The sequence below is a fragment of the Lytechinus pictus genome, chromosome 3 (assembly GCF_037042905.1).
Source record: "Lytechinus pictus isolate F3 Inbred chromosome 3, Lp3.0, whole genome shotgun sequence".
NCBI lineage: Eukaryota > Metazoa > Echinodermata > Echinoidea > Temnopleuroida > Toxopneustidae > Lytechinus > Lytechinus pictus.
This window is the reverse complement of record NC_087247.1, coordinates 9,405,229-9,648,264: the sequence shown is the minus strand read 5'-3', so window position 1 is coordinate 9,648,264 and position 243,036 is coordinate 9,405,229. Positions and strand designations below refer to the sequence as shown.

At 36.6% G+C, this 243,036-nt stretch overlaps 12 protein-coding genes across 22 annotated transcripts; 5 read left to right on the top strand and 7 right to left on the bottom strand.

Annotated features, from left to right (window-relative positions):
- Window positions 1-6,447: 6,447 nt before the first annotated feature.
- On the bottom strand, window positions 6,448-25,890 carry LOC129257859 (uncharacterized). Its single transcript, XM_054896283.2, has 5 exons — window positions 25,838-25,890; window positions 16,615-17,540; window positions 15,987-16,085; window positions 14,040-14,126; window positions 6,448-8,132 (listed from the first exon to the last, which is right to left on the bottom strand). The coding sequence occupies exons 2-5, from the start codon at window positions 17,468-17,470 to the stop codon at window positions 7,822-7,824; spliced, it is 1,353 nt and encodes a 450-aa protein (XP_054752258.2). The 5' UTR covers window positions 17,471-17,540; window positions 25,838-25,890; the 3' UTR covers window positions 6,448-7,821.
- A 13,673-nt stretch (window positions 25,891-39,563) lies between these two features.
- LOC129256550 (strongylocin 2-like) lies at window positions 39,564-44,467 on the top strand. Its single transcript, XM_054894726.2, has 4 exons — window positions 39,564-40,177; window positions 42,501-42,599; window positions 43,243-43,320; window positions 43,589-44,467. The coding sequence occupies exons 1-4, from the start codon at window positions 40,081-40,083 to the stop codon at window positions 43,603-43,605; spliced, it is 291 nt and encodes a 96-aa protein (XP_054750701.2). The 5' UTR covers window positions 39,564-40,080; the 3' UTR covers window positions 43,606-44,467.
- LOC135153791 (S-antigen protein-like) lies at window positions 43,660-48,138 on the top strand. Its single transcript, XM_064097934.1, has 4 exons — window positions 43,660-43,675; window positions 44,442-45,002; window positions 46,110-46,688; window positions 46,871-48,138. The coding sequence occupies exons 1-4, from the start codon at window positions 43,660-43,662 to the stop codon at window positions 48,136-48,138; spliced, it is 2,424 nt and encodes an 807-aa protein (XP_063954004.1).
- Window positions 48,139-48,469: 331 nt separating this feature from the next.
- Window positions 48,470-55,380, bottom strand: LOC129256552 (EF-hand calcium-binding domain-containing protein 10-like). Its single transcript, XM_054894727.2, has 4 exons — window positions 55,171-55,380; window positions 53,472-53,636; window positions 51,997-52,087; window positions 48,470-51,339 (listed from the first exon to the last, which is right to left on the bottom strand). The coding sequence occupies exons 1-4, from the start codon at window positions 55,271-55,273 to the stop codon at window positions 51,291-51,293; spliced, it is 408 nt and encodes a 135-aa protein (XP_054750702.1). The 5' UTR covers window positions 55,274-55,380; the 3' UTR covers window positions 48,470-51,290.
- An 11,181-nt stretch (window positions 55,381-66,561) lies between these two features.
- LOC129257860 (cytochrome P450 2J4-like) lies at window positions 66,562-88,711 on the top strand. 8 transcript variants are annotated; one of them, XM_054896285.2, is made up of 7 exons: window positions 66,562-66,955; window positions 70,719-71,125; window positions 79,858-80,000; window positions 82,692-83,213; window positions 84,247-84,428; window positions 84,845-84,963; window positions 86,509-88,711. In XM_054896285.2, the coding sequence occupies exons 2-7, from the start codon at window positions 70,756-70,758 to the stop codon at window positions 86,691-86,693; spliced, it is 1,521 nt and encodes a 506-aa protein (XP_054752260.2). In that variant the 5' UTR covers window positions 66,562-66,955; window positions 70,719-70,755; the 3' UTR covers window positions 86,694-88,711. The 8 variants fall into 8 exon arrangements, 3 of the variants coding, with proteins under 3 accessions (XP_054752260.2, XP_063952384.1, XP_063952385.1); XR_010292901.1 differs by having other exon boundaries at window positions 66,697-66,955; window positions 84,902-84,963; window positions 86,509-88,582; XR_010292899.1 differs by having other exon boundaries at window positions 66,697-66,955; window positions 84,247-84,432; window positions 84,902-84,963; window positions 86,509-88,582.
- LOC129257861 (caveolin-3-like) lies at window positions 88,599-97,117 on the bottom strand. Of its 2 annotated transcripts, XR_010292903.1 has the most exons (4): window positions 96,522-97,117; window positions 92,658-92,845; window positions 90,761-91,345; window positions 88,599-89,673 (listed from the first exon to the last, which is right to left on the bottom strand). XR_010292903.1 is itself a non-coding variant. In XM_054896288.2 (3 exons), exons 1-3 carry the CDS (start codon window positions 96,627-96,629, stop codon window positions 91,162-91,164), a joined length of 480 nt encoding a protein of 159 aa, XP_054752263.1. In that variant the 5' UTR covers window positions 96,630-96,844; the 3' UTR covers window positions 88,599-91,161. The 2 variants fall into 2 exon arrangements, 1 of the variants encoding a protein (XP_054752263.1); XM_054896288.2 differs by having other exon boundaries at window positions 88,599-91,345; window positions 96,522-96,844.
- Window positions 97,118-97,528: 411 nt separating this feature from the next.
- On the bottom strand, window positions 97,529-108,616 carry LOC129255930 (cytochrome P450 2U1-like). The gene is made up of 4 exons (XM_064096317.1): window positions 108,069-108,616; window positions 106,546-107,156; window positions 105,254-105,584; window positions 97,529-98,847 (listed from the first exon to the last, which is right to left on the bottom strand). Exons 1-4 carry the CDS (start codon window positions 108,400-108,402, stop codon window positions 98,669-98,671), a joined length of 1,455 nt encoding a protein of 484 aa, XP_063952387.1. The 5' UTR covers window positions 108,403-108,616; the 3' UTR covers window positions 97,529-98,668.
- An 8,259-nt stretch (window positions 108,617-116,875) lies between these two features.
- Window positions 116,876-134,035, top strand: LOC129257864 (amidase-like). 2 transcript variants are annotated; one of them, XM_054896290.2, is made up of 12 exons: window positions 116,876-117,849; window positions 119,732-119,908; window positions 120,660-120,906; window positions 121,334-121,506; window positions 122,074-122,213; window positions 123,406-123,606; window positions 124,221-124,295; window positions 125,803-125,968; window positions 126,369-126,431; window positions 127,254-127,354; window positions 127,807-127,993; window positions 128,644-134,035. In XM_054896290.2, the coding sequence occupies exons 1-12, from the start codon at window positions 117,372-117,374 to the stop codon at window positions 128,835-128,837; spliced, it is 2,202 nt and encodes a 733-aa protein (XP_054752265.2). In that variant the 5' UTR covers window positions 116,876-117,371; the 3' UTR covers window positions 128,838-134,035. The 2 variants fall into 2 exon arrangements, with proteins under 2 accessions (XP_054752265.2, XP_054752266.2); XM_054896291.2 differs by lacking the exon at window positions 119,732-119,908 and having other exon boundaries at window positions 116,908-117,849.
- Window positions 132,240-157,233, bottom strand: LOC129257863 (protein MCM10 homolog). 2 transcript variants are annotated; one of them, XM_064096312.1, is made up of 18 exons: window positions 156,801-157,233; window positions 155,962-156,195; window positions 154,209-154,403; window positions 152,956-153,138; window positions 152,027-152,396; window positions 149,225-149,384; window positions 148,013-148,183; window positions 147,079-147,206; window positions 146,552-146,632; window positions 144,612-144,698; window positions 143,369-143,569; window positions 142,155-142,225; window positions 140,143-140,589; window positions 139,140-139,273; window positions 138,042-138,155; window positions 136,683-136,831; window positions 135,471-135,513; window positions 132,240-133,189 (listed from the first exon to the last, which is right to left on the bottom strand). In XM_064096312.1, the coding sequence occupies exons 2-18, from the start codon at window positions 156,191-156,193 to the stop codon at window positions 133,121-133,123; spliced, it is 2,835 nt and encodes a 944-aa protein (XP_063952382.1). In that variant the 5' UTR covers window positions 156,194-156,195; window positions 156,801-157,233; the 3' UTR covers window positions 132,240-133,120. The 2 variants fall into 2 exon arrangements, with proteins under 2 accessions (XP_063952382.1, XP_063952383.1); XM_064096313.1 differs by having other exon boundaries at window positions 155,962-156,205; window positions 156,801-156,883.
- On the top strand, window positions 156,903-185,172 carry LOC129257865 (regulator of nonsense transcripts 2-like). Its single transcript, XM_064096311.1, has 34 exons — window positions 156,903-157,286; window positions 160,092-161,088; window positions 161,767-161,962; window positions 162,247-162,294; window positions 162,593-162,754; window positions 163,246-163,497; window positions 164,314-164,361; window positions 164,825-164,994; window positions 165,697-165,871; window positions 166,658-166,750; window positions 167,080-167,119; window positions 167,502-167,656; window positions 168,537-168,618; window positions 169,398-169,559; window positions 170,186-170,289; window positions 170,612-170,697; window positions 171,260-171,368; window positions 171,802-171,859; window positions 172,293-172,348; window positions 172,988-173,104; window positions 173,952-174,053; window positions 175,345-175,470; window positions 176,062-176,223; window positions 176,672-176,810; window positions 178,121-178,257; window positions 178,679-178,865; window positions 179,583-179,690; window positions 180,509-180,651; window positions 181,491-181,556; window positions 182,039-182,134; window positions 182,807-183,052; window positions 183,964-184,042; window positions 184,485-184,602; window positions 185,142-185,172. Exons 2-34 carry the CDS (start codon window positions 160,112-160,114, stop codon window positions 185,149-185,151), a joined length of 4,809 nt encoding a protein of 1,602 aa, XP_063952381.1. The 5' UTR covers window positions 156,903-157,286; window positions 160,092-160,111; the 3' UTR covers window positions 185,152-185,172.
- A 10,998-nt stretch (window positions 185,173-196,170) lies between these two features.
- Window positions 196,171-202,096, bottom strand: LOC129255934 (small ribosomal subunit protein uS12). Its single transcript, XM_064096309.1, has 3 exons — window positions 202,035-202,096; window positions 196,861-197,147; window positions 196,171-196,369 (listed from the first exon to the last, which is right to left on the bottom strand). Exons 1-3 carry the CDS (start codon window positions 202,036-202,038, stop codon window positions 196,223-196,225), a joined length of 438 nt encoding a protein of 145 aa, XP_063952379.1. The 5' UTR covers window positions 202,039-202,096; the 3' UTR covers window positions 196,171-196,222.
- Window positions 202,097-231,493: 29,397 nt separating this feature from the next.
- Window positions 231,494-232,861, bottom strand: LOC129256553 (galanin receptor type 2-like). The gene has a single exon (XM_054894728.2). The coding sequence runs from the start codon at window positions 232,859-232,861 to the stop codon at window positions 231,494-231,496; it is 1,368 nt and encodes a 455-aa protein (XP_054750703.2).
- Between the last annotated feature and the right edge of the window lie 10,175 nt (window positions 232,862-243,036).

Sequence of the window (243,036 nt, the reverse complement as noted above, 5' to 3'; positions counted from 1 at the left end):
AAGCCGGCCATGCATCAGTTGACCTCGTATAAATTTGTTCTTTTCCTAATTCAGACTTGTCTCTTTGTCTTTAGTGATGTAAGTTGAATTTTGTTGACCCCATTATTCAAATTCTTCCATGCGCTAGGGACTCGTCGTTCAGTTGAACGTTTCTTAAATTTTTGCAATTCTCTCTAAATTTACCGGTACTTGCTTGGTTTTTAAACTTTAGATCATAAGCTGAATCAAGTTTTGCTGCCATTACAATCATAATAATAGCCTTATAAGCCTACAAGTATGAAATATAGAATCATTAATATATCATAAATGTAATCTATAAGGCTTCAAATAATAACTATCAGTCATCTTATTTAATTACAAGGAAAACAGTTTGCCTGCTTTAGCCTGTACAATACACATGTTATAAATTATACATACACATTTGTCATGAACTAAGGAAAAGATCTCTAATTTTCACTTTATGCTTCGATGATAATTAAAATTACATAACATAAAACATAAACTAACCTCTTTGCTTGCTTTCTTGTGTAGAAAAAAATCTAATATGCCAGGATGTGGCCGATTTCAAGGGATAATATCCTGGCCCCTCATACACAACCCAATGTCCAATATCAAATGCACTGTCATGGTGCTATGTAGGTGAACTCATTGACTAAGGGAGTGCTAGATACAAATGTGATTATCAGTGCAATTGTGAAAGTGTATAAAGAAAGTGCTAAATTACTTCTGCGCTAATTTGGGAGTGCAAAAATTGATGTACTTTCATCACAGATGTAATGGCATTAGACTATTAAAATGAAGGTAGACCATGTGATGAGTGGACGAGTTGGCAATAGACGAATTGGCAGTTTACCTATGGAAATCCATCAATGTCAATATTTAGAAAAATATTTGCACAATGTCCTTAAGAAAGCAAAGAGAAGTATACTGAATTGTCAAGAAAACAGTGAATGTATGAATATGCATCGTATCTAGAAAATATTTTGAACAAATGTTTAGATATTGATGTTGCTGGCTTTATATAGTTGCGGTTGATTGGATCGATCTTGACTCTTTGTAAGACAGAGCTCTGGTCTCAGATATTGCTTCATCTTTGGTGATTATCTGAAATATCTTTAGCAGCCTGATTTCTCTATAATGCAAAGTTAATGAATGGGCGCCCTCCCCTAAAAAATGCAAACAAACTACCACATTGAAAAAAACCCAGGCTTTTATGGATTCTGAATTTATTTACAATTCACATTCAACCTGGAATACATTTGGTTTCAATAATCTTTACACAAAATAGTACACACATGTACTAAGGAATTATTTCTCATTGTACTTGCAAACATGTATTGTACAGTATTTACATTTTAAAAAATCCAGTACTAATCAAAATGACCATTTAAATTGTACAAATATATATGGCACTAATGAAAACATTCAGTCAATATTCTCCATAAAAGGGTCTGAGAAAACTTCTTGTTATGCTATTTCACAAACTACCTCTTTCTAGCATCATTTAGCATGAGAAAGTTTCTCAATGTATAATGTATAATTGGAGCGCTAGTGCTCTTTAGTAAGGCGTTTATTATCATTACAAGGTCCCTCTGATAGGACCTTAGCAGTTGGTCCTCTGGTTGCTTATTTACAAGCATTCATGCTTTCTTAGCAATCAAGTAAATATAACCACCATTACCATTAGAGTTGGTATAATAATGGATTAACATAATTCCATACATGAAAAATTCTTTTGAACTATACCAAGTAATATAATTAAAAATAAATTTTCTTCTGGAATTATATATGTTAATCCATTATTGCATTAACATAAATGTAATGCTATTTTCATCACTAGACTAAGTTTCTAATTCTAGGATATGAGATTATGCACATCCTTTGCGATTCCTGAAAAATGTAATTTGCAAGCAAAATCCAGCTCCGATTTTTTTCCCCGAAAATGATGATTGATAAATTTCTAAGTTGAAATCAGAAAATAACGATACCGAAATCTGATTTTTCAACTCTTCTGTCTTGACCCTTGTAACTGAAGCTCCCATTGCTAATTATTGGCCATTGAGTGATGGAAGGTCACAAATAAAGTACATGTATTACAATATGAAACACAAAAATATAACAAAAGTAGTACTGGTTGCAAACTAGCACTGTTAAGGACCTGCCTGTAATAGTGCTGATAGGAGATAAGAGTTCCACTGATTTGAGGGAAGGGATGATGCTAAAAAAAAACTTTAATTAGATTTGGTATGTAACTGTACAAGTGCTTGCATTAATTACAGTCTGTATTAAAAAACAATGCCTTCAGCAAAGAAGACATCTCGTGCCTTCAGCAAAGGCAACTTGTGATTTAAAAAACATCGGGTATGAAAATATTAACTATAAATCATTGACTGGTGGTTGCTTAATATTTACTAAATCATCGTCATCATGAACTGATTACTTCTGCTCGTATCCATCACTTCCTTTCTCATCAACAAAACCCATCCAGAAGATTGTATGGGTTGGGGAATGGTAACATCCTTTTAACTCATTTTAATGCCCTTCTACTTTGCCCTTGATCTCATGCAAGTCAGGACATGTTTCGTATCAAACCAGAAGGAAAGATTTCAAACTTAACATGTATTTGAAAAGCAGGATGTCGATACATCCAATGAATCAAGCTTTTGAAATGTATTCCAGGGCATTCTTTGCAGATGATAAACGCAAAGCTGTTATGAAGCACATTAATTTCAATTATTTCTACCCGGGGAGCGTTTCATCAACATTTTTGTCCGACAAGTTGTCAGACCCGACATCTTTCCTTAATTTTGATTGGCTGAGAGGCGCTGTTTCTATGGTAACAGTAGGATAAAATAGGACTTGTCGGACAAAACGTCTGACAAGTCCTTTAATGAAATGCTCCCTCTCAATGGTGATTGTCAAAATTATGCACATTCCATACAGTGCAAATTTTGTGCAGATTTGGTAATCTGATGTTTCAAACATCCATAACTTATTCAATCCTTGTTCAAACGTTCATCATCCTGTTCCTCCCATTTGAATGCTTTCTAACAAATCATTCTTTTACAAAGGCTGAATTAACTTTTTTGGTTCCCCATTACTTTACAGAAAAAAAGAGAATCTTTGTGATATCTACATTATTTCAAGACATTTTCCTCGTAATGTCCATCTTCTTTGAAGCAAACACAGGCATGGATATGCCTTATCCTGTATCTTTTCACCTTTTCAGCAGAAGCACAAGGCTACTTTCCCCTAGATGTGAGTTTACATCATCATTAAATGATGAATAAAAGTTAAAATAAAAATAACTTAATATGATCTCATCCCACTGTCCGGTTATTTAAGCCTATCGGTTTTCAGATATTAAAATGCAACTATATTTTTAGAAGATATTTCAGGTTTATTAAAAAGAATTACAGGAGACTGCCTAAGTCAAATCACTTGGAACCAGAGAAATCTGTTTGACCTAAAAAATATTTGATCTAGAAGATGTTAAAACACATGTTTTGCATACTCTGGTCTTAAATAATGAGTTGGGTGATTATTCAACTCGTGGAAGGTCAAAATTTGAAGTCTACTGTAAATTGTTTGAATTTACATTAAGAATGTAATAATTTCTCACCCTGATACACAACAAACTGATAAACAACAGGAACTACTCACTGCAATACTAACAAGGTGCAACAATGATTGTGTAAGCAAATGAATACTACATGAATGTGATAAAAAAGAAATACAAAACTAGTGCTACAAAATAATACAGAAATAATACTATCAACATAACACGGCAGTGTAAAAGAATGATGACAAACTGTTGATGGTCAGCTGAAAATGCTTGGCAAAATAAAAATGATGTTTTTGTTCCATTATAAATGGAGGATAAAAACGGCTGAATACAAAAGGCTTTCCGATGTAAAAAAAAAATGTTCCACTGTAAGTTTACATAAATTAGCTACAGCAGTCTGTCTAATGAGTATAAAAGGGTTAAAAAAAAAAACATATTACAAAATACAGTCCTACCATTATTACTCCTGGGCAAATGATAAAAAAAAACAGTACAAACAGGTAGCAGCATATACAAAATTGCAGATATTCCATAATAATGTAAATGATAAAGATTATTTCAAATCTTAGAGGGAAACGATGTCAATACATCCACATAGCAGATGACCTGGATTTAAAAATATTATTTCATACTCTTATTATGAATGATGAAAATCACATATTTCAGAAAGGGAATTACAAATAAGCATGAACTATCGAGGGAGAGACAAAGGTGAAGAATTCTATATTTTGTCCCCTAACCCTTTTAAAGGGGAATCCAACCCAAATAAAAACTTGTTTTTATAAGGAAAAGAAAAATCAGACAAGTTGATGAAAGTTTGAACAATATTGGACAAACAACAATAAAGTTATGAATTTTTAAAAGTTGTGAATATTGGTAATCACTATACCCATAGAGGCTTCAAATTGGCCGCATATGGGATGTCATAGTGATGTAAGGCAAGGACTACTCTTCCATGTACTCCAATACATATTATTGCTAAAATGTCATTCTCCCCAAAAGTTTTATTTCAAATTATATTTTTCTTCCATGAGGACCTTAAAACAATATACTACCTGGGTTATATTTAGATTACTGCCCCAGGGGAATGGGTACTTAGGAGAAAACCGCAAATCCCTGATAATAAAGTACATGGCCTATGGGAAAGTTGTCCTTGCCCCTTGTCATAATTCACTTACCCAGTTGCCAATTTGAAATCTACATAGTATTGGTGATCTCAATTTTAACCCTAATTCTCCCGGGGGGGGGGGGGCCATAATGGCCCCCCCCCTCGACAATTTTCGCGATATATCTGCTGCGCAAAATTGTTTAACCTCGCCGCTCACTGACTTTTTACTTTCAAGTCTCGCGCAAATTTTGAGACCAAATTTGTGACGCCCGGGTACGCGTTTACGACATTACGCAACATTATGTAAGTGCATGTCAGACCCAAAATTGCTCATAAACGTGATTTCATGTACAAATCCAATGCAAATTGTGTATTTGGCCAGACTTCATAAATGTATCATTATTTCTACTTTTACCGATTAAACTTAATTAATTTTGCCTTGTTTATGATCAGAATTAAGTCTGGAACGATTTCCATCCAAAAAACAATAAAAAACAAAAAGTAAAAAAACAAAGAAATACATAAGAAATTAAAAAAACAATAAAATACATAAGAAATTGGTCTTGGTACCAGAATTTTTTTCATTCACAATTGTAAGGAATGCTATAAAGAATATTTTCACCCAAAAATAGCATTCTAGGAGCTTTATTTAGTGAATCAGAGCAAAAAGTACGATTTCATGAATAAATTAGCATAATTAATTCATATAAAATAAAAATATATGAATTCAGTGAAATTTACCAATGCAACTGCGTATATTACGTCATTCTCTACCATCATGCAAATTTTCGTTGTGATCGCGCAATCAACGGCTGAGATCTTAAGGCCCCCCCCCCCCGGAATGACAAGAATCAAAATACCCCGGGAGATTGAGGGATAAAGCAGCTATAACTTTCTTATTGCTTGTCCAATTTCTTTCAAACTTTCACCATTCTGTTTAATTTATTTTTCTCCTTCCTAACACAACATTTTATGGCCAAGGCTGGATTCCCCTTTAACTATTTACTTGTTACTTTAATGTTGTCATCAATTGCTAAATCATAATAACCATTGTTTTCCCAAAATTTACCAAAATTTCAGCATTTCTGAAAACCATTATGGTTTCAAGAGCAAGACGTAAAAAAAAATTAAAACAGAAAAAAATATTTTTCTTTGATTCTCGTTGTGAGCAAGGATATAAGCCCCTGTTCTTTAAGACTAGTTTGAAGAAGGAGAGATATCAAAAGTCAACACCAAATGTCCAGCACAAAATCTTCTATCACCCTAAAATGTTTGCATATGAGGTTAACAGTACTCGTTAATGAAACAAAAATTACTTAAAATGAGTAAAATTAATTGCAATGCACTTGAAGTACAGTGCTGAACTATTAAAGCTAGTACATTATCATGATCTTAATGGAAAAAAGTACATTTCAAACGATTCTCACTTTGGCATTCATTATTCTACTTTCGATAAAAAATGTACATAGTAAAATCATTGTCAAATATTTACAAAGTTAAAATATGCTATGCACATAAATACAGCAGTTGTCAATCACGAATAAGATGAACTTTGATAAGATAAGCCGTTAATTTTAATATTCAATGATATTAAAAATGAGTGTTCCTGTCATTCATTTTTCAAAGTATTCTATGAAAATATCAAATTCTACTACTATCGTATGCTGCCTTTCTTTTTACAAAGAAGTTTTTTTTTCTTGTCTCTTGACAAGAGGGAGGGTGTGAAAAATCTTTAAATATTAAGCTTTTAAAGCCTTTTACTGTTTTTTTTTTTACAGATACAAAAACCCAGCAACATTCTTTAGTGTTTAGTTATGATTGGTCAAATCTTACCATTTATGCTACTAGATGTGCATAATATGCTTTCGAGTCTAAAATAGAGTACAACGTTGTGCAGACCAATTAATGACATCATAATGATTTTATTATATCATGCCTCCTGTCATATGATCGATAATGTAATTTTATTATTAAATCATGACAGGGGTGGATCCAGGATTTTCCAAAAGGGGGGGGGGGGGGGGCACATTTTCACGAGAAAAAATTTGACAAGCAAAAAAAAAAGTTTTTAACAAGAAATTAAGGGCATTTCGTTCACTTTCAAAGGGGGGGGGCACACTTCTGTTTTAACAGCATTTTCACATTTCAAATTTTAATTGTGCCTCTCAAAAGGGGGGCACGGGCCGGCTTTGCCCCTCCCCCCCCCCCCCCCCCCCCCCCCGATCCGCCAGTGCATCATGAGTTAAAATGCGTGATGTCATCAAACTTTGGGCAGATTGTTGTTTCAATTTGCACTAACTAGAAAGAGCTATTAAACCTTTACCGGAGAATTTGAATTTACATAAAAAGAAAAATTTGCTTGCCTTTGCAGTATGAATTCTCAAAAATTCTTATGATTTTATGCAAGAATAATAAAACACTCTAGCAAATTAGCCGTTGATAAAAACCATTTATGGCACAATATTACAAATTCGTAACACTTTGACATGGATTTATTAGCCTTTTTTGTATTTCAAATTTTTTTAGTCAATCATCCTGGTAAATCAATTGCTATTTGGAAGACATTAAATATTTATGTTTATATATGGTATACAATTTGTTTTTGTTTGATGGAAGTGAAATAATTAAATTTGAATTTGAATATTTCAAAATAAGCTCATTCTTTGAATAGGTGCATGTAGGTCATGAAAGACTGATGAACCAAATCACAAATCATTTCAAATGAAGTTCATTTCTGAGAAATGTGATCCGAGTTTTTCATTCTTTTCACATCATTTCAAAAGAATAAAAGGATATTCTGCATAGTAGAAGAGGACATCCTCGAATGCCCACACATTTAGAATGATGACTTGAAATTTGGGTTGCACGTTTCTACCAGCTTCATGTGTGGCCCTGCACACCGATTTCCGTAAACTAAATGCCATTACCCTTTTCAGGAGACTGCATAAGTACTGACCTTCTAAATAAGCCTCAAATTCTCATACAAGACACCTGAATTTATGTTTAAATAATCTAACTTTTCCAATGCTTCGAAACATTTTCAACATGAAGATCACATGATCGGAACTAAATTGCACCTTCAATCTATAGCTTATAAGATGAGACCATGGAAGGATTGAAGTTCAGTGACCAGTGACCCTACCGCACGTTACTGTCCACCTTTCTTGAAGATGCGATCTAGATCCTTGACCACTCGTTTCAATCCGCAATCCTCCAGTCCTTCCCTCAGCCTGGCCTTCACCTCGTCATCGCACCGGCATCCGTTCTCTTCCCTCCACCATCGAAGTAGCACAGCCATGGCCTTGTCCTGATTGGATCCAGCACACGATTCAAGGGAGCTCAGCTCCTTCTCCAGGGAGGGGCTCCGGGAGACGGGGAGTTTCCGGGCGAATCTCTTCCAGGTGAAAGCCACCGAGATAGCCTTCGACGATGCCTCAAATGCTGCTTTGAGATCCTCATCTATCAAGCAAACAAGAAAATTAATAATAATAGTAGTAGTTACATTTATATAGCGCTTCATACAATTTCTAAGCGTTTTACATTATTATTGTTATTACCCCGGTCATAGGATCCCCCACTGTTCCACACATAAAGTGCACCATCCCCACTCCCTGGGGAGTATCCCGGCCAGGCAACCATTTATCGATGCACAAGTGCCAATATTATAATCACATTGACGTTCACATCCTACTGGGTACCCATTTAACACCTGGGTGGAGAGTGACAAACGTGGAAAAGTGCCTTGCCAAAGAACATTAGCGCCGGGTTATTACGTACCCGGTAAATAAATTCAATGGCAATGTATTTATTTCAAGATATGTATCATCTCTCAGTGTAAACCACTATCATGAAGAGAGTTATTGCAGGTTTTCTTGTATATCAATGACATATGTGAATATATACATATAACTACACTCCTCAATTATTTTGCCAAATAATTGTTAAGGCCACTTTGGTGGTCTAGCATGTCAAGAAATCAATTCCTGATATTTATCCACTTATCACTACTCATTGGTAGAGTGTGGCAGATTTAAAATTTGTTTATTTTCATTTCCAATTGAACAAAATGAAATGGTAGAATTTACAATGACATTTGCATATAATAACATAATCATACAATCAATACAAATCAAGATGTAAATATATTTTCCATGATGAAAGATGATTATCAACAGGGAATCATCAAGCCTGCGGACAGGACAACAATACTGGTTTGGCAAGACCACACAGGCTGTTATCTCCGTACACATACTTCTGGGAGGTGTTTCACAAAGATTTAAGTATGACTTAGAGTCGCTTTTAAATGCCTAGTTGTGTGCGTTATAAAAGGCATGACCGCACTGGTCAGATCATGCCATGAGGATGCGCGCTACTGCATATTTATCATTAAGATTGCGCGTCAGCATTTAACTCTTTAAGAGCCATTGGCAGCTATAGTTGCCCATAGCCCTCTAGTGCCATTGGCACCTATAGTTGCCCAAGTAACTTTTTTGTTTAACCAATTTTACAGCCAGAAAATCAACACCATATTCTGTGTTTTTATGTTTTTATATTGGCAAGGAATTCACAATCGATTTTGTCATATAAAAATAGTGGTTTACATAAACATTTTTTTAGTAAAATGGCATTTTTGCATCATTATTTTGAAGAGTTGATTTCGGATATTGCCGCGATCTGAATCAAGATTTCCCCTATAGACACGTGTGATATAAAGGACGTGTGTAGCAATACACGTACTTCTTTGGGCAGAGCAAAGGCATTCAGCTCGGAATTGACCAATGACAGAGTGGTACGATGTCTCTCACTCAACGCTTCTCGCCCATTCGCTATTGTTTTATGAATATTCATGAACGATCGGGTCTTTTTGCAGGCAGGTACGGTAGTATTCTTGTGTCAAGGCATTTTTTCTGCCTGCAAATGTGCACGGTTTGGGGGAGATTTTTTGGGGGAGGGGGGGGGGCGGGGGTAAAGGTCTTATACTTTGTTTTTTTAGCATTCTCACAAAATTGTTCTCATTATAAATATATGAGTAAAGAAGGCTGTCATTTCCAACTCTCGTCGCACTGCAATCATCACACTCATTATCTATTTATTCATTTATTATTATTATTATCATTATCAGTATTACTATTATCGTAATCAATATTATTATTATTATCATTATTATCATTATTCTTCTCCTTCACCTTCTTTTTATTATTATTAATGTTATTGCCATCAGAATCATCATCATCATCATGATTATTATTAAAAAATAATTGTTGTAATCATATCAATTGCATTCCTTCTGCAGCCAAACTCTCTCTTCATAAACTTAAAGTAGAACTATATTGAAAATCGTAAAAATGGAGAATCATATATCAAATTAAAGGAGGAAATAAGGAGAACACGATGGTGTAAATCATTTATCATGGAGACCGATGGAACTCAGTTAATTGATAGTTTAAAGTTCTCTCTCTGAATGCTTCAAACACGCAGAATTACGTCCGCGAAATTGGGGATTTTTTATGACGTCACTTTCTGTACGAGAGGCGTGATTGGCTCTCCAACGTGAAGCTCCACTTGCATGCAAAACCTGTTGCGAGGGTACGTTTTCTCTACATTGTCACTGAATACTTCGATCCCGAAATGAAAGAAAACCCAGAAGTTTATCTAGATTTGGATTTTCAAATTGATGATTATGAAGATGAAGAGAATGATGATGAAGTTTCTAGCTCTAGAAAAACAAAGTGACGTGGATAGAGGTAAACATTAGGGGAATTACGCCGGTGATTATGAGTCGGATAATTCAACTTGCATGCCGATTCGCTACCAACACACATGCAGCTGATAGCTGCTCCGCGGGTCAAATCCATGAAAATGAATTCCATCACGACCACATCCAGACAGAGTCTCTTTCTTCTATCAACAGCATAATGAGAATGAAAATAATGATATAACTGTACTTACAAACAAGTGAATATATCTGAACCTAGGCTGAAGGTAAATCAACTCAAGGAATAACAGCAGACGATATGCACCGACGATGAATTTCACGTGGCTGGGAGATTGTCACTCGTTCTGTTAGATAAAATTTCTATCTCATTATTTTGACTAAATTACGAAACTCGGAGAATTAGTATTCTACATAAAAATTAAGTAACACCTGGTACTATATTTTTTGAATTACGATAAAACCTTTTTGAAGCAAAGAAAATGAGGTGAATTAAAATTAGATATAAAAGATCATCCGCCTAGCTCGCATTCGATTGTAAACAATCAGCAAGGCGAGCACATAGAGTTGGATAAAGCTACGCTTTATCCAACTCTATGGGCGAGCAAGCCACTGAACTGAAAATACATATTTTCAGTTCAGTGGAGCAAGCTGGCCATGTGCTTTTGATTGTTTGTTTACAATCGCATGCGGCTAAGTGGATGATCCTTTATATCTTATTTTAATTTACTTCAATTTCTTTGCTTCAAAAATATTTTATCGTAATTCAAAAAATAGTACCACGTGTTACTTAATTTTTATGTAGAATACTAATTCTCCGAGTTTCGTAATTTAGTCAAAATAATGAGATATACATTTTATCTAACAGAACGAGTGACAATCTATTCCAGCCACGTGAAATTCATCGTCGGTGCATATCGTCTGCTGCTATTCCTTGAGTTGATTTACCTTCAGCCTAGGTTCGGATATATTCACTTATTTGTAAGTACAGTTATTTTATTATTTTCCTTCTCATTATGTTGTTGATAGAGGAAAGAGACTCTGTCTGGATGTGGTCATGCTGCATGGAATTAATTTTCATGGATTTGACCCGCGGTGCAGCTAGCAGCTGCATGCGTTGGTAGCGAATCGGCTTGCAAGTTGAATTGTCCTACTCATCATCACCGGCGTAATTCCCTTAATTTACCACCATCTACGTCACTTTTTTTTTCTAGAGTTAGAAACTTTATCATCATTCTCTTCATCTGCATAATCATCAATTTGAAAATCCAAATCTAGATAAACTTCTGGGTTTTCTTTCATTTCATGATCGAAGTATTCAGTGTCAGTGTGGAGAAAGCGTACCCTCGCAACAGGTTTTGCATGCAAGTGGAGCTTGACGTGGGAGAGCCAAGCACGCCTCTCGTACAGACAGTGACGTCATCAAATTCGAGTCAATTCAGAGACCGATGCGAGGCATATTTCGGAGAGGCATTTTAGCGCTTTTTAATTGGCGATTTCCACCTTATGTATTATTTTCGTTATTTTTGAATGACCTAATGGTAATCCTCACATCATTACCTCTCCACTCATATATAATAAGGCCATATTCATAATCAATATATTTCTCCTTTAAGATCAGGTAAATAACGGTTCATATTTGTTTGTGTCCTTATAGCCCAAACCATTATATAAAAAAAGAATGATTGACATTGTTATGCTTATCAATATCATATTCAAACTTCCTACAAAAATATGATTTGTTCAATATTCTCCTCGAATAAAATAGGAAGAAGCAAAAAAAAAAAAATGTGATAATTAAAACGGCCGATAATACTGCTTTATTCGTCTCAAGATTTTTTTTTTTTCAAGGTGGATGTTTTTCCTTTGCTAAATCAAACCATTGGTCAGAGAAAAAGTAAACGGAGTATACACAGTAATATCAGATGTTTTGAGGAAAAGAAAGAAAGGGATACATTAACAAAACCGATCAGACCGACCTGTTAGTTGCTGCATCATTGATGTTACTATCAAGGGGATTTTAAAACGACTTGAGAGAGTAGAAATGAAAATGATAACGACGATAACCGGTTGAATATTACATTTCTTTTAATATACCACGCATATTATTGTACATTATGTTATCTGAACAAATTATTTTTTTTACCATGGATAGTGCTACGAGCTGGGGAGGCTCTGGGCGGATGCAGGATTTTTCTGTAGGGGGGCAAATTGTTTTCTCTTTACCTGGGTCACCCATGAAAAAGCAAAATGTAAAAAGAAATAAATACCGGAACCTTTGAAAGTATTCAAAAGTCAAATCAAAAGACGCGCGTGAGCCCCGATTTCTATGAACATCCTGTGCTAAATTACTCTCCTCGATAATAGGTCAGGAGGTAGCGCGGATTAGAGATTCCTCATGAAAGAGAGTCTGGGCATCTATTGTTCATGACTTGGTGGCATGAACAAAAGAATGTAGTCGCGTAGAATGTTAACAGGTGGCTACTTTGGTCAGGCCAGTAATACAGAACAAATACATGTAGGCCTATTTTCTTTTTAAAAATTTGTATTGATTTTTTTGTTTGTAACTGATCTGCATTTCCTCTTCTTTGATTCACGAAAAATGAAAAAAAATTTTCTTACTTCTGTGCACTTTGCCAAGAACGCCCATATTATTTTGTGGGATTTTATACCCAAAACTTGTAAGTATTGAATCTGTCCGACCCCTCTTTATCTATATTTCAATATATCATCTTTAGTTCTTTTATATTTTGTCTCCTGACTGGCAATAACTTTGTTTGTTACACTACGAATAAAAAAATTACAGGGTCTTATTTTGAAGACTACACGAATGAAAGGGTACGGTTGGCCGCACTTTGAAGATACATGGCTCTAATATATTATTGTGTGTGTTTGCGTGGGATCGCAGCTGTGCTGTGATTGGTCACTTGATCGACGACATTGCCCTTTTTTGGAACAGGTCGCTTTCAATTCCGTGTGTATATATACTCTCTCGTACTTCAGAGGAAATAACTTGAATAGCAAAATAGTATTTCATTCAACAGAGCATTATTTTTCGTTATTTCTGTTTGTTCAATTTCATCAATAGATACGTCATTTGAAAGGGTACCGTAAACATTGAACTTTCATTTTATCTTCTTAATTTATTGGTATCTCTACAATTCCTCAGGTTATTTACTCTTTGAAATGTTCATGAAATCATAATTTTCTAGGTTTTTACTTATTGAAAAAAAACGATGTAAAATATTACATCTTTTCTCCATTTTTCCAAACACGAATATGAAAGATAATAACACGACCATGAAGCCCATGAACCATGCATCATTTCATGTGTAGAAGGTTTCATTATACAACGTACGGGTAAAGAATTATGACCGTTTTAAAATCAGTCGCTGCTCATGTTTCGGTCAATTTAGGATTCCCTCAAATATCCCTGGCAGTAGAGGGGTATTGGGCCTGGCAGAGTAAGAGTTAAGTGCGACTCATTAATTTTATGTGAAACGCCCCATCCAGGGCTAAAAAAAAAAGAACATTAGCGAAACTGCAGCCTAAATTAACTTGTAAATGCTATCAAGACCACGTATTTGAAACTATGATCATGATGTTCAGAATACGAGTCCTCCTTGTGGTCTTAACTTCTGATAAACACCTACCTTGCACTTGACGAATGTTCATTCCTGCCCACTCCACTGGATGCTGTTGAGGAGGGCCCCCTGATGATGAGCCTTGATGTTGGTATACTAAAAAATGATTCAAAGACAAATATGCATCATATTACAATCCAATTACTGATGGTACTATTACTGCTATAAATAATAACACAGATTATGATATAATATCTGCAATGATGACCAAAAAAATACAACAATGTACAATATTTAAGATGAATTCACAGTACATACATGTACTCAGGCTAAGGATGCTCATATTACTACATTCAGCAACAGAATATATACACTTCCAAATGGCCTCATCAAAAATAGTTGTAAAAACACCATAGGGATGAATGAAAATTATGTGAAATATTGAAATGGAGTGTAAAGCAGAGAGAGAGAGAGAGAGAGAGGGGGGGGGGACTGAAGTTAAAATAGTAATGTAGACATGTCCTGACAACGGATTAAAATGTAATGTAAACAAACAAGTAAGGGAAGAATATATGCTTTCAAACATTCAACCATGTAATGCTTAACATGAAGATTAATGTTTTGTAAGACAACATTGTTTATAATGATGGGAGAAAAGAAAAACAAGGCATTTGTTTATTCCCCCTTTTCTTGCTATCTCCAGTGGGCAAGACATATGTGTTGGAAGTGATGAAACAGAACTATAAAGATGATAAACACATTTCGATGAAGGAATATTTGTAAAGCCTAACAGAAATTAATTGAAAATCTAATGCAGGTAGCTCCAGACTACATGGGTTCGTGAAGCTGTTACAATAAATATAAACAAGGGAGATGAATAAATATGATGATGCACATTCATTCGCAAGGAAGGGAAAATATTGGGAGAGAAGGGGAGAGAGGAGGAGAGATAGAGAGATATAGAGGGAGAGACAAAAAGAGACAGAGCGAAAATATACAGGGAGATACAGCAACTAATGAATTAAGGTCACAGAAATTCCACTACAAGCAGTATAAACAAAGGCAGAGATAGGTTGAATAAATGTTCATAACAATCACACCTGGGCCATCCATATATCACAACGTTTCCTGTATAGTAGTTTCTGGGCTCCGAGCCAAAAAGCCACAGAGGAAGTGCTCTGTTTAGCTTTGGATGCCATCCAACAGAGCACCCATCAAAATGTCAGAAATGTGACATCACCGCTCTTATACCATAATGATGGATATGTTTATCACTGTTGTGTCCTATTTTCAGCCGACTGGTGTTTGAGAGCCAGAAAAGGTTTCCTCAAGAGTACTTTAATTTACAATCAAAGTAATCAAATAAATTCTAAATACTCAGTACCGGTAACACAAACATATCCTCTCTTTTTCAGTGGACTGCCAGAATATTTGATGACTTTTTTTTCTGGATTAGTCATTTTCAGATTAAACGGATCATCTCTACGACATCAATTACAATCAATTGAATGTAAAACAATTGAACAGCACTGAGGTCCAACTGACAACTAAAAATTGGTTGAGTGGGTTTGAGATTAAATTGAAATGCAGTAATTGTGGAGACAAAAGGAGAATTTATGACCAAGATTATTATTTTAAAAAGAATTGATCTGAGAAAGATATTGTTATCTTATTTAATAACAGTCAAAATATCGAGACCAAGAATTCCCATCAAGCCGCAAATGTGTTTTACCACAATTTCACTGGCTACAAGCTCAAAAGGCACCAATACATGTACACATTAAGAAAATCCCATTGAAACGTATCCTTAAAATTAATGTTCTTCTTGTTCTCTGCAATATCTGAATGTATTGTTTTTTAAAAAGATGGCATTGCTGAACACAAGTAACTGTGGCTGCACAGAAAGATATTAGAAATTAATTATGTTTTTCAAAGATATTTTTAAAGAATTAATTATGTTTTTGACCATCTTGACCACACATGCTCAATGGAACAGACGATGGCCTCAAGACTTACTATGAAAGGTGCAGTGTTGCGGTTGCTCCACCACCCAGTTGGCCTGGCCTTGGATGTCGTAGGAGTTCTTCAATCTGGGCTCCTGCCTCATCTGAGGAGCTACACATAAAAAAAAAAGAGAAAAAAGAATCAAATTTGAATTTGCAATACAGCTATCATGATATGCATTCTGATGCATGCACCTCATTTCATTTACAATTCACAATACTATTTAGAGCAACAGGGGCTAAAAGCAGTTTCTTATACATTGTAAGAAGAGCACTTGTGATTTACAAAAGCGCCATATGGCATTAGTATTGGATACAAAATCTTAAAACAAAATCAACCAAAATTATAAGGACCAAAAGCCCCCCAACAGGTATTTGCTCTTGTTTTTCTATTAAATGATGTGAGTGATAATAGTCTTATCAGCAGGTAGGGCAGATTCTTTTGGCTATAAGCCTTGGCAGATCCATGCATGTATAGTATTAGAGAACAATTCCTATCAAATATTTTGAGCAGGTGGCTACTTTATTCAGACTATGAAATATTAATTACAGTATACAGAACATACATGTACATGTAGCAAAATATGAGCATCACATCTATTGTTAAAAACGATTAGCAAACAACCTGAGATGGATTTTACCTTGTGGATATTGTCTTGGCACAACTGATGCTGTTCTCAACTTCTTGGTATCTGGTTCAGCCGACGAAGTAGATGTCATATCCCCACCACCATCGTCTTCATCTCTTTCTTTACGTTTTCGAGGAGATAAGGAAACACCTGCCTCATCTGAAGGTTCCACGGCTTCATCATCGCACTTCCTTTTCAAGCCTCTTGATGTCTTCTGATCATACCCACTTCCTGGAGAGGTAACCTTCCTACAACGTTCGACCAAGCTATCATTTACTACTGACTCTGAATAAGGCAAGTATGAAGTATTTGTGTTTTTAGGTTCGCTGTCCTCCAAGGAAAGTCTTGATCCCATCGCTCTAACCTGAACACCAACATGACTTCTTGCATTGTCAAGCCGCTGCTGGCAATTTACATTTTTATTTGGACTAAAAGAAGTCCTCCTTTCGTTTGATCTCACAATGTAATTTGGAGGCATGGTTACACCAAGTACTTTCCCAGTGGCATCTCCTGGGAAGTTCGGGTCCAAAGAGGAGAAGATATTGTTGTTCAAAGCAGATTCTTCGTCTTCAGGAACAGTGGCAAACCTGTGCTTCTCGGAGTCAGTTATCAAAGCATGCATCTGATCTTGAGAACAGTAGCCATCATCATCATCATTTCTGGTCTTCCCTTGCCTGTCATGGTTGGAGATAATGGGGCAAGATAAAGTCTTCAAGGAAGTGCCATCGGCTTCATCCTCACATCTAGGTAGCAGCACCCTGGAGGAATCTACTTCATCTTCACCGTAGGATTGGCAAGGGTGGTGAGGAATGGCATAGTTGCCATTGATTTCATTTTGTTGAAACACCACATCTCCTGCATCATCCATCTTTGGTATCCTGAAGCAAGGGTCTTGATGACTATGGGCGTGCTCTTGCCAAGTCTGTCCAAAATGACTCCTAAGTAAATAAATTGGATATCAAATAAACTGTTAAGAAACACAGAATGAACTTCAGTAACCCGATAACCACATGCAGCAAACGGCAATTACAGGTTAGAGTGAACCAAAGTGACGACACACTTTCCACATATTCTAAATTTGTCAAAACTCTCTCGTTTCTCCTGAACTATCGACCCTTGTTATGATTGGCAGGAAGCTGCCAATAAGGTGCATCTGGACTTGCCCAGACTGTTTTGAACATGTCAAGCATTGTTATGTTTGAAAATGATCAACTTTACAAAAGTATTAAAAGAAACAACAACAAAACATTCAAGGTTACACATCTGATAGTGCACTTTTTCACAGTAGGCCTACAATTAAAAATCTAAAATACTTATAAGGCATTTTACATGAAGAGAAGAGATGAAAATTATGACTGAAGGACTTTCCCTCCTCTTTTTGATTTGAAAGTATCCCTGAGTCTGATACACTGGCTTAGTTGAATAAGTGAGTTGAATAATACATGTACTAAAGGCACCTTTGGGGTGACACAAGAACAGGGGAGAAGGAAGAAACAGATAGGAAGGATAATTTAAACAGATTCTTTGACGCAAGAGGTTGAAGAATTAAAAGAATGGAAAGTGAGAGAAAGAGTGTGTATGACTGTGGGAGAGAGAGGAAAAAGATGAGATGAGAAAGCAAAAGTGAGAGAGAGAGAGAGAGAACAGAGAGAAAGTCAGCCAGCCCTTTGTTTCAATTCCCAGGTCAGTTTCACCTTTATATCTTCAAAACAAGTGATTACATCATGGCCAAATTTACTAGGAAAACAATCCATGCCTGCCCTCTGGAGCTTTGCCAAAGAACTAGTTTACACACTGGGGACCCTCTGTGTGTATATGTGTGTGTTTGTATTTTTACAGAAAAAAAATAACATCACCAAATTTACTTTTATTTGAAATATGTTCAAGTTGTGGCTGTGATTAACAATTCAAATAGGAAAACAATATTGAATAAAAAGAAACATACATGTAAAATCCATCCCTTTTTTTTTGGGGGGGAGGGGGGAATGGGAAGGGGTTGATTGAACATGAACACAGTTTTGCATTAGAATAACAGAGGCAATTAAACTTGAAGTGTATGTGAAACTGTGATCTAGCTCAATTGGTACTTTCCATCGACCAGGGTTCAAAACCAATTTGATATGCTGGCCAGGACTGTCATTCATAAGTTTCTATTTTTATTCATTTAAAGGGTGATTCCATACGTGTCGTACGGGACATTTAGAGAACATTTTACAGTTTTTTGACAAGAAAAACAAAAAATATTCCAGTAACTAAAGGTGATCATCAAGTACTACCAGAGTGTTAGAAAATTCAAGACTTAACATGACTTGGATTCACATCCTGTATAATACAGATTTAAAATAGTAATGTGTCGTACGGACGCAGAAAAAGTGGCTTTTTTCGAAATCTCAAGTTTGTACTCTAAAGTCTGTGAGTTGGACGGATAATTTTCGTAGAAACTGAACTCAAATTGATATTCAATTACCCAAGAACAAACACATCTATGAAAGAAAGCAAAATAAACATTCATGAATAAATAAAGCAAATTACAATTTTCGAGAACATTGTGGCGTACGGGACACTCAAAATGTGTCGTACGGGACACCTCTAAATTGAAGCCAAACTTTCTTACTTTATGTCTCTTTGACTTCTTCAATCACTTTATTTGGCTGATGATAATGAAAGTCCTATCAAACTAAAGACATTCATTATGTTAGAAACCGCAATTGGCTGAATATTTCTGTCAATATATCATAAACAAAATAATGTGTCGTACAGGACACTTGTGTGTCGTACGGGACACTTCTGTGTCGTACGGGACACTTCTGTGTCATACGGGACACTTCTGTGTCGTACGGGACACTTGTGTGTTGTACAGGCACTTGTGTGTTGTACAGGCACTTGCGTGTTGTACTGGGCAGTCTGAATAAAACAATGAACTTTTATCAATTAGAAGGGGAGCATTGCCCCTAAATTCTTCCTTTTTAATGAAAAGTCTTTTAATAAGTAGTCATTCAGGACAATATAATTAAGTAACCTCAATATACAATCGGGAGCAATATGTTATCATTTTTTTCATGATGGGAAATGTACAAGGGTTCGCAGCATTTTTTCCAAGCTGAAGAACTTGAGGTTTTGTGTGAAGTTATATTTTAGTAAATTATTTGATTTCCAATACACTATTTAAACAATGAATGAATGAAACTGTAAATTATGGGGTTACAATATTATAATTTTTCATATAAAATGTATACATACATGATATATGTCACAACTGTCAATTATAATTCCACAAAATATTTTTTTCTAAAGAAATGCGGTTCTACTTTTTCAAACCTTTCTGCATTTCATGAAACCATATGGTTTGTCTTATTTTCCAGATTTTTATTTACAACTTGAAAAAAGTAGGAGTTTCAATACTGTATATAAAAAAATTAGTGATCATCAAGGGAAGTCCAAATAGTTGATTGATATGTAATTTTTTTACATCTTATAATAATTCCATGCAAGAGGAAGTCATCTTCCAGGCTAGGGTGAATCAATTATAAAGGTTTTCTTTTCATGCTCAGTGACAAAGAAATTAACCTGCTCTGACCAGTGAAAATCACCAGTTTAGCTGCAGGGATTCCCAAAAGAATACACCTACACTATGACATCAATTAAATGGTTAGAATCACCTATTTCATGTTCTATGGAGATAAAAAAAAGTATTTTTTTCAGTTCACTTTATGTCCAATCAATTACTTGAATTAAAATAGGCCTACTATTTACAGTTTCTGAATCAAAATCCTGCAATTAAATGCATTATATATTGTGTGTCGTACGGGACATGTCCCGTACGACACACACTGTTTCGTACGGGACAACTTTTAATAGGACAATTATTGAAAAATGAAGGGCTGTGATTAGATCCTTATGGGATAAATCGATCACCCATGGGTCAAAGAAAGAGAAACTGATATTGTGAAATTGCATCATCAAAAATAAAATTGTAGGACAAACTTTTGCATCTTTATGTGTCGTACGGGACATTGCCAAAAATAGGTTCGGAAAAATCAGGGCTGCCCCTATTATGGATCATGAAAATGTTGTAGATATCATTTGGAACCATCAATGATACATTATTCCATTGACGTGCAATATTTTCAATCTTCTCGTGCTTTGCCAATAATTGTTTCAGGCAGTGTTTGTACTTGACTATTTAATTAGCAAAATTATTAAAAATTGAAAATTCCATTATTCTTCCACCAAAAAACTATATCTGATTTCACTTTTGGTTAAAACTCATAATTTTCATAAAATTTAGGTATCATAGTAAAATATTACACTACTTATGACTTATTGAAAGCATGTTGAAATTTCCGATAATTTTGAAGTTCTAGTGTGGAATCGCCCTAAACTACATGTATGAACATTGGCACTGTGGCAAAATGAGGGGGATAGATTGTTATTTGGTTGGGATCGGTTGGTGAAGTGGCTCCAACTCTGCATGCTATGTATACAGTGCTTTGGTTACACTGCGCACCTGTGCCCTCTTGTGTCCACAAGTACAAAATGAACACAATTGTGACTACAGTCTACTTTTCACAAACAGAACACATTCAAAAATTACTCAAAAAGCATCAGAAAACATCACTGATGTACATGCATCTGTTACTAATCAATTTTGGGGCCAATTGTGTTTTTTCTATCCCTCCTGTACAACTAATCCAGCAAGCAAAGATTTAGTCATGCAAAAATACCTGTATGGACATAAAATCAAAGTATACAGTGTAATACTTTCCACCAAAAGGTGGCAGCAAACAATTTGTGCAATTTGCATGATGCACACCATCCATGGGGCTATCCATGAAATTTCCTCACTTTTTCTATTAAATTGGAACATAGCCCAAATTGCATTGTTAGTTTTTACCAAATATACACGTGTATGTTTATAATTTCTATAGAATTTATCTACTACACTAGACATTATACCACATCTTTATTTTCCACATAAGATGAGAAGAAACATGCTTTGCAGTTTCACATGACAAATACAATCTTTTTGTAAATGTAATGTAATTATTCTAACATGTGGAATGCCTCTGGCAGTCTCGCCTGCAATATGTGATTCAATATGTAGCAGCAGTGCTGACTTGGAAAACAACTACTGAATAATTATTTACAAAAAACACCATTCACATGATAATAAAACACTATTCATTTACCATATATGACCTTTGACCTTGATCTTGTGACCTAGGACAAAACAATAAGTGATACTTGATTACCCTTTGTCCTTGTTTCATGAATAAGATCAATAAACTTTCAGTTATAATGGCAATTCAACAATACCCCCAACATGGCCAAATGACCTTTTACCATGGCTATGTGACCTAAAACTCACGCAGGATGTTCAATGATACTTGATTACTCTTACGTTTTAGGAACTAGATCCATTAACTTTCAAGGTTATGATAGCAATACTACATTATAATACTCCCAACATGACCAAAGTTTGTTGAACCTTTATGACCTTTGACCTTAGTCATGTGACCTGAAACTTGCACAGGATGTTTAGTGATACTTGATTGCTCTTATGTTCAAGTTTCACGAACTAGATCCATAAACTTTAAAAGTTATGATGGCAATACCACAATTACCCCCAACAGGACCAAAGTTCATTGACCGTGAACGACCTTTGACCTTGGTCGTGTGACCCAGAACTCAGGCAGGATGTTTAGTGATACACTCTTATCTGTATGTCCATGTTTCATGACCTAGATCCATACAATTTTATGACGAAATATAAAAACTTAACCTTGGTTAAGATTTCGATGAAACTTTGATTCCCCCAACATGGTCCAAGTCCATTGACCATGAATGACCTTTGACCTTGGTCATGTGACCTGCAACTAAGGCAAGGTGTTCAGTAATACTTGATTTCCTATATGTCCAAGTTTCATGAACTAGGTCCATATACTTTCTAAGTTATGATGACATTTCAAAAACTTAACCTTGGTTAAGATTTCAATGTTGACAACGCCGCCGCCGCCGTCGCTGTCGGAAAAGCAGCGCCTATAGTCTTGCTCTGCTATGCAGGTGAGACAAAAATGAAAATCCATTATTTATTGTTCGAAACAGAAATACTCTGAAAAATTGTTTTGCCCTATTGATCTTGAGCCCAGCAGCCACTGTGCAGCACCAGATTGACGTAGCTCTATCCATTGAATCATTGAATGCCAAACAGGGTAGCAGCAACTCCCACCTTTTAACGTTTTTTTAGTCTGACGCAGCAGGTGTTTGAACTCACAACCACATCTACATGTATCCTCAAAATAAAGAAGAAATCCTAACCTGGCTATCATAAAAACTTATATGAAAGAGAGATGTGCAGCCTTTGTTTTTCACCAAGTATAATTTTGACAAATCTCATCATCACCTTGAGTCCTTGACCAAAAGGCATTGATGATGTATGCTCATAATACACCAGAATACAGCACAGCACAGCGACATACGTGCGCCATTTTTGTAATGGTCTAGTAGATTAACACCGTATACTAATAATTCAGTTTTGTTTTTCTGCGACTTTTATTTTGAGAATCAACTACTTCAATCAAAAATCCTACTCATGGAAATAAAGGGGTTGGTGCAATGTACATGGGACTCATTTGATGACACATGGGATACCATAAAAGTTATAATTTCTATCATCATTAAATCATATTATTGTATCATTATGTGTATGTGAATGATAAGCATACTCTGCAAAGTATGCCTTCAACTAGAAAAAAAAGGCATCAGCTATGAAATGACATAGGTGCTGGGAGGTGGCCAGTTCATATTCAAGGAAAATTTGTACCTAAAATTGCTGCAGACCTCTGCACATGCGCAATTTGCCTTTGCCATTTTCAATTCGGCAGAGAATTTAATATGTGTGATGAATCGAGAACAGACTTCAAATCACCGATTTTGAGACGTTTTCAAGAAAGGGCAAGGAGTGAGTCTGTGTCCGATGGTAAGTTTAGTAACTGTAGAGTAAGCTGAATGTATGTTTAGGCCATGATATGTTGTCTTTGTTACCAAAAAATGCCACAATTTGTCTTTGTTTTTTTTTAGAGCGAGTATTGTCCCCCGAGGGTTCGGATAGGTGGAGCAGTAGTGAAGTGTAGTGGAGCCTATACGAACCCTCAGCTGAGGTAGGTAAATGGCATGCAGTGCTAGTTAGAAACATTGTAGTATTATTAAGCGTTGTACAAATGTTGCACAGTATATTATTATCACTAATACGAAACCTTTGAAAATACAATACAAATTTCAAATATAGGAGCCAGTGTAAGAAATAAATGATTAAGGCATCACTTTATAACAGATAAGTACTTTTCCTTTTGTTAATTCCACAATGCATGATTTCCAGTCTACATACAGGTGTACAGTCAGTCCGCAGCCCGTCCGAAAGTGCTCTATTTTATTCAGCGGTATGCATAGCCGTCCGTGGTTATGCATACGTAATGAGCTGTGAAGACGAACTTTCCGATCGGTGTTTTTTGCTCTTAGAATCGTTCATTCCTCACAAAATTGGTCTTATTTTATAGATAAAACTTTGAAATTTCTGATCAGCTAAATAAAATGCACATTTAATGTATTTTGAAGACCGATATTTAGCTTAGAAAAAATGATTTTTTTCAAGAAATATATGTGAATAAACAGAGCGCATATTTGCATCGAAATCCCACTTGCATCAAATTGCCATTATAATAAATATAAAGCGTAGACATTCTTCTTTATGACTGAAAAAGAATTATGAAATTTCATGATGTAGCAAAGTCAGGAACCACAAAAAACCACGGCAATGTCCATCGCAAAATGATTGTAATTGCTGTAGAATTGCCGACGCGTTCTGATTGGTCAACAGCGGCGCACAGACTTACAACATTTTATATAGCTTAAAAACACGGAAGTAGAATAGAAGAGATCGATGGCGACTTGCGTGAGCGCAATGTTTTTACGTGTGCAAGGACCCTGGTTCGAACCCACGGGCTGTCTTTTTTTTTTTTTTTTTTTTTTTTTGGGGGGGGGGGGTGATGGGGATATGTTTATGCTTTTTCTTTAAATCATATTCCTTCATCGTTCCTACCCAGCTTTATTCTCTTTTTACTTTCATGAGAAGTTCTATTTAGGCCTGTATTTATTAAATCATGGAGCTATTAATAGCACTATGATTAATTCTTACTTCTTCTTAATCACTGCTTTTGATTTTCAAGTTCTTGATTACACTTATTTGGGCAGGGGTGGGAAGGGAAGTGAGTTTAAGGTCAAGTGCACATCAACAAAAAATTATTTGAATAAATACAGAAATTTCCCTTTTTTAACACAAAACAGTTATATACACAAAACAATGGTATGCAAATAGAGTTGATTATGTCACTCACATCACATTACTTTTTAAATTTTTGTTGCATTTTTATTATATAAATTTTAGCAAATTTGATCTAAAAAATCCCTCTCAAAATTTGTTAATGAAAATTAAAATAAAATATACAAGTCATGTACATGTATCAAACAAAAAAATATACAAGAAATTAGAGTGCGTGTGACATAATCGGTTCTGTAATTTGCACATTGACCAAGATGAGCATATAATTGTTTTATAAAATTAGGCAAATTTCTCAATGTCAAAATAGTAATTTTTTGAATTTTGAATCATAGTTTTAATGAAATTTTCTGCAATACTTTATTTTTCTTTAAATTCAAATTAATTTTTTGGTGGGGTGGACTTCTCCTTTACTCTTTGCTTGGAATAGGGAATGCACATAAATATTTATCTACGAACAAAATTGTCTAAACATATGCAAATCAGTAATTGGACACATGCTCACTTTCCTTTCATCCAGGCCACTCCCTCACATCCACCAGGTTTACAGTCTTATAAGAAAAATGATGAATTAATTATAATACCATCACACCATAGCTCCATGATCACACAACATTCATACAGTGCTTCACAACAAATATTTCACTTCTGTTCATATATGCAATAATTACTGTGGAAAACAAAAACAAGGCGTAACTACATTCAAATACCGTTTAAAAGGACAAATATATTATACCTTTCGAAAAAAAAAATTGTGAACATACATGGCACTTAACCTACAGCACATTAGATAACATATAACAGAGTTGCTTGAGAACAAAATATAATTATGGATCATTGCAAGAAACATATGTTCAATTGCAAATCAACTACATGTTTGTGTTTAATAAAAGGACTTACCCTTAATTTTGGAATGTGTGATTGAGTAGAAAGTTTCTTGCATTGCACTATTAGTAACATTGAAAATGTTTTTTGGTTTTGAATTGTGAATTTTTATTTTTGTCAAGCTGTATTCCTGTCCAAGTCAGTATTCTTAGTCCTCCCCAAAACTGTGCTCTAATTTTTTTGTTTCCTCGATCAATTTTCTGTTGTATCATTATCAGTCCAAAATTTGCAAACGAAAAAAGGGCTTTGTCCAAAACATGGTCCGACCATTATAGTACATGATGGAATCTCCCAGAATGAAGTAGCAAGCAAGTATGCAGATCTGTGTGTAGAAGAGAGAAAAAAAAGAGAGAAATAGTCTAAATTACTAAATAGTCATTCAAAGTATGAATTATGTTATATGTAAGTCAATTAAGAGACTAACTAAGTACTGTCTGTGACAGCCACAATTTTTTTATTTGAACAAAATGGTTTATAAATACTACTGAGTACGGTTGTACCAGACTTTTTAGTTTGACTTTAAACTGTTTATAGTCTCTAGAGTAGACTGTCTGAGCTAACCATCATTTAATTAACCGCAGCCTGGGGCAAAAATCATCATGGACATGGGGCTCAACTTCGACTAATAAGTAGGCCTAATAAAGAAAAAAGGTTAATAATTTTCAACATAAATCAAGAAATATCTCAATCTATTAAAAACTTGATGGAATTCGGAAACCTGATAATCATTGAATAAAACTTTAGAAGGGATCTACTTATTAAGCTTCGTTTATATTAAGTCTTAATTAAAAAAAAACAAGTCCACCGTCCACAGTCACATATATAATGCGAGCCATCTGCCATCATTACAGAAGTTTCAACGTATGGGACCAAAGGCGAAATTCTACCAACCCGCGACAAACGTAATTTTGGCATTATTTCGCGCCATCGTGGAGTGAACGAGAAGGTTACTTCCGGGTAAAACGTACATTTCTTGATTTTTAGGGTATCATTTTCTCTAAAATAAAAATATAAGGTGAGTTTGCGTCAAGTTGGTTCTGACATATTTTGAACAGTGACTTTTCTTCTTTCTAAAAAAACCCGATCGAAACAATTTGGTTATGTAGCAAAGTCAGGAACCAAAAGTGAAATTCCGACTACAAAATCGCAGTTAAAATATTACTAAAATAAGCATCAATTAAAGAGGTAAAAATGGTAGGTTGAAAATGTCGAAATATGGAAAATTATATACCAAAATGTAGTGAAAGGTCTTGAGAATAACTTACAACAATTCGTTTCGACGTAAACTGAAGTTAGCGACCAGTACAGAGCTTTAACTTCAGCCCCTCCAATTCAGTGGGAAAATCAAGCCAAATTGATCGCACGTTTTCCTTCGGAGACCGCTAGAGGGCAGCTGAATAAATTTCCGTGAATATGCTCATTATCGCGCGAGCTGCGGTCTGACTGTGTATGCTGATTTTCACTTTTGTACACTTTATTCATAAATGACTGTGGAAATCAATTAATTAAATTCAATTAAAATTTAAAAATGCAACAGAAAGGTAAAATCATCTATACTTTATTTATATTGTGATATTAGATGGACTTTCTGCTCCCTCACCTTTTAATGATAGTCGCAGAATTAGCAAAGAAATTCATAGAGTTAAGCCAAATCTGAACATTACTTTTGCCTATTCTCTGCCAGCCGGTGGAATAGCTCTTCATTGTAAATCAAAGATTGACTATCAGGAAGCTCTCAAGCCTTGGCCTTCAGATTCCTTTGGTAAAGGCAACATCTTCCCTCACCCTCCTGGCACTCAAGGTCGACATGCTGTGGTATGCAGAGGTGTGAAACCTTATACCTGCTTAGACAAAATTGAAGCAGCGATAGAAAAGAAGACTGGTGAGAAGCCTTCAGTGTACGCCCTTCGTAATCATCGCTCTCAACGTCGTATGCCAATCATTAAGATCTTCCTTTCATCTTGTTCTGCAGTTGATACTTTACTGCAGGAAGGTTTGGAAATTGAACAGGAACTCTATCGCTGTGAGCCTCTGAGAAAGTACAGAATAATTCGTTGCTACAACTGCCAGCTCTTCGGTCACCTTGCTAGATTCTGCAAAAGGGAACAAAGTTGCGTGGACTGCGGGAGAGCTCATGATCAAACAACACGATGCACCCGCAGTTTTTGCATCAACTGCAATGTTGAAGGCCATCCATCTGACAGTGTACGTTGCCCTGTGTACAAACGTATTCTGCACAGTAGAATTGAAAGAGAGTTACGGACAAATCAACATGCAGTTCAATGTCTTGCAAGCCAACATTCGTAGCTTGAACACCTCACAACCTTACCTCAAAACGTATGTTGACAAACGAAACATTAGCATTGCTCTCCTTTCTGAAACGTGGAACACACAAGATGTGATAAAATTTAAGAACTGGAAATGCGATAATATGTGTAGGAACAGCAGTCAAGATAACTATGGTGGAGTAGCATGCCTCCCTAGGCCTGGAGTCAAGATAGTCAGAAGGAAGGATCTAGAAGTTGACAATTTTGAAGGTATCTGGGTCCAGGCGGAAATTGGCAACACCATGTATACTATTGGCTCCATATACATTCGACCAGACAGCAATCCTACTTATTTAAAAAAGCTTGACACCAATCTGGAGAAGGTCTTTAACAAAACCTCTGGACCTATTCTCCTAACAGGCGACTTCAATGCTAGGAGCTACACATGGGAAACTTGGCACATAGATCATAGGGTCAGGTATGATAGAGCATGGTCTCGTGGCTCAAAATTGGAAGACATCATGCTGAAATATGGTCTTCATCTGCACAACGACGGGACTCCAACTCGGGACTTCAGTGGCAATCTGAGTGCTATAGACCTCGCCCTCTCAGCCAGATGCAACCCAAATCTCATAACTTGGCAAGTCGATAAGAAAAATGCGATTTGGTCTGACCACTTTCCCATTTTGATTACCTTGAAGACCATGGGAGATTCCCTTCAAGTCAGAAGTCATCTATCCCTGGCTGATGTTGACTGGACCGCATGGGAAGATGCAGTGTCAAATAAACTTGAGGATCTGGGAAGATCACTGACAGAGATGACAGATCCTGACCAAGCTTGCAAAGATTTCACAGATACAATACAAACCCTGGCAGCTGAGAAGATTCCTCGAAAAAGGATATGTAGACATAGCAAGCCTTTCTGGAATTCTAAAATGTCTGAGCTCCTTAAGCTTTGCAAGCTCTCCAAGAAGACGTACAAGAGGAGGAGAACACCTAACAACTTTACTATCCATCAAGGAAATGTATCAAAGTTCATGGTAGAGTACAAGAAGGCCTTTCAAGAGTGGCAGCTTGAGAAATGCGAGCAACTAAAAGAGAATTGTGAGGACCCATGGAGAACTATCAACAAATTACTGAATGGAGGTACCTCTGCTCCTGTCCAGCCCCTTGAAAGAGACGATGACGACTACGATTTCAATGATGTAGATATAGCTGAGCGACTGAAGAAAGTTCATATCATGAAAACCATCACCCCAGGCAGATTTGATGATATATGGTTCAATGAGATTAATAATTCTGTTCAGAATACAATAGAACATGAATCCACTGCCTTGGTTACTGACGCAAGTGCCTCAGCGAAGAATTACAACTCAGACCTGACATCTGCTGAGATTGCTGTCGCTCTGTCACTAATGAAGTCAAACAGTAGCCCAGGACCTGACGAAATTCATCCTAAGTTAATCAAGTTTGCCGGATTGTCAATGAAACGCTATCTCCTTCAACTGTTTCAGCTTTGCTGGAAGACGGGGAAGATACCCAAGATCTGGAAAAGAGAAAACAAAATATTCATACCAAAACCAGGCAAAGAGTCGTACCATACTGAGAAATCCTATCGCCCACTAGGACTTACCTCTGTTGTTGGCAAACTATATGAAAGGGTCATTACCAGAAGACTGTTGGCAGCCCTACATGAACAGGCCTTCTTTGAACATGAACAGTTTGCATACCTACAGGGACGCGACATCACTCAAGCTTTGCTCAGTATGACTCTCCCTATACTGAGTGGTTTCAAACACAACCACGACACTGCTGCTGTTCTGATCGACCTTGAAGGTGCCTTCGACAACGTATGGAGAGAAGCAGTCCTCTATAAACTGGCCAAAGCCGGTATCTCTGGGAGACTGTTGTTGTCTATCTCCAGTTTTTTCAGAGACAGATACTGCAGATGCCTTGTTAACACTGTCAGAACAGATTGGCAAGAGACAAGTGTAGGCGTTCCTCAGGGTTCGGTCATTGCTCCGATCCTTTTCATCATTGCAATCAATGATGTTTCTCCACATCTAGGCAATCACATCAAGTATGCTGATGATATCACCCTATGGGAGACAAGCAACTGCCTGCATACTGCGGTTGCGAATCTGGAAGTCAAGTTGCAACAGCTAGAAAAGTGGTGCAATACCTGGCGTTTCTCGGTCAACACCTCAAAGACTAATGTCATGTGCTTCAGTAAAAGAGGTCACAAGGACATTGCAGTACACATGGGCAGCAATCGCCTCACCCAAGTAAATGAGTGCAGATGTCTGGGTGTCATCTTGGACGAGAATCTGCGTTTCAGTAGTCAGGTTGAAACAGCAGCTTCAAAAGCCATGAGAGCACTTTGCAAGATCTCTGCCTTAACATCACACACTGCTGGTGCCAGCATGGAACTCATGCTTCTATTGTACTCGGCATGTATTCGACCGCACCTGGAGTTTGCCTACCCTGTATGGTGTACAGTCAGGTCCATCTCGGCGCTGGAAAGAGTTCAAAATCTTGCGCTTCGAATGGCCACAGGGACCTTTGTTCACTGCTCTTCTGATGCTGTGGAAGTAATGTCTCACACTCTTCCTCTTGACATAAGACTACGTGAAATACTTGCGAGAACCTTGTGCCAGTACATTCTTAGTAAGGAAGAAACAGATAACTTCAGGGTATTAGTCCAAAGTCTCTTGGGTGATCCAGCATTCTCACGTGGACCCAGAAGCACCCCTCTCTGCTTGATGACCAGGGCCCTTAAAGATCTGAATGTCAGCCTACAGGTAAACGATCCTGGCTCCCAACCTATCGAAGATATGTCTGACATCCTCTCGTGCAGAATGGAAGAGGTTCGCATTGAGTGGAGAAACCTTGGAAATAGTAGAGACAGAAGTAGTGAGCAGAAGGACCAGGCTCTGAAGTTGGCGACTGATTTCATTCTAAGTCTCAATACCGATACTATCATCTTCACAGATGGGTCTGCATTGTCGAACCCAGGTCCTTGCGGAGCAGGCATTGTCATCTACTGGACAGGACTGAACTGCATACCAACCTGCATCGGCAAGCCTGTTGCTAGAAATTCGAGTAGCTTTCATGCTGAAATGGTCGCCATAGAAACAGCTGTGGAACATGTCACCCTGAAGAAACCAGCCCTAGTCGATCAGGTAGTGCACATTCTCACTGACTGTCAAAGTGCTGTCATGGCCATGACCAGTTCTCTCCACTCTTCATCGTTCCCAGAGGTTGTATCTCGCACTAATAAAAACATCACTCTTCTTAGAAGTAGAGGCACTACTGTCACCATCACATGGATCGCTGGGCATGCAAATATCATGGGAAATGAACTTGCTGACCAACTAGCCAAGGATGCTGCTTTGGAAGCTGCAAGCTCATCATCATTAGCTTCTGAAATTACTCTGCACAAGGAAAGTGCCAAGATTATCCGTAAGAACACTGAGAAGCTGTGGCAACGACGATGGGACAGATCTACAAAAGGAAGATGGACATACCAACTCCAGCCCACAGTTGCCAGGAAGAATGCACACAGCTCTCTCCCAAGATCCACAGAAGTGAAGCTGAATAGGATGCTCACAGGACATACCAAACTCAATGACAATATGCACAGAATTTTCCCTCACAACCACCCTTCACCTAACTGCAGTTGCAACAGAGACAGGGAAACTATAGAGCATGTCCTTCTCCACTGTTCACTCTATGAGTCCAGTAGACTGAAGATGATACAGACCATAGAGATAGGATACAGCAAAACTAACACTCCATACCATCTCAGAGAGATCTCGGTGGTCACCCTCCTGGGCTTCAACCCTGCAATGACCAAGCAAATGCAATCTATTATTAGAGCATCGGTGGTAGCATTTGTCTCATCCACCAGCGCTAACATCTAGCCAAACTAGCCAACAAAACAATTACCTAGCAGTTTTTCTACCTTTGAGTTCTCAACACTAAGTGTCTACCGAGGAGACTACTAGTAGGCATAGCACAGCGTATGCGCACACAGTCTGCTTGAAATGCTAAATTCATCCATTCCTGCGTGAACATAATTTTTTGTTACTTTTTAAAACATTCCTGTGAGTTTAAAAATAAGTATATAGTTTTAATTTCTTTACCTCCATTTTTATTGTATTGTCAATATGCTCTGTCTCGCTTCTCACCTTTTTTCATGAAGAATTCATATTTCTAATCAATATTTAACTCCAAGCACACCGCCGGTATTTGGGGGGAAATGACGCGTGGCGCTTAACTTCGCGTATTTTTGAAAACGCCCTGAAAATGACTAAAAACATCCCCTCAGAAAAATCAACGATCCTCACATGTTACACTCTAAATATGTGCATGAAATTTCCATATAAGGATATCGTGACCTTTCCGATCATGACCCTGTATTCTGCTTCCGTGGAAACCAATTTATGGTCACACCGCAGGCGATTTTACCGTGTGGCTTGGATTCTTCATATCTCCGGTATTCAAGTGTATTTCCGAAGAGTGAAGTACTTGTTGTAAAGGTTAGGAGTTACATTTTTTAGGGATGATATTATTTTGTCCTGAAAATGAGTGTAACTAGCAAGGAAATGGCTTTGAATTGAGCAAACCAAATTTTGGTTCACGATTTCGAGGTACTACGCGCTTGACTTCAATCATGGCGCATCCGCTGACTTCAGCGCAGAACATACACGAATACTCCAACTCACCGGATGGACTGCCGATGAAATTCACTCTCTTGTACACGAACGGAAATGTCCTGGTGAGTAGATTTGTGCCGATTACGTATTCTTAATACCCGATTGATTGGATTTTTATTATGAAATGATGTGAAATGGTTGTGATTGTGACATGAAATGTGAAAAATGTCGATCTTTTTCAAATATCTAATGAACAATTTTGCCGTGATTGTGCAGAGGGAGTGCGCGCAAAATTGCACAGCCATTTCTCCAGTCGACCGGCCACATTCGCCGACCGAATTTTTCTTTTCTGCGCATGCGCAGTTTAAGGTATGGATATTCCATTGCCTCTCTCCCTCCCTCTGGAACGACTGTTTTCATTTTCCTCGTACGTTTTTCAAATCAATAGTTGTGTGATGTCAGGCAATTCAAGAAATTAGACTTGAAAGTCAAATTTGTCACTTTTAATTAATTGTTTGGTCATATTTACTGAATTATTTTGTCTCAATTGTGCCCATAACCAATTCTTTTCCTTTATTAATTATTTTTTTTTTAGGGGGGAGGGGGAGGGGGTGGGGGCCTCAAAGAGACATAATTACAAAAGAAACAAATTATACTTTCAAATGGGCTTTAAAAATTATTATAAGCTGCTCTTTTTGTAGTAAATCAAGATTACTTCATCTTTTGCAATACATAAAAACATTGAATTGTAATATTTCCTGCCATATTGAGACACTAGTTTGTGGTACATATAATATGAATGTCTTTCAAAATTTTGTACCAGTCCACCAATTAATTTTTTACTCTTACACTTTATACAAACCTGCAATCAAAAATCTACCAGGCAGATTTTGGAAAATTCTAATGAAACAGCATCTGTTATATTATTGTTGTGCTAAAAAAAAAACTCAAGTTCAATGAATGAGGTAGAATATCTTATGCAGACTGTCCAATGGCTTTTACTATGCCTTGAATGCCCTCTTATCCCTTCTCATCAGGTTGTCCGCTCATTTGTGTCTGGCTGCAGTTTCCCCTTTCTCGATTTGATTCCCTTGGCTGTTGCTCATTGTCCTTGTCATGACCTACTTGAAATGGGATGAAGATTACAGTTATTTTTTGTTAAATTGTTTGAAGTCAGAATTCATAGAAATGTATTAAACATCAATGTTATTAAAAATTCAATTTATTATGCTAAAATTGGGAATATATTAAAATATCTAATGAAACAGCATCTGTAATATTATTGTGATACTTGAAAGAAAACTCAAATACCAGCCTGGATTGACTTGTGCAGCAACTGATCATTCAATTTCAGAACTGCCAAGAACAGATATGTGCTGTCTTTGGCATGTTAATAATAATATCCTCTTTCATTAAGGTTATCTGTCCAGTGCTGTTCTTAAACTCATTTTCAGCACTGTATAGGTAAAAGATAAGTGTTGTGAAATCATAAAGTTTATCAACCTTGTATAACCCATATGAAAGAGACAATTTGTAGGATGGTTTGATTGTTGCCGATGAATCTTTGATGAATTATGTATTAATAATTATGCATAAATTAGCTAATTTGCATAATAAATGAGCTAATTTGCATATTTGTCAAATAAGATTGTACAAAAGTGGTGAAAATTAAAGGTCTTAGTGCAAGAAAACATCTTGCCAAGTTTCATTGCGTGAAACCTAATATAACTGGAGATATTGCATTTACGCATATTAATTAGCTCTCATTTGCATATTTTGAAGGTTTTTCTGTGGTTGCGGATGGGTGATTTTGAATTAATAGGTCCCACTCTGACGACTATAATTCAGCAGTAACTTACTCATGTGATCCCGTTTTTGCAGACTGTGTAGAACACAAGTGCTATAGCTATGTTTAATTGTTTTTAGACACTATATAATCATATTTTTCATGTGACAGATACTTGAATTTGCCCAAAAACGCATTTTTTGCCTTTTTAGGGCGATTTTGATGATTTCCGGCAGGTTTTTACCCTTTTTCCGATAACTTAAATCGACCATAACTTTACCAAACATTGGTCAATTTACATGAAGTTGGTATCAAAATAAAGCTCTCACAAAGCTCTATAAGACAGAATGGATTTTGAATGGATATTAGCTAGTTTTAATTTTTGTGTGCTATCCCTACTACTAGGGCGTGAAACAGGCCCAAAACGAACAACAACAACAACAATTATTTATAGGCTTACACTGTACATTAACCATGGTTCATTTAACATCAAATAATTGCAAAAGAAGGACTGAGTGACTCAGTGAGCATGGTGAGTATTTAATGACTAATGTGATTGAAAACAGTCACAGCTGATTAAATATAAATAACACAAATTTATAAGGCAATTCGAATTTGAGGGAAATATACATGTATATCATGTATATTAATTATAAATAATATACAATAAAAATGGCAAAGGTAATAATTGTGTGAATGACTGAATAACGACGATATTGATCACGAATGATGATGGATAGTTGTGTTGTGTGAATGAATGGCAAATGCAAACTAAATTTTAAAAAGCCAATTGGCAATTGTGATTATTTATTAGCAGTTTTACTGGGGTTCATAATCATAATATGGAACTCTTTCCCAAATTTGGCACACAGTGGAGCAAAGGTTAAAGCTTATTCTTTTTCTCAATACTAATTGATTAACAGAAGTATTCAACTGTATTGGGACCCTTTGGCTTAGCTTTGCCAATAATTGATTGGCAGGCAAAGCCAAAGGCCACATCCGACTCAGTCGCGGCCTCGGCTAGTCGAGCAAGCCCGCACCCGCCGACAGGGCAGACCAAGCAGGGCCCAGGCGGTAGACGCTGCACGCCGGTGCCGCTCCGTGCCGGGCAATCTTGTACATTTTTCTAATTAAACAATATCTTACTGAATTCATACGATTATACACCCGTAAAAGTACACTAAACCACATTTTGCCCATATAAGTAAAATAAATAGACTTACCAGTCTGCACACCACGAATCTACAAATGAAGGCGGTGCAGCGGCATGCAAAAAAAACAACGGAGACGAGAACGAGCTCAGTAACCAACATCTTCGTCTAGCAAAAAGTCGCACACCGTACCGGCGGGCGCGGCGCGGCGCCGCGCGCGGCTCCCGTATATGTATAGTGCGGTCTGAATTGGGCATGAAGAAGGGTGGTGAATTGAAGGGGCCTTGCCCCCCCCCCCCCCCCCCGGGCCTCCCCCCAAAAATAATAAGAAAAGAAATTATAAAGAAAAAATGGAAGGCCCGAAGAAAGAAAGAAAGAAAGAAAAAGAGGGAAATGGAGAAGGGGTGGGGAGAAGGGAACTTGAGATAAAGAGAATAAAAAAGATTTTCAAGGGGAACTTGAGGAGATATAGGGAAAAGATGAAAAGGAATGACAATGAATTCAAAAAGAAAAAGCGGGGGGGGGGGAAGAAAAAAAGTTAAAGAAATACAAATAAAGAGCCTTGAAGGGAAAGGGAATTTTTTATTTGGAAAGAGCGAGTAATTCAATACAAAATTCCAAATGAATACTTAAAAGAAAATCTTCTGAATATAAGGGGTGATCGGATTATTCCGAAAACTATTCGTTTTTTGCCGATATATACACTGATGATGATGATGACGACGACGACGATGATGATGATTAACTTTGATCAACAAGTTGGTCTCCACGCAAAGACTAAAACTTGCTGTTTCAATGCAGGGCCTTCAGTACAGACGGCATTATAGGCTGCACATTCAGACCCTTAAAGGGAAAGTTCACTCTGAAGAAAGTTTTTTTTTTGCAAAATAGCACCCAAAAAATAATAATAAAATATCGGTGAAGATTTGAGGAAAATCCATTAAAGATTAAGAAAGTTATTAGAATTTAAAGTTTTGGACATGTAACGTCATAAACGAGCAGCTGCCCAACATGTTATGTAATATAAAAGGCATAAATTTCAATTTTTTAATGGTATACGTGACCCGTGACTTATTTTGGTTTTCTTTTTAGAAACGGGTGTGAAATTGTTTGTCTATTGATATTCATAAGTTACAGTGAAAACCATTTTCAATTTTCTGAGAAAATGAGATTTCATTTATTTTTTTACCATATACGGTATATGTAAGAATTAATCTTCTCGCATATTACGTCACAAATCAAATAGTTAAAAGTCTAATAACTTTTTTATAGCCTTTGATGGATTTTTCTCAAACCTTTGGCAATATTTTTTTATCTTTTTCTGCTGTTTTTACAATAAACTTGTTGGCAGGGTGAACTTCCCCTTTAATCGAGTGAAGGGTTTACACATGCAGCAGACTATAATATCGGTGATCCCGAACGATCTTCACCTTAAAGGGATGGTCCGGGCTGAAAATATTTATATCTTAATACATTTTCTTATGTTATTACATAAAATCATGTTTTTTTTTCATTATTTCATACTTGTGTGAATAAATATGTCTCCCTTATAATGATATAAGTTGTAGCAACAAATATCTAATGCGCTAAATCAGTTGTCAATTCAATTTTTCTAGTTCTTGGAGAAAATTTTTGAATAAACCTAATTTCATATAATAAAATACAAAAGAACAAGTAGGGATGTGACATCATCAGCCCACCTAATGAATATTCATGACGACTGTTTTCACAAAATATTGCTAAACTTTTAAATTCAATAACTATGTTATTTGTTATCCGATTTTGATGAAATTTGTGGCGTTTTGCTCAGTGAATTTTACTCTATTTATTAAGCTTTAAATACTTTCAGCCCGGACCATCCCATTAAACATGTTTCTCTAAAATCGATGATCTGTAGTGTTCATCTATATAGGCCTATAGATTGAACATAATGCAGCAGGTCGATTTGGGTACCTGCATAGGGGCGGCGAAAGGTGACGTCACTTTGACACCGGGGGGGGGGGGGGGCAGTCAAATGTATTGTTGTACACACGCGTGGCCAAATTATTTCCATACACCCCGTAAACAAGTTTTTCTCTGTGTGCAAAATAACACCCTAAACAAGTTTTTCGCGGGCTTTATTTACACATTTTGGCCCCTAAACAAGTTGTCGCCATGCAGAACATGACCCCGGGAAAAAGCTTGGGGAAAAAACATACCCTTGGCCTAAACACGTTTGGCTATATAGTATTTAAAAAAAAGCTTTGGAAAAAACATACCCTAAATACGTTTGACCCTGCGATTGACCATTGACCAGTCTTTCAAAACTACCCCCTTTTTTTAAAATCGGTGTTTTGATACCCTTATAACGAGTGCTCTTCTTCAATCTTCTCTCTCTTTCCTTCCCTGACTCCTCTTTTATTTTTGTTCACTACTTGAAACAAACGTGTGACCAAAAGATATTGACCAATGACGATCGAAAATTTCCTACTTCGTCACATACGTCACGAATTTGGTCGGGGCTTAGAAATATGGCGATGCTCAGAGGGGGCCAAGACAGCATCATATTATTGTCTTTTTCTGCTTTCTGGGTTAGTTTTTAGGGTAATTGTTAATCTTATTGAGCAACATATATAATTATCTTTATCAAGAGACAAAGTTGACCTCTGGGGTTTGGTTTCCTTTAAGGCAGTCAACCGCTGACCCCCACATGTATATATAGCACTGTGCCCCTAACATACAAAACATTCAACTCTTCTGCATCTTAATAGATACAAAACACGAATAGTTTGCTTTATATCTGGAACAAACATATACAAAAAAACACTATTTTGATAAACTTCCATATAGCGAATCACTAATTTTGTTCCAATAATTGGGGATAGGGCTCATAATAGGCCTATAATAGGTAATCTCAAACGAGCGTTTGGGATTAATCCCCTCACCGTTATTGTTGTTAATTTTGTTCTCCTTTTTTTTTTCTATCTCTCTATTCCTGATAGTTCACTCTTATATATTTTAATACATGCGCAAATCTAATAAGTCAGTTTTATCAATAAAGAGAGCCCACCGCAAAAGGGAGCAAAGGAACGGAAAGCGAGGAGAAACCCTATAGCGAGAGAGACAGAAGGAGGGATGAGTGCGAAAGAGAGACAGTTAGCAGATCGAGGGGATGGTGCATTTTTAAAGGACAAGTCTACCCCAACAAAAAGTTGATTTGAATAAAAAGAGAAAAATCGAACTCGCATAACACAAAAAAATTCATCAAAATCAGACTTAAAATGAGAAAGTTATGACACTTTAAAGTTTCACATATAGTAATTTCACAAAACAGTTATACGCACATCCTGGTCTGATGACATCACCAACTCACTATTGCTTTTGTATTTTGTTATTATGAAATATGAAATATTTCAATTTTCTATTTATTGTCATGAGAATTAACAAGGTTTTATTTCTCCCTGAACATGGAATTACCATTGTCATGATTGTTTGAACATTTTGTGGTTCAACCAAGAGGGACCTTATTGTCAAATCTGTGAAAAATGAAATATTGTATACTTCAAACAATAAAAAACAAAATAAATACTGAGTGCGTGACATCATCAACTCTCTCATTTGCATATCAATGAGTTGTGCATATGTTTTGTGAAAAATAAGCGAAACTTTAAAATGTCATAACTTTCTTATCTTACATCCGATTATGAAATTTTCAGCATTATTCTTGTTTGATTTATCTCTATGGATTCAAATCAAAGGGTGGACTTGACCTTAATGAAATATTGTTGAAAAAAATATATAGTAAATAGTTGCTGAATCTTGAATTCACTCGAAGACATGAGAACTTCGGCTCAAAACCGGCCTCGGTCGAAACGTGGCAAGGCCGAGGCGCGGCAAAACGAGGCCGCCGCGGAGGCCGGGAAGTAACAAATCGGGTCTCCTCCCCGTCTCCTCCTAAAACAAAGGTCTACAATATTCATGAGGCTTAGACAGGATATAGGCTTATTGTGATCGTATGTTGCTTATACAATTTCATAGATCAAAATATAGGCCTATAATAATACGACATCAATTCTGTTTTTCAATTACATTGTTTTTAATCAAGAACAATACCTTGGTTGCCATATGTCCATACCTGCAATAGCGTTTAGGATAACAGAATACGAACAGGATTAATGTAAGCCTATACACGATGTCCATCCATCATCTTGTGGGGTTGACATATACTATCGACTTCGTTAACTGCAATGTTGATAAGGGGTTAAAACAGCACCCTTCTGCTATATTAATCTCAGCTAAATCCCACTTTCAACCATTCTCAACTATTCCATATTGGGGTGAACTCGTCCCGGGAGCTCGTTTCAGTTAAGTTGAGATTGGAATCGTTCTTTCGTTTCTTCTGTAGCATATCATCAAAATGTATATTCGAAAGGCATCTTTCATTCTTCTCATCACTTTGGTGATCCTGTCTCAAACAATGGCTTCACAGCTCTTTGATGAATTAGCGGATGATGGTAAGTATAGGCCTGCATGTATATTAATGTATGTATGTATATATATATATATATATATATATATATATGGTCATTTAAACATAAGGTACACAATGGCCATTTCTTTCTCTTGCTCTCTCCCCTCCCCCTTTTTCTCATTCGTTCTCTCTCCCTCTTTCTCTTCCTTAGCTGGTATATTCTTGCCTATTCTTCTATTTTCTTTCTCCCACTCCGCCCCTATATTTGTCTCTAGCTCTTTTCTTTTATTCTTTTTGTTTTTCTATTTCTATTTCTATTTCACCCCTTCTCTGTGTCTCCCACCTCTCTCTCTTCTATCTCTCTCCTCGATCTTCTCTATCTCCCTCTCTCTCTCTATTTTATCAATTTTCTGTTCATTCTACTCTCTGTTCCTCATTATGTTTGCTTTTTTCCAACTGCTTCTCTTTCTTTCTTGTTTCTGCTTTCCCGTTTTTCTTTTTTCGTTTTCTTTTCATTTCTTTCGTTTATTCTCTGATCCCTTCTCCTTTATTTCCTCGTCTCCTTCCCTCCTCTCTTTCCTTGTTTCGTAGTAGGTCCATGGTAAGAGCGCCCCTCTGTCGGGTGCGCCTACATCAGGGGCGCTCCTTGAGAGAGTGCGCGCTTTACTGTTGTTGATCTTGACGCATTTTCAAAGTTGATCTTAATCAATAAATCACTTGACAAAGCCCTTTGGGCGAAAATTCGTGAAATACTTTTCATTACGGAGTTTTTATTTCTTTTTGAATTGTTTATTGGACCAACTCCGAGCAGAACATTTCCACTTTGTTTATATATATACAATATATATATATATATATATATATATATATATATATATATATATATATATATATATATATATATATATATATATATATATATATATATATATATGGAATTCAAAATAAACTGTTGGAACAAAGTACAATGCATTACCACTTTGCCTCATTAATATATATATATATATATATATATTGTAAAGAAATTAATGAAGAGAACAATGGTAGGCGTAGCTTAAATCAAGGTTCCCCAGAGCTATCTACCCTTTGGAAAAATTGGTGATGCCGAAAAAATGTCTCTGCCGGGAATCGAACCCGGGCCCCCAGCTTTGAACGCCGGTGCCTTAACCACTAGACCACAGAGACGGGTTAGTGGCTCGGGCGACCCCGATCCGATTGACCGTCAGATAGACAGATTTTCGACACTATACCAATTATAATTTCCTTTGTCGGGTGAAGGTGGGTTTTGAACAATGACAAGCCGCCATGCCTCAGCTGGATCAAAGCTATTGCTTTGATACAGTACACATATGGGAAAGTATACAAATATGTGAAGTTATACATGTACAACAGCTTTGGAAACTCTTTTATTTTAAATATTGTAAAGAAATTAATGAAGAGAACAATGGTAGGCGTAGCTTAAATCAAGGTTCCCCAGAGCTATCTACCCTTTGGAAAAATTGGTGATGCCGAAAAAATGTCTCTGCCGGGAATCGAACCCGGGCCCCCAGCTTTGAACGCCGGTGCCTTAACCACTAGACCACAGAGACGGGTTAGTGGCTCGGGTGCCAAAGCTGTACAAAATGTAAAAAGAGTGAGGAGCCTAAATAAAAAGCAGTGCTGGTAGAAAATTAGGCTCCCATTGGGAGAAAATATAAGTTGTTACTTTGAGCGGAAAGTGGGGAAACGGAATACATATTTATTACATAGATGGTTTTACACAATATATATATATATATATATATATATATATATATATATATATATATATATATATATATATATATATATATATATATATGTATACATATATATTCTTTCTTAGACGATTGCATCTAATTTGTGACTGAATAAAGACTGTCCAATTCAAGAATCGAAATGATGCACGACCTTCACTCAATGACTGGTATGAACTAATCATAGGGGTGTGCAGATAAAAAAAGCTTGAGAGAGTTGAAAAGGGCTGAAATCGGAAGAGCTCCATGATAATTTGCCAACCGAAAAGCAAAATAAACCTGAAATCAAAACCCCAGCTAAAAAGCTGAGCTCTCACGAGAGAAGTCTCTTTCAAAGACACAAAAGAAGCCAAAAGACTTGGTCCGGTTCATAACATTCCTATATCACACAAGATGAGCAATGATAGCGATTTCAATTTAAAAAACCCGATGTTATAGAATTAGAATTCTAATCGAATATATCCTGAAAATCTTACACAGCTGTCTATTTATAAAACTCTTTAAAAAGTCCGGTATACTACTATGCAATGTTTTCATTATCATCGATATTTTTTAATGAAACAAGTCGTAAATGTGTGTTTTTCCTTTCAGATTCCAATGCGAGAGAAGAATCTTGGGGCGCGTTAACAAAGCTTCGCAAAAAGGTAGCACATCGCACTTGCGAGCAAACTAAAAAGTGTCAAACAACAGGTAAAATGACGTGTTTGGTAAAGCTATTCGTCTTTTTTTGTTTTTTACTGTTTCAAGAAATTTTCAGTTTATTTTCAATAACGTAAGTCAAACTGAACAAATATCGAACAAAGAAATCCGACAAATTAACATAACTGCATGATAATCTAATGAAAAGATGCGTTTCAATTAATTGCCACCGAGGCAATCCACAAAACTTCAGTCGTGTTCTACCTATTAAAATGTAAACTATTTTTGGTGATGTATCATTGCCACAAATTGTATACATGTTGTATGGTGTGTCTTGTTAGGGAATTGTATAATTGGGTTCTTCGTTCGACCAAGAATTACGTGATTTTGAATTTTGTTATTAAGAGACTAATCTTTAAAAAATGCAGAAATACATGAAAAGGCTAAATTCTGAGTTCTTTCACGTTATGCATTATACCATTGTTGTGTCTGATCTAGTTTGAATTAACTATACTATACTATATACTAATAAAAATTGAGGGTCATTTATAAGAAACTGCAAACCTAATGATTAATGTTACATTTTTTTAAAATTCTTCTTTCTTTTACAGAAAAAACAACAACATAGAGTTGTATATAATGTGTTATTCATATTTCGTTATTTTAATATAATATTCTGTGTGATTTCACGTAGGAGGGCATGAAACTTGCGCAGATTACATCTGCTGTCATATCGTCGTGTTTGGGAAGAATACCACACCGTCGTGCACAGGTAAGACTAAACATTATAATAATAATCATACACTTTGAATTTTTTTTAATCATAACAATTATCAAACTGAAATTCTCCGTGTAATAACAGTTATGTATTTAATTTGAGGCAAACAACTACAAGCGAAAACATATAATGTATTTTTCTTCATGTTGCCGCAAAATAATAAAAACAACCTTTCTACGCTGCTTTATTTTCTTTTCTCGAAAACACACACCTAATGTGACTTATTTATTGTTTATTACCGGCTTTTTATCTTTTTTTGCAGCTGTTACTTCAAGTTAGACACCAAGATCGCTTGTACGTGTATCAGCAAGTGAAGGAAATTTGTTTCGTAATATGACGATGATGGATGGTGATGGCGAACTGGCAGTAACATGCTCCTTGGATCTTTTGGTTAATGCTTTATAGTGAGATCGTTAGACGCTTCTTGGAACTTTTTTCACAGCAGTATACGATATCAAAAGCAAATAAAATTATATATTGCCGTTTAGTAGGCAATAATTTTACTCATAAACATAATAATCCCTAGAGCTTCTTTGGGAAAATTCCTGCGATACATTCATGAAAAATAAACGGTAGATTTAATCTAATTATTGAACTGCAGTTTGGTACAATCGGTAAACCTAATGAAAAGAAATTCATCTATATTGGTTTGAGCGAATACATGGAGGTTAAGAAAATGTTATATCTTTGTTTTTTTCCTAAAATTCACGGTTATTGTTTTATTCTCAGGACTGATTTCGCAAATTAGAGAAGTCCGATTGATAGGAAGATAATAATTGAGGTATAACAGTTTTAATATATGAAAATGACATTAAATTGCGTTCTTGCTAAATCTTAGATTAATTAATAAAGACGATTATTTTCCTGACTTTCAGAATGAGCGTTTTTGGCTCTCTTTATATATTTATTCTTGCCAGAATATTGTGCAAATATCAACATGAGTATTATTTCATATACACAAATTACATTTTTTTAAATAGGAAATCTTTCACAAGATTACTGGTCGTAATTTTCATCACATTATTCACTTCATGCATTATGTACGGAAAATTATGTATTAAATGATTTACTCGATTCTTCTATTGGTTTGGTACATTATGAATTAAAAATTAAAGATTTGGAAGGAGTAAACTTATCGAAATGCTTGGTTTCATGGTATGAAGATGGTGACGATGGTTGTGATGGTGATTATGAAGATGATGACGATGGCTGTCATGGTGATCATGAAGATGGTGACGATGGTTGTGATGGTGATAATGAAGATGATGACGATGGTTGTGATGGTGATCATAAAGATGGTGAGGATGGTTGTAGTGATGGTGATAATGAAGATGGTGACGATGGTTGTGATGGTGATCATGGAAATGATGACGATGGCTGTCATGGTGATCATGAAGATGGTGACGATGGTTGTGATGGTGATAATGAAGATGATGACGATGGTTGTGATGGTGATTATGAAGATGGTGACGATGGCTGTGATGGTGATAATGAGGATGGTGACGATGGTTGTGATGGTGATTATGAAGATGGTGACGATGGTTGTGATGGTGATCATGGAAATGATGACGATGGCTGTCATGGTGATCATGAAGATGGTGACGATGGTTGTGATGGTGATAATGAAGATGATGACGATGGTTGTGATGGTGATTATGAAGATGGTGACGATGGCTGTGATGGTGATAATGAGGATGGTGACGATGGTTGTGATGGTGATTATGAAGATGGTGACGATGGTTGTGATGTTGATAATGAAGATGGTGACGATGGCTGTGATGGTGATCATGAAGATGGTGAGGATGGTTGTAGTGATGGTGATAATGAAGATGGTGACGATGGTTGTGATGGTGATAATGAAGATGGTGACGATGGTGATAATGAAGATGGTGACGATGGCTGTGATGGTGATAATGAAGATGGTGACGATGGCTGTGATGGTGATAATGAAGATGGTGAAGATGGCTGTGTTGGTGATAATGAAGACGGTGACGATGGCTGTGATGGTGATAATGAAGATGGTGACGATGGTTGTGATGGTGATAATGAAGATGATGACGATGGTTGTGATGGTGATCATAAAGATGGTGAGGATGGTTGTAGTGATGGTGATAATGAAGATGGTGACGATGGTTGTGATGGTGATCATGAAAATGATGACGATGGCTGTCATGGTGATCATGAAGATGGTGACGATGGTTGTGATGGTGATAATGAAGATGATGACGATGGTTGTGATGGTGATTATGAAGATGGTGACGATGGCTGTGATGGTGATAATGAGGATGGTGACGATGGTTGTGATGGTGATTATGAAGATGGTGACGATGGTTGTGATGTTGATAATGAAGATGGTGACGATGGCTGTGATGGTGATCATGAAGATGGTGAGGATGGTTGTAGTGATGGTGATAATGAAGATGGTGACGATGGTTGTGATGGTGATAATGAAGATGGTGACGATGGTGATAATGAAGATGGTGACGATGGCTGTGATGGTGATAATGAAGATGGTGACGATGGCTGTGATGGTGATAATGAAGATGGTGAAGATGGCTGTGTTGGTGATAATGAAGACGGTGACGATGGCTGTGATGGTGATAATGAAGATGGTGACGATGGCTGTGATGGTGACGATGGTTGTGATGGTGATCATGAAGATGGTGACAATGGCTGTGATGGTGATAATGAAGATGGTAACGATGGTGATAATGAAGATGGTGACGATGGCTGTGATGGTGATAATGAAGATGGTGACGATGGCTGTGATGGTGATTATGAAGATGATGACGATGGCTGTGATGGTGATCATGAAGATGGTGATAATGAAGATGGGGAAGATGGCTGTGGTGATAATGAAGATTATGAAGATGGTTGTGATGGTGATAATGAAGATGGTGACGATGGCTGTGATGGTGATAATGAAGATGGGGAAGATGGCTGTGATGGTGATTATGAAGATGATGAAGATGGATGTGATGGTGACGATGGCTGTGATGGTGATAATGAAGATGGTGACGATGGTTGTGATGGTGATAATAAAGATGATGACGATGGTTGTGATGGTGATAATGAAAATGGTGACGATGGCTGTGATGGTGATCATGAAGATGGTGACGATGGTTGTGATGGTGATTATGAAGATGGTGACGATGGCTGTGATGGTGATCATGAAGATGGTGACGATGGTTGTGATGGTGATAATGAAGATGGTGACGATGGTTGTGATGGTGATAATGAAGATGGGGAAGATGGCTGTGATGGTGATTATGAAGATGATGAAGATGGCTGTGATGGTGAGAATGAAGATGGTGATGATGGCTGTGATGGTGATCATGAAGATGGTGACAATGGCTGTGATGGTGATTATGAAGTTGGTGATGATGAAATGGTGACGATGGTTGTGATGGTGATTATGAAGATGGTGACGATGGCTGTGATGGTGATAATGAAGATGATGACGATGGCTGTGATGGTGATAATGAAGATGGTGACGATGGTGATAATGAAGATGGTGACGATGTCTGTGATGGTGATAATGAAGATGGTGACGATGGCTGTGATGGTGATAATGAAGATGGTGACGATGGCTGTGATGGTGATAATGAAGATGGTGACAATGGCTGTGATGGTGATGATGGAGATGGTGACGATGGCTGTGATGGTGATAATGAAGATGGTGACGATGGTTGTGATGGTGATAATGAAGATGGTGACAATGGCTGTGATGGTGATAATGAAGATGGTGACAATGGCTGTGATGGTGATAATGAAGATGGTGACAATGGCTGTGATGGTGATAATGAAGATGGTGACGATGGTTGTGATGGTGATTATGAAGTTGGTGACGATGGTTGTGATGGTGATAATGAAGATGGTTGTGATGGTGATTATGAAGTTGGTGACGATGGCTGTGATGGTGATCGTGAAGATGGTGAGGATGGTTGTAGTGATGGTGATAATGAAGATGGTGACGATGGTGATTATGAAGATGGTGTCGATGGTTGTGATGGTGATTATGAAGTTGGTGACAATGGTTGTGATGGTGATGAAGATGGTTGTGATGGTTTTGATGGTGATGATGAAGATGGTGAGGATGGTTATAGTGATGGTGATAATGAAGATGGTGACGATGGTTGTGATGGTGATCATGAAAATGATGACGATGGCTGTCATGGTGATCATGAAGATGGTGACGATGGTTGTGATGGTGATAATGAAGATGATGACGATGGTTGTGATGGTGATTATGAAGATGGTGACGATGGCTGTGATGGTGATAATGAAGATGGTGACGATGGTTGTGATGGTGATAATGAAGATGGTGACGATGGCTGTCATGGTGATCATGAAGATGGTGACGATGGTTGTGATGGTGATGAAGATGGTTGTGATGGTTTTGATGGTGATGATGAAGATGGTGAGGATGGTTGTAGTGATGGTGATAATGAAGATGGTGACGATGGTTGTGATGGTGATCATGAAAATGATGACGATGGCTGTCATGGTGATCATGAAGATGGTGACGATGGTTGTGATGGTGATAATGAAGATGATGACGATGGTTGTGATGGTGATTATGAAGATGGTGACGATGGCTGTGATGGTGATAATGAAGATGGTTGTGATGGTGATGATGAAGATGGTGACGATGGCTGTCATGGTGATCATGAAGATGGTGACGATGGTTGTGATGGTGATAATAAAGATGATGACGATTGTTGTGATGGTGATAATGAAGATGGTGACGATGGCTGTGATGGTGATTATGAAGAAAAAAGTATGATAATGCAGATTATGTTCTTTGGATAGCTCTCACCTTTCAATTAACAAACGTCTCCTTAACCTGATCTACTCTACGTGTCTTTTTCCTCATATGCATGCATCTCTTACAGTACTTTATCTCTCCTATCACCTTTTTTTTCTCTCTCTCCACAATATCATTTTCTCCTTCACACATTCTGTATTAATTCTCAGCTCCTTTCCCTCTCAACTTTCAATATTCCTTCTCGCTCTCTTTCTTAACAAAACTGTTGGCCATAATCTCTTTACTATTCCAGTACCACTCATCTTCCCATCACCATCATCTACATAGATAAATACACACACATGTAAAAAATTACTGCAAAGTTAACGATGACAATTATATTTAAATAGGAAAAGTTTTCAATAACGACATTCATTGATAGATTAATACAGTCTTAAATATTTACAACATATTTACAAACTATAATAATTAGGAATTCCTCCTAACATTTATGTACAGTGAAAAAAAAAAAGAAACATATCATATGATTGATAAAATAACTGCCAAGACTAAAAACAAACTTGTTACTATCAAGAAAAACATCCTTGTACCGTATTGTTGGTGTATCTTTCATATCACGTTCAAGGATGCTACATGTTTCTAACCTGATGGAACTGGCCCATTCAATCAAAATATCAGATCCCGTTAGAAACCCAATATGCATCCTGTTCACAAAACGATAAAAAAGCAATCATTTAACACATTTTTCTACTTTCATGGATGATGAACAGCCCCCCCCCCCTCCGGTGTCCTGTTGCACAAAATTTACCATTATGGTAACAAACTTTACAATCCTTAACCTTGGTTTTGATGGCTGCTGAGCCCTACTATCATGGTAATGGTGGGTGCGTCGTGGTCTAGTGGTTCTGACTCTCGCCTTTCAAACAGAGGGTCGTGGGTTCAATTCCTGGCCATGGCGTGTTTTCCTTCAGCAAGCAATTTATCCACACTGTGCTGCACTCGACCCAGGTGAGGTGAATGGTTACCCGGCAGGATTAATTCCTTGAAAGCCGGGGTAATAATAATAACAATGCGCCTCGGAATAGATCGTTCCTAGATAGATGGCGCTATACAAATACCTATTATTATTTTTTTTTTGTTAATTACCATTACAGGCCTGCCAACATTAGAAAATGAAAAAAAAAAGGATTCCTAATCGCGCAGCTTACTTGATGTTTTTTTTTATTGATGTCAGGTGAGTATACCTCACTTCTTTAAATCATTAAAGGGAAATCCAACCCAAATGAAAACTTGTTTTTATAAGGAAAAGACAAATCTGACAAGTTGATATGTGAAAGTTTGAACAATATTGGACAAACAACAAGAAAGTTATGAATTTTTAAAAGTTGTAAATCTTGGTAATCACTATACCCATGGAGACTTCAAATTGGCCGCATATGGGATGTCATAGTGATGTAAGGCAAGGACTACTCTTTCATGTACTCCAATACATATTATGGCTAAAATGTCATTTTTCCTAAAAGTTTTATTTCAAATTATATTTTTCTTTCATGAGGACATAAAACAATATACTACCTGGGTTATATTTAGATTACTGCCCCAGGGGAATGGGTACTTAGGAGAAAACCACAAATCCCTGATAATAAAGTACATGGCCTATGGGAAAGTTGTCCTTGCCCCTTGTCATAATTTACTTCCCCAGTTGCCAATTTGAAATCTACATAGTATTAGTGATCTCAATTTTATAACAGCTATTACTTTCTTATTGCTTGTCCGATTTCTTTCAAACTTTCACCATTCTGTTTAATTTATTTTTCTCCTTCCCAACACAACATTTTATGGCCAAGGCTGGATTCCCCTTTAAGACATGTTCAGGATTCTTATATTTAAACATTGACAAATTACAAGTGTTGAAAAACTATATTACTCTTTCATCCATACACACACCCATACCCCACCACACAAATACATATATGGGCTGAATTATTTTTTATCTTAAATAAATGGAAAAAACGCAGTGCTCCTCTTTTTTGGGGTTACTCCTGGAAAAAAAGGAAGTTGGCAGGCCTGCCATTAATATCAGCAACTGTCATAATTATATAGTACAAATGTAGTAATGTAGTAGAAGTAGTAAAAATAATGCTAACTTTTATGCAACAGGGGTCTTATGTATTGTTGATGGGTGTAGCTGTTACAACATCCCTTTAAGATGGTTTCTTTTTCAAGCACTCTCCATAAAAATCGACTAAATGAAGCATGACTTGACTGAATAATTTCTGAATAATTCACTTAATACTAGTAAACAGTCTTTCTCTTGTTAATGAAATAAAATAAAATTAATTAACTAAAACAAGAGTAATCGTTACTCCAAAGCAGTGCATTGAAGTTTATGAATAAAAGTAGATGAATAGTGGACTTGTTGAATAAAACAGGAACGAATAGGGTGAGGCTCACAACTCACAAGGGTAAATTGCCAATTCGTCTACTGCCAACACATCCACTCACCACGTGGTCTACTTTCATTTAGTCTAATGCCATTCCGTCCAACAACATTTAGTCTAACAACCATTTGTTCAAATAACCATCTGGTCAAATCATCACTTTGTCTAATCACCATTTTGTCTGTGACCATTTCGTCTCATAACTAGTTGGTCTAATAGCCATTTCATTTTCACTCATTTTGCACAATTAACACTTAGTCCAATTAGACCAAATGGTACATGGACTAAATGGCTATTGAATCAACTGGTTATTAGATGAAATGGTGAGTGGATGAATTGGCAATTAGACCATGTGGATAGCGGACGAACTGATGGTAGACCAAATGACAGTAGACGAGATGGCAATTGGATGATTTGGCAGTGGACAAATTGGAAATAAGCCCTCGCAAGTACCTTGGTTACTGAGTGTAAATCCAAGCCCAGCCAGTATCAAAGCAGGTAGACTTTTCTGCTGGTTTTATGATCCTGAAGTACCATCAAGAACCATGCAAACCTCATGCCATAGTTTTCTTTCATTAAGAAAGGGTGTTCATTTTAAGAATGCCATACTTCAACACCGTGACTCGGGATGTCATAGATGATCGGTGAAGTAGAAGGTTTTATAGTGTAATTTAAGTTCAAGCCTGCCTGCAGGTTCTTACTTGGAATAACCATTTTCTGTTTGTCTGACAGGGACCTCCATTTCGAATGCAGTTCTAGATCAGAGGCTCAAATGTTGCAGATGCCTTCTTTAAACCAGCTTTCCTGCATGTCAAAAATGAGCAGATATTTAAAAAAAAATCATGAATATGTTTAAGAAGCTAAATGTATTCATTAACATTTAAATTTCACAATAAAGGGATATTCCAGGATGAAAATATTCATATTGGAATAGGGTAAAACTAATGAATCAAACACTGAAACGTTATTAGAATCAGATGAAAAATGTGGCAGTAATTAAACTTGAAAGTTTTACACTATTTAGGTGAAACAATTCTATGCACGTCATAAAGTCTTTGATTTTCCGATGTTTTTTGGTGATTGTCAAAATAGAATTCAGATTAATATGTGCACAGGAAAAACCTAAATGCAAGGGAAATTCTCCTGATTTACTTTAATGTACCCCCATGTCATGAGATTGTTGTTACTCACAGTTATGTTCATAATGGGTTAGTGCAGGGGCGGATCCAGGATTTTTGGAAAGGGGGGGGGGCAAAAAAAAAAAGGTCTTCACTTTCAAATGGCAGGGGGAGGGGGGCACACTATTGTTTTAACGGCATTTTTACGTTATAAATTTTAACTGTGCCTCTTGAAAGGAGGGGGGGGCACGGGCCGGCTGTGTCCCCCCCCCCCCCCTGGATCCGCCAGTGGGTTAGTGGTTATTCTTTGAGGAAGATATAAGAAACAAAAAGAACTACTCACACTTCTCTTGCAAAGATGTCTGCCGTGACTTGTCCACGGTCTACTCCAGTCGGCCTTTCATCAAAGTTCTGACAGCCCATGGTTTTCATCGCTGTATAGCAAAAGGGACCAAAACAACAATCATTGGTTGAAATTCTGAAAAAATATCTACATAAATCCTACCCATGGTTAACTAATTTTCTATATTAATCATTTAATCATCTATCAAGACCATTTAATAAATGATATTGCACAAAATATGTTATTCATGAACTTCAGCAGTATGGCAATAACTGATTAAAAATGGAAGTCTGCAGTGCCTAAGGCAATTAATTATTAAAGCTCATTCAATTTTGGTAAACGATCAATGATGTGAATTATTTTGTCTGAGTAATATCTTACATTCCATATTTCCATTCCAATCTTACAAATGTGTAGTGACTGTTTATTATTGTGATTATTACAAGTTAATCTTTGGGAATATGCTTTTCTCGTTAACGATTTTGTCATTTCTAAAAAGGTACCATTAACTCTTATCATGAAAACTTAATAGTGATTGCATTAAAAGTTGCAACCAAAGACCCATCCACAAAGTTTCAGCCCAATTTATTCTCGAGTGGTGGATTTGGGTCATATAGAGATAATGATCTGGAAAAGTGACAAACACTTTTTTTGGGGGAGGGGGGGGGGGGGGAATTTACCAAAACACTTCAGAAGTGATTTAATAGTGAAATATATATAATCTATATGGTTCTCATATGATAAAAATCAACTTCCAAACCAAAGCTTTATGAAAATGGTAAACCAAGGTACTGAGAATGATAACTATAATATATTTTCAAGCACACCTTCTATTGATACAAGAATACAACAGAAAGGGTGAACCATTTGAGACCAGCTAAACACTGCCAACAGATTTGATCTTGTTTCTCTATCAATTCAGTTTGCTACATTTTTTCCATTTTAAATTGGTCTACAAGTACATGCTGTACTTTGTTTTTCCTGAAATGGAATGTCTGTGAAATACCAGTGATCAGTGAAGTACTACCAGACAGACACGGTGCAGTTTGAATAGGTAGTAACAGATGTATGTATGTGTATGTTTTTAAAGTCCTATTTATTTATTTATTCATTCTATTTTAACAAAAGGAATACAAGAAATTACAAATACATGTACAAGAAAATTTGAAAGACCAATCAACCGATGTACAGGGATAGCCAAAAGGACACTGGTTCCTATTAAAGGTTCTCCCATCACCGGTAGATACCGGGTAGTTTACAAACATAACAATAAACATTAAAATGAATAAGACTACAAAGATTTAGATGTCATCAAAACACATTTAGATATATCTAAAAAGAAACAAACATGGAAGCAATGCTATCTAGAGGGAAATTTTTCAATAAGGAAGTTAACAAAAATCAATGTGGGTGAAAAAAAGGCCACAAAACATCAATAGATATTACAAGATGTATTCTGACATATATCATCTCACCTTCTCGATACTGCTCAAGTGTGATATGACCTTTCTTTGTAGGGTCAAGCATGCCAAATACAGAATCGATGTTGGTATCATCAAAGAGACATGGATAGTTCATTTGGGTTGTACGTCCTTCTTTCAACTTACTGATGTAGTCGATCATAAAAGCCTTTGGATTCTCTGTGGAATAAAAAATTTCAAATAAATGAAAATGTATGCACATGTGAAGAGACATAGCCGATATGACTGAAAATTCTGGATAATTGTGGCATGTTTGTATCATTGGTAAAATAGTAAATGAAATAAAATTCAAGTATTAATATGAAATGCTCATATTTCAAGGAGAATGAAATAAAATGGTAATTTCATCAGTTATGTAACTGTATCATAGATCAAAGTCATTTCTTGTCGGGGGAGGGGGTAAGGTACGAGTTACCTAATTAAAATACAATTAAATGGTTCGAGATGATGACACAGGTCTATGCTATGATCTAGTACAAATAAAATGTTTATTCGGAACAATAATTACTTACATCCCCCCCTAAAAAAAAAACCCTACCAAGTGGAGCATCCAGGAAAGTTTGGCTAACATTTCCTGTTGGCCTTGGGAGTAATTTAGTGCCCCTTTCTATATTTCCATTTGTGCATTTAGATCTATATAATGTGGAGCGTCGTGGCCCAGTGGATTAGTCTCCGGACTTTGAAACAGAGGGCCGTGGGTTCAAATCCCAGCCATGGCGTAATTTCCTCCAGCAAAGGAATTTATCCACAGTGTGCTGCACTCGACCCAGGTGAGGTAAATGGGTACCGGCAGGAAGTAATTCCTCAAAAAAGCTGTGTGCACCTGAATAGGTAGCCTAGCTTAGCCGGGTAATAATAACAGCAGGGCACGCTGGGAGAACAGTTTTCGGAACTGAAGTGGCTACCCTGGGTAAATAGACCATTATTATTATTATTATAATTATAATAATTAATATAAGAAATGTGCCGTATAACTAGCAAAGTGACTTAAATAATATCTTCTTTATGAAAACAGATGAAAATTCTCTATTTAGCTGGTCTGGAAAATGGGCTAAATGAAATGCTCATCCAACTTCACTGTACATGCTGGATGCTATTTCTTTTTCATGGAACTATAATTTGCATAAAAAATATTTGATTGATGATGGGCATTGAAATGCTTTCATGATTGATGGAGTAGGCCTAGGCCCTACCGGTATATTAAATCTTAGATTAGAAGTTAGACCAAAAGCTTCAGTCTCTGTTTCATTGGTTGTTCTGCTGCTGAACTACTGCTTGTTTCACCACACCTTACAGAAAGTAGAAAAAGTAAAATAAAAAAATGTTGAAAAACCATGACTGTCGACCAAACTAACATTATTTAAAGTCCAACCAAACAGATTTTATTTTTAGCTGCCTAATTTTAATTAGGCCTAAATCTACAAAATCGGCATAGCCTAGGCCTAGCCTATTCACAGAATTCCGCATAATTACTAATAACTAAGAATACATGGAATGTTATCAACTGAATTTTTTGTGGAATATAAAGAGAAATTAAAGTTTAATCATAAGTAAAAATTTTAGCTGCGCAAGCCACCACGATCTCCGGACGTCAGCGGAGGAACTGAAACGAGAGAGAGGTGGTGGTACGTAGACCTACATCAAAGTGCATGCATGGGACCATGGTTTTACAAATGCATCCTATTTTACTTACCCGGTCTGTGAAACACAAGCTGGCTGGTGATATTATGAAACAACTCGGGTATCCTGTGTGCATCGAGATACTCATTTGCTTCAGCTTCTCTTGGTGTGGTCATCTTGATATATATCTGAGGACAAATATCGTTTAATAATTCCGAATTCCACCGAATAGCAGCAGTTGGTTTTTCGTTTGTTTTCGCTGTTGTCAGGATAGAACTTACCCATAATGAACGAGAGATGGCGCTATTTCTCTCGAAGCTTGCACTCGTACTCTGGGTTAATTAGATGGTATCAGTGTCAAAGCTCAAACTCTGACTTGCATTTTTGAAGGCATTCAGTGCATTCTTTTTCTGTACTTTCATTTTTCAATTTCACTTAATGTCTATTTCAGGACGAATAAAGCATCACCCAATATGGGGGGGGGGGGGGGGGAGGGGGCTGAAGTAAAAATGCTTTTTAGCTTTATTTTAATTCAAAGGTCAAGTCCACCCCAGAAAACTGTTGATTTAAATAAATAGAGAAAAGTCAAACTATAGCATAACGCTGAAAATTTTATCAAAATCGGATGTAAAATAGGAAAGTTATGACATTTTAAAGTTTTTCTTATTTTTCACAAAACAGTGACATGCACAACTCAGTGACATGCAAATGAGACAGACGATGATGTCCTTCACTCACTACTTCTTTTGTTTTTTATTGTTTAATTATACAATATTTCATTTTTTACATATTTGACAAGAAGGACCAACTTGGCTGAACCAAATAGTATTAAACAATGTTTATTCCACATGTTGAGGAGGAATTAATTGTTGTTTCACTTGACAATGAGGAGAAAATTCGAATATTTTAGATTTCATATAATAAAATACAAAAGAAATAGTGAGTGGATGACATCATCAGTCTCCTCATTTGCATACCAACCAGGATGTGCATATAACTGTTTTGTGAAATTAAGCGAAAATTTAAAATGCCATAACTTTCTTATTTTACATCCGATTTTGGTCAAATTTTCAGTGTAATGCTTGTTAAGATTTTTCTCTTTTTATTCAATTGAACTTTTTGTTGGGGTGGACTTGTCCTTTAAACAACATTTGGTATCTCGTTTATGCGAGCAAAAATGCGAGCGCATATACTTTTTTGTCCGATACATTCTCAGCACTTTTTGAAACCACAGGATGCGGTATAAGTAAACCAATAATGCGAAAGCTACCTAAAATTTGAAAGGATTGTTTGTAGGAATTAAAAGATAGGATACGTATCTCACTAAACAAATAATTGGAGCGCGAAGCGCAAGCTTAAAAGTTTGACGATTCAGATTTGAAAACGGGACATTTTAAATTCTCCGTGTTCTCTTGATCAGGATGCGAATATTTGAAAAATAATAAATAATGCGAGTGCATTAACATACAAATTCACCTGATATGACGGGACTTTCTGAGCAATATTTGTAATTGTGTAAAATTACAGTGTATACATGGAAAGTCCGGGGTTCGATCCCCGGCCGCGGAACCTATGCTTGTGAGCAAGGCAGTTAATCGACGATGCTCTTTTATCCTGAAATGAAAATGCATGCCATATGCATTATTGGTAACTAGGTGTGCACTTAAAAAAAAAGAAATAAAGAGACGGCTCTCTCCATACGCTGCTCTACAAAGTTTGAAATTCGAGAGGGGACATGCCCCCCCCCCCTCAAAAAAATAATAGACTCACTCACACACACAAAATTATTCATAAAAAAACCAATGATATTCACCTCGCACATGGGCGCTCTGTTAAAAAAAAACGGGGCGGGGGGTTCTCGTGCTATACTTTTTCCAAGTTTATAGTAAGCGTGACTTCAAATATCAAGATTTTTACTTCCAAGTAGTAACCCCTCATATCAATATATATATATATTTCTTTACATATATTGTGTCACAAATGTCGGAGTCGAAATAAGCAATTCTTATTTGGTCAGTAAAACACCGTTTACGACACATAAATATGCTGTTTAAGCTATAGATTATTAGATTCCAACCGGATGATGGAGAATACGACTGAGTAGGCGTTGCTAAATGTCAACCCTGGATGACTGAGCGATACCTTATATGTAATTAAATTCTCACTGTCCAACTAGTCGTTTCTACTAACAATTCGCTGTGCACCTTATCTCATAAAGAGCAGAAGTCATAGGAGAGTTACCTCCTTTTATTTTGCTCTCTCCGTTTTTCTAAAAAAAAGTGTGACCATTAGTCGAAAGAATTCTTTTAAGATGTTCGTCATCTCCGAGTCCTCAAAGTTCCATCTCTCCATCGCTGTGGTGTGTTTGTGTATCATCGCCTTAGTAGGAGTTATTGGGAACTGTTTAGTTCTAGGAGCCATTGTGACCTCCAGGAAATTACAAACGAAGATAAACTGCTTCATAGCGAGTTTAGCGGTGTGCGATCTTTTATCCTCTCTGACTCTCCCTGGACAAATCGTCGTGATCTCGAATATGATCAAGCACGATATAACGGTGTCCTCGACAGTCTTGAAATTGATCTTTTCAGCTTTTAATGTTGTCTGTATCTCCTGTAGTATTCTTACTCTGGCGGTAATAGCCCTGGAACGGGTCATCGTCATCACGAGGCCCCGGGAGCTCTATCGGAGAGTGTTTTCATACAGAAACATAGCCATCGTCATCGTCTTCACCTGGACATTCCCACCGCTAGCTATTGTCCTCATCGACGTCCCGAAGCTAGACAGCATCGATCACTACATTAACGCACATACGTGCATGATCAATGATGACGACAATAAGCTCCACATTTACGACATCATCGCCTTCATCAACACCAACTCTGCCATGGTCGTCATTATGATCTGTTACTTGAAAATTTACTTGCACGTAAAGCGCCATCGCCGTAGCCTGGGGAAGAGAGAAACACATCGGTTAAAGCCAAAACCATCCTCATCGGTGCTGACCATTTCGAATGTAGCTACTTGTTCGAGCACTGACCCTCCTCTAGCTGACGTTACACATTCCCTTAATGAAAGAGACTTTCTTGAAACCACAGACAAGTTCAAAACGGCTATCCAATGTAACAATGCATCATCTGAAAACACTCGGATAAGATCACTTGAATCAACCAGAAGCGACGACTTAGCCATCTCTACAATAACCTCGACGAGGGTAGCAGTATCTGGAACAAACCCTAGTCATTCTTCTGTCGAACCCTATGTATCCAACAATACTAATGAAATTAATATGTCACAAACCGATTCCTATAGACATGATAAAAACGAGAAAAGCTACCTACAAGTGCCACCGTCATCACTAGTAAAGAACAGTCACGTGAATGTGAATGTCATCACTGAATGTCCTTTAGCCGTGCACCGTGATCTTGAAAGCGAGTCAGCCAGTACCAATGCCGCTGATCTCTTGGAAGACATACAAGATGAAACTGTTTTACCAAACATGCCATTCCCCATACTGGTTGATGCCCCAAGTACGAGCTCCATATCAAGAATCCCACCAAACACCATCCAAGGGACACCCAACAAAGCCGCACCAAGCACCAGTTCGCTCCGGATCAGTGGAACCCTGTCAGGGACAAGAGCATGCAGCTTCTCCAGTGCCGAACGGTGCCGGGTCTCGATGAATCGTCGCTCCAGACACCGAGATAAGGATGAAATGGCTATCACCAAGAATCTCCTGATGGTGGTCTTCGTATCCTACCTCTGCATCATGCCCGAGATGGGGTGTCTCTTTGCCCGGATCGTCGTTCACGGACCCGTCTGCGCCTGTCTCTATTCCTTCACCATCCTCGTCTGCAACCACAGCATCAACCCCATCGTATACGCCTACCGACATCCCATATTCAAACCTGTCGTACGATGCCTGCTCAGGGGGAGGTTGTCTGACATCCCAGAACCGTCGCCATGGTTGAGGCGATTCATGGCACGAAATCAATGACAGTCAATTATGATCATTCAGATCACCGAGGAAGCACTGTCTGAATCAAAATGGGATTGACGTGCATGTAATAATGTATAAGTGGTTTATTGATTTAAAAAATACACCATTGCGGTATAAATGCCTTGTAGAAACATCGATGATCGACAGTATTATCAAATTCGCGAATCATTTCGACCAAATTGTGAGAACTAATAATGAACGAAAACTTTAGTTAAGAACAAATCTTAAAATTGTATTACTTGATAAATTGTAAAAACCACAATTTTCATCGAGTGCCCTTATGAAGTCTGATCGAATTTGCTTAATCACACGTTAAAGGTATGTTCATAATCACAATATATTATTGAACTTTCTTGCTTCTATTTCAAGCATAGATCCAAAATTCAGCCCCTCGTTGTTTGTCTCGACTCAAATGCTTTCCACCGCATTTCTCACCTTTTCAGAAGTTAGCATTTGCTTTGTATAAAATATACACATGTTCCTTTTTCATGTTTTTTTTTTAAATAAAAAATGCGAATCGATTGCTAAGAGATTCGATATAAATCCTTTAAAAATGCTACTAATGTCTGGGAACTATCATAAATCACAACTGAAAGGATAAAACGGTGTTAAGATGTTGCATAATTATGTAGTTAACTATACTTCATGAGTTATAAAAGAGGACATGAAGAAAATAGGAACATGGTGGTAAAGCTAGTAACAAAACATAAAGTGTATGCCTTAAGCTGTTTTCCATTAGGGATATATCTGAAAATCTAGGCTGGGGTAAACTCATTTCTCATTAATACACAGCGATTAGAGAAAGACTTTAATGATAGCGGGAATTCAAAATGACATTTTATAACTTTTGCATACTTCGTTCAGGGCTACGATACTATATGATATATCCCCTTCAATAACTAAGTTTGCTGGAGCTAACTCTTTTAAATATCAAGTTTACTCCTCTGCTGTTGCCATAGTAACATCCAAATAACTACATTTTTGTATGAAGATTAACATAAACCCGTAGACCTTAATCACTTTAGCAATTTAAAAGATATATGAGGCTAATGGCATTTTCGTGTCTAATACCTTGGTCACATTTGTTCTACGGCGGCCGTACGGCGAGTCGAAAACAGCCGTTTTATTCATTTTTATTCAAACCACCTACATGTAGCTGGTACAAAAAAAATGTTAAAACGGCTGTTTTCGACTCGCCGTACGACCTCCGTAGAACAAATGTGACCAAGGTATTACTTAAAGGGTACGCATGGTGTGAAGATGATCTCTGTCCCATTCTCTCAATTCGTTCGCATCCCTAAAATTTTTGTTTTGAATAATATTTTATTTTCTTCCTCTTTCAAATCAAAATCACCCCAAAGGTTCTTATTTGCACTTTCAAGAGAAGTACAAAGTTGTACCTTTCCAAAAAGGTACAAAGTTGCACCGCTAAGGTGCTCCCAGTGTGACATCTAGTCTGCAACTTTAAAGGATGAACCTATTAAGATGGCCACGGATCCAACTTGCCTATAGGTTTTCCTATCAGGATGCCACCGTGCCTGGTCGTCCACTTCATCTGTTTGGCCAAATTTTAAGGCGCGGTGGCGAGTGAAAGGTGCAACTGTGCTCGAAGACTCGCTCAGCACCTTTTCCCGCAAAGTTGCACCTTTCTTGCACCCCTATTCCTAAGTGTGCACAGTGTACTTTTACATTACTTTAATTAATAACGTTTTCGTTATAAAATACATCTGCAAATTTGCTGAACCAAAGGTGAATAAAAGATTGTTTTATTCGTCTATGGGGAAACTCTTAAGGCGACCGCACACCTTACGACTGGTCTGCGACCCGATTTTGGAACAAATCACATTTTGCTCATTTTCTGAAGATGTGAATGGAACATATCATTTTATTTGAGGTTAAAATTAATTGAAATAATAATATCATAACAATTTTGAAAGATTGCAAGCCCTTATTTTGGAGTAAAGTCCAAATTAGTTTCAAATCGTAGCCAATCGTAAGACTGCTATGACGTCATTACGACTAGATATTAAATTTGCTTTTATTCTAAGAAGGATGATAGCATAGTCACAAATTTGATCATAGGTATTCGTACGATGATTTCGAACTTTACACAGTAATTATTCCACATCTCAATATTAGCATCAAATTCTATTACATTTTATTCTGAAATCGGGTCGCAGACCAATCGTAAGGTGTGCGGTGGCCTTTAATGGCATCAATTTTCAATTCCACTAACAAAAAAAGGAAATTATGAACAATAAAATATCCAGGGATGGGGGAAAATCAAACAAGAACGCAGTAACGTGCAGAAAAATAAGCAATAAGCAGATCGAAACATAGAATCGTCATTGAGCGATACGTACGTATTTCGGAGGCAACATCGTAATTAATGTTTATGATTACTAAAACGATTCGACCGAAGCAAAGGACCAACTCAATGATAATTGAACGTCGTTAATATGAACAATTGTGGGGTTTGAAATGAACAGGAGAGCGGGATAAGAATAATTGCTTCACCTCTAGAAAAAAAAAAAACGTCTTCAACTATTCAAGTGGATGTTAACTTACGGCCGAGTTCGTAAAGCTCTTTGACATTTCCGATTCTGCTGAATTGGAGTATTTCTGCTCATATACATCAATCATCGTGAACCAATATCAATTGTTAAAATTGTTCAGAGCATGTTAACATTTCATAATGGTCTTATTTATAATTATTTGTGGAACTTTAATTACAAGCTCTAACTGTGTATAGGATTCCTCCACAATGATAGCACAATTACCATTTTACAATGTCTAATTTCATCAGATTTTGTGGAAATGAAATCAAGATGTAAATGAAAACAAAATCGAAAGCTTTGAGAAATTTGGTACATAAACGATTTAAATTATGAAGAGGATCACCAGTGCATGGCGTTTAAGAAAATGGTAAATGGACGCTTTTGGTTGAATTCTGTATCATAACGTTTTATTTTTCATATCGATTCAGTTCAATCAAGTTTATTGTATTGTTTCTCATGGAGATACATCCTTCTTCTTTCAATTTTCAGATAATGATTTTTTTCAAGCTTTATTTTTCCAATTCTTTTACATTTAGATATGACGATGAATAACTCCAAAATACTCACATGATATATAGATGCATGTTGCATGAAATCTATAAGGCCTGCTATGTGGTGACTTTGCCTTTCTAATAACTACATTAGAAACCTTGATTTGATTGGCTACTGAGCCCTATATTCATTGAAGTTACCATGGTTACCGCAAAGGTTTTATGAAATGGACCGAGCATTTCAATCAGAAAAACTTAACTTTGAAACGCTCTAGGTCATGATAAGAACAATATGTTTTTTTATGATGAATCAATGACGAATTAACAAAAGTCGACGCTTATCAGGGATCAAAAGCTGAAATCGTCTTCATTATTGCAAATCACACCTCATAAGGAAGCCCCCCCCCCCAAAAAAAAAAGAGCAAAATCATGATGAATTATGCTATTGGTAATTTCATGGCGTGCAAACACTTGAGAGTTGGTGTGGCGTCTTGTAGTCTATCCATCGAGATGTACAGTAGGCGTGCATATGCTTTCTGCATTTCAGCGACCTTAACGCGTGTTTAGATGAACTTGATTAAACTTGTACATGGTCATTGTTAAAGCCAAAACGTGATATTCTATTAATAAACGACAACGCTTTTCATCTGTGGCGTCAGACTTATTGAAAAGCTATGCATTTGATTTCGTATTTTTTGTGTCAGTAACTCAGATATTATAAGGAATTTTATTAACTATTGTCATCCAAGGATACACTGGAGTGCTTGCATCAAATGTCCTTAGAATGAAAGGCAAGGCGTTTTATCGAAGGATAACATTATGGCGGGAAAATTTCCCCACTAAGAATAGCTTCTCTCTGTCACTTCCTTATTCCAGATTGTGTGCTGAATATCGTACGGATTATCACATTTTAACACAGATTTTTTACTCAAAGTTGAATGTCAAACAGTGACAGTGGTCAATATTCCAAAAATTCTGATATAGAAGGCAACATTTTTCTGTTTGTTTTCTGCATACACAATATATAGGGCCTACATGATTGATCCTTAGCATTAATTCTAATTGATTAACTGTATGTAAGGAATACAAAACAACAATGTTAAGAATAAACTTTTATCTTTTTAAAGGAAATAATGATTAATGAACGCATGAGACCACCATCGTGAGCGGTTAACCTGGAAATTGATGGCGCTCTCATAAACGTAATAAATTACCCACGGGTATTAGAAATATGAAGTTAATAAAGTATGAATTTTAAAAAATAAAGATATAAAGCATTGATTGTTGTATAAAACTGATATGATGTATAATGAAAAAAAAAATAGTTTGCGCACAGATCACACACACAACTGTCTACTTACGATCAAAACAAGTTTTAAAAGGCCAAATAGCATGAAATATAATTTTGAACCAAACTATTTAAAAGATAAGAAATTCCTTTGAATAACATCGACGGAAACTAAAAAAGCAGGTAAAAAAATCATTACACATCAAAAAACGTACACCAAAAAACGTACACCAGTAAAACGTAATTACCGACCTATCTCTCTTTTGTCCACATTCTCTAAGATCCTTGAAAGAATAGTATACGTTAGAACCGAAAAATTTTTGTCAATGCATAATATTTTATCTGATGTTCAATTTGGGTTTCGCGAAAAGCACAACACCACTCATGCCCTGATGAATTTTGTCAACAAAGTAGTTAATGCTCTAGATAAATCTAGTCACCTTGTGGGTATTTTCCTGGACTACTCCAAGGCCTTCGATACCATCAATCATGAAATCCTACTTAAAAAAATGTCTCACTATGGTGTGCGAGGGAAGGCCTTGGAGTGGTTCAGGAGTTACTTATTCAACAGACAACAATACGTGTTTGTTAAAGATCATAACTCCAATTTAAAATATGTTAACTGTGGAGTCCCTCAGGGTAGCTTATTAGGCCCACTTCTTTTCACAATTTATATAAATGATTTCTGTAGATCATCCAAAATATTGTCCCTTATCTTGTTTGCAGATGATTCGACCTTATTTTTTTCTCATCAGAATCCACAAACTTTAGTTGATGTTATCAATTCTGAACTTATTAATGTTACTGAATGGATAAGAGCCAATCGATTATCTTTGAACCTTAACAAAACAAAATACATGTTATTTAGTAATTCCATAGACAAGTTACCGATGAACATTATGTTTGATAATACCTTATTACAAATGGTACCTTACACCAAATTTCTTGGTATAACAGTTGACAGTAAACTTTCTTGGAAAAATCATATTGAAAATATATCCAAAATAATTTCACGAAATATAGGTATTATTAATAGGCTAAAATTTTGCATTCCCTCCACATCACTAATCATGCTCTACTCATCCTTAATCTTGCCTTATTTAAACTACGGGATTCTTATTTGGGGTGATACCCATCAATACTTATTAGACAAATTGTTGCTTTTGCAAAAGAAAGCACTTCGTATTATTTATAGTACATGTTTCCGTTCTCATACGGACCCACTTTTTCTAGAAAGTAAACTGTTGAAAGTCAAAGACCTGTATTTACTACAGTTAGGGCACTTCATGTATAGTTATAATAATAATGCACTTCCCCATATTTTTGATGCCATGTTCCCTAAAAATCAATTTTATCATAACTACCCCACGAGACACTCTGACGAACTTCACATTCCACTTTACAGAACTTTACTGGCCAAAAATACATTCCTTTTCAACGGTCCTAAATTCTGGAACTCACTAGCTAATAATATTAAAGACAGTGTCTCCTTAAATTCATTCAAACATAAACTCAAACTTATCCTGCTTAATTCCTATAATTCTTCGCAACGGAACTAACACTTCATTATCTTGATTTTAATCATTACATTTTTCACTTTTATTGTTTTATCTTTTTTCATCTGATATTGTCCAGTTATATCATCTTTTGTCATTTCACCAGATCAAGCTGGTTCGTGGTCAGCCCTTTCCCATTCTTAGTATTCCTCCTTTTATAAAGTAGTTATCTTGTCTTGTACTGTCCTGTCTTTTGTTTTGTCTTGTCTTCTATGTCTTGTCATCCCCTCTCTCTCTTTCTGTTTTTTTTTCTTTTTTTTCTTTCTTTCCTTTCTTCTGTCTTGCGCAACACATCCTTTACTACGAAGACCTCTTTGTGTGAAAAGCTTTGCATTAGTTCAGTAATTATATTTGCATCCGTATGATTTCTTTTGTTCTCTTTTTCTTTCCTGTAATACATATAATTATGTACGCATATCAGAATAAGTCTACTATATTTTTTCATTTCCAAGGGGCATCCACACTTTACAAGCTTTGCTTTTTAGTGGATCCCCCTCATTTCCATTTATGCTCTATATTATACTGTATTTTTCTGTCTTGTTTTTTTTTACGAAGTAAGAATGCCCTTCTGTAAAATTGTACTTGATTTGTATTACTTTATATTACTTTGTATTATGTTTTTTGAATGGAAATGAAATAAAAGAATTGAATTGAATTGAATATAGAAAAAAAATCCACAGCAAGTATAGTACAGTTATTATTTTATCTGTATATCTTTTTTTTAGCTGTTAACTAAATCTTTTCTTAATTAAGTGAATCTCGTTTGCTTCGTATGAGTTGTGAGCTGTCACAATCATGGCTTCGTTGAAGTTCAATACTGATGCGTTTGCAAAATGGTGGCAATAGAAGGAAAGGGTCGCGGGGGGGGGGGTGAGCCCGGTCTTTTTTTTCATTTTTGAATATTGGAATTATTTGTTTTCCATCTATATTGATATTCAATCTTACATGAACGATTCTGGTGAAATTATCTAGTCTTCTTTGTGGACCTTAAGTATCTGGTATCAATTTCTTTTCAGAATAATATCGGTCGTGAAAAGTGAAATATATATATATATATATATGTATGTATAAATATATATATATATAATATATATATATATAAATATACATACATATATACATAATATATATATATGTATATATATTTGTGTGTATATATATATATATATATATATATAATTTCGTCCTCAGTGGGATCTTTGAAAACATCATTATAACATTAACGGGAATTCCGAATAGATTAAGTGCTTTAAAAGTGTTTTAAAGTCATTATCTTGACTTTCTTTTGCAAAAATCACGTCAGTTTATACTCTCTTTAACATAGGCCCACATATGGATAACAAAATTTACGATATGTGGTTAATGAAAAAGACAACGAAATAACAGAGAATAAGAATAGACATGCCATCTGCTCTTGTTAAGTGCTGTTTTTTTAGACCACGCCCAACAAAGGAAAAATAATGGGTACCCCCGTGCGCTAACATGACCCAGAAAATACTTTTTTTTTTCATCAGTAATTTATGATCCAAACGTATCATGGCCACGAAATGTTCCGCGTATTTACCCTTTCCTATAAGAGCAAGTAAACACACGGCCGTCTGAACACGAGCTGGGTTTGCGCACCCCTCGCGATGCGAATCGGGGTGCCAAAGCACCCCCCTTTTGTAATCCTTTCATCCATACATAATACAAATCATCGCCGATGTAATATTGATAAAACTTCTCTCTACGTGTGTCAGTCTTGGTCTGACCTTTGTTCTTGGTTGGCCACTCCATCCAACAAGGGTCACAGTATCTCTTCTCTACCCCCGTCTCTACCACCGTCGACGCCGGAGCTTGCTCAACCTCTAGTTTCGTCACGGTTGGACCAATTTTTGAGGAACCAAACTTTTTCATCATCTCTCAAAACTTCCCCGTAGATATGAGAACCCAAGACACCTGAGCACTGCCTTCCTCCGTGCCATACAGGTAAGAATATGTTTTCGTTTTTTTTTAATTATCGTCATTATTTTAGTTTTGTATAAACATAGACTTCAAAAAATATGTAGATTTCTTTATTGCGTTTAAAAAAAATTTCTATATGGAATCTTAATTGAAATGGGATTCAATATCGTTTTTCTTTTTAACTTAACCTTGTCTTAATTAATTAAATTTCGTTTGCTTCTCGTTTGTTATTATTTGTGGAAAGTTGTGAGCTGTCACAATCATGGCTCCGCTGAAGTTTAAGCTTATGAACGAAAATTTATAAGCATTTTCGATATTTATTAAGTTTTGAATGAAGCATATATATATATATATATATATATATATATATATATATATATATATATATATATATATATATATATATATATATATATTATATTTATAGAAACTTTCCTCACCTCTGGTCTACCAATGGTTTCGCGCCTCGATCACAGGCGGCTCATCAGGACACTGAAGACCAGAGGTGAGGAAAATTTATACAACGCTCTGCTTCAGTTGAAACATCGAGCACTTTCCCTGAACTTGATACATCCCAATTTAATTTGTATTTATATTTATATATATACATCAATGATCTTAGCATGATTAGCAATGTCAATCACTCATTCTTGGGGTATTATTCTCTCAATATCATATATACAGATTGAAATGCTACATATAACAATTTTTTTCTTGTTAACTCCTCAGATCCCTGAAGTGGGCATGTATTGTTACAGGCCGAAAGCTTATATAATTTAATTAAAATCAGCTACGTGATACTTATATTTTTCTATAACTTTGGCGCATATGGACATACAGTCTGATGTACGTATATAGTGATGCGCTCTAAAAAGAACCTAGTATTCAAAATCTAAAATTCATTTTTTTTCTCTTTTATTACGCTTGATCCTGCTAATGGATTGATATAGTTTTAACAGTTACGTATATTTGTCATTGAGAGGCATACATGTACAAAGCGGATTGTATGTCCCTATATATGCGCTGTATATTAAGTATCATTCTGAACAATTCCATTTAAAGCCTATAAAATTTAAAAGATGAATATATTTGGGCTAACATAATTTGCTTTCATTATAAATGTGATTGGCAGATTAAAACATACCAAAAAAAAACACCGTAACAAAGTAATGAAAATTCCATCATTATAGTGAGCACAGTGTTTTCTATATCAAATTCATCTCTTTGAATTTATTTTGAGCTCAAAATAATTCAGATATTTTATCCACTTCAAATGCAAAGTCTGTTTCTTGTAATATATTTGACTCTGTTATTTTGAAAAATTTAAACGGAAATCAGTATATCCAAATCTAAATCTAAAGTAGTCAAATAACTTGTACAATGAAATAACATTAATTAATTATGAATCCTTTTGTGGTGCCACATCGAAATACATATATCACCTTCATGTATATCTTTCACCACGTTGAAGGGCAAACGTCCAATTAGTGATGTATTTATAGATAGAAGACATGAATACAATGGCGACACAATGAATACCAAACACGTTAGCTATTAAGGTTAAGTAAATATATATTCTATCTGGAGAAGAATAATTTAGTTGTTCAAGACAATTTACTGTTAAATGGACGCCATTAAAGTGGAAACAAAAAATGAACTAGTTTATATGACTATTTCCGATTTTTTTTTTTTAAATTCAGAGACAAGTATTTTTAGAGCTAGGACAGGTCAGATGTAATATTGTATGCGAATTGGGCAGATTTTAACCAATAGTTGTGGGGACAGTATGTTGCCCAGGGTTGGTTAAAAGTTGGGCATTTTTTGCCCAACGATTTTAAGAGTGTGGAAACGGTAGCTTCAAACCAGGCAACTGATTAACTTGCATGATATGAGTTTCTTTGAGAAGAAACATTCTACACCTAAAGACTTATAACTCTTTTAATTGCTTTGTTGTCTTATTATTTGTCTTTGGATTAATTGTGTCTGGATTCGACAAAAAAAAAATCTTTTCCCTCGTGAAGTAATGTATATTTTTAGTTTGTTATATACTTGCACCATTGACAATAACGAGCTGATAGTCATTTGTCAGTATCTTGATTTCACAAACCTTTTATACTTTTTGTCGAATTCAATGGATATATTTAATTCCTTTAATTTGAACTTTTCAGCTGATCTATAGTATTTCAGATTTTAAAAAGTTTTCCATCTCAAGAAGGTCAAATAAATCACTAAATGAAGAGCTTTAGAATTCATTTGATAAGGTTGTGTACTCTGAGTATAGTTATCCTTTCACCATGCAGAAGCAATTGGAATTTCTCCCCGAGAGCAATTAAATCGCATTAATCGCGCGATACACACAACCACTAAGATTCTATTTTAAGTAAACTTAAGCCAAAAATCACATAAGTGGTCGTAATTTGAGGCATTGTTAGACCTTCACTCTATAAAGAAAATTATAATCCTATAAAGGCCTTTTAAACTTTGGTTTCTTTATTATAATCAGGTAATAAGTAGATGATATGAGTCCTTGACATCATCATCCTCCATTTGATTAGTATTTGTCAATAAAATCAATTTAGACTGGAATGTTTAGCTCAAAGCTCAATCAATGTAACACAATACAGAAATATGTGCTTTTCGGACATAACGAGGGATCAGTTTCCCCATTTTCCTGGTATGACTATTGAAAATGAAAAAGAAGATATCGTACGTTACCAAGGTTACGCTATAAATTGTTGAATATTTCGGATCTTGAATTACGGTATTCATTAGATCAAGCAAGGTAAAAACAACATAACGTATAATTTATTTATTGGAGAACTAAGTAGTCATATTATATATTTTTATCTCACATTGCCAAGGTTCACTATACACGTATAACCCGAGTATCCCACGTTCCCCCTTCAGGAAAGACAGGCACAATAAAAGAATCATATTAAGAGATAATTTCCATTTATTTGAATCATCAAAAACCTTTTATGTCACTTGTACTCTCTACATCGTTTCAAATAAGACAACACAATAAGATGGCTTGTTAAGCTATGTTGTTGCCTCTTTATGAAAAATACTTTATCACTTTTCATTAAGAGACATCGAAGAAGATGAAAAGTGCATTTCTTTTTTCCTCGTGTATAGCATCTGAGTTTGCTTCTGTTTGGATTCTATACCCTCGGGGGAAAAATGCTGCGACAATTTATGCCTCCGTTCCCATATAGAAAACAAAGTGCAATGTAATTACTTATGACGTTTTCTTTGTTTTTGTCGTGCGTTGTCGTATGTAAAGCCTACACCAGAGATCAAAGTTCTTTTTAAGTTACACGGAAGGTTGGTTGTTGTTTGGTAAATGCTTGAACGGATGGATCACATAGGGAATCTCTTTTGTCTTGCTTTCAGTTATTCATTAAGTAATTATCACTGGAGTGAGATTTCTTCGATTTCGTTGGACTGGGGAAAAAGCAAACAGTTGTTAAGTATGTAGTAATGAGTTAAATCGTAGGGTTAACTCCCTTTCATCGGTGTTACCCTTATCGGTCGTAGAGCGTCAGCTACTGTTTATACAAATGCTCATTTTATCATTTACCAGATAATGGAATAACAGACCTACGTTCACTCGACAAGGAAGGTGTTATAAGACTATCGTAAGTATAGGAAGGCCGGTCTGCCTTCTTCAATGTATTTCACTTTCCTCATCCCCTTCTCTTAAGATTAAGTAGGAAAATGTTCAAACCGAGTGCTTTATCAGTGGTGTATCTCTGTAACGATCTTTGTATTTTCTTCTATCAATCAGGTAGCTTGCCCTGCGTGAAAAGCTACAAACCACTGTAATGGCGTTTTCCTTTGGTAGCCTGCTGTCTGCACTGCTTTCATGGACGACTTCCATCATTCTCGTCCTCGTCGTCGTTGTCCTCGTCATCTCCTGGCTTCATCAGAAACCAAAGGACTTCCCTCCGGGTCCTCGAGGACTTCCCATCTTCGGGAATGTCCTCGACCTCGAGCAGGACGATGCATTCGCCGAGAAGTTGATGCGTTGGGGTAAGGAGTATGGACCGGTGTATGGCGTGAAGATTGGGTTTTCAAACGACGTGGTGGTCTGTGGAGCCGAAATGATCAAGACATTGCTCGTCAAGAAAGGATTGGACTTCGCTGATAAGCCCAAACTTGTTGAAGCTGACCTCTACAACAAGGAAAGAAGAGGTGAGCATTCCCTGATCAACACACACACCCACCCACACACTCACACACAACACACCTACAAACACACACACCCTCACACATACACTCATTCACACACGCGCGTGTTCACCCTCTCATACACACACCCATCCACCCCACACAGACTCTTAAATATTTTTTTGGACATAAGTTGCGCGCTTAATACCCTTGACAGTGAAATAGCTTCTTGCCTAGGTTTTGTTCAGTTTCTAAAGAATGCAACAGAACATATTTCGCATTCAAAATAGACCTAATGTACTCTATTTATAATTATGCTGGAGATTGAAAAGCAATCACCAACATGTGGATGAAGGAACTCGTTGTTGGTACTCTTAATTGTTTAATTGCCCATTGGGCAGGCATATCATTATACGGACCTGTTTAGAATGTATTTTCTCACTTTTTAAGCAAAGGTTATATTGTTCTTTACGACCTGTCAAGCATATTAAGAATAAATATTTGCAGACTGGATCCCATCAGGATTCCTCAAAAGATTAATTTGAATAGGTACAAACGCGCATGAAAGTACTTATCGTTAAAAACGTCTTCATTAACACATGCCAACCTCATGGTCTTGATAATTCAAGGTGTCGTTAGACTGGAGGAGATGGGAGGGTCATGTTTTGCTTTCAAATGTCACGCATTATTCTCATTTCAATACAATATGACGAACCGTATAGGATCCCCATGGTCGTCTGAGAAACTATGCATTCTTAAACGATCTAGCAATATTAAAGGCAGTTACATTTTATTTGTCATTCACCTTTTGCTGATATCTATTCCAGCTACGTGTTCCCATAATGACAACGGTTTAATCGCACTATGTTGAGAATGTCAATTTTCAGGATCTTTCTTCAGACGATTTGAAATCATCATTGCACACTTTTCAATTTGAATGCATTCCGCATACCTGAATTCACCTTCAATCAGTGAATCCACCCTTTCACACGCTAAATAAGGTCGTAATTTGAATGATGATTCCAGTGAAAAATAAGGCTAATGACGAATTTTTAGCACGTGTGAAACCAAACGCTAATCACAATCACGAATTCAAATTCTGCTCCGGAGGTGAATTCCACTTAAGTTTCACTCAAATTACTGTACGAATTTTCCGTGTGAAAGGTCCGATGATTCTAAAGACGAATTGCAATCATCATTACAATGATGATTCAAGATTACTTGTGAAAAGTCCCAATATCAAACAGTTCATGGAAGTATAGAAAATCAGGGCAACTTTTTATTGAAGTAATTGTCATTGAGAACAGGGAAGTTACTGAAATGCTTGTATCTGATTGGCTGTAAAGCCTATATAAAAATTGTCAATGAATATAACGCTTCGTGAAAAGCTCCCAATGGATAGCTAATTGTTGGCGTTCTTTACATTAAATTCGAATGGATATTTTTACATGAACAATCCTCGTCATGGCTGCAAATGTGTATACCAAATAATATTTTTTAATATACTTTTGCATACCATGTTTGAAACTTCAATTCAAACTCACTTCTTATACAAGGTTCAGTTTGGGTGAAAATAGAGTAACGGGCTTATTTTCAACACATTAGCCTAGTAAAAGAAACTTCTTTTAAATCTTTTAATATAATGTAATTTCATCAAACCATTACCCTATTTTTATCCAAACGGAACTATCAACCTTGAACTGAACTTGAATATGGACAAACGATAAATTTGCAATTTTCGTCTGCTCCGAAACTTGCGAAGAAACTGCGGTTCCAGTGCATCAATTTTCGACAAAGACACCAGATGTTCTTTGTCATCTGACGGGGTTTTTCATTATAGTTAATGTGTCCTTGAACCCTCCCTTATGAGGCAGAGCGAAAAATTGATTGAATATACATTGATATGTTTGGATCATACACAGGAAGAACCATCCCCTCTCTCGAACACACACGCTTATGACAGAAACATAATTTTTTTTTTTTAATTATCTATAGTTGATTTCACCGATATTATAATCTGATAGAAATATAAATAATTTCTAATAACTCAAATCCAGTACATAAACATTTGACATTTACAATGGACTACATTAATTAAAATAGATTATGCAATCAGACCTTTTCACTTAATAGCATGAACATGCAAGAAACTATAGAAGTCAATTTGCTTTCATACCAAGTACCTACACCGACCTTAATTTCGCATACATTCGTAATTCCGAAGCTTCGTAATTCCGAAGGTTCGTTAGTCCGAAAACGAAATGAGGTTCGTAATTCCGAAGGTTCGTTAGTCCGAAAACGAAGTGAGGTTCGTAATTCCGAAGGTTCGTTAATCCGAAAACGAAATGAGGTTCGTAATTCCGAAGGTTTGTTAGTCCGAAAACTAATGATTAACGAACCTTATTTCGTTTTCGGACTAACGAACCTTCGGAACAACGAACCTTATTTCGTTTTCGGATTAACGAACCTTCGGAACAACGAACCTTATGTCGTTTTCGGATTGACGAACCTTCGGAATAACGCCACAAATGTTCTGATTAACGAACCCTTTTACGTTTTCGGATTAACGAACATCGAGGTATAGGCAATTTACGTGTTTCGGAATTACGAACCGTCGGAATAAAGAACCTTCGGAATTATGAACCTTCGGAATTACGAAGTGTAACCCCTTAATTGTTGCCCTTCACAACCCATCACTCCTTAGACCTGTAATGAAAACCCACACCCACACAACCCACATCTACACACGCACACAAAGTCCCTAAGCCGTCACGCTTCCTCGACAGTCGCCACCAACTCATTCTCCCTCCATCTCTCTCGCCTTCTTGGTTCGGTTTGGTTTTATTTACCGTACAAAAATAACAAAACATATTGTACAAATATTAAAGGGATGGTCCAGGCTGGATATAGTTTTATGTCAATAAATAGAGTCAAATTCACAAAGCAAAATGCTGAAAATTTGATCAAAATCGAATAACAAATAACGAAGTTATTGAAAATTTTAAAGATTTGCATTATTTCGGTGAAACAGTTCTAGGCATGTCTTTATGAAATATTCATTTGATGGGCTGATGATGTCATATCCCCACTTGTTCTTTTTTATTTTATTATATGAAATTATGTTTATTCAAATTTTTTCTACCAAGAACTAAAACAATAAGATTGACAACTGATTGAGTGCATTAGTTATTTACTGTCACAACATATTTCATCATAATGGAGACACGTCATTTACACATGTATGAAAAATGAAACATCTACGATTTCATGTAACAACATAAGAAAACGGAACGTGGGGATGTGACATTCCCAGCCCACCTCATGAATATTCATGACGATGTGCATAATACTTTTTTCACAAAATATTGCTAAACTTTAAAATTCAATAACTTCGTTATTTGTTATCCGATTTTGATGAAATTTTCAGCATTTTTTTGTGAATTTTACTCTAATTATTGAGATATAATAATTTTCAGCCCGGACCATCCCTTTATACTTAATGATATAACGGGTCTGTTCTTCCTGGAGGTTCAATTTCGTCTCCATATTCTCCCTCATTCAAGCCCACACCCACACACAATCCCTACGTCGTCTCACTTCATCTCTTTCACTTTCGCTCCATATACTCTCCCATTCATATCCACGCCCTCCTCCACACTCACACGCACTCACACTTGAGCCAACGCGCAATGCACACACAAACCCACACTCACACTCGCGCGCACCTACATATATTCGCCCTCGTACGTTGCACACACATAAATATGCACAGACATGTGTATTGCAATTTGAATAACTCGCAGAATAAATTATTTTGTTATTACCACTTAGGAAATTAGTTGGTTTTATGAAGTTACGATTTCCAGTGTCTTCTGTTTAATTTATATTATTTCCTTTATCATGTTCCGTTGTTTGGCTTTCATTATTTTTCCCTAATCATATTTTATATTATCGTGTTTCATTAGCTTGCCTACTTTAATAATATGCTGTAAAGCGCTTTGGGCCATTATGGGAAAAGCGCTATATAAAAATAGGTATTATTATTGTTTTTATTATCATCAATGTATTTTGATATGGCAACAGAAGATCACTATGTTATTGATATAATTGGTTTCAAATATCAAATTGTAAGTGTATTTTTTTTAAGATTTCGTGCCAAAGTTTACTCTGTTAAAATCATATTTAAGGTTGTACAAACGGAACCTTATTCCTAGATATTAGTGTGCCAAAGTGATTATTCCCTACATTTAATTATCGAAATGAATAGAAATAAGTTAAAGCTGTCAAAGCCTAATTGGAGACAGTTCAGTTAACTCTCAGACCTATTCAAAATGATCATCACATTTTTAACGATACAAAAACTCTCATTTTTTTTTTAATTGACATGATTTTTGTTTAAATGACAAAAAGTTTAGAGAACTCGAAAACCTAAAAATCTGTTTCTGTAATCTACATTTGCCTACTTAATTCAGAAGTGATTATTGATCGTGTAATCTGGAGATCTAATTTAATGAATCGAATGGAATATTGATGTTTTACTAGATGTGTGTATTTACTGCATAGATCAAAAAGAGACGGTCTAATAATCGGCAGGGCGTCTGAGTTCCACCGTCAAATCGACATCGCGTCTTTCCCTTTTCGTCTTCTCCAACTTGATAAGGTTTGATATAGGCTTATTCTATTATCAGAATTTCTTCATGTTTGCCGTACCGCCTTTCATTCCTGGGGATATTTTCTCGACTAATAGAGGTCCGTAAACAATACAAAGTACCTCTGACCTGGGTAGCTTTATAAAACAAACACTTGACAATATAACTATTGAAATAAGGCTCAATGAAAAACCCAACAAATGGAGTTCTTTGCTCCAAGATAAGCCGAAGCCAACATCAGATCAACCCATATATTTGAGAGCGTGTCTATAGATGTCGCACATTGATACGCGTGAACTTGAGGCCACCTTGCAAAGAATGGCTCTTCTGAAGAGGCTTTGGGGTTTTCAAGGGTGTAGTTATTATCCCCTGAATAAATTTGGAGAAGTGAGGCGTATTTGAAGCTAGAAAACCTTTCCTTTATTTGTTTATGTAAACCTTCCCCCTCGGATCATTTTCATACGGCGCTCATTTTGAAATTTCAAATATCATGAATGTTTTTATTCTACAGCTGGGGATTGTACTATTCACAAAACAATAGTGAATACGTATTGTAGTTGTGACTCCTGAGAAATACTATGTAAGAACACTTGGGAATCGAATGAGAACTGGATTGTATTTTCTTCGGGGACTTGTATGACACCGTGCTCTGCTCCTGCTCGAAAAGTCCCACGAGTGTTGTGATGATGGTATTAAAATCGTACGTTGGCTGATCTGCTTCAAAATCTACCCTTTAAGCTTAATAGTAAAATGTGACTTATTTTCAAGGCTTGGTGGTATTTAAGTTGCTGAACGACGATTTAACAAATCTATAGGGGAAAACGGAAATTCATCATGTTTATCATCATGGATTTTATTTCTTCGGTATATTTCCAGACGAAGAAACATTGGCGTACATATGGGGGGCTGGAGAGGGGGCTCTTGCCCCCCTTTTTCACGACCAAGAAAAAAAACGAGAAAAGGGGAAAAGGGAAAGAGAGAAGGGTGAAATAGGTTAATATTTCTGAATATTATGTCAATATCTATCACAAAAAATTGATTTTTGCAATAAAAATGTAAAAAAAAAAATTTTTTGCTCGCTCGCTTCGATCGCTCACAACTCTTTATAAATTTTTATGCCATACGCTATATCTAGCCCCCCTCAAAATATTTGGCTTATTACGCCACTGTATAAGAAAGGGGAATGCAAATATGTTGAATCGAAATAAGTTGCTAGATTTCTTACATCTTTGCGATGATGTAACATATTCATCTAAGGTGGATGTGAAAGTATTATACGGTATGCACTTGCATGATTTCTTACGTTCAATAATATGATCCAAGATTCAAGATTCAATAAATTTATTTCATTTCCATCACAAATAAAATATAACTACACATCAATTACATACACATCAGTTATAAAAATTGTACAATAACATAAATTCATGATTTAAAAAAATGCTTGTGCAAAATATTGTAAAAATGTTTTGAAAGGAGGGGATCTACTCAGAAGCACTGCTTGTAGAGCGTGGATCCCCTATCATGTTAAAGAATGATTATGTAATAACAATTTAAGAAATTAGAGAATTCATTGACTTGCACAGATCGGCGACATGATATAGATGGGAAAATAAAATATGATGAAATTAAATGACAGGAATAAAATAAAAACAAATATCCGGTATAATGAAATAGTCCTATCGATGGTGCGATACATCAAATTGGTAATTGGTTATATACCAGGTTGGTGTTTACCAGCAAAATGCTGTCCTGCCGAGATCCTGCGGGAGTTACCATAAACAGAAACAGAATCACTAATTATACAGGTCTTGCAAGAAGACTAAACTTCTTTGATCCAACCTATGATTTTGATCGGAATGAGTTAACCTAGACGTAAAATGTTTCCTAGGTAATTGGTTATATACCAGGTTGGTGTTTACCAGCAAAATGCTGTCCTGCCGAGATCCTGCGGGAGTTACCATAAACAGAAACAGAATCACTAATTATACAGGTCTTGCAAGAAGACTAAACTTCTTTGATCCAACCTATGATTTTGATCGGAATGAGGTCGGAGAACAACGACTGGGTCAGGGGGGTCAGGTGAGAAAAGAGCAAAGACCTCTCCCGAATGTCACCAACCAGAAAAAACCCTTTATCAAGCTCATTTTCCTCCTTTTTGTAGCACGTGTTATAAATCATAACTACCCCCATTGTTGTCGAAGTTCATACGAAGTTCCATGGAGCGGTCTATTTCACGAGATGATGATTTTTCATATTATAACTCTGTTCTAAAGTGGATTTACTCCCCCCCCCCCCCATCAATGTTGCCGTGAACGGGCTATTAGAGATAATCATCATCGATCACAATATATTCAGCGAGGCTCTAAACATCATCATGATTTCTACTATTCGTAAAAATGCTTGATGCCGCTTTAGCTGTACAATGTACTTTAACCATTGAACTGACTGTACGACCGAAGTCTGATAAGATGATGGAATATTTCATGTATTTATGGGACAAAATATAGATCTACTTTTTGCCAACAACCTATAACCCTGTATATTGTGTCAGGCATATTTACTTCACATGTCACCACTGTAAACATGAATATTCTGTATACGTTATTGGATATATATTAATTTAAGACCTCGAAGGGAGAGGGGAGGGGGGTAGGAGAGAGGGGATGGGAGGGGTAGGGTGGGAGAGAGGACGAAAGGGGGATATATATTGTATTTAAGAGAGAGTGTGCATGAGAAAGAGATAATATGTTACTACTGATATCAGGAATGTAGAGTTAAACATCAGCAGCGCTCCGCTTTGAAAATTCTCTGAGATAAAAACATTTAATATTTGTCACCTTCCAGTGCATACTATACGATCAGGATCGAGGATTACTTAAAGGGGAATCCAGCCTTGGCCATAAAATGCTGTGTGGGGAAGGAGAAAAATAAATGAAACAGAATGGTGAAACTTTGAAAGAAATCGGACAAGCAATACGAAAGTTATAGCTGCTTTAAAATTGAGATCACTAATACTATGTAGATTTCAAATTGGCAACTGGGTAAGTAAATTGTGACAAGGGGCAAGGACAACTTTCCCATAGGCCATGTACTTTATTGTCAGGGATTTGTGGTTTTCTCCTAAGTACCCATTCCCCTGGGGCAGTAATCCAAATATAACCCATGTAGTATATTGTTTTATGTCCTCATGAAAGAAAAATATAATTTTAAATAAAACTTTTGGGAAAAATGACATTTTAGCCATAATATGTATTGGAGTACATGGAAGAGTAGTCCTTGCCTTACATCACTATGACATCCCATATGCGGCCAATTTGAAGTCTCCATGGGTATAGTGATTACCAATATTTAAAACTTTTAAAAATTCATAACTTTCTTGTTGTTTGTCCCATATTGTTCAAACTTTCACCTATCAACTTGTCTGATTTTTCTTTTCCTTATACAAACAAGTTTTTATTTGGGTTGGATTCCGAAACTGCCTTATATTCTGTTTATATTCGAGATGAATTCTGTTGATGCGAGCACGTTTATATCTGTCCTATAACGTACGTACTTTCTTTTGCAATCCGCCATCTTAGTGTTATAATTGGAAAATCAAGAAGTTGCTCTTTAAACACCATTTTCTACGTATATATGTATAATTTGATTTATTGATTTATTATTGTAATGAATCTTTCTGTTTGATGACCAGCGATTAATGACACTCCATTCATTGTGTATAAACCAATTCAATTCACTCCAATCGAGAGAGAGAAAAAAAACCGTTTTCCATACATGAAGTGAATTTGGTTTGGATTTTTAGAAATAAACCCAGAAATAAAACAGTAAAAATATACAATCAACAAGGCGTCATATGAATGATCGCACGAAGAACTTGTTTATTGTTGATTGCTATTGTTGATTGATTTTGATTGCTACGTAACCATGCCAACGGGGATTCAGTATGAGTTCATTGTCATGAGTTCTTGTCTGATCGATAGATTTATCTATTTATTTATTTATTTATTTAAATTATCCTGTTTTCTCTTTAGTTGTATCGTGCATTGTCTAGAACTTGATTCTGATGTGTGTAAATATTTCCATATTTTCCTTTGATTTTCTCAGGAATCTTTGTATCGCGTTGCACAGATGGATGGGCACAGCAACGTCACTTCGCCCACACCACTTTACGAGGGATGGGCTTCGGGAAAGTAGCGCTAGAACCTATTATACAAGAAGAGGTAGAGGACATGATCAAACAGTTCACGGTAAATTAAAGCTACCAAACACCCGTCCATACATAACAGGAAATTAAGGTTCCATGACATATACTCCGGCGACGATTGCTCCGTTGTAAATTCCACATATTAACGGAATGACCAAATTCAACCCTGGATCTCATACCCTATCCTAATGTTATTTAGTATGTATCCCTAAACGTAACATAAATCCCTATTGCAACCCTATAACCCTAACCCTACATCTTAGACGAAATAAAGCCCGGAGCAATTGTCGCAAGAGCAAATGTCGTGTCATCGAAATTAAAGTAGTTCCATATCGGCTGTGGATAATGACCAGTCTAACTGCATAGATTTAGATTCATTTTAAATAAGATGATCAGATCTTTAATAATCCACATCAAGATGTCAACTAGTCACTACTCATAGAAGATATGGTGGGTGTTTCATAAAGCTGTTCGTAAGTTAAGAGCGACTTTAAGAACGACTGGTGATCCTTTCTTGTGGTAATGGTATATTCATAGGCGATGGTTAAGCGCGTAAGAAAGGTTCACCAGTCGTTTTTAACTTACGAACAGCTTTATGAAACGGCCCCTGGAATTATCTTAAATCCATAAGCGTATGTGCATGTTATGTGTTGACGATGTCTGGGTGTGTGTGTGTTTGAGTGTATGTGCGTGCGGTCTGTGCGAAATTTTTCAATCAGATAGTAAGGGTTATTTATGTGTGGGAGCCCACCTTTAATATAACCATCCGAACTAGAAGTGACCAGAGGCTCGAACCTCTAACCTCTGCATCAAATTGTAAATTCTCCAATGCAGCTTGGATTACAGGCGTACACCACAGCAGACTTGAAATTAAGAGTGAACGGATAGGCCTATATATATATTTTCAGCAAACTACACAAATTATTTTCTCCTTGTTCGACCGATTGTAATTTTTTCATATCAACTAAAAAGATACAAATCTTTTATCTGAGCTGTCACTTAGAATTGTTCGTTCCGACCTTCACAATTCCGACTAACTTTATTTTTGAAATGCCGTTATTATCTCGTCAAAGTATGGTGTGCTTCCGTCACATAACGATAATTAAAATCCAAATTGACTTTAAGATGAGCAATAAGAAATTTATTTCATTAAAGAAACGAAAATGATGGCTCCTGTCATTTGGAGTTGACCTCTGAATATGGTGAAGGCGTTCGCTCACCTTTACGTCTTATGAAAAGTAAAGAAGATAAATGAAAATTTCCATTTTACTTTTCATTTATTTCACTGCTCTCTCGTTAATTCATTGAGCGCAGGGCGGATGTCATTCCTAATTTTAAATTTAAAATGTCGAAAGTTAGCCTGCAGGCTTTTTTGTTGTGAGAAATGCGAGATTGAACTGCAATAAGTCCGATTGAGATGTTACTCTTAATATGATGGTGTAAAAAGTGCAGTGAACAAACTAAACAATCAAAGATGTCAAGATTCTACAGGTTACTTTTCTTGTTAAACCAATGAAATACGGAGAGTGCACATCACTCAAAGGTAGTTTATTTACATATCTATGTCTGTTTTACATTGTCAAACACGATTTGTCGATTGGCAGGTTAAAACGTGTTCGGAACACATCAACGTTATAGAAAACAAATTGCAAATGGAAATGTCCCACGAGTCTCTTTTCCAAATTAGACACGTCCATTATTGCCAGTTATACTATGTAATCGTTAATCATTTCAAATAGAGATGCACTAAACCACCAGGTGAGTTTGACCCGTAAGTTCTTTTAGGGGTGTCCATTTATCAAGCAAAACATGGTACTCGTTCTACGATGAAAATCAAAATTAGCTAAAACAAACTTCAAAGAAAATAGATTTGTTAGTACAATGTGTAATACAATATGTATTCCTTAAATTTACAAGTACTTTGCCCCCTTTTTTTTCTCGGGCATACAATTTGGATGTTTCGCACTACATTATAAAATAAGGGATGGCCAAGCGTACAATAATCGCAACATGGGTGAAGGTTTGTGACAGCATCCTAGAAATATACGAGAGAGCATAGTGAGAAAATCGATTATTTTAACCATTCGAACAACAATATAATACACAACAGTCATTTCCAATAAAGGAATTAACGATCGTGTATGTGCGAGGGCGCGTACATTAACGACCATGCAGGAAAACTGTGTTTTATCAGCGAAATCAAATAATTATATAGCCTCCAACACGGTGTGAAATAGGGCCCTTATTTTGTTGAATGGAATATTTTTTGCAACCTAACCCCGATGGAAATAATCACATTGAACCCCTCAACATGGTTTTCCAAAAGAGATTGCAGTCGACGAATAGTTATATGCCTACGTGTGCGAGGGAGCGTAGCGATCGAGCAAGAAACTGTGCTGCTTTCTCCTTTGAAATTCATTACTTTACACATTCAGCATGGAACAGGGCAATCGGAAAATGATAAATGTCACAAAGGTAATATCCTTAATAATAATGATATTTCCATTTTGCAAACCCACTAAATGATATGGGTAAAAACATTATTGCCATTCCTAAAATGCACTCATATTGTTTACAAATATATTGTGAAATCTTAAATGTGCAATTTGCCAACAGTATCTGTAAAACGCTTAGACACGTCGTTCCGATGTATTAAGCGCTATATAAAAACAGAATGTTATCATCATTAGCCCTTTTTAACAGCAACCATTTAAATTTTAATTGTTCTTTGCAGTCATACAAGAGCCAGCCTTTCGATCCGCAGGGGCCACTGGCGACCAACTCATCCAACGTCATCTGCCGACTTACATTTGGACATCGCTTCGAGCACAACGACCCGGAATTCCATCAGCTCATGGACTACCTGCGAGGCATTATGGGATTCCGAGCAGAAGTAGAGGTCATGGTTTTCCCCTTCCTCCAACATGCCTATATTTACAAGGAAAGATGGCAGCGAAACCACGTGTCTGTTCAAAACATGCTCAATTATTTTGGCGGGAAGATTGACGAACACAAGACGAGACTTTCAAACACAACCGCCGCGAATCAAGAACACGATGTGTTAGATTTTATTGACGCGTACCTTCTTCAAGCTAAGAAAGACCCGGTGCATTTCAACGATGAAGAACTCAAAGTTGTCTTGTCAGATCTGTTTATCGCCGGGTCAGATACAGTCTCTACCACATTATGTTGGGCTATTCTTTATATGGCGGCATATCCAGATATTCAAGGGCAAGTGCAAGCAGAAATACAGGAGGTAATGGAGAAATACTTGCTTTCGAATGTTTGAGATCTATGAATAATGTCATTAAACTTGTAAAAAATCAATTTGAAAGCAAAACCCACTCAACAAGAAGATATGAACATATAACAAAAGCGAAAAATAAAGCAAGCATAACAGTGAAAATTCAATAAAAAATTGGATGTAAAATACGAAATTCATGGCATTCTTGAGGGTCGCATATTTTTACGAATTTGTTATACATGTATATGACCTACACATTATACATCATGTTATCATGCATTCGATGGAACCGAAGAAATGAAGAAATGAATATGCAACATCATCGCGATGATGTCGCATATTCATTTCTTATGTGTTTCATTAATATGATATTCTATATGTTTTAAGTAAAGTTTGTATTTCCATCATTTTACGAAAATAAAGACTTAACTAAATGACAGCCCATCGTTACAATTAACAGAGTTAAAATTTGAATTTTCACCCAATACGTTTTTGTTGACGATCAGGCATGCATCAAGTCTTTTGCCAGGTGTGTTTGGAAGTAAAAACGAATTCTTTTTTAAAAAATCATGGAGATGAAAGCCCCAATTCAAACAAACGGAAGTTAATATTATATTTCCTCGCTTTTTTGTCAGAATATGAATTTCTCCGAAAACATACTTTTCCTTTGAATTTCAGATACTCCCACAAAAAGATTTTTGATACCCTGTCTCCAAACTGTTTTTATTCTCTTATTCTTGAGAAATGCATATTTCAACTTGATTAAAATGAAAGACAACAATCCACGCGTTGTGTATATATCATTCATTAATACCAATTGTGATTAATTTATGAATAAGCATTGAAAATCATCGGATTTTTAAAAATAAATCTAATAAGGATGATAAATATTTTTGTTAGTACTACTGGAAATGGTGATTCGAAAATATATATTTATTTTATAATAATCAAAGTATCAGTATCGAGAGCAGTTGCTAAAAAAAAATTCTGAATCATTTCTTTTTCGCTTTTATTTTCATAATGTGGGAAATTTGCTCCTGTTTAGGTGATCGGTGGAGACCTCGTATGTTTATCACATCGAGGGTCAATGCCCTACACAGAAGCGACGTTGATGGAGCTACAGAGGTTAGCTAGCGTGGTACCAATCAATCCCCATGCTGCATTCCGGGATTCGATGCTTGGAGGGTACCACATACCCAAAGGAACAAGGGTGTGGATCAACATGTGGTAGGTACGCCTCGGGTTTACCACCTTCATAAGACCAAAATACAATCATCTCATAATTATTTGAGTTTGTTTTTTAAGTTGTAACCCTGTTGTCCATTGATGGGCCATGCGAGTGTCAATATCAGCGATCCGAATGTAATGGTCACTGGAATCTATCCAAGACTATAAAATATTGTCTCCTTTGAGATTGATTTAATCAGATAGACATTTTATTTCCAAATGTATTTTTGTTGAGTGAATACGTGTGCGTGTTTGGGCATAAAACTCTTTATTTTGGTTGATATTTTTTTTAATTTATCAATTTATTCGCCATTGTCTTCGAAAAATGAGAAGCAAAAAATGTTATTACTAGAAATATCATCATAATATCTTTATACACTTTTTTTTTCTTGACTTCTTCTTTACAATCCATGAAGGTCTCTTTTTCGCGACCCAGTAGACTGGCCCAACCCTCATAAATGTGATCCGCATAGATTTCTCAACAAAGACGGGACGAAGGTTGCTCATCAAGATAGTTTCTTGCCCTTCTCAGCTGGTAAGTGTAAAATGTAGACTTAAAGGTCAAGTCCATCCCAGAAAATTTTTGATTTGAATAAATAGAGAAAAATTAAACAAGCATAATGCTGAAAATTTGATCAAAATCGGATGTAAAATGAGAAAGTTATGACATTTTAAAGTTTCGCTTATTTTTCACAAAACAATTGTATGCACAAATCAGTGCATTCATGTAATAGAGCGAGTCGATGATGTCCATCACTTACTATTTCTTTTGTTTTTTATTGTTTGAATTATACAATATTTCATTTTTTACCATTTTGACATCAAGGACCAACTTAACTGGACGATAATATGATATAACAATGGTAATGCCACATGTTTAGGGAGGAATAAAACTTTGTTTCACAGGACAATGAGGATAAAATTAGAATATTTCATATAATAAAATACAAAAGAAATAGTTAGTGAGTGATGTCATCAGTCCCCTCATTTGCATACCGACCAGGATATGCATATACATGTTTTGTGAAATTAAGCGAAACTTTCTTATAACTTAACTTTCTTATTTTACATCCGATTTTGATGAAATTATTTAGTGTTATACTTGTTGGATTTTTCTCTTTTTATTCAAATCAACTTTTGTTGGGGTGGACTTGTCCTTTAAGAATGGCATCAAGAATAACAAAAGGGATATGTTCCTCTTTAGGCTTTCATAGAATTTTTTTTTATGAATTTCCAAAAATCCGATACCAAAATCGATTTCTTATGTATTTTATTGTTTTTTTTATTTCCTATGTATTTCTTTTTTATTATTTTTTTTCGACAAAATTAATCGGGGATATTATTTCAGTCAAAAGTAGCATCAAATTAAATGACTATTGTTAATAAAAAGTGAGAATAATCACTCATTTATGAATTTTAGATGAATCAGATTTTGCATTGACTTTGTACATGATATATACATTTTTTAGCAAAAAATTTTGTGGTCCGACATGCACTTACATAATGTTGCGTAATTTTGTAACCGTGTGCCCGACGTCCCAAATTTGATCTTTAAAGTTGCGCGAGACTTGAAAGTAAAAAGTCAGCGAGTTGCGCGGTCAAAAAATTTCGCGTAGCAGATATATCGCGAAAATGTTGAGGGAGGGGGAGGTGAAAAGGCCCTCCATGTAAGTTAGGGTTAATACAGAAATTCTAAGTATATGTTATCTTTATTTCTACATACTACGGATTCGATCAATAATGCGAGCGCGAAGCGTAAGCTGGAAGTTTTGAAAACAATTAACCTGAAAATGAGGCATTTTGAGGAATCATGTCGGTTTTCATGGCTGTTTACCTTGTATACTTTCTTTGAACATTCAATTCTTATTTCTTTTGTACGTTCTCTACGTATTTTTCATCATAAATCTGGATAAAGAATACTAACAAAAACGAAGTAATATTCAACAGGGTGGTAAAACAAACAGGTCACACCCCATGCGCTTTGTTGCAGGGAGGTGAATCAATTCCTTACTGGTAACATTTCGCATTTGCCCTCTATGTTCGTAATTTTATCCTTTTTTTTTCAAATCTAAATGAATAGGTCGTCGGATCTGCATGGGAGAACAGCTTGCCAAGATGGAATTGTTTTTATTCTTCGTATCCCTGATGCAGCACTTCAAGTACGTGTTTGCCGACCCCGACAAGACGCCATCATTCGAAGGAGTAGTGGGATTGAACAGGCAACCAAGACCGTATAAGGTCAAGGCAATTCTCAGGAACAAATAACATTCTTTAATGAAATGATTTGTTGGAATAATTTGCGTCATTGTTTTCCACTTTTTTTCCTCATTTTGACTCGTATTCAATTCTGTTGATATAAAATTCACAATGTTGTATGATTTTGTAGTATAAAACAAATATAATAAAGATGCAATATATCAATAATACTGACCATACAAATATCAATGATAATGCATACCTATAAATATTGTTCTGATCATGGTGATTATTTGAGTTATAACATTTGAAGTAACAATGATTAGTATCATAAGGCGGGGGTCATGGCACCGGGGGGGGGGGGGGCTTGGGGCTTCCCACATATTTTCAAACATAAAAAAACCCATCTGATTGAGATTTTTTTTGCATGGTCAGCCCTCCCCCGACTTTTAAACTGTTCCGCGGCCACTGTAAGAGTAATTATACCAACAGGAAGAAGAAAGAAGTTTCAAGTTTTTAGTTAGTTTTTGACAATAGTGAAAGTAATGACGATGATACTGATTAAATGATTCAAAGATTAAAAAAAGTTAATAATGACCTCCACTTTAAACGCTAATTACAGTTTTGTAGGACCTAAAATTGATCTGTTATGCTTTTTTTATTTAAAGTAGTCAGCAGTAACATAAAATATTAAACTAGGATGTTGTGAATATTTTCATCATCAGAGCTACAGACAGGAATTGAAAAATATATAGTCTTCTTGTAAAAAATGTTGATCCATTTTGTGAATAGAATCTGTAAAGCTAACGAGAGATTTCACGCTCGAAAGACCAAACAAATTGCGCTAACATCATGCAGCTATACACTGAACTCTTTAGAGATCTAAATTAAAATATCAGATGAACTCGTACGTAGTTGGATTAATAGTTGTCTTTTGTAGGAAGAATTAAAATGAAGTAGACAAACCTATATTTTAGCTGAAACAAATGTAACTTCGAATAAGATAAGCATTGAAATAAGTTGATTAAACGTTGTTCTGAACTTTGAAGAAAGGAAATACCTCCTTTAAGCGCTTGAACTAGCAATAAGCACTCCCCCAGGTACCATTGTGGGTTTTCTTTTTTTCAAAATGATTCTGACTTGTGCGTTTCATTATTGCACAATTATTAGACATTGTACGTTTTTGTGTCAACTCGAAAATTAGTCTGACATTGCTTTTGCAGACCAGGATTGTAGAACGAAACTTGAACTGTATGAAAACTTCATTCGGATACTATAATGGCAGACTCCCTTTCATCAAGTTGTTGATATTTCATTTTTTTTTTGCCTGGATAACATTTTAAATGATATTTTAACTTACAGATGCCCTTGCTCGATTAACACAAATTCGTAGAGTTAAACAGTTCTCGACGAAATAATATTTTGATTGATATTAAGTGTGTTTTCGAAAATATTTAAAATGATTAAGTTGCCACATTGTTTTACAACATAATCTAGTTTAAAAAAATAAGCTGATTCGCATCTTAATGAACAATGCTCATGGAGTTTTGTGGTATAAAATGTATCAAGAAATAACAATCATAAAATTATGAGTATAGAATTTTTGCTCGAGTGCCAAAAATAATTATTTCCTTGTTACGTGCATGAAAAATTTGTCAAAATTTAGAAAAGTGAAAAAGAAAATAGGCTGTCGCTTATTTCAGATGAGAATAGTTAATTGAAGTATTATGGAAAGGACAGGTAAATATCGTAGACTCTGTGTTGGACGTTCGTATGTATTCATGATATTATAGAAAATTTATTTTGTATTACAATTCGGATATTGTAAATGGAAGAGACTCTATTATTTATTTTGAAAAAGAATGTAATGTGCTATTTAACAGATTCGGGTAGCCAATAAAAAACAAACGTGTACATGCGGCAGTACTGAATAAATTATGCTGGATAATCATTACTAGAAAAGAAGTGAATGAATTTGTTATTACTCATGTGTGTTTATTTTGCAGAAGAAAGTACCACTTGATTGAATCACATGCTGATTTCGCATCAAAATAAATTAACTTGTGTAGTTACTTTCTTGATCTCCGAGTACTGCTGAATTATCAGTTCTATACTGCGGTAATGCCTAGCTTGTATATCTGTACAGATGGTTGAGATCATATGCCTAGAGAGATTAAAAATTACCAAACTTTTCATAGAATTCAACACATTCCAAAACACTTCAGAAAGTGGCCGTTTACACCGTATACAGCTAAGATAATGTTGAAGGACGAATGGATGCGAGTTTGAAGTATAGCAGCATTCACTATTATTATACGGACAAACACCTCTTATCGCGCGGCAGACCCTCACGCACATATCCGCAACATATACACACATCTCCCTCATACACCCGCGCACACACGCACTCATACACCCGCACTCACACATATTATGTACACTGCCCTATACTGCACATAGGACATCAGTTTGGTCATTCAATATTTATGAAGACATACATAGAACTGTTTCACCGAAATAATGCAAATCTTCAAAATGCCATAACTTGTAAATGTGTTCACAAAATTGACAGAAAGATAAAAAATAATTTATCCAAGTTTGAATTGAAAGGTAAAAAATGGTATGGCTATAGTTAACGAGGGCTAAAACAGGAATGGAGAGGAGCGACATATTGATATAACTTTTTCATTTTCTTTCTTTTTCAAGAACAATTCTAAAAAAAAATCAGCTGAAAGAAATCGTAAAGACAAACTTCTTGAAAGCCGATGACACATGATACCAAACAAAAATTTGATAATTGATAAATTACCCTGTTTTAATGCATGTATCATTAATATGAATAATGGAATGTACACTTATTTATGTTAAATATATTAAGACTCCTATACTACACATTAGTTGCACAAAATGGTATATATGTAATATACGGAAAAATAGTATTCAAATAATTGTTTAAAAAAGATAAATATAAAAAAGATAAATATCGAGTTTAAGTATAGATTGGTGATTATAACAGAACAGACACCCCACAGATACATAGAACTATGTACTCCACAGTCAGACCGCAGGTCCCTATGCTAATGAGCAAAAAGGCCAGATTCATCCAAATCATCTCGTGGCTGAATCCTCCTCCTTGCAAAATCTCGTGATTCGTGAGATTTTCTTTCTCTAAGAATTTACCTGTTTTAACCTCAAGTTAAATGAAATATTATTACACCATCAGATAGAGTAAAAGTTACTCTTTCATATTGGTCATTTATTTTGTATACAATATTTTGTTAAATAAGTAAATTTCTGGCCTGAAAATGTGCCTCAAAACTGAATTTTCTTCCTCTGTTTTCTTTTGCAAATTGTGCAAAACTTTTTATTTTGAGCCTCAATGATATTTATATCAACATAAAGCTGAACTTATGTACTTTCTCACAATGCCACTCTTGATATGCAGCACCTTTTAATCGGGTCAAGATCACACTTTTCCCACCAAGGTACAAGACGAGATTTCTGAAATTTTGTACTTGCATGAAATCCAGAGTTCTGATTGGCTGGATAAGATTCACAGAACAACAGGCGCGGGGTATTTGAGGAGATTACCACATGGGAAGTGTGACCTTCCCACGAACCCAGGCACTGGAACCGTTGGAATTTGCCAGTGTGCGGTCTCTTTGACCAATCAGAGTGCAGTATTCTTGTTTTCAAGCTGCTTTATGTACTTGGCAAATGAAAAGTGTGATCTTGACCCGATTAAACCAATTCTTATTTTGAAACCTATATCATTTCAAAGCATACATATTCAGCTTTATCATGATATAAAAATCATTTGGGCTCAAACAAAAATAAAGTGTGAAAATAGCAGCTTTTGTCAGGTGAAAATATTTATTTTGTAGCATATTTTAGATCAAAATTTTAACCTATATTACAAAATCTTTGAATAAATCCAAACACATGACCTGAAAGAATGATTCTTCTTCTTTACAATGGTACCAAATTCATGAAATTCGATGCACAATTAGAGCAGCAATGACCGAATGAAAAGAGGTGTTTTGGTCCGCATCAAGCTCATTAAATATGCAAAACATCTCAAGTCATGAATATCACTTGGATGAAAGAAGCCACTTTCTTGGGACCTGCGGTCTGACTGTCCAATGCTGTACCATGGAGTACGCAATGATTCCGGAAGGGATTAAAATTGCCCGAATTATCTATTATTTTACGTAAGAAATTGATAAACACAAATGCGAAATTAAATATCTATTTATGAAATATTCGTTAAAAGAGGCTTGAAGAAACAAAGCTGACTTGTCAACCTTTATGTCCAATTGCTTGCAAAAGACTCGGAGCCGGCTGAAGATCGTCGTTTCATGGTCTAACTTTACAAGTTACATTTCCACTGCCGTAAACGCAAGTTAAAGTGCTTCAGGAAATGTATTGAAAACTTTTTTACTCTAGTACACAAATACTGGAACACTTTTAAGACTGCTTTTATAGCTTAGCACTTGTGGTGGACCTGTGACGAATCTATGACAGTGGAAGAAGTATCTTAGGTGTAAGTGATCTCTTGCGCAACTTCTGGCGTGGTAGGAGCAAATATGACCTTGATACGAGAGAACATGAGAGCAACGCTCTCATAGCAAGGATCACAGAAGGCTTTGACGCAGATGGCGTAACTCTTGGTCGCACATACAAGCTTGATCATGTAAGCCTTGATACATGGAACGACACACCTGGGAAGAAAAAGAATGAAAAAAAAATTGATAAAAGCAATTGAATATTTGGGGAAAAGGACTTGAATGTAACAAATTATGAAATCAAACTTGGGTATATAGTCCTAAAGGAATTGTGAATTGGATGTGTACATTGAGTCGGAATCACTTAAAAGATTAAGTGCTTTCATGTTTTAATTTGCTAAGACGCGTATATCATGATTTTGTGCAATGAATCTTTAAAAGTTCCAAGGTTTTCCCACTTTGAACGAAATACCAAGCTCAATGTCCAGATAACTCGGAGTTCATCAAAAAAGCGAGTAGTTGGAAGATGGCCCGTTGTTTATTTTCTTTTTATAAAAATCAAAGTATTTTTTTCTTCCTTCTTATACTGGAATAAAACTGTCATACACTGACACAAAGATTTCAATTATTTCACGAATTTTTATGCTAATCGTTCCGTTCTTTATTCAAATTCAATTAAAAGGCATATCCACATCAACAGTGGTTGATTAAAATAATAAGGAAAAACCGAGCCAGTGCTGAAATTTTCATCAAAATTAGATACCAAATTCACAATTTCAAGTTTGAAATAAATTTCACAAAACAATAATGCATCCTGCATCGCTGACGTCATCACCCTCTCCCTTTTTATTTTGTATTTTATTGTATGAAACATTTGTTTTCCTCATTGCATTGAGGAAAAAGCTTCGATTCTGCCTCCTATATGTGACAAATTTTTGTGATTCAATAAAATGTTTCCTTTTTGCTAAATCTGCAAAAAAAATAAAATTCTTTACTTTTAAAAATCTTGATTTTGGCGGTCGTTCCCGTTAAAATGACCCTTTACGATTAAGCTAGTATATAGCGCCCTTTAAGACTTAGCTAGTAGCTTGACAATGAAAAAACTCATCATCGTGATCGTGTGTGAAGTTTGTGATTATAAATTTCGACAGTTCTAACCGCAGGTCCCTCCAAATATCCCACTAAGCAGACTACAGACTTGACAGAATAGGCCTATTGATTACTGTAAATCTGATGATCCATAACCCATTCTTGATCTTACACCATTGTCTTTCAGAAGCCATGTACTTTCGGCGGGTGCAAAAAGTTTGAAAGGAAATTTATACCCGCTTTACGTTAAGCCCCCATCCCTTTCTGGGAGGATTACATACAAAATGGCTAAACGCAATCGTACTTCGCGTTCACAAATTTAGATAGTTAATGCTACATTATTTTCACCAACATGATTTTTTTGCAACAATCGCCTTTCATTATATAGGGCTGATTGGCCAATGCTGCTTTTGGTATTGCGGAAAGGGAATAAGCTTACCAAATATGGCAGAAAGAGAGGATAGCGAAGTAAACACCCCAGCAGAAAGCTGCAGGAATACTGCAAACAGTGCTGCAACAAGTGTAGCAACAATCCTTACTCCAGTTGTACGTGTTGTAACTCTTGATCCAAGTGCTATCCTGACTATGGATGCCGTCGGGCTCGGCAAAGATTTCGTGCCAGAAGACCTGAAGAACAAGAATAATGATGCTGGCGTTACTGCTTCAATATCAACACGTGCATGAACTCATTACAATAACAATTGAATAAGACAAAACAAATGCAAGAATACGTGGTTCGAAATCTCAAATTTCATTATGATTATCATCCTATAGGATCATGTTCATGTAATTTATCACGATGCAATGTTTCCATTCTTTTGCAACTTTGCACCAAAAATACATCATACTCTTTACCATTGAGACATGTGGCTAAAGTCTTGGGGAAAATGCTGAAGTATGGATCGACATTTAAAAACCACTCGTTATATTTTTACGTCTCATTTGTCGTCTATATAGTATGATTGCTGTAATTTTATGCCAAACAAGAATCCAATGTAGACTTATAGGAAAAATTACAAAAAGAATTACACATTTTGTACCCTTTCGGAAACATTTTCTCATCCCGAAAAAATAGAAAGTAAAAAATTGGACAAAACAGGACGTCTTATAGGATCATGTTCATGTAATCATGGACCTATTACGAATGATGTAATTCATCACGGTACAATGTTTCTATTCTTTTGCAAGATTGCAAGTGATGGACATACCCTCTCCATCAAAATTACATAATACTGTTTACCATCGAGTCATGTGGCTCTAATCTTAATGTTGAAGTATGGATCGCGATTTGAAAACCACTCATTAAATGTTTACATCTCATTTGTCGTCTATAAAGTAAATGATTGCTTAAACGAAGATAACATACCAAGACAGTATTTTCTATGCCAAACAAGAATATTGGAAATATTGGGAAAAGGATTACACAAAAGTATTAAGGCGACCACACACCTTACGATTGGTCTGCGACCCGATTTCAGAATAAAATGTAATAGAATTTGAAGCTAATATTGAGACATGGAATATTTTACTGTGTAATGTTCTAAATCATCGTACGAATACCTATGTTCAAATCTGTGACTATGCTATCATACTTCTTTGAATAAAAGCAAATTTAATATCTAGTCGTAATGACGTCATAGCAGTCGTACGATTGGCTACGATTTGAAACTAATTTGGCCTTTACTCCAAACTAAAAGCTTGCAATCTTTCAAAATGGTTATATTAGTATTCCTTCAATTTATTTTAACCTCAAATAAAATGATATGTTCCATTCACATTTTCAGAAAATGAGCAAAATGCGATTTGTTCCAAAATCGGATCGCGAACAGTCGTAAGGTGTGCGGTGGCCTTTAAGTGCATGGCGTAATGAGCCAAAGATTTTGATGGGGCAGACATGGCGTATATTGGACAAAATTTCCATAAAGCCGCCAGCGAGCGAAGCCAGCGTGCAAAAATCTTGACTTTTATACAAAAGTCTTATTTTGTGATAGGCTTTGCCATATTCAGAAAATATGTTTTTTCCTTTCATTTTCTTTTTTTTCTCACTCTTTTGTTTCCTTGATCGTGAAACTTTTGTGGAGTTCTAATGTGTAGGCCACTGGCCCAGGATATGGACATTTGGGAAGGGGCTGGGACGAGGGGGGGGGGGGGTGGGTTTCTAAGATAATCGATTTTTCTGTAGTTATAGATAAGTCCTGTTAGAGAAATTATTAACCTATTTCTGCTCATAAATGCGAGAAAGGGAGGGGTAAATAATATGTCTATTCCCAGTCCCGTCTTCGGAGTTCTGTCGCTTCACAATGGAGTTCGAATCGAAGCCATTATACTGAATTTACAAATTCCCAAACCATGCCGAACCTATTTCTGCTCATAAATGCGAGAAAGGGAGGGGTCAATAATATGTCTATTCCCAGTCCCGTCTTCGGAGTTCTGTCGCTTGACAATGGAGTTCGAATCGAAGCCATTATACTGAATTTACAAATTCCCAAACCATGCCGAACTTTAATTCGCCCTACTTAAGCATTGTAAATCTGCACTGTATTGTCTTGTATATATAGAACAGCTATGGTGGGTTTTTTTATATAGAATATCACGTAAACCATTCGAAAATCAAGTGAAGAGACTACAAAAGAATTATACGATCATAAAATCTCTGAATTAAGTGCTTGTCAATTGCTCTGGTGTAACAGGTGAATTAATTTTTCTTAATTATTTCTTCTATATCATGGTATGAAAAAACAAATAATAAGCATACTATTTTAGACTTATACTCCTCCGTTCACAGGTGATTAAAATCTTTGAAGAGTCAATATTAGAACTTAGAATATCTCCTGAAGGTAGACGGATTTTTTTTTAAGTGAATCATTTGTTAAGGGAAAGAAAAAAATTAGCAAACTGCCAGCCCATTTTACTTCTGTATAGGCCCCAATCTAAGGACAATATTTCGATCACCGTCACTTTCTCGGTTGAACATATTGAATGCCACATGTACTTTTATGTTGTTTTTTTTTTTTAATACTGTCTTATTTACTGTCAGTTTCTATTCTGGTAGTTCAGGAATGATTCTCACAAGATGCTCCGTCTTGGTTCTATATCCTCAACGTTAATTATAAACTGTGGCCCGTATTCTGAAGTCTGGTTTAACTTAGACCATGGTCTAACTCTGTGCTAAAAGTATGGGAAGCCAAACGTTTCAGAATTTTGTTTACAGTGAATGCTTCTCATGTTTACTGTGCTCTTTACTAATTCTTTAATGGTGAAGACAACTGTCATACTTATCCTTTCCAGGCAGTTTATAATGTTTTGGGAGTCAAATGAGCTGATACATTGAACCTCTTCTGTTATAGATTTATTTAACAACTGGCTATCCACACCTAACCACAACTTTAAACCTGAGTTTAAGTTAAACCCGACTTCAGAATACGGGCCTGAGTGTCTGATCAGTGAGCTCGTTCCTAAACAATAGTTATTTGTCATGTTTTTTATTCTGCCATTCCCCCTTTTTATATTATTATTGTCGTTATTCTTTTAAATGATTGCTTCCAATTATGGATCTCTTGTAAATATGATAGTTTTGAGAACGATTTTATTCACCGATAGAAACACAGATATAAAACAAGAAGAACATGCAGTACGCTATGGGTTGACGCCCTAAATTCTAACCAATGTGAGATGCGTCACGAGGTGCTGCGCGGATCGTTATCGGTAATGGGTGCACATGCAAGTATATTGGTTTATCCCCTAATTTGAACTCATTTCTTTAGAAACAAAACTATACGAGACTTCATTTAGAAGAAACCCCCATGTACGGGTCGACAAAGTTACGATGAAAGATAAAACATGCATATAAAAAAATACATACGAATGATATGCTCTAGAAACCTGTAAAAGTAGTCAAGATATATATTGCAATATATCGATAAAGTCTAAATATTTAGAGAATCAAGATATTCGCGGACAGATTAAGATTGACACCTTTTTCTGTTTTGAGAAATGGATTGATTTGTCATTGAGAAATGTTTCAGATTGATTTATTGCGTTTCCAGGGTTCAGATCTGTAGTCTATAATCCAGGTATATAGACCACAAAGATTATGACCATTAATCACTGCATTCATCAAACCAACTTGCGCAGCTCTGTAATCTGTCTTTCTCTGTCTCAAACACACACACATCCATTAAATACACTTACAAATCAACATCTCCATTCAATGTTTGTCCCATGCCCTTTAATTTTACTAGCATTCCAATATCAACTTCGAAGTGTTTTTAAGATATGGTCTCGACACCACCATGAAACGAACCTTCACATGACTGTTGATATCATCCGGATCACGGTCCTCCATTGCAAGCCCCTCGGGGACGGCGAGTGCAACATCTGACTGCTTGATCGGCTGCTGATCTGTCGCCATTTTACACTATATTCAACTATTCCGATGTTTAAACAGAATATCTAATTCAAAATAACAAGATGGCTGACAGGATGCAAGCAACCATACAGGGTAATGTTTCTAAACTGCTAAACTAGCTGGTCACTCGATCTTGTCAGTCCTGGGAGTTCTTCGTCTTCTCGATCTGTCCTCCGCACAAACTTGTAACCCAGCATATAATATGCGAACGAGTCTTCTAGTGCAGGGTATTGTGCCATACCCTTTTTTCGCTGACCTGAGCAAACAAAAGGCATCATCACATAGGACAGAATAATGCTTGATGCACACACGCCCATTGACAAAAAGCTGGATCGCAAGACCTGCGAACAGGGCAAAGTAAATAAGTTCATCATTAAGAAAAAGAGTCAACAAGGCCGCTTACTTACATTGTTTAATTAACAGATTTCTACACGAGTTTGTGGCACAATGCCACGGTATAATCATGCAACGGAATACCTTATCCAGTTACTATAAGAGTATAAACCCACGCAAATTTTACGAGAAAACGATGATTGCAATCTTGTTTAATCGTATTATTACAGAAAAGTAGCTCTCTAGAGCAAATCTTATTTTAACCCAATAATCAGGAGGAATTTGGTGATATACGTACGTCTACTGCAGCAAAAACGAAAATAATGCATTGTGATAACATGTTTGGATTGAATCAAGTCATTGAAAAGGAATTCCAGATGTTATCACCACTTCATCCAAAAGTGTTTCTGAACAATGAAATATACCCTGCATGACTTGTTTATTCTGTTCAGGTCGCTTTAAGCATAATCATGTTCATCGATAATTCGATATTATAAAACACCACAAAGAAACTTCACAATCTCTGCAGCATGACTAACCCGTTCAACAAAGTACAAATACACAGCAACATAGATTCATCTACACGGGTATGAGTTTATTCATCATTTATTTGTATTCAACTCTACGACAAAGAAATACATTTGATCCACATATTTTTTTTATTAAGAAATGTATAACTGACGTTATCAGGTCCTTTGATGCCCCACTTAAATTCTTCAGATTATTATAGACTCCTTTTATCAATGATATTTTTGGATAATATTTCTGTGTTCCTTTGTTATTTTGTTTGCTCCCCCTTCACGAGATGGATACGGTGTCTAATAAATATAATTTACTATTATGTAAGGTGTATTATATGATGGTATGGCGATCCTTCCTCTAAAATAGGTCATCCACCTATGAATATGCCGTCCTTTAAATCACTTTTTATGTGGGTATTCAACAATGCTGAGAGTAGCCCAATTACAGTAATTTGACGGACTTGTAAAGATTTCTTACAAAATGAAATAAGATCAAATACACTGCAATTATAATGTGTTTGTTGTCGATACGGAAAAAAGGCATCGGATCTAGTAAAGAAATGCTAAAAAGCCAAGGAAAGACCCAGACCTATATAAAACCACACTTGGTAGGCCTATATGTTTGATGGTGACCTAACTAAAATAGAATTTAACTTAGTATAATAAAGGTATTATATTGTTTCCTTCATTCAACCTCTTTCCCTAAAATGATTTTTGTTCTTCGTCCACAAATTTCCAAAATATGCATGTGTATAATCTGTAACAACTCAAGCAATGGATAAAAAATGTCATGCATATACTATCGATATCGACAGCAGAATCAAACTTATCATTAAACAAACTATAAAAAGAAATCTGAAATCCATTAAAAAAAAAAAAAATGGTGAGTAATTTCCATATCAAATGACTTCAAATGACAAGTGTGGTTAACATGAAACTTACTTTTAAATGGTTAGAACAAACGGAAGGTAGAAAATAACAAGACAGTGAAGCAATATAAACATATGAATTAGAAGCAATTTCAGTGAAATTTAGACAGCTGGAAGATCCGAAAGAAAAACAATCTACAAAGTAATTGTGATGGCTGCAGACGGTGTTATTTTTTAATTGTTGTTGGCGTGAATTATGTTACACGAAAATTAAATTTCTATGTCTTTTTTTTTATTTTTAGTCTTGAGGACGTTTCTTTCATCTCTCAATCGCACATACTTCATACGGTTCTGGTGGCATTATTAACCCACTGACGCCTGGCTTGGTGTGAGTACGGTGGTGATGTGGTATTTTGAATTCAAACCGCTGAAAAAGATTGGCGAACATCAGAAAGACTTCCATCTTGGCCAGCTGAGCACCCAGACATTCCCGACGACCTTTGATGGATTTAAAAAATGCAAATGAAAAGTTAGGAATATAAGCAGAGAATAAATACAAATTAATGTAACTTTTCTGTAGTATATTCTATGCCCAATGCAGGCGCCACTTTGCCTCTCTGTTATCCCGCTATTATTCATGTTCGCTTCATTTCATGTATTGAATATATGTATTCAATTTGTCACGAACCTTGTAATTCATGATATTTACAGCTCCGAACAGATCCCACCATTGTCCCGTTCGGGGCCACTGTGAATATCTTGGGCTTATATCTTTTGAAACCATAAGTGCACACAATAAATGTATTCATACATGTAGATCGAAATGGCTGCATCTAACATGCCTTCCTCATACAACTGCTTTTAATGGACGATTTTTAGAATTATTACTAATATAGCAAATAAATAAGAACCATAGCAAGTACCATAATACATGTAATAGAAGTTGTATGAGCATGTTCATTCACGTCACGAAGCTTCCTCTTGTGAATGAAAAAAGGAGCATGCACTTAAAATGTTGGGGAACATACTGTCCACTGTGTTGGGTAATGTATGTTGGTAAAAATACATATTCTGGGCAATTATTATCCAATTGAGCAAATTTATTACCCAATTATTAGTTTTTATTACCCAATTTAGGCAGATAGTTGTGTGGGCAGTATGTTTCCCATGGTTGGTTAAAAGTTGGGCATATTTTATCCAACTATTTTAAGAGTGACCGGAATCTGTGATTTTTCGCACAACAGTCACTCGTAAGCGAATGGTAACACACTCCTCTGTCAATCTTCTCATTCACTAGGAGAGCGAGTCAAATTACAATTTTCCGCTCGACATCGACTGAATTATTCTTTCTGGATGGATTCTAATAAAATTAAGACACAAGTCATCAAATCACGATTTGCAATTTATTTCAGTGTACAAAAAATGATAAAGGGATCTCAAATTATTTACTCTGATTCAAAAGTTCAACATTATATAGAGCTATGAAATAAGGGAATAATAATAATATTCCGCATTTATATAGCGCTTAATACATCGGAACGACGTCTCTAAGCGCTTTATACAGACATAATTTTATTACCCCGGTCATCGGATCCTTGCATGCCCGCATACAATGTATGCACCTTCTCCACTCCCCGGGGAGCATTCCAACAAGAGTTCCAAGACTCAATTGCTAGGCATACTACATATATACCCTTTTTACACAGGATTTTCTTAGCCCCGGACTATCGCTAACCCCGTACTATCCTTAACCCCGTACTATTTTTTTTCCTTTTTACACATGCCAAATTGTTATTGCTAACCCCGGATAAGGAATCCTTGCTTTTCACACACGAAACTCGCTAACCCCGGACTAGTGGTTTTTGTCGATCATTCGTAGTACAAGTACTTCACTCGTACCTTTTTACACACGCTACAATTTCCTTAACCCCGTACTATAGGTGGGGCCAAATTGCCATTTAGCCCCACCTATAGTACGGGGTTAAGCTTAGCCCACTTTCGTTTTACACTAGCGATCTTAACCCCGTACTATCGCTCTTAGCACCGCAATTGCTGGGATAACCCTGCTTTTTTGCAGGGCCAAATAATCCCGTACTAAAGGTGGGGTTAGCCCACTTTGCAAAAATGCTGTGTAAAAAGAAAGTGGGCTAAGCTTAACCCCGTACTATAGGTGGGGCTAAATTGCCATTTAGCCCCACCTATAGTACGGGGTTAAGGAAATTTTAGCGTGTGTAAAAAGGGTAATAGGCTTTCACATCCTTCCGGGTACCCATTTAACACCTGGGTGGAGAGTGGCAAAGTGTGGATTAACGCCTTGCCAAAGGACGCTAGGCCATGGTGGGATTCGAACACACGACCCTCTGATTACAAGGAGAGAGTCAGAACCGCTACACCACGACGCTTCCACAGGCTTCTGCATAGCTCCAATCAACAATATCTAACTCTGACCTGTCTCTGACCATATCCCTAAAAAGACCCTGTACTGATCTGATCACCAACTTCAGCGTTTCAGTGTATCATCTGTGATAATACCCTCCAAACATATAAAACTTTAACTTTGTTCCATTTCTTTTCATAATTGTAACTCTACCAAACATTTCTATAAAACGATCCTGCATTAATCCGCTTACATAGAATACAATCTTTCAACTAATACGTTTACTGGTCACATTTGATTTCAAAAACTGTCAAAAACCGTGCAGAACTTTATTTTCTTCAACTAAATTCTTGCTCCAAATGTTATAATCCGGCATACTTTTCACCATCAACTGTTCAGCCATCATCAAAATAATTCGTATGTATCGCTGATCTCCGAGTCGATTTGAAAGACTTTCTGATATTTAGAAAGTTCAAAAGTGTTCTGCTTTCTCTCTCTCTGTTCCATATAACAACGCATCTGTCTGGTAAGCAGTGGTCGAAATCTCAATCTAAGTCAGCGCTTTGTATCTTTAGTCTAAAACAATTGATCGAACTTTGTAGAAACAAAATAAGATGAATCCAAAAAGAACAACAACAAACAGACTTCGGGAAATTTCCCGGGGGCCGTTTCATAAAGCTTTTCGTAAGTTAAGAGCGACTTTAAGAACGACTGGTGATCCTTTCTTACGCGCTAAGACATCGCCAATGAACATGTTGGTATATACCATTTACCACAAGAAATGATCACCATGCAGTCGTTCTTAAAGTCGCTCTTAACTTACGAACAGCTTTATGAAACACCCACCCGATCCTGGAAATAATCATGGGGCCGTTTCATAAAGAGTGACTTTAAGAACGACCGGTGATCCTTTGTGGTAAATAATATTCATCATTAAATGTTCTCTGCTGATTATTTAGCGAGTAAGAAAGGTTCACCAGTCGTTCTTAAAGTCGCTATTAACCTAATTACGAACAGCTTTATGAAACACCCGCCTGATCTTGGAATGTACCACGGTATTGAACCATCCAAAATTAAAGACAAAACCAAGAATCTATATCCTAACAATTACATCAACTGAAGTTATTTTCACTTTCAGGTCATACATGTATAATAAATAAAAATATCTTTGACGTATCTATTATCTCAGAGGTTAAAATCACGTTCAAGAATATTTTTTATAAAGTTCAATTCAGCAGTCAGAACAAGAAAAATAACACATTTAGGATGCTTGCATATACTTCCTCCAAATTTAATAAGTATTCCATTTATCCCATAAGGTTTAGAAAAGTTTCATCATTTTTAAAAAATCATACATGTCCTTTATGATTTTTTATCGTAGAATTTGAAGAAATTAGATAAACTCACTGATGTGTTCTTGAATTCAGGCATAAACAAATATCAGCATATAGTCTGCTTAAATGCGGCCTCATCCAGGTTCAAAAGCTTCAGCAAAGACTGAAGGAAGACTGCTCTTTGGTATGAAGTTGAAATCAGATTACATCAAGATGGCACCTAAAATGGCGACCGCCTCAAGGCGCCGCTGAATGTTTCGCAAGGTCTAACCATGGACCTATGAAGAGATGGACGATTAACGCGAGCAATTCTTTGGTCCAATGATAGTCACCGTCGCCTGGTTATGCGTATCTTAATGAGAACATACAGGTGTTGTAACAATAGCAATTACCATGACTACCAAGACGTATCTGATCACCCAAAGACGGAACAGTTTCCCGGTCTTGATTTTTGTTGGCTGATACCCTGTTTCAGCATGTGCCTTTCAGTCAACATGCTTCATATTTGGAGCAGCAAACTTGAAAAGCAGACGATCTTTATGATATAAAATATGATATTATTCGATCCGCTAACTACCGCTCACACATAAGGACTTCAATAATATTGAGAGATACACGATCTATAAATGTTATGTACCACGTATATCTGGAATATTATGGAGAAACTTGGGAAAATTAAATTTTAAATGGTAAACAATCAATCACAATATTGCCTCTATATTACAATATGAAGACATTTCCCCAAATAAAACACATGGAACTAAGATTACCAAATGTAAAAAAGAACTGCACATCAATTTTCCATGATTTAAAGCTAAATTACAGTAGTTGCAGTAAAACACTAATTTCGTGAGAAAGTCTGTAAAACCAAGGTTAAGTATGACTTCATCATCGTGGATCTAGATCTGGTACAGTTACATAAACTGAACTTTGTGAAATCATAAAATCTAAGCTGAAATACGATCACACTGAAGATCGCCAACACAGATAGGCACACGTGGGGCAGTGTATTATTATTGCTGGAATAAAGACCCGACGGAAGTGACCGAATCCGCGCTTATTTTGCTTATTTCTCAGCAATTACACAATTTCTTCCAGAATCCTTTGGCACATATTTTTTATTCATACAAACAGACACTTGGGTGGTCATTATATTAGATTCTGTAAAAAGTCATTTTGAGATCGTTACCAGAACTGGAATTTACCTTTAAGTGATTTGTTGTCTATTGCGCATATAATTTGTGAAATATAAATGTCCAGTCACGAACTGCTTCCGTCCCTTCTCACGGTGACGATCATTGAACCAAAGAAGACTATATGAAGAGAATGTTATTCAGAGGACAATTACAGTCACCTGTTAGTGAATTCATTAAGTAAGCGATGAATGTCCATCTCTTCATAGGTCCATGGTCTAACAGATGCAATGCCCAGAAAACTACTGGAAAGCTCACGGACATATTAGAGATGGACATTCAACGCGTTCTTTTCGTTGATCGAACGGGAATGTGCATCTTAATGAGACATACAGGTGTTTTGACAATAGCGACTATCCCAAGGCGTATCTGATCAATCAATTACAAATGGACAACATTCCATGTTTGGTTTTGTTAGCTGATGCCCTTTGTCAGAAATTGCTTATCAAACGACATGCTTTAGATTTGGAGCAGCAAAATTGAGAAGCAGACGATTTTGCGACATAAAATGTGTTATTATTTGATCCGCACAGTTCCGCAAGCACCTGGTAGGAACAAAGTAGCTAAATATGAAGAGAATGTTATTCAGAGGACAATGACAGTCGCAAGTCAGTGAATTCATTAACTAACTAATGAATGTCCATCTGAGCGGCTACTGGGTCTCTTCCCAATTCTCACATTTCCCAAAAGCATAGAAAGCAGCCGTCAAAACAGGCCCACTGAGCTCACTTGCAAAGGATCTAGTATACCCTGCAATAAACATTTCTTTTGTTTAATTTTTTAGAGGTTGTCAGTGAGGGCTCTGTACATATAGGTGGAGGCACTTTCGATTTGTTGCTTTTTTCGATAAACCATCTTTTGTCAGTCTCGAAGTTATAGCTCTTGATAGATACATTTACAGTATACTCTGCCTGATTTATTTTTATATATGTATTTATTCTTGAATGTTTTATTTATTTTTTTGTTATCCAGCCAATCTCTTGTAAATATTGTAATTCTTGTTGATTTATAATAAAAACCTAAATATAAAAAACACCGCAATAGAACTCAAGTCAGCTATTGATAACAAAAGAATCTCTCCCATTCTTCTCTTATTTACTTCTCATTGTTGCACAATATGCACTCATTGTCTCTTAGCAACACTGTAAAAAATTTGTTTGAAATTTTAAGCATGTTGTTTAAGCCCATCACTCTAACAGCTATTATTTAAAGTTTGAAACAAGTTGTTTAAAACGTTTAAACAATTACAAAAAAAAAGTTTAAACAACTTGTTGTTAGAATTACAAACTTTTTGCTTCTTTTTTCTTTTAACTGTGATCCTGGCTGTGGAGTCAAACTTGAATGAAAATTTGCTATGGAAAATCGATGAAATGAAATAAATCAATTTTCAGTATGACTATCATGTATATCGATGCAAAGAGGGGCAGGTATTTCGTTTATACATTTTGGTCAAACCAAATCCTCACTATATGCCTACACATCGATGGAGCTCATCCATGCACTCTGTCATCGGAATGACGATCTTGCGTTCAAATCCTAGTATCATCAGGGAAAATTTATTTTCTTTTTGTTGAGTATACTTGAGTGAATAATAACCTTTTCTTCATTCGTAAAAGCACACAGATAAGAGATGGTTGGTTTATCATATTGGTAAAGGATGATTATTTTTACTAATCGAAAGCGTTGGAATCCGCTCCCTGTCTTGTGTGTTTTTCACGGTTTTTACTTTGGAAAAGATATCCGCGTCTTGAGAATGGGTCAATTGATATCATACATGTACATATTTATATTCTTTATTTTAACTGATTTTTGTATTAATTTATGCCTACAAAATGTAGACATTTTTGAAAGTGGAATGAAATAAATATTTCTTTGAATTGAATTGCTCAATAATATCAAGTTTATCGTGCTTAAAATAATCATATGATACGCAAAACAGAGAAGACATAGTGGAAGGTCAATCATCAACAAATTAAGTAGAGTCATTATTTTCAACTCACCTAAACCAAACGGGATCCATGAGTCATTCTTTTTCACCGTCGGACTGTCTTGGTTCTCAAGGAATCGTTCGGGGTGAAAGTCGTCAGGATCATCCCAGACGTCAGGGTCGTGATGCGCCGCCCAAAGATTCGGGATGATGATCGTTCCTTCAGGGATGGTGAATCCACCCAAAGAGACACTCCCGGAAGTCATGTGCGGTACTGAGAGGGGTACCACAGGGCGGATTCGCATGGTTTCCATCAGGGTTGCTTCGCAGTATGGAAGACGGGCACGGTCGCTGATGGCTGGCTGACGGCCATTTCCAACAACGGCATCCAGTTCGCACTGGACCTGACGTATCGTTATAACAAGAATATATATTTTATATTGTGTAACTGTACATAATTAGAAAAATGTGTACAGGTTAACAATACAGGCATGTCATTGCAACATAAAAAGCATGACAGAAATGCTAAATTCAGAATTATTTATAATAACCCTTTCGTCCCCAACTGTCACTTCATAAATATTAATTCTGATACAGATAATCTAAATGTTGCCACTTGTGTTACTCAGCCTGACATGGTCAGCCAGCAGTTTATTAAAAGCATAGTATAGGAATTATACATTTTGTGCAAATTAGTATAATATTCATGATGCCGACATGATGATGATGATGTTGCACAGCATTTTTATAGCGCCGTATATCTGTCAAAGACATTCAAAGGTGCATTTTTGGAAGAGCCAGCCAATCTGGGTCGCCTAGAAGGGCGCGCACACAGAACTGTGACCCGCAGGTCTCTCCTCCCGATATAACTGATTGGGGGAATGAAGGTGGACCACTACACCGGGGTTTCCCCCAACGGATATTGCAGTGGGTTCTTAACGTGCAAAGGTGGCGACTCTCCTCTACACGGGGCCTCCATTTAACATCCTATGTCAGACGGACGGAGTGCTTTCCATTGTAACTTAGCCTGCATCTATGAAACAGGGGAAGAGACATTTACACACAACGCACTGGCTTCAGTCATCCGCCCGGGATGGACTCGAACCCACGATCTTTGGTTCGACAGGCAGACACTTTACCGACTGAGCCAACTTCGCTCTCACAATCATTTCTCATGAAATGGTATCATTTTCTTTGTGTCACTGGTTTATTATAGAAAAATCGAAATTCTTACAAATCGAAATTCGAATCTTAAAGAAATTTGTGACCTTTTAGTCAAAATTTGATTTTCGTTAATAGTTGCCTATTTCCTGTAGATTGATGAGAAAGAGAAAGAGAGAGAGGGTGAGAGATGGGGGTACTAACTTTTCTCTGAATTTCAGGGTAGAGGGCCAGGTACAATATGGCCCAAGAGAGGACAGTAGATGTGGTCTCAGTCCCAGCAACAAAGTAGTCCAAAACGACTCTCCCAAATTCTTGGACCGTAAAATCTCGCGAGATGCCGTCATCGGCCAGGTATGCATCGATGATGTCACGGATATTGTCTTTCTCAAATGAACTTGTATGGAGTTTCATGTGAGACTTGATGAATGTCGTGAAAACGGAGCGATTACGACGAAAACGGTCGTACCATGGCATGTGCAATAAAAACGAAAAGACGTTGACTAGATCAGAACCCGAGATGTTATTAACGCTTTCGTAGAACGCGCCCAGGATTCGCTGAAATTCCTCATCATCGTATTCGAATCGACGCCCGAATACGATTTTGCAAATGACATTGGCCGATGTATTGTTCAACATGGTGCGAAGGTCGGTTGGATGACCTCGGAGTTTCTTCATCTCTTCGCAAAGGTACCGCGCTTCGATGTTGATATGTGGTTCGATACTCCTCTTCCCCATGCCGAAATTACGGAGGGCGGTCAGACTGAATTTCCTGAGGTCGCCCCACGGTTTACCACTGCTCCAAACGACAGAAGCTGTAATAGAAGAATGTTTAAAGGACAACGGTCTTGAATTGTTTATTAAGCAACCACGGCGTTGTTTGATAGAACGTCAACAAAGTTTTAAGAACATGGTCATGGTGAGGAAATTAGTTAATACTTTGATAGATGGCGTTTCGGTTTTTTAAACTACTTTGTCATCTAGAATTAAATTGAATTCACAATACGAATTTGAATGACTAATATCATTCACCGTTTCGGTTTTTTTTTTCATAATTGACCCATAGTTTAACCACTCCATGATATTTTTTTTCTCTTGACACGGTGTTAACTCATTGGGAATTCCATAAACCCGCATTGGGAAGCGCTGTGCCATTTAACATCGAGCTTATTGACGAGGAAGCATCCTTGTGTATCGCAGTTTGACCATATCATATTGCATACTTTTAATTCGGAAAAACACTAAATTCGCCAGAATTCATGAAAAGATGTCACAATTTCATATATATACATATCTTTATATGCAGTAATAAGACACTATACTTTCGCCATTGCTACTGGCAATGCAGCACTTTAACCGTCATGCTTATGTTTCAGACAATAATGTTTAACAATATGTCATGGAGCCAAACCTAGGTTCTTCAAAATATATGGGGGCGTCGTGGTTTAGTGGTTAAGACTCTCGTATTTCATTCTGAGGGACGTGGGTTCGATTCACAGCCATGGCGTGTTTTCCTTCAGCAAGAAATTTACCTACACTGTGCTGCACTCAACCCAGGTGAGGTAAATGGGTACAGGCAGGAAGTAATTCCTCAAAAAGCTGTGAGTATATACCAGAATCGGTATACTATATACAGCCGGGGTAATATAGCAGCGCCTTGAAAACCTAACATGGTGGATACGTGCGCTATACAAATTTATCATTTATTTATTTCTAAAGGTCCTCACCATGCGGGTTTGATGTTGGTATGCCCATTTGAACATGTTTAGGTGTGAACCGATCAGAAATCATATCTGCATGTTTGACAAGGGCCTGTCTAATGACGTCACGGTTGTTCAGCACCACCACAAGAAAAGGACCCCTCCGGAGGCTGAAGATTGGGCCATACCGCCGAGATAGACTGGTGTAGCACTCGTGAAGTTGACCAGGTCCAGCTCGGTGTCCGATGACGGGCCAGGACCAGGGACCAGGGGGTAAATTCTTTGGACGTCTTATAAGCCATGCACAGCAAATGAACACAGTCCAGCCGAGAAGGACGGTAGTCACGGACACCGAAAACATAGTTATTCAAACGCTCTTCGTCACTGACAAAGAAGCATCATTCAACAATAAGATAGCATGGAAGAAAAACGAAATACATAAAAAGACGAGTGAAATCCAATTAAAAATATGAAACACCCTGATCTATGCACCGTAACGGGTGTTTGGAGACAATGCCATATACGATTGTTCTGACGATCATGATCATAAAATGTGTAAATAATCATCATTTATGGACTGAATCAGCACAGCACTAAACTTATAAACTCGTGATGCTATCAACCCATACCCAGTGAAATTGTAAGCAATATCACCCTTGATATCGAATCTATGCCTATAAAGTTATAAAGTATATATTAAAAAGTTACCTTTGTTTGGTTTGGTATACCATGAGTAGGCCTATAAACGATAATGAAGCATCCTCTTTTATGAATTTATGGTATCCACAATTGCCTGCGACGTAAAACCATCTACAGTCTTTAAATGCATTTTAATAGAGTCATTAGATATCAAAATAAGCGAACCGCTAGGAGGTGAAGGAGGGGGGGGGGGTGGGTGCTATACCTATCGCAAATCATGTAATGTAACCTTTACGCAGGATGACCAGATTGGGACACTTCGAAGGCATAACGAATCAGATATGGCGGATGGAGCAAAATATCTAAAAAGATGCGAGCGAGCCAGAAAAATTGACCTTTTTAATGCAAAAATCTTACTTTTGGATAGATTTTGACATAATATTCAGAAAATAGTATCATACATTATTCTTTCCCTAGATCTCGGTTTTTTATTCTGTGTTGTAAATATTTGGTGGAGCCTTGGCCCCACCCCCCCCCCTCCCCTCCCCCACTCATCTGTACGCCTGTCAAATTATTAGGTTATTTATCATCACTCTAATTTTCAGGTCCATTTCAATTTATTTTAGCTTTCCTCTGTAATTTAGTATGGGAGATGTTTCAATTTCAGCTCTTTTTATTTGAGATCACTCAGTCACATCCCTGATATTCGAAATGGACCTTAAAGGTGATCTGGTGAACCCACGGATGCAATTAGAACTTTTTTCCACCATTAGATGGCGCTCATTCTTCTGTGCTGTGCAGACGACCTCCTCTGATTCCTTCATGCAAAACGGAATAGTACAGTCTTTGGGAGCGCTTCACGAGGAGTTTTGTCAGTGATTTGTCACCGACAGATGCTATAATAAGCTATATAGGACATCCTTACACCTGATTGGCAGAGAGCAAATGAGTCCATGAAAGTGACTGACAAGTGTCTCTTCATAAAATGCGTCTCTGGTGCATTAAAGTTTGTGTATGGTCAACTTTTAAATCATTCATTAAAAAGGCAGGGCCATGAGAACGATTTTGACTGTGCATGGGTGCTGATGTAATGAAGGTCAGTTTCGTCCCGTAAAACTGTAAGTAATTTTTTGGTACTTTTTTTCATTTTGCCACACCATCCAGAATTCCTGGGGGTGCTGCCTATGGAAAATAATACACACAGCACCCCCTAGGAAAATCTCGGGGGAAGCACCCCGTCACCCCCGCTTCCCAGGGCCATGTAAAAAGGTGATGCCAGCGGTTTATGGTCAATTGGTCTAATGCTAATTCGTCCAATTACCAACTCGTCTACTATCATTTTGGTCTAACATCAGTTCGTCCACTATTTAATATTTCGTCCATTCATCATTCGTCTAATAGCAAGTTGGTCCAATAGCTATTTAGTCCATATCGCATTTGGTCTAATTGGACTAAGTGTTAATGAGGCGAAATTAATGAAAATAAAAAGAATGTATATTAGACCAACTGCATGGTTATAAGACGAAACGGTCATAGACGAACTGGTGATAAGCCGAAGTGATGATTGGGCCAGTTGGTTATTTGGCGAAATGGTTGCTATAGACGAAATGTTGATGGACTGAATGGCATTAGATTAACTGAAGGTAGACCATGTGATGAATAGACGAGTTGGCAATAGACGAATATGGCAATTTACCGTGCCAGCTTACATGGATAAAACGAAATTAAGAGAGAAAGAGAGAGAGAGGGAGGGGATCAGTACTGCATAATTATGGACTACGTAAATGACTTTATTATTGTGCCTATTGTGCATTTGGGTTGTCAGGTTAAGTGACTGAAAAAACAAAGTTTATCTTATGCGTTTGAATTGAGTTTACTCAATATAATTATTTCGAGCAGAATAGTCCTAAATAAAAACAGAAACAGACTTTTTAAAATGTGAACATTATGAAGAAGAGTTGAGATTTTAATGTTATGTATCCCTTTCATTTGTTTTTATTCATTGTGTCTAGTGTCCACTCTGATAAGCATGTAAGTTAAGTAATTGCAAATTTGCATAATATTTTCATAACAATGAAAGTGATGCGTGGTCCATTAACATTATCATCAACATGACCAAGGTACCAATAAAATGTAAAATATTCTTTTATGAAGATTATTTTCCCACTGATTTCATATTTCCATCAAGAAAAAACCCATTAAAGTTGGAATTCCTTATATACATGCTTTCAGGGCCCTGGAAATGTTTTTTTTTTTCAGTGGGGGTGCTGACATGGGCTGAAATCTCTCCTCAAAGTTGGGGGGGGGGGCACAACTGAGTTTTCCATTGTTCTTTTATATACACCCACACATGCAAGGACACCCCCACACGCATATATATATATATATGTATATATATATATATATATATATATACATACATACATACATACACACACATACGTACGTACATACATACATATATATATATATATATATATATATTTATTCATTTATATATATATGAATATAAATATTTATATGACAGTCAATTAGCTTTATTCGTATAAAAGAACATAGATATTAAATAGTGCGAGCGCGAAGCGTGAGCTAAAAATTGTGGAAAAATTTCATGTATTTTGTCCTGAAAATTGAACATTTTGATAATTTCAGACCCTGAACGAGATGCATATGTAACAAATTACTATTGATCGAAAAGGGACCTGTTATAAGGACTGTTTGCAGTTACCCATGAAGACGATACATATTTCAACAATCAAACAATGCGAGCGCGAAGCGTGAGCTGAATATTTTGACATTCCGACCTAAAAACTGGTCATTCTAAGCACTTTCTGTAATCTTGAACAGGATAGGTATATAACTATACAATTAATGCGAGCGCGAAGCGCGAGCAGAAGCAAAATTGAGATTTCAGACCTAAAAACGGGACATTCTAAGCTCTTTTCTTATCATGAACAGGATATATAACTATACGATTGATACGAGTGCGAAGCGCGAGCGAAAACAAAATTGAGATTTCAGACCTAAAAACGGGACATTCTACGCACTTTTCTAATCATGAAAAGGATGGGTAATTAAGTATTTTCTTCATTTGATATTCTGATATGAAACAGGTGATATATTTCAAGCAATGTGTAGGAAAATCATGAAGGGGGGGGGGGTCTACAAAACGTCGTTCATTTTCATTATATTTCTGTCATTCGTCATACCACCAGATTTCCTGGGGGTGCTGCCTATGGAAAATAACACACGCAGCACCCCCAGCTTCTCCGCTTCCCAGGGCCATGCATGCTTATCACAGATTTGAAACATTGTATATATTTAAGTTATTGTCTACATAAATTGCATATTATGTAAATTTCTTTATTATGTTTATCATTATAAGTTATGTCATCGAATATATGACAATGATTTGTATTATAAAATCGAATTTGAATATATATATATATGTATATTGCAGGAGTTTCTGCATTTATTATAAAGTCAAGATAAATTTACAATACATAAACATAATGATGATTGTGGGCATTAACGGAAAGACAAGACAAGACATAATCGTAGTATAACATTAAAGTACAACGGGGAAAAGGGCAACATGGGAACCAATTATATTCCAAAGGTCTGGAAGAAAAATCTGACGTCACAAATCATCAGAAAAGGAGAAAGAAGATAAATGAAGAAATGAAGTGTGCGTGTGTGAAAATGCAGGTGTGATATTTAAGAATACTTCGATAAAAGACATTTTATTAATGAAGCTTTGAAAGAAAAGATAGAATAGATGCAGTGAGTTTAATATCATTTGGGAAAATCATTCCAGATGTCTGGGCCGTGATGTCTGATCGTTTTGTGTGCTAATATTGCTTGTGAGGTGAATGTTTGATGAGTGGCGTGTAGGATATGTATGGATGTTGCTGTTGTAAACAAAAATATCTTGAAAGGGTGTAGGTATAGATTTGGTTGAGAACATGTATATGAAAATGGCAGTTTGGAAAGTATGAATGTCATGAATTTTTAATGTTTTAAGGTTCCGAAAAATAGGATCAGTATGTGCTAAAAATTGAGAGTGGGAACAAATGCGGAGTGCTTTCTTTTGGAGACGCAGAATTAAGTCTATTTTCGTTTTGTTGCTATTACCCCACAATATGTTGCAATATGATATATGTGACAGAAAAAGAAATGTACATCATAAATAGTGATCTTTGGGAAAGACAATATTTCAGTTTAAATAGTATGCCAATACCTCTGGCAACTAGTGTGCTAACATAACGAATGTGGCTATTCCAAAATTAAGTTAAATTAGAGTCAATTAATACACCTAAGAATTTCGTTTCTTGTTTTCCAGCAAGATGGATGTTATCAATGTCAATGGAGTCACGAGATATATGCTTAGAATTGATGTGTTTAAAGTACATGAAATTTGTTTTGTTAATGTTTAAGGAGAGTTTATTTGATTTATACCACGTGGATAATTTATCTAATTCATTATTGAGTAATGCTACAAGCATGTGTAAGTTACTGAGTGAAAAAATACATTGGTATATATATATATATATATATATATATATATATATACAGGGGCGGATCCAACCTTCGCCAATAGGGGGAGGGCGGAATTTTTTTAGCCATATTTTCCCCGATCGGCCGCACGAAGATGATTTTTGGTTTCTTTGAAGGGGTAGTCCTAATAGTCACTTCTTAGCTTTATTTTTATAAATCAGCATAAATATACAATATCGTAATCCTTATTAATATAATGCGAGCGCGAAGCGCGAGCAATTTTTTTTAAAAATCTTGTGTATTTTTTCTCCTAAAATTCGAACATTCTGAGCAATGTTTGTTATCCTGAAAAATAAAAGATGTGTATGCATATAAATAATTAATACGAACGCGAAGCGCGAGCAGAAATGAACTGATGGAAAAGGTACCTGTTAAAGACTGCATGCAGTAAGTCATGAAAACGTTACATATTTGAAAAATCAAATAATGCGAGCGCGAAGCGCGAGCTGAAATTTTTTGACATTTTTACATAAAAAATTGAATTCTAAGCACTTTTTGTAACTTAAACAGAATAGGTATATGACTAAATAATTGATGCGAGCGCAAAGCGCGAGCGGAAAATATCGAGATTTAGACCTACTGAACGAGACACTCTATTCATGATTTGTAAATCATGAAAAGTATGGGTAATTGGGGATCTTCCTTACATTGATAATGCGAGCGCAAAGCGCGAGCAGAATTTTTTAAATACGTTTTGAACTGATCGAATACGACTGCTTGCACTTAGCCATGAAGACGTTATATATTTCAGCAATCAAATAATGCGAGCGCAAAGCGCGAGCTGAAATTTTTTGATATTTCTACATAAAGAATGGAAAAATTTAATCAATTTTTGTAATCGTCAACAAGATAGCTATATAACTAAACAATTAATGCGAGCGCGAAGCGCGAGCGGAAAAAATCGAGATTTAGACCTAAAAACGGGACACTATTCATGTTTTGTAAATCATGAAAAGGATGAGTAATTGGGGATCTTCCTTTTTTTTTATACGTTTTGAACTTATCGAAAAGGACTGCTTGCACTTAACCATGAAGACATTACATATTTCAACAATCAAATAGGCGAGCGCAAAGCGCGAGCTGAAAATTTTTGACATTTCTACATAAAGAATGGAAAATTTCAATCTATTATTGTAATCGTGAACAAGATAGCTATATAACTAAACAATTAATGCGAGCGCGAAGCGCGAGCGGAAAAAATCGAGATTTAGACCTAAAAACGGGACACTCTAATCATGTTTTTTTTTTTTAATCATGAAAAGAATGAGTAACAGGGAATCTTCTTACATCAATAATGCGACCACAAAGCGCGAGCAGAAAATTTTGATATTGTGATCTGAAACTGGATAATGATTTAAATAGAGAACAAGTCGAGAATCTGAATTTATATTTAGACCTAGAATCTAGGAATTCGAAATACATCTTTAATCACGAAAATCAAAGCGAGCGCGAAGCGCGAGCTTAAACTATTTGATATTCCGATCTGAAAAAAAGAATCAATTTCAGCTCTATATTTCAAGCACTTTGTAGGAAAATTGTGAGGTGAATATGGATCGCACTTAAAAAAGAGCTAATATTTTTCATTATAATTACTTTGAGTTTTGACATAGGACCGGGACATCCTTAGGACATATCATCATATGGATATGATGACTGTCTTCTTATTCCTCTTGCTAAGCGCGAGATGAAGCAAAAGGGACAATTCAAACATAAAATTAATATCTTATTCGCTAATGCCTTATGAGGGCGCGAAATCTGATGACATTATAGCCTGAAAACTGGACATTTCAAGCACTTTTGTAATTATAAATCGGATGCATCAGTTAATGTATTTTTAACCATTAATGCGAGCGCAAATTGCAAGCCTAACATTTTTATACACTGTCGTGAAAAGGGGATTTTAAGTAGTTTGTTGTATAATCAATATTGAGACATATACATAACTCGCCAATCAAAATGCGATCGTGCAGCGCTAGCTGATACGTTTTGACAATCAGACCTGAGAAAGGATATTTTGAAAACCTTATGGAATACACGAAAACTATAGGTAAGTGATAAATCAATATTTGCGAGCTCGCAGCGCGAGCAGAAAATGTTAATATTCAGATCATAAAACTGAAATTTTTACAGGGCACTTTTTAAAAATCAATTTGTAAATCACACAAAATAATGAAAGTTCGATTTTAGAGATGAAATATGTTTTGCATATTGACTTCCAAACTTGATATTTAAACTCCATATTGAACAAGATATGAAATCACCTAACAGGCAATGCGAGCGCGAAGCGCGAGCGAAAATTTTATTTAGAGACATGAAAGATTATTTATATTTTCCAGGTCTTCCCTCATCTTATTTTATTCAGTCGTCTTCCTCCTTTTCTTTTTCTCCTCTCTTTCCCTCCCTTTTTTTTCTTTTTTTTCTTTCTTTCCTCTTTTTTCTTTTTTTTGCTCCGCCAATAGGGGGGGGGGGGGGCCCTCGGGCCCCCCTGGATCCGCCTATGATATATATATATATGGGGAGGTAGGGAGAGAGAGGGAGAGAAGAAAGTTGTATTTTGGGGAAATACTGCAGTCTCAATATACTTTTTCTTCAAATATTTAAGCCGGTTTTTTTTAAATAAAGTTCCGTGATGGAGGGACGTTAAATAAACAAATATAGAGAGGGAGAGAGAGAGAGGGGGGGGGGGGGCTAGAGCTGAGCCAACAATGATAGGCCTACAACTCTTGATAGTAGCTTCCTTTTTACAACTATATATATTTAATCTAGGTTAGGTGTATTTTGGGACAGACCGAGTTTAAGTTACTGGTGGTATGTTTCGATCTACTGCTGATACGGTATCTAGGCCCTATGTCTTCTACAAACAATATTTATTTGCATGTGTGTGGAGCCGGGGGGGGGGGGGTGCTAAAATTAAGTTGGGGGTTAAAACACACTTGGGTCCGGCCTCCACGCATATTATAGCTTACATGTATATATTCATTTCATGACGATATGTATATATATATATATATATATATATATATTATAAGAAAAAGATCGAATCGGCTGTCATCGAGAATTTTAATTCGCATGCATGTCAAACAATCCGTGATTGAATATATAGGCGTACGTAAGCAATATAACCATACAATGATTGCAACTATTCATTTCCCGATATAAACTTTATCTTCCCTCGATTGCTACGAACATTATGACTGTCAGGAGATGCCCGGATCTTTGTTCTCTTTCCATTCATACTACACGCGCTTTGTGCTAGCGCATGAGCAATTATTATAAGCACTAGTTGATCGTATCGTAGTGAAAAGCACCTGCTATTTGTATGTGTACGTAATATATCGGCCTATATCTACTCTCGTTTTCTGAAGACATACACGGTACCATATGTTCCTCAAGCTAGACATTGTTACAGTTCATTTTCATATAAAAGTAGGCCTAGTTCAGTTAGACCTATTTTAACTTGATCATTCAATCAATCTTCATTTATAGGCTATATTAATTTTATGCCATGAGTATATGGGCAAAATGCATACCAATGTGTGTCAAGATAAATTTGCATATGCTATTATATGCCAAATATTCGGGAACGGTAGGCCTACAGACAGCCTTTATTGGTTGACCAATCATGAGGTTTATTCTTTGTACAGAATCTGGCCCGGCGTGAGCAGCTGTTGCAATAGCCCGCCTGGAACTGACATGAAACAAAGGCTTGATCGGAGCATGCATGCATGCAGCGCTGCGAAGAAAAAAGCAGGTCTTGACCCGAGCGCGGATCTGGCCCCGCGGCCTTCTGCATAATAAATAAGCCCTGATGATATGACTATTACTATACTAGGCTAGCTTGACACACACACAACGGTAACGATTGGGCGTTGGATCGGTCTACATTATGCACGTAGACCTGCACTTAGTACAGTGTGCGCATAATGCGTCCTTTCGTGCATATGGTTCGTGTATACGCAGTATATAGTCCATATGAACGCTGTACCAAATTAGAGCGGTCTGAAAACACTCACGATTCCTGCTTTTTACCACATTGTTTTGTTGAGTAAAATAGCAGAACTATATACAGTTTTGAAGGTAAAGGACTTTATTGCGGACTGATTGTGTTTACAGGAGGGCTACAGTCCAAACGGCATGGCAAATTCGGGCTCAAATTCGCACCTTACTCCAAGTCGAGGAACTAATTGGAGCCCTGAAGAGATTCGCTCACTCATCGCAGTATGGAGATCGAGTGATATAAAAAATGGCCTGAGCGGACCTCGAAACCAAGAAACTTACGAGCTCATGTCTACGAGGTTGATCGATAGAGGCTGTGCACGAGATTCCCAACAAATTCGGAGCAAGATTAAGAAGCTGAAAATTGCATACAAGAATGTCTTGCGTGGCAGGGAAAGCCGAAAATCTTGCCCATATTTTCAAGACCTCAGTGCAATTCTCGGGGATGGATCTTCGCTTCGTGATCGCCCCAATCGCAGGAAAAATTCCTCGTATTCGAGTACGAGGCAGTCGAGTCGGAGCATGGTGCCTCATCGAGCATTTCGATCGTCAACCTCAACTACATACAACTCATTCGACGGGGAAACAGACCCAGTTGCTAAAGTGTTTCGTGATGGTAAGAGCTGAAACAAATCATTGTTTTGTTTGTAACCCTTTGTTTTAATCCGGGGATTCCCTTTTTTATTTCAACGTGACCACCCGGAAGTGCACAAACGCGCGATGATTGAAAACAGTCATTAGCAATTTGGCTCAGCCTACCTTTATCTTTCAGTTTCATGTGTGATGCTGCAATAATGATGATTCAAACTTTAATATTTGTAATACTAAAAGAAGCATATTATTCATAGACATACCGATATGCCTATTCACTATTTTCCTGTTGAAGAAACTACTACAAGTGCTATTTGATACAACATATTTGATATTGCATGCTGATTGATTGTTCATCATGTTCATCCATTTCTCCCCTTCCTAGTAACATACATGTAATGATGTATATCTCCCCCAAATAAAATATACCAGACTCTGCATAGCCCTCTATTATTTAGTAATGTAATTAATGGCAAGACTTCCGTGTGCCCCTTCCACTAAAAAAAATCTACATCTATAGATTATAGAAAAGGTTTAATTAGTGTATAAAATCTAGCTAACATGTTCTACTACATTTATTAATGTTAGATGATAGATCTAACGTTACTTACAGAACATTTTCTCATAAATGATAACATTTGCACAAATTTTGCAGTGATTTGTAAGTCAATCACATTGAACAATATTTTTTGGGGGGAATTCATAAAATTCCACCCATAAATTATACCCTCCAAGGTTACCTCCAAGTCCAACCAGTAAGAGTTTATACTCTAGTACGATTTCTTTTGTTGTTGAGAATAGGGAAATCTTTTTTCCTCGTCAGTTAAGCAAAAATTAGATTTTAAAAAGTCTTTGTGCAGTATAGATTTGCCTAAGATTTTTCTTTGTTTCAGTTTCCTGTGGGAAAAATTGGTCAATTGAAAAAAAAAATAATTATGTAGTTATTTTTTACCACTTTTTTTATTTTGAGAAGACAAAAATATTAAAATTGTGCTTTTGCTTCTTTCATGTATTAATTGTACTTTAGTACTCCAGACTGAAAATATATCATATGATTTAAAGTATTGAACAGATATATATTGTAAAGAATGAGACAAGCAAAATATGAAAATTGGGAATTGGGCCGAGCGTGCTCTGGTTAATTGTATCAAAAACACAGATTTTCAATATATTATATATATTAAATATCGGAATAATTTTCCTGGTACCGCATCGCAATTTGCTCCTCATTTTGAAAGACTGCTATGCATAAAGTCTTTGGTATAGCATATTTTTACATATGATTGTACATTACTTAGTCTAGAGCTTTTCTTTTATGACCAAAAAATGCTATTCAAATTTGTAAAGCAAAATAATTCCCTGTATATCATTGTGCTATTAATAATGTGATACTGTAATCGCTTCGTATTTTAAGAATTAGTATGGATACCGTAGTTCCCAATCAAAACATTGACATTTCAATATCCTCACTGACAATTTCTCCTTTTTTGCAGTAGTAGTATCATGATGTATTAACAACATCCATTTTTCTATAGCCCTATCATTCTCTTATTCCCACCTGCCTACTTATTTTGTTTTTGTCAAATTCATATTCTGCAGCTACTGTCTCACATGTATATACTGTATGTAATATATATAGAAAAGTAATATGATTAATAAAAACATGTTGACAATGTTGGATGACAAGCTTACATGTTCTAGTACAGTATGTGTTTTAAGTACGGGGATAATTAATTACTATCCCTATTCTTTGCTAATATTTCAGAATTCAAAAGGGTGTAGGGAACAGTTACACTCCATTCAATCTGAATAGTAATTGAATATCAGAGAAGGATACCATGAACACGATCAATTATACATTATAGTTTTTAACTCACCGACTTCATTTCTACATTTTCAATGCATAGCTGCAAACTTTGGACACAAGTCTCCACCTCACACATCTAACTCTTCATCTTCGGCTTCTGGTGTTGCTTCTCCTGTTCATGCAAGCAGCACTGTGGCACTTAACAACCATTCTGAGGCTACTAACGGTGTCCACACAGAAACTAACCATGTTGATACAGAAGAAGCAACAGCGACCAGTAAGTTGCTGAAACTCAAACGTATATATTCCTTCACGTACTTAGTATATAATCTCAGTCTCTCACCTCATTGAAGCGTCTGTCTTGCATGTAATCATTTTCCCTATTCTTTCATTTCATTTCCTTCATTTCTGTGATTCCTGGGAATACAGATATTAACTAACAAGTGGTGCTGAATAAAGAAAAAAAGGAGAGGATACTAAAAGTGGGAAATTTAACCACTCTTAATCTTTTTATCATTTAGTTATAGGAGTGTTAATCATCTCTGTCATGAGAAATAGATTTGCTTTTAAATGGAAGAAGACAAGTTCTAGGTCAGCTGCAAGACATTGGTCAAATTTACCGAGTGTTACAGTCAATTGACATTTTAAAAACTTTTAAAGACCCTACTTTTTTTTCATAAACATGATGACTTGATAGAGATAAATTCAGAAATAATATCTAATATTTGTAATATTTTTTCTTTCTTTGCACAGTAGAAAATAACAGAATCCGTTTGACGTGTCCACCATTCATTAACGATTAAAAAAATAAATTTGTATTCCATACAATGGGTTTGATGACATTACTTACATTAATAATTATTTGTACCCACCTCTGAAGAGAGAGAGAGTAATAATGATAATAATAATTATAATTTCATATTTAAAAACTAAGAACCGATCATTTATCTAAATATTGATAAGGCCTGAACAGGAACTGTTTTTTTTTTATCATTAATTTTGATTGTGTGTGTTTACTTTTTTTTTAGTGGATAAGGATCTGTATAGCACATCCTTGGTGCGTAAACCAGCCATCAGTGAGCTTGAGAAGATTTCCAGCCAGTTTGGACTGTGTCTTGGAGACCCTAAGGTATTGAATGAATACCAGGAAGCCATGGGTGAAATCTTGAAGAAGATCAACAGACTTGACCGGTTGGCCGAGCCCACCTTGCCCGTCAAGTATCCTAGGACTCCAGGATTTCGTCCTTTGCCAGAGGACAACCCATTCAATGCCTGGTAAGGAATAAATTTAATCAGAACAAGGGCAAAAAGCTCTGGAAATATGCAATAAGAAAGATTTTCCCTTCTTCTAGAGACGTTGGTGATACATGGAATTTGTGTGTGTGTTATGTGTTGCAAATTTGCAACTTTGTAATATTATAAAAAGAAGTGAAAAGGTTGTTAATAGTACTGCATCAATTTAGGACATTGTCATAAGATGATTGATCAGTGACCAAGGTGCTAAATAGGGATTGGTTATGAATTGATTCTGCTATATAGATAATGATGTTATTTCTGTTTTTATTTATGATTTACATAAAGATGATGTAGGTGGCATTTTGGAATAGTTTCCTTCTTTGACTGCGCTAGGCCATTCAATCAAGAATGCCATATTTCCTGACTAAGTCCAGCTTCCTGTTCTCTTTTATAATTTTCTTTGCAGGTTCTGGCGGTGCAATATCAAGGGTGCCCCGAGTGGAAGACTCTCCCGCAAGCGTGTGGCCATCAATGACAACATAGCTGTAGCCGGAGTTCCAATGATGGCTGGCTGCCATGCTCTTGAGGGCTACGTGCCAGACTTTGATGCTATCGTAGTCACCCGGATCCTTGATGAAGGTAATTACTGAAATAAAATAGCCGTGTGCAGTGTAATGCTTGATCATCATGAATACTTGCTCTGTTTTGTTGTATGTTGATTTGTACCTTGAATTGGAAGCCACATGCATTGTGCCTTAAATATTTGGAAGTTGATAAAATCTTTACATTTTATACTTTTTGGGAAACACTTCACTTGTATCCAATGGAAAATACAATGCATAATCCAACTATTACCTAATGATGCATGATTACTATGCTACTGTTAGATATTAAGTACTTCAATTACATTGAATTTTATTCATGGAAAGGACATCAATATGCGTCTATTTTCAAACAAAATACACAGAGATACATAGAAAATAAATACCATTCAGTGAAAAAGTATAAATACACATTTTTCTTTATAAACAATGTAGTAATATGTCATACGTGTAACATGAAATCTATATAATCAACAAGATGCACTAGGAATAATGGAATTCTTTGTGTGAAGAAACAATTAAGATTAAGTACTGTATGTGCACATGTTTGATTTGGGTAAATTAGGGATTTGTGACTGTATAGATTCTGTTTACATTGTCCCAGGTGGCACCATTCTGGGAAAGTCGATGTGTGAGAACCTGTGTTTCTCTGGAGGAAGCTTTACGAGTGCCAAAGGACCAGTGTGCAATGCTTACAATGTGGCCAAGAGTGCAGGAGGGTCGAGCTCCGGTGGAGCCGTATTGGTAAGACGCCAAACACCTTTCATCAGATAGAACGCGCTAGCAATTCATTACTTGTATAGCCAACTGAGCAGGTGCTGTCATACTTGCTACTATAAACATGGTAGAGAATATGTAGCTGTATGGCATTAACATGTACATGTGTGTGTTGCATAGTGTCAATTGGTAACAGTGGCTTGTAAAGAGTCCTGTTGGGAATGTAGTGCTAATTGGCTTTTGAATATATTTTAAAGGCCTAAATTAAGGTAGACAAGACTCAGAATATTTAAATGAATGACAGTATCATTTCATTATCTGTAACCTATACTGTACATTTTTTTTTAATGCTTCATGGTTATAAAAGTTTCTCTAAATCCACATGTAAGTTCAAATCATTCTAGAATTCATTGCTTATTTAGTCAGGTTCAGTCATAAATTATTGTCAATAGGCAGCATTATGTACATCTACATGTACAATATGGAAAACACTAAAAGCTCTCCACTCAATCATAAGTTAGTGTTTTGGACATTCTTTTCAATTTTATAATGGAACTCTGCAATTCAAATTTATAGAGATTATTCATTGAGTTAAAACTCCACGATGTACATGTATGATGTGTATTGAAATATCATACACAACTGCAGAATTGATGTTACATTCATTAAAGAAAATCTTAAATCTTGGTCTGACTTTGTTATAATAATTTCATTTTGCAAATGAGCTCCCATTAGCAGTGGATTCTAGAATTTAGATACATTTTCCGCAAAGAGTTGCCATCCATTAAAAAACACACCTAAATTTTACGTAGCACAATTTTAGTCATTGATCACAAAACTTTTTAATTGCCAATAAAGACAATTGTTGATGTGCCTTTTTTTGCTTTGAAAATATTGATGGCAATGATCAAAGGTGTTGGATATCTGCTGTAACCATTGCCCTGTGTAAACTGATATTTGAAAATCTTTTTGTATAGTGGCTGTGAACTTTATCATTTGGCTGCAATTACCTGGTGGACTGGTCTTTGTATTAAGTCTCTCTGAGTATTGAGAGAATTAAGCTTTAAAGGGAAACTTGCTAGAAATAGCAATCTAATTCAACTCTTTATGAAATGTTTCTTGTTTAGAAATACGAACTGGTCGCTCTTTCTGATGAAGAAGAAAAAAATCAAGAGTAACCGTTATAATAATACTTGTAGTGAATGTCTTGATACCTCAGGTTGCGTGCAATGAAGTTGACATGGCAATTGGTGGAGACCAACGAGGCTCCATCCGCGTTCCTGCCAGCTGGAATGGAATAGTTGGACTCAAGCCTAGTTATGGTCTCGTGCCATATACTGGGGCTATGTCCATAGACCCATCCCTGGACCATGTTGGACCAATGGCACGCAGTGTCCATGACTGTGCTCTGATTCTTGAGGTAAGATTAGAGTTGGATTAACCATTGTTTACCACACAAATTTTGTAATTGTCGTGCAACCACCCCACATCACAACACACTGGATGAGGATTTTTTTTTTTCAAGTCTTGTGCGTCTTTTGGTACCAACTTGAAGAAAATCAGACAAGGGGTCACCATGTCATGGACATGGTTCATTTTGCAATTGAAAATACTGATTTCATAAATTGTCGCAAAATGCTGATAACTTTACATCCTGAGATATTTGACCCTACTTTCTCATTTGAAATTGATCTAAATTACATCCTGGTACACATTCAGGTGGTATCAAAGCAATGACACAGAAAATTTCAAAATAATTGATTCTGTTTGACATTTTTTTTCAAAAACAATGTTGGCATTGTTGCAAATGCATTCAAGCAACTTTGTGCTAAGTGTTTGGCATCAAAACCCTAAATTTGAGGAAAAAATCAACAGAAAAATTGTTGCCCCCACCAAAAAAAAAATATATATATATTTGTGACACCCTTTACATGTGTGCAATTGCAAAACTTCACCTTTCACGCAAAGCAGTTTCTTGAAGAAATTCATACTATCGGTGTTTCTTTGATTTTAATGTTGTTTCCCATCTTTCAGGCAATTGCTGGTCACAATGATGGCCTGGATCCCAGACAGCCCCGTAGTATCGTAGTACCAGAATACACCAAGGAGGTAAGTGTCGGTATACAGAAGTGAAATGTTTGAAATTATGGACATCGATAACACCAGGCAATAAACCGTGATTATATACCCCATTTGTGAATCTAATTTTTGAGAGAAAGAAATAATAGTTATTGATTTGTTTTATCCGACTACTGAAATAATAAAAAGTTTTTGAACAGTTGGTTTTAGGTTTTCTATGAGGTCAATGGTAATTTCTGAAAAATATTCTTTGAATTTTTTTTTTTGAAAAATAGAATACATGGACCTTCAGCTAATGATATGTTGTAAAAGGTCTTGATCCTTTGTATTATCAGGGTGCGACAAAATCGCTTGCCCGGGGCAAGTGAAAATGACGTGCGGGCAAGCATTTCTCAAAGTCAATTGCCCGATCGGGCAAGTGGTTGTTTTGAAAATGAAAACGATTTTACAGTATTTTTTGATAATTTTTCGATAAATTGCAATTATCGGCCAATTATCTCTCATACAAAATGTCATACCAGTTAAAAAAACAGTGGAAACATGTCAAATCAGCGCCAATTTACCGACAGTTTATCGCCAACGGTCCCGTTCGATGGGGGCTGCCATCTTACTTTCTAAACTATACTGTGCGCATGCGCTACTAATCGACGAAGGAGCTAGCTGGGGAAACCTCTCTCGCCCTCTTAGCGCATGCTCTAATACATCGGCGCTACAGTACATGTACATACGTACACGAGCGATCGCGAGCCAGCCGACTCTCGAGCTAGATTGCGCTGAATGCATGCAAGCTTCGGACTGACTCGGCCAGGACTCGGCTTCAACTTCAAACCAAATAAACAATGAGTCGTCAGACTAAAATAGGCGACTTTTGTCATCGCGATCGGCGACCAGGGGCCTGTTGCAGAAAGAGTTGCGTTTAAACGAAAGGCCAAAAAATCAATCGCAAGTCCCAAATGCGTATTGTTGATTGGTTGAAAATCAAGTTACGCATGACTTTTTAGAGTTGCGATTGATTGCAACGCTTTCTGCAACGAGCCCCAGAACAACTTGAACAAGAGTCAAGAAAAAGAAATGCCGAGGCCAGCGCCAGTAAATCAAGTTCAACCTGGACAGAAAAGAATAATTAAGAGCAAAAGAATTTTTGGAAAAAAATCGGGCAAGCAGTTTTTTCTATCGGGCAAGCAAATTTTTTTATCACTTGCCCGACAGGGCAAGGAATGAAATTTTTTTTGGTAGAGGCCTGGTATTTTGCATACATAATTAGTCTAATGTAATTGATTTTTGAAGTGTTAAATTAAACAATTTTTGTAGATAATGTCACTGATGACCTTGTGCGTTCATGTGGTCGATTGCCAGGGTGTTGACACTTTAATTCCCCCCCCCCCCCGCCAACAATATCATCTACAAAAATACCCTAGCTTGATTAGGGATTCGTTGAATCTGCCTCCTTAATGAAGATTCTTTTCTCTCGAGATATAGAAACCATTTTTTAAAATTCAGAATGTCAATTATATATTTTCATTTTTTTAAATTTTAGTTGAGCCAGTGTAGCCTGGAAGGAATCAAGATCGCCATCTTGAAAGAAGGATTTGGTCAGCCTGAGTCTGACCCGAAGGTTGACACCCTGGTGAGGAAAGCCATAGATCAGCTAGCCTATGCTGGAGCTCAGATCACAGAGGTCTCTATACCTCTCCATGTTGAATGTAAGTCACAATGTTTATCTCTCATTGTAAACAACCCTCTATCTCTCTCTCTCTCTGCTGCTGAATGTAAACAACTTCTCATTACTTGAGTAAATAAATCTATCATTGACTTACTGACATATTATTAAAACAAAAATGAAAGGGTCACACGAAAGAAAACAAAGCATTCTCATGACTGCGATTTGTGGTTTTATATTTTCAGAAATCTTTGTCCATCAGGACATTTTATAAATCTTGGGCAGCTGTTGCTGTCTCAATGTGGATTAATTTCATACCACAAATAGTGTTTGATGGTTGAACACGACAATCGCTTGTATGCTTAGTTTGTATTGATGTTCAATTATCTGTCCATTTGTATCCATTACTAGCAATTTTTCATTGTATTGTGGATTGTTTACAGGTACAAACATATGGGCAGCCATTGCTTATGAAGGACTACTTGATAACACCATTATGACCGGAGGTAAGTTTGAATTACTAATTTTATTATACACTATAAATTCGGAAGTTGTTTGAAGGTTTGCATGGTGGCATGTACAATCGCTGATGTGGTTTACGGTACACCATGTGGAGTGTTATAGAAACAGTGGATAGAAGAAGAGAAGGAATGGATAGGCGAGAAAGTGGAGATTTGAGAGTAGAGTATTCTTTCTTGAAAGTAGTCCTGAAAAGGACTGTAAACCAGGAAAGATTGATGAGTTGAGAACAGCTTGAGTAGTAGAGCTGATGAGGAGATGCTGGCTTGAGTCGGCGAGTAGAGATGATGAGTAGTAGAGAGACTCGACGTTTCGGACAGGTTGACTGTCCGTCTTCAGGAATACTCTACTCTCAAATCTCCACTTTCTCGCCTATCCATTCCTTCTCTTCTTCCATCCAATGTTTCTATAACACTCCACATGGTGTACCGTAAACCACATCAGCGACACTATAAATTGCATGTAAGTCTTAGCTCTTAGTGTCTGGAGAATGATAATCAATATTTTGCCATTCTTTGTATTACATAATAAGATTTTTTTTAAGTGTCATATTAATGCCTCTACTTTATACTCAACTCATATATCAACTCAAATGATCATGAACAGGGAGAAATTTGACACAGATTGAAATTCACTGTAGAATAAGTGGGTATTATGACATCGTTTTTTGAGGTGGTTTCAACATAAAAGGTGATAACTTCAACATAAAAGGTGGTCTTTGTTGGTTTGATTCTGCATTGGTGGCAAATATGTGATAGAATGATAGTCCAAGTGACCCATCGATTGATATGACTATTTTCTACTTTCAGGTGTTGGCACAGGATACCGTGGCTTCTATCCTACCAGTATGATGAGTTCAGCTGGAAAATCACTCAAAGCTAGGGTCAATGACCTCAATCATTCTCAGAAGGTATTCTTTGATATTCATCTGTATATCTTATTTTAGCTGATTCTTTAATTTGATTAATGTCTGATTATGATTTTGTCGTAACCTATCCTATCCTATCTGTTCTGGTTGAGCATTGCACCGGGTATTGAGAGATAATGTTAAAATCTTTACACCTGTTATTTGGTTAAATGTTATTTTATTCATAATCATAAAGATGAAGGGCACTGGATAAAATGATGCCTAACGTGCATTTGATATGGGGACTGAAATGTACATAATGGTATGAAGATTGATGCATGAATTTATACAACATGAATATTTTGAATACATATGTAAATTCAGTGCATATGTCAATAAATTTTTGGTTTAATTTGAAAAGATTTGCAGGATTTTATCAAGTTAAGTGTTCTATCTGCATCATGAGTAAATCATTGCACTTTGTTGATTCTCAATATATAATAATTTTATTTTAGATTGCAATGCTGATGGGGCAATACATGAAGACCAACTACCAGAGCCAACTCTATGGCAAGGGCCAAAACATACGCCTACTCCTCACCCAGGCCTACGACGATGTTTACAAAGATTATGATGTCATCGCCATGCCAACCGTCCCATTTACTGCCACCGACCTACCCAAAAAGAATTGCTCCTTGTCAAGTAAGTAAAAAATGTTTAAGAGCTTCCAGGTGTATGAGTTACTGGATATTATTTTCCCCAATATCCCATGTGCCACAGAAAGTCAGAAATATATTTTTCATTGGAGAGAAATTTCCTGACTTAGATAAAAGGTTGAAGTAGTCAAAAAGCTTATCCCATGGAGATATAACGTAATTGTGTTTATTGTCTAACATCTAATTCACATTTAGAAATTTGTTTCATATATCTGACCTTGTTTCATATCCTCTTGTGAACCATGTATTGTTATTATCCTATTTTTGGATGAAACAAGGTACATGTATGCTCCTAATTATGGCAATAATAGCAGAAGACTTCTGATTTGCTCTAGTAATAATAAGACGTGCAAGATGGGTCAGATGGCAGAATGGGTTTGTCAATGTAAGTATGCATTAGCACTGTTGCTAATTTTCTTGTACAAGAGAGTTTTCATCAGTGTTACTGAATATATTTGTATATTAATATATTTGTGACATACAGGGTTGACCTAATCGCAGATTTGATGAGAACTCCCACCCCCTTTGAATTTGTCTGTGTAAGCTGTCTGCTTAGAAGCCAAAACCGTAAAATATGGCAATGATTGCAATAGACAGAAAGTTAATGTCCATGTTCAATCCCATTTGCAATTCCAGAATTCCTTGAACTGTCGACCAACATGATGACCAACACGATGGCCGCCAACTTGACCGGTCATCCCTCACTGACCATCAATGCAGGATACCTGGACACCCAACCTGTGGGTCTTCTCTTGACTGGACGTGTCTTTGAAGAGGTCTTACTCCTGCAGGTGGCGAGTACCTTCGAGAAGGTCAGAGATGAAGCGTAAGGCAGTGCCGTGCCATTCACACCCGATTCATTCCAGTGTATCGACAGAAAGATTGTGCCTGTTGTTGTTTGCTTGTAAAAACATTAAGGAAAGGTTATAATGAATTTTAGAAAAAGGTATTAGGTGTTTACTGCACAATGTGTGGTTAATCTTTCACCACAACTGTTTAGTTTAGAAGATTTGAAGTGGACAGATGAGGAAGATGAATAAAGTGGAAAGTTCTGTCGGGGATACTATTTAGAAATGATCAGGCCAGAAAACCATCCAGAGTGGGTCCTTTGGTATGCATATAAAGGTATAATGTAGGGCCTGAAAATAAGATGCCAAGGTTTTGCCCGACAGTTGCATGACTGTAATTCCACTATTCTGAACCCAACTGCCTTTGTCAGGAATAACGGTGTAAATCCATGCATGTTATGCAACCTATAACATAAGTTCAATTGATACAAAAGATAAAAAATCAAACAAGCAGGTCACTTAAATTTCATTATAATGAATGGTAAAATTAGGGTTGTGGCATTTTGAAATTTCATTTATCACTATAAATGCCACAGCGTGATATGCAAATTAAGAGTCGATGTCACACATTCACTTTGTCTTCTGTAATTTATTATATGACATGAAATATTTGATTTTTCTAGATTTGATAATTCTACATGCTGAAAGTGTAGTCCAACCATGTTTTACATTGTTGGTGAAAAAATGAAACATTTCATATTTTATGTAATTAAAATAGAAAAGTGGGTGTTTGACATCACAGAATCCCTCAGAAACCATACCTTACAATGTGCATATTTATTTATTGAAATCAACTTGTTGTTGGGGTGGACTTCTCCTTGATAAAACTCATCACATATATAAGATCAAGTCCACTGTTGGATTTTAGTGTTGACATGTGCCTGGCTGCAACTGTTTACAATGTGGGAAAGAATTGCACTATTTTGGTATAAAGTAAAACAATGAATTTAGGACAAAATTTTTGACAACGGGAGAAGCACCCTAATGCAAATGATTACTGTGTATTCACTTTGAGCATTTTGTATATTGTATTTGTCCACTTCAGTATGCAAAATTAGATGTTTTCATTACTTTTATTCGAAGTTATTTGGGAGTCAAAAGATGCACATGAAGGTGTTGAGATGTTGCGATATCAGATTGATGGGATATTGATTTGAGATTCAAGAAATATGTAAATAAAACAAAAGCATTCCACTACTCTTGCCAGAGTCGGGCTTGGTAGTTCTATACGTTTTATGTGTTTGTGTTGAAGTAGAACAGACTTTGTACATCTGTTATGTTCCATAGATATTTCTTTTAAGGACAAGTTTTACATGAGAAAGGACAATTGTATGAATAAAAAGAGGGTGGTTTCAATATTTTATTTAAAATGATTAGCATTATGAAACACTCCTTGGATGGAAAGGTTGATATAATTTTTGTGAAAAGAGAGATACCACCAACATTGAAATTCATCAATACTGGACTAGTGTATCATTTTTTTTTAAATGTTATATTTCTAAACACATCATTGTCGACAAATGTTTTCTCAACAATATCAAGAAAGTGCCAACTTTTTAACTGCAATTGTGCAAAAACTGTAGATTTTGTGCAGATGTCATCAATGACCTGAATTGTATGTAGAAAGCTGCACTGCACAATGGATCTATCACCTTGTGGATGGCTATTATATGTGATTTCGTAAATGTGTGAAAGAAAAAAAAGTATGGTGTAGGTATTTAAAATTGCACTTTGTAGATAAGGTTGGATTGCAAAGAGACAATGCTATAATGCATCTGTATTACTATTAAGCACATTGGTTGTTGGTAATATGTTATGTTTTGTATATGATCTGACTGGTTTCAAAATTTTCAATACCAGAGTAGTGAATTACTTAATTTTGATGATTTTTAATAATGAGTATGATACCTATCTCAGCATAAATACATTTAAAAAGGGAAGATCTTTAAAGGAAAAGTGGAGGACTGTGCAATTTTGATTTTGAGGTATAATTTTCAACTTTCTGATATTTTCAAAACTGGTTCCACCAATATGTCTTGGTAAATATAAAAGGATACAGCGTGTGTGGAAGAATCTTGCTTTAATAGAAGCCTGCGGTGGAAATTAGCTGTGATTTCTCACTGATTGAGAATTACCATTTGATACAATTAACACAGAAAATCAAGGAAAATATAAAAAACAGAATTTGATTTTGTGAAGCAAAGAAATCGAGGCTCAATTTTAGACATTCAAAATTTTCATTCTAATTGTACAATTTTAGAAAAGCACTCTGTTATATCTTGTTCTCTATCAATTTTAATAGCATCTGTGTTGTGCTGCACAAAGTCTGTTGCCAAAACGAGCACTCTTGTAATTTTAGCAAGCCACAGTCTGTTTACATTTTGTGAAAGTCTTGCAATTAAGTGAAAACTAAAGCAAACAATGTATTCATCAATTTCTGTTATACTTTATTTTGAATTTCAATTATGGGTACTTAAAATTTTGAATTTGTTACAACAGTTGATAATTAGTTTTGATTTGAATTTTTATTGAATTAAATTTCATTTCCCCTGCAAGTAATGAATAGTTCCATAGCCAGTATTCAATTTGTTTTCCTCCAATATCCTTTAATGGCAAGTTGTCAGAATTATTTGGATTTATGCGTAGATAAAATGCAGTTTCACCAAACTGTTGATTTAAGAATTTGAAGTCAATGCTATCAATAGCTTAATTTGTTCCCCTTTCTTGTCTAAAAAAAAAGAATTTCCAGAGCTAGCTTTTGTTTTAAATAAAACTTTTTTTTTTATCCTTGTGACAAAATATGCACATTAGGCCTACTTATGTTAAAAAAAAGGTTGGGCCATTTTGACGTGTCAAATTTTATGAAATCATAATAGCAAGTCGTGAAACATTGCAGTGAGAGATTCTCACATTTGAATTTTATCACAAACATGTCTTCGGGTTTAGACAGATTAGCCCACTCTGATTAAAGTGTTGCATTCGGCTCATGGCAATTTAAAACTTTGACATCGATCTCAAATGTGTGCTTGGGAGACGGGTAACAGTCACTCTCAAAGTTGTGATAAGATAGGGCCATGACCATTTTGTCATGGCATATGTTTTGAACATTGTTTCTTACATACGCAATTGTAACTCGTATAAAAGGATGATATCAGTCATTCATATCCACAAAAGTTGAATCTATGGAAGTATAATTTGAAGGAAGAAAAAGTGAAAATCAAGTTGGCACCTAATAATTTACTTGTTCATAACCAATCTTGCCTCAAAGTTGATTCTTATTTCTTTTACGAGAGAAAATACAAAATACCATATACATTGCAAAATGTCATTGAACACATATGGACTCACAAGCAAAACTGAAAACAAATTGCAAATGAAGAACAATTTTCCTCAAAATATTCAATGAAAATTTTATTCATTAATCCGCATCATGATTCCTTGTTTTACCAATAGATAACAAAGTATAGATACATATAGAGCAAGCATGTTCAAATTGATTTCAGATATTTCTTATTTACAATATGTTGGTAATGTTGATAAGACGTGGTAATTTCAAGTTTACAACTTTCCTCTCGTACAAAAATACTGATAATGGAATGAGTAGGTGTTAAAGGGATTTTTTTCATCAACAAAATATTTAAAAGAAAAAAAGAAAACACAAATAAGCAGTTAACATTTTTTTGAGACAAAGAAAAACAGATTAAAGAAAGAAAATAAATGTGTTACACTACAATCACATCTTTTATTATAGACACATTCAGATTATTAAACAAGTTAGACAATTAACAATTTGGTAAATATTATTTTTTAACTGTGTCAGACCAATTGATACTTTTTCTGAGCTTGAAAAGTAACTTGGTATGAGAAACATTGGAAATAAAGTATAAAAGGCAAACACTTGATATTTTTTTATATCAAGATATTGACCTCAAGTATCATGGGTAATTTCATAGACAGTGGCGGATTTATCATCCATTTTCTAAGCTAGAAAGTAAGGAAAAGAAAAATGTTGGAGGTACAAACAATTACTCTTCATGAATTATCAAGTACAAACATTACCACCAAAATCATCCGGCACCATATTTAGTTTTAAACTTGAGTAAGGGGAACATTGTCAAGGTAGATTCTCATGTAACGGTTTGGAAAACGATTGATGGCAATGACTGCAATGTACAATTTATCGTGAAAATCCAGCGTGCAATTGATTGCTAAACTTTTGTGTTTACGGTACCCTGATAAAACATTTAGGTGCCACTGCTCTGAGTTTACAGGTACTTCTCTTCCAATCCTCGAACAAGTAGGGTCTCTCCTCCGATCTTTGGCCCGTTTCTCTCCTGTAGTAATGACAAATCAATGGTAAATTGCTGGGGTGAAAAACACTCCTGTTCCTGTGAAATAATCACTGTAAATCATTTGTAGAAGCAAACATTCTGTATCTTGGCAAATTGCAATATGTACATACTTTTTTTTTTTGGTGTAAGTTATATCTTGCCAAAGCCTGATGACATCTCTGTCTCATGTCATGTTTTGTTTGAGATTCTACCTTGCATATGTAGAAGTTGAAATGTTGCAAGGGGACTATTGGTACACAAATGATTGTAAATATACTTGCAGGTGGTATCCATGTTTGATGTACGTGCCAAATGTGATGATGTATTTCACAGCTTTCTTTGATATCGGGTTGCTTGTAGATAAATGCTGGAAATATTTTGATGAATTTGTATAAATCAGCACATGGATATTGACTTGTGAAATGTTATTAGACGTGCAGTGCAAAAGCAGCATTAAAACTTGTAATGGAGATATTCTGTGATGTGAGCCAGATATTAGTTTTGATGTATAATTACTTTAACGAGGGTAAAAAAGGGTGATGAGTATTATCTTTCACTTACATGTTCGGGAACAATGACAATTTCTTATTTGATTTCGATACGTCACGATTGTTCAAAGTTTGTATGATGGCTATTTCATGACGAACATGATTCTATGATTATAAGCATTCACATATTGTTTTAATGCGACAAATATTGTACTTGCAAGAAGGGGCAGTGTTCTTTTTGTATCTTTTGTGAAATATGTGTAATATGTGTTTTTCAAATTATTCTTGCACATTGTATGTCATCTGTTGCCAGTGTGGTATTTGTTTTATAGTCATTAAATGTTTTTATGTGCAAAGAAAACTTGACTTTTTTGAAGAACTTGTACTGTCACTATTATGAAATGGTTGGGTGATACACAAAAAGCCCCCCCCCCCCCCTCCTCAATCAACACTAATCACACATAATATTGACAGAAACATCAAGGGATTGACATGCATTGCCATATTGTTTTCTAAAAGACAGGCATGATATTTTTCTGACGAAAATCGGAATTCCGATTTTTCCCAATCAGAGATCCTGATTTTTCTTTGTTTTTGCCATATGTACTCTCCATCCTTTTTTGTAACTTCTGTCAAGACCTTTCCTCGCTGGCCTCGCAATCGATCCAATCAGTACCTAGCTCAGTGCCGGCCAGCCTGGCAGGCAGAGTTAGTAAGCGATCGATCGAGCGAGGGCTGAAGCACGCACTAGAGCAAAGACACCCCATGCCGTATATGTTCACACCATGTATGGATATCATACTTTAAAAAGCTCACTAGAAGGACAAATTAAAGATTTAGTGGTAGGTTTCATTCTTGATCTCATTTATGTTAATTTTTGTGTGTTTTAAAATACTTTGCCAAGATGATGCAATCCCAGAATTGTCGAAGCAAATCAGCTGACTACCTGGGCGTATTGCAGGCTAGCCCTGCCAGAGTTTGGGGGATGGATACAGGTGGGAAGAGCGTCTGTGCTGTGGGGGTTTGTTGGTTAGAGTAGATGGCTCCGTTTCTATCTTGTGTGATTGGGGTTTAATGCTGGTTTGAATTATTTGATGAAGGAGTGTTAAGTGGATCCATTCAAACTTTTGGCTCGACTGCATAACACAGAGCGAGATTAAAGCACTTTTTTTTAAAATAAAAATCTCAAGAAATGCCTCCAAGACAGCGTTAAATGGAAACATGAATAGCAAAAGTGCTGGGGCTTCAGGGGGCGAACCCCTCGCAGGTGTTCCATTCCTGCACCCTGCCAGGGGTCCTAGGTAGACCCCCGGCCTTAGTAGATTTTTTTGGAGGGGTTGCCCACTATCATGCATGAAAGGATAATCATAATTTACATATGAATGGAAAATTGAAGAACTAGATCATTTACACAGATGCTGTGTAGCATAAGTGCTGGGGCTTCAGGGGGCAACCCCCCTCCACCGCAGGTGCTCAATTCCTGCACCCTGCCAGGGGTCCTAGGTAACTCCCTAGACCCCCGGCCTTTTTAAAAAATACGTTTTCTCATTCAAAGTGCAGTACTGCTCTTTAAATGGTCGGCATCCCTGGGGCCCGTTGCATAAAACTTTTTACCTGAGAAAACTCAGGTTGTTTTTACCGGAGTTTTTTCCCTGTCTTAAAGTCAATGGCAGAAATCAGAGTAACCTTAGTTTTCAGTTATTACCAGAGTTTTCTCAGGTTAAAAGTTTTATGCAACAGGTCCCTGGATAGATTGTGCCCATATTAAATTTGAGGACCTTAAAAATACCACTTACCTTGAGCATACTAGTCCTTTCATAGCGGGTACTTCCACAAGATCTGAAATAACAAAAAGGGTAAAAAAAATTATACATATTTCCTAAACTGGGGACCGTTTCATCAACATTTTTGTCTGACAAGTTATCAGATCAAACATCTTTCCTTGATCCTGATTGGCTGAGAGGCGCTGTTACTATAGTAACTGTCAGATAAAATGGGATAGTCGGATAAATTGTCCGACAAGTCCTTTCATGAAATGCTCCATGATGTACTGTGTGAGTAAAAAAAAAATTTAAACCTCAAAAATCCGTAAATTAAGCAGAAGATGACATATGAGCACATTATATATTGCCAGAAACAGTATCTTTCCCAAATAATTTGATACCTTATCTATGTGGTATGTTTTCATGCTTGGATAATTATTAGGTATTCCTTGCAGTAGTGTAAATCTTGACTTGTGCCAAAGCAAGGCAGGACTGCAATCAATGAATCCAGATTCCAATGATCAGTGGCGGACCGTGACCCGGAGGAGACAATTGATTGGAGGGGCACTGTATTGTTTGTGAACAATGCTGTGCCCCTCCAATGCTTTGTCTCCTCCGGGTCACGGTCCGCCACTGCCAATGATGGCATTATCCTACAATTGCAAAACACCTTTTCAATAATTAACATTAAAGTTGTTTAATAACCTACTTTTTAGTATCAATTCCCAAGTTAATTTCATCGAAAAGGGGTTTGCAAATATGTTTACTAACTTAGGTAGGACAATGTCATCATTGCCATCTGGATTCATTCAATGCAGTCATGCCTTACTTTGGCACAATTCAAACTTTACCTCACAGTAAAAAAATACCTCCTGATTATCCAAGCATTAACACACACAACATAAATATGCTAGCAAATTATTTGGGAGAAGATACTCTTTCAGGCCATACATAATAATTATGTGTTCATTAAATATTTTTTCCTCAAATTGGGGATTTGTGAGGTGTCAATAATTTTTTTTTACTCACAAAGTATAAAGTAAACGAAAAAAGCACTATGTTCAAAGTCCAATAAATGTTAAGTCATATCACAGGTTATTTACAGATTTTACAAATTAATGAAGGTACATTTACCATTGAATGATTAAATATTGGCAATGCACTTTTTGGATTGCATTGGACAGGAGTGGAGTAGATTGAACTGGTTTTGACTGGTTTTGACTGGTTTGGATTAGATATATTTACCTGCAAGCTCTTGTTGGTATCCTATCAAAGGCAATGGACCTGGATTTACAGTCCTTACATACAAAGAACCTCTGCATGGCCTCGTGCCAGTGGAGTGAGTGACCTTCTTTCTTGCACAGATCAGAGGGGAAGAACCAAGTGAAAGAGCACTGTGCAGAAATAAAGAAAACAAAGAAATGTTATTAAAATGAGATGCTAAAATATACTTTATCTGAAGCGTTAGCAGGCTAACAACTAGGTGAAGTTCATCAATGTGCCAGAAAGGCAAAACAGGATGATGAGATGCATTTCTTCAATCAAAATGAATTTAAAATCATGACTGAAATCAGCATTTTCAACACAATTACCAATTTAGCACAATTTAAAAAGTGGATTTGGAAGTATGTTCAATAAATTACAGTGATGTAAGGCAATTCAAATGGACTTTCCACAAGCATTGAACAGGGAAACTGAGGGAAATGTATACAATGCCTTCTGAAATTTTTTGACTTCTGGTACAAATTTATTGCCTGCTGTTTCTTCGGAAGATTTTCCCTACCACAACCTCACATCAATAACCAGACTGATAGATGGACATTCGATCACATTTGTGGTCTAAAAGCAAAGTGTTGTCTCTCATCACCTCTAAAGACTTCATTGCAGATAAATGCAAATACTACTCATTCATTCATTCAACATTTGTCCCAATATTCAAAAGAAAAACACATGAATAGACTTAAATTTTATGTCTTACTGAACTTGTCAATATCGAAACATTATCATCTACTTTGGCATCATTGCAATAGATCTCAACTAGGTGAAGAGGTTGCCTTTTCCATTTTTTAGCCAAAGGGAATAAGATATTGATGGACCTTAAAGGGATCGTTTCACTTTGTGAGCAGCTCTAATTTAGACACAGGTAGCAATTTATTAGCCTGATTTTGAGAACCGTCTGTAAGACGCATTCAGCTTATGCCCAGTTTTCCAAAATTCAAAAAGTCCATTAGCTGTGTTGACTGCCTTCTGCTGTGTGTATCTCCTATGCACACACTATTATTAGCTGTACGGCGCATTCAGTGTACATGTACCTTGTACACACTGTATGTAGGTCGTGTGTGTGTGTTTTGGTGCACAGATTCGCTGTATACACATAGTCATTGAAACCAAACCCCAATTATTTTCAAATTTTGGTTTACATCTCCAAAGTTTTAAAATAGTTCCTTTAGATATGATACTTTGAAACTTTTGGGAGTGTATTTTTACACTATCAGCCTAATGTTTATCCCATTTTCAAGAACCAAAATGAGAATTTTACCAAATCAGAACAAAGTGAAATGATCACTTTTACAACACTGAGTTTCCCTTCAATTTGGAACTTACCTCTTTGCAAGACACCACTTTTCGTTTCATCTCTCTGATGGAATCAAGCTTATTCTCCAATCCTTCCTTCTTTTCCATCTCCTTAAAATATCGATCCATGAGTTCTGCTTCATACTGAGACATCAAGAGAAAATGTTTGAAATATGATCAATTTTGATAAATCAAATAATCAAGGTGTGCAATAGGGTATAGTGTAGAGGTGTTTCTGATCACATACCTGCGAAACCCCAAGAGCCCCCCAAAAACATGAAATTGCCAAGAAATAGGAACATTATTTAATTTCCTATTCAATACATTATAAAGCTGTCCAAGAAATAGAACAAATAGGTCAAATTGACAATTTTCCTTTCCCACAAATAGGAATATTCATATTGGCAGGTATTGGATCAGTGGATAAGTCTCCATATTATGAACCCAAAGGTCCATGGTTCAAATCTCACTGCAGTACTTGCGTCCTTTGACAAGACATTAACCTAAAATTGGCACATCTCCACCTTTGTGAAGTATATGGTTACCTGTAAGAATCAACAATAACACATCTCTCATTATTAGCAAATGTCATTATCATCTTCCAAACAAATGTAAGAGATGGTCAGATTAAAAAAAATATATATGGCAAGAGCTCATTTCAGATAGATATTTCAATTGAAAAAAAAAGACACAGATCTTGGGCCTGTTTCATAAAGGACTTTAATACAACTGTGGTAAATTTGCCATTATGGCAACTACCATGGCAACAGGGCTCAGCAGCCAATCAAAATCAAGGTTGCCATGGTAGTTGGCATAATGGCAAAGTTACAACAGTTGCAACTCTTTATGAAACGGGCCCCTGGGCCCCGTCTTACGGAGAGTTGAAATAGATTCAAATCAAATTCAAACTATGATTAATCTGAGATTGTGTATTTAAGAGATTTGTCAGATCAACTGCACTTTTACTTTGAATTGAAGCTTTTGCAAGTCTTCATCAGATGGGGTCAAATGAAATCATCAAAGATAGTTTGCATAATTTGCATCTCTGTCAGCCAATGACAACTGTTTACAGCAGATTCAAATATTTTCTGTACTTTAATTAAGCAACATGACAACCCTATTCCTCACCTCAGCAAGAAGTCCAGCATGGCTAGATTTTGCTTTGAGGATCTTATCCATCTCATCTTTGCTCATCTGCAGGTCTTGGCCCAGGAATGTCTTCCGCTTCTTTGTGGCTCTAGAACCGGTGGAGCTGTCGGGCTCTAAAATTGGATAATATAGACAGAGGGTGAGTTAGAAAGAGATTGAGCAAGAGAGATAAGAAACAGGGAGAATGAAAGGGAAGGGAGAAATAGGAAAGGGAATGAGGAAATGAGGGGATAGGGAGAGGGGAAGGAGTAAACATGCATTTTTAAAATCCAATAATATTCTTTAAAACAAATCTACGTCAAAATATAAGGTTGCACTGCAAGCTATCACTGGCAGGTACTAAGTTCATATGTTGATATTTTTCACTTAAGTTCTTTGCAAAGAAAGATTACAATCTTGGACAGATCAAAGAAAAACACATAATCCAAATCATGTATCTGCATTGATGGACAAAATAAATAATAAGAGGAGGTGTACATGCATGTATATTTTATCATCAATCTAATTTTCAAATGTATTTCTAATATATGCAGACCTGCCAACCTCTGGGAATGAAAAACTGTATTCTGTGATTAAAAAAACTGTATTTTTCAAAAAAAAGTGTATTTCATAATAAAATGCTTGGCGCACTTGCTCATCGCGGCGCTCAAGCTGCATGCAAGCTAAAATGCGCACTGCTCTTGCAGATGAAAAAAAAAACATTAAAACATGTGTATATCTTCACCCTGGTTTGAACAAAATGATTGAAAAAAAAAACAAGTTACCTGAAATTACATTGATCTAATAACCATATTTGTGCACGTTTTATGAAATAGAGAAATAAAGAGATTATTTTTCTCAATAAATTACGATTTTTTACAAAAAACATATTTTTCAAAGAAAAAACGTACTGCCGTACTTTGGTTGCAAAAACGTACTAAATACGGCTAAAACGTACTGGTTGGCAGGTCTGTATATGAAGTAAAATTACAATGATACTAACCAGCTTCAAGTTCATCTTTCCTCCAATTTTCCTCCACTCTTCTTTTCACTGCTTTCTTCTGCCGTTCATCCATCTTCTTTCTCCTCCCGACATCATTTGGGTCCTGTTTTGCTATGCCTCCCTTCTTGTTGATCATATCTAGCGCCCTCTGTTTAGCGATCAGTGTGGATGCGCTCGACTTTCCCTTCCTGGCTGGGGTAGCCTTCTTGACAGGACTTGCCCCCAGGTCAATATCCCCTCCCCCACTCCAACCCCGCCCTAGCATGGGTGCAGCATCAGCCGGAGTCTTGGACGTGTTGAACCGGGTGCTTTCCGTCAGAGTGGATGATGGGGATGACGTAGATGGTTTGCCGAGGGCATGGGCTCTGGCCGCCTTCTTGGAAGCCATCTCTTGCTTGTGTTGCTTCAGGAGGTCGTCGGCAGAGATGGCAGCAACATTTTTCTTGGCTGTAAACAAAGTAAATATTATCATCTCTAGTCTCTACCATATCTTACTTTAAGCAGTGTTATGTTTTGGTACAAGAATGTAAAGTCACATAGTTTCTTATATTTTATGTTCACGTGGACAATGGCCAGCAGGCAGACTGTAGCTTTAAAGGAATCGTTTCACTTTGTAAACAGCTGATTTAACAAATTCTCAAACTGAGATGAATCATGTGTATGAGTGCCTGTATTTGTGCTCAAAACCCCTGAAACAGACCACAATATAGGATGAAAAACTCTAATTTAGATACAGGTATCAATTTATTAGCCTGATTTTGAGAACCGTCTGGTAGACGGGTTCAGCTTATGACCAGTTTTCTCCAATTCAAAAAGTCTGTTGGCTGTGTTGAATGCCTTCTGCAATGTGTATCTCCTATACACAATAGCTGCACTGTACATTCAGTGTATACCTTATACACACTGTATGTAGGTCATGCTCTTTTCATCTAGAGTTAATGTGTTGTGGCGCACAAATTTGCTGTATACACGTAATCATTGAAACCAAACCCAATTATTTTCAAACTTTGAAATACATAAAATTGTTCCTGTAGATATACTTTGAAACTTTTGGGATGGTAGTTTTACACTATAAGCCCAATGTTTAGCCCATTTTTAAGAAGCAAAATGAGAATTTTTAAAATCAGAACAATATGAAATGATCACTTTAATCTTTATTTCCAATCTAGAAGGGATGATTGAAACAGCAAGAAACATCACCATATACTTGAAATCCAAACGCATTGTTCTAGAATATATCTCATCATATTGGTTACGAAAAGTCTTAAATTTCATTGGTTGTCCGTTTGGTAGGTTATAATATATAGAACAAGAGCAAGCAATCTATTTTACGGGAGAGGCTTCCCAACTGCCAGGAGGTGATTCCATTTATAGTGTAAGTGTAATCACACCAGGGCCCCATCTTACAAAGAGTTACGATTGATCCGATCAATCGCAACTATGGACGGCCAGCAACATCAACATGTATTATGCATGTTTGTTCAAAATATTGTTAACTATGACGTATAATCATGCATTAATTGTTTTCTTGAAAATTCATTGTGCTTCTCTTTGTTTACAAAGGACATTGTGCCAATTTCCTATAGATAAAATTATGACAGTGATGGATTTCCATAGAGTTACAATTGATTGGATCAATCGTAACTCTTTGTAAGACGGGGCCCTGTGGTCCGTAACACAAAGCTTAGCAATGATCGTAGAACATTTTTCTACGATCGATTCCATTGACTACAATTTACAATCAATCGTGAAAACCAACCATACGATTAGTCGCTAACCTTTGTGTTACAGGACCCAGGGGGCCGCTTCACAAAGCTGTTGGTAATTTAATAGCGACTTTAAGAATGACTGGTGATCCTTTCTCACGCGCTAAACCACGGGCTAAACCATCGCCAATGGACATTTTGGTGTATACCGTTTACCGCAAGAAAGGATCCCCGGTCGTTTTTAAAGTTGCTCTTACCTTACAAAAAGCTTTATGAAACACCCACCAGAAATCTGGAATTACTTACTTTTCTCTACTGTAACCATATGTCTAACTAGATTCTGAGCTCCTGGGGTTGGTGCTTTCAGCAAGCTTGTGCTGGATGAACAAAACAACAATGAGCAACAATACATAATATGAAAGAGAATGATCATAGGTTGTAAAAGTCATCAGGAAGGGACCAAGGTGGTTCGCCAACCACGAGTCTCGCCTGATTTCACAATCAATGAATATGCAATATGATCTTTTGACCCCTAAATGACCTTACAATCCTCACGAACACACGCGTGGTATAACCCAAGGATGATTTGTACCAAGTGTGACATAATTGATGCAGAAATAAAGAAATGAGAGCAAGTTGGACGAAAACTTGAAGAAAGGATGCACATGACCTCATATCATTTGACTTTTTGACCCCTACATGACCTCTGACCTCATCATCCTCGTGACCACACATGTGATATTAACCCAAGGATCATTTGTACCAAGTGTGAGCATAATCGATAACAAAATATTAATGAGTACAGATTGAACAAAAACTTAAAAAAAGGATGGACATGACCTCATATCATTTGATCTTTTGACCCTGAGAGCAGAGATGACCTTTGACCCCACTGTCCTCATGGAAAAAGATGTGGTATTACCCAAGGATCATATGTCCCAAGTGTGAACATAATTGATGCAAAAGTAAATAAATGAGAGCAAGTTGAACAAAAGCTTGACCTTCCATTTTTCAACAGACTAAAAAAAAAAAAACAGACCAACAGGAAAAGTGATTATTAGGTCTCTGCCGAACTTCGTTCAGGCGAGACAATATAAAAGGCAAAGTGAAGGTAGTGGATGCTGACTGTCTTCATGAATGTAAAACAAAAAAAGTAACACTCAAAGTCAGTCCCAAGTATATATGAAAAGGATTACATGATGAAAAAAATGTTGGAATCTATCATCAAATAGGAAATTACCTTTTTTATTTAAAAAAATCAAAAGAATGCATACATAAGTCCGATGAAAAATATTTGTTTTATTACAATCAAAACGAAAGAGATATTTTTGTAAAAAATCAAATCACCCTTTTTAAAGAAAATTTCAGATTTAAATACACACATTGGTCTACAAGTGTGAATTCACATAAAACCATACACTTTCACACAATTATCATAATCCACAAGCAATTTATGAAATTTTAAACTTTATTTTTTGAAGTCATTGTGTTTTCAATTCTAAGGCACTTATTTGACTTACAATTCTTTGGAAGCGCCCGACACCTTGACCAGCGTGTCTTCCTCCTTCTCTCCCTTGCCAAGTAGGGTCAGGACGCTGGACTTGGCCTCCTCCATGACGGTATCGGCTCCCTTCACCCCGAGGCTCTTCAGGTTGAGCTTGCTAGACTTGAAACTCGAGGCCTTGGAGTGGGACTTCACTCCCCCACCAACCACGCACATGCTACAAGGTGTCACAAAAAAAAGCATATCAAGGGAATATAATATCACGAAGTGTGCTTTCAGTTATTTTCCCTGACAAATTGAAATTTGCTCGAAGCGTTCAGATGCAAGGATTTCAGTATCTTAAATTGGTTCCATGACATTTACTCTGGCGACAATTGCTCCATTGGAAAATCTGCACGTTAAGCCAAGCATAAAACCTAACCTCTAGAACTATTTAAACCGTAATCCTTTATCTTTACATTACTCTAAACCAAAAACTCTGTTGCAATCCTAACTCTAAACTTATATGCTCTCTGAGATATTAACACCGGAGCAAATGTCGCAGCAGCAAATGTCGTGTCACCCTTAAATTATATGTAATAGAAGTCGGCAGAAATTCACAGACAAGGTGCTTAATGAACTCTCCTACATACAGGAAGATGTAATCGGTGAATATAGGATAGATCGGTGCATAGAAGTATACTGCACATCGAGAATCTTTCTGGTAAACATTTACACTGTACTAAATGAATATTCAACCAATAAGTACAATGAAATTTCACCTAGATGAATTCAAAAGAGGGACAAATGCTTAACTTTCTTCTTCATTGACTCAATTGGCCAAACATGGATGCAGAAAAGATACGTAATGATAATATGAAAGCTGCTCAGGTTGGTTCTTTTCATTCATAAAATGATCAGTGTAAAATGTAAAATTACATTTTTTTTTGTTCAGTTGTGCATACTATAACTTAATTCCAAGGGGTGGGGCCACTGCGCTGCTGTACACATGCATGACCATAAAGCAAGTTTTTGCTGGTTGGGTGGAAAACTATCAAAATATTTATAAAACATTGACAAATCTTAGGTAAGTAGGCTCATCGTAATATTCAATTTGATTCATAAGACATATGAAATGGATCAGTCAAGTTGTAAAAAGAAGATGGCACATATTCAAACATCTGCCAAGGACAAATTAAAAGGTGAGAGAAAAGGAATGGGAAAGGGAAAGGAAGAGGAAGGAAGAAGGTGAGGGGGGGGGGGGTGGAAATTAAATTTACCTCGGCACGGCCACACTCTGTCCTCCATAGAATACATTATCTTTCTGCATTTTCTTCATGAAGGATTTGGGAGTTATACCAGAGTACCTGAAACAAAAGAGCATGGAAACTTAAAATTGGGGATACCTCTAACTTCAATTCAAGGTGAAAATGATTACAAGAAAGATAAATATTCTAATAACGTAAACTACAGCGAGTCCCAAAAAAGGTCCCTCTGATAAACGGCTGAATATATTCCAAAATTGAATATTATTCTCAATTAAATGTTTAGAAATAGGAAGGTCATTCCATGTTCTAACTGCTATAAAAATGTCATTGGTCTCGCTTCAGCGGTTTTTAATACACAATCTGTTATGTATCAGTGGTACTTTTCAGCCCAATCCGAGTTTGCATGCAGCACTGCCGTATGCTCTGCACTGTCAAGCATGTCATCCAGAATCTGACCAGGGAATTTCCTGATCTGACAAGGAAAATATCCATGTTCTAACAAGGCTCATCAAATTACAAAGTTGAGCTTGTTAAGAAGTAAAGGGTGACAGCAGTGCTTGACAGTCCATTTCAAATTTGATAATGAGAAATGCACACTGATGGAGACAACAGGTTATGACCGTTTCATGCCTAATTCCAACAATTGCATTTCGTTTTCTTTATTTATTTTGTTCAGTTACTAAAGTCAAGTTAATTCACTGTAAATGTACTTGTTTGAATAAAAAAGTCAATTTCTACTGATTAAATTCGCCATCGCAAAGTGTGATACACTTGTTGTTTGCCTTCATTGTAGTTGCTTTCATTACTCATCTATCATTTAAATTTTCTTTCAGGCTTGTGCGCTGATTCCCCTATCAATCATCAAACAAACTTTGTTCTTGATGTTTCTTGTCCTTCTGAACATGCTTAAATTTATGATTTGATGAGCCTGGATAGATTAGAGAAATGTCCCTGCTCGGATCCTGGATGTACAAATGAGGGTTAACTTAAGATGCTAAAGACAATACAGAAATGCGTCAATGCTGCAAACTTGGAATGGGCTAAAATGCACCACTGTTACATAACAGAGTGTGCATTCAAAACTGCTGAAGCGAGACCAATGAAATTTTCATAGAATGTATAACATGACAATTCTTCTCCTGTACATTTAATTGAGAATACAACCGTGTTTTTGGTAAAATTCAGCCCTCTGTCAGAGAGATATTTTATGGGAAGCGCTGTATAACATGCTTTTTGGTATCAACCCAAAGTTTAAAAGGTTATTATCCCTTTGCTAGCTATTTCTAGTTCGAAACTTAAAATCAAACAATCACGAACATGAAAGAATTTTCTTTTTTGATCAATGTAAAGAAACAAAAACACAGCTACTGTGCTGATTTAATATTCAACAAACAATGAAAAGCATCAATACTTTGTTCTTCATTCTTTTGCAGTCTGTAGAGACATAGGCCCGTATTCTGAAGTCAGGTTTAACTTAAACTCGGGTTTAAAGTTGTGGTATAAGTATGGACAGCCAATTGTTACATAAATCACTAACAGAAGGGATATAATATTTCAGCTCATTTGGCTCTCAGATCATTCATAATTGTCTAGGAAGTATGCATAGATTATGGTCTTCACCATCGATGAATCAGGAAAGAGCACAGCAAACATAAGAAACGTACAACTTAATAAAAAAAAAATTGATACTTTTGGCTGTCCATACTTAAACCACAACTTTAAACCCGAGTTTAACTTAAACCTGACTTCAGAATACGGGCCATATTGTACATGTATACAGTGTGTGCTATAAAGGTATGGTACATATGTAATAACTTCTGAGAATGCACAATAAAAAAAATACCTCTAGAATATATGTCATCATTTTATCTTCAAAAATTAGACAGTAGGCAAAGTGATAACAATAAAGACAAGTTACATAAAAAAGAAGAAGCTATAAGATAATAACTTACGATGAGCTGAGATCTGTTCTCTTAGAGCCTGCTTTCTTATACTCAGCCTGGACATGATATGAACAGTATTGACAGTCTCTCCTGGAAAGTAAACAGGAATAAAGAAATTCTACATTTAATAATGTTTAAAATGGCATAATTTGGGATGGCACTGACCTTTTACGACATAGATCCAATGTATAGGAAGAACTGAGTGAGAAAGTATTTTGTTTACTACAAAGAAATGTAAGAATGTTTACATTTTAATAACAGAAAATCTTATAATGCTCATTAAAAAAAAAAAAAAAAACTTTAACCACACTGAATAAACTTTCCCTAGTTTTCATTAATGTAGTTAAAGATGTACATGGTATTGGTAAGAAATATGAAAACGATTCTGTGATTCCATATTTGCTCTGGCTTTGTTTGCTCTGAAACAAAGTAGACCATAAATCGTAACAGTAAACCTAACCCTGACCCTAAGTTTTCAGCAAAACTCTAGGACAGGAACAGAAAAGGGAGAAAATATCAGGTCATCAATTTCTTACGTGTTGATTATTTGTGAGCACGGTTGACCATCTTTCTTGGTTGATCTGCATCGACCAAAGTCTTTTGATTTACCCATTAGAAGAATCTTCTGAGGGTGGTCGACACGAAGTTGAACATTGCCAGAATCCTGAAAGAGGCAGAAAGAAAACTCATCTTAAAGGTAAAAGACAGTAGTTGCAGCAAACAATTCTTTCATGAGAAAGTCTTTTAAATCAAGGTTAATTGTAAGAATATTATCATACATCTAGATCTTGTACATTAATGTAAACTTATCTTTATAAAATCATGAAATCTTAGCTCAAAATCGATAATTCTGATGATCATGAACACAGAAAAGCATATGTGGGACAGTGTATATATATTATTTCGAAAAATACCCAACATCTGCTTATTTTGCTCATTTCTCAGCAATTACGCATTTTCTTCCAGAGCTATTTGGCACATTTTTTTACTAATACATACAAACACTTTGGTGGTAATTTCATTTGATTCTGTTTGAACTAATTTTGAGATCGTTATCACAACTGGTATTTATCTTTAATCTTTAGGAGTCTCAATACTATGACAAATGACCAAAAAAAAACCTGACCTCTGTTTAATTTACAGGGTATAATTTAGCTTTACAAATTTGAACAGCATTGTTGGCCATAAGAGAAAAGCTCTCAACTTAGAAATGTACAGTCCTATGTAAAAATATGCTATACAAAAGTCTTTATACAAAAATGTGGAGCAAATTGCGATGCGATACCAGGAAAATTATTCCCTGATTTAGAAATCATTGGCTAAAACTCATCAAAAATATTCATCAATTAAACAAAGAGAACCAAACAATGCATATTTTTTTTGCTTTGAAGCATACAGAGACATGGTGACATGTGATAAAAAATGTTTTCCTTTTATTATCACAAAGAAAATAACCATGCACTTCCATACCTTGTAGTTTGAATTGTCCCTCTTTTCCATGGTACAGGCATTGAGGAGTCCAATCACCGACCCTTCAACGGTCTTCCAGTGCTCCTCATGAATCTTACCAAACAGGAAGAGGCTTACATTCTCTTCCAGGTCAGAAAGGTCATTCAACACCCAGATGCTAAATGGTTTACCCTAGGAAGCAAAAAATACAATTTACCAGTCATAACGAGTATCTCAGAGGCAATGCCAATGCAAACCAAACGATAATATGCAAGAAATATATTGTGGTAAATGTCATAAATTTTCATTTCGATGTATTGTTAAATCTAAACATTAAAACATATAAAATCAAAATGGATCAATTCATGGATACACCAGACACTTTTGGTGTAAGTGACTTAAAGAAGTTATGAATTCAAAGTTGCGTGGCTACAATTTAACCGTTACAGTGAATTTGTACCAGAAGGTCAGATTATTCATTTCAAATGTCCCATTGCATTATCCTTTCAGTTCACAACATAATTCTCATCAAAACCTTCATACTACTAAAAACTTATAAATTGTGTCCATTGATAAAGCACACATCAACAAACAGACATCTTCAAGTTTAGAAATATAGAAATGTATGCCAAATTTCCTTTCCACTCATCACCAAAGAGTTAAGATTTATTCGATCAATCTCAAGTATATGGAAATCCATCATGTCATAATTTTTTCTACAGGAAATTTGCACAATCTATTTAGTAAACAAAGAGAATCACACTGAATCTTCAAGAGAATGATTGATGTATGAAGACACATCATATCTAGAAAATATTTTGATCAAATTTGCATTATTTTAGATGTTGACGTTGCTGGCCGTCCATAGATGTGTTTGATCGGATCAATTGCAAGGCTTTGTAAGAGGGACCCCAGGTTTCTTCAATTTACACCAGCAGTTCTGAATCACTAAAGAACATGAAATTACTCCTGGGGCCCGTCTTACAGAGAGTTGCGATTGATCCGATCTATTGCAACTATGGAAAGCCAGAAATGACCACATCTAAAATGCATATTCATTCCAAATTTGTTTCTAGATAAGATGCATAATCATACATTCATCGTTTTCTTGAAAATTTGGTGTGTTCGCCTTTGTTTACAAAGGACATTTGGCAAATTTCCTGTAGAAAAAATTATGACACTGATGGATTTCCATAGAGTTGCGATTGATTTGTAAGACGGGCCAAGCTGTACCTTTGTATCTGTTCTTAATGTCTTTCGTAGAAGAACACCCATCGTCACCCAGTCTCCTTCCAGTGCTCCTGTCTTGGAGTAGTGATTTAAAATGCTCATTCTAATCATCTTACGTTCCTTCATCCTCTCTTTCATCACAGCTGAAGATACCAGAGGATTTCTACATAAATCAAACAATATAGAACAGAAATACCATTAACAATACATCCTACAAATTGAAAAAGATACAAATATAAGTTATATAACGGATCAGTGCCCACCTATTGTTCCCGCTTTCGTGCGTACGGTCAGTGGCGTACCGTGGGTCACGGCATTGGGGGGGCACGAGCAAAAATTTTGAGTCACTTAGTGAGCGCAGCGCGCCCAGTTGCCAGGTATACTGACCTAATAGAGACGTTTTAAGGACAGTGCCATTAAACGGATATGTATCTCACTGGTCAAATAATGCGAGCGCAAAGCGCGAGCTTAAAATTTTTGATATTCAGACCTAAAAAAGGACATTATAAAATTCTTTTGTAATCATGATATGTACCTGTCTCGCTAAATAATGCGAGCGCGAAGCGCGAGCTGAAATTTTTGTAAATATTGACCCCAAACAGGAAGATTTTAAGGACTATATTTTAGGAATCCGTTAAGAGTATACACATCTCACCATAGTCATCTAATGCGAGTGCCAATAAGCGCTTGCTGATTTTGTTAGAATTACATCTAAACATATGCACATAAAGCACTTGTAATCATGATTAACATCATACCCATCTCACTAATCAAATCTTGCGAGCGCGAAGCGCGAGCTGAAAATTTAGGAAATTCAGACCTGAAGAAGGGCATTTTAAGGCTTGTTTGTAGGAATTCACGAAGACCATACGTAGTTCACTAACCAAACGGTGCGAGCGCGAGGTGAAAATTTTTGATATTCAGATCAGAAAAAGGAACATTTTAAGGACTGATTCTAGGAATTCATTGAGAGCAGACATATTTCACCAATCCGCTACTGCTAACGTAAGCACGGACAGGAAATGTTTTATATTAAGACCTTAAAATGGGGCAATCACTTTAGTCATGAAAAAGAAGCATACTATTGTACATAAAACAATAACTCGAAGTGCGAGGAAATATATTTGGCAGTTTGGTATATATTGACTTGAAAACGGGAGGTTTTAGTTTTTATCAGGGTTATATATCTCGGTAAACAGACAATGCGAGCATCAGGAGCAATGAAAACATAGGCCCTGAGCAAATTATGTTTCATTAAGTTATGAAAAATGTTTCTTATGTAATATAACATAACATATTATTATGAAATAATATAACATTATAATGAACAATAATGTTTTTTTTCCCACTACGTTTCTCTTCCTTTCTCCCTCTTTTTCTCCTTTTCCCCGTTTTTTTTTTTTTTTTTTTTTGGTCAGCCGATTGGGGGGGCACGTGCCCCCCCATGCCCCCCCGTAGTTACGCAACTGCGTACAGTCCTGGGGATTGGTATAAATAGACTACCGTATCAGATAATTTTCGTCACTTGATAAAGAGTTGCAGCGGCACTCGAAAGCTCGTGAACTTGAAAGCTAGTGAACACTTTTTGCGAGAGTGATAACGAATTTCCTAGAAAGCTAGTGAACACTTTTTGCGAGAGTGATCATGAATTTCCTTGTTGACCATAGTAGATTGCGAGACAAATGAATACCCTCTAGCGATTATTTCATTCCGCAATAATGAACCTATTTAGTATTATAAGTTATATTGTTGGTTCTTATTCCAAAATGACTTCTAGGTCTTTATTCCATTTAAAAAACTAAGTTAATGTCTACAGGAAAGTTTAAAAAAATGTTTTATCCTTTAATCCTAAGGCCTGATTCTTGACTCTCATTAGAGTTAATGAACATCCCATACAAACGAAATCCTGTTTGCATGGAATATACATGGTCTTGGACTTATGAGTTATGACTGTTTCAAGAAAATGGATATCTTGCATTTATAAATTGTATAAAATTATCTGAAGTGTTATTGAATTACATTTGATCATACTCCTTGTACAAATATAATTTGCTGATATGTGAGAAATGGATTTTGAGATTTTTTTTTCATCCTAAGGTACACTTAGTACCAGTGTAAAGACGCGAAATCCTTCTAATCCAGCAAATTACTTCTTGTAACAGTAAAATAAAATTGAAAGAAAGAGTTTACCAATACTGTATACATTTGTTAGAAGATCATATAAATGGCCACAGGTCAAATGGTAATAGAGTACCGAAGTGTGACGTCATCAATTTTCACTTTTTGCATATCAGCGTTTTTGATACCATATTTTGGTAGAGATGAAAAAACCCCACAACCCAAATTTGGGGGAATCGGTCCATGGGGCCCCAAGATATGACCTCACGAATACATAATTAGCCCCATTAAAGTCAACGTATTATTGGCCAGGGGTTGGTTGCAGAAAGAGTTGCAATCAATCGCAACTCTAATAATCATGTGCAACTTGATTTTCAACCAATCATCAGTGCGTATTTGGGACTTGCGATTGATTTTTTTTTACTTGCGTTTAAATGCAACTGTTTCTGCAACGTCCCCCTGGTTCCTAACATTTAGAACCAGGCCAATAATACACTGACTTCAATCGGGCTAATTATGTATTCATAAGGTCATATCTAAGGCCCCCATGGACCGATTCCCACCAAATTTTGGTAGTGGGGGGTTTTCATCATGCTCTACCAAAATATGGTATCAAAAACGTTGAAATGCAAAAAAAGTTTTTTGTGATGTCATCACTTCGGTACTCTGTAAAAAATGACAACTTACATGATGCGAATCCTTGAGAAGTATTCTGTCTCGCACTGTTCCTCCTCTTTGATTTGCTTCCGCTTTGATCCCGCTCCAAGATGTGGCATCGTCTTCTGCGATCCTCCATCCCCGCTGCTGCCTTTACTCACACCACCAATAGCCCCATCACCACATCTAGCCTTACTACTTGGCTCTGGCGGACTGGACTGGGACTTGGGTTCAGAGGTCTTATGAGTCCTGAAATGAGTTTCCAGTTGGAGTTTGCTTGTGAAGCTCTTCTGACAGACTTCACAGCTGTATCGGCTTACTTTGTGCTTGAATTCATGCACCGTCATGGCTTGTCGGTTGTCAAAGGTTTGGTCACATAAATTGCACTTATAAGGAGACACTGTAAATGAAAGACAGAGAGATGAAGAGATTAGTAAGGGGTAAGGTAAGTAATCTTACAGTAAAAGTCAGAGATCATGACTAGGCAGGACTATGACTACAGGCATACCATTCTAAGGAAATGCTGCAATTGCTTTGAACAAGAGGGCATGATATTTGGATCTAAGTATGATGTTATTGACTGATTTTGAGAGAAGCAATGTGGACAATATACATTTCTTATGGTTATATTTAATATCATCATGATCAATATATTTTCATTGTCAATATTATACATAAAAGTGATAAGGTATAAGATAAACTGAATACTGATGAGACTTCATTAAAAAAAAAAAATTTGAGACACTTTAGCAGTATTAGCCAGTATATAATAAGGCATCTGAAGAACTGTGACATGCATACTTCTGGTTATAAACTAATCATGAAAAGCTGCTGAACTTTTGACATATTTGAATATCATACAAGAGATATGCTATTAACTTTAACTTTTCTGAGTTTTAGTTAAGAAAATAACAGACTAGACTAAGTTTGGATACAAGGTTGGTTAATGAAATACAAACCTTTCTTAGGAGGAGCTGTTGCAGTCTGAGGGGTGTGAGCATGACGTTTATTGGTCTTCTTGAAGAGGGACTCGGCCTTTTGTGGCGTCACTTTGCGGACATCTTTCTTCTCTTCATCTTCAACCTCCATCTCATCATCAAACAAGTCTGACAGTCCGTCTTCGTTATCAAAATCTTCATAATCTACAAAAAAGAAGAAGAAATATTGATGAAGATAATTATATGAGCATCTGATATACAACTGTTCACTAAATCATTTATTCTCCATCAAGTTCCACTATAGAAAAGCAGATTGTTAATCTGGAACAGTTCGTTTGAAAGTCCTTTTAAACAAATTGCAATTACCAGTATACAGTGCGTCCCAGAAAAAAGGAAACCGGGTTTCCAACATCTTTTTTCTTCAAAGGCAAATTAATTATGATATTTCATTTACATCATCATACAATTCAATTATTCCGCTACATATTAATACCTACTATGTGACAAACACTCCATGCAGTAATGAGCAAGACGAGTTTGAAATTTTAATGCCAAAATCAAGTTGCGCAGAAAGTTTGGACAAGATTGGTTCATGATACGACACGGTGCTTATTCAACGATTGGCTAATTAGCATTTCTTTTGTATTCTTTGTTCAGTTTCTCTGACTGATCCCTGAAATAAGAGTGGATTCAGATTAACTCGTGAGTTTCTGCACAAATCGTTTCTGATAGGCCTCAATATTTATTGTTTGTAATCTAACATGCATGAATGATGTGCCAAGCTGTGGGTCTTACATTAAAGATGAGATTCCACTCTTAACATAAGTATCAAATTCATAGTAAACTAAAAACATGTTTAATAATTGTGAAATCTATCTCTGAAAACAGGTTTCCTTTTTTGCGAGACGCACTGTACAATTTGTTTTCATAGGCAGAAAACAATTTAAGAATGGCAAAGATAGAAAAAGAGATCATCAACCAATCAAAATCAAGTTTTCCATGGTAGTTACTATTAAGGCAAAATTACTATAATTAAGCTCTTTCTGAAGTGGGCCCAAAAGAAATTTTCATGGACAAAGTATGATAAACCAATGTGCTGGTGGCTGGTAAACTACCAAGGGTTAAACTTGCAGTTCTGTAGACTACATAACACACCTAATCCACACTTCTAAGTATTTTACTGCACTTAATAAAGTTTGCAACCTGAACTCATTAATTAAGTGGAAACTGAAATGACTGCAGAAAAAACTGAGGCACTGCTACATGAGACTTACTTATATTGTGAGATTCCTTCTTGGCTGGAATCGAAGAATCTTTCTTTTGCTTTCGCTTTGGTGTTCGGTCAGCAAAGAGTGCATTTGAAAAGGTTTCTTTTTTAGGACAAGGCTTGGTTGGACAGCTACTCTGTGATGAAGTGGGGGTACCTCCGTTCATCTGAACCATCTGCTCTCGCAACCTTTGCAGTTCCTCTGTAGAGTAAATCAACAGGCGCAAAGAATTATACCATGCCATGATGTTAAAGGAGAGAGACAGAGAGAGTGGAAAGTTTCAGCAACATGTATCAGCAAAGTTTCAAATACCAACTCTACAGAAAGTCAGAAATACTATTTAAAAAAAAAATAAACAATCATGCATATAAAAATACAGATTTTCCCTCACAGAATGCAGGGACTCAGTTTTAAGGGGAGCGAGAGTGATCACTCGCTACCACTCGCCTCCATCCATTTCAGGTAGCGCGATTTATCGCTCGCCTAAGCGAAATGTATTTTTGTGACATAAAATTATAAATGCAGTAAAACTAGAAATCAAGCAAAATCACACATGTACACTTTGTATTATGTATACAACATTTTACTTCCATGTATAATCTCTATTCTGACATCACTTAACCTGAATGTAGAACGAGTGTCAGTCAATGATTGAACTGTTAGTGCCAACCTTATTCTCAGTCAAGGTTTTACAAATAAGACACAATTACACAAGTATATTTAAGCAATAACACACACTTGAAATGAGATAAATATTGTATATATATTAATATGCTTTTCACACTGCACTTTTTTCCTTGACCCTGGGAAATTGGTGGGGCTAAGGGGGGGTCTTAGCCCCACCAATTTCCTGGGGTTAAGCTTAGCCCACTTCGTTTTCACACTACGTTTTAGCAAAGTGGGCTAGCACGGTAAATAGTATGGTACTATCTGGCCCTGCAAAAAAGCAGGATTAGCCGGCTTATTGTGGTGCTAGCACCACAATTGCGGTGCTAAGAGATGCAGTGTGAAAACAAAACAGGGCTAAGGAAAGTGGGGCTAAGCATTAGCCAATCACAGAAGTCGAATTGCACGTTAATCACGCTCTGTATGGTAAAATCATCAATATTCATGAGCTGAGGGATAGTCCGGGTTAAGGCATTAGCCCCGGCTAAGCAGATAGTATGGGGTTAAGAAAGACAGTGTGAATCGAAAAAAAGATAGTATGGGGTTAAGGATAGTATGGGATTAAGGAAATGCAGTGTGAAAAGCATATAAGGGCATCTGATTTTTTCTATCTCCTTTGGTTGTTGGTTGCAATTTAGTGTTCATTCCTCCATCCATTTTGTAATCGGACAAAACAGCTCCATTTGTATGTCAAAGAAGAGCTTTTTGCAGTGCTCCCCTTAAAAGTTTTAGGAGAGCTTTTTAATACTCCCCTCATAAGTGGGCGCGTCGTGGTCTAGTGGTTCTGACTCTCGCCTTTCAAACAGTGAGTTCGAATCCCAGCCATGGCGTGTTTTCTTTCAGCAAGAAATTTATCCACACTGTGCTGCACTCGACCCAGGTGAGGTAAATGGGTGCCGGCAGGAAGTAATTCCTCACAAAGCTGTGCGCACCAGAATCGGTAGACTAGATTGTCCGGGGAATATAGGAGCGCCTTGAGCACCTAGCAAGGTGGATACGTGCACTACACAAATCCTATATTATTTATATATTATTATAATTATAATCTCTTAGAATGCTTAAACATTAATAAAAAAAGAACAAGCAGGCCTACCTATCAACTCTTCTTTTGACTTTTCATCATCCCCACTGCTCTGACTGGATCCAACGGATCTTTTTTTCCTTTCATGACTGGTACCTTGCTTCTTGACTGCTTGTGACACTTGCTGCGAGTGTTCGCTCTTTACTGAGAAAGGATCACCGCTATCATATGGATCCGCATCATCTTCGTCATCAAGGAGTGAAGTGAGAGCATCAAGGTCGTCTCCATAATCCTCACCTGCCATTGCTATCAAAACATGTGATTGAGTTTTAAAAAATGTGTTATCTTGCAATGGCAATTGTACTGTCTTCCATCGGCATGCAAATTGAAATAGTCTCAAGTCGTAATGTCTTTAAGTTTACGTAGTGATAAAGATCAAAACGACTAGTTTAGTAGAATGGGGGTGGGGGTGAGGTGTCTGGACACTTTAAAACTTTAAAGCCTCCTTTTTTTGTCTTAATTTGTATTACTATTAGATCTAGGCCTAACTGTTAAAGATCTACAAAAAAATATATGAATTCAAATTTCCATGGCATGATTGATAGCTGATAGACTAGCTAGTTGCAATTTTCTTCAATTTTGTTCTCTAAGTCTAGCCTAAGTCTAAATAATATTGCTTAGATCTAACGTTAAGCCTGTTAAGTAACGTTAAGCATGTTATTGTTAAGTAACGTCCAACGAACATTCTTAAAAGTTAAATTCAAATCTTAACTAAATTTTGCTGAGTGAGATTTGTTGCCAACGTTGGCTTAAATTTAATTGCTTGATTAAATTATTTAACTTTAAGTTGATAACAATTTCCTAGGATCAACTTAATGATAAAAGTCATAGTTATGTATTAGTAGATCTACCTTGCTTTATAGTACTGCGGTGCGGCCAATGATTCGTTGAGCTTGATCAGTTTGTACCCGGGGTGAAATGACGACCCAGGACCATGTCAGGTGTACATGTATGTACTAATGTAGGACCGGACCGGGCCCGACAGGCGCGGCGCGATCGAGAGGAGGGAGCTCGCGTTGTCCCTCGCGCCCTGGCCTGAGTCTGAGACAAGTTCAACTGAACTTCAACTTAAGTCTTGTTATTACTTCCTCCTCCGCTCATGGGAGTACATCTGCATGTGGTAGTCTGCGATAATAATTTGAGAAATGACTTTGACTCTTTGAATTTGATACAGCAAGAAATTGTCAGTAGGGATTCCAGTCGCGGTAAATTTCAATCATCAAACAACAGAAACAACACAGTTTTGTTTTGCGCGCGCCGATCCAGCCGGCCGACCGGATGTGTGGAAAAGCCTTTTGACCTTTGGATTGATCGCTGATTCCGCCTCAACAATACTCGTAAGATCTGAAATTTGACTCCTTATAACTAATTTATATTATTGAAGGTACCCCAAAATAACTTTAATACCAATCCAATTCCGACTGACTTATATTTAGAGATTGTTGTAAATAATGGAAATACTCTGATAGAGTAAAGTTTAAATGTTTATTTGCCAGTGTAGTCCCGTGTATATCAATTTTTGTGTGGTTGGATGTGATTGCCTTCTCTGTCTCATTGACATTGCGTTTGTTGTGAAATGTTTTGTAAATGTTTTCTATTCCATTTTCATCCATTATGGTCAGAGATAACTTGCTGATTGCTGCAAGACTATAGATCTGCATGATTAAGCTGCCCATGCCATGGTTTACAGGTTAGGGTCTAATGAGTAATGTTGTTAGGAAGTTTGCATTTTGAAAAAATATTCATGACTTTTTAAAAACTTTATTATTAGCCTAAAAATTAGCTAAATTTTTTTAAAGATAAATGAAAGTAGTTGCAGTAAACACTGATTTCACGAAAAAGTCAGTAAAACCAGGCTTAATTGTCACTTTATCATCGAGGACCTAGATCTGGTACAGTTACATTAACTGAACTTTGTGAAATCTTGAAATCTACGCTGAAAAATGTTCACACTGAAGATCACCAACACAGATAATAAGTGCACGTGGGACAGTGTATTATTATTGCTTTGAATGTCGGCCCGACGCTTGACCCGAATCCCAAGCTTATTTGCTAATTTCTCAGCAATTATACAATTTCTTCCAGAATCCTTGGCTTTGGCACATATGTTTTATTTATACAAACAGACACTTTGGTGGTCGTTTCATTGGATTCTGTACGAACTCATTTTGAAATCGTTACCATAACTTAAGTCTTTTTTTTTTAAGGCTTTTAAGCTTGTTAGATTTCTGCAATTCCTTTGTTTCACAAATATTTTGCAAAGGGGCCCAGCCACCATAAATCTACCACTGGTAATACAGCACTGGGCGTTGTGGCGTGCGCCTGTAATCCAAGCTGTGGGGAAGTTACAAATTGATGCAGAGGTTCGAGGTTCGAGCCCTGGTCACGTCTTTCGGATGGTGACGTTAAAGGTCGGTCCCAGACGTAAATAATCATATCTGATTGATACACGTCTGACAAAACTCAAATACACACACACACACACACTGGTCCTATTTTCCCAGGACAGTGACTGCGTGGAATGCGCTTCCCAAAACCATCCGGGGGGGGGGGGGGGGGGTGGGGGTACTCGACCAAAAAAGTGGTAAGTATGTGCCGCGGTCGAAACAAAAAACGGGGGCCTTGGAGCGGGCTTATTGTAAAAAGGAGGGTCCTCGGAACGGGCTTCGGAGCAACAAATGTTTGTGAAAACGGGGGTCCTTGGAACGGGTCGCCTGCGTGTGAGTGCGTATGCATCTCTATGGAACGGGCATACGCGCATGCAGCTTGCCCAGCCACCGGGTGCGCTCTCGCAGAGGCGATGGTCGGAAAGCGCTCTGCGGCTGCTTTTCACCAAAATTGCAGCTCATTGTAGCAGATCAATGCGGCCGGAACGGCGTAACGAAAATTATGCGAAGCTTTGGAACGGATTTCTCTATTCTTTTTTTCTCGATAAGAAGAAAATGTTTTGCTTTGGAGCGGCTTTCTTTGTTCTTTTTCTCACTAAGATAAAAATGCTATGCCTTGGAACGGAAATTTGAGTGTAAAAATGGGGGTCCCCTCCGCGGCACATACCCAAACTCCACAGATATTTATTCAAAATTTTTACCTTAGATAAATTTGTGATATCTACTCTGCAATATGCAATAACTAATTTCACTCAAAAGTTCATAATTAAATTTAGAAAAGAAAAAAATAATAAAATCACTAGACAGCTCACCCCGCTACAAGCCTTGTCGTCATCAGTGTGTTTACTGTGGTTGCATGCACCAATTTGTATATGCACTATTGTCACCTATGAGGTCAATACTGTTATGTATTGACCTCATTGGTACTAGGAGTGATTAGGGCCTACTGTACATTGTATGGCTCTATGCCCAGCTGCCATTTAATCAGCTAGACCAAATGAATATTTAGTCAATTTTCTTGTTTTTTGCCAAAATTTACAGTTGTCAAGTCTATTTTCAACAGAATAAATGCTATTTCTATTTACAACTGAAAAAATTGATACAATTAATCATCAAACAGGGTGAGATTCGAACCCTTACCAGTCTGACAGTACAGCTTTAAGAGTTCTTACTTGACGCCTTTTACCACTCGACCAAGAGCAATCAATGGCAGAAAGAAGTGTTCTAAATGCATTATACCTCTTCTTTGTAGAACCTTGGACCTCTGCATCAAGTTGTAACTCTGCATCAAGTTGTAACTTCCTTGTGTAGCTTAGGTTAAGCTAAAGGCTCATGCCTGTGATGTAGATTGAGATAAATAGATCTGTACCCCTAGCTCACCATCTCTTTTGTCAGATTTATCACCCCACAGCCTACAGACTTGTTATCAAACTTGATATGAAGACAGTCCTAGAAAGTAAACAAAACAACTCTCATTTTATGGATGACACCTTGATGGGATGAGTTTTTAATCGTCTTATAAAATTGTAATCGATATTGGCCATGAATTACTGGTTGATTCTTGGAAGGCAGGATATACTTTTAATCTGTAAATGCTGTTTTTATTTGTCTTGTATAACAAAATTGGTGGGAAGAATGGAGTTATTACTTATCACCATACTGTAAACTCCTTTTCTTACTAAACATCAGACATGTTTGCTCTTCTTTGCTCTGCAGTTGTATTAACAGGTACTTTCATTATTCTGTTTGTTCCAGGATGAATATATGAAAGAATAATGGATCTGCTGAAAGAAGAGGTGGCTGCTGTGAAAGAAGAACAATCAGAGGACAGGGCACTGGATGGAAACCAGACTAACGATCATGGAGATGAAACTCCAAATCTGAATAGTTCAGCGAATGAAAAGCCTCAGTTGGTCACAGAAGATTGCAATACAGACACCAGCCCTAAGGAAAAGGATACTGAACCAGAACAGATCGGAGCGGGGAATGACCAAGTATCAAGCGATGCAAAGACCATTGAGGACTCTTCTGTAGCTGTGGATGACGGGAAAGATGCTGTTACTGCATCCAAGGATTGTGAAGAGCAAGCGCACGATGATGGTGTGAAGGATATGAATAAAGGCAGTGACTCTCAGTCGGACAAGTCAGATAAGGAAACCATTGCTCCCATTCCAATACCTATGCCAAAAGTTTCAAAAGAAATTTCAATAGAATGCGACAAAGAAAATGCTACTTTACGTAAAGAAGAGAAAGGAGGTGACACTGTAGTTGATGATAAGCAGTGCAAATCTGAAGCACAGTACAGTAAAGGGGATACAAAGTCTGATGGGGTTGCTAAGGCAGAACAGAAATCTTTGGCAGCTGACACAACCATTGTCAAAGAAAATAAGCAAAGTGAAGATAAGCCTAAGAAATCAGCTGAGGACAGACCAGGGAAAGTCACTGGTGGTCAAGGCAATGCAGAAACTGACCCACCCAATAAAGAACGCGGAGGAAAGTCCTACTCTGCCCAACGTTCTGGCAGCAGAACTGGCAAGAAGGTAGAAGAGGAACCGAAAAAGTATGGGAAGGTTTCTGCTGAAGTGAAGGCTTCTGATGGGAAAAGTGGATATGATGATAAGAAGGGAGGGCAGACTGGACATAGGAGAGGGAAAGAAAGTGATGTTAGGAGTGAAAGAGGTAACCAGAGAGCCAGGGACAGAGATAAGCCAAGAGGAGACCCTTATAAAGACAAAACATCTTCTGAAAGAAGGTGAGTTGACAGGAACTTTCCTCTTTGAAAGAAAGTTATCCAAATTTGCCTTCAGGGGATCAGTTGGCAGTACTGTCGTGAAAGCTTAATTGAACAATTTTTGTTATTCTTCATGGTAGTACAATAGATATCATAGTCTAATCTTTGTTTAAAGCAGATACCAACCAATATCGCCATCTCGAGTCCTCAACTACTCATACCTAGCCAGTTTCCTGACCCATAATGCTAGTCTAGTCTAGCAATATAGACCCACTTGAATGATAACATGCTAATTAACTACCGTACTTAATACATTTATACTGCAATAATTATGTTACCAAGTAGCAAAACAATTACTTTTCCTCTCAAAACATTTTAGTTTCTCTATACAAATACGATTATTGGTCAATTTATTCTCTGTAGTATAGTAGATATCTGGAAAGCATATATTTTAAGACTATGTTTTTATAACACATTTAATGAGAGACCACACACATGACATATCTTTGTTTCACTTTCCCTTTCCCATTACCTTCTAAATGCACTTTTTAGTAATTCCAGGTTTTCCAGTTTGTATGATTCCATTCAATTTAGTATTTCTTTCTTTATGCTTTCTGTGTAGTACCTTGTAGAACTATTATGAAACCACCAAGGCTGTAGTTTATTTTCATGTTAATGCCCTCTTTGTAAATTTTGCAGAAGAGAAACTGATTCCAGAGGATCAAGAAGACGAGAAGAAGATCATCACAAATCAAGGGGGAGGGAGGAGAGGATGAAGGAAGATGAGGAAAAAAGAAAGAAGGAAGATGAAGCCAGAAAGATACAGGAAGAAATGAAGAAAGCAGAAGATAAAGTGAAAAGGGAAGAGGAGAAAAAGAGGCAAGCCGAAGAGCAGGTAATGGCAGTGAAAACTGATAGTGTCCTCTCACATTCATTGAAGGTTGGCTAAAGTTAATACTTCAAAAACAATACTCACCAACCACTTTCTTAATTCCTTGAAAGTTGGTTTATTCTTGAAATGATAGAAATAATTTATCCAGATATTGTTTTCTTAAGAATATATGTTATGGATAATCTACAAAGTATTTGAAAGGAAAAAAAAAAGTTCTTCGTACTTTCTAGTTCAGTGAACATTTATAACCCGTTGATGTGTGTATACTCTTTCCTTTTCCAATACAGAAACGTCTGGATGAAGAAAATGCAAAGAAGAGAGAGGAGGAAGAAGAGGTGAGATAATTATTTGATTGACTTTTTTTCTGCAATTTGTGTTTATTTCATTGATCTCATTTTTTTTTTGTAAAATACAAATTTTGTTTAATTTGCTTTGTTATGATTGGAGATATTAATTGTGTTTATTTATGCAGTTCATAAGTGGATAATACAAATTTGAACTGGAATTTAATATTCATTTCTATAAAATTACAATGACATAAAGCATTATTTTCATATGAAAAATAAATGTGTAATTATTTTTCGGAGTAATATTTCTACCTTATTCATTTTCTTCACATATTTTTTTTTTTAGAAACATGCAAGGGATACTCATGCCGAGGCACTGGAGAGGAAGCAGGCTAAAATGGCTCTTAGAGCAAAGAATCTTTCTGCAGCTTCTGAGAGACCTGATGAAGATTCCTTTGTCAAGCTAGACTCCAGTCTCAAGAAAAACACTGCATTTATTCGAAAACTGGTAAGGATTTCATCTCAATTTTCCCTTTGGGGATGTGAAATGATTCTGAAGGTGCTTTCATTTTTCTCTTTTCTCATTTGCATTCACTGAGTTGCAGTTATAGGGATTTCATGGAAACGTTATAGAACTGTTTCTTTTTCTAATATGATACAAACTGACTTGGGCATAGTTGGTAAGTAGCCCTGTTGATACCCCCATCTGGGGGATATCTACAGATATTGTGGCTGTAGATTGGTTTATTAAGCCGAACATGGAAGTGGTATGCACCATTACTGAGTGCCCCTATGGAATAATTGATGAAATATTCACAAACTGTTTGTGAATAGCCATGCACCTGCTTAAAGATATATGACTCTGAATCTAACATATTGTTGTTTCAATGTTTATCGTACTTGGGTAATCGCTAACCAACCAAGTGCTGACACAGAATTACTCTAGATTGGGAGTACAAGTTTTAAAAGTATGAAAGTTTAATATTTTTTTCCTTCCAGAAAACTTTGAGTGAGCAGCAGAAAGATTCCCTGACCAAGGAATTCCAGGGGCTCAACCTGACCAAGTATGTCGGAGAGGCTGCCATAGCCTTCAGCGAAGCCAAGCTCAAGATGTCTGACATTGCCTCTGCTGTTCACCTGTGCTCTCTGTTTCATACTCGCTATGAGGAGTTCTCCTCTCAGTTGCTACAAGGACTACAGAGGGTGCTCCCTGCTCCATCCAAAAAAGAGGACAAGGAGAACAAACAGCAGGTATAAACAAACACAAAAACATTTACTCAAGGCTTATCTTCTCATAATGACAGCTATTCCTTATTAGATGATTTGTATGGTAAGAGGAAGTGTGGATATGAAGACAGTCTTGTTTCTTTATTTCTAAGTGAATTATTGGTAGTGCATTCCTGTACTATACTTTTCTTAGGGTTTTCGTGTTTCATGGTATTTTTATTGCTTCTCTTACAATTTTCTTACAAAAGATTTCAAAGCATATTTCTACAAGACTGGCTCTAGATGTAGTGCTAAAAGAAATAATGTTTTCATGAAAAGATTGTAGTTTAGAATAGACAGATATATCAGATAATTTTGTTTGTCTTACCTCAAGTGTTGTAGCTTTTGAAGTTTGGCATTTCTTCTTAATAATAATAATACATGAGATTTGTATAGCGCACTTTCCATCTTGATTAGATGCTCAAGGCGCTTCAGAGCAGAACAACAAAAACTATTTACATATAATACATGTCTGAACAATAAGTCAATGTCTATCAAAAAACACTCTTATACAGGTATGTTTTCAGGTTGCCCTTGAAGGTGGTCACTGAAGTCTGGGTTTTCAAACTGTGTGGGAGAGAATTCCGCAGGCTAGGCCCTGCATGAGCAAAGGCCCGTTCCCCGCATGATTTCTTAGCAACTGGAATTTGTAAGAGATTAGATGATGAGGATCGTAAATTTCTTGAGGTTTGGTGATTATGCATCAAAGACCTATTGTAACTGGGGGAAGTTGCATGTTACATGTTTTTTAGGTCACCTTTTCTTTTCTTTTTTTCCTTCTTTTTTTAATGCATTGTACAGGTTGTATTTGATAACAAGATCAGAGTTGAACTACGTTTCCTTGCTGAGGTGAGCATCCTTCATGATACAATTTCAAGAATGTAGTTGTCAACAGCTGAATTAATGTTCAAGGTTTAAATGTTTTTAGTTCTGGAGACAATTATTTTGGTTTGTTTTACAAGACTGCAAAGAAAGCATGGATGATTGTAAAGCATCATTTAGAGAATCAATGACCTCGGAACCTCTCCATGATTAAAACCCTGCCAAAGGACATTATCATACTAGTATATTGACTTGGTGTATTTCCATGTGTTGCCAGTTTACGAAACCACTTCCCTAACTCAGATATTGCTCCTTTTTAAAAACGATGATACATATAATCACACAAATAGGTGTATTATTCTGATGTAAGAAGATTATTGATATATTAAATCTATTCATGCTTATTTTCAATGTTTTTTAAATGTCTTGTTTATCTTTTCTCAATCTCAAATATAAATAATCTTAACTATTTCTATCTTCCATCTTGTAGCTTATTGTCAATGGGATTTTCACCGAGAAGGAAGGACTGCCTCTTCTCAACAACCAGCTATCTGCCATCATGAAAGGAGATAGGGAGAATCATAATTATATCACCATCATCATCAGCTTCACCAAACATTGTGGAGAAGATTTTGCAGGGATCATCGCTAGGAAGCACAGGTAATGAATGATATTGTGGACTAACGAGGCACTGCAAGAAACTTGCAGCTGTAACTCAACTGTTGGGCCATTCCATAAAATATGTATGACCGACCCACTATATGTGAGACCTTCATGAAATTTTCTGTCTCTGATTCTTTGTTCTTTTGACAGTCTGTAATGTTCTCAAAGGACCATGACTTGGTCAGTTTACAAAGTGAAGTAAGACTTGAGAAAAATGGGGGTCGGACGTACAAAAAGGTTGATCATTTTATGGAACTGCCCTGTGGAATATAAGAAAATGATCTTGCATTTTGCAAAGTGATACAAGATTGTGATTAATTGTTAGTGTGAGTTGCAGCAGGATTTTGCTTATCTCTATATTATATAAAAAGTCTTCAGCACTGATATTTCAGTTGTTTTCCAGCGCACAGGTTATGTAAAAATGACTGGCTTTTTACTGACTGCTGTGGATGGTTATGTTGATCTCTTTTCAAATGAAATATGATTCATAGTCATTAGAGAGGAAGGTTTGGACTTTTTTTAAGAGACAGAGACCAAATTGAACATTTTGTTAAACCGTAGTCTTTGGACATGAAAGCAATTCAACTTTTTCTAAAGTCAATTACACTATTTTCTTCCCAAATTATTGAATCTTGTAGTACCACATCATATCCGTTGCAAAATTATTTGATAGTTCAATCGTGCTTTATTCTTTGTCAGGCTGCTGGCAGAAAAGTATAACCTTGAGTTAGTATCAAGCGAGGTCTTCTCTACCCAGCTCCAGACAGCTTACAAGAATCTACTGAAGGACCACTATGGATCTCTTTCCAAGTATCTTGAAAGACAACATAAGGATCTACAGAATATGGAGAGACAGAACAGAAGGACACTGCAGGTGAAAGAGAGAGCATAATAGTTTCGAATCCAATTTAAGATTTTGTTATTAGTATATCAATGTTTCTATGGACTTGCTCCTTCATACTTAAATGATTTAGTCACTGTGTATATTAAAGCCAACACGTAAGTTACGTTCACAAAGCATGAATTTATTAGTCCTACCTCAAATATCAACAAAATCATATGGCGAACGTTCATCTGCTCATGCAGCCCCTGTTTTATGGAACAAACTCACCGAAAAAGATTGATTCAGTCAACAAATTCAAAACAGCTCTTAAAACATTACTGAAATTGATTATCTATATTTTTAGTTGTGGGTTTTTAGTATGTACCTATCAATTGAGATGATAAAGAAAAATTATATATTAGTATTAGTATTATGAAAAAATCATGTCTTTATTTCATTAAAAAAAAACATGTGAAAAATCATGAGCAGGTCCATGTTCCCTTGATGAAATCTTGGCATGTGGCACCTATATAAATAGATAGGAATAGTGATTATTGTTGTTGTTGATGATGATGTCGTTTTCATTATTATTATTATTATTATCATTTATTTATGATTTTAATAATTTATTTTGCATTTTGAGCATACAACAAAAATACAATAGAATCGCAGCATACGTACTGACACGGTATAAAAGAATAACATTATACTTATTTTAATGTGTAACTGTAAGCCAATTGGAACCAGCTTACCTCAACACTTTTGTTAACAAGGTGTATTTGAACATGCACACATTATATCGTTCTTGAATGTACCCGACTTGGTTTCCTGAAACAGAATAAAGGTGAGCTCAGTGAAGAGAGAAGGAAGAAACACGAGGACAAGCTGGCCGCTTATCAGAAGCTACTCATGAATACATCAACGATGGCAGTAAGTTGAATACATACATGTACCTCAATTATCAGTATTAAACCAGGGTCCCGTAACACAAAGGTTAGCAATTAATTGTACGCTTGATTTTTACGATTGATTGTACATTGTAGTCAATGGAATCAATCATAGCATAATGTTCTACGATCATTGCTAAGTTTTGTGTTATGGGCCCCAGGTTATTATTCAAACTTATGGGATCTAATGACAAGTTATGTTGTTATATGGAAGCCATCTATAAAAAATTATGCCATTGTTTCAAGCAAGTTTACACTAATTGATTAAAAAGGAGGATTTGATTTATTGATTATTGCTGGATTTCTTTGCAGGACTTGTTGGATGAAGACATGCCTGATCTACCAGTGGAAGGTAAGGATCGTTGGACTGCTGATTTGTTTCATTCGTTTGATTTTTTTTTTTTGGGGGGCAGAGTCTCTTATTTTTTACTCTCAAATGATGGTTGTATATATCCATACACAGTAGATTAGGGGATGTAAACACAAGATGATACTTTTCTCCACTTGGAACTTGGGTAAATGTATGGAGGGTTTTTTCTTTTTGTAATGCAGTAAGATATAAGCTTTGGCTGATTCATAGTTATGCATGACTTAACTAATTACTGGAATAGTAAATGCCAAACAAGATTGTTATTTTTCTTAAAATTTGCAACAATGTTTTTATGGTAATGCCAATATTGTTTTACTTTCTTCTTCGCTCATGTCACTTGTTTTTATTTTTGTTTTTTGTATAGAACTTAGCCAAACTGAGCTAGAGTTAATGGCTATTGATATGATGAGAACAGATGGGCAGCTGTCCGAGTTTGATTGGGCTAACTCACTCTGGGAAGACGACGATACTCGTACCTTTCACGAAAACCTCATCAATCTTAGAACCATGGTTCCAGCTGTAAGTATTGAAGCACATGATATCAAAAGAATATCATGTAAAATAACATGTAGCTTGTTTCATCAAGTATTGTTTTTACTTGTATTTTTATTTTCCTTATTTATTGGTTGATTGGATAATGCATTCATCATCAAATTAATCTGTTATTTATTAACATATTTACTCATTCATTCAGACATGTATTCATTGATTAAAAAATATTTATTTTTCTTGGTGTCCTTGTAAAGTATTTCATTTGTGATTTATAATTGACAGAACTGTGGTGAATTTGGAATCAATTTTACATACATTATATTTTGATATGTATGATAGTCCTTTAGGTTGTGAAGAACAGCTTTTTCTTAAAAGCAGGAAAGAATTCTGTATAATATTTGGCAGTTCCCCCCTCTATTGAATCCTATACCTTGGGGATGGCACAGAATGGAAGGCAAGCGCTCTCATGGGGGTCAGAGGAAGCACTTTAAAAACTCCCTAAAAGTTTCCCTGAAGTGCTGTGGCATAAACCGTGACACCTGGGAGATATTAGCCGAGGACCGCTCTGTCTGGCGCACCGTGGTTAGGGCTGGTGTGTCGGACGTCGAGTCAAGACGTGTGTCCAAGCAAGTACAAAAACGCCAGTGTCAAAAAGACAGAGCAAGCACCATCGCTGTGCCTGCCCCACTGCCGTCTTTTGCAACAGACTCACGGGCGAAGATTTGTTTATTTAGCCATCTTGGAACCCACAGGAATTTTTGAAGTTGTGGTCGTCTTTGCTAGCAAAGGACGAACATCATCAGCGAAGGACGAACATCATCATCATTACTCTATGCAGGAAATTGAAACACAGACCAGTTATTATTCAAATGATAATGAACCCCTCATTTTCTGCCTTTATACACAGATTCTATTCAAAGATACAGATAATACATCCAATCAGAGACCTGGAGATAAAGAAGATGACAAGCTTGATAAGTTAGAGGATGGTAAGAAAATATTATCAAAGATATCGACGCAAGGCGGGGCCCCCATCTTACGACGACTATTATCAGATTAAAATCAGCTATGGAAAGCAAGCATTATCATGATTTATAAAAGTCACATGCTTTGTCCTTTTTAAAACAGAAAGGAGTCAGTCAGTCAGTCAACTTGATGAAACTTGCATAAAGAAAGCAAACTTCAATTGACAAGATTAATAACATCTTTGCCTTGTTCAATATAAAGTGAGCCACGTTTCATATCTTTTTGATGTCTAATGTATTAATTTTTTTTTCGGAAGAATCTGAGAAGTGTATTTTTTTCTCATTCATGGACGTACATGTTAAATATATTAGATGGGGGCATTTCTGGCCCTCCATAGATTAATATAATTTTAATCAATCAGAGCCTGTAAAATTATAAAGTGTCTATAACAAGGAAAATAAGTTGTTTTGATTTCTTTTTTGTATGCCCTATTTCTAAAAAAAAAAAAATCAGTAACTGTTAAAAGTCTCTGAAAATTTTACTCTTAGCCAGTCAATTGTTTTCATTAGAGTAGGAAATACAATAGGAAATTGCAGCATGCCATTTATTGGGGGCATCTCATACAGTGTCTTATGCATGATTTTTCATGAACAATTTTGCTCTCTGCTTTATCAGATACAATATTTCCAGCGTCCTGTAACAGTGGTCAGTGAAAGATCACAGAAATTTGCTGAACGTTACTCCCTTGGTTTCTCAATCTATGAACAATTATCATCTAGCCTATTTTGCATTTCACCCCTAGATATCAAAGCTCTGGAAATCGAAGCGGACGAAGAGGAAGCAGCCATTGAAGAAGGAGAAGTAATCGTAGAAGAGGAAGAGGAAGCAGTGGAAGAAGAGATGGAAGGAAAGGCTGGAGAAGAGCTGGTTCTAGAAGAAATAGAAACAGCCGATGGCGATGACGGTACGCTTCATATTTTTTTCGAGATATTTATTGTTAATGCTTATCACTTTGCATTGAGGTTTGTGCACTCTACATCGTTTCATTTATCTCTTATGATGAAAAAGACTGAAGTATTCTTGTTAAGATTAATTACATCTTTGCCTTGTTCAATTATAAAGTGAGCCACGTTTCATATCTTTTTGATGTCTAATGTATTAATTTTTTGGGGGGAAGAATCTGAGAAGTGTATTTTTTTCTCTTTAATTCACATATCGTTCATTATATCTTTCTCTCTCTTGCTTCTTTTGTTGTCACATTTAATACATTAGACATCAAAAAGATGTCATGTTTCATATCTTTTTGATGTCTAATGTATTAATTTTTTTTGGAAGAATCTGAGAAGTGTATTTTTCCTCATTAATTCACTTAGTGTTCAGCAGATGTGTAATAATTAGCTTAATTGGATAATCCTGCACCTATGAATGATTTAACAGAAATATGGTGCAATATAAATGCTGTAGATCATCATTATATCTTTCTCTCTCTTTTGCTTCTTTTGTTGTCACACTTCTCCTCGCTTCCCACCCCTCCCTTTCTCCCTCTTTCCCCCTCTTTTTCTTTCTCTATTTTTGTCAATTATTCTATAGATGCTGAAGAAGGAGAGCAGATCAGCAATGCCACACTGAAGATGTTGATGGATGCGTACATCAACGGACTACCACATTGTGTCAACAGGGATCACATAGACAAGGTCAGAATCGGGTACCTTCCATGCAATTTTTTGTCCATAATAGACTAGTGTTTACAGGTGGGTGTTTCATACAGCTGTTCGTAAGATATGAATGACTTTAAGCATGACTGGTAACCCTTTCTCATGCCAAATGATATATCCCTATGTAATTGAGTTCGGACCTAAGATCATGTTCCTGTTGTGCGTAAAGTTGTGCCTAACTTTGCAAACAGCTTTATGAAACACCCACCAGTAGGATAATCTTTCTGAATCAACTATTCATGATATTTCTTGTGTCCTGTCATTTATTTATTTATTGTTATGATTCTATTCCCCCTATCAGTCTGCCGTTGATTTCTGCCTGAATCTGAACACCAAGGCCAACAGGAAGAAACTTGCCAAAGCTCTCTTCAATGTACCAAGAGTGAGGTAAGATTTAACCGTATCAACATATATGATGCTTCTACTTATTTTGATGCTTTTACTTATTTTTTGCTACCCAAGTTATCTTGTCATATCAATATACATGACATATTCCCTAGTGAATTTGCACTAGATGCTGTACTGAATTCAACAATTATTTTTTGCATAATTACGGAATTGGATAGGTCAAATGTCGAAACATAGGTCGGGTCACTTTCACTGCACTGAATATAGTAGCTGAATGGGGAGGGTCAATCACTTTTCCAGCTTGAGATCGATCATTGTATTTTTGCCTTGAATTTGCATTTTACCCATGAGGTGTGTTTGGGCTGATTTGTATTTCTGCCAATAAGATGAATTATCTAAACATGTTCCCATTCATGAAGAATGTCTCGTACATGTGGATGAAGTGGTCGATTTTGGAACTGGAAAAGGAGTTTCCAACAGTCTTGCGATAAATGCTGTTTGAACAAGCCTCCTTTGAGTGTAGCAGGTAGCAAATTCATTATAAGACACATCAATTAAATGGATTTTCCTTGGTATTGATTTGACTATTTATATTGCTCAGGTTGGATCTTCTTCCTTTCTACTCACGGCTGGTAGCTACCTTGTATGTATGTATGCCCGACATAGCAACAGATCTTGTAGAAAGACTCAAATCAGAATTCAGATGGCATGTGAGTAACTGTTATACCTATTTTAGTCCTGCTTAGTGATGATTTCTGTTTTTATCATGTTAATTTGAATACTGATTTTATGTAGAGATCACAAAAAAGGTCAAGAAGGAAAAGAATAAAACATATTTAAGATTAATGAAAAAAACTTTTTATGGTAACTCTGTAACCAGTGGCATAAATTAAAAGTAACCTTGCTATATTGTCATTCAAAATCAAGGTTAAATGACAGTAATGATTGATGGCCATTACACCATATGGAACCTGTGGCCTCTGACATTTTCAATGAAATTGCACTAGTATCTTTTAATTTCAGAAAATGACATGTTTTAACTGACAAATAGTGCCCATGAGTGAAAAGTATTACAAACAAAAGTAACCATTCCCATAGAAATCTATTTTGGTGCATTGCATGGTATATGATTTTTTTTTTCAGGTGAGGAAGAAAGATCAAATGATGGTGGAATCCAAGATCAAAGTGTCAAGATTCATTGGCAAGTCCTTTTACAATATTCAGATGCTTATACTCTTAATAATTCCAATTTCTATTATGAGCTGGCATTATGTGAGAATAAATTAATGCACCCTTCATTTTATTTCTTATGTAGTTTCCATTTTGAAATTATGTTATGTTGTACCAATTCTCTATAGTTTTTCAGAAGAATATCAAAGCTGAAAAGTTGAGCGTAGACGAGTAAAAGATTGAACACATGGTGTGATGCGCATGTATCAGTCTTCTTTTCATTGTCACACATGTTTGCATTAGTGATAAATGTACATAAAGATATTTCAAGCAGTTCATTCAGCATGCATGAAAATAAAGACATAATTATTATGCTTGTCAAGTTCTGTTCAGTTCTACTCTGATGAATATTACTGAAAATGATGATTATTTTGAATATCGTTCTGCATTTCTCTTTTCGATAGGTGAACTTACCAAGTTCAAAATGTGTTCTAAGGCTGACACCTTACAATGTCTGAAGGTAGGATGAATGTTCAGTGTTCATCTTTGCTTATGATATGATAATATTATGATTTGTATTTTCATTTTAAATTCTTTGAAATTCTTAGTTTGAAATCTCACATTTTTTCCTAAAAAATCATTGAAAATCTTTGGATCATGATTAGTTAATAAAATTTATATTCTCATTTGTTTGCTTTTGAAGTTTGAAATGTTATGATCCTTGCCTATTAGATTTGAGCAGTTTCAATCAAGTAATTTGTATTGCATGCACTGGAAATTAATTTCTGGAATGAAGTATTTCAGTATGTAAGAAATTAGCTTTGAAAACTTAAGTCTACAAAGACCCTCATCATTTCTCATACACAAGTACTAAAAGTGTTCTAGATAGCAGAGTACTTACGTATATATTCCTTCATAATTCGGGTAAAATGAATATGAATGACCTACATTTGCAGGGCCTTTATTGTTGAGGCAGTGATTTGGGTTTCAGAGCTCTTGATCTTCAATCTCAATTCTTTGAACATGAAGAACTATGATATAGATATCCATCCAATCCTATCTAATATTTGTGTGACACTTGATTCTCTTTATGAAAATAAGTAAACTTATGAATAATCTGCTAACATTTGATTGTATATGGTGCATCTTTGATTGCTAGAGCCTGATACAAGATTTCCGTCATCACAACATTGACATGGCTTGCGCCTTGCTGGAAAGCTGCGGAAGGTTTCTCTATCGCTCGCCAGACTCTCATCTCAAGACCAATGCTCTCCTGGTAAGAATATATTCTTCATTCATCATGCTTTTATATTGGAGAGAAGTTATTAGGAATCTTGAGTATAAACATGTAACAACCATATTCTTTGTTACATCATTAAAAAAAACACACACATTGTGTACATCAGGGGTGTTTATGATGAAGTAATTATGAATGAATGAATGAATGAATGATTGATTTGATTGATTGATTGATTGATTGATTGAACGAACAAATGAATGGATGAATGAATGAATCAGTCAATAGATATAAAATCAATCAATCTTTATTCCGTTTCAATTCCTACAACAACTGTAAATAATTGCATTACAAGTAAATAGCAAAGAACGAAAAGTAAATAACTACAGAATAATATATAATACATGTGCTACATTATTACGCAACATTGCAACATGGATGAGTTACGATGGAAAAGAAACGTGGTGACCTACTAAGAAGCTTAGCTTGTGGGCCATAAGCCACCAGAATGTTATAAACTTATATAATCGTTTAAAACCTATAAGAACAAGCAAAAAAAAATATGAGCAAAAATATAATATTAGTGATTATCACTGACTTATTTGCTCTGAGCCAACCAGATGCAATGATTTTACTAGCTTATAACAGTTTTGCATCATTCTGAACTTCTCTATTTACAAATATGTCACCCTATGTAATGCTTTTAGATGATAGCTGCATGTATTTATTCTGTCCAACTTTCATTCTTCTGAAAATGGAGGAAAATTGTTTCAAGGGAAGGAGTATGATTTCTGTTCTGTTACTGAATTCAGGAATAGACAGAATGGTAACTTGGGGTATCTATGATTTTTTTGTTAAAAAGTGTTATTCTGAATTTTATTTACAGGAACTGATGATGCGGAAGAAGAGCAAGATGCACCTGAATGAAAGACACAGCACGATGATAGAGAATGCTTTCTTCTACTGCAACCCACCTGAAGTCCTCAAGGTAAACCCAATGACCCGTATTCTGAAGTCGGGTTCAATTTTATCTCTGGTCTAAAGTTGATGTTTGACTATGGATAACCAGTTGTGACATAAATATCTGACAGTAGAGGATCAATGATTCAGCTCAATTGACTCTCAAATCATTCCTAACTGTCTGGGAAGGATGGATAAGATAGTTGTCTTCACTATTAAAGAATTAGGAAAGAGAACAGTGAACATTAGAAGCATACAATGTAAACAAAATTTTGACATGTTTGGCTTCCCATAATTTTAGCACAGAGTTAGACCATGGTCTAAGTTAAACCTGACTTCAGAATACAGGCCATTGACATTAATCAATAAGAATACTTGGCTAACCCATCCCAACCCACCGCACCCTTCTCCCCCATCTCCCATTTTGAACCATGTTAAGGGACTAAACCATAGGCACTCTAGCTAAACTCTGTATCTTATAGCAGAAATCCTGCTATTAAGGTGCTAAGTGTCTTTCACAGCAAATTGGCCACATTCTCCATTGTTTGGTCTATGATGAATGTGTGGATTATCAATGAAAACTGCCTGCGGGATTCCTACATGAAAGACACGGCACTGATTTTTGATAAGGTGTCTTTTTACTCTTGTTTTGTGTTTACCTCTCAAAGCAAAGCTTAGAAATCTGTCTGAATTCATTTATCATAGATGTGAGATAGGCAACAATCCTGCATATTGAACTAATTTGTAAATTTAGTAAAAATAAATTTAGTGTCTACCAATTATGCGAACTTCTGTAACAATATGAGCAATTTTCAAGAATTGAAACCCACCACCCGCTGCCCCCCCCCAAAAAAAACACTCGATGTTTAGGCTTTATACAGGTGACTACAGGGGACCATTTTCATAAAAGCTGTCAGCACTGAAAAATTGGGTGATTTCAAGTTCGGTGTTTGCCTTGGTGTTGGTGTTGAAAGTTGGATTGCTTCCCCTAGCTCCAAAACTTATTCAGATTTTGTAAAACTGATCCAGATCACATTTTTGACATCTCAACATCTAGTGAGTGACTTTTGAGGACCATCTTCATGTCTTTTTTGATGTTATAATCATGTAAAAATTGACCTAACACCAACACCAAAAGGTCAACACTGAATTTGACATCACCCATTGTCGTTATCTAACAGTTATCATTGTAACAATTAGGCACCTGTGCTTCTCGGCCAATTAAAACCAAGGAAAGTTATTGGATCGGATGACAATCATTGGTGAAATGCCTCCGAAGTCCATAATTGACATTTCTTTTCATTTCCTTCATATTGTAGGTTGAGAGGAAAGTGCGGCCACCGATGCACGAGTATATACGCAAGCTACTCTACAAGGATCTCTCTAAGGTATCGGTGGAGAAGGTCTTGAAGCAAATGAGGAAGCTACCTTGGGACAACCAACAGGTACATTGCTAATATTGTTGTTGTGGAATGAGTATATGTTGTAAATTATTAGCCTTCATATTATTGGGGTAGCAACTTTCATCCTTAACAACTTGATTTTCTTTTTCAATGTTTATAGTAATGTATAAGAAATTTAGGAATGTCCCTTTCTGAATTTGCTCATCATCAGATGTAGTAATAGAATGAAGATACTTCAGTCACTCTGTGCCTGATGAGGTATGATACGGAATTACCTTGAGATTATATTTTCAAGAACTGCATGCCTGATGTGTCAAGGTGAAATTTTTGATGAAGTAACACTTTGGAATATGTTTGTTACTCAATGTATGGAAGTGGGATTAATTCTGAACGTAAACAATCATTTTCCTAACGGGCATTTCCATAAATGAATTGGCCTCTTTGTACGTCCGACCCATATTTTTCCCATGTCAAATTTCATATGAACTAGCAAATAAAGAGACACATTGTTCATGGACAGTCCCACATATAGAGGGTTGAGTAATATGGAATCACCCTATTTATATGTGAATTTACATCCTCCTCTTATCTTCATATCCGATGTGTTCGTGACTTTCATTGTTTCTTTTCTAGATCAAGCAGTATGCGGTGAAATGTTTGAGCAGTGTGTGGAATCTGAAATACAACAACCTTCATTGTTTAGCAAACCTACTGGCAGGACTGGTTCTCTACCACGATGATGCCGGCATACAGGTGGTGGATGCCATCTTGGAAGAACTCCGCATTGGGATGGAGGTAAATCATTCATTTTAACCTATTGCCTACTGGCACCGCTGGTTGTCCCTTTACAGAGCATACAGTTCGACCTCTCTTATCCGGACTATATTGGAAAATGTATGTAATCAAAGAGATTTTGCATTGGAATTTCGGGTCTAGATTGAAATCGCATTTCCCCACATACTAGATTGAAAAAAAAAATCTTTGCAAGTGTTCGTCTGGGTAATAGAATGATCCGGATACTGCAGTTTTTATGAAATTTATCTATTATCTTAAAATCCTGTTGTACATGTCTATCAGAGAAAATTGAAAAAAATATTTTTACATATGAAATCCAATATTACATCCCTCAAAACACTGCTATTTTCTTTACAGGGTTGACATCCCTGTTTATCATGATAGGATAGTTGACATGTCTGCATGATTTTACTAGTTTGAATTTTTCTTTCTTTTTTTTTTTTTATAGATAAACCACCCCAAGTACAACCAACGTCGAGTGAGTGTTATTAAGTTCCTAGGAGAGCTCTACAACTACCGTATGGTGGAGTCAAGTGTGATCTTCAAAACCTTGTACTCCCTACTTAGGTTTGGAGTTGTCCTTGAGGGTATGTACATGTAGTTCAAAACCAATACTGCTTTGATGTTAAGATGCTTGACAACAAAATCTGTTTCTTCATGAGAACCATGGAAATAGTCAATCACAGTTCCATTTAATTGTGGTTATCAAATATTTACCTTGTTTTTGTCTCTTGCCCACTGCTTGTTGTCAGGCGTATTACTAGGACACAAGAAGCAGGATCAATTGCTTGGACTTGATCTCATGATATACTCTCTAATCTACCTAAACGAGTCATGTATTTCCATAGTAGTAATTATGTTTAGGAAAAGATTTTTTAATCTCAGGTACATATAGAGAAGAATTATCAGAAAGGTTGAAATACTCAATTTTGGTAAAGGTTTGTTGAGAAATGACTTGCTTTGTTAAATCATTTTTAAAATTGTATCATAGCTACAGTATAACGTCATAAATTTATCGCAGGTGGTTGTCATAACATGATAAATCTTTATGTAGTTGAACTATGTTAATAGAGTGACCATGAATAGTAGCAGAATTGTAATCTTTCATATGAAACAAAGAGTTCTAAATATACCTTCAAGTCAAATTTAGACGGATGAAGCCTCTCGTAAGGGAAATTATACAATTTTGATCTTGCTTAAGGTTGAAAGGTATTATCATTAACACCAAATTGAAGGTTGATGGTGCCTTCCATCATATAATGAGCAATACCACAGAATCTGATTCCTTATATGTGGCACGTTCCTGAAATGCTATGAATAAGTGTAATTCTCTCAAATTATGACAGCTTCAGCAGTTCACAAAGTGGAGTAATAATAGAGAAAAATGGGGGTCAGATACAAAATTGTTCAAGATTCAAGTTTATTTTATTGGTCCGTGAATGCAAGCATACAAACAAATCTAGTTTCCAGTGACTTTCAGATAAATTCATACACAAAGATGGAAAATACAATATATCATAACAATTGAAAACTATACATAAACAAGATGAATTAGTACCCCTTAAAATTCATAATTTACTATTCCTGAGTGTGATGATTTGATTTCTGCATGCTGCTCCCCCCTCCCCCCCCCCCCCATCCCCCAATTCTAGTGTGCAGTAGGTAATCATGAAATTCAAATTATATAATCAATAAATGTACAAGAAATAAAAGAGGTTGATAAGTTTATGGAATTGCACTGATTTTAAAGCTATATTTATGGTGATACAACTTGAGGAGATTGTCATTACTCTCTGTATTCATGTACACAGATAAGATATTGCAGGTATGATTGGATGTTATTTATTATACTAGTTATTTATTAATTATTTAATTCTGAATTTACAAATGACTTTAGAGGCAGGAAGTCCCTTTGATCCACCAGAGCATCTCTTTAGGATACGTTTGGTCTGCACCATGCTTGATACGTGTGCTCAGTTCTTTGACCGGGGCTCAAGCAAGAAGAAGTTAGATTGTTTCCTAGTCTACTTCCAGGTGAGTTACAGAACTTCCAAAAAATTTGATTCTTTTCTCTCTTTTTTAGCTTGTAAAGAATTTATTGATGGGTTAATTTTCAACCTGTATTGACATATCATGTTGTTATTTTTGTCAGTGTAAGATTTTATATGAAGAAGTATGTTTTTTCAAAACATACAGTATTTTGTTTGAAATGTTTTTTTATTATTATTATTATTCTAATTTGTTCATCAGAATGATAGAATTAGAAGATAAATCTAATGCCTACTTCAAGGTAATCATCAAATATTTTGGTATGCTGTACCTGTTCCAAGTGGATATTATAAATATTCCTGTGGTTACTCAGAGTGCACCAATTTATTCTGAAGTGAGACAAAAGCAAAGTCATTTTTCAACTTTCTGATACCATCATAGCTGTACACAAATCTTTTTTCACCAGCAATATATCTTGTACAAACGAGGCCTGCCGTACTGGACTGCCGACGGCCACCCATTCCCGATGGATGTTGACAATGCCATCTCCGATTCCATCGAAGTTCTCCGACCCAAGCTGAAGCTCCTGGGATCCCTGGAGGAGGCTAACAAGGAGGTGGAGCAGCTGGAGAAGGATCAGATACAGAGATTCTGTAAGTCTGTCTCCTTCCTTGCTGGCATGCTGGAACTTTGGTGATTAGTATTGTGTTCTCGGTGCCACAATGCATTAGGATATCACTGAAAATTAAAACCGATCTGGCAGTCCATTGTAATTCTTTAGTGCATGGTTTGCAATCTATTCACAGTTTACGTCTTTTGTAAGATTTATTGTATCTGTTTATGTTCCATGAAAATCAAAAGATTGTTATTTTCATTCATATGTAGAAAATAATGGCAATTGCTGAAGCTGTGTGTGTATTTTTCATTTAATTTTCTTATAACCATTTTTACCTTGTTTTACTGGGAGCTTCAACTCACAAGTTTTTATTAACTTTTCAGTAGATTCTGTTTTTCTCTTATACATGTAATTTTCATTGTACATATTGGATATTGTTTTTATATTGATGAGAAAATGAATAAATTAAACTGTATTGATGTGTGGGTTTTATTTTTAATTTTTTTTTTGTGGGAGGTTATTAACCATTTTAAAACCATAGACGTAATGTTTGGACTGGAAAGGAACTCAACATAATGCATAGACTTGCATAGCTATATATAATTTTGGCCCAAATAATGTGTCCATGGAGCCAGCCATATTTTGACAAGTCAGTACAACGTGAACCATTCTCAGACATGACTCGGCATGCATAACACATGTGAGAAGGCACCGGATTGATATAAATGCATGTTGCATTTTTTTTTTCTATCAGCATCTGTGTTGCCAGAGGTTCATCTGACCATTGTCCAGCCACCAACGGGAGGTCAGGGGTTGATGCCTATCATGGAGAGTAATGAGGATCAATCCAACTTATCTCAAGGTTTGTCTACATGTTTCGGATGGTTGCTCTTCTATCAACATACTTTGATAATTTTCCGTGGTCACATTTTCTTCTCCTTACATAATTATTTTGGTGTTTTTTTTTAACCAAACAACATGCATGAATAGTCTCATTCCCTTCTGTATGAGCCCAGGAGACTCTGAATGAGTTGATCTCCCATAAGTGAGGAGTGGGGAGGCAGTGTAGCTCAGTCGGTTAGAGCGCCTGTTCCGGAAAAGATCGTAGATCTCAACGTGCGTGGGTTCGAGTCCCGCAGCATGCCGGAAGACGTCTAACAAAAAAACTGATGCTAGCGTTGTGTGTTAACGTGCCTCACCGCTGTGTTCAGTGCGGGTGTGAATGCAGTTGGAAAACACTCCGTCCATCGGAAAGGACGCAAATGTTGGTCCCGTGTATAGGAGAGTCACAACCTATGCACGTTAAAACCAATACACTATTCGTCAAAGAGTAGGGTGTTCACCCGGTGTATTGCACCTGCCGGTCCCCGGTACTACAATACTGCAAGAATCTTCAGGATTGAAGGAGGCAGTGTAGCTTGAAGAAGAAGAAGAAGTCGAATAAGTGCCCAACTCGAAAAATTATTTCAGACCAGAATTTGCAAAACATGTCCTATTATACATGTGAATTGAATAAAATGTCTGTGGTCCCATTCGATTAAAATTTGGCAGTCTCTCGTAGAAAATATTTTTATTTGCTTCATTTTTAGTGTGCTTTCAAATTGGGGCCATTTTGTTAACATAGTGTATGCTGTGCATTTATATTATGAATTTATATATTACCATTGTTGCTTTGACCAGGCATGGACTCTTCTATGTCACTGAATGACGACGATGATGAAACTTCGGACGGGGAAGACGATGGACGTGGGAGGAGGGCAGGAATAAACAGCGCCTCCAATAGTCAGAGTCAGAATACAGGAGAAGAGCAAGAGCAAGAAGAGGTTTGCATCTTCAGCATTCATTTCTCCATTATTGAATCCTAGGAATCTATCTATTAACCCATTCACTTCTTTCCTTACTGTCTTCAATAAGATTAATACAGTTATTAATGACAAGTTACAAACTACTCTTATAAACCTCTAAGATTCTACCACTTTGTAATAATTATAATAGGCATTTATATAGCACCATCTATCTAGAAATATTATATTCCAAGGCGCGTTGTTATTATTATTATTACCCCGGCCTAAGCTCGAGCTGCCTTTCAGCGCTCATGCATTCAAGGAATTAATCCTGCCGGGTACCCATTCACCTCACCTGGGTTGAGTGCAGCACAATGTGGATAAATTTCTTGAAGGAAATTACGCCATGGCTGGGATTTGAACTTGCGGCCCTCGGTTTCAAAGTCAGAAGACTTATCCACTGGGCCACAACGCTCCAAACTGTACAAATAATTTTCTTATATAATGATGCCTGTGAAATTTTATCACCATGTAATGAATTGCACCTTGGTGAGAAGTGCGAATCTGACCAATCAGCGATCTTCTTTCATATGATCTTTATTCATGCCACCGCTCAATGGGTGATTTCAAGTCCGGTGTAGGCCTTGGTGTTAGTGTTGGTGTTAAAATTTGGATTGCTTCCCCTAGCTCCAAAACTTATTCAGAGTTTGTAAAATGGATCCAGATCACATTAATGACATCTCAACAACTAGTGAAAAACTTTTTCGGGACCATTTTCATTTTATGTTTGGCGTTAAAATCTTGTAAAAATTGACCTAACACCAACACCAAAAGGTCAACACTGAACTTGAAATCACCCATTCTGTTGTTACTTGCAGATGTATGGTGACTATGAAGAAAGTTTGACACTAGATTCGGCTGGAGAGATTGAGGAAGATGACAATGTAAGTTCACTGAATCAAATCATTCCTTTTTGCTATCCATGAGCTAATGTCTGCCATAAATGAGACGATTTTTAAATCTTAATCTCAAGAGAGAGAGAGAGCAACTCACTAAATTTGTTTTGTTTGTACCTTATGGTGTATATGTTTTTATTCTGATATGATATACATAGTTATTAATACATATATGCGATAAGTAAAATATGAATGAGGTTGTACATTGTATATTTCCCAAGGATGAGTTGACTCATTAGAATAGGGTTCACCATTTGAGTTTTAACCAAGGTTATATTTAAACAAATGATAGATAGATGAATAAATAGATACATGAATAAAGAAATAAGTTAATGAATAAATAAAGTAATGGCATATATGATTTTCTGCATAATCATGGTAGGAGACAGTGTATGAATTTGTCATTGTGAAAAGAAGTAATTTGGTAACAGAAAGCATTGGTTTTTTTTTGTCATTTGATTTGAATGTAGGTGACCGTGATTACAGGAGGCCCTAAGCTGTTACAATGCGATGAGGATGAAGACTTCACTGCTGCTTTTGATAAGATGCTCTCTGAAAATATTCAGGTGACAAGTGATAATATGTAACCCAAGTTTTGTTGCTTTTGACTACTTCTCCTGGGCCATTCTCTTTTCTTACCCCCCCCCCCCCCCACCATTCTGTTTGTTCTTGTTGAAGACATTTCCATTCAATGGTTTATGTTGAATAAATTACCATAGTGATATTTTCATCCATAATTACATTGGATGATTATTTTAATTTCAATTCTCATCTGTGCGATGTGTCCTCAATATCACATTTATACTTTAAATGTTGTGATGTTTCCTACAGAGCAGATGGAATGAAATGTCTTACTATTATAGAGCACTGAAAGTTTCCATCAACTTTATTCTTTTAATAGTTAGCCTCAGCTTTCAGCATCGTGAACAGTGTTTGTGAGTGCCATTCATGTGTGGGTGCGTCGTGGTCTAGTGGTTCTGACTCTCGCCTTTCAAACAGAGGGTCGTGGGTTCGAATCCTAACCATGGCGTGTTTTCCTTCAGTAAGAAATTTATCCACACTGTGGTACCAGCAGGAAGTAATTCCTCAAAAAGCTGTGTGCACCAGAATCAGTAGACTAGCTTAGCTGGGGTAACATAGGAGCGCCTGGAGCACCTAGCAAGGTGGATATGTGCACTATACAAATCCTAAATTATTATTTATTTATTCAGAACTTCTTTGAAAATTCATCCCCACAGCAAAGAAATGCCGAATCCATGAAAGTCACTCAGCTGGACATCGGAGTACCTCTTCACATCAAGGCTCGGACAGCCCTGAAGCCGCTGAACTTCAACCCCTTCCAGTCCTCGGCTGTGGAAGAACCGGAGGATCCTGGGACGGTGAACTTTGTGCTGATGACCCGCAAGGGAAACAAGCAGCAGTTCAAGGAGTTTGAGGTTCCGGTCAACTCGGAGCTGGCTGCCAATCTCAAGAACAGAGAAGAGGTACCCCAGGGTCCCGTCTAACAAAGGGTTGCGATTGATCCAAGCAATCTCCACTCTACGGAAATCCATCCATACCATAATTTTTTCTACAAGATATTTGCACAATCTCTTTAGTAAACAAAGAGAACAATGAATGTATGAATATACATCATATCTAAAAAAATATTTTGAACAAATTTGCATTTTAAATGTTGACGTCGCTGGCCGTACATAGTTTTGGTTGATTGGATCAATCGCAACTCTTTGTAAGACGGGGCCCTGATCAGATTCAGTCTTTTTATTTTACTTTTGTGGACCTATTTCTTCAAATTTTTTGTCGATAATTTCTATGGCAATGTTTCTATCAGCCAAATCAAATGTAAAGGTTTCATTGGCATCTAACAGTCATGAATTTTGTTATGGCAAGTTTAAGGAAATGAAGTGGTGAAAAGGTGCTTTGAAGTACTTTTTTCATGCTAGCTATGCTTTTGGGTAAAAGAGAACTATTCTCTTATAGTCATAGATCAGCTTAAGGCAGTGTATTTGACCTGCCCTTTGGCATGTGCATATTTGAATGGCTATTTTGTTTTTGTTGATGATCTAATGTGATTTAGAATGACTAGGTCAAGGTTACAGGACTTGGCAAAAGAAAAATATACAATCATTTTAAATCAACATATTGATCTCAACTGTGTCCATGAATACATGTTGAGATCAATTTCAGTTTGAGATTTCTTCGAATACATGATATTCATCATGTCTTTGTAAGACGGATGTCATTTATACAGAAAATCGCTCATTCGTAGATTACAGGATGTATGACCTACTATGGCTACTAACTTAGAAATTGATACACAATTGCTTTGTTTTGTTTTTGTCTGGAGTTTGCTAGAATAGTTGCAATGTGTGTTTTGTTCATTTTACTTTTATAGGCGGAGAAAGCAGAGAAACAAAGAATGAAAGAATTAACTCTACACATCAATGAGAGACAAGAGGAGGAAGACTATGAAGGTAATGATGAGAAGGAGGAGGATGGTGGGGATGATGGAGATGATGATGATGGTGATGATGATGATGGTGATGATGGAGATGATGATGATGGTGATGATGATGATGATGATGATGATGATGATGATGATGGTGATGATGATGATGGTGATGGTGGTGGTGGTGATGATGATGATGATTGTGATGATGGTAATGATGGTAGTGCTGAAAACAATGGTGGTGGCAGTCATGACGATGATGGTGGTGGTGGTGTTGGCAATGGTGGTAATGGTAATGCTGCAGATCGTGGTGGTATTGGTGGTGATGAATATGATGGTGGTGGTTGTGTTAGTAGTAAAGCCGAAGATGATAGTGATGATTGTGAATATTATGATGGTTGTGGTGATGGCGAGGGCGACACCGGTGTTAATGACTTTTCCTCCGCTGTGATTTTTGTACGAACTAGAAATGTTGGCCAGTATGCAGAGACCAGCAATGAGTGTGCCTCAGACTGGCAAGTCTCGTTTCCACCATCCCAAGGGGGCACCAAACACGGAGCAAATATTCAACGCCAAGGGTAATAGGTAAGATTTCCTTTCAGATACATTCACGATTAAGACCTTTTTGTATTTTGACTTATAGGCAGATGAATATTCAGATATAACAGATTCATGGAAGAATTCAGCTATTGAAACATACTTTTTCTCTTGAGGATCAGTGCTGTTTAATGTGTGCAGTTTATGAATGCAGTTCATGAGTGGAACAAACAGGAGCATGTAGCTGTATTTAGATGAAGACGTAATCATATGGAAGCAACAAATTGAAATATGATGTCTTTATATGATATATTAATACCTTTCCTGTTTGTTAAATACTATATTTAGGATGGTCTAATACTAGGCACAACTCTTTTTTATTCAGGCTGGTCAAAATAATCTTAATTGAAAAATGGTAACTGTCTTGTACACATAAAAAACAATTATTTTTTGGAATCTCATTTTATTACATGTATCATGGAGAATTAAAATCTGTCATTGATTTTTAATTCTATGGCATATTGACTCAATGTCCTTTGAAAGACTCGAGCAAAAATGAGAACTGTCTTTCGTTTTCCCTTTTTTAGGAAGTGGTAGAGGAAATGCCAGGATAACCTTCACAACCTGGAGGAGAGAGGATAAAGATCCTGGATGAGCGATGGAACTACATCGCCATGGATACGATCAGATGAAGACAAGATGCCGCTCCTTCCTAGAAGGGCGATCGCATCCTTTGCTGCATCCGTCGGTCCTGCAGTAGAGCTGACCTTGAGATCTCTCAAAGCTCAGTCTAATTATTAGGCGACATGTTAGGGTGTCCTCACACAAGGCTCCTGTTGTTGTTAGCCTTTTAAAGGAGTTAAATCATTTGACAGTGTTATGAGAAATGCTCAGTTTACCCATGCATTGTGACGATTGTCAAGGGGGTTTTCAAAAGGTGAGAATAGTGAGTAATGACTGCATGGTTCTGCACCCACGCTCTTTAGAAGAATTAAGATAAGTGCTGTGAACCAAGAGTGTGGGAGAGTTACGAAAGTTACCGATGAATTTATTTGATAAATCATTTCCCTAAGTTTGGTTTGTGTCATATCATTTTATTGATACTTCAGTAAATAAAACAAAGAGTTACACGTTATGATGGAGACCTGCAAAGATGCGTAGGGCATGGTAATCCAGCCAAGGGGAGTCTTTCATCATCATTAATATTTGTTTGGTGTCACCTGTGCCTGGGAAGCGAAAGGCAAACTGAATCACTATGACCCGCAGGTCTCTCCTCCCGATATAACTGATTGGGGGTAATGCAGGTGGACCACTACACCGGGTTTCCCCCTACTCTTATACGAATAGTGCAGTGGGTTCTTAACGTGCGAAGGTGCTGACTCTCCTCTACACGGGGCCTCCATTTAACGTCCTATCCGAGGGATGGAGTGTTTTCCATTGTAACATGGCCTGCATCTATGAAACATGGGAGAGACGTTTACACACAACGCACTGGCTTCAGTCGTCCGCCCGGGTGGACTCGAACCCACAATCTTTGGTTCAATGGGCGGACGCGTTACCGACTGAGCCAACAATGCTCTCTTATGTTGCTATTTGTCAGTGATTTATCATGGACTACTTCTATATGCAACCAAAATCCTTCCATCTGATTGGCTTAGAGCAAGATTTCAGTGAAAACCACCGACAAAACACTCTGTGAAACATACCCCAGGACTTGATTTGGGCCCTGCCTTCTAAAGAGTTGTAGTTGGTTCAGATCACTTGCAATTTTGAGATTGATCCCAACTCCTATACCTTGGCTACACAGTTAACGTTTGAATGACCCCGATTAGTGGTCCATGATTTGCAACTGAAGAGAATGACAATCAGATGGTTAATTCTTGCATGTTTATTTACCCAGTATGAGAATATTTATTACTCATTTTCAAGCTTCCATCCATTGTGAGGTCATGCAGACTTGCGTGTGTGTTTTCTTGATGTCAAAACCTGAAGCACGTAAATTCCGCAATCATTTCTGCTCAGTTAATCAGATATATTCTCCATTTAGAGTATTTAAATAAATGTTTTTTGGAAAATGGTGGATTTAATATCTCTTACTTGTGCATTCATGTTCTGTTTAGTTGATTTTAAACCTTCCAATAGACCATAGCACAAAGCTAAATACAGATTTAGAAAGTGAATTAAACCAGTTTTAAACATATTTTTTAAAACACTTTATTGATTAAAGTGTTGTTTCTTCTCGGCAGATGTTTATTTTTTAGTCTCTTGATTTAATTTTGAGTCTTAATAATACTATTCTATTTCTATTTTTTCCCCTTTAAAGAATAAAAAAAAAAGGTGTTTTCTGATTATATCGTAGATGCATCTCAGTCAGACTGCTTAAATGGGCATATAAGCATGATTCATTAAATGCTAAATGTACTTGGCCTGATTAAACCACAACTTCTGTTGAAAATTGTATAATCATATATCATACATCTTAAGCTTTATCATCATGTAAGAACTCAAACCTAAAAAAAGGTAGATTATGAATACCGCAACTTTTGTCAGGTGTAAAGAATTGTAGCATGTTCCAGATCCAGAATTTCACCAATATCACAAAAGTTTCCAATAATATTCTAACTCATGATTAAAAAAATATTCTTCCTGTTTAAAGAGATGCCGAAAACATAATTAAAAGTGGATAACGATTTCGAGCAGCAATTATTGAATTACAGTAGGTGTTTTGATCTAAGTGGTGAATATTAAACAAAATAGGTAAAGGCCTTACTGGAAAATAGTAGGCAGGCTGTAGGAACATTAGATCACATGGTTTCGTGGATGAACAAAATAGGATTAGACCGTGTTGAATGAGACCAAAGTAGACAAAGCAAGTTCAGGCAATCTGCAATTTACTATTTCACATTTGACATTGTTAAAGGACAAGTCCACCCCATCAAAAAATTGAATCGAATAAAAAGAGAAAAATCCAACAAGTTTAACACTGAAAATTTCATCAAAATCGGATGTAAAATAAGAAAGTTATGACATTTTAAAGATTTGCTTAATTTCACAAAACAGTTATATGCACATCCTGGCTGGTATGCAAATGAGGAGACTATGACATCATCCACTCACTATTTCTTTGGTATTTTATTATAATAAATAGGGAATATTCTATTTTTCTCCTCATCATCAAGTGAAACAAAGATTAATTCTTCACTGAACAAGTGGAATGATCATTGTTTAATACTATATGATTCAGGCAAGTTGGTCCTTAATGTCAAGTATATAAAAAAATGAAATATTGTATAATTCAAACAATAAAAAAACAAAAGAAATAGTGATGGACATCATTGACTGTCTCATTTGAGTTGTATATATCACTGTTTTGTGAAAAATAAGCAAAACTTTAAAATGTCATATCTTTCTTATTTTACATCCGATTTTCATGAAATTTTCAGCGTCTTGCTTGTTTGATTTTTCTCTATTTATTCAAATCAACATTTTTCTGGGGTGGACTTGACCTTTAAGATCCACACTCATCCAATATAATTGTACAGCTTGTCCCTGTCAGATTACACACAAAATGAAGTGGAAACTTTGAAATGACCTTGAGAAACCCTCAATATAAATGGCCACATTTTTAAGAGTCGTGTTTGATTCAAATCAATATCAAATATAGAAAGCCAGTCAAGCCATTGTTTCTTATCTGGAAAGCATATGCAATGTTCTCTTGTCATCCAATAGCATGCTGATTGCTCAAATTCATGATCCTTCACAATCATCCGTCAAGGGTACCTCTCTTGATTAGGGACGCACCATTAGATACCGGGAGGGGGGCTGGAAGTTTGGGTTCATGCCAAAAAAATTTCCTTTTTTCTTCGAGTAAAGTAATTTTTTTCCTTAGTCCATTGAGACAAGTTTTTTTTTTTTCCCTTTCAGATGATTTGTCAGTGGACCAAGTTTGTTTTTTTTTACTCTGATGGTGAGTCAAGTTTTTTTTTTTTTTTTTTTGCTCATATAGCAAGTCAAGTTTTGTTTTGGGGGAAAAACTTCCAGCCCCCCTCCGGGATATCTAATGGTGCGTCTTTATACAGGTAACTCTTCCAAAGTCAAATCTTATGGGACATGAGATCGGGCTGAGAATATGTTTTACTTAGGAGAAATTTGACTGTGGTGATTATTTGACTTATGGAAGGTTGACTTAGACTCAGCTGTATTTCAGTCACAAATATGTTGTTGGCTTTCCGTAGTCAAGACTGATTTTATTCAAACCACTATATAGGAGACAGGGACTTGGTTACAAAGACTTCAATCTAGAATGAACCTTTTTGCTATCAGTATTACCCTAAGTTTTTATCCTTTTTTTTTCTTTTCAAATTGTACCCCATTCCTACATGGGTAATATTCTAGGAAATCACCTGGAGGAAATTTCTTGTTTAGTTAAGTAGAGAATTTCATCACATATTATGTTTGCCTTGCATTTGTTTTCAACTTTCTGTCCTTGTAAGTAAAGCCCACCACACCCTTCCCCGTTTGCTATCTGATTTGAGGTGAGAAAAGGTTATTGTACTTTATGTTAATGTCACACTTTAATGTTTGATGTCCTGACAAGAGTTTACATTCAACAGACCAGTTCGGAGTTGCCTCATGGGCAATTTTGGTCAAATGACCTTTCATTTCTTTCATTATGATAGTCAGGTTTCAAAGCAAGGTATTATGCAAGCATGCCTTACATAGCAGAATGCCGAAACAGGTGACTAAAATAGCACACAATGAACACTCCATGAAGGTATTTGTTGCATTTATGCTATGAATGCATTAGCATGTTGTTATGTCAATGTACTTGGCCAACTGTGAAATACCAGTCGCTAATGGACGCATTTATGTTTTTTGTGGATCTGATGAAAAACCCCAATTCAAAAGAATATATGAATAATCAAGACATTAAAGTTGGTGCTTATCTCAATAAATATCAAACTGCCATGGCTAATTTAGAGATATACAACGTGTCCCACAAAAAATGCTAATGGCACTTTAGATTGGTATATTAAAAGTACATTATATATTGTTGATATCTTTGCACTCATAAACTGCAATTCATTTTCTACAACTGGATCACAAAGATATATATCAGTATATTTTCATTACACATCAGAAAAACTCTACAAGTTTTGTTTGGAGAAGTAATCATAAGTGTGCAGGTTCAGCTTAAAGATTTTTTTATCTATTCAAGTGTTCTAAATTCTATCTATTCAATGAGCATAAAAGTGTAAGGATTTTTTTTTTGTTCATGATGGGGAGGTGACCTATTCATTCAACCCCCCCCCCCCCCTCGCTCTGATGAATAGACAATCTTGCATGTTTACAATCGTGCGCTCAGCGAAACATAACAAAAACTTAGAGAACTTTTCAAATTAAATTGTCTTAATTCATTCCCTTGTAGTTATTGTTGAGTATAATTTTATGTTTGATTAAAGGTATGTTTGATTAAAGATATCATGTCAACTTCCTCAAACTTTCATTTTTTTTTTCATTTTAAGTATGGGCCTGCATTATGTGGTACAAATTTTTTTTTTAAAGGAAATAAAAAAAGAGTAAATGAAGACATAATTGGCCTACGTTCTTTATTCAACGTAATTGGATTGAGAAGTTTTCTGATGAGTACTGAAAGAATGCTCATATCTCTGTGTTCAATGGACTGTATCACATAAAATTTAAGCCAGTTGTATAAAATAAATCATAGTTTACAATTTTATTTTATTTTATTTATTTTCCACTCGTGGGATGGAACATCCTATCAGCAAATGCTGTTTTTCGTAGGGGTTTATAATTCTAAAATTATATGCAATACAATTTGCTAATTTTCACACTATACCCATTTAGAGTGCCATTAGTATATTTTGTGGACACGCTGTATTAGTCTTGCGATTTTTTTATCCATATTTTTCCTTTTCTCTCTAGAGTTAAGGCTTGAACTAATGAACTTAGACACTATGGCTCGTATTCCGAAGTCAGGTTTAACTTAGACCATGGTCTAACTCTGTGCTAAAATTATGGGAAGCCAAAAGTCAAAAATTTTATTAAGTTGTATGTTTCTTATGTTTACTGTGCTCTTTCCTGATTCAACGATGGTAAAGACAATCATCTATTTATACTTCCTAGACAATAATGAATGATTTGAGAGCCAAATGAGCTGAAATATGATATCTCTACTGTTAGTGATTTATGTAACAATTGGCTATCCATACTTAAACCACAACTTTAAACCTGAGTTTACGTTGAACCCGACTTCAGAATACGGGCCATATAATTTCAGAAAATTTTACTTGTTTTTAAACTTTCATGAATTATGAAAACGCTGTCTGTTCCAAAATCTTGACATAGTGGGATGATGTAGTCCATAGCAGGCTCAGTGTATGTCATGAACGTTCATGACCCCCTTCACAGCTACCATATTTATATTTTTACTTTGTTCCATTGTTCTTTTATCAAAATCAAATGTATAAGTCTTAATTCAATATTCCATTAAAATTCTGTTACCAGGTGCAATTTTTCAACCTTAAAAGAAAATTTTGTGTGAATGTGCACTTTTGTATGTCTGCTTTTATATTTGATCTAAAGTAGGATGTTGGTATTGGTTCATTGAAATGCGTCTTTCACGCCGGTGTCTTACCATGATCTTTTTGTTTTGTAATCCTTACATTCATTATAGAAAAAACAACAGGAAAGGGAAAGCTGCTCTCTGAATGCTCAGATTCCCCATTGCTTTGTCGTTGATGAATGTGTGGATTTGCTTTGGAGACATTTCAGGGCATTGAATTCTGGATATACAGTGCGTCTCAAAAAAACTATACTTTTGAAATGGCTGCCAAACAAAAATATATCAATTTTGGGGGAAAGTTTTTAATATATGGAAAGCCAATAAAGTCAACTTTAAAATGATACTAAAAAGTTGGAAAACTATTCATGATTGAGTGAGAACTTCCCACTTAGAGGGTATGAAACTGAAGCTGGGCAGGAATTAGCCTCTCAATTTTTGAGAGGCAAGTCCTTAACTTGAAAAGTTGATGGTGTTGTGGTAAATTAATGATCACTCAATTGTTTGAGCAAATTTCATGAGTTATTAAAATGAAATTTGATGCATGAGTGAACATGAAATGCATGTGTTTAGTGCATTTGAACATTTTAGGTGGATCTCTGATGTGTGTTCATGGGAGTCAGGAGAATAGGGGTGAGATAAGGACTTATGTAGGTGAAGTAGGTTGAAGGGATAAAGGTCAACCGAACATTTAAGCACTCCCTTCCTCTCCACCCCCCCCCCCCCCCTGTCTCCCCTCCTAAGAAGCTGGGCAGGAATAAGCCTTCCAGTTTTTTGAGAGGTGAGTCCTTTGGAACTTGCACAGTTAAGGGTGCTATGCCAATTTTAATGATCAAGCAAGATAAGTTTGGTTCCTTGAGAAAATATCATGAGTTGCGAAATTGAAATTTAATGCATGAGTGACCAGGAATTGTAATTTTTGTGTAACATTTTAACTTTATCATATGGATCTTAGCAATGTGTTTGTGAGAGTCAGAGGAATGTGATGGTACATGTTGCACGCAAGGCACAAGATGAGGCAACTTTGTTAAAAGGGCATTCTTTGAGTTGTTTTATAAATCACAAGTCATGTACCCCCCCCACCTCTCTCTTTTCTGTCTCACTTCCTGCATGGTATTTAAAAGTTAACTGCAAAGTGACCGATGGTTGCTTGATGGGTTAGTTTTCTTTTCATTGAATAATTACTATGAAATTGACTGATTATGATTTATGAAATTATGAATGCTTGATTGATCATATTGATTGAGTTGATTTACTTATTAAGTGTTGATTAAATGATTGATAGGTAAAAGTTGATGCCCTCATTTTCAGAATTTATTTTCAAATTGTCAGTCCGCTCTGGACTATATGCATACATGGAATAGCAATCAGCCTCGATATCAACAGGAGGGGGGGGGGCTAAATGTTCTGCTGACCCTTATCCTGTCTACTTCACCCATCTCATCCCCTATTCTCCTGACTCCCATGAACAGACTGCAGAGATTCACATGACAAAGTTAAAATGCTGGACTAAAAATTGCAATTCATGTTCACTCATGCATTAAATTTCAATTTAATGAATAATTTGCCCAAACAACAAAAATTGATTATGATTGATCATTGATTTATCACAACACCCTCAACTATGCAAGCTCCAATAGACTCGCCTCTCAAAAACTGATAGCTTGGAAGGCTAATAGAGTACCGAAGCGATGACGTCAGTTGCCATGGTGTCATGGCGGCCTGGTTCTAAACAAGTGAACCTGCCGAATGAAAGCGTGTGTTTCTCATAGGAGAAAATGGCTGCCAACGGAATTTGATCGCTTGCAACCTATTTTTAAAATGAGCCAAAGTCATTTGCAAATACAAATTTGTACAGACCATCGTCCGCTGCAACGGGACAAGAGGGCATAAAGATTTTAGGAGAAATTCGAAAGCAAGGGAACAAAGTGACCGAGCTTGTCATTGGGCACTTTTGCATTTTCTAAGGTGAAATTGAAGGAGTTTGTATATACTTTGGGTGAATTTTATGAAAATTTTCATAAAGACTAAGCTTTTTTTAATGTCCCCTTAAAGTTACAAATGAAATAATTATTCAGAGAGAAAAATATTTATCGCCTCTTTAGTACCCTTTACCATGATGAAATTCTTCTCCAGTGGCCCCTTCACCTCTGATTAAGTGCCCCAAATGCCATTATTTACTCCTGAAAAATGTCCCTTTTCTTTTCTGTTAGTTCAAACAGCAGAACCGGATGGTGGGAGGGAGAACATATAATTGCCCAAATAATTCCCATAGGATTTGCATTTACCCTACATTGAATCTAATGATTCGTGTAGTGCCCCTTGAGGGGCGAAAATTTCTCAACTTTTCAGTAATGAAAGTGATAATTTTTAGACAAAAGTGCCTTCATTATTTGGTTTTTTATATGGGCATGGCCGTACACAGCGAAAACTACACTTTTTTTACTAAATATTTTCACAAAATTATCCAAAATTGTGCACGTAATCCTTTAATTTCACTTTGGAAAATGCAGTTGCGCCCCCATGACGAGCTCTGTCAATTTGCTCACTCACTTTCAAGTTTCTTCTAACATGTGTATGCATCTTACCCCAAGGAAAAATCGTGAGTACGACCATGGGGCTTCCCCCCCCCCTCATTTTTTTAGGGGGGGGGGCAAGTTCCAACTCTGCATGCACCCACATCCAGCACCCTTGGACCCAATGACAATTATCCCTCTTATTAAATTGCTTTATCTTCATACCAAAGACTTGTTTTGCCAGACCCCAAAAAATTGTTGGGGGTGGAGTGCATCCTCTGCCCCCACTTCCACCGCCCTTGGACCCAATGACATTGACCCCCCTTTTTAAATTCCTTTACCTCCACCCAAAAAACTTATTTTGTTAGCCCCCTAATTTTATTGGGGGAGGGGGCGAGTGGCCCCCACTTTCAGTGCCCTTGGACCCAATGACAATGATTCCTCATTTTAAATCCCTTTATCTTCAACCCAAAGTTTCATTGGAGGGGGAGCAAGTACCCCTCTGCCCCACTTTTAGCGCCCTTGGACCAAATGACACGACAATGGTCCCCCCATTTTAAATCCCTTTACCTTCACCCTAAAAAAGGTTTTAACAGACCTCAAATTTTTACTGTTGGGGGTTGCCCCCTCTGCTTCCAGTGCCCTTAGACTTAAAGAAAATGATCCCCCTTTTTTATAACCCTTACCCACACCCAGCCCCCATAGATCTGTGATTGCACAACCGAATAAATGACAGTGAATAACTATTACTATCTAATATAACTATAACTATAACTATTATAATAATAATATAACTATTTTTCGAATTTGATAAACTAAGGTTTTCACTTGATAAATAAAGTTTATCAAATAACTCGTTTTTCATTTGAAAAACTCAGTTTATCACTCGATAAATTATGTTTATCACATTTTCAACTGAAAAAATAAGTTTATCACTCGAAAAACCATTGTACCGATAAACTGAGTTTTTCAGTGAAAAACTGTGTTTATCGCCCGCCAATAAACTACATGCAGTTACGAAATGTTGCGTAATTTCGGAACTGCATACCCGGGGGTCCCAATTTTGGTCTTAAGTTAAGCAAGTCTTGAAAGTAATAAAGAGACATAGCTTTGACTCCTGGTAAGATGCCTTAGTAAGTAGTCTAAATCCTGCCTTAATCCCTTTTTGCTTTTCTCTACCATCTAATAAACACATCGGTTTCAAACTTTCAATGCCATTTCGCATAATATCAACATATAAAACACAACTTGGAGAATCAACAAATTGTTATGGGACTAAACAAGGGTTAAGATGCAAATTGAACAATTTGAACAAATGATTACACGTGTAGCCAAGATAACCGTTTGGTATTGCAATGTTTTAAATCATGAAATCTTGAAGCCACTCTCTTCAGCTCTCCCTCTCTCTCCTCTCATTTCTCTTCCCATATGCACGAGGATGTTGCAGGAAACATCACAACTCTTGCAATTGTGAATTTTCATTTGATTTGCTGGGCGTTTCATATAAAGCTCTTCGGAAGTTACACACACCTTTACTCACAATCGTTGACCTGAAACACAAAGGTTTATAGCAATTAATCGTACGCTCGATTTTCACGATTGATTGCACATTGTAGTCAAGGCAATCAGTCGTAGAAAAATGTTCTACGACCATTGCTAAGCTTTGTGTTACCAGCCTCAGGGGGTGTTTAACAAAGAGTTAAGTATGACTTACTGCTGATGCGTAATCTCATTGATACACATTAGCACGCGTCTTGGCATGATTTGATCAATGCCATGATGCCTTTGATACAGCATGCAACTGGATATTTAAGTACCATTTCGTCTCACACTCCTGGGGAGTGTTTCACAAAGATTGAAGTATGACTTAGGTCGCACTTAAATGCCGAAGCGTACACGATATGCAACGCGCAATCTTATTGATCAATACACAGTAATGCTTGTCCTCTTGGCATGATCTGACCAATACTGTCATGTCTTTTATACCAAGCACAACTAGACATTGAAGTGCGACTCTAGGTCACACTTAATTTTTTGTGAAACACCCCCTTGATCACATGAAGAGGGAACCCAACCCTATTGACAACTTGCTCTGTCAACAGGATGGGGGGGGGGGGACAAATTGATCCACATCAGATAGGCATAAAAAGTTATGAATTCTGCAAGTTACAATCCAAGCACACGACAGAAATTCAATTAACCAAGGTCAACGAGTGTCAAGCAACAGTGGCAAACAGAATATTCATCTCTTGACATTTGACTGACATTCCTCACGCAAGTTCTATTAAACTTTCACCACTCTGAACTTCTTCCTTTCCTTTTTTTTTTAACACAAATCACTGACTAGTCACTACCAGGATTAGATTAACCTTTCATTTGTTTGGTTTCCTTGCAAAAAAAGGTGTCACATATTAAGTTATCAATGGCAATGAGGACATTCTTGCAAGGACCCAATAACATGTTTGAAGATGCAAAACACCACACTGGACCAAATAAAAGGAGCATATCAGACCAATATTGCCTACATGTACATGTTTATTTTATTGATAGTAATCCTTTGCCAAACCATCTATGACCTAGGACGTTCCTTCTTGCCCTTGAAGAGAGCCCACAGTGAGACATTGGCCACCTTCACAACCTTGAATCGAACTCCGGGGATATCACCGACGGCGTGTCCCTTTCGACCGAATCCAGCAACCAAGACCTCGTCATTCTCCTGTACAATACAAAAAAAAAAATGTTTTATTACAAAACAGATTAAAACAAAGCAATTGGGTACATGAACAAAAGTCATGTATATCAATATCACCTCTGCTGAATGCAATATTTTACACTTTCCCAACTTTGTGAGTAGATTGTAAGAAGTGGCACAGACAATTCTACCATTAATCATGCACTTTATCATCAGGACTTTGTGGTTTTCTCCTGAGCACCAATCCCAATTAAGTTATCAGATATGATAGATACGTGGAGCCTGTCATTCGAGAAGATTATCGTTCTGAGAAAGACTTTGGAAATAGATGACACTTTATTCTATTTCATTTTATACTTGAACTCCCATAGGTAAAGTGATTTGGGTCTTTTTTTTACTTCATAATTTTTTTCATTGATGGTCTGAATAACTTTCACATATACGCTTCTGTGATTTTTAAAGGAAAACAACATTGTGTGCGAGTTGGGTTCTCGTTCAACCTTTTCTTAGCTTACCTCGATGAAGTTGAGGCAACCGTCGTTGGGTACGAAAGCTGTGATCTTCTTGCCGTTCTTGATGAGCTGCACCCTGACACACTTGCGGATGGCAGAGTTGGGCTGCTTGGCCTCCACTCCGACCTTCTCCAGAACAATGCCCTTGGCGTGAGAGGCACCTCCAAACGGGTTGGCCTTCAGAGCAGTACTTGAGTGAGCCTTCTTGTAATCCTTGTCATGCCATCGCTGATCTCGGCGGTGAGTGCGCAGCTTGCGAGCTGTCCTTAGACCTCTTGGCTTTCCGCTTCCTATATAAACAAAGAAAAGTTTGACACCAAGATTTTTCTTTTTAGTCTTTTCAGTGAAAAGCCATTCCACATGAATAGGTACAGCAAAGAGAGAGCTTAAAGTCTGAATTCAACAAATATTTACTTCATAGCATAATCTCACATTCCAATTCTATTTCTTGAATGTTGATTCTTTGTGAAAATTATAATCTTGAATTATGATTTTGCAATCTTTGTGTGACATTTGAACTCAATATAAAATTGTTATAAGAAAAATTAGACCTAGAGGGTCTATATCCTGATATTTTCAGCCCAAACCATATTTTGAGAAGTGATTTTATATTCAGAAGAATAAATAAATATATGCAGGTAGAATATTCTCTTCTCTACTATTACTAGTAGATCTATTATAGATCTAAGGTTAGGCCTACAAGGTATGGTACGGTGCCCCAAGTCTGCATATCTGTGTGATTCTTATTAAAAGAAACCCGGCATCAACCACAAACTTTACAATACATTGACAGAAATTCATTAAAAATATCTGAGTCAAATTGGTGGAAAAACATTTAATTTCAGGCATTTCATGTAACAGCCTCAAACTGCAGCATTTTCTCATCACATAACAAGAATTGTGTGTAAAGTGAACGGGTGCGCAGAATTGGAGCACAATTTTTTCTTTCAATCTATATGATATTCCAAGAATATCATAAATTTTTAGATTTTTGGCACACTAACTCATGAGGTACATCAGCAACTAAAAAATATTCTGAAATTTAATAAAAAACCATGCTTAAAATGAATTGATTTTTTAGGTGCGCAGTCATGGGTCCCCCCCCCCCCAAAAAAAGAAAAGTATCAACCTTGGGCGGTATTCTGAAAATCTGTGTTAGCACAAAAACGTTATTAGCTAACACGATTGGTATTTTGAAAATCGTGTTAGCATAAAAAACATACATGTGGCCCAAGTGGTAACACCGCATATGGTCATGAAATATGCAGTGCGCAACGCGCAAGCCCATACACGGTGTTAGGATGGAAGAAAACACAAAATTTTGTATTCTGAAAATGGTGTAAGCAAAAATTTTGTTCAAAGATAACACAAACATTTAACACTGCAATAAGGAGGTCAGGTTGGGGAAGACGATTACTGCAATTTTTTTATAACAGACGCAAACGTCCACAACACATACTGGCATATAGCTCTCGTCTGAGAAAACTTCCTGAAATTTTCTTTTTCCCCTCTACCTTTCTCTCTACAAACAATGATTAAACAACAATTTCTTGGAACTTCCTGTGAAAATACCATTCAAATGCATCTTTCATTTGGATATTTAAAAATCATTATCATTAATGCTCATGAATTATTTATTTGGTTACTTTTTGCCATTTCCTAAAAAAGACAAAAAGGAGAAGAAAATTAAAAACGTCTAAAAAACAAAAGCACAACAGCAATTAATAAGAGTGGAATTGTTAAGAACATGGGATTGGGGAACTCTTTTATAATATTCACAAAATTTTTTACACTTTTCAATGGTTATATAGTCAAGGCTCGACATTAGCGGTGGCCCGGTGGCCCGGGGCCACCAAAAATTCACCTCGGGCAACCATTATTGATAAAATGTTAAGTTTTGGTGGCCCGAATCGGGCAACCAATAATTTTCAAAGTAGCGCAATTTTTCTCCCAATTTTGCACGCATTTATCAACTTTCTACAGCTCAAATTGCAAGCCAGTTCGTCATGCGCCCTTTTTGTTGATCTACACACAAATACACACACACACAGTTTGCATATTAGGCCTACAGCTATAGCATACAGTAGCTATTATCCAGCCAGCCGCGCCGGCCGGCTGGCGTAAGCTTTGCATGAAGCCACTGCATACAGCTGTGCTCTAGATCTAGCTCAGCCCATTCAGACTCAGGGAGCTGCGATAAAAAATGTTGCTGCTGAGAAATCTTCCACAGAACTTTGAAAATCTAAGTCAAAGTCACCTTTTACACCAATGAAATGCAATTCTACAGTCTATATTACGAAAATCTGGTGTACCCTGATTATTTGCAAGTATTAAGAAGAGGAATTATGACCTCTCTTTTGACTCAAAAAGACCGATTTCCACATGAATTAATACACATAAAAACACATAGGCAAGTACATCACAGTCCCACGTGTGCATTTGTATGTATGTTGATACTTGGTTTCTTTCGAAGCTGTGTATTTTCTAGCCTTAAACAAACAGACAGTTTCTTTCTTTCTTGTTTATAAATGACTTCTTAAACCACTCTTGAGAAAGTAAATACTTTGGGAAGGCATTTCATTGATATGAAATGTGATTTTTTTTCCAACATTTTGGCAAATATAGGGAAGGACTTTTCTCACACTTTTTTTCCAGATATAGTTTTTGCCGTTTTTTTTTTTTCTTTCATTTTTTTTTGACAGTGGTTAAACCATTTATACCCCTTCCCATTGAATATGCCTGATTAAAAAATATGTTTCTACTGAAAATAAAATAATACAAACTAAAGGATATAAAAATAGAAATGTGCCATTCCCAAAAGGTAAGTGAAAATTATATACTTGGCTTTTAATTATATTCCAGTCAGAATAGACTGTTGCCACAGCTATCAAAAATATATGTAATGGCTTCTTAATTTTCCCCTTTTCCCCATTTTTATATTAACTTTGTTTTATTAATTTTTCTTTCATTTTCTTTTCTTTTTTCTCTCTAATTTTATTCTTTTCTTTTTTTCTTTTTTTCCCTGTTCTTTCTTTTTTTCCCTGTTCTTCGTTTTTTCTTTCTTCGTTTTCTTTCTTTTGTTTTATTTCACTAATTTCTTTTATTATTTTTGTTTTCTTTTTGTTATATACTTTTTGAAAATTATTTTCGTTTGTTTCTCCCTTTTATGCATTGTTCTAATTTTGCAGCATATTTTTCTGTGATTTTCTCCTTCTATAATATGCTGCAAAAGAGAAAACAGAAATAAACTGGATTTGGGGCATGCATATAATCTAGGTTTTAGGATTCAAAGAGGAAGGAAGGAAAAACCATTGTTTTGTACATCTATCTGAGTTTGCTATGCACTATTTATTTACTTTACCATTATCTCTATACAGAGATTTTAAAAAAAGTCCACACAACCTGCGAACAATACAATTCATTTATTCACTTTCAATCATTTCATTTTTACAACGATAGAGACAATTACCAATTAGCAAAGTAAAATAACAGCAAACAAGGTTTACATACAAGATGTATAAAGTGAAAGGAACTTAGTGGTAGTGGCTGCAGAATTAATTGTTTTATTCATTTTTAATGTTTTTCTTTATATTTTTCGGGCCACCAAACTTTAATATTGGGCCACCAAAAAAAATTATTTGATGGTTTTGGTGGCCCGAATGGGCCACCACCAAAAAAAGTTAATGTGGAGCCTTGATATAGTACTTTCCAATGATTAGAATTTTCAACTTTCAATAGCTTGTAATGCTCAGTAGGTTATCCATCTCTCGGATGAGGGGGAGGCAAGGGTAAAATTTTTTTTTTTTTTTTTTTTTTGAGGGGGGCGATAGTTCTGTGCACCAAATTATAATAAAGAATTTTGAATAAGGAGCGCACAGAAAAAAATAAAATTTTGTATGTTTGATAATATTTCCATGTCAGGTTTAATGTTTCATAAAGTGCTTTTCTTTCATGCTTTTTAAATTTTGCATTGCATAATTTATTATTTCAAAATTATTGGGGACAAAGAGATGTTTGCCCCCAATAATTTCATGGGTTGATCGACCCCTGCCCCCACCACAATCGATCGAGTCCTCCGTCTCCTGTAATAATTTCGTACCCATGCTGTCTGAAATAATCCATTCTTAATTGCAACAATCACCCCTTCCCACGTCTGGCTCTAGTCTAACTTTTAAGTTTTCTTTAGCCATACATTTTCAAAGTCTTTATATCCTCAAAATAATAAAATATTATAAAAATAGCTCATCAGTGATTTTGCTGTTTTCTCAACTTTTCTCACAGAAAACACACACTCGGTAAATACGATACTATTTTCAAGTGAATAAAATATTTCACTTCTTTGACTAGGAGTAGGACTAGTAGGAGGGGTGTGATTGGGAGCCGAGCGATATCGTAGGGGGACGTTGACAAAAAAAATCGCCAAGATTTTTACAAAAAATCTTGGCGAAACCTTTTTACACATTTATTTGTGTAAGTCTAGACCTCTAGTCTAGACCTAGATCTTTATGGTAAAACGTAAAAGTTTGATGAATTTTATGCGAATATTGTGTTCGATATGATTGAATTCATGAAGTGTTTGGTAATACGATAACGGATAAGTACCATACGATCAAATTAAATCCTTGGCAAGGCCTTTTTTGGCTTAATTTTCATTGTCAAATTATTCAAATCATTGTCAAATTATTCAAACGACAAATGAAACATTTTTCTATTAAAATCCTCCACAAAACTGATATGGCATAAAATCTACATTTTGTAGTCTACAGTCTTACTAGACCTGGTAACTGTAAATGAATTGGAGAGTGATGTGCACTTTGTAGAGTGAAGCGGCGCACTGTCGCTTCCTGCAAAATTCCAGATAGCATACGGTACTCATGTATGTAAATACGCAAAGCCAAAGCTACGGTACCGTACAGAACCCGGTACCCTATACGGTACCGTGGCCGTATACGGTATTTACTACACAAGAAGAGTCATGCGAATTCAGACGCGACATCTTCGGTATATTTGAGCAACTAGCTCGTCAAAATCTCTAGTGTCCAGCAACATATGACAATGAATTTTGAGAATTTTCAATAAACTAAATATCTTAGGTACAGGATTAATCTAATATAATGTATATGCTTATGATAAAATGCGTTAAATATTGTGATTTAAGGGCACGTGGGATAACTAACCCATTTCGAGTGAGATTCATGCACGTAAAAAGGCCGAAAATGGTCAATTGTCTATCGTTGAGGGCGCGCGAAAATTAATGCTTTGGACATTGTTTGCATGGATATTATAAATTTGATTTTTAGATGCAGACAGGGGCCTAAGGGCCTTCAGTCCCTCCGCCCCACACATTTTTTTTCCAAACCGTGTATAAAAACATAAGAATTACCATCTGATTTTTTTTTTTTTTTGCATTGTCACCCCCCCCCCCCTTCAAAACTCCGCGGCCCGCCCCTGGCAAAGGGGCAGAGGTGCATGGTGCATTTTAGGATTATGTAGGGCCTACCAAAAGTCAGGAAATATTTTCCAGCCTATATATCTAGGCCTGTAAGTCCTGCCAAATTGACATAGCTATATCCCGGGGGGGCCACTTCCATTCACGAATGGATACCATGCGCGACCATGGGGTCTCGAAAAGCACCCTAAACACGTAATTTCCATATTCTGAAAATGCACCCCTTAACAAGTATTGGCGTGTGAAACCCTACCCTTAACAAGTATTGGAAACAAGACGACACTCTTGGCAAATATTCCCTGAAATGAACCCCTAAACAAGTACAGGAATGTTTTATTGTTACGGGTCCTTCGGTCGTCGGCTTTACCTTATTTGGTTTAGTACGACCCCACCTTCTACACATGGGCGGAAATCCCAGGGGGGACAGGGGGGACGTGTCCCCCCTACTCAAAATAGTAGGGGGGACACAATATCAAATGTCCCCCTACTTTTTTTTGTCTTTTATGATGGTAAGAACTATATCATTCTAAATCGAAATAAAACATGTATTTTGGGACGAGTTGGGACGAGATGACCGCCGTACTTTTGGGATGATAACCTTTTTTTTCCTTGTCAAATTTTCCCGCCCGTTGTCCCCATAGGCGGATCCAGGGGGGCCAAGGCCCCCCCCCCCCTATTGGCGGAGCAAAAAAAAGAAAAAAAGGGAAAGAAAGAAGGAAAAAGGGAAAAGAGAGGAGAAAAGAATAAAAGGACGACGCGTGCATAAAATAAGATGAGGGGAAGACTTGGAAAAAAAAAAGAATCTTTCGTGGCACTATATAAAATTTTCGCTCGCGCTTCGCGCTCGCATTGCCTGTTAGGTGATTTACAATTAATCTTGTTCAATATGGAGCTCAAATATCAAGTTTGGAAGTCAATATACAGAACATGTTTCACCTCGGAAATCGAACTTTCATTATTTTGTGTGATTTACAAATTGATTTTAAAAAGTGTCTGTAAAAATGTCACTTTTATGGTCTGAATAATTTTATCAACATTTGCTGCTTGCTCGCAAATTTTGATTTATCAGGTACCTATTATTTTCGTGTATTCCATAAAGTTTTCAAGATATCCCTTTTCAGGTCTGATTGTCAAGACGTATCAGCTAGCGCTGCACGCTGGCATTTTGATTGGCGAGTTATGTATGTTTCAATATTGATAATACAACAAACTACTTAAAATCCCCTTTTCATGACAGTTTATAAAAAAAGTTAGCCCTCATTAGGCATTAATAAATATATTAATTTAATAATTAAATTGTCCCTTTTGTTTTATCTCGCGCTTAGCAAGAGGAATAGGAAGATAGTCATCAGTTTCATGACATGTTTCTGTTTCTGTTTGTGGTAAACTCCCGTAGGAACTCGGCAGGACAGCATTTTTTGCTGGTAAACGCCAAGCTGGTATATAACCAATTACCTTGGAAACATTTTACGTCTAGGTTAATCAGTCATAGTGGCTGACGTACAGATATCCACTCTTGGGCCTTTTTATCAAAGTGGAGACTATGACAGAGTTGGGATTCAAACTCACAACCTTGCGATTATGAGTCCAATGCTCTAACCACTGGACCACACGACCCTGACATGTCGTAAGGATGTCCCGGTCCTATGTCAAAACTCAAAGTACATGAAGTAATAATAATGAAAATTTTAGCTCTTTTTTTTAAAGTGCGATCCATATCCACCTTACAATTTTCCTACAAAGTGCTTGAAATATAAAGCTGTAATTGACTCTTTTTTCAGATCGGAATATTAAAGTTTCATGATCAAAGATGTATTTAGAATGCCTAGATTCTAGGTCTAAATATGAAACACGCGCGCGCATGTTTATTCAAATACTCAACTTGTTCTCTATTTAAATCATTATCCAGTTTCAGATCACAATATCAAAAATTTTCTGCTCGCGCTTTGTGCTCGCATTATTAATGTAGGAAGCCCGGGGTAGGAAGACCCCCTATTACTCATCCTTTTTATGATTTACAAAACATTGATTTTGATTGATTTATTTTATTTAAACACGGTAAAAAGCCCTCGATCAGCCTCGATATCACCCTCGATATGGCTGTTTACAAAACATGAACAGAGTGGCCCATTTTTAGGTCTAAATCTCGATTTTTTTTTCTGCTCGCGCTTCGCGCTCGCATCAATTGTTGAATTATCATGATTATATAGCTATCCTGTTCACGATTACAAAAATTGATTAAAATTTTCAATTCTTTCTTTACAAATTTTCAAAAATTTTCAGCTCGCGCTTCGCGCTCGCATTTTTTGATTGTTGAAATATGTAACACCTTCATGGCTAAGTGCAAGCAGTCCTTAACAGGTATCTTTTCAACAGGTACCAGTTCAAAACGTATATAAAAATTTTCTGCTCGCGCTTTGCGCTCGCATTATTAATACTCATCCTTTTCATGATTTACAAAACATGAATAGAGTGTCTCGTTCAGTAAATATTATAGGACTAAATCTCGAAATTTTCCGCTCGCGCTTCGCGCTCGCATCAATTGTCTACTTATATACCTATTCTGCTTGAGTACAAAAAGTGCTTAGAATTTCCATTCTTTAGGTGAAAATGTCACCAAAAAAAATAACGCGCTCGCATTATTTGATTGTTAAATGCTAACTGCACGCAGTCTTTAACAGGTATCTTTTCCATCAGTTCATTTCTGCTCGCGCTTTGCGTTTGTAGTAATTATTAAGTTGCATACACATCTTTTCAGGATAACAAACATTGCCCAGAATGTTCAAATTTTAGGAAAAAATACATAACATTTCCTAAAAATTAGCTCGCGTTTCGCGCTCGCATCATATTAATAAGGATTATGATATTATATATAATAATAATAATAATAATATAGGGTATTTATATTGCGCACATATCCACCTTGTTAGGTGCTCAAGGCGCTCCTATATTACCCGGCTAAGAATTTATAAATTAAGAAATTATGAAAATAAAGCTAAGAAGTGACTAATGAGGACTACCCCTTCAAAGAAACAAACACAAATCATCTTCGAGCTGCCGATCGGGAAAATGTGGCTGAAACAAATTTCCGCCCCCCCCCCCCTATAGGCGAAGGCTGGATCCGCCCCTGTGTCCCCCCTACCTTTTGGGAGAGATTTCCGCCCCTGCTTCTACACCTCGCGCAAATCGGACTCTAAACACGAAGTGTTGGGGCAAAATGGACATCCTTTATAAAACATTTTAATTTTGTTTTATCATTCCCGCAAATTCGACCCTAAACACGTAATTTTCCTGGCGAAATAGACACCCTTTTTTCATTATTTTTGTGTTTTTGACACCCTTATCACGTTACGTACGTAACGTGCCCTATCGTGAAAAGGACATCCTTTTTACGTGTTTTTTTGGTCGCGCATGGTATCCACTCGTCAATGTAAGTGCCCCCCCCCCCCGGCATGGGCGGAAATCCCAGGGGGGACAGGGGGGACGTGTCCCCCCTACTCAAAATAGTAGGGGGGACACAATATCAAATGTCCCCCCTACTATTTTTGGTCTTTTATGATGGTAAGAAATACATCATTATAAATCGAAATAACACATGTATTTTGGGACGAGATGAACTTACTTTGACGATGATAACCATTTTTTTTGCTTGCCAAATTTTCCCGCCCCTTGTCCCCATAGGCGGATCTAGGGTGATTTACATATCTTGTTCAATATGGAGTTCGAATATCAAGTTTGGAAGTCAATATACAAAACATATTTCACCTCGGAAATCGAACTTTCATTATTTTGTGTAATTTACAAATTGGTTTTTAAAAAGTGCTCTGTAAAAATGTCAGTTTTATGGTCTGAATGTTAACATTTGCTGCTTGCGCTGCGCGCTCGCAAATTTTGATTTATCAGGTACCTATTATTTTCGTGTATTCCATAAAGACTCGACGTTTCGGGCAGGTTGACTGTCCGTCTTCACTCCTGAAGACGGACAGTCAACCTGCACGAAACGTCGAATCTCTCTACTGCTTCTACTCATCATCTCCACTCGCCGACTCAAGCCAGCAACTCCTCATCCATCCTACTACTCAAGCTGTTTCTTCAACTCATCAAACTATTCTGGTTTACAGTCCTTTTCAGGACTACTTTCAAGAAAGGAATACTCTACTCTCAAATCTCCACTTTCTCGCCTATCCAATTCCTTTTCTTCCTCTTTCCACTGTTTCTATAACACTCCACATGGTGTACCGTAAACCACATCAGCGATTGTATATGCCACCATTCAAACCTTCAAACAACATCACGCTCACGCATGTTTATTCAGATATACTCAACTTGTTCTCTAATTTAAATCATTGCCCAGTTTCAGATCACAATATCAAAAATTGTCTGCTCGCGCTTTGTGCTCGCATTATTAATGTAGGAAGACCCCATATTACTCATCCTTTTGATGATTTACAAAACATGAACAGAGTGGGCAATTTTTAGGTCTATAAATCTCGATTTTTTTCTGCTCGCGCTTCGCGCTCGCATCAATCGTTAAATTATATAGCTATCCTGTTCACGATTACAAAAACTGATTAAAAATTTCAATTCTTTCTTTAGAAAGTTCAAAATTTTTCAGCTCGCGCTTCGCGCTCGCATTTTTTGATTGTTGAAATATGTAACGCCTTCATGGCTAAGTGCAAGCAGTCCTTAACAGGTACCTTTTCAACAGGTACCAGTTCAAAACATATTTAAGAATTTTCTGCTCGCGCTTTGCGCTCACATTATTAATACTCATCCTTTTCAGGATTTACAAAACATGAATAGAGTGTCTCGTTCAGTAAATATTATAGGACTAAATCTCGAAATTTTCCGCTCGCGCTTCGCGCTCGCATTATTTGTTTACTTATATACCTATTCTGCTTGAGTTACAAAAAGTGCTTATAGAATTTCCATTCTTTAGATGAAATGTCAAAGAAAATTCAGCTCGCGCTTCGCGCTCGCATTATTTGTTTGTTAAATGCTACTTTAACATGTATCTTTTCCATCAGTACATTTTTGCTCGCGCTTTGCGTTCGTAGTAATTATTAAGTTGCATACACATCTTTTTCAGGATAAAAAGAACAAGACCACAATCAGTTCAAAGTTTAGGAAAAAATACATAAAATTTCCCAAAAAATTAGCTCGCGCTTCGCGCTCGGATCATACAAATAAGGATTATGATATTATATATTAATTTATAAGAATAAAGCTAAGAAGTGACTAATGAGGACTATCCCTTCAAAGAAACAAACAAAAATCATCTTCGCGGAGCTGCCGATCGGGGAAAATATGGCTGAAACAAATTTCTGCCCCCCCCCTATTGGCGAAGGCTGGATCCGCCCCTGTGTCCCCCCTACCTTTTGGGAGAGATTTCCGCCCCTGCCCCCCGGGAGCTATATACAGCAATCCGGGGGGAGATATATATTTCAGGTGGGACATGTGTTATCATCCCCTCCCCCAATAATTTATGGTCGAACATCATATTATTTTTTATGAAGCAGTATAATTTTGACAAAAGTATGATCATGATGATAAAGATCCGATCGAGGCCAATTCATGATCATGATATAATGATTTTTGCATGCCTACGGCATCATGAGGATTTTTTCGTAATTTTCTGATGTTTATTAGGCCTATTGTTATCAAATGAAATTATTACTTTCAAAAATTGTTAAAAACAGATGAGGAAGACAACAATCCAGGATGAAATATAATTAAACAAAAATGTTTATATGTTATGTTTTTACACGATATTATCATTAACTCCCCAAAAACAAGCGCATGGGTGTGCCCGGTTTATAAACTACCACACCTTTGAACATATCACTTCACTTTTGTTATAACATGCCTGTAAAATAATTTGAGAACATCAAGAAATTATAATTAGCCCTCAGTGATGAGTGCACAACAAAGAAGCAATGATGAGAACCAACAGGCAAGATTTCTCAAAATGACTCATTTTCAAGTCAATTTTTTTTTTAACTTAGGCCTATAGCTCGCGCTTCTCACTCGCATTACCTATCTAGTCTCTAATTTGTTGTAGAAAAAAAGCTAACTTAATATATTTCGGTCTTAAGGACAACCCCCCCCCCCCCCCCGGCCTCTGGAGTAGATGTGGGGATGAGGCCGCGGATGCCTAGGCGTTTCACATCTGTGATGGTTTATGACATGATATTGTACTTTTTCTCTTCCCTTTCTCTCTCTTATCCTTATCCCTAATTGGCTAGCCATCACAAAAATAGATATTTGTATCTCAAAGGTCAAAATTGTGCTTTATATAAATTGGGCACTTGTTTACGCCATGTCTGCATGGCGGGCATTTTTTTTTACTCGTAATGCTTCAACACCCCCCCCCCCCCTTGAACAAAATAAAAAGAAATGAGAAAAGTATTTACATGGCATACCAACTCACCAACCACCTATAGATCAGGGGCGGCGGAGCGAATTTGAAAGTGGGGGGCACAGGGAAAAGGGGCATATTCTTTTCAAAAGGGGCAATATTTTAAAACAAACGACTTATTTACAGTGGCATAATGAGCAAAAAAATTCAGGCGGCTATATATGATGATGCACAGCATTTGTATAGCGCCATGTATCTGTCAAAGACATTCAAAGACGCATTGGAGGAGCCAGCCAATCTGGGTCGCCTACAAGGGCGCGCACACAGAACTGTGACCCGCAGGTCTCTCCTCCCGATAACTGGGGGAATGCAGGTGGACCACTACACCGGGGTTTCCCCCTACTCTTATTCGAATAGTGCAGTGGATTCTTAACGTGCAAAGGTGGTGATTCTCCTCTACACGGGGCCTCGATCATTTAACGTCCTATCCGAGGGACGGATTGTTTTCCACTGTAACATAGCCTGCATCTATGAAACATGGGAGAGACCTTTACACACAACGCACTGGCTTCAGTCATCCGCCCGGGGTGGACTCGAACCCACGATCTTTGGTTCGACGGGCAGACGCGTTACCGACTGAGCCAACTTCGCTCTCTCTATATATGTCGTATCACGTTAAATCTATAAGAAGTTGCGAGCGAGCGAGCAAAATTTTTGACATTTTTATGACAAAAATCCAATTTTGTGATAGATTTCAACATAATATTCAGAAAAAAGTTTTTCTTTTCCTTCATAAGTAGTAACATATTTAAACAATTAGAATATTGTTTTTCTCTAACTCGTGAACACATAAAAACCGGTCCTTCTCAGGTGAAAGGGGGTACAGAAAACATTCTTGAAGGCATGGACCTACCAGTGTGTCCATGATGAGGGTAAACAGGGCACTGATATGAGTAAGAGCGCCTATTAGAAGGCAAAAGGGCACTTGCTAATGGCATAAAACGGGTCATTCTCAGGTATGAAAGAGGCACAGAACACGTTCGTGAGGGGCACTTTTCCTGGGTAAAAAGGGGCACTGATTCAAGAAAGGGCACTTACAAGAAGGCAAGGGGCACTTGCTCACACTTAAAACGGGTCCTTCTAAGGTGAAAGGGGCAATTAAAGTACACGTTAGTGAGGGGGCATTTTTCTTGCGTAAAAGGGGCACTTTTTAAGTGCGTCAAAAAGTGTGGGGGTACTGTGCCCCGGCCCCTGAGGATCACCGCCCCTGACCTAGATATACCATCTTCCTAGGAAGTTGATTCCTCACCAGACCCGTCACCAGCCACCTGTCGATGTCAGTGCGCCGTCAAACAGCTCACCATCTACTGTAGATGTCCCCTTGATGGGAGTTTCCTTAATTTTCTTACAATTTTAAATGTGTGAGTGCATGATGTTTCCACTGCATGTGCTTTTTCTACAAATACCCTGTAAATATATTTTTTTTCATATTCATTCCATGTTTGGGTATAATAAGATTGACTACATACAAGCTGTGCTTCTCAGTCGGGGGTCCCAATACTGTCATTTTCAGGTATTTTTTGTTTGCTGTATACATTCCCGTTTTGAATAAATTCAACTCAATTCAATTTTCCTTATGCGTATTTTTGATTTGTCAGACGACCATTCTTCATCTCATTGTACTGTTTGATTTGATGTCATTATCTTGGATTAGGCGACGAGATTTAATTTATGGGATCGTTTTTAGGGCAATTTGTAATGTATTAATATTAAGGATTTGACCTACGGCGCGCCTCCGATCCCCTGCATACAGTAGGCCCTACGTAATGAGAAATTAACCAAGGGATTGATACGACCTATATCCATCCGATATTATAGGCCTACTTTCATCCTTTCTTGTGATGTCCTCAAATTTCTAAGGTCCCTTTGAATACTTTCTTTATCTGTCATGCAGGGGCGTCGATCCATTTTTCAGATTGGGGGGGGGGGCAAAATCATTAACGTTCCAAAGGCGCTCGATCGTACAAAACACCCACCCACACACACACACACACACACATATATATATATATATATATATATATATATATATATATACATATATATACATATATGTATATATATATATATATATATATATATGACTCATGAGACACAGACACGTATCTCACTACACAGATAGTACGAGTGCCGAGAATGAGCTCAAATTTCTTTATATTCTGAGCTGCAAACTTGATATTCTAAGCATTTTTTGTACCAATGATTAAGATTTGTATCTAAAAGAAGAATAGATGCGAGCGCGAAGCGCGAGCTGAAAATTTTGATATTTCGATCTGAAAAAAAGACAGTTTACTGGACGTTTTTGATAAAGAACAAGCTATATATCCAAGAAAAGATTATTGCAAATTGAAGCAGTTAATTCTTTTGAGGCTTAGAACTGAAAACGGGACATTTACATTCACCAATTTAATCATGAAAAGTATGGGTTTTTGCTACAGAAATGATGCGAGCGCGAAGCGCGAGCTGAAAATTTTTATATTCCAATCTGAAAAGCGGACATTTTGAGCTCGATTTTAAATAAAGAACGAGTTGTGTATCTCAATCTCGCTTGCTGAACATTACAATCTTGTTTTTTTTTTATGCATATCCGGAAAATGATATGTTTGCCCCCCCCCCAATATTTTCATTGATGGGGCGATCGCCCCCCTGCCCCCCCCCCCCCCAGGATCGACGCCTGTGCTGTCATGTGACATCTTTTTTTTAATTCCAATTAACACCAATACTGAAAAACACAAATCCCTGATTTTGTTAATTTTAAATATTCAGAGCAGTGTGATCAACCCGCTAATCCTTTAAGCCGTTATGCCATCTTCCATGATCCCTTAGATAAAAAAAAAATACGTATCTAGATAGGAATCAAATCAAGACAGTGTCACAATTTCAATTTGTGATTAACTAAATGGAAAGGCATGTTAATTGCCTCATTTCCGTTATCCCCATATGCGAAATAAGACTCAATTACTTGTTAGGATCCAGACGCAGGATACACAGGGATGGGCGCAGTGATCCCGGGGGGACGGGGGCGTGTACGTCCCACCTCGAATTTCGAATTTTGTGTAGCGGCCTATCGGAGAGAGTTGACCGTTGCCCCCTCCCCCGCGAGAACGCCGTGCACGCATAGGGCAACCCCTTACCCATATAATTGCACCTCCCATATTACTGTACAGCTTTTCGTTGATTTTTTTTTTCATTTTGATTTTATTTCATTTTATTTTTGTTTACATATTAATAATTTATTTTATTCTATTTTATTCCATTTTTTAATTTATTTATCTATCAATTCTTATTTATTCATTTATTTTATTTCATTATTATTATTTTTTTATTATTATTATTATTATTATTATTTTTTTTTTTTTTGGGGGGGGGGTTTAAATAGCCCCTGACTCCAATGGAATGTCCCAAATGGAGTTGGAGGTAGTGTACTATTTGCGCCACTGCGAATGAATGCAATGCCCGGGGTAATTTTATACAATGGAAACAGCTAATCGTCCCCAAATTAGCTACGTCCCTGGGGGCATTTTTCTTCTTCTCTGTTTAATTACCTTTTAAATCAGCACTCTACAGCTTCAGGCTCGGAGTCATCGTCACTTTTAAGAGCATTTCTAATATTTTTGTCATCGAAGCCGTTGATTTTCACATTTGGATCACATTAAATACATACCGAAAGTCAGCATATGGTTTACTTTTCAAACGGTTTTGGTGGGTTATGGAGGTACTTAAGGACAGAACCTTTCTATATAGGAGCACGACAAGTTTCCTTTTAATCGACCTTCTCTGGCCACTATATAATTGGTTGTGTTTTGTATATTATTTTATATTTGTATTCAATTTGTTCTTGTCTGACTGACTGACTGACTGAATAAATAAATAGATAAATTAATCAATTAAAAATAGATAGATTAGTAATAAGAGTGGCAAAACTGTTAGACCACAGGCATAAGGCCCGGTGGGGGGGGGGGGGATATACCCACGAAATAAGGCGTACGGGGATGTGCCGCTGGAATGGGTCGCTTTTTTGGAAGAAATCCCTGAAACATGGGTCCATGGCCACAATTTTTAGATACTGGCCTTGAACAATTTGGGGTGATAACCTTTGTTTTTTCTTTTAGCTTTCAAATTTTAATAAATCATTAATAATGGGTACCTTTTTAGCCAAAATGACCCGTTAATATGGGTATGGGTTTTGAACCTTCAGCCGCACACCCGCGTTCAAACCAATTCTAAGTACCCCCCGGGGGGGGGGGGCTTAAGGTACATGCCCTATAGAAGCAGAATATGACCTATTCTTTAAATTGGTCGTAAACTGATCCGTCACACCTCGCTTGTTTGTCGCTGAACGTATTTGAACAAATCGCATTTGCATCAAATATTTAAGCATAAAGAGGTAAAACGATTGAAATTCAGCATTATAGGAATATAAAAATCATAAATATATATTATGTATATAAATCTGCTTTGCTGTGAGCCTTGAGGTCAGATTAGAACCAAAATCAGCTTTAGATCGCAGCCGATGCTGGTGTCAATACTTTTTTTAATTGAATTGATTTTATTCCTCCAGGGATTCTCGGAATATACGGAATTTCGAGTTTTATAAAACTATTTGGAACTTCGTTGACATTTTGTAGGTTGGATTGTTAATATCGAAATGCTGTTAGAAGTTGTGAAAATCAGATCACAAACGAATTGCGTAGTTTGGGCCATGCAAGCTCATTTTAGGACGTATAATTTCGTCGTCATTATCGACGACTTTCCAGACATACATGTATTGCACAACTGGAATATGACGTGACTTTCATTAATAATTGACCGCCTAATAACCGGTAGGTTAATGACCACATGTTTTCGTATATTTATAACCAGATTCTTGTAATTTTCATACATAAAACTTAAAAAAAAAAAAAAAAAAAAAAATCTGTGTATTCTCAAAACTTTTATACTCAATAGCTCTATGCTCAAAGTTATTTACGGGTCTTCATTGAAAGTAACGGATCTATTCTATACCCAATTACATGTTCTTGTATAATGATAATGTTGCTAAGTTTCACAGCGGCAAGCGAAAATTAATGTTGCAATATTTCTTGAAATATGATTTAAAATTCATTCGATATCATAGCCAGTGGTGTAACTGCGGGGGGGGGGCATGGGGGCACGTGCCCCCTCCCCCAATCGGCTGGCCAAAAAAAACAGGGAAAGGGGAAAAAGAGGGAGAAAGGAAGAGATACGTATAGTGGGAAAGAAGAAATTATTGTTTGATTTGATTTGATTTATTGATTTCCGTTTCACAATTGTACATAATATGATAAACATAACATAACAAGGTCGAAAATACTACAAGACATAATATATATATATATATATATATATATATACTTGTAAATAATTCAGCATCAACGCAAGACGTAGCTTCCATGTATCTCTTTATTACAAGCTTTCGGCCAATGGGGCCTTCATCAGGCCGGCATTGAAATTAACTTGGGATTCTGTTCATCAGGAGGAGTAGTGAGTCTTGTGCAGGTAATACTATAATTCCAGTGTCAGTGAGAGTGTGTCGACTGGGTGTGCAGGTATGAGGTAAAGTTGCGTTGATGCTGAATTATTTACAAGTGTACATAGAACATGACGCGCTGTAATACACGTTATGCAAAGGGCCCTCTTCTTTTATATATATATATATATATATATATATGTATATCGCCTCATCTCATAGATTTAAGGAACACAATTCAATAAATAAAGTTATCTCAGGTGACATTTGTATTTGTTCATTATAATCACTAGCGTACCTACGGGGGGGGGGCAGGGGGGGCACTCTGCCCCCCCTGACGAGCCACAACCCATACAAAAGACAAATACCTGCCCCCCTGACTAGCTTAAAAGACCTTTGCCCCCCTGACGAGCTTGAAGACCTTTATTGCCCCCCCCCCCCCCTGATGAGCTTGAAGACCTTTTTTTTTTTTTTTTTTTTTTTTTTTGCTTGTCAATTTTTTTGGCGGCCGATTTTGCCCCCCCCTGTGGAAAATCCTAGGTACGCCACTGATTATAATGTTATATTATGTTATGTTATATTACATAAGAAACATTTTTTCATAACTTTATTAAACATAATTTGCTCAGGGCATATGTCTTCATTGTTCCTGGTGCTCGCATTGTAGGTTTAACGAGATTTATAATCCTGTTGTACTAAAATCTCCCGTTTTCAAGTCAATGTACACCAAATATATTTCCTCCTACTTCGAGTTATTATTATTTTATGTAGCAACATGTGCTTCTTTTTCATGACTACTTAATGTGATTGCCCCATTTTAAGGTCTTAATATAAAACATTACCTGTCCGTACTTAGGTTCGCATTAGTGGATTGGTGAGATATGTCTAGCTGCTCTTCATGAATTCTTAAAATCAGTCCTTAAAATGTCCCTTTTTCTGATTTGAATATAAAAAAAAATTCAGCTCGCATCATTTGGTTAGTGAAATACGTATGTTAATCATGATTACAATGACCACAATTGCTTCATTTGTTTAGATGTAATTCTAACAAAATCAGCAAGCCCTTGGCACTCGCATTAGATGACTATGGTGAGAAGTGTATGCTCTTAATGGATTCCTAAAATATAGTCCTCAAAATGTCCCTGTTTGGGGTCAATATATACAAAAAAATTCAGTTCGCGCTTCGCGCTCTCATTGTTTGTTTACCGAAACAGGTATGTATCATGATTACAAAAATTTGATTATATAATGTCCCTTTTTAGGTCTAAATATAAAAAAAAATTAGCTCGCGCTTCGCGCTCGCATTATTTGATCAGTGAGATACATATCCGTTTAATGGCACTGTCTTTAAAATGTCTCTATTAGGTCAGAATACCTGGCAACTGAGCGTGGTTCGCGCGCTCACTAAGTGACTCAAACTTTTTGCTGGTGCCCCTCCCCCCCCCCCCCCAATGGCGTGACACACGGTACGCCACTGATAATAGTGTTATGTTGTCGTTGGGATCTATTGCACTTTACTTTCAACCAGTCTTAAATGAAGAAAACGTAATGCAGGATGCCCGGGGCAGGATGTACGGTTCATACATTTATTGAAGATTATAAATAAGTTGATGATGACAAATTATACATGAGTAAGTCTGATGGTGGCTATACTCTGAAGATATAATATGAACGCTGCAAACTGGTGTAGTATAGTACTCTTCTGTAGCTATAAACTCAATCTCTAAAAGGCCCCCCTCGTCATTATGCACCTGCACCCTTACGTTAAGATATGTTGGATGAATATAATTATTGTTTTCTGGGGTTGCCACGCAGTCAAGCTTAGCTTATAGTGGCAACCCCTGCAACCTTCTAACAATCGATATATATTAATAGAAAATGCACTTTTGTTCAATGTTTTGCTTGTCAGTTATATGTATATTATTATTGTATTTTCTTTGTTAATGTGTTTATGAAAAAGCGTTGCAGAAACGAATAAATGAAAAAATGAATGAATAAAAATATCTGCATGCATGCATGCTGGAGCCAATCTAAAACTGTTATCTGACTTGGATTCCAGCGAAGACTGTCTACAGCCTAACAGGTGCTGCTCAACCTTGGACGCTTGACCAAAACAATCTGTACGTCATAACTTTACTCTGAATTTGGGGGAGTGGACATTTTTTAGTGAGAACATGGATCCTAGGGTCCATGGTGAGAAGCAGGAATGTAGTGAATATGAAACCCATAAAATTTGTGTGCGTCAGAAGTTTAGCTGGAAGAAGAATGAGTAATACTTTTCTTAAGAAATTTGGAATTTGTAAACATATAGTTTCCTGTAATATACTTCCTGTAGAAGTATGAAGTATATTACATGTATTGATATATTATTAAATACTATGTGAGATATGTCTTATCATCACATAACAATAGCGATGTGTATAACCGCAACTATGATACATCATACACATGTAAATACAATTTATATACAATCTAATCTTCAATTTTTGCCTGTTGGAAGTTTGTAAAATTGCCAAATTGAATACGGTTTTGACATTTAGTTTACCTTTTGCATGATATCAAGATTTATGCTCAAATGATTTCTTAACCATCTATTTTCAACACTACCCAGGTAACAATACAGCGTTGGACCAACGTTGGATCAACGTTGGGAAATTTTTTCCCAACGTTGCCTCAACGTTGGCAGGCCAACGTTGCATCATCGATAGAAGTGCACGCGCATACATCGTCAGACCAACAACATTTCCAACGTTAGTTCAACGTTGTCCAGCAACAATGTTTCAACGTTGTCTGGCAACGTTGATCCAATGTTGGCTAAATAGTCAAATACAACATTGCTACAACGTTGGTAAGCAACGTTGTATCATCGATAGAAGTGCACGTCCATACATCGTCAGACCAACAACATTTCCAACGTCAGTTCAACGTTGTCCACCATCAATGCTCCAACGTTGGTATAATGTCGGCTGAGTCATCAATAACAGCGTTGCTGCAACGTTGATGGGCAACGTTGAAGCAGCGATGGACGTGCACTTGCATACATCGTCAGTCCAACTATGTTTACAACGTTGGTTCAACGCTGTCCAGCAACAATGCTCCAACGTTGTCTGGCAACATTGCTCCAACATTGTTACAACGTTGTCACAACGTTGCTCCAACATTGCTCCAACGTTATTCCAACGTATGGCAGTAATTAACAAAACATTAATTGGTTTCAAGGTGAAGTCCACCATTACAACTCTACACTCAAATCTTTATCATCATATGTCTTATCCTATCCTAAAATCCTACATCCTAATCCTATATCCTATTCCTATCATCCTACACCTATCCACTGTATCCTGTCATTGACTCCTATATATAGAGCAACTTTGCTATACTTGGCAGAATACAGTTAATATCATTTTCCACACTTAACCTTGAATATTTCACTTAGAATAATATGTTTTGATTATATATGATATGGTAATGGAGCCACATACTTTTCTGAAACTTTTCATGGTGGAAATATTGAATAAACATAAATACTCTAATTATTATAGCAATATTACCAAAAATTTTGGTCATTTACTGATGTAATGAATATTCATGAGTGCATAATCATTGTCCAGATGAGGCAGGTATGGCAGCGTTGGTCCAATGTTGGTCCAACGTTGGGTGACGTTGATCCAACGTTGGTATAATGTTGGTCCAATGTTGATGGAAAGTTGATTCAACTTTAGTCCAATGTTAGTCCAACGTTGGCGTAAACGTTGATTCAATGTTTGTCTAATATCGGTTAAAAGTTGTTGTAACGTTGATTCTTTGTTGGTCTAATTCTAAACAAATCCAACGATGCGCCATCTCCATCAAACAGTTTTCAACACTGTGCCATCATCATCTGTAATCTGTTCATGATTCTATCAAAAAACATTACAACTATTATTACAGCTATTCATTTCTTTTCATTCTTTCTGTTACAAGTCTCTTCACATAATTAAGAGAAATCAAGATAATTACGTGTGATATTTATTGAGGCCTTTGTAGCATTCAAACTTTTTTGACATCCTCTTTTTCTCAAACAAGACTAATACCAAAAAAACATATGCATATGTAATAAAAATTAAGATATATTACATTTTCTTGCGAGTTGCAATCTCTGTTTCTGTCTACAATTGTTTAATGACTCGGTATGCAATGCCAATTGCAACGTCAGTAATCATCACAAAAACTCACATGTGTAATTGCAGTCTCTCAGTATTTACAAAATCAAAAAAGGAGGTCGCGTAACTTGGCCTCACTCAGAGTAACGTAGCTACTGCCTACTGTAACTAAAGAGTGCCTCTTTTTGATTAAGATAGAAGTCAACTGATATCTCAATATGCATGGCCATGGCCTAGTCTCGCTCGTGCCATAACTATTAAATGATATTTCAGCGTCAAGTGTAGCATGCCTCACATAGCAACTACAGGTTTGACTGCAGTTGGAAAACACTCGGTCCAGGCTAGGCCAGGCAGGACCGACCAAGTCAATTCAAGGCAGCGTATAATAAATAAGGCAGGAATGCCAGGTAGCAAGTCATTTGGGTGATTTCAAGTACGGTGTACGGTGTTGAGAGCGTGAAAGGGCTGCTGAACTGAGCTCCAACACCAAGCGTAATATTATTTTTCATTGAAATGTATTAAAACTCTAATGATTTGCTCTCATCTTAAATGTAAAAGATAATTTTACGGAGATGGTTCGTCGTGTTCGCCCCCTGTTCGTAAGTAAGCTACAGTTCATCAACACCAACACTGAACTTTAAATCACGATTCTCCCAATCCCTGGGGTACGTCGGTGTTGCTGAATGGGGAAATTGCTTGTAGATCATCAACACCATGCAGCCACAGTGCAGTGTTGGGTTCAGCAGATGACAATCAACACCAGCCTTCAACACAAACTGCCGGAAATACACCATATTTTCCGAGGTCAATCTTAACACCAGCCTGATTCAAGTACGGTGTTGTCACAACACCAACACTAATGAGCGGGCCGGAGCCCAGGGGCTTACCGTGTAATTCACCATACCGACGGTAGTAGCGTGAAGTATGGTCTAAATAATTATCCGAATAAATAGTTAAAACAGAAATTAAGCACTTACCACGATTATATGGATGAAGGTCTAACGATTGGCAGCTTCCTGACATCGAGGCACAGACTGGAACCTCAAAAAACGAAAAAGTTATGTCGCGGTAGCTCTCCTTCTTTCAGAATTCATAGCAAAATGGCCGTTCGAGACCGGTACCGAGGGTGTAGGGCGCATGCGCGAATTTGACAAAGTCTATATCATAGAGATGTATACTAATGCACTAGTGCTATTAGTCTCGGTCTCAATCGGCCATTTTGTTTTGAATTCTGAAAGAGGAGAGCTACCGCGACAGAACTTTTCGTTTTTTTACTTTTAGGTTCCAGTCTGTGCCTCGATGTCAGGAAGCTGCCACTCGTTAGACCTTCATCCATATAATCGTGGTAAGTGCTTAATTTCTGTTTTAACTATTTATTCGGATAATTATTTAGACCATACTTCACGCTACTACCGTGGGTATGGTAAATTACACGGTAAGCCCCTGGGCTCCGGCCCGCGCAGCAGGCCGGAGCTCCCTGGGTTACACTCACACGTATTGCCAGGTTAGTATTAGTATACTAACCTCGCACCACGAACCGCGTTTGGCAGTGGATTTCTTACTAGTGGGTCGCACGTGCTGGGATCTCACTTCTTGGGTCCACAACACACGACTTCTATGGCTTGATTTTTCTGTGCGCGGCGGCATGTAATGAACCCTGGCCTTGGGTGCCTGGGTTACACCAACACCAGATTTCAACACTGTACTTGAATTTTGAAAATCATCCAATGACTGTTGCCTTGCCATTGGTATCGCATACTCGTTCCCATGCACTCACACGTATTGCGAGGTTAGTATTAGTCACTCACACAAGCTAATTACGAGGTTAGTTAGTATGTTATACTGTGCAGTGACTGGTGTTAAGTACTACTTTACTACTACGTACACGAATATACTAGCGTCGGACTGTACGCACACAGAAGCTGACTCCGGGATCTTTCGGAGGGGATCAATGGTTGCAGTTACCGATTATCTGCAAGTGCAAAGAAAATTCAACTGTAGATTGTAGGTCCTAAATATACAGCTTATAAGTACTGTTCCAGATCACTAGATATTCTGGAATTTACTTATCTATATATATATCCACTATCCAGTCCAAATTTTGCCAGATTCTTCAAGTTCAAAATTGAAGGAAGCAGACTACACAGACATGACAGAAGGAGTCCGACGTCGCGACTAATTCTGCGCATCAGAATAGTATGGTATTTTTAAATAGGCACATTTGATGCTTGTATTTCCTTCTTCAATTTCTTCTAGTTATGTGACGGTAGGCCTATGACATATCTCGTACTTACTGTGAAAGGCCTTGCCAGCTGCAAAGGATCGACGCGGGCGTTTCTGGAAATTCTGGTCTTGAACTACATTTTTTTTCTTGTTTTTCTTCTTTATTTTCTATATTAATCGACACATTTGCATCCCCAGGTGCATGCAGCCTCTCTATTCTACCCCATCTTTATTTTTGTTTTCCCCTTAGACTTAGTTTTAGTTCCTCTTTCCCTTCCCATTATTTTCCTTCTCTCTCGATTTCTTTTCCCCTTATTGCTGGGGGATACCAAGGGTGACATGGATAGACAAGCAAACTTACTTGATCGACCCCCCCCCTTGGCCCCATTGGAAATTATGCCAGTAGTCTTGTCTTGTCTTGGGTTAAGTCGGCATATGCAGACTTGCTGTACTCCGCCAACTTTATCAATTATCAATTCTCCAATGAACCAGTTTCTAACGTTCTCAACACTGTGTATATTATGCCGGGATATTATGTTGACTGTCAAACAAATATCCAACAAACTATAGTTTCCAACATTGTGTCCATGTTAACTGTCCAATAAACTATTCCAATTACGCTGTCCACGTTGTGCCATTGTCCGTTGTTCAACAACTCTCCATCAAACTAGTTTCCAACTTTGTCAACGTTGTGCCATTGTCGACTGTCCAACAAATCTCCAAGAAAATAGTTTCCAACGTTGTTCCTTTGTCGGTTGTTCAGCAACTCTCCATCGAACTAGTTTCCGACGTAGTCAACGCTGTGCCTTTGTTGGCTGTTCAACACCTATCCAATCAAACACGCGTTTCCAACGTTGTGACGTTGTTGGCTGTCCAACAAATCTCCAACACACTAGTTTCCAATGTTGTGCCATTGTCTGTTGTTCAACAACTTTCCAACGTTGCCAACGTTGTGTCATCGTCGACTATCCTACTGATCTCCAATCTACCAGTTTCCAACGTTGTGCCAGTGTCAGTTGTTCAACAACTTTCCATCTAACTAGTTTCCAGCTTTATCAACGTTGTGTCATTGTATATATACTATCTAACTAATCTCCAATCTACCAGTTTCCAACGTTGTGCCATCGTCGACTATCCAACAAATCTCCATCGAACTAGTTTCTAGCTTTGACAACGTTGTGCCATAGTTGGTTGTTCAACAACTTTCCATCGAACTAGTTTCCAACGTTGCCAACCTTGTGTCATCGTTGACTATCCAACTAATCTCCAACCTACTAATTTCCATCGTTGTGCCATTGTCGACTGTCCAACAACTCTCCAACTAACAAGTTTCCAACGTTGCCAACGTCGTGTCATTGTTGATTGTTCAACAACTTTCCAGCGAACTAGTTTCCAACGTTGCCAACGTTGTGTCTTTGCTGGCTGTCAACAACTATCCAATCAAACGTGTCTCCAACGTTGTGACATTGTCGACTGTCCAACAACTCTCCAACTTACTAGTCTCCAATGTTGTGCCATTGTCGACCGTCCAACAAATCTCCAACAAACTAGTTTCCAACTTTGTCAACGTTGTGCCATTGTCGGTTGTTCAACAACTTTCCAGCGAACTAGTTTCCAACATTGCCAACGTTGTGCCTTTGCTGGCTGTTCAACAACTATCCAATCAAACGTGTTTCCAACGTTGTGACATTGTCGACTGTCCAACAACTCTCCGACTAACAAGTTTCCAACGTTGCCAACGTCGTGTCATTGTTGATTGTCCATCATCTTTCCATCAAACTAGTTTCCAACGTCGATTCAACGTTAATCCATCAAGTTTTCCCAACGTCCAACGACTTTCAAGTTTCCAACGTGGAGCCAACGTTGGCTTGTTACCTGGGTAATCCCTGTAAGTTTTTGTATGAAACTGGCCGCATCACATATCGCCATCAAAGGGTGCAACTGTGTATATTCTCGAAACTTTTATAATTATTATTATATTTAGAAATCGAAAGCTGCATGAATTCATTCAGTGTTGTTCGTTGTGACTCGATTCTCATGAAAAATTACTTAAATGGTCCTTTACGTATCTAAACATTTATAGTTTTCGCCACACACAACCATTATTTATGGTGAGCTACTCTGCATATAGGCCTATGACTGCTTTATTAGTACAAAGAATATAAACAGTCCTAACTTTGTGTGTCGATAAGTATCAGTCAAACAGAAACATTGCCAATATGTATTATCATGGACCTATGGAGTGCATTATGTATGGAAATAATAAAACGATATCATTTTGGTCACTTGACCTTCTCCCGAGAATGTAAAATTCTCTTAGCATTGTATAGAAAGAGAATTGTTATCTCATTTGAGGGGGAATGTTGAATTGCATGTGATTACGCAACATGCTATTGTTGCTATGTTAGGTGGAAGGGAGATTTCGGGTTAGCTTTCATTCGCGGTCATCACACCATACAGGGCAGTAGCATATTTTCCGCTCTTAACTACATAATGGATACAGATCGGAGTTTAGTAACTCCAACCCCAATGCAGCGTTGGTGAATCTGGACTTTGTTGCTATATAGTCCTAGATTCTAAACTGGAAAAGCTGAAAAGTGAACATTTTTATTATCTGAAGAATCCAGCATGCAGCTCGACGCTGCAGTGAAGGGTGCTAAGACAACCTCTAAAACATTTAAGAAAAAGGCTGTCAGCGCCAATTCGATCTCAACGAAGACGGGTGTGGAAATATCGAAGAAGTCACCAAATTTATCGATAACGGAAAGTTCCAGCGTTCTCAGAGAAGCGGAGGTGCACTTCAGGGAGGAAACAAACCATAAGATTGGAAAGATAAGTATCGAAAATACTTGTTTATCATTTAGAAAAGATTACGAGACTAAATCTTCCATGTTGAATTCAGAATCTGTCGGGGCTGTAGGCCTTTTGAAACGATGTAAATTACTGGTATGATAATTTTAATCCACCGACATTTTGTGAAAGACATCTGAAATCATGGTTATGTTATCCTTTCAATTAACATGATTAAGACCCTGACACCTAGGGCATATTTGAAAAATAACAGATCTAGCCTAAATCATTCAGATTTCGTTGTAAAAGCTATCGAAAAGCTCCTAGAAACGGGAAATATAAAGGAGCATTTTTCTCCACCACTGATGTTGTTAATCCGTTAACGGTATCGGAAGGAAAGAAACTTCGACTTGTGTTAGACTTAAGACACGTATACCAATTCACACATACAAGTTCAAATACGAGGAACTTCGAATTTTGGCGGACATATGTTTTCACGTAATTTCTTTTTCTTCACTTTCGATTTGGAATCCGGTTATTACCATACTGAACCACATCAGATGTAAATATTCTTAGGTTTTAGATAAGAATTTGGGGAGTTCGGCACCCGTTACTTTGCATTTTCTGTTTTACCATTCAAAAGGTCTCAATACAGCTAGTCATTGTTTCACGAAAATGCTGAGGCCATTAGTCACAAGATGGCGTTCTATGGGCCACAGCGCAATTCTTTATATCGACGACGGAATTTCAAGTCATTCCGATAGGTATCTGCTCTCGCTGCAAGTCAGATTGTTTGAAAAGATTTTGGCTTGTCAGGACTTAAAGTCAGCTAGCGAGTCTAAAAGCCTTTTTACTCCCCCAACAATCGGGTCAATGGTTAGGCTTGCTGATTTATACAGTTTCTATGCAATTTTCCTTACCAGAGAAAAGATACAGAAAACACAAGATTCCATCAGTCATCTTTTGACTGCACCCACCCAATTTGTCTCTGTTCGAGAAATTGCACGCACTGCTGGTTTAATCATTTTAGAATTCGAAGCCATTGGGTCCCTCGCCAGGCTTTTCCCAATACACTTGTGCAGGACTGTGGAGTCACGTGATTCCTGGTCAGGTGGAGTTTTGTTGTCCGCAGGTACTAAGGTCGAACTTTAATTTTGGCACAACTTGGTTTCCGTCAATGGGCAACCATCAAGTCTTTTCATTTTGCTACTTCAGCAGTATAATTAGTCGCTAGCGCTTCGGGTTACGGGGGCTTTTTCAGTAAAATTCAACGATTCACTCTTTTCTATAGTCTTCGGTCCGAATCAGAACAAAAGGAAATTAGTTCAACAAACCGTGAACTTCGTGCTATTCTTTATGTTCTAAGATCCTTGGGACCAAAACTATCTGGTCATAAGTTGAAAAGGTATTCCGACAGCCAAAATGCGTACAGAATAATTTCAGTGCTAGCTCTAATTCTTTTTTGCATATGAATTTTGAGTATTCAATTATACAACACATGTCTGGAATTCAATGTTACTTTCGAGCCAGAATGGCTTCCGCGCGATTCAAACCAGCGGGCAGATGAATGAAGTAGAATCATTGATCCAGATGATTGGTCTTTAAATCGTAAAGTAGTTGTAGTGATCGATAGATGTTTCGGTCCATACTCGGAAGATAGGTTTGCATCACATTACAATTCACAATTACCACGTTTCAATTGAAGTACTGGAATTCCAGTTGCGAACCTGCCGATTGTTTCACGCAAGACTGGGCCGGGAAGAATAATTGGGTATGCCCACCGGTGTCTGTATATAGTATTGAATACCGAAAAACACATGATGAAGTATAAAGCAATCGGTACTGTCATAGTGCCTCAATGGCCAGTCCTTTCGCCAGACATCGGTCATTTTCAAAAAATAATAATAATAAATAAATAAATAAAATTGTTAGCACACATCGTGCTGCCTACCATTCAAGATTTACTAGTACGCATACTACCAGACAAGCGTTTGTTTAACGTCCCACTATTCGAATTAATCGTTTTGAGATATGACTTTCTAATGGCATGAGTTCACTCTTGTCCACGAGCGACAATATGTAATTTGAATTAAATTGAATTATTTCTGAAGGTTCAGACACAAAAAACTTTACGATTACAATCGGTACTGTCATAGTGCCTCAATGGCCCTTGACTACCTTTTGGCCAGTCCTTTCGCCAGACTTCGGTCATTTTCGGAAATTTTTGTTAGCACACATCGTGCTGCCTACCATTCTAGATTTATGCATACTACGCAGAGGGCAGGTTATTGGGTACAAATCAGGCAAGCGTTTGTTTAACGGTCCACTACTTTTCAAATTATTCGTTTTGAGACATGACTTTCCAATGGTCCTCCTGTCCACGAGTGACAATATGGTAATTTGAATTAATTTGAATTAATTTCTGAAGGCTCAGACACAAAAACCTTTATCGGATTACAATCGGTACCGTCATAGTGCCTCAATGGCCCTAGACTGCCTTTTGGCCAGTTCCTTCGCCAGACTTCGGTCATTTTCGGATTTTTTTATTAGCACACATCGTGCTGCCTACCATTCAAGATTTACGCATACTAAATCAGACAAACGTTTGTTTAACGGTCCACTACTTTTCAAATTAATCGTTTTGAGATATAACTTTCCAACGGCATGAGTCCACTCCTCTTGTCCACGAGTGACAATATGATAATTTGAATGAATTTGAATTGATTTCTGAAGGTTCAGACACAAAAAACTTTTACGATTGCATGATACGTTATTACTATTTGTAAATTTCGGATCCATGACAGACAAAATCAAATACTATATCATTTTGTATGGTATATGATTGATTTAATTTTCAGAATTACAAATATTTTGCACTCGAAGTATACCGTGTCCATGAGAGACGGTTATAGATCTTAGCCCATGAGCGGCACGTTATTAGCCCATGAGCGGCACATGCTTAGCCCATGAGCGGCACATGCTTATACAATATAGTAATGGACCTTATACAAAGACAATTATGGATTTTAGCCCATGAGCGGCACATACTTAATAATGGATCTTATACAAAGACAGTTATGGATTTTAGCCCATGAGCGGCAAATGCTTATACAAAATAGTAATGGATCTTATACAAAGACAGTTAAGGATTTTAGCCTATGAGCGGCACATGATTATACAAAATAGTAATGGATCTTATACAAAGACAGTTATGGTTTTTAGCCCATGAGCGGCAAATGCTTATACAAAATAGTAATGGATCTTATACAAAGACAGTTAAGGATTTTAGCCCATGAGCGGCACATGATTATACAAAATAGTAATGGATCTTATACAAAGACAGTTATGGTTTTTAGCCCATGAGCGGCAAATGCTTATACAAAATAGTAATGGACCTTATACAAAGACAGTTATGGATTTTAGCCCATGAGCGGCACATGCTTATACAAAGATTGACGTCATGAAGTCTTATGTAGTTGTATTGTTGACGATCTGAGTTATATAATTTGGATTACAATTGCGATATATTATATGCTGATATTCAGAGTCAAAGATTGGATGTCGATATTCCGTGTTTTTATTATATGACCTACGACATTATCTTTGAAATTTGTTTGATAAATTAAACAATAATAATTTCAGGTTTAGCCAATTCGGCGAAACTATATCATTTATAGTTCGAGCAATTGTCTTCCACATCTTGATCGATAAATCGGCAGCGATACATATTGCAAATATTTTCAACTCTTAAGTATTATCTTAAGCTGTGTAATCCTTTGTTTTTGGTATCAAAGAAGGCAATGATAGCCGTACACACGTCCGCAATTTAGTCTTGTCAGAAAATTGTCCCGATTTGCAACTTCATTTACTGCCATTTCTTTTTCAGAATAAAGTTCTTATCTCTGGAACATGGGCCGAATCAGTTCTTCAGACACAAAGATTACAACCAACATGTATCTTCTTGAGTTAACGTCCTCTCCACAAGATTCCGTTTTGAAGTCCAAGGCACCTGCTACTATGGGCAAGTACTTGGGTGGCTGGAAGCGTTAGAAGTTATTCACAAACCAACACGATCTACAGGCATTTCCCGTGAGGCCAGTACATCTAGTCTTATACGTTCAACACTTGGCGAATCTGCAGCAAGCATTTCTCCGATCGACACCGCCATAGTATACGATAGGCACACACTCTGGCCGATATCTCACCACCTTCTACTGATAGCTCTATCATCAAATCGGCCGTTGATCAATCTCGTTGAAGCCTAGCTAAATCAAAATTACCAAAAAGAACCAGCTACGTCTTCAGACTTAGCTCAGCTGGTAGCAGATAAAGGAGGTCAGGACACATCTGTGTCTGATCTTCGTCTTCTATATCCTTCCACACTCGGAACGCACAGGTTACGAGCTGGCCGAGCATCGGAAGCCGCTTCAAGCTTCGTTAAAGGACAAGTCCACCCCAACAAAAACTTGATTCGAATAAAAAGAGAAAAATTCAACAAGCATACCACTGAAAATTTCATCAAAATCGGATGTAAAATAAGAAAGTTATGACATTTTTAAATTTCGCTTCATTTCACAAAAGAGTTATATGCACATCCCGGTCGGTATGCAAATGAGGGAACTAATGACATCACTCACTCACTATTTCTTTTGTATTTTATTATATGAATTATGAAATATTTTGATTTTCTCGTCATTGTCAGGTGAAATGAAATTTCATTCCTCCCTGAATACATGGAATTCCATTATTTTAACATTTTGTGGTTCAGGCAAGGAGGTCCTAATCGTCAAATTCGTAAAAATTGAAATATTGTAGAATTCAAACAATAAAAAACAAAAGAAATAGTGAGTGAGTGACATCATCGACTCTCTAATTTGGATGAAACTGGCTCGTTCATATAACTATTTTGTTAAAAATAAGCGAAACTTTGAAATGTCATAACTTTCTTATTTTACATCCGATTTTGATGAAATTTTCAGCATTGTGCTTGTCTGATTTTTCTCTATTGATTCAAATCAACATTTTGTTGGGGTGGACTTGACCTTTAATGAGAGATGTTTTGCACGGCAAAGGACACATACTGAAAAGATTCAATTTCCAGCAAAATATCCGTTACAAGAGCAATGAAGCTCTGAATTATAACGTTTTAATCATATGTCAAAAGGTCCAGCTCTTTCGTGCTGATTTTGTTTGTATGGGATAATTTTGTTTTAATTTTCACTGTGCTGAAAATGGTAATAGATTTTTCGTCACATTTGTCTTACTCTGGTTTTTCACGCGTAAAGACAAAGAGCAAATACTTTCACGGTTGTACTTTTAATAGTTTGGAAGTTCAAATGTACAACATTGGCGTACAAATATGTTAATACTATAGTTAATACTAGTTAGTATAATTACTCCTCTTGATCCCATTCGATCTTTTACCTCGCATTATTTGTTTTTGAGGTGTCGGTGACCGCACTCTCCCAAGAGTAAAACAATTATTAAACAAATTGATTACAAATATAACAAACAATTTTGTTTGCTTTTGTTTGTGTGAAGTAAGGAGACTGAAATGAGATTGTAAAATTCTCTTAGCATTGTATAGAAAGAGAATTGTTATCTCATTTGAGGGGGAATGTTGAATTGCATGTGATTACGCAACATGCTATTGTTGCTATGTTAGGTGGAAGGGAGATTTCGGGTTAGCTTTCATTCGCGGTCATCACACCATACAGGGCAGTGGCATATTTTTTTTCCCCCAAGAATTCTTTCATCGCAGAGATTTATAAAACCATATTTTAGGGGGTCAAAAATGTATTTCTGTATAAAAATCGGAAAGGATTAGTAAAAACGTAGGATGACCTTGGAGCTATTTTCTTTGTTTGCTCGATCGCCTTGATGGGGTCGGATAGGAATTTCAGAGAATTTTCCTTATTTGGTTTAGCTCTGTTTTCGCCTATCTCAAGGTCCATGGTTTTGCTTGCAGTACGCAAGCAAAATCTTAGTTATCAAGTTGAATGATAACTCAATTTCTAAGATTCGATAATTCAATATTTTGATTATCGTTTCATAATTCTAATTATTAAGGAAATGCATCGTTCAGTTCAGTGTAACTGACATACGATCACTAAGATGTCAAAATAATATTGGTGTTTCATGAATATGCAACCATTATACATGTTATATACGAGAGCAATGTTCTTTAGAATGTGTAATCATGACGATTACTAGTATAGTCTTAGTAATTCAAATCAGCATGCAAGCTGAGTTAGATGCCAGTTGTTGCATTATGTTTTCGAGGTGTTGTTAATTTGAGGACGAAAGTGTTATTTGTTTTTGAGGTGTCGGTGACCGCACTCTCCCAAGAGTAAAACAATTATTAAACAAATTGATTACAAATATAACAAACAATTTTGTTTGCTTTTGTTTGTGTGAAGTAAGGAGACTGAAATGAGATTTCCTTTTGCAAATAGCCTGATTACTAACGTCAGTTCTTTTTTTTTTTTTTGTTACCATGAAGGAATAATCATTTTCGGTGATGTCTCTCCATAAAAGCAAAAAAAAGTTATATTTTCAATATATGATCGATTTTTTAAATCACATTATTTTTTCTAAAGTTAAACAGCCCCAGCGCCTCTACCACTATGCATAGGCGGCGGAAGCGGGGGTGTCGTTCCCCCCTAAATTTTTTGTTGGTAACCTTTTTTTTTTTTTTTTTTTGCTTGTCAATTTTGTTTCCTGCGTCCCCCCCTAAAATATGTGGTTGATAACCTTTTTTTTTTTTTTTTTCTTGTCAAAAATTGTATGGTGGTCCCCCCTAAAAAAAATTATATAGGGAAAATATTTCACACATTACATTGAGAACCACTTTCAGTGAGGCCCCCCCCCCAAAAAAAAAAAGAGAGAGAGAGACAAACTATTGAACTCCTGAATGCATATCTATGGAAGCTTAAAAGTGCCACCCAGATGTTCAGATAATTACCTCGTCACGTTTACAATCCTTGAAAAAGATGATGAGATGACAAGATCTTGGATCTCATCATGTCTACATCCAGTGGGAGAGATGATCAGATGGCAAGATCTTGGATCTCGTCATGTCTACATCCCTTGGGAGAGATGATCAAATGACAAGATATTGGATCACATCATAATTATCTACATCCTGTAGGAGAGATGATCAGATGACAAAATATTGGATCTCATCATATCTACATCCTGTGGGAGAGAGAATCAGATGACAAGATCTTTGATCTCGTCATGTCTACATCCTGTGGGAGAGATGATCAGATGACAAGATCTTGGATCTCGTCATGTCTACATTTCGTGGGTGAAATTATCAGATGACAAAATCTTGGATCTCGTCATGTCTACATCCAGTGAAAGTAGTGGCGGACCGTGACCGGAAGAGACAAAGCATTGGAGGGGCACATCATTGTTCACAAACAATACTGCCCCTCCAATCAATTGTCTCCTCCGCGTCACGGTCCACCACTGAGTGAAAGAGAATAAGATGTCACGATCTCTTAACTCGTCATGTCTACATATTTTAGAAGAGATGATCAGATGACATGATCATGGATCCAATTAGATCTTGTCATATGATCATCTCTCCCACAGGATGTAGACATGACGAGATCCAAGATCTTTTCATCTGATCATCTCTCCCAAGGAATGTAGACATGACGAGATCCAAGATCTTGCCATCTGATCGTCTCTCCCACTGGATGTAGACATGATGAGATCCAAGATCTTATCATCTCATCATCTTTTTCAAGGATTGTAGACATAACGACATGATTATCTGAACATCTGGGTGGCACTTGCAAGCTTCCACACATATCTGATGAGCAACCGAAACATCCATCGACCTCAGAGGATGCAAGGGTAGATATTTCAAAGTTTTCCCTTTATTTTAAAGATACTTCTTTGTTTCAGATGGGTTTACCTTGTCTTATTCCTTGTCAATTACTAGTACCAAGATATCAGTTATTACTGCGTCTTATACCTCTCTCTGTATAAAATAACTACTTTTAAATTGTGTCGGTGCAATTTTGTGCAAAATGAGTTTGCGACTATTTAGAGGGGAACCATTTAAGTGAGTATTACAGCAATACATTTTTTCAACCATGGTCATGGTTGATAGATTAAGGATTGCCACCAGTCATTTCAGTTCTCATCCCACCGTGGTTATCCGTACCAAACAACGGAACGTTCTCTGTTTTACCAGAAAAGACATTTTTAACGGCAGCGCGAAATTTAGGATAATGGGCTGCGTAGATGAAAGGGTTGATGGACGAGTTGATGAAGGTTAACAAGTTCAGAATCTGACGGACAGTGCCTGCTATGTAGGCTCTTGCGAAAGCTGTTCCCCTGTAGGAGGCGACAACAAACGCAACCTGACTAGAAGCCCAGCACAGAATAAAGATGATGATCACAACCAGCATAACCTTGATGACACGGTTCCTGGCAGAGACGTGGAACGACTGCTTCGAGCTATTAGACATGGCTTGCTTCATTCGACTTGATTGCAGATGCAGTACCACGGCCATCGCTGTCTGGGAAATGATCATCAGAGCAACTGGAATAACCAGCCTTATGGCGAAATTGAACAAGTTGATCGCCTGAAGTAAAGAGGAATCGGAATCCGAGAGTGTACAGTAAATCCGGGAAAGGAGATCGACATCCATTACTAAAGAAATAAGATAGTAGGAGCAGGATAAGATTGAAAATATCCAAGCTACTATGATGAAGATATTAACCCTCCGGTTGGTGAAGATGTCCTTGAAGCGTAGAGGATAGACAACCGCTGCCAGACGCTCGAAAGAAGCTCCAACTAGGATGTAGGTCGAGGAGATGACACAGATCCATGTCAGGCAACCAGTATAGACGAGTCTGCAATACAGCACTCCCGAAATGTTATCAGGAACCTGCAGAGCTCTTGGAATGGGAATGTTCAAGATCGACGTCAACAAGTCAGAAATGGCGAGAGCAGCGATGAATAAGTCTGTTGAGATTGCTGTAGATCTACGAACTGCCATGACGACGGTGACCAGGAGGTTTCCGAGAATACCAACCAAAGAAATGGTGAACTGTGCGATGGTTACCCATGACCAGGAAAATCGGAACACCCAAATAGTAGTATCCAGTTGGCTGATAGATAATTCCGTCGATGATTCGACGATCGTGACATCGCTCACGACGGTTCGTACCCGATCAAAACCTATAGATGTGGTCCTTTCATCTGTCGGATGTGATGGTTGAAAGGAAATCTTGTCTTCATGATCATCTGTTCCCATGAAGTCCGTGGGTGATGTAGGTAGATGCGTAGTAGGAACATTGGTAGCACTCACTTCCACAGTCTGATGTGGACCGTCTGAATTAGAGTCTTCGATTAGTCGAGACGATGTCGTCGTCGTCGTATGCTGGGATGAATTAGCTACGATGACCAAGGAGAGCAGAATAAAGCGAAGCATTAGTCGACGTCCCGCACTTATTTTCCTTGATTTTGTCATGACTTTTGTTACGTAATGTCTCGTTAAAGCAATAGATTGACCAGGATTGGCTATCTTCTTTGACGAGACTATTTACTGCAGTGGGACCTGCATACGTGGAGGAAAAAATGCGAAATTCTATTAAGAAAACTTTCTAGAAACTATTAAAGCATAAATACAATATCATCAGAAATGTTTGCAAGCGAAAATACATATATACCCGTTTAGATTCAGGGGTACAAAATAATTTAAGGAGGATAGTGGGGGTATGTTCGTCACAGAAATGATAATTCGAAAAAAAAAAGGAAGAAGGAAGTGTTAGATATACAACGAGCAAATGATATGGATGAAACGTAACATTAACCAGAGGAGATATGAAAAGGAAAGAGTTTTATTGCCTTCAAATAAAAACTGGTATGACATAAATGGACACATTTTGTATCAAAACTCAAAACGGGAATATGACGAAGAAAAAGAACGCTACTTTGATGCAAACAATAAAACTAAAAATATTGAAACAAGGCAAGCATTTGAATGATTAGAATACAGAGCTGATCCAAGCTTTAAAATTCTAAACAATAATGCATTGGCATTTGAAATAGCTAGATTATATTAATATCATGATTGTGTTGACGAATGATATATTTTACGTTATAGACTCTCATCCATTGTTATTGGAATATCAGAGGATCAATCACTCCAAGACCTGCCTGATTACGATCCGGGGGGCACTTACAGCATTGACGAGTGGATACCATGCGCGACCCCCAAACACGTAAAATTTTAGGATGTCTTTTTTAAGATAGGGCACATTACGTACGTAACGTAATAAGAGTGTAAAAACACTGAAATAATGAAATAAGGGAATCTATTTCGCTAGGAAAGCTACGTGTTCAGGGTCAAATTTGCGAGGGTATGAAAAATTAAGACTAAATGTTTTATAAAAGATGTGCTTTTTGCCCCAACAGTCAACACTACTTGTTTATTAAAGTACGATTTGCACGAGGTGTGGGAGGTGGGGTCGTACTAAACCCAATGATGTAGGTAAAGATCAAACCGACGACATTGACATAACAATTAAAATATCCTTGTACTTATTTGCCAAGACTTTGTTTCCAATACTTGTTAATAAGGGTAGGGTTTCACACGCCAATACTTGATAAGGGATGCATTTTCAGAACATGAAAAACACTTGTTTAGGGTGCTTTTCGAGACCCCATGGTCGCGTTGGAAGTGCCCCTCCCCTCGGGGTTATGATCATACCATGCTCTCTAACCCCCCCCCCCTCTCTCTCCAATCCCTAATTTATTTTTTATCCATTCCAGTATAATAAAAAGTAAAGAAAAATAATATCTTCGACTTTCGAAATGAGATGTAATGTATACTCAAACTTAACATTTTGAAACATCAACAAGATTGGTTTATTATTTTCTTCTTGTGTTTTATTTCTTTTCCCCTTTTGACCCGCCGATCAACGGGGTTTAATGTGTCGGGGTCAATGACTAGCTGCCTCGTTAAAAGTTGCTTTGCTGGTGTATTAAGGCAAGCACTACAAGAACCAACAACAACAACAAACAAACAAATAAGAAAACTTGAAAATTGTGATAAGGATCTTGACTTGAAAGCCCCTTCGGGTAAAACCATGGGATAATGGTTTGTAATCTGTGAGATGCGTTTCTTCAAGAAAACTCCCTTAGGTCTGATGCTTAATATGTTTCGTAAAAAATGACGTAAAATGGGCGTATATTCATGTTGGAAATCTCAGGTTCTCAACAGAACATATCCGTTCGAACCAAATCCATAACACAAAACCCCCATGGCCATGAGCGTGTTCTGTATTTTGGACATTTTAAAATGCCGAAATAAACCACAGCTCTTTTATACGTCATGTTTCGCAAAGTTGTTCGTAAATTTCGTGTGACTTTATATACGTGGACCAGTGCCCCCTTTTCGTGCTTTCTCAGAATCTGAATAACTTGAATTTTCATCAGCTAAACTTAAAATTTGATCATTTTAGATGAGATTAATCATTATTAGCGATAATTTTGAATTCAACGCTATGAAATTATAGAAACTTCACTCACATTACGTCAAAACAGGGTACGTTTTAAAGGGCATGACCCTAAGGCACCAAAATGTTGAGTTAATTAAAGGGACAAAATTCAAACAAGCCTTAACACTAAAAATTGCGTCAAAATTGGATGTGAAACAAAAAAGTTTTGACTTTTTTAAAGCTTCGCTTAATTTCACAAAACAGTACTGTACATCTTAGTCCGTATGCAAATGAGGGGACCGATGACATCACCGAGTTATTTTTTTGGTATTATTTTTTTTATATGAAATATGATATATTCAAATTTTCTCCGCCCTGAACATGTGAAATCACTATTCTTTGAACATTTTGTGGTTTAGTAAATAAAGCCTTTAATGCGAAATATGTAAAAAAAAAAAAAGTAAAAATCGCTGTCTATCGCTGTCTATATAAGATCTAATTTAAGTGTCTTTACATGAAAAAAAACCAAGCATTGTCTTTATTTAACTTGCAATTGTCTTGGAGGCCTATACTTTACCCTGATGATGATGATGATATAAATCGAATATTAATTTATCAAAACACTTGAAAAATGGATCAGATAAGCTTGATTTCCAGTCTCACACAGCCTTCATTAATTTCACATAATTGTCATCATTAATAATTATCAGAATTATAATTAATACTTGTGTCACTATTTTATAGTTTACCTTTTACCATAAGATATAGATCTATAACTATTTCAAAAAATTAACTAAAAAAAACTTACCTTTGTAAATGTGACGATATAGCCAGAGTGATCAAGAGTAGATGCGGATGTCAGAATAGTTCGCTTCTCACCCTCGACGCTGATCGCTTTTCAAAATATCGAGTATTATAAATGTTACTTGAATTGCCATCATTCTGGTGTGACCTCATCACATCACCCACTCACTCTCTCACGTACAACACTCGCTCTCTCACGTACAATATACACAAGTGCAAATTGAATATTATCCACCGACGAATGAAACGCTTGCTTTGATTATTACTGGTATGCGCATGCGCTGTAGCCAACCCGCGACATAACTATTCGGAGGTGTTAAATAAAGCATCTGAAAAGTAACAAACAAACTTCGATAACATGGACAACCTCGTAAAATACACTTTTTATGAACAATCCAGGTACGTTTCTATATGAGCACCCTCAAGTTACGGTACATTTTGGTAAGAAAACTCAATTGTGCACCATCCCTACCGGAAATAACACTTGCCATACTGTGATTCAGTGTGACACTGTGCACCTAGCCATTACACAACCACAGAGTAGAACATAATTTCCATCACAATTTTCACATATAGTCCAACGCGATAGAGCGGGGCATTTGGTCATTCTATGGTAAAAGTCACCATGGGTAATATACATATACTATACCCACTGTGGTACACAGTGTGAAAACGCGTTCAAATCTAATGCAGTAGAAAGAATATGTGAACACGGGGAGAAATATATAGTGTTGCCACACTGTGCTTTACTGAGTGATCTTCCTTGCACAATAATTTGCCAAGCCTCCCCCTCCCTCTCTCTCTCTCTCTTTTACAGTTATAGTAAGTAAATCTATTATAATTTATGTATCATTACCATAAAATTCGATAGTGAAAATACACTTTCTATCAACAATTTCGTAAGAAAATTGAATTTTTAAATTAATTATTGATGAAAAACAACAGTGGCCATTTCCTCCCCCCCCCCGTCAAAATAATTATGGAATCGACTTTTATGCCATTAAGACATGCAATGCATGTTATCACACTGTGCTTAACAAAATGACACTGGAAATCTCCTTCACAGTGTTTTCACTGTGGGAAGCTATATAAACACTCTGTGCAGAATGGATATTACACAGTGGTTCTTGGCACATTTGTCAGAGTGTGTTCACACTGTGGCAGACTGTGGCAGAGTTGCAAGTTTCTTCCTAAAATTAGCATTTATTACATTAATTTTTATCATGGACCTATTAAAGATGGACATTCAACATTATAATTTCTTTGATCGAACGTGATCTGCCGCCCAGTGATTATGTGCATCTTAATGAGAACATACAGGTGTTTTGAAAATAGCGACTACCAAGGTGTGTCTGATTATTTACAAAGGCACTGCTTTCCTGGTTTTGGTTTTGTTGGCTGATGCCCCGTGTTAAAAAAAATATTTTTCAATCAACATGTTTTAGATTTGAAGCAGCAAAATTAAGAAGCAGACGATTTTGTGACATGAAATTTGTTATTATTTTGATCCGCACACTTCCGCACGCACATAATGACCTGAATAACATTAAGAGATAAACGCTCTCTACACGATATGAGCCATGAAAATTGGGAAAATGGGATTATAAGTGATAAACAATCAATCACAATATTGTCTCTTTCTTAAAATATGCATACATTCAAAATACAAATGAAACACATGGAACTAAGATTGCCAAAGGTAAACCAGAACTGCACATCGATTTTCCAGGATTTAAGTGATACATCATCTTCTGCGCATACAGTTTGTGCAATATCAATGTCTAATCACGAACTGCTTCTTTCAACTCATGGCCTAATTGACGGCGGAACACGGTAGGATGAAAGTAGAAAAATATGAAGAGAATGTTATTCAGAGCACAATGACGGTCACATGCTAGTGAATTCATTAACTCTTAGATGAGTGTCCATCTCTGATAGGTCCATGGTTTTACTTTCCGAATCTTTTGTGTGCCCATGCAAGGTCACCGATCCTTGCAGTCCTGAAGAAAAAAAAAACTTACGCCTTTAGAGATTCACGGTCATTCATTTATTGATCCATATTTAAAAGAGAGAAATTCACATTTCCCCAGCACTATATACACAAAGATATATTACAATTAAGTTGCAGTACTTGAATATACACTTATCATATATAGATATAATGCACAGGCTCTTTAAAACACTGATCGAAAATATAAATAAACATAATTATATTACAATGAAAATATTTTAAAAAAATAGACAAATGAATGACCCTTAAGATACAGAGAAGGTAAAATAGACGAATTGAAAGGAAAGAACGCTGAAAGGCATTGTGGTATATATAAGAGAAGGGGATGAGGGGAAAAGAAAATGCTGGCCAAAAAAAAGAGAGAAAGAAGTTAGATGGAGGGGGGGGTAAAAACACAAAGAGGGCACGGTCATGGAAAATGGAAATAGAGGTAAAGAGAGAGAGAGAGAGAAGGAGAGAGATAGAGAGGGGAGGTAGAATTAGGGATGGGCGGTTAACCGGACAAAGTATAACATAATAACTGAAGTCCTTGAACCTGTTGAAGCAAAATAGTTGAGCGCAAGTGTTTTCCTAGTGCTTTTCGGATATCTAAAGAAGATGTTAACATTATACTAAGCCATATAGGCCTATAATTGCATATATTGATTCAAAAGTGACAGAAAATCAAGCAAGTTACTACACTACCTATGCATTTATTAATACAATTACTTCAAAGCAAAATGACGGTGGAAAAAGAGTCAACTCAACTCTTTATTAAAAAAAAAAACAATACAAAACAAAACAAAGCAAATAGATGTGAAAATCCGACTGTTCACTTTCTCTCACGCGCCTGAAAGTAAAGACTCTTAATAGTTAAAATCTTAAATATTAATGTCTACAAAAAGGGTCATTCATATTGGCAAAATAAACAAGGAATTTTAATAAGAAGGTGTTCCTTGATGTGTAGAGGTTGATCCAAAAAGCACTTTTATTAGCAACACGCTCCGTAATATTTCATACAGATTTTCGTCTCCATGCATGGTCTAACTTGCAATTGCCTTCTGATTGAAAAAAGGGGAAAATTGCAAAAGTCGCTGTAAAGTTAATCCATAATGATTAGGTCATTCACATTTCAGTTCAATTGTTCATTCCAAGTGAGCTCGTGTTCAAAAACAAGCTGCGAACTAGGAAAAAAAGAAAACTATTTTGTATTGCCTACGTTTGGAAAAAAAATAAGTCAGCGTGCATAATTACGTATTCATCTGAAATTATTTTTAATCGTCTCGACGTCATCTCGATATCCATAAACAACTCCCGTTTATTCAATTATCAATGATAAAGCAGGGGATTTAATTTCACACAAGACGTGGTTTTATATATCAGATGACTCTCGATTTTATTGGACAAGTTAGAGGAGGGAAATACACTTAATTAAATTCATAATAACCTGTTATGTTATATTTCATTTTTAAAGAGATTTTATTTAAAATGGCTGACTAAAAATAGATGTGAACTGTATTAAAGTATAAGAAGACGGATAGAATAAAGAAAGGTCCTTTTATCAAAAGTTTCACATGAATTTTTTGTCTATACAGCGATTTTTTTAAATACAAGAATATAAATGAGTATATCCATATCAGATATTGCAATGCTTAATGGGATTATACTTGGCACATGATTGACAATCTGAAAATATCATAAAAAGTGAGAAGTTTTATTGAATTTACATTGCATACAGTCATGAGGATTGAAACAATTACTCCATAAGTATCAAGTATAGACACGTGCTGTCACGCTCAATGTCACGCAGTCAATTATGCTAAGCTTACGGTGCACAACCCCTGTTAGGTCACACAACTATCTTCATGCGTTTGCTTGTCCAATATTTCAGGCTAGTAAAATCTAAGATTCTGTTTTGAGAGTAAGATTTTCAGATAAAAATGTCAAACAAGATCCGCTTATCCAGGATCTTCAACTCTGTAGAATGCCGTAGAATAAGGAGGATATATTGTCAGAAATGTCTATATGCCATTTCTCAAAAAAGTGTATGTCACCATCTCACCCGTCTTCCATTGTCAGTTTACTCTCTTCAGAAGTGAGTGACCGCGGCCGTGCTAAAGGAGGGACAAGTATTAAACTTGGAATGAATTTTTACAGGTAGCAAAGAGAAAAAAGAAAGAATGAATTCACGTAAGATTCACCTAAGTACAGTTACCATGGTTACCGGTTTAAAATTTTGAAAGAGATTGGTTTCCTTCTTTTGATCAACCAAACACGAATTGGTTGGGGGTACCATAAGCTCTTCTTTCGCTTTTTTATTCCATGAATTTACTTTTCTATGTTGACAGTCTGCTGAAGCAAATGAAGCGTTTTTAGAATCAAATTTCCTAACTCGTTTCAATGACAGACAAGATGGACGGGAACATAATTATTCTTGCCGTCATCACATTAATTTGATAAAATGTGGATTCTTTGAATTATACATATTGAAGAGTTGAAGCATCCATGCATGGATAATTCTTCCAACAGACGATGTCTTTTCCGGCATCGTAACACCGTAGAATGTTAAAGTTTGAACTTTTTTTTCCAGATTTAAACGACTCTTTAAGCATTGAAGGAGATATTGATTTTACCTGAATCCAATTATATATATATATATATAATAATAACGGTTATTTATATGCGCTATACACAAAAAGTATCACAGCGCTTACAATTGTCATAAATAAATTATAAATATAAATCTTAAGTAACAAACAAGTATAGAATTGTATACATTAAATTGCATCAACTATTGGTGTTCTCAACTGCGCCAGATGAGGCCTGGTGGCCTCTTGCTTGCTGCTTCGTTCACCAACAATTTAAGGGACAAGCCCGGTCAGCACATTATTCACAGAAGCTCTATAGTATAGCACTTGATGCCAACATGCAGGCCCCAGATGGGTTAGCCAAGTCAAACCAAACGGTGATAGCAAAAATCATCAAAACAAATACATATTAAATAAATGAAAATAGAACTTGGTATTTGGAAAAAGATATGACTTGAGTTGTCGTTTGAAAGATGATATGGTCGGTGTTGTTCGGATGGTAGACAGTCAGACTGCAGGTCCCAAGAAAGTGGCTTCTTTCATCCAAGTGATATTCATGACTTGAGATGTTTTGCATATTTAATGAGCTTGATGCGGACCAAAACACCTCTTTTCATTCGGTCATTGCTGCTCTAATTATGCATCGAATTTCATGAATTTGGTACCATTGTAAAGAAGAAGAATCATTCTTTCAAGTCATGTGTTTGGATTTATTCAAAGATTTTGTAATATAGGTTAAAATTTTGATCTAAAATATGCTACAAAATAAATATGTTCACCTGACAAAAGCTGCTATTTTCACACTTTATTTTTGTTTGAGCCCAAATGATTTTTATATCATGATAAAGCTGAATATGTATGCTTTGAAATGATATAGGTTTCAAAATAAGAACTGGTTTAATCGGGTCAAGATCACACTTTTCATTTGCCAATTACATAAAGCAGCTTGAAAACAAGTATACTGCACTCTGATTGGTCAAAAAGACCACACAATGGCAAATTCCAACGGTTCCAGTGCCTGGGTTCGTGAGAAGGTCACACTTCCCATGTGGTAATCTCCTCAAATACCCCGCGCCTGTTGTTCTGTGAACCTTATCCAGCCAATCAGAACTCTGGATTTCATGCAAGTACACAATTTCAGAAATCTCGTCTTGTACCTTGGTGGGAAAAGTGTGATCTTGACCCGATTAAAAGGTGCCGCATATCAAGAGTGGCATTGTGAGAAAGTACAGAAGTTCAGCTTTATGGTGATATAGATATCATTGAGGCTCAAAATAAAAAGTTTTGCACAATTTGCAAAAGAAAACAGAGGAAGAAAATTCAGTTTTGAGGCACAATTTCAGGCCAGAAATTTACTTATTTAACAAAATATTGTATACAAAATAAATGACCAATATGAAAGAGTAACTTTTACTCTATCTGATGGTGCAATAATATTTCATTTAACTTGAGGTTAAAACAGGTAAATTCTTAGAGAAAGAAAATCTCACGAATCACGAGATTTTGCAAGGAGGAGGATTCAGCCACGAGATGATTTGGATGAATCTGGCCTTTTTGCTCATTAGCATAGGGACCTGCGGTCTGACTGTAGAGGGGAGTGTATATTCCAAAGTCATTTCCACACACAATGCACCCTCCACTCACTTGGGAGTATTCTAGCTCGTCGTCATGCGATGCTATATCAAAATGATTGACATTATATAAGCTAAAATTAGGCCTACTTTCAAATCCTACCGAGTAGGCCTACCCGTTTACCACCTGGGTGGAGAGTGGCAAATTTGAGATTGACTCCTTGCTAAAGGACGGTGGGCCGCGGTGGGACTCGAACTAACGAACCTCTGGTTACATGAGTCAGAATCATTATAGCGCCTACATCGCGGCTTTTCCGGATTATTGGAAGCCAATTGAATTCTTATTCCGATTTGTAAAACTTAAAGAGAATCACAATAATGTATAATCTAAGCGATGGAATGATAGGGTATATACGGCAACCAGGGGCGGATCCAGTATTTTTCGAAAGGGGGGGGGGCACATTTTCCCAAGGGAAAAATTTGACAAGCCAAAAAAGGGGGGGTAACCAAAAATTAAGGGTATTTCGTCTACGAAAAAAATTGACATGCAAAAAAAGAAAGAAAAAAGGTCTTTACTTTCAAGGGGGCAGAGGAATAGGGCACACTTTTGTTTTAACGGCATTTTTACATTACAAATTTAATCCACCAGTGACGGCAACATTGTACAAAATCACGTGTTGAATGATTTGATAATGTTAACATCATTCTTCATTAGATTTCCGAAAAAGCCCTAAATGTCGTGTTTCAAATGTTTTCTTCTACTTTGATTTTACGTCCATCTCTCTCTCTCTGATGTAGATAAAAAATCTTGTCATGTGTATCTTCGCCAGAGATTAGAGATTAGAATATAATATAATTCTAAGATTTTATTTCTTTTTCACTTCTTCTATATACCTACACTGTAAAAACTGACACCAGTGGGTGTTAATAGAGGACCACACCCTCTGGTTAAAATTACACCCTAGAGATTGAATATAACACCAAAGAGTATACATGTAACAACCAAAGGTGTAGCAATAACACCTATAGGTGCTAAACTAACACTGCCAATTTAACACCGGTGTAAAATAACTGGTGTGGTCCTCTATGTACACCGGTTAACACCGCAGTTTTTGCTGTGTACTCAAAGGCTCTATCATTGCATCTTACGCAATAAAAGTATAGTAAAAAGTAGTATCATATAAAATGGAGGCGCGATAGCTCAGTCGGTAGAAAGGGGGTTTCAAATTCCGGTGACCCGGGTTCGATTC

What these genes read in the sequence shown, in the direction of transcription:
- LOC129257859 (XM_054896283.2), bottom strand. Translation starts at nt 17,470, where the DNA reads ATGGATGATGCAGGAGATGTGGTGTTTCAACAAAATGAAATCAATGGC. An exon ending in GCCAAGACAATATCCACAAG is followed by an intron (nt 16,086 to 16,614) that starts GTAAAATCCATC and finishes TTTTATGTGTAG; the next exon opens with CTCCTCAGATGAGGCAGGAG. An exon ending in GCAACACTGCACCTTTCATA is followed by an intron (nt 14,127 to 15,986) that starts GTAAGTCTTGAG and finishes ATCATTTTTTAG; the next exon opens with TATACCAACATCAAGGCTCA.
- LOC129256550 (XM_054894726.2), top strand. Translation starts at nt 40,081, where the DNA reads ATGTATATTCGAAAGGCATCTTTCATTCTTCTCATCACTTTGGTGATC. An exon ending in TGATGAATTAGCGGATGATG is followed by an intron (nt 40,178 to 42,500) that starts GTAAGTATAGGC and finishes TTTTCCTTTCAG; the next exon opens with ATTCCAATGCGAGAGAAGAA. An exon ending in TAAAAAGTGTCAAACAACAG is followed by an intron (nt 42,600 to 43,242) that starts GTAAAATGACGT and finishes GATTTCACGTAG; the next exon opens with GAGGGCATGAAACTTGCGCA.
- LOC135153791 (XM_064097934.1), top strand. An exon ending in TGAAGATGGTGACGATGGCT is followed by an intron (nt 45,003 to 46,109) that starts GTGATGGTGATA and finishes GTGATTATGAAG; the next exon opens with ATGATGACGATGGCTGTGAT. An exon ending in TGGTGACAATGGCTGTGATG is followed by an intron (nt 46,689 to 46,870) that starts GTGATTATGAAG and finishes GTGATAATGAAG; the next exon opens with ATGGTGACGATGGCTGTGAT.
- LOC129256552 (XM_054894727.2), bottom strand. Translation starts at nt 55,273, where the DNA reads ATGACCACACCAAGAGAAGCTGAAGCAAATGAGTATCTCGATGCACAC. An exon ending in ACTTGAGCAGTATCGAGAAG is followed by an intron (nt 52,088 to 53,471) that starts GTGAGATGATAT and finishes TTTGCTATACAG; the next exon opens with CGATGAAAACCATGGGCTGT. An exon ending in GACATCTTTGCAAGAGAAGT is followed by an intron (nt 51,340 to 51,996) that starts GTGAGTAGTTCT and finishes TTTGACATGCAG; the next exon opens with GAAAGCTGGTTTAAAGAAGG.
- LOC129257860 (XM_054896285.2), top strand. Translation starts at nt 70,756, where the DNA reads ATGGCGTTTTCCTTTGGTAGCCTGCTGTCTGCACTGCTTTCATGGACG. An exon ending in ACATGATCAAACAGTTCACG is followed by an intron (nt 80,001 to 82,691) that starts GTAAATTAAAGC and finishes TGTTCTTTGCAG; the next exon opens with TCATACAAGAGCCAGCCTTT. An exon ending in TGCAAGCAGAAATACAGGAG is followed by an intron (nt 83,214 to 84,246) that starts GTAATGGAGAAA and finishes GCTCCTGTTTAG; the next exon opens with GTGATCGGTGGAGACCTCGT.
- LOC129257861 (XM_054896288.2), bottom strand. Translation starts at nt 96,629, where the DNA reads ATGGCGACAGATCAGCAGCCGATCAAGCAGTCAGATGTTGCACTCGCC. An exon ending in ATATCAACAGTCATGTGAAG is followed by an intron (nt 92,846 to 96,521) that starts GTTCGTTTCATG and finishes CTTGTTCTTCAG; the next exon opens with GTCTTCTGGCACGAAATCTT. An exon ending in CTCTCTTTCTGCCATATTTG is followed by an intron (nt 91,346 to 92,657) that starts GTAAGCTTATTC and finishes TTTTCTTCCCAG; the next exon opens with GTGTGTCGTTCCATGTATCA.
- LOC129255930 (XM_064096317.1), bottom strand. Translation starts at nt 108,402, where the DNA reads ATGTTTTCGGTGTCCGTGACTACCGTCCTTCTCGGCTGGACTGTGTTC. An exon ending in ACCCTGAAATTCAGAGAAAA is followed by an intron (nt 105,585 to 106,545) that starts GTTAGTACCCCC and finishes ACGATACGTCAG; the next exon opens with GTCCAGTGCGAACTGGATGC. An exon ending in ATGGATCCCGTTTGGTTTAG is followed by an intron (nt 98,848 to 105,253) that starts GTGAGTTGAAAA and finishes AATCCATCAAAG; the next exon opens with GTCGTCGGGAATGTCTGGGT.
- LOC129257864 (XM_054896290.2), top strand. Translation starts at nt 117,372, where the DNA reads ATGGCAAATTCGGGCTCAAATTCGCACCTTACTCCAAGTCGAGGAACT. An exon ending in GCTCCGGTGGAGCCGTATTG is followed by an intron (nt 122,214 to 123,405) that starts GTAAGACGCCAA and finishes TTGATACCTCAG; the next exon opens with GTTGCGTGCAATGAAGTTGA. An exon ending in AAAGAATTGCTCCTTGTCAA is followed by an intron (nt 127,994 to 128,643) that starts GTAAGTAAAAAA and finishes TTGCAATTCCAG; the next exon opens with AATTCCTTGAACTGTCGACC.
- LOC129257863 (XM_064096312.1), bottom strand. Translation starts at nt 156,193, where the DNA reads ATGGCAGGTGAGGATTATGGAGACGACCTTGATGCTCTCACTTCACTC. An exon ending in GAAAGATGAACTTGAAGCTG is followed by an intron (nt 139,274 to 140,142) that starts GTTAGTATCATT and finishes ATCCAATTTTAG; the next exon opens with AGCCCGACAGCTCCACCGGT. An exon ending in ATACCAACAAGAGCTTGCAG is followed by an intron (nt 135,514 to 136,682) that starts GTAAATATATCT and finishes TTGTTATTTCAG; the next exon opens with ATCTTGTGGAAGTACCCGCT.
- LOC129257865 (XM_064096311.1), top strand. Translation starts at nt 160,112, where the DNA reads ATGGATCTGCTGAAAGAAGAGGTGGCTGCTGTGAAAGAAGAACAATCA. An exon ending in ACACCTTACAATGTCTGAAG is followed by an intron (nt 172,349 to 172,987) that starts GTAGGATGAATG and finishes TTTGATTGCTAG; the next exon opens with AGCCTGATACAAGATTTCCG. An exon ending in AACTCCGCATTGGGATGGAG is followed by an intron (nt 176,224 to 176,671) that starts GTAAATCATTCA and finishes TTTTTTTTATAG; the next exon opens with ATAAACCACCCCAAGTACAA.
- LOC129255934 (XM_064096309.1), bottom strand. An exon ending in GTTGCCTCAACTTCATCGAG is followed by an intron (nt 196,370 to 196,860) that starts GTAAGCTAAGAA and finishes TGTATTGTACAG; the next exon opens with GAGAATGACGAGGTCTTGGT.
- LOC129256553 (XM_054894728.2), bottom strand. Translation starts at nt 232,861, where the DNA reads ATGACAAAATCAAGGAAAATAAGTGCGGGACGTCGACTAATGCTTCGC.